Source organism: Dermacentor albipictus, chromosome 4, assembly GCF_038994185.2.
Source record: "Dermacentor albipictus isolate Rhodes 1998 colony chromosome 4, USDA_Dalb.pri_finalv2, whole genome shotgun sequence".
Taxonomy (NCBI): domain Eukaryota; kingdom Metazoa; phylum Arthropoda; class Arachnida; order Ixodida; family Ixodidae; genus Dermacentor; species Dermacentor albipictus.
In genome coordinates this window covers 168,069,840-168,322,673 of record NC_091824.1, presented here as the reverse complement: position 1 = coordinate 168,322,673, position 252,834 = coordinate 168,069,840, and the positions used below count along the sequence as shown (strand labels likewise).

The following is a 252,834-nucleotide window of genomic DNA, read 5'->3' as shown; positions in this document are numbered from 1 at the left end:
TTGATGTGGGAGGTAAGGCACCAAGTCAACCAGTAGGTAAGCTCTCCCAAGTATATAGCAAAGGACCTAATAAATAAACGACAAAACATGAAAGTGTCCAACTCAAGAGATAAGATAGAATTCACACAACTGTCAAAACTGATCAATAAGGCGAAACTAAGGGATATTCGAAATTATAACGTGATCAAGGCTGAGGAAGCCGTGAAAGATGGACGCAGCATGAAATCAGCGAGTTAGAAACCTAGCTGTCATAGGACAAACCAAGAGGTATGCGCTGAAAGATAAGCAGGGTAATTTCATCAGCACTCTCGAAGGTATAGTAAAAGCAGCTGAAGAATTATATACTGACCTGTACAGTACCCAGAGGAGTCAGGATACACAATTAAAAACAGTTATGAAAAGGTTGCAGATACTCCTCCCATAGCTAGCGATGAGGTCAGAAGGGTCAGAATCAAAGATGGCTTGAGGATATATATATATATATATATATATATATATATATATATATATATATATATATATATATATATATATATATATATATATATATATATATATATATATATATATATATATATATATATATATATATAGATAACCTTTAATAACAGTTGCACTTGAAGAAACTTCGTGTGACCTCGAAGAATTGAGCTCATAGGAGACTCATAAGAGACAGCGCATCACCTTGATAATGGTACGAAAGGAGCACCAACAGCAAGTTTCGCGGCTTTGCAGCTATTCCTTCCTCTCATTTCTACGTCACACTCATTATCCGTCTCTCAAGGCCGACTGATCGCATTGATAAGAAAAGCCCCATTGATAACGCGGTCGAAGCGCCACTCTGACCGCGCACCAAACGTGAAAAGCAACGGAATAGGCATAGAATGCTTCAAAATCCCGGCTCTAATCGCACTGCATCGAAAGAATGCGCACGTAGCTATATTTCGCGCTATAAACTTGCTTCGGACCAAAGCCAAATTAAAGTCACCGTTTTATTTTTATGAAAATGTATACGTGCTGCAAAAACAGGTTCGTGTCAAAAAATAAAAGCGAAATAAACAGAAGTGACCAACGAGTAGAGAAAAGGCAAAATCGATGCGTTCAAGAATGCAAATATACCGCTTCTAAATGAGCCGAATTGGCAATCAGCATGTCCGCCCCCCCCCCCCCCAAAAAAAAAAACAGATTTTAGTGTGTCTTTATTATCTATGAATTCGTAAGCGTCATTGAACACCAGCTGCTGCCTAGAGGACGTGTTCGAAATGGTTTCCTTTTGCATCTACGCCAGTACCGAGTCCGCTTTATCACATCTTCAGTGACTTTCTTGACGGACGCTCGAATTCTACGGCAGACATCTGTTATCCTTGTCTTGAGCTAAAATGACGTCCATCTCGATCATGTAAGCGCGATCTTCCACGTAACCCCAAAGAGAGAATTAAATCGAGTGGAGAGAGGTCAGGTGACCTAGCCGACCAAATTACAGGCCCGTGACTTCCAATCTATTGCGCAAGAAAAGTCGCATCCAGCCAGTTTCGTGCTCGGCTGCTGCTGTGTGCCGGTACCCCATCTTGCTGATACCACAGAAGTGGAAGACGTGACAGCGGGACTTTGCTGAGAAACTCATCCACCACTTCTTCAAGGATTTCGTTCACCTAACGCTGTCCGGTCAGTGTGTGATCGAAGAAGATGGTATCCGATTATAGTACTAGCGTAAATTCCGAACCACAAAGTGAGCGACCACTGGTACTGGTGCCGATTGCGCGCTTTACCCAGTGTGGATTGTAGTTACTCCAATAGGGTGCATTATGCAAATTTGCCCGCGCCTTTCCGCGAAAATTGGCTGGATTTATTTATTTATTTATTTATTTACATTACCCCTAAGGGCCCTCACGCGAGGGTATTACATAGGGGGGGGGGGGCACAAACATGAAATATACACAAGAAATAAAACTACATGAAATAAACATACACACAAGGAACATAAAATAAATAGATATGAACAAGGGGTATATGCACTTAGTCATGAAAACACAAGAACATTTTACATAATATGTTAATATGGGCATATAACAATAAGTAATAACTAATCTGTTACCACTAACCGTTTTCTTGCAACAAGGTTTGGAAAGATGGTAAGCTAACTTCAGTAGCCATGCGTGATGGTAGGTTACTCCATTCTATTATTGTGCGAGGAATAAATAATTTTGCGTAGAGCGATGAGCGGCACATTATGCGTTTTACTTTGTTAGCGTGGTCACGGCGCGGGAAGACTGCAGGGGTGGTGAAAAGAAGTCATCGTGAAGCGCGGAATGGTGATAAAGTTCATGAAATAAGGTTAGGCGAGCAAACTGGCGTCGACGTGATAGTGACTCCCACTCGGCACAGTTTTTGAAAGAACACTTCTAATGTTTGTGAACAGCAAATTGGTATTGTTCTTTTGAATTAGGACACACATAAGGCAAAAATTACGTAGTCTCTGAAGATGACTTATCAGTCGGCACATGTCATACTGTGGTGGGATGACGAACTGGCACAGCACGGCTACCCGCGACATCCTACACATAGGTATCATTGTTGATATGCAGCTTGTCGAACGTTAAGCGCACACGGTCTCCTTGTTTTTTAATTGATCGAGAGAACCGCAGAAGTTTCCGGCGTTTATCACGAACGGCTTGGGAATAGTCGCGTCCTATGCTGAAACCTGTGTCCCTCAGCTTGCTGCTTTTACTGAAAATAGCCTCAAGTTCTTTATCGTTGAAGAACTTAGCTATAATGGGGCGTCTTTTCACAATCGAAAAACGGCCCACACGGTGTGCCCTAGCAATGGAAGTTACAGTGACACCAAGCTTATCACGGCAAAACTCATGCACAAGTCACTCTGAACTTTCCCAGCTTTCGGATTCGTTAGTATCGGTAACACCATAAAACAAAACATTTGATCTACGCGACTGGTTTTCTAGGTTATCAATTTTGTTAATGATGCTAGAAAAGCCACTATCGAAAGCTGTTGGAGCATGTACAGATGAAGCAGATTCTAATTTGTTTTCTAGTTCCTGTACACGTTTGGTTAGGTTTTCTAGGTCTGTTTTGAGTTCTCCGTGCATATTTAGAACTTTCATTGTTGATTCGAGAAGACTAGCGTTGCTGGCTTCAAGACACTTTACAGCCTCGGCCACACCATCTAACTTCTCTTCTCGAGCCTTTGTGATAGGTCCAGGGTTTTCCTCAACATCCTCACTCAAAAGCAACAGTCGCAAAACATAAACAAGAGCAGCGCAAGACCGTTTGAAATGTGCACATAATGTTGATCAAAATGTGCGGTGCACTTATCGGCTTTCGTGAGGACCCAATTCGAGAAATCTAGACGATTCTACTTGTCCCTATCTTCAGACCATTGTTGCTGGTTAAGGTGGCAGGGGTGAAAGGCCGTCTTTTAGAATCCTCCGAACTGATTACTTGAAAACTGGTACCTGGGCGGCCACGTCCCACACGCTAGCACGAGGGCTTGAGGCCATAATTGCTAGAACATCCGTGCGTAGGCTAGGACTAAAAGATGGAGTCCTCCACCGTTGTTTCTTGAAGCTGCCGGTTTGTCTCAGGTTTTCATAATTTCTGACGATAGTCGATGCGTTCGGTCTACCGCCACATTTCCACAACTGATAGACATATTTGCAGCCTTCCTCTTGTTGCTATTTGGAGATCCCAAGGCAAGGAGCACGTTTATCTTCTGGTCATTAGAGGAAGACATGGTGACTGGGGCGCAACAAAACGTACATTTGAACCTTTGCACTGACGTTGTCAATTCTCTTTTGTGGCGATATGCTTTGCGGAAAAAAAGAGAACAGCCGTGCACTTTATCTACGCTAAGACAACAAACAGCTACCACAGCTTGTCTCCAACTAACACCAAAGGTGACGTATTACTTCAGCCGGGGCGCGGCAGCTAAGGCCCCATCCCGATATTTTTTTCTTTATTTACTTTATTTCGTTCTGGATAACTCAAAGGGAGCTTGTTCGAGGACGCTGCTTTATGATCCGGGTGGGAGCGCAGTCACGTGGTATTCTACGTATTTTGCGGGGTTTATATATCAGTCGGAAAAAAATTGGTACGCAATTGGTACGCCGCTGAATATACCGCAGTTAGATGTTCCTTGGCTGTGTCTTCAAATGCCTCATTGACACTTTTATAATAAGTACGTCTCAAGCTAGATAATTAATTACACTTAACCAATGAAATCTCAGTAACGTAAAAATTACTGGCAGCTACTCCACTGCACTGTAAACAATATGCGCTAGGTTTTCTTCGTGTAACGCATTACTCTTCTTTAAGTCTTGATGCATAATGGTTAATTGGAACATCCTGTATACAGGTATATTTATGACCTTTGCATGCAACTGACAATGTTTTCATCTCTAATAAATGTTGTAAATTATGAGAAATGTTCTTTTTTTCTTGAGCCTTAGCATTGCTTAGTGGAAAGCGAAGCAATACTGAAACACACAACATTTACGCGCATTTCACACGCTATCGATAAAAGATTCTGCTGGAGGGGTCACTGAAGTCTATAGGTTTTTTTTTCATTGTAGAAGGAGCACGCAAAGCAATTTGAAGCATAGCGAGCATACAGCAACAAATTCATTCTCTGCGCATTCGCTTTCCATACCTTTGGCAATAATTTTTAATTGGCTACCTCCATCTCTTTTAAAAATACAATAAACGCTGTCCTGTGTGTATATTTAAATATATGGTATATGTGCACGGTGTTTAAAGTGGAAATTTAAAACAACGCTGAACTGAGAAAATACACATGAGGCAGCCGCCACTAGTGCTTCTAATGCGCGTGTCCTCCTATTGTCAGGATTTGCAGAAAGAAAGCGAAAGTGTGAATTAAAAGCCGTGCACGTCCACGCCAACAATTATGCAGTAAGCTATTCACCCCAGTAATATTTCAAGTGAAAAGGTCAAGGAAAGTCAAAAGAAACATCAAATGATCTGGGTGACAAAGCTCTGGTAATGGCACTTTAAGTGTTTGTAAGGGGGGAGGATCTGATCCCCCCCCAGGATAACTCCAGAGGGGGCTCGGGCCCCGGACCCCTTCGTAGTCAACGCCCATGGTCAAGTTATTAAACTGGGATGGCTTAGGGGTAGAGATCAACGGTGAATATCTCGCCAACCTTCAGTTTACAGATGACATTGTTCTGTTCAGCAACACTGGAGACAAGTTACAACAAATTATTGAGGACCTTAACAGAGAGAGCGTAAGGGTGGGGCTGAAGATTAATATGAAGAAGACAAAGATAATGATCCAGGCAAGGGAACAAGAGTTCAGGATCACCAGTCAGCCTCTACATTCTGTGAAGAAGTGCGTTTACCTAGGTCAATTTCTCACAGGGAACCCTGGTCATGAGAAGGAAATTCACAGAAGAATAAGAATGGGTGCAGCGCATACGGCAGACATTGCCCGCTTCTGACTGGATGCTTACCGTTATCATTGAAAAGAAAGGTGTTCAATTAGTGCATTCTACCGGTGCTAACATATGGGGAAGGGAGACACAATGACGCTAGAGAACAAGTTAAGGACCGCGCAAAGAGCGATGGAACGAATAATATTAGGCGCAACGTTAAGAGACACTAACAGAACGACGTGGATCACAGAGCAAACGGGGATAGCCCATACTCTAATTGACATTGAGAGAAAAAAATGGAGCTGGGCAGGCCATGTAATGCGTAGGACGGATAACCGGTGGACCATTAGAATTGCAGAACGGGTACCAAGAGAAGGAAAGTGCAGTCGAGGACGATTGAAGACTAGGTGGGACGATGAAATTAGGAAATTCGTGGGCGCTAGTTGGAATCGGTTGGCGCAGGACAAGGCTCATTGGAGATCGCAGGGAAAGGCCTTAATCCTGCAGTGGACGTGAAAGAAGAAGACGACGACGACGACGACGACGACGATGATGATGATGATGATGATGATGATGATGATGGGTGGGTGGGATGGATGGATGAATGGATCTTATGGGCGCCCCCTTTGGAATGGGGTGGTGGGTTGAGCCACCAAGCTCTTATTATTTAGCCTAATGTCCAACCCTGATCCTACCTATGTTAAAAAAGAAAAGGAAAAAAAAACATGAAGAATTCCCACAACCAAACTTTCTGAACCCCTACTCGGAGCATTGTACGCCTCCGTTTGCCGTTTTCCTACTTTTCTTCCACCAATCTTCCGATCGCCTCTTACTAATCTCTATTGCGGACATGTTTACTTTCCATTTGCTCGCGCTGAACTCAAGGGCTTCAAGAAGGCCAGAAGGGCCTAAAATCGACCGCTGGGCAGGTATGTTCACATTCTAATAAAACGTGCTCCATTGTTTTGTTGTTGTTGTTGTTGTCCTGAGTGGCCGTGGCACAAACCCACAGTGGGGGATTGGCCAAGAATCGGGTGGTTTAATTAGGTGCATAAGAATAATAATGATAACAAGGGAGTTAACAATTTGAGCGTGTGAGTTTAAAAGTAAACGTTTTGTGTTTGGAGAAAAAAGGAAATAATCAGATGAAAACCGGGTATAAAATAATAATAATAATAATAATAATAATAATAATAATAATAATAATAATAATAATAATAATAATAATAATAATAATAATAATAATAATAATAATTGATAAGAAATAAAAGAAAGCTATGGTTGGGAGGGAGAACGATCAATCTAACATGGAAATTGATTGGTTTCAATGAGGTAATTTTGGATCGCCAAGCAAACATTTTTGTGGCTGAACCCAACAATGGAGGCTCCAAAAGATAGGATCACAGGCACTGATAAAGATAGACCAATAGAGCGAAGCGGGATTTCGAGTAGTCGTTTTCTTATAACAGAAAAACCAGGGTGTCTACCAAGTTGACGTTTCCAAATTCCCCGAGTTTTCCAGGTTTTCCCTGAGTGCCTTTGCACATTTCCCCGAGTGATGCAGAACTATGTTTTATGTCAAGTCGGGCTGAAACCATATCGCCTGATGCTGTCACTCTCGAGTAAGCACATGAAAAAAATACAAAAAGCGACTTAATCCAATTTGAATACTAAGGAGCAGTGTTTATGTTAATCAAAAAGATAATAGAAGGCAGGGGTTAGTAAAATGCACAGCAAATAAAGTGTCTTCGCAAAAAAATTGCAAATGAAGTCGGACATTCACAAATACGAATAAAATGGAGATGCACATAGAAGCAAATATATTCGAATATCAGCTATTTCTTTCAACTAATAGCAAGGTCAGTGGTATGAGGCCCGAACTCTGTCACAATTGAAATTCTCTCTCAACCGCTCATAAGTCAACCTCAACTGTCCTGACATACTCTCAGCCCGCGCACCACCTGAGTGTTGTGTTTCACTGCTTTAAAGAGTTTATTTTGGTTTGGATGAGGGACACCTGCATCTCGGCAGGAGCCAAAACTTTGTTTTTTGAGCTCAAGCTCCTCCAAAACGGCGGCAGCAAGCTTCCTTTCCCGTTTATTCCCCAATGCGTACATCATTTCTGTTCTTGTCCTCCTTCTGCCACTCGTTCGCCCCAAGGACCATTTGAAGCATCTTGGTCAGTTGCACAGTCCACGACCGATTTTTAGAACTCCCTAGGGGTCGCGAAAACGTTCGAAAAATTGGCCAGTTGGAAAAAACAATAAATGCGTGTCATTTACTGCCCTTAGGGGCTCAAACCACCACAGGCACGTTCGAAAATGGTCTGAAGGCCTGTCGGTACACCTATTAGGCATATCGGCGCTCGTACTGTGACAGGAAATGTCGGATGCACGTGTGTATAATTAAGGAATACATACTATTTTCCGTGGCAATAGCCCCTTCCCACGCTTGTTATGCTTCACTCCAATACTTTTGCTAATGCTTCACCATGTAACATTTTTGTAGCGAGTCAAAGCTGACTTTCGGGAACCGGCATTATGCAACGCATCGTGTTTTCTAAGTTTCTAAGCCAATCGCGAGGACCACAAAGGCGGAGTCCGTGCCATTGCTGACAGCAGCTCATTCTTTCAATAAAAAACTCGGCACCCAACGGCAAGAAGCTTCATAGCGAACGTCGAAGCAGCTAGGCCTAGCGTTGTCGCAGTGGTGGCAACGGCTGCCAGCGGATCTGCGTGCAAAAGTGTCGGTTAGAGATGGCGAAGTAATCAAAACGGCAGCGGTGATGCCTTTGATTATTGGCGTTTCGGACCTGCGGTCACGGCAAAATGTCCGGAAAATCGGACGGCGAAGAGTTCTTGCGTCCGAGATTTCAGACGTTCCGATACGTTGACTCTATGGGGTACGTGGCGGTGCCGCGAAGCCGTCCAAATTATCGGGAATCCGGAAAGTCGGTCGTTGACTGTACACTGGCAACTCCTCCAGCCGACGATAGGGCGTCAAAGGCGATTCATTACGATTCCTGTCTGTTGCTCGAGCCAGCATTACCGCGACTTTCGACCCTTTCAATAAAATTGCCGCTAATTTTCCCTGATAGAGGCCCAAATTCCCTGAGGTTTCTCTGACTTTTTCCAGACTACTCAAACTCCCTGAGAATTCCCGGTTTTCCCGGTTTTCCCGGTTGGTAGACACCCTGAAAACGTATGCAAGACAACAAGAAATGGTCGATTGTCTCCGCTTCGCCACAGAATGGGCATAACGGTGAGGGGACCAGACCACACCTGTGGAGGTACAAGTTCATTGCAGGTATACGGCAGCGCAGCTTCGTGATGGACACTTCAATTTTCCGTGTTCGGCAAAAATCTCTGTTCCAAGGTGTAGGAGATATCCGTAATCCACAGAGTTAGTAATTCCCTAGCTTTGCCATAGCAAGCACATGCTTCCTCCTCCTTCTTATATCTCGCTTTTTAAGACCTTTTCAGTCAACCCAGTGAGGCCAACCCCCCTGTGGATAGGAGCCATGTTTTGAAACAACAACAACAACAACAACAACAACAACAACAACAACAACAACAACAACAACAACAACAACAACAACAACAACAACAACAACAACAACAACAACAACAACGACAACAACAACAACAACAACGACAACAACAACAACAACAACGACAACAACAACAACAACAACGACAACAACAACAACAACAACGTTTTGCCAAGGCCTCGCTCGTTAACTTCATGACATGACCACCCACTGCACAGCGGAAGAGCTACCTACGCTCGTGTGCTTTTTTCTATAAAGTCTCTCTCTCTCTCTCTTAGCTTCATGACATTTTTCTGGTGGAGGTGCGGGATACGTAAAGGATGCGATCGACGGAGCGTACCCCAGACATAAGCCCAGCGAGTAGATCGACGTAGCTTGCCCCTGTACACGTACGTACCAGTCATCGCCTTCAGGGACTCCAGCCACGGCATGGTCTGCTACATGAGCGTGCGAGGACGATGAATCCACCGTACCTCTTCCACGGTTAGCACGCCAGCGCAGTGCATCATGAATTAACCCCGGACGCCAGATTCGTTTCATGGCGGCGTTTTTGAAGACGCCGATGACTGGCTTGACCATTTCGAGTGGGTCGCCAACTTTAACGATGGACCCAGGAGCGCAAGCTGCGCAAAGTATATTTCGCTCTCTAGAATTCCGCGAGGACGTGGTTCTCGCGTCGTGGGACGAATTTCGTCGACAGTTTCTCAACGCTATGCCATTCCGGAAAGAAAGGATAAAGCAGTACTGGCGATCCAGGCAAGGGTTAAAAGCCCGAATGAGAGCGTTGTCACTTGTGTGGAAGACATGTGCAAGTGTGCAAGTTCCTGAACGGTACGAGGTGCCACGGCAGCGGCAGCATGTTACTTATGCGGAAGCTGTGCGGCGTTCTCCACTGTGTCATACCTCTAGCTTCGCACACTCCACTTAAATGGAAGCAGGCTTCAGGCCTCGCTACACGACGTATTTCGCTGAAACACTACCGAGGAGGAATGACGCGTGGTGAACCCAGACCACAGGCATCTTCGTTATCACCGTGACGAAGCCGGACACATCTACAGGACGTGTCCTTACCGCCAAGTGGGTCTTCATGGTTTCTCTCCAAATGCACCTTGCCCGTGACCTGGTGAGCGAGACGTGGAGGTCGAGAGCTTCCTCGCGAACCGTCGTAATTCGTTCTAGGAACGGCGGCATGAACCCCGTTCGTCTTCACCTGCTCGTTACCGGTCAAGCCCAGCCTTCTCTCGTGGCGCTCCTAGGCGCCGCTCGCCCAGTCCGGTGGATGTAGGGAAAACTGAGTCCAACGACCGGTGAGGCCGCTGCCATTAAGTGAACTGAAGATTCTCCATTACGACGACGACAGCTAAACGGCGTGCAGACAGTCAAGTACCGCAAGAAAAGTGGTAACGCCTGGCATTCCTGTAACCACAGACGACGAAGAAATAACGGCTTTAATCGACACTGGAGCGGGCACCTCGGTTATGAGCATAGACTTTGCCTGCAAGTTAAAATATTTTGTACCCAGGGGACTTGGGTTGCAGATCCGTACCGCAGGAGGCCACCTCTTAAATCCCGTGGGCAGGTGTGCATCACGAGTGAATATTCGCGGCTTTACGTACGTCGAAGGTTTCATTAACCCGCCGAGTTGTTCGAGAGACTTGATTCTTGGAATGGACTTCTTGCAGGCTAATGGATACAACATAAATTTGCAAGAGTCACGGATAGCGCTTTTGACAGCGCACGCCATAGCAAGCCGCAATTACGACATTCGATCATGAAACGTCTTGCGTATCGTCGACGACAACTTCACGTTGCCGCTAAGGAGTAGCGTTAAGGAGGAGTAGTCAAGGAGTAGCGCCAAGGAGTAGGAATAGCCCTTGTAACCCGCGGTGCATTCGAGTGTATGAAGGCATGGCCGAGGAAGATATTCCGCTGCTGCTCGAATGGTATATCTACATAGCTCGACGTCTTGTTCTGTTGCAGAGCAAACATTCCCTAGTTCTGCTGACGAACTTCAGTAACGAATTTCAGCACGTCCCTCAACGCACGGCTGTCGCCTTTCTCAACTTCTCCGACGTCGGAACGTTAGAGGTGACTTCACCGGACGTGACAGATGCAACCAGCCTGAGCAGGCACCTTCACATGCTTGCTTGCCGGAACTACAGAAGCAGCGAATATTACGCCTCGTGAGCGAATTCTCTAGCTGCCAATGGAAAGATAGGCGAATAAAGGCCAGGTTCAAAAAATGCTGAATGATGGCGTGATTCAGCCTTCGACAAGTATACGTGGGCGTCTCCCGTCGTTCTGGTAAAAAATAAGGACAACCACTACGCTCCTGTGTCGATTACAGACGAATTAACAAAGTCACGAAACGCGATGTTTACCCCTCGCCAAGAATCGACGACACCTTGGACCGTCTACGCCATGCCCAGTTCTTTACCTCGTTAGATCTCAAGTCAGGGTACTGGCAGATCGAAGTCGAGAGCGCAACTGCGAGAAAACTGCATTCGTGAGTCCATGACGGGCTATACGAATACAAAGTCCCCCTGTTCGGCCTGTGTTCCGCTCCCGCCACATTCCAGCGAAGGATGGAAACTGTACTCGCTGAACTGAAGTGGCAGACGTGCCTGGTCTACCTGGATGACGTCATTGTGTTTTCAAGCACTTTCAATGAACATCTAGCACGACTGAATAGAGTTCTCAATGCTATGCGCAAGGCAAATCTCACCATCAAACCTGAAAAATGTTACTTTGGTTTTCAGGAACTCAAGTTTCTCGGACACGAGGTCAGCCATCAAGGCGTTCGGCCAGACCCCGAGAAGCTGGCTGCAATCGCCGAGTTCCCTCGTCCTAAAGACAAGGAGGCTGTTCAGCGGTTTTAGGGCGTTAAGGGGACGGGTATCTGTGACCTTCAACAGCGCCCGCTTTGGAGCTCGAACCAGGTTGACCATCGGAGAGTGTTCGGCAGGGAAGACGAGGTGATTTAAAAACAGACAACAGAAGTTTAATACATCATTACGGGGGAACGGTACACTCCAAGACAAGAGATACAGAAACATTCAGCGTGCGTAAACATGCGCGCAAGGACAGAGACGCGACTCCACGTGGCGGCTCGCTGGCTTTCTTATACCCTCCACTATCTGGGTAACCTCATTTTCTGCTGCTCACTGGTAAAGGGCCTTGTCAGGACACGTCGGGTCAACCCACACAGAGGGTCATTGGAGGGAATCCACTCCTTGGCGTAGAGGGCCGGGTTGAACGTAGGACAGAGGGGAGTAAGATTTGCACATCCGCGCATAATTCCGTCGCACACACTGGATGGACAAGTCCTTTCATGTTGACGAGCGTGACGATAAGGCACGCCGTGTCTCAGGCGATCGGCATCCGTTCCATTCATTGCCGCACAAAGTGAACCGTAACAGGGGGCTCTGCACCTACTACCATCGTTTCGCTGAAGCTTTTTCAAAAATCGCTGAGCTTCTGACGAGATTAACAGCCACGATGTTCCCTTCGTGTGTGGACGGAAGAACAAGAACAGGAGTTCCCAGGAATACACAAACTATTTCAAATAGCCCCGGCGCTCGTGTATTTTGACGATGCTGCTGAAACTGAAATTCACACGGACGCCAGTAACGTTGGACTTGGAGCCATTCTTGTTCAATGGCAAGACGAACGTACAATCGCTTACGCGAGCAGTAGTTTCCCAAAGGTAGAGGCTATCTACTCGACCACTGAAAAGGAGTGCTTAGCAGTTGTTTGGGCCATCAGTAGGCTTCGACTCTACCTGTATGGCCAGGTATTTTGAGTGGCCAGGGATCACCATTCGCTTTGTTGGCTTGCCAATCTGAGGGATCTATCAGGCTGTCTCGCTCGCTGGAGTCCCCGTTGGAATCCAGAGTCGACATGCCTCATACAACATGCCTATACGACATGCCTCATAATCAACTGCCTCATATCAACGCAGGCGCATGCGTCCGCCACACTTCGATCTCTTTGCATGATAAAGAAACGGAGTTTTTGAACGGCTATATAGGCTAACACACTATCACTACTTGTAAGCGTCACTTCATCACATGATCCCATTCTCTGTGTATTTAATCACTTGCTTGAAAAAATAAACCAGTTGTTAGGCTGCGCTCGTATCATGCACTTCATCTTGTCCTTCGTCCAGGCTGCGCTGCACACCTCTAGGAATATGTTCAGTGACCAAATCGCCCGGCTTGCTGTGTTAACTCATAATCAAATCGTGGTTTTGTCACGTAAAACCTCAGGCTTCAATTCAGTCTCTCGCCCACTGAACTACATGGGCTGAACTCGGAAAGAGGTTATCGAAGGTGGCGACTCTGTTGGTCAATCCTGATACCAGTGCACAAGGGTGGTAACGTGGTTTGCAACGCGCGCCGATCGTGGAGGCAGTGCTATGAACGGCCCGTGCGTGCCGATCCTGGTAGTGTAGCATGCGGATTTAGCAAGTGTGTGCCGAAGTGTCGGTTGATTGGTGCATGTTCAAGGGAATCGGACAGCGCAAAGGTGTAGAGCACAGATAGCGCTGTGTATGCCGTCCACAGTATATAAGTGCTTCTGCTCTATTCGATTCCATTCAACATGTGGATCTAGATTGTTTGCCTCTTCCTCCGGGTTTGGCGTCGGTGTCTCTACGAGCTGACGAAGTGGGCTCTCACACATCTAGCTGTCGCGCTAGCGTCAGAGTGCCGTGGAGAGAGACAACTGCGTCGCGGTGCGGAAAGGCTAATTTGGAAGTAAGTTTGTCACGTCATTGCAAGAAGTGAAGGCGCAATAAACGTCAAGCGTTACATTTCGTGCGTGTCAGTACATACAGCCCTACTTGCAATTCTACCTGCACCGCGGCACCGACAGCGCCTTGGTTTTGAGTGTATAGTTTAATGCGTTACCATATGTGCAGCATACTTTCGCCTTCACGTGCTACAGGAGTGTAACATGCTGCCGAACTTTTCATAATCTATGAAAACCATATAGAGAGGTTTATTGTACGCTGTAAATTTCTCAATTACCTGATTGATGACAGGGATGTGATCCATTGTACCCGGCCTACTCTCTTGGTTGCTTGAAGTGTCGCGCCCTGATCCTATTGGAAGTTACCTTGGTGAATTTGTTATACAATACATGAATGCAAGCAAATTCTTCAATTCTTTAGCGTCTGCCTTCTTGTGGATTAGTATTATGTTGGCTTTCTTCCAGCTCTCTGGTACACTTGATATCGCGAGCCATTGCATATAAGGGGCCGCAAGCTTTTCAAGCATATGTCCTTCATCTTTGATTAAATCGATTGTCATCCCATCTGCTCCTGCTGCTTTTCCCCGGGTCATGTCTTGCAAGACTCTTCTAACGTCATGACTAGTTATAGAAGGAGCGTTTGTATCCTGTTCATCACTACTTCCTATGAATGTTGCGTGGATGCTCTGGGTACTGTACAGGTCAGTATGGAATTCTGCTGTTTTTAGCATATAATCGAAATTGCTGATGACAGTACACTGCTTATCTATCACTGCAACCATCTTGCTCTGCCCTATGCCAAGTTTTCTTCTGATTTCATGCTGCGGCCATGTTTTACTGCTTTCCCAATCTTTCACACGTAATAATATGGAATATCGCTCACTTTCTTCTTGTTTATCAGCTTTGACAGTTGAGCCAATTCTATCTGATTTCTTCATTTAAGAAACTTTCATGGTTCCTCGTTTCTTTATTAGATTCTCTATTACTTGGGAGAGCTTACCTACTGGTTGCCTTGGTGCCTTACCTCCCACTTTCAACTATACCTACATTTAATATCCCCACGCCCGAGCAGCGGGAGGCTGTGCTGCTCAGCGCGTGCCCACAGGACCAAGTCTGGGCAGTCCGGCTGGCCGATTGCGCCGCCAAGACTCAAGGTTTCGCCGCCGCCTGAGGAAGGGGGGCTCCGGTGGAGTTAGTCTCCTGGCGTCCGCCCCCCTTGACCCCAGCAAGGACATTAAATGAAATTTTGTCTCTCTTACCTTCTACTTGAATTGCTGCTTCTGAAATTAGCCTAATTACGGTTTCATTCAATACCTGGATGTTATTTTCATCTTCCAGTTCTAAAGCTGCATATTTGTTTGCGAGAGCCAGCCTGAATTCGTCTGCTTTTACCCTTACTGCGTCTAGGTTGGCCGGTTCTTGGCTAATTTTGCTATTTTCCTCTACGAACTGAGAGCAATCATCGATCTGACTAAACTGTGGTCGTTGCCCTTTACCCTGCACTACGCTGGCACCGGCAGATAGTACGAAATCTATTTGATTTCTTCTTTCTACAGTAGTGCTTTTCCAGGGCCACTTCCTGTTGCTGCGCTTCCTGAAGGAGGTGAGATTTGATCTCGAAGTTAAAAAAAGAAAAAAAAACATACCTCGATTCACGTCCAGACCTTGTCTATTTCATCGTTTTGTCCTAAAAGCCTACAAAGCGAATGCAAGTACGAGTGACGCACTGTTGTTGCAGGGAATCAAGGCACCAAAGAGTTACATATCACTTTACCTGAAGGCAGTGCAGCGACAGGCACAGTTCGATTCGTCTTCAAACAATTTATTTAAACAACAGCCACTATAAACAACTCCCCGTACAAGGGACAAATGAATCTCCATGATGCGAGAACCGAGTTCCGGCATCTCTGCCACACACACACACACTGGTGCACTATTATCATCTGTGAAACGACAAGACACCCACACGCATACAGCACGGATAAACGAGTCAGTTTAAGGGCCGGAGTCTCAAGCCGAATGTACACATCAGTTGACAAGAAACTCGCTCACTTCTTGTGAACGAGAGTGTGTGCCAAAACTACACTAGCACGGGCGTTCGTTTCCGGCGCCAATGACAGCCCTTGTCAGGTCACTTACATCTCACTTGACACTTTAAAACTACTGAGTGTGACTATATTCACTCACTACATTCAAACGTGGCTAGGAAACGACAAACGACAAAAAGAAAATTAAATAGACTTCATAATACAAAGTGTAAGGGGGGATACTAACGGACGCAGAACGTATACGACATCAATTAGCGTTCGCTTGAGCCAGCAACATCGGCCATGACCTATCCTTCATGCGGTTTCATTATAAAGTTGTTCAAACCATGCGGCAGTCGCCGTGCCACTCAATCGCCGACTGAACATATCTTGCTGTGGCAACGTTACAGTCTAAAATTCTATCTGCGCACCGCAACGCAAAATTGTTCCGCCTTCGAGAAACGAACGAATGACCAAAAATGAGAAAATCGCATGGCACTATCCGAACTATCCGTATGAACCTATCCGCAAACTCTTTCTGGAAAATAAGGTTAGGCGGCACTCCGAATCGTACGATTTACAGAGGTTATTGCTATCGCTTAGGCTGTCGAAAATGGAATTTCGCTCATTTTTCATGCTTTCTGAACCTGCAATCGCGATACCCGACAGAAATATGCAGGTTGTCCCATGGAACTTCAGCCAGGAGTTCAAGAATGAAATGGTTCGATTGTGTAGTGTTGGCAATAGCCTAGCGTAATTCAGGTTATTTTTATTTTCACAATAACTAATTATTTCATTAGGTGTGCAATTGGTGAACGAGCAAGTGGTTACGGGAAGTGACAGGGTGCTACGCTGGTTGTAGGCATCTGGGCCACCAGCTCTTGACGCCAGCCTAACGGCGCAAATGCATGCTAATGGCGAGCGCGGCCGAAATGATAAAGCGGCGATAAAGCCACAGTCGGGCTACTGCCGTGCTTGTTCACCCATTGCACGCTTGAGGTCAGCACAATAGCAGTGCGCAAGCGCCCCGGCGCGTGTTTCTTTTTTTTTTTCGTAGTTCGTGGGCTTCTTTTTTTTTTTGACATGCGAAAAAATTTATACGTGGGACGTATCACGTAGAAAACAATTTATGAAGTGGTTTCTGAATGTGATTTACAACATTGCGTATCACACTTGCGGTCTTAAGCCATTTATCAAATAGTTGGGTAATTAAACGTAATTGAATAATCAGTAATGGTGAAAATAAAAAAAAAAACATAGCCTGATATAATCTAGGCTGTTGCCAACTTTATACATTCGGTTCATTTCGCATCCGAAGTGCATTTCATTTTTGAAGCCTTGGCTCAAGTTACGTGGGACAACCTGTATATAGGCGGCGAAAGGCAGACCGGTTCTCACAAGAACGAAGCGCTTATCTAGCTGGTGTGTCATTATGGACACACCAGACAATGTGGTGTAATACACAAGTATTACACCACATTGTCTAGTTATGCATTGACGGGGTTTTTAACCAACCAGAGAGGCCGTTGCAGCTCTCTGGGTCGATCAGATATGACAAGATGGCCAGTTTGACAATATACAGACTACCGCCCAAGAAACTGCCCGCACGAGACGTATGCTGTTGGACTGGCTTTGGTCGCACAGGTCCGGCAAGTGTCCTCTTGATGCGCGCCGGGGATCTTCTGAACGTGGAAGGGCAACAGCTGCATGTGCACAGATGGCTCCTAAAGCTGGCACGGATAGTCTCTTATGTCCCTGCATTTTATCCTGTCCACACATCTGCTTGGCTCTACCGTGACTGATCACATTTAGCCGTGATGACACCTTCCAACACGCTTTATGTTAAAAAGAAGGGCTACCCTGAGCGACCGCTCACACCACTGTGACGCGCTTTGTTGACGAACCTCTGTGGAGTTTAAAAATGCCGCGCGTGTTTAGTGGACGGTGGGAGGGGCAGGAACAATGGAATGAAGAGAATATCCAAAATTGGTAGCATCGACGTATTTGCATGGCCTGTTTCATAATCCTAAGCACGTGGCCACTATGAGCCGCATCACGCTGGTGTTTTTGGCACCGAGCAAACTGACTAGGTTGTGCAAAAGCATCGCAGGAGAGAAGAAAGGTGTGAGTAGTAGCTGCGGAAAAAAGCACACCACTTATTTTTTTTTTCACAAAGAGTGTGCATTATAGGTCGTGTACCTCTCTCATGCGGACTGTCCTACGTTGCCCAGGCAGGCCGTTGCATCAATTATCGCATACGTGAGCATCGCAATTTGCTTCCTACCGGCACAGGAAGGAACTTGCCCTTGCATTGCAAAACTTGCGAATGCCGACCACTTTTTTATAGTGTTTCGATTGTAGGGAGAGAGCGCAGTAGACTGGAAAGAGAAATAAGCGAAGCGTTCCACATCAGAAAGTTGGGCGCGCATATATGTGCGAGTAAACCTTCGGTCCATCTCACTGATAAGGAACCTAAATTTTTTAAGGTTACCACTCTAATTTAAGTGTTGTGGCCCTTATCGGGAGGGTCTTGTGGCTAGACTTGTTTTTATTGTTGATATTTGACTATAAACCTTGTTATTGTTGGTTTTTTATGCATGCGTGGCGAAGATTTCTGAAATGTATTCTCAGTAGACTGCAATTGTAAGTCCAACGTTGTCCTGTGCGTTTCTTCTTCTTGTACTTGCGTCTGTACTTGCTGGAACACCCTATACTGTTGCCATGCACCAACTGGCCCAGCAAACCACACTACTAAATTTCGATCGTAGTTCATCCATTGCTCTGTGTCCATTTTTTGTACTCGTTGCGTGTCCACAAACTTGCAGCTCTTTACATACACCAAACCCACCGCGGGAGCTTAGCGGTTATATGGTGTTGCGCTGCTAAGCACGAGGTCATGGGTTCAAATCCCGCACGCGGCGGCTGCGGCAAAATGCAAAAGCGACCATGTCCTATGCATCGGGGGCACGTTAAAAGATCCCGTCGTGGTCAAAATTCTTTCGCCCACTCCGGCGTGCCTCACAATCGAATCTTGGTTTTGGCACGCGAAACACTGGAATTCTATTCACGCGTCAAACTAAAGCACTAAAGCACTTGCGTTCGATCGTCCGTTTTGCGGCGCCGTCATGTTACGGTGTGTTACTCACTGCTCGTCAGTGTACCTGAGACAAGAAATGAAAGGGACCGGGAGAATTATATTTTATTAAGCACCGCAAACATCACAGATTATCTGGCATTACACCGGTATCGCGTACTGGCCTAAACGTACGCGTATAACCTCAGGAATTTTCCGCAAGCACGATTAAAACACCGGCAAAGAGCTCTTCCAACGGTGAGGTCTATTTGACACGCTACTAAGGAGTGCGAATGTTTATTAGAACATTTTGCCATAGCGGTACAAAGCGCGCATGCGGCCAAGACTGTGGAAGCGGCAACAAAGAAATTGCAGAGAACAAAATTGAAAACAACGCGTGAACAATCTCGTTCTGTGACCGGATAATAGGGCTGCATATGTCCAACGTCACCAGCACGCACCTGGTACAGATGACATTGAATCAAACAGTCGTGAATGAAGGACCAGCTTAGCTGTAGCAACACCAACCCACGAAACGCGTTTGTTTGTTTTAAAGTGCCACCTAAATAGCGCTAACGCACATGTCGGGTAGACTACTTGCTGTCGCGGCCGCTTCGAAGATTTAAATCAACTGTACACTGTTGACAGTGGAAGCATGCTGCCCTGTTATCAGGTTACAAAACGAGATTGTGCCCCCGTTTTTTTAAGTTTCTTTGTGTGCATTTTTTTGTTGTTGCTGGTTTAAGAAAGCCTTGAGCGCATGCACGCTTTATCCTGCTGGGGAAAGAATTTCAATACACATTCACATTTGTTCAATTAAAATTAAATCCTGGGGTATCACGTGCCAAAACTCCGATCTCCAATTATGAGGCACGTCATAGCGGGGTGCTCCAGATTAATTTGGACCATCTGAGGTTCTGTAAAGTGCAACCAATGCACTGTATGCGAGCGTTTTTGCATTCCTCCCCCACCGGAATGCGGCCGCGGCGACCGGAATCGAATCCACGACCACGACATTCCCATTGTTGGCCGCACTTGTTCCGCCTGTTTCGTCCTCCTTGGGCACACATCTTGCGCTTCGTCGTAGTCAGATATATCTTCCAACTGTGTCCATGCTCCATATCGTTCAGGGTGAACCCGAACGACATTCAGTGTACCTCGCACCATACGTTTAGTTACGAGCCACGTTTCGTATGCTTCTATATAACTTGCGAGGAGCAAATTCTCTAAATGCATATTTACTTCGTTGTAAAACAATGTTTCACTTAAGCTAACGTTCCGGCTAGCCAATGAGGAACGTAATCATGCGAAAGAACACGACTAAATTGATTTGATTTTTATTTAGGAATGAGGTAACGCAACCATGTACCGCGCGTCGCTCCCGGTCAGAGCATCCTCTTCTCGGTCGTCTCGAATAGACTCGAGCAATTTGACATGCTTCGTGACTTCTAACTATTCCAGTACAAGAGTACAGCTGCTCTAACTCTCTCACCCCTCTCCCAATCGATGTACTCAGCCACTTTCCGCGCACGTCTGCAGTGAGGAAAAATACTGTGGGACGGACTGCAATGCCGAGCCAAGTTAAAGCAGCATTAATTGGGCGGCTTTCAAACACTAACGGTCGGCAAATATCTGGGTGGCTTGGGAAGATTCCTGACTGAATAGAAACTGAACAATAAGAAACTCGAACCAAATTATTTTAGGTTTCCCACTTGGTCATCGTTCTCAAGCCTTTCCGGTCCAACTACTAAAAAAATAAATTATGAGGTTTTACGTACCAAAACCACGATCTGATTATGAGGCACGCCGTAGTGAGGGACTCCGGAAATTTGCACTCCTGGAGTTCTTTAACGTGCTCCTAAATCTATGTAGACGGCTGTTTTGGCATTTCGCCCCCATCGAAATGTGGCTGCCGTGGCCGGGATTCGATTCCGCGACCTCGTGCTCAGCAGTTCGACACCATAGCCACTGAGCAACGACGGCGGGTTTTGATCCGACTATTCACGTTGTCGTGATACTTTACAAGAAATAATCCGACATTGAGCAAGAACTAATGAGAGACACAGAATGCGAGCCACCGCAATTATGTACAACATTTTTCCAGGTCATCGGTTCTTGTCGAAATTTCTCAAATATCTCCTACATTTCTACAATTCTACACGTGAGAATATGCCTCAGTGCCGCAACTTTGAAACCTGCTTTTATTTACAGGGTATTTCACTTAAGTTGAGCCAAACTTTAAAAATATGCAAATGCCACGTAGCTGGACAGAACCAAGGTAATGTTTGCCGTCGCTTGGAGATACTCAGATTATATTTTCGCATTCAGCCTAGTTAGATATTTAGTTTTAATTTATTAACCAACTTCTCAATTATTATGGTTATATGAAATGTGTCAATGAGACAATTGTAGAGTAACATGAAAAATTCCCGATACAGCTTCCTGTTGCTTAGTACGTGCCACAGAAAAGTGCTTTTCCGAATGTGAAAGAAGCCCGCGAATACACGTTAAGTGGCTCGAGCAGTCAGTCATGTAGCAATTCTGCGTGTATTCGCGGGCTTCTTTCATACTCGGAAAAACACTTTAGCATATATTGAGCAACATAAAGCTATATGGGGAATTTTTCATGTTGCTCTACAATTTTCTCATTGACACTTTTCATCTAATTATAATAAATGAGAAGCTGGCTAATACATTTAGACTAATTATCTAATTATGCTGAATGCAAAAATGCGAGTTTCTCCAAGCACCGGCAAGCAACATTACCTTGGCTCGGTCCAGCTACGCGGCATTTGCATATCTTTAAACTCTGGCTAAATTTAGCTGGGACACCTTGTGTATATATAGGCTCACCATGTAGTCCAAATAACTTGCAGCAATTCTGATGTCTGAAGTTCCGTAAACTTTTTCCCGCCTCTTGAATTCCTGCCAGATGTTTTCTATATCTTTGCGAAAAACTTAATTCAGAATATCTTCGCTAAATATTTATGTTATTTTCTTATTCACGTGCAGAGAATATGAATTCGATACACCATAAAAAAAATTGGAACCAGGAAGGAGTTAAGAAGATAATGAGCCAAGTTAGATTGACAGATGCCATTCTAGAGCATCAAATATGCTACTTGCAGCACAAAGTTGTGGGCACAAAAGGACGCCAATGAAATACTGGTGGCGAAGTCACATTGGAGTGCTCGTCGTCATGTCATGCATTGCGCCGAATCAACAAACAATAGTAGCTAACTGTTTACTAAATATTTCTACTTTTTAAACAACGAAAAGGTGACGAGATGCACAAAACTGACGATCCTACATTCCAATTCACGCGAAACAGTCCTCGTATTGTGTTTGTTGGTTGTTTCGTTCGCACTCAGTTCTCCATAATTACATCTAACCAACGTGCTTGAGCTGTCACGGAACATTTCAAAAGCAAAATAAAAATAAATCACTTTTGTCACCTCTCTTGGGCCGAGAAATGCATAAAAACTGGAAGAATACCGTGACATCTACGACGGAACGCAGTGACATAATCGGAAGTGTAGTTTAGGCACGATAAAACTTTGGAAAGTAAATTCAGACTTCCCTTACGATTTTCGAGTTTAATAACCTACTTATACGTACATAATTCCCTTTCCCACTCTCAACCATATTACGAAGAAAGTGGGGACGGGTGTTACTTTATTCTAGGGGGAAAGGAGGTGCTTTAATTACTTCAGATTTGAAAGGATGCATTAATGCATGTCCTTTTTTACCACCGAACAGGCCCTGACAGTGTGTGTGTGTATATATATATATATATATATATATATATATATATATATATATATATATATATATATATATATATATATATATATATACACAGCTTCGGAAAAATATAACAGCAGTCCATAAGGCTAACGTCGTTTATTGTGTCATTTGGCTCCATTTAACGGTGTATATGACGTCAGCATCAAGCACCACGCAGATGCGAAACCGCAGAAATCTCGATCGGTGCTTTCTTTACGCCGTTGCGCCATAGTCCGTTGCTCAATCTGATCACACAGGCTGATGCCATATTTCAGCAAGCTCTTCTACACAGGTGGTGTTACCACATTCGACAGTTGTAGACACCAATTCACGCATGTTCCCAAACATGTAAAAAAAAATCGTTATGGATGTTCAATGCTTGTGCCAAAAATCGGAACCAATAATTTTTGTAGATGTTTAATTCTAGAAAAATGTGAAAGCATGCCTTCTTCATGGAAAGGTAGAGGAAAACCTGAAGTTCTCAGCACAGTTAAGTGAGCCGTTGACCACTCAGTAACAAGCGCCAGTAAGTAGGTTAACAAGAATTGCGACTGGAGCAGCACATTAGTGATGCCATCTGAAGTGCAGACATCTGTCCTCCCATTCACCTATCGTGAATACGACCAACAAGCAGCACAAGGGATTCAAGGCTACGATGCTGACTCATACGAATTAAGTGTGGGGTGCTTGAAATCCGAAGAATACCTCATGCAATTATTTTTGCTACAGTAGGCTCACATCAACACGGCACACACATTACTGCAGGATGACTGGCAGTGAGAGGAAGAAAAAGAAAGCAGTGCTAACAAGTCTGGCAATATCTTTAAGAAAGGAGCCGAGGAGAGGTAGTATGTACACGTCATCTATTATTTTACGCTAGTGGAAGTCCTCTCGCTTCAGCGAATGTATCCCGTAATGGGCACTTCGTATTGTGAAGATTTATGAGTATACTGGCTCGAAACAACAAAGTTCATCAGAACCGCTTGCGTTTCCTCGTAAGTTTTATTATTTTCTTGCTGATCACTTCGTGTCGAGTTCGAATATGCAGCTAAATACCCCTGCAGTGCAATTGAATTCTAATGACATATATCGTGCACTGCAACCCTAACTTCTTCCACATGCAGCTGCAAGAATTATTCTGTGGCTATTGTGAATAGTCATTTAAACACGACTGCAAATACTGCGGTGACAAGTGACAGAGGCAAAAGGAAAATACCTAAATGCTAAGGAGACACTACTTCCATTATTCTTCACAGGGCATCAGGCGGAGCCATACCACGATGAGCGGTAGTTTTACCGAGACCAGTCTATTTTCACCATGCACAATACTGAATCACAAGACATGAGCAAAATGATCGTGCTGCTGTAAAAAACTGTTTTAAAATTTTGTTTGTCACTAAAACTTAGAAGAAAACACAAAGCACAAGAATTTGTTGTACATAAGTCCAACTGTGTCTGAAAGCATTGGTCTTAAAGGGCCCCTGAAACGGTTCGGACAAATTTTGTAGGCGCGTAGGGTACAGCTTAAGTAGAACATTCGCACCACAATTTAAGTGAAGCGTTACGTATTAATGGAGCTGCAAGCGATTAGAAGTTACCCTCCTCCCTAGCTCTGCTTTTCCTCCTCAACTCGCTCGCCGAGCGAGCGGCTCTAAGCTCCGCCTTCACTGGTTCAGCGTCACGATGCGACGTCACATCGCTCACTTCCGGTTGTTTAGGAGCACGCCCCCTCCCGCGCGAGATCTCTCCGCTAGCCGCTTGGCCGTCGACCGAGAGCTATCGAAGCAGCGTGCGTTGCGAGCATTCTGTCGTAGCGCCGAACGTGTCCGGTACTCCGCTAAAAACAGGCAAGCTGGTCATTTCGGCAAATGACTAGAGGCATAAACTCAAGCTGATGAAGGAACTTTAGCGTAGACGTACGTGAGCAGCCTGATCGGTCTGCACGGTCCAGACACTTGCTGGCGCAGCGCTTAACCAGTCAAACAAAGCGCTAATATTGCTCTAACCAAGTGTTAAGCATTTTAAACATTTATAAATCAACCTGTTGATGATTACACTCCTGTGAAAAATACACACCAGCAGCAAAGAATACACTTCGTTGCTGCTACTGTGTATGGTTGAGCTCTGTGCCACCAGGTGGCTGCACCGTGCAGACCGTTCACATTTGCCCTTCTGCTCATCTCGTGGCTCATCCCGGCACAGTCAAGCGGCCAGACCCTGTCCCCTTGCGCTTGCGTTTGCCCTAATACTGGACTCGCGGTTTGCAGGTCGCTAGGTTTGCAGTCCACAAGGCAACAAGGTCGAATCATAGTGCTCGCGAAAAGACTGAGACCGACTCTGACCGCTGAGCTCTCGTCAAAATGGAGTACGTTGTAACACAAGCAGACGACACTTGCTGTGTGCCGGAAGTGCTGAAGTGTACTAAAAAACTATTCTTGTGTATTCTCTTTAAGTTATTTTCTTTTTACAAAAACAAAGTAACTAACATTCCAACTATTACGAGCATCATTTGTTCACCATAAAGTTGGAAAAATTATCGACCACGCGCCCTGGTCAGCCAATCAGATAGCTCGCCCATGTGACGTAATATGGGTTATTTGCATCATATGGGTAGGGGCGGCTTAAAATTCCGCCGAGCAGTGCGCTGCGATCGGCAGCGATGTGTATTTTTAAAACCTTATAATAAATTACACGCTTTACGCAGAGCACTTAGATGCATCAATTAATGATCAGAAGAACCTACTCTAACGACTCAGTACGTTTGTAGAAAATCGCCAAAATCGTTTCAGGGTCCCTTTAAATTGACTATATTTACTAATACAGCATGCGCTGCAACATTTGTGACCTTGCTTTCTGTGGCCTAGAGAGGTTATTGTGATAACACCTAGAGAAACTTGTTTCAGAAAATGCTGGTCAGGCTTTCTGTTATAGGAATGAGCTGAAGGGTTTGATGTCAGTAGCTGCATGGTCCTTCAACAATAGCATGTGAACTTGAGAGTGCACATATTTGTGGAACAGCGTGTGGTTTGAAATTGAGATTCTAATGCCATAAAGCATAACGTGCAACTGTTACTTTTGGATGCTGTGTATTACAACGAGAAGCTGCACGACAAAAGAACATTAACATCTGTTAAAGCTCTCACATGATGTTACAAAAATGAACCAATCTAGGGCAAAATATAAAAAAGGAGGAAACTCAATTAACAGTACAATAGTGCGCTCTTGCAATCAGAAAACTTCACACGCACGATTTTGGTGATAGCCACATAATGAAAACAAAGAAAAGTTTGTTGTGTTCTACAAACATAGAATGAATGAGAAAGGCATTTTCAACAAGCGAGAATGACTTAAGAAAAGACGACCTCCCATTCGAAGACTACACAGTTTGTCGTGCTGGTTGCCCATGCCAAAATTTCAACTATTCGTCACCTTAAGGTCACGATGTATCAACTTATGCCATCCAAGTTACTTACGAGAAGCGTAGAACACTTCTTTCTATGTGTAGTGCACTGAATATTGAATACCATGACGGCAGTCAACTTGAAACATAAAATACATAAGTAATATCCTTGGTGTCAGTAAAAAATCTGAGCTATAAACAGAGATTAACCCAGGAAGACCACTGTTTGAAACTAACAAGCAGAAATGAAAACATTTTCATATTAGGAGCACATGCTCTAACACAGCTTTGCTCGCAAGAGCTTTATAGTTCAGCTCAACATTACATTACGATTTAATACTAGCCACTGCCTTGTTAATTTCAATTGTGATATACTGTGACAGGAAACTACACACAACATGTGTTGACACATAGTGAGATATCAACATTGAACGGTATTTTGGTCCAGACTGATGGTATGGTAGCATCTTTCAAAAAACAATTTCGAAGCCTAGATTGCTGTCATACACTGTCGATGTCTCAGCAGCCCATTGGAATAAAACAACTAGTTGCTCTTGTAATGTTCACATTTACACTCCTGCATTTAGCGAAGACCACATTCACAACACAGATATGCTAGAATTGACTGATTGACTGACTAACAATGTACAGCACAGAACAAATTAAGTGGCAGCGAGAAGCTGCACCATGCCTAAGCACCACACCACTGAATTTCACGTCTATACACACACATGCACAAGCTAATACACATGTCCTAAACAATGTAGTCCTTATAAATTGCAAGCATACAGACATATCCTACACACGCATGTTCAATGTCTTCAATGAGCAGATCATGTCCCCTATGTCCTTCCTCAGCACTGATAACATTTTCAGCAGTGAGCCGAATCACAGCAAACTGCTGGCAGAAGGGCATATCACAAGCCCTTGATTATCACAGGCACAGCACATGCATGAAATGCAGAGCAGAAGACACCTTCAGGCTCACAAAGAACTTGCTGGACTTCATTTCGAAGCACTTGAAGTCTTGCAGAGCCCGTTTCATGGAATGCTGCACGGATGTATATATTTGATCCTTTTCTGCTTAAAGTGACTGACTTGGAGACCAGTGCTACAACTACCCTTCGGAAGCGAGACTCCAGAACCATTGTGTGAAATCAGGGTCACACATTGAGCTTTTTTGGTCACTCGCAACTGCTTTTGCTGACAAATACTTGGCCATACGAAGCGCATGCCAGAACACTTGGCATTGGAGCTGGGGCTATCTTCGAAGCTCGAATCATCCGCGAACTCATGCCCCAGCCACTTCCTGGCCAGCAGGCTGCAAGCCTCGTAGCCACTTGAGACTGCTCTTCCCGGCGAATTACGGGCCGAGGAAGACCCGATACTGAAATGGCTAGCGCCGGGGCCAGCCCTCTTCATACCTCGACTAATTTGTGACTTATGCTGGAGCCAAGTTTTGGTGAGGAGACTGGAAGCCCATTTCCCGACAGCGGTGGCAGCGCTGACATTCGTAGCTGAGAGTCGTTCGCCGGTAGCTCCGACCACGCGCCGGTCAACCTTTGGCCACACGCCGACGCGCTCTTTGCCTGGCACTGACCGCCCGTCTGAGCAGTTGACCCCGCGTGCTGGCGACTGCCGGTTCATCTGGCGCTCCGTCCCCGGATGACCACGGCAGTGTCCACCAGTGGCTGCTGCGCGCCAGGAGCCTCTGCTTACGCCGGAGTCTCTCGGTGTACGGGAGCTCGGCGCGCGCCATGTCCAGGCAGAGTCGGTTGTTGACTCCCGAACGTAGAACAATGCTGTAGACGTCGTCGCTGTACTCGCGCGTCTCGTACGCAACCGTGCGGCCGGAATCGAGCTTCTCAACGCAGTGCTCGTAGAGCAGGCTCTTCCACAACTTCAGGCCGTCCACCTCCTGACGCATGCGCTTGCGGCCGTATTCGTCAATGAGGCGCTCCATCTTCTGTCGGAAGTGACGGTACAGGCGACCGTCGCCCGCGTTGTATCGCTCCATCTCGCGACGAAGAGCGCTGTCACCCTTGTCGACGCCATTGTTGCTGCCGCGGCCGGCAGCCGCTTTTTGCATGCGCTGGTTGTGCTCGAAGTAGACCACGTCCTGGGCGAGGTGAACAGGAAAGAAAAACGCTGTGTACACGACTATCATTCTTCCCACTTAAGATATTACGCAGCATGGTGAGCGAGAAAGAAGGAAGACCCAATAATCCAAAGCGATTAAATTTCAACTGTGGAGCTGAATGCAGAAACAAAGCAACTACTGCAGTGCCTACGGGAAGGCTAAGTTTTGAGTCTGTTGAAAGTCCTCATTTAAAGCCACCAGGAAAAAAATAAATATCAGAAGAGTTTTTCACATTATATTCCCCTAATAAGTTATGATCAAGATATGCACAAACACAAATAGGTACAGCGGCATGGTAGCCGCAGTTCGGGTGTGCTTTGAGTGTATTATATGCTTCAACAACCTTTCTATTGTATTTGGAAGTACTCAATGATAGGCGAGTTGGCATTTTCATACTGACGAAGAATAGCGCGATAAATGAGGGACGAGAAAGAAATAGGACAAGGGCGCTCGTGTAATGTCCCTTTCTTGTCCCTTGTTTATCGTGCTACTTTTTGTCAGTTCATGTGGGGACTCAACAGAAAGAACAAAAAAAATAAATGAAACGAAAGTTAACAAATGCTTGCGTATGCAATTTACGTTTGCGCAAGTACGCGTGAACATCAACGGCTACAGCTACATATAATATTGGTTACAGCATAACAGATTTCACGCATGCACCAGCAAAACCACGTGCACTCGTACCTGGGTGTCCCAGCAGAGCAAATCTCGGAGTAGGATGAGCGACTCGTCGAAAAGTTCTGCGATGAGGACCAGGTGGAAGCTCTCCTCGATGTGCTGGATGAAGGTATCCACCTCGGAGTCGTTGGTGCGGCCCGAGGTGTCCATGCCGAGGTCGAAGAGCATCTGGTTGCGGCCGAAGCGAGCAGCGTAGCGGTGCATGTCCAGCCAGTGCTGTTTGGTGTCGCTTTTGAGGAAGGCCTCCAGCGAGACGCCAGTATGGTTCTCCAGGTGGTAGTACAAGTACAGGGACTCAAAGAGGCGCGCCGGGTCGCGCAGGATGGTGATGAACACCGTGTCCGGGGGCATCAGGCGCCGCAGGTCGTCGCTGCCGAAGCGCACGTGGTGGCAAAAGATGTTGAAGCCCCACGGAGGGATCATGTCTGCTGGGATCATGGACCTGCGACCGAATTGTACAGCCCGTGCTATGACGAGGTCCGGACCACTACCATCTAAAAGAACCACGTGTGTGAACTGCCACTGACGCGAGGAAGGGCACAACCGAAGGTAGTGACCACCGAGCAAGACAGAGAGTAGTGCCAACTGGCCCATTGAGGCGGTTCTGTGGATTCTGGTTTCGTAATGGGTGGCGCTAGCACACTCTTTAGTAACAACCACGCAGCGTGTCACCTGTGCCCGCTCAGAACGTCAGTAACACCAGGGGCACTCAGGTGCGACAATGGGCATATCGCGCTTTTCCTTACGGCTTCAGAGAGCGTGAACACGTGAAGGCGTTCGCGGAGGCATCCGCGTGATCGTGCAGAAGAGCACGGTGCCTTCTCGCACGCGGATCATTTTTACTTCCTGCCCTGTTCTCACAGCGCTGTAACATAAAGCGCTAACTAGAGTGACTGTATAGGTTGACAGCTCGTGAAAGAAGAACACTGTACAAAGGCGACACCAAAGGAGGAGACAAGCGGAGGAAGGAGAGCGTCGTGGAAATTTAGGCGCCGCGACGAGACATTAGTTGGACGCGCCAGAAGCATTGCAATTAAGATATCGGCGCTCCTGTTAATCTTTCTTGGTCGCGATGGACGTGTTTCGTCTCTTTTCTCCTTCAACGCTGACATTTCCCATGACCACGTGCTAATCAGCTATTTTAATATTTCCACCAATGTAAATTGTTATTGCTAATTAGCTGGCCGCTTGTCCTTACACGCAACGTGGTGATGATTTATGCGCAAAGTGGTGAGGTTAGATGCCTCAACGAGCTTTGACCATTTACATCGCTATCGTGGCAGACTACTGCGTGTGTGCGAGTACGCAAGCTGAAGGGATGCAAAGCGTAGGTCTCAGCAGTGATAGCGAAGACAAATTTTTTCAGGACGACGAAAAATAACCTCTGACATTCATCACGCAGACTTTATAAGGGCAAACATAAAAAAACTGACGAAATGGTAGCCACGAATAGCTAAGACTGGCATTTTCTACGCTCGCGACGCTGTTTCAAAAAAACACTTTTTTAATGAGTTTTACAACACACTTACACCAACCACAGCCTGTGACTACTACACTCATGTGTCCACAACAAGAACATAGTTTAAGAATGCCATCCTCCTTATCACCTTCACCAACCTTTCCCTACTCCACTCATTCCCGGTGGCTCAAGGCAGCCGTCACCTTGACATACCTACAAACGGTACAGTTTATCTGGACCTGCATGGCACACCAAGCCAGCGAGCTTTTATGCTGACGCAAGCTCTCAAGGTATTGTCCATTTCCTCTTCAATAACGTTATGTTTCAGATCAAAATCAGCGTCCTTGTGACATGTCCTTACAGGGAAGAATTAAGAAATGTGAAAGTAAGCGAAAGCGGCAATTGGCCTGCCCCAGCAATGAGAAAACCATAGGGAAGGTTTTAAACAGCATGCACTGTGCAACGGCAACGTCTTACAGACGTCTCCAGAGCTTCGCGTGCGCGCAAAAGCCATTTGCAGCACTCACAGAGAGAAGGGCTTGGGATGTCCGAAGTAGTTGCCTTCTCTGGGCAGGGCGAACGAGAGGTTGCGCCGGTCGCCGAAGCGCATGAGCACGTTCTGCACCGTGGAGCCGGCACACTTGTGAGTCTTCAGCAGGAACACGTTCAGCGCGGGGCGGCAGCAACCACGGCACTCGTTCGAGAAGCGCGTCCGGTTGGTCAGGAATCTGCGAGCCGGCCGAGACGGGCGCGCGGTTCCGAAAAGCGCCACAGCGAAGCACGCATGCATGCCGGGAAAAGTGTTTTACACGCTTTCATTTCTTACGGCTCCACTGCTGTTGCTATATAAGTCTTCAAAGTTAAACTAAAAGAAATATTTTAATAAAATCTTTATGCTAGGTACGTCAAATCCGCTTGTACAGGCGGTTCGTGCATTAAAAAAATTCCTTGCTGTTATGATTATGATATGTGCTTATATTCGAAACGTCAAGACGATCGTATCTGAGGTAAACTTCACTGTTTTTTTTTTGTTCTCCTGGAGTGTTCCTGTTCCGTGATATTCATAACCAAATTCGACACTCATTCAGATCAATTATATTAATGAGGTGTGCTTTAGAAAACAGGAAACAAGGGCCGAGGCTTCGTTTCTGTGGAAGTTCTGTTCAATGTCAACGTTGTTTGAGCTAACTCAGCATAAGGAGGACGCAACTTCATACAAAGGCTCCCCTGCACGGTCCTCGCGAGTATTATTTCCACGAATCGCATGTTTGGAAAATTCTCGCCTTCACTGCATTTGCTTCTGGTATGTGAGGCAGGAAGTATACTGTGCTGTCTTTCCCGTGCCGTGAACTGGTAGGCTACAGTATGCGGCTGTTAATGCACAGCAGCCACAATGACAAAAAAAATATTTATGCTGCACTTCGACATGAAATAAAATGCATGCAGCCTTTTGCCACATTTTTCTGTACGACTCACTGATGCATCCGCCTGATCGCGCCGCCATACCGGCGCTTGAATTTTACTATTTGCGGCGGCAGTGTGACGCCACCTGAGTGCGGACCTCTGACTGAAGGCAGGCAGTGGTGCCTTGAAGTTGCTTGCGCGGGTCAGAATATGTAGCAGCAGCTGGAGTTGAAGGATCGTGTGACTACTTGAAAACGCTGACAGCTTTACGCATTCTTTCGTAGTGCATCTGAAAGAACTGTCTTGATTGATGATTCTGTATACACGGGCTTTACATGAAGACACAAACGAACAGACTATATCACCTCGCACAATCCACGTTGTGCCCAAGAGAGCGTAACAATTCATTTTCATTTGACACATATCGACAATAACATCGTGTGGGCAAGCATTTTCTTTTTTTTTTCTGTAGATGGCTCATACGTTACATATTTCCCAAGCTTCGCACTAATGCAAAAAACGTAGATTGTGCGAGGACTTAACATCATTCGATTCATTTCCGAAGGCAGTCTTGCACATGCAGTCTTTGCCATGCATTGTCCCAAACAGCATGCGACACAGAGACCAGGACCGGTGGCTCACCGTTAGCCAAGTGAGACCATTCTCAGGTGCGGGATTTGTTTTCAGTAAAGAATATTTGAAAAAAAAATCCACCTGTTACTTGAAGCAAAAGCGCCCGTTTCTCAACACCAGTATTTCCTGTATACAGGAAATACTGATGCTGAGAAACTGCTGATGCTGATGTTGAGAATGCTGATGAATATACGAATCACGTGACAATATGCAGCATTGAGTTTGACGTGGTTCTCGCGACGTAGTCCGCTTTCGAGCCAGCTGATTCATGGACGTTGCCCGATATTTGTCTATAAAAGAATAAGCGAGGCGTTCGGACTATTCTTGCCTAGCAGCCACAAACTACACGGTTTCTCAATTTCTCCAGGAACACAATGTTTCCAGACTGTTTAGTTCAAAGGACAGTGAGAACATAATCGACACTCGTTGGAGCAGTGAACGTAAACAATAAATCTGGCTAAGTGGGCACGTTACTTGGCTGAAGCCCTCCAAGTAGTCATTAAAAGAACAAAATATTAGCAAGGCGAGATCGAGGCATCGCTAACATCTCTCTTCTCAGCCGCTCTCACGCTTGAACAATCGCGGTACTGACTCTATTGCTCCCGCACCTGCCTCAAGCTTTTACGCGTCCTTCACAGCCATTCTTCTAGAGATTAATTATGCAAAAGATTCTGGAAGGTATGGCTAGCACAATATATGATTTCGTCAAGGAAGCACGTTTAATAATCCTACAGCGTCCTCATCGCTTGTATTTCGCATTTTCGTTGTTATCTGGCCTGCACAAAATTCGCTCACAACAAAAGGGAGCTACGGTGGAAGCCTTTCCTCGTATCTTCTCTGTTCAAGTACAAGCAGAATATAAAAATGCTCTTTATTATTTGGCAACCACTCAACTGACTTTGGCGAAGTTTGTTGCAAATAAAATTAAAAATTAAAAATTCTAGAGGCAGCTTCAAGCAGCTTACTTCTTGTTCAGGCCATCAAAGCTTTCATAAGTATTGATAAAGATGGAAAAATTTCTGGAACACAAAATTTCAGAATATTTGGAACTGTAGCTTATAAAGAAAAAGAAGAAGAAAAATCCTAGATCGCAATATTGCAAACATATGACAGAGCGCCTACAGCGTAAAAAAAAATATAGCGCATACCATGCTTTGTTATGTAGATATTTTGTTAATTGTATTTGTAGAATACTGCTTCACGTAAATTGATAATTAAAATGGTACATTTGCACATTTTACAAGATATCCGATTTTGCGTTTAAGGAGTTGCGATGTGTGTTTTCGTTGCTTGCCTTGAGCTGGAAACAACTTTTTCTACGTTAAATTGCTTTCAGTATTCGTAAATTTATGCGAATGTGAGTTTACATTTAAAAAAGAACCAATCATTTCCTGCCAACAATCCCAAGTATTCAAATGAGTTCAGCGGTCACCCAGGAAAGCATTTATTGCGCATCTTCACGTCTACGTACTTGAGTAGTTTTCTTTCAGTTAAAGTGCACCCTATATCATTACAGGCCGAATTACTGCGGTCCTTTCACTGGCCCTGAAGCGCCAACCGACCACGTCTTCACGCACTTCAGTTCGCGATGCTGGCGGATCGCAGACGCGGTCGAATCCAATTAGGGGGGCAACGTGCCACACAACAGTGAATGCATGCTGCTATTGAACAGGGGACACACGCGGGGCGGGTCTCTGCATGGCACCGACCTCTTGTACCAGACCGCCCTGGTGGCGAGGCTGTACTGTTGAACGCCGTACATGTGCAGGGAGACGAGCATCAACAGCAGGACCGCGAAGACCGCCCACTTCCGCAGGTCCCATTTCCGCAGGCTGTTCTGTAAAATGGAGAGAGAAAAATAAAACCACACTGCAGTTAGTGCTTCAATAACTTCGACTGACAACAGCTTGTTCACCACATCCTCATCATAATCATTACCGTCACCGTCGTTATTATCGTCTGAACAAACAAAATAATTGTTCAGAAACTGTCAAAGTAAGCACTCTTGTAATCTGTGTGCGTGTGTTTTACCCAATCAGTGCTTGCTGTTTTATTGTGTTGTGGACGCTTCGTCATATTGTGCAACTGCTGCACTACTGTACTCTGCAGTTCCGCACAGGCACGACCGCCGCCGTCCTGGGCCGATCCCAAAGGCGGTGTCATGTCTCATATCGTCTGGAAGCTGTAGCTGCTACAACAGAAGGGTATAAGATGGAAGAAACTGGTGCGCTCTCTCTTTTATAAGTAAATTGTTGATGTGCATGCGCCGCAAGCGCCACGCGTCTCACGTTTCAAAGAGCCACCTTTAGCGAGGAAAACAGAGGTCAGGCTGTTGATCTTTCTTGCCATGAATGAGCCTGCAGCCTAATGGATGGAGCATCGGGTCGCTGCGCTGGAGGTCGATGGTTCAAATCGCACCATCCAACACGTATTCCCTTTTTCTTTTTTCATTGAGCAAAAGCCTTTATTGAGCGAAAAACTCCTGCTGGGCATATATCTAGTGACAACCCTATAGAGGTAGGCAGAGAAGTTGCAACTTAAATAAATATTGAAGACATGCTGGCATCTGCCTGCAAGAGTTGTGGATCACGAAACTATAACAAAATCCTGCACGTTCGAAATCAAATAAAACGCAATAGTAGTATAAGCAATAGTAGAGTTTCTACACATTTCTACCAAGTTCGGCCAAATCTGTTGCCTATGATCACTCTGCTTTCACTCAGCACAGCCGATGGATGCAGGCGCCCGGCAGAAAAAACCGGTAAATTAAATTTTACGTAATGTTTGTTTTTACAACATGTACAGAGTTGTACGATTTCGACGGCGAAATCGATTATGATGGCAGCCGATGCAAAAGAAGCAAAATATTCGTCATTGCGCATCGCTTGAATGTAATTAACATTTTGGGCTGGGAAAGTCGATAACTACGCTCCGTTACAAAACGTCCGCCAGGCTATGGAAAAGTTTATTCGTAACCACGTTGCATAATATCAAGCAATTTGATGTGATCAGCTTCTCGTAGTGCTCTGTCTCTTTGTAGCTACGATGATAGCAATTCTGCACCGTCAAACTGACGGCGCAGAATAGAAGAAATAAACGATTACCAAAACTGGCGCTTGTTTCATACGTTCTTACAAAAAGAAGTTGCGCAAGAGGATCTTGTACTAGATTAACCCTACAGTGTTCAACTTGAAGTTTCTCCAGACTGCACAGTACTAACGAAATATAAATTTGCGATCGTGTCGTTTATCAACGCGCAAATATCATGCGTTAATGTTCACATTAACGACAATCCTCATCTCCAATCGGCTTTCACGAGGTATGCGCTGAAAGGAGGCCGGCTTCTTCTATAAGACTTTCCGCACCAACATAGGCGGGACAAATAAACGGGAGAACAGGGGGTATACGAGACGCAGCGTGTATCCCGAGATGGCAGCGGACGAGGCCAAGAGCCCAACGACCCGTTGTGTACGTGTGACCCAGGCCTCCAGCAGCCCTAATCAAATCAGCCAGAAAGCAGGAGGGACCATCGCCATACTCCGTCTCGCCGAGCCCATGCAGCGCAGTCAATGCTAGGAGACAGTTAATTGCGAACGAAAATTCCATTCCTGGCTCAGATTCGTGTTAGAATGCGGTCACGATTACGCAGAGCAGTAAGGTCGCGTTTGCGTCTTCTAACACAACATTAAATTATAAACAATCCATCACGACGTTGTGAGCTCGATTCGCGGCTATAGCAATTGTTTCTTTCTTCTTGGGGGGGGGGGGGGGGGTGGAGGGGTTAGGGAGGGTGTGTGAGGATGGATGTGCAATGGGTGAATGGTAAAAGGATAGAAAGTTGGGTGAATGGTAAAACCCTCGCGCCTTTAGACTTTGGCGTCAGGCTAAAATATACCGCTTGATCAACATTATTTGAGACCCTTCGCTGCTGTGTCTCTCGGGAAATATTCTGGAAGTCAAAAGTCGATAAATTATTATCAACGATTGACATGTACAATCACGCATATAGGGTATTCGGGTACTTACAGTACCCCATCGTCATCGAGCAAGCGAAGCGTGAGCACGTGGCCCAAGACCAGTGCTCTACCGGGGCATCGCGCGGGCTCCCCGTGCGACGCGCATGCAGTAGTCACAGATGCTTCCTTCGATCATCCTCTAACAAACGACCACCCTCAAACAAAACGAGCATGAATCCCCGCACTGAGTACGAAGTGTGTGCACGTGCGCGTGTCTCAGTGTATGACGCGGTCTATAGCTTCGGCACCACTGCACAGAAATGGAGGCACCGTGGCTCGTTTGCCGAAGCGCAGACCTCTCTATCCGTTTCCACCGTCTGGGATCAAGTGCATGCAGAGGAAGGCACGAGGAAAATGCGATTTCGCTTCGCTCGCTGCGCTCTCAGGCAACGGCCGCAAGTAGCGTGTTCGCCGGAGATGGCCTAAGACACGCTAGCCTTGAGTGCGCGCGCGGTTAAGGAACTGTGTACGCGCTATCCGTATGCAGAAGAGGACGCCGCGTGCCAGGGTTGTTACGAGCATGAGACACGAGATAGCATGGAGACATAATTCGCATAGATGGCGTGAGTTACAAATGCTGGTAGACAGAAACAGGTGTAGCATCGGCAGCGATGATTCTTTGCGTGTCTTTATTCGCGTGTGAGCATGAATGTAGGATATCTCGGCCAGGCTTAGCATTGTCTCCGCATGTCTTTTAGCATGACCTTTCATTAGTGTTACAAGCGCCGCGGTACATGCATAAAGTTGTCTTAATTTACGAAAGTTGCGCTCGAATGATATTCAATTTCTTCAATCTTCGAGGCTGCGCACGGTGTTGGAAGTGAGATGATATGACGTGCTGTTTCGCATGCGTACGGTAACAATTTGAAGGAAATGAAACATGAACGCTGCAGCGTCCAATAATTCGCCGGGAATGCGTTGTCATGTGAGTATTTTAAGACGTGGGTGCGTGAATAGCTTGGTTACATGCAACAGCCCCAGTTGCACGCAACTAAGCCCATACTACACTAGTCACTGACAATTTAAGAAAGAGCTTCGACGGTAAGGCTGAACTTTCGTTTCGCTTTTATTCCTTCATTTTTTTCAGTACAACACTTTGCACAAATACACGCTCTTTGCAATTTTACTGCCATCGAGGGGTATATATGCCAGAACCCGATGTTTTATGAACTGTCGGCAGTACAGTTCTACCAAGCACCGCAAGCGTGCTTCACCGCAATAATACCATCTATGAGGGAAAAACCATCACAACGTTTGAAAATACATTTACTAGAGGTGATCGAACATTCGAAGTTTCGAATATGAATCGAATATTACACATGAACCATTCGGTATTTTCGAATATTCGAAACTAATTAAATATCTACCAACCACAAACTGTTGAAGTCGTGTTAGCGTTCTGAAACAACGACAAAAGTTTTTCAAAGCAATGCACAAACAACGAATAATAAAAGCTTTGTTTTAGGTTTCGCGGTTAAATCCTACATGACAGGCTGCGCGTTTTGCTTTGAGTCTGCGCTGTCATTTTGTGTTTCCGGCAGTCTAGTCATGAAGCATTTATACCTTTCACGCTACGACCCGTGATGCTTTCCTAGCAACGAGCCCTTTTATACGTGTTTACGGCACACAAGTCCTTCAGAAGCTTTTTTTCTTCTTTTTACATCTATTCTAATAATTTTTCGACAATAATTTATTTAACATTTTTTGAAAGCACTATTCATACAGCAGAAATTCATACGTGGAAAACTTGTTTGCAAGCAAGCTCTAAAAGTGTTGATAAACCATTTGTGCGTTTTTTTCTAGTTTTTTTTTTTCATGACAATGTTTTATGAGCTTTCATTTAAAACTGAGTATTTCTCCTTGAGAGGTAGCTGTCTTTTTTGCATTAGTCACAAAAGATGTGGCACCTATAACTATGCCGAAACTAGTGTGATGATTAATGGGGTTTATGGCGCAATAAAAAAGGAACAGCGCCAACTAAGACGATCACGAGAGGAAGAACAACACAGGACAAGTGCTTGTCCTATGTCGTTCTTCCTCTCGTGATCATCTTAGTTGGCCCTGTTCCTTTCTAATTCAAGTATGCACCATCTAGTCCAAATGAATGTTGTCCTGGAGTTATGGCGCAAGGGCATGAGGTCGCCAAAGAGCGCCAAGAAATGTTATGTTGTGGTCGGTGCTATGGGTAATATCAAAGGTTTATATGTGACACGGCTGTATAGTGGCCTCTAAAATTCGCTGTAGAGTGTTTAAAGTATGTATGTAATATAGATATGCCAATGATACATAGCATGTAAAATAATATGCTCAACGAAAATGAAAGATATGCTACGAAGGGTTTGACATACCAAAATATGTCACTATCAGTAGCCCTACTAGCTACCTCATCAGGGCCCTTACAAAGTAAGGGCCTGGAGGCGTGCGCTATGCGAAATGCACCAACAAGAGAGGCCGTGTTACAAATTCTTAGGGCTGATAATATGTGGTAAGCGGATTTCCTGGATGACATCTAAAGCTGATTTTGCGTTAAAGAACAGTTCCTTACCGAGAAACATTGCTGGATATGTCTGTAAGCTAGATGAAAATGTTTTTACAGCGAAGCTGTATATCTCTACCGTCCAAGTAAATTTTCGTTTCGTTATTGGCATGGTAAGCAAAAAACCCCTACGTGGGCAAAAAACCCCTACGATCGGCCCCCTACGTGGGCCGATCCCGTGACAGGACAATGCCGGGCCGACCCTAGGCGGAGGTGCAGTTCGCCATTATGGGTCCCACATACACAGCTGCGCTAGTCATCCTTCTTCACAGAGTGGAAGGGTACTGAGGTTTTTTTTTTCTTTTCAACGTCTGCATCCCTGCGCTTCAGTAAGACGCGGAGGATGGCCTACCTATCACTACATTTACCAAGTATGGCACCCAACAACAATTAGTTGTGGGTGCCATACGTGTGTTCTATTCCCAACTGGCTTAACATGACATCGGCTTCCCGTTATTTCGTTGTTGATGGCCAAATTCCTTAAGGTGTTTTAATCAAGTGGAGCTTATTAGAAGTTTCAGCATCCCAAAGGTGTCCTCAAACGCTTCTTAGTTTTTTCCGCAGGAAAGGTTTCAAATCTATGACTGCGACAGCCATGGGAGGGTTGCGAGCCTTCGTTGCTATGGGCATAGCTATGTGTCCATCGGCAAGCATATTACTCTCAATGCCTCCATGTCCAGGCACCCAGCATAATGCAACACGTTGTTCAGCTGCATAAATAGTGCACAGAAGGGAATGTAGTTCTATAATTACATGATTCCTGCGGTAAATATATGCGTTTAAATATTCGATATTCGATACCTACTATTCGAATTAGATTCGATAAAGTTGATACTTGCCTACCTCTGAAATTTACGTTTAAAAAAGGACACGGTGAGCTCGCAAACGCGGACCTATTTTATGTAGGTGCTTAGCAATGCCCTTAGCAACAATCTCAGACATATTGTGCGGCTTATATACCAGCAAGAAAGTGAGAGATGGCCGTTAATATTTTTTACACCTCAACGAGGAAAATAGCATAGTCTAACGCGCGCGCGAGAGAGAAACAACTTTATTGACCCATGATTAAATGGAGCGCGTTAAGCGCCTGATGAGGTGGCTCCCGCTTTACGGGTTCCATATGCTTCCAAGGCCGTCTGGCCCGTGTGGATGAGTCTGAGCTGGTCATGCAGGGCGGCGCTGGATATCATGATCTCCCATCGCCCGGAAAGGGTGGGGATAGTAGGGGGGCTAGATATGGGTATAGGTGGGGGGTGATCTTTGGAGAATTTGCAATCTCCCATGACGTGCCGGAGGGTGCCTAGTGCATCGCAGTGAGGTCATGTGTTCTTGTGTCTTTCTGGGTATATACTGTTCTGGAGGCAGAGGTGGGGAAAGGATCCTGCTTGGATTTGCCTGTATATTGTTTGGTCGCCTCTTGTCAAGGAGTGTTGGGGGTGTGAGGATGTCTTCCTGTCGTCTCTGTAATACTTGACTATATCTATTAACTGTTGATGGGTTGCCATCCCCTTGCATCCTCCTCGGTAGCCCGGGAGTTGAGCACTCGGGTCTGTTGAAGAGCATATTCGTTGCCCTCAACTGAGGAGTGCGCCGCGACCCAAACTAGTTCGATTATTTGTTTAGGAGGCCTAGCTTCTCCGAGGATTTATAGTACCGCAAGGGACCCTCAGCAAGATCTGTAGTTCTTGTATGCAGCTTGTGACGATCTTGGTGACGTTAGGTTGCAGGAGTGCGAGGAATATCGCCGCTTCTTCTGCTTCCTCCGAAGACGCAGTGTTGATTGACGCGCAGGTGACGAGCGTGTCCAGCCTGGTGACCACGACTGTTGCCCTCGTGGAGCATTTGGGCAGAGAGGCGTCTTTGTATAGGACAGTGTCGTCTTGCTCCACGGTCCTGGAGGTGGCTCTTGCCCGGGCGTCGCGTCATCCGGCGTGCCTTGTGGGGTTCATGCTGCGCGGTAGTAGTTTGCATTCCAGCTTCTCAGTCCACTTTTCGGGTAATTGACCGTGGCGGGTGTAGTGCGATTCTTGCCATCCGATCTTGCGAAGGACGCTTCTGCCCGCCTTGGTCTGGCTAAGGCGTACCCTTTGATTGGATAGGTGGGCTTCTACGAGCTCGGCTACTGTTTTGTGGACTGCCATTTGAAGTAATTTTGTCGTGGATGAATTGCAGACATTATTTTTTGACAGCCAAAGAGCGAAATAGCGATGCGGAATAAATAAAAGCTAGTTATTCGGGTAGCATTATCAATGAACCGGTATGCCAAACAAGAAACAGTGCTCCTTTCAGACATACGTCAGTCCTGCCATAAGCATCCTGGAACGATTCAAATGTCTTGACAGAAACAAACTTCCTTAGCTAGACGTTCCCCATTTCCATCGAGCCACTGCTTGTTTCTAGCTTTTTGTCAAGATTAGAAAAATATGAGCAAGCCGCAGACAATCTCCCAGGTAGCAAACTTAGGCATCTACCCTGAATTTATTGTAACCATAGTTAGGAAGGTAACTGCAACTGTTGTGTAATTGCGCGTAGTCGTTGATAATAATTACAGGGCTGCCTTAACCTTGGTTATAGGCATCTTTATGGCACGGTCGAATAAGCCCGGTTTGTGCTCTCAGCTGTGCCCTTTTCCTATATATAAGCATGAGAACGTACGTCGAACGCTTAGAAGCCAAGCGCGTGTCGACGACCTGTGACAAACGTATTTCATCAATTGATAAAATAACAAAAACGAATCTTTAAGATAGGATTATAAGGGAAGAGGGTCTTAAAACTGCTCTATGTACGAAAAGCACAACCGCGCTGAACTTCACGTTTACATGTCTCTAAGAGAGTTCAGCCTCTCCTGTGGGATGGTTCTGACCGATGCCATGGCTTGCGCTCGTCCGCCCATCGTGCCAGCCGTCCTGACGCTCCGCATCGCCAATCCAGCACAGCCCGCTAGACCGGCCGCGAGGTGGACGCGTCGCTCCCCCGCGGAGTATGTCACGCTGCTGTGAGCAGCAAGCCGTCCGTTGACAATCAATAGGTCGTCGCGCATCGGGGCGGACGAGACGCATGCCTGGCCGCTTAGATCGAGATCCCGGGGCGTCGCTGCTTATGCCCCTCACCGGTGTGTTCACCATAACGCAATCAAAATAACAATACTAAATAAACAGCCTGAACCAGCGTAAAAAATAGGGACTTCCAGCTTATGCTACAACTCAGTGGGTTACACGCCAGTTTACTTTTTTTCTCACAGCTTAATGACGAAGATGGATCGATAATAAGAGCTCTTTAAAGGGCTGCCATTTCCTAGGATGCAACGTAACGTGCAGTCACCGCAGAGCGCGAGCATGCGCTAATATAGTGTTTTCGGTATGCTTTATTAGGGCTATGAATGTTTTCATTATCTTTTCCATATCTTGTCACGAACAGTTACTCTATAACCAAATGTCTTATTTAATTTTTTTTTGTGTGGATTTGCCGAAGGACATGCGGAGAAGAAAGAAAATCAAATAGAAGCTCGCAGCTCTACATCATTCAGGAACTGCAGCAATGTCTCTGCAAACTTATCGTACGTCGCCAAACGGGTGTAGCTTTCAGGTACGTCAGGCTTCAATTCAAGCTTTCTCAAAATATTAAGTCTGATCGCACGCATTACAGAGCCCAGCCAAAGCAGATGTCGAGCGTGTGACGTTGCTACAGGAGGCGAGCACTTCAGACGCGCTCAAGTGCCTTGTTTTGTGGATCACCAAGCCCATGTAAAGGATCGTGTAAGGCCCACTCCAACCCAAAGCCGTAAATGAGATAATTCCTAAAAACCAATTTGTTTAATTTTAGTGCAATCTATAATGCAAACCCTCTCTCAAAGCCTCATGCGATGCCTGTCCGCGGAATTACGACAAATTATCGGCAGAGGAATTTCAGCCCGACACGAATGGCAAAGAAGAAATGATTCTCATTCGCCTCGTGGTCTGTCCTACAGCGAAGCTTTCTTTGCGAGCCTTCCCGAACGTTCCTGACCATCGCTGCTGGCTGGGTGCTCTTGCTCTCTTGCCGAATAGCTCGCACGTAGCACAGCACTATAATTCTTTCTACCCTTACAGGTGTACAGGCTGTTGGCCTTGTGTTCGACGGAGCTACTAGGTGATAAAGCCAGTGATACCTAAATATCTTCATTGCAACAAATAAATGTCATCAAGAGCGCTATTCTTTTAATTAGGCAAACCTTTCTAACCTTTATGAGCCTACATTCCTAACCATGAGGCCAAAATCGCACGTATACTTCTATCATGCCAACGCCAGCTACGTTTTTGAGATTATCGCCACATGTTTCTAGTGATGATAGTATGGCCCATACCCAATAACGGGGGCTGGCCAAAAAGCGAGTGGTATACATTTAAAATTTATATGCTATATATAGGAAGAAATCAATAAATACGCGGCAATGAAAGACTTCACATTGCGCAGCACGGGTTCGCAAGAGTACGCGCGCCCACCCCAGAATCTTTTGTGCCAAAGACGCTGGAATGAAGCGGGCAAATTTACAACCTTTCATTAACCGCTTCACAAAGGCTCCAAAAGGTTTGCTGGATCCTTTTACGTTGCTGCGAAACAACAGTCGTTATCAGGACATAAAGTTTCAGTCAAAAATGACACAAGGAAAAGGCGAGAAAAGTGAAACCATACCACAGAAAAAAGCAGCGCGCCCGTTCTTATTAGAGCACGGAGGCAACAGCAAACGGGGAGCAGTGCTGGCACAACCAGGCGGGCCGCACATCACCTGTGCATGCTGTTGTTGGGCAGCGGAAATTGGCGTCGTTCTACCACCGTCGCCCCCCTCTCCTTCCATCCTCTGCAGCGGAATTAATTTGTCCGACGTAACTGCGTGCACTCGCCTGCGGGGCTGGGTGGGTGCAGAGAAAAGGCTACACTTGCACCTCCGAATCCTTGTGTATACCACAACGCGCTTGTGCACAGTCACAAACGCATTATGTGGTTGCGTAGTGACCGAGTCGCACGCATCCCAAGTCACAGTTGAAAGTGCAGAACATACCCAGGATGAGAGAGAGAGAGAGAAATAACTTTTATTTATATAGTCGGCAGATTCGTGGGGGGGCCAACCCCGCCTAGATGGCGGCCAGAAGCCCTTGAGCTCTAGCGGCATCCTCGGCCTGCTGGACAGCCAAAACTTGGTCTTCGGAGGCCGAGCTGAGCAACACGGTCTCCCACTGCTTCCGATCCTGAATTTTTCGGCACTGTCGTGGCGCCCGAGAGCAGGCCCAGATAATGTGATCCAGGTCCGTCCTTTCTTGACAAAGTTTACAATTGGCCGATGTATTTTTTTTTCTTGAGCACTGTACCTCGCCGACATAAAAAGGACAATTTGATGTGACGTTAAGGTCACTTTCAAATTTTTATATGACGTCTCCGTGTACCAATTTGTGCGCTAATATTTCAGCACCCAGCATGTACGCAGAAAGCCGAAGCGAAAAATCAAGGATAATACTTCTCGGCGCATAATCGCATAGCGAAAGAAAGTTCGATAAGATATCTCGTGCCGCACCAGATATTCAAATCCGTTTCCTCTCAACTTAGAGACAGGCACGTTGGCGACTTATCAACTGACGTACTTGCTTTGCGGTAAAGAACATTTGCTTGCGAAATCAATATAAATTCGTCTTAACAGTGCATTTCCTTGTCACGTATTGTACATTGACGGCCATAGCAACACACATTCTAAAGAATTTATGCTAGTACAATTTCTACTTCAGTTCGAAAGGCGTCTAGAAATAAATAAAAAAAATAAAAACACCTGTTCAATGCACTGCCACAAGTAATTTCAGCACTGAAAACTACAATGATGGTGTCAAACGGCGCAAGCATGAAGCCCCCACTCTCCCTTTTTCCCAAGAAAACGTAAATATCAAAATGCTCACAGTATTACGCGATTGGATCGAAGGAGACAGACTGCAACTAAGAGAAGGAAAAGAACGATATAAACATAAAATATTAGCACATACACACACACACATATGCACACACGAATACACAGACGCGCACGCGCGCACACACATTTACATCTCTCTCTCTCTCTCTCTCTCTCTCTCTCACACACACACACACACACACACACACGCACGCACACACGCACGCACACACGCACGCACACACGCACGCACGCACGCACGCACGCACGCACGCACGCACGCACACACGCACACACGCACACACGCACACACGCACACACACACACACACACACACACACACACACACACACACACACACACACACACACACAAGCGCGCGCTCACACAGGAATTCACACCGGCGCGCGCGCACACACACACACACTCACATATACTCACACGCGCACACTCACAAATACACACAGCCGCTCGCATACCCCCACAAATACACACACGCGCACACACCTCACACACACGCACACATACAGGCGCACGCGCACACACGCGAATACATACCTCACACGCGCACTCACACAAATACCTCTCTCTCTGTCTCTCTCTCTCTTTCTCACACACACGCACACATACACATGCACAAAAAGACGCGCACACATACACAAACACCTCTCTCTCTCTCTCTCTCACACACACACACACACACACACACACACACACACACACACACACACACACACACACACACACACACACGTACACATACGCACACATGGATTTGTAAGAGCTTCGTGCTTGTGACTTGAGATGTTCTCTTGGCATTCATTGCTATACGCTTCATCTGCCTTTATTGGCTTAGATATTGAGGGAGACCTATTTATCTAAACACAGAGGTCAATACAAGTGAGCACACGCATAATTATTGCAAATTGATGTAATTACAACGCAGCATTTTGTTGAAAATGATCATTATGCAAAGTGATAAAGAGGTTTGAATCTAGAAAGGCGACATTTAGGAAATTTCACGTACTAACCATCATTCTCATCACGCTGGCTGAATCGCCTTGCTTACAAATCCCATAGACACCAGCGCCAGGGTTCCCTCTAGCACGTTTTGTCGGAAATTCTACGGTAGCAACCAACGCAAGTCGCAACTATCCTCAACACAAAAAGGCGCATGCCACAACTGTATACGACGGATCGACGCACGCGATGCATGCCCAGAGACGTGTGATGTGCGGGTCAGCATTAGCCCCGTCGGTCGGGCGGAGGGAGACAAATGTTGCAACAGAAAAGCGATATGCGCCACCTGCTCCCAATATCGTCGCAGCCACGAGACAGCAACCCGAAACGGCACTTCTGCGGTCGGGCCCTACGCGTGCGAAGCGCTGCTGCACGATAAAGCTGGCAGGCGTGCCCGTACTGCGCCATAAACACCCCCTCCCCCCCTCCCCACCCCGCGAGGTAATTTTCTCCGCCTCGCGTCCGTTGTCTAGCGGAAATGAAGACAGTGCCGGAAACGAGTCTACATCGCGGTAAACCACAGAGCAAGAGCTTTAGTGCGGCGGGTACCTCAGGCAAGCGCATGGCTGATCAGATACAGAAAAAGAACAATTCTGCCAATGTTGTTGCAATTGCTAAATGTATGTCAAATAAGATTACACCGGGACATTTGCTCTGCAAGACAATCAATCGGCAGCTAAATTCAGAGGATTATTTTTTGCATCTAATGGCGTACGCGACTGTATACTAAACGTTAATAAGCCTGCCGCGGAAAAACGACGAGAAAAAGGTAAATATCGCCCAGAATATACGGCAGTTGATGTTGGATTTTCCGCACGCTGAATTCACAGGACTATTAGGCACCTGCGTATTTGTACTCTGTTTATTCCGTGTCTAGGTCTAGCACAGTCTTGATGACTCTCATTTATTTTCGTCGGTCAGTACGCACTGCATTTTCGAAAGCTCACATGACTCTTCCGGCACTTCGGTCAGCCCCATTTTCTTATTACAAGGGACATCGTGACTTACCCTATGTGACAACCCGAGACAGTACCATTTCTGCTTAAGAAAAAAAAAAAAAGGTAACGAAGATACATGCTGAGGTCCCGGTGCAATTTTATAGTTGGGAGGAGACTCTTAACTTGACTAACAGTGAAGGCCGACGGGATTTCGGCGCATTCTCCTTTCTAGAAACTGGCTCACGAGGATCGGCGCACGCGCACAGCGCACCCTTCTTAAGCTCCTGCGCTAGGCGACGAGAGAAAGCGCCCACGTGACTCTCGGTTTGAGCATGCCTATAAGCCTGCTCGCCGCTTCAGCCTCTCTCGCACCGGACCGTTAACCTTGTTTTGCATGTCTTCATCAGCTTACTTTTCCATCCACTGCTCGACGAACGCTTTTCCCTGCGATCTCATTTTTACCCCTGTCTTGCGCTAGCTGATTCCAACTTGCGCCTGCAAATTTCCTAATTTAATCAGCCCACCTAGTTTTCCACCATCCTCCACTCTGCTTCCCTTCCCTCGGCACCCATTCTGTAACTCGAATGGTCCATCGGTTATCTACCCTACGCATTACATGGCCTGCCATAATTTTTGCGTGTACCGATGTTGTAAAATAAAATAAGCTACAAACTGCAAGGTACACGTTAACATTCACAAATCTCGCGTGCACATGTGAGGGTGCCCGCAAGGCCAGAGGACGCATGCTGTCTCGACCGTCGTGCAGTGGCGCTGCTGTTGAGGCCTCGTGCAGACGACGGGCTTGATTACGTCAGATCATCACGCGGCTGCTTTAACGGGCTGGATCATGATCCTGCACATGCATCGAGAAACTGCAGATATACGGTCATTTAGACCAAGCATTTTCTGCCACAACAGCCGGCACTATAAGAAGGGACGAAGCATTTCGTAGTGAACGCACACCATGGCTTGAGTACCCTAGCCATAAAAAAGAAGAAATAAACGACACAACCCCACTATGTCGTGATCTAAAGTGTCACATCTATGAAAGGAAACAAAAATACTACCTCTGAGGTGCCACTACCCTCTAGAATTTGAATTTGGGCTTTGTCGTTTTCACGCCTTGCATGTTAACAGCGCAGCCATCCTCCGCAAAACCTAGCCCGGCCACCAGACATGCCAGCTAGCAGTTCGGAAAAAAGTACATATGTTCTTTCATTATGAGCACGAAATAGGCAGCTCTCGGCATTGTGCCAAAAGCAGACATCGTTTAATATATTCTTTACTACGTGTGACGCAACACTTCTCAGATTTCGTGTTTATAAGTTGAACAAACGGTTAAGCGCTGTGTAGAGTGCTTCTAACCATCGTACTCCCCGAGCGCATCCTCGAGAGCATGTACTTTACTCCGTAAGCATTCTTGCGCAAGCCACCACGCGAATAACTGCCCGAGCGTACAATGTGCTCCCATACTTCGTCCTTAAATTATTTATGCAGCTTTCAGAATAAACTGAATGTCTTTGAAGTAAACATAAAAAGGCCTCTCCCAATACTCCCAACTCCAGTACGGACACCACTGCTCTCTCTCGCCAACCCACTTATCCGCATTGCGAACATGTAACGTAAACCGGAGTCAAATACAGAAACCATTCGTGCACCAGAGGGATTCGTAAGGATAGTCGCTAGCTGATCGCCGTATTGAGCGAGATGACAGCGAAGGCTCCGGCCAATCACAAAAAAGCCCTTACAAGTGAAAAAGCTCACGAGGGAAAAGCCTGAAAAAAACCAGACTCCAAACCTACATACGACCTCTTGCGAACTTCCCCGCCTAAGGCGAGACCGCAATGTTTCTGCGTGGCAACACCGGCCAATTTTTCTTTTTTATACCAACTTCATCAAGGAAAGGAACTTCCAGGAAGGCGCCTGAACAAGAGGCGACAGCTCCGATCGGAACACGGCCACTGGCCGGGGACGCGATGGCGGAGACGCGAGGCGTGTGGAAATTGAATTGGCGAGAGGCCGAGCAGCGCGTACACTACGAGGACTCCTTCCTGCGTCTGTTCCCCGCGCTCGCAAGGCGACTTCCGCGGAAGCGAATGGAGGCCGCATGAAAGGGCTCGTGCTCGAGGCTCAGCCTGAGTACGAGGACAACCAAGAGAATGGAAACTAAGCAAATGGACCCTGTTGCCAGCGATTCTCCGTTTGTGTCGCATAGTAAGCGAGTGATGGGTGGGATGGAAATAACGCAAAAATGTCCAAGAAGATAATTTTTAGCAGTTTTTCGTTCAATTCTAAATACAAACCTATATACTGGCTTGCCTTTAATTGGAAAAACGGAGAAAAAAAAGAACGGCTGCCCAAAGTTTATTTTGTATTTTGTCACAGCCTTAAAGTAGCGAAGAAAGTGAAATTGAGCTATGAATAAGATAAGGCGTTAGGGGGGGGGGGGGGGGGCTTAATAGTCGGAACGCCTAATATGCCACGACGTCCACTCTTCACTCATCATGTTGATTCATCATGTCATGCACGCTTATCTGCGCACGACATGACGACGCTTCGAGGTATCCACCCTAACAAAGGCAGCGTTCATCTTTTAAAAAAAAAATATGAAGGCGACAGCTCCACAAAATAAAGGATGAGGTAATAGCCTTTGCCTTGAGCGTACGTCAGCGAGTCTTTTGTCATATCGACTGGTTGACGCACGCGGAGTGACTTCGATAGATTAAACATTGAGAAAAAAGCGCTGTTGTAGTAGCGACCATAGATGGAGAATGAATGCACCGAGAATATTTAAAAAAAATCGAGTAAAATTTTTTTTTCTTGAATTGAGGGTCCAGCGCTCGACATGTTGTAACAGGAATCCTCGTCTGTGACAACAGATGGATAGGTGTAGATAACCTACGCGAATTAGAGAAAAAGAAAGAAGGGTTGCCTGGTTTTAACTAAGTCACCAAACTATACAATAAAGTACGACACCTCCGGTTAAAAAAAAAAGTTGTGATTCAGTGCTTCGTTTCTATGAACACGACACCCACATGCCAAAGAACCATTCCAAACGTCGGCGCGACGCACGCGAAGTACAATTTCCTGCTTCCCGCACGGCAGTGAAAAGACAGACGTCTGCTCAAAGGTTTCCGTGTGCTGTTAGTATTGTTATACCAATGTTGTATTGATTCTGTTGATTGCGCGATATAGAAATAATAAGACGTTTGTCAAAACAAAGAGAGAGAATAGGCTTTTATTCTGAGCAAGCGCAGTCCGCGCCCTATGTGGGCGGCTTCCTTATTCCAGGTAGCCGGGGGCCATGGCCATCTCCCGTGCCCGTTCGATGAGGTCCGGGTCTGATAGCTTGGCCTCCCACTGCTCTTCGGTTAATGTTTGGGTGCCTGCGTTGCCATTTTTTCCGACACATTCCCGTACCGTATGGCGTAGGGTGTCTGGGTGACATTACAGTACGTAATGTACTCGCTTTTAGTATGGGAAGCTGTGATTTTTTCGGTGCGCACGCGAGCTATTTAAAGAAAGAGAGAAGGAAAACAAAAGTGAAAACGAATTCACGGATGGCATACGATCATATGTAATGGCGAAGCTAATTCGTAATCATAGGGAGGGAACGGTTGGCATAAGTGTTGGCGTTGCTGGAGAGCAATGGGTGAGGCTTTTTTTCGCGGTGAACTGAAACTGCATTGACAAGAATTTGTTCATGTATTCATAGCAGTCATGGTAAGGACTCAGAAATATGCTCAATTAAATTGTGTGTATGTTTTAACGGATTAAACCATTCAGTCATTCTGTGATAACTACCTCAACGTCTGCCAAGTGAGACCCGTACACACGTACGTCCTACTTCTCCAAATTCACACGTGTTGAGTTCTTTTTTTTTTTTCAATGATCGTATTCACGTCCAGATTCCCGGCCATGCCTAATTTAAACCAAAGCCTTCAGAAATGTATGGGCGCGAGCACGCACGCACGCGCCACACGGTCAGGAACGCAGTCGCGCAGCCAGGGCATGACGAGAGTAGAAGCCACATTTCTGCGGACGGACGGAAACGGCATACGGTAGCAGCCGTCGTGCTTCGTCGCACATTGGCGGCAGTCCCGAGCGACAAGTCCGGACCCCCGGCGGCAACTCTGGGCCGCAGTAAGCGACAACCCTCGTCCAGCCGCTCGGAGGCCTGCGCGCGGTGCACCCAAACCATGTCTTGAAGCCCCGTTTCGAAACGCGTAAGCGACGTTTTCAAAATGCCCGAACGAATGCTCCGCCGCAGCTGGGACGTGGGCGTTGTGCGCGTTCGATCGAACTTGTGGCCGCGCTTCATTTTCACTTTTTCTTGTCGAGGGTGCAAGCGAAAAAAAAAATGCGTGGAAGAACTGAGGGAATGAAGTGAACGTGATTCGCCGGGCGATGCGGTAGCGCAGACTGTTGTCACCGAGTGGCGTCATGGCCAGTGCGGCAGCAGCCGAGCGAAACTGTGCGACCTCGAACTGCGGTTTGTTTATTGCAGTTTGATGGGCAATACACGACCGTGTTGTCTTAGGCGCCTAGACGACAGAGAACGGGTAACGGTGCTGACTCACCAGCTCAGAGACTCGCAAAATCGTGCAAATAAATAGTTCTAAACAACCCTCACATAAATCTCGCGCGTGCAAAAAGAAAAGTGAAAGACAAGGAATAAGGCGGACAGCAACACAAATCGCGTGCCTTTCAAGAGGCCTATCTGTCTTCTCACCGGACAGTACAATTGACCAGCTGGACACGGTTACCTAAGACACATTTAATTATCCAAACACACTACGTCTAAACGACCAACCAGCCCACATTTCAGTTTTCAAAACCACATATACCATAAAGCAAAAGAGCCCACACACCCGTGAAAACTTAACGTAGGAACGTAATCTATTACTATAGATAGAGCAAAGCAAGGTTTAACCAGAGCCGTTCGAAGTATTGAAAGATCTTGGTTTAACGAACAAACAATAACAAGTTTAAGAACAGTCCAGAAAGAACAATTTCGGCTGCTTACTAAAGAGCGTAAGTGAAAGTAAGGTGTCTTCAGTGAGGCTGAGTAATAGAGGCTTATGATTTAGAAAATTTGGGATTCGTCAATTTAATGACTACATTCCATGATCAGTTCTGGTCGTGTCTGTTTTAAACTCAGCGTGAAGCTAGAGAATTAATTTCTTTGTCACTTTGTAAAAATAAAAATAAAATAGGAATCATAATTACGTTAAGAATATGTGATCTGAATCTATAGCTGGAAGTTGCGTTCAGCAACAGTAGTTTCGAAGAGTTCGACACAAGCTTTCCAGTTTAGAGGCAGAGAAGGCTACAAGTGGATATTCCTCTAGTGGACACTCCTAGGCGGTTGATGACGACAGCGAAAGATGTTCGCTTGTTTTACTTATCATTCTACTGAAATGGTCAAGCTTCTGCTTTTGCAATTTCAGTAAATATTTTCATTGCGCTCATTACATTCCGCTGCCGATATGTGCGATGGAAGGTCCAACAGCAATGCGATTAAAGTCGAAGAGCGTACCTGTGCTAAGTGCGGTCGTTGCGGTGGTGAAGGCACTGTACTCCTGCGGTCCTATACTCACGTATAGCCGGTTAGTTTCTCGGCTGCGGCGCCTACAATGACCAAACGCGAAAAAAGGAAGGAAAAGGAACACGCTCATCTATGTTGCTTTGGGTGCCCATTAGTTCCCAAGCCCTGTCGGAAAAAATATAAAATGCACCATTCTTTTTTATACAGCATATAATATTGCATGTAAATTCCGGATTGCAAAACATATTACATGTGCTGTTTAACTCTTCTATTCACCTGACGTATCGTCAAATGTCATCTGCTCTAAAAAAGAGATTTCTCCTCATCACACGTGTATCGTTCATGCCTAATTTATTTATTTATTTATTTATTTATTTATTTATTTATTTACTTATTTACTTATTTATTTATTTACTTATTTATTTATTTCAAGAAATTTTACAGGCCTCAGCGGAAGCATGACTAAAGAAGGAAGGGGGCGGTTCTTATATTGCATGTCTAATATACATTGAATGTCTGACATACATGGCAAAAAAGCAACAAAAAAAAAATAAAAATACAGAAAAAGATCACAAGTACAACGCAATACTGGCAAATATTCAACCTATATAATAGCGGAGTTTTAATAATCGCATTAAATACCTTCTATCTAGCACGCACATTCAAAGAAAGAAAACTTGAATATTGTACAATATTACGGCCGCATCTTTGAAGAGGAAGAAATCAAAAAGAAAAAGCAATGAAACACGGTACGTGCAATGGAATGAAAGACAGAAACCACTTTGTCTTGCAATAACACCACATTAGACAATTTATTAGCAAGTCAACTGGATAGGGCGTCATGCAATGTGTCAAAGCTTAACGGGCATGTGCCCTGCTGTCCGGGAGAAAATTCCGCAACCGAACAGCAGGTGTAAGTGCAGATAACTCGAATGCACGAGGTAATACGCGAATGCGGGGATAGCTGAAACTATTGTGAAGCTGCGTGACGTGGAACAGGGTCGTTTCAGGCATGCTACTGCTGTTCGAGTGGAATAAATTAACTTACGAAGCATCGATAGTAGGGCAATGTCAGGGCAAGATGTTCAATGACTGCAATGAAAGTTTGTTTAATTAGGATTATACTCTAATGTATCTAAAATGGTTCAAAATGAAGCGGCTAGCCCTATTCTGCATTCACTCTAGCATCTGAGTATCAGTGTGTCAACAGGTGGGAGCGAAAGTAATAGAGAGCCCCCGAAGAATGTGCTCAAGACGCCGAAAGTGAAACGCACGGCGCCTGGCGCGCCCGGAACCCGCCATCATACTGGATATCGTACAGCCCCTGTGCTGCTTTGAGGCGTTATAAATCAATCGGTAGGGAAAGGGGGACGAACACACATTCGCCATTAATTTTCATGCGTGCGTCTGTTCAGCGCCAATTACCTTCAATAGTTATGCAAGACTAACGAGCCCAACAGTTAGTTCTAGCTCCTTAATCATTATTAACCACAATTTATTTAGTTCTTAAAGAAGTGAAAACATTTAGAATTTGTAGTATACCACAGTATTTTTCTCCGTCATTCTCAATTATAGCGCGAACCGGACAGCCACACAGAGATGGCCCACGAAAAAATGTCAGCGTCGTTGTATTCCGTGTGCATGTCATGTGTGTGTTTAGTCTGCGCTGTGAATGATAGTGAAATCTTTATTTAGGCAACAGTATCCTCTCGTCCCACCTTCTCGCGTTCTTTACTCCTCTGACCCAGTTCATCCTCGCAGCAGTTATGCACGTATAAAAGCACCTGTGGAGACAAAAGCCGTGAGCGCTGTACGCGGGAAACAAAAGCGCGAAATAGACAGGTTTGGATAACGTCGCGGACAGGGTTGCACGCTCGGACAACGCGCACACAACGAGAGCAAGAACTGCCCCGGGGGACACACACGAGCCCCGCCCAGCGTCGGTTCACACAGCGGCCCGCCACCTGTTGGGCGAGCGTAGGCGCCAGGGGCGTGGACGCCCCTAGAGTACCCGAGGGCCCCAGGGGGCTGCTTGTTATACGCTGTGTACGACATGCGCGCATAGACCGGCTGTGCGCGTGGCGAGCACTGCCGGCGTGACGAACACTGTGCTACACTATTTGGACCGGAGATGAGGCTGAGAGCAGACAAACGGTACACGGAGAGTGCACTCGGGTGCCTTCCTATTAGCTGGCATCGACGGCCTCAGTTTAACCTCGATAACGAAAAGCTCATACGAGCCACTACCGTGCTCGAACCGTATGAGAAGTGCGTGTCTGAATTTGCACTAGACTGAATCCAGATGAAATAGTTAGTGTCCGTCGAAAAAGTAGCGCTCGTAATGCCATTACTTACCTTTACTTTTGTTTACAACTTCACAGCGTGGTGGGCGCTGTTAAGCTTTAATAGACCCCTAGTAGTAAGTTGCCGCTTGTGGTGCGTAACGTTTAAGATGAACGTTACGGAACTTAACACTCCGAACCAGGAACGGCCACGAGAGACTCCCTATATATGAGCGGTGTAGCTCGGACCACTTGGAACGCGCAACAGAGGCACAATGCACACTCCATCGCAGTGCGGTCGCCGTGCAAGGAAAGAATCGAGCCCGCGAACTGGTGCTCAGCCACGGGACGCCACAGCCACTGCGTCACAACAGCGGGAGTAGCGCGGAGTGACTGATCAGTGCGGTATGGGCGCGGCAAGTTACGCTCTATGCTAGGTATATACATACATCGGTGTGGCATGCGTGGTTCGCGTGCGCTGCTCGTGCCTCACTACTCCGTCAGAGCTGCCATGTGAAGAAACCGCAAGGGTGGTGAAACGGTCAAGTATACGAGTTCGTAGTGTCCATTGCCAACGGCATCTTCGTCTCAGCGGCTCAGCGCTCTGACCTCCGCGATCACTTTTTGTGCGAAGGCGTGGCCGGCGCCAGACGTAGGGCGCCTGCCACGAACTTGTCGACGTGCGCGTTCCGAAACATTTGCTGTGCTGAACAGCTTTTCAAAGCAGCTCGACACAGACACGATACCATAAGGCACCGTACCTCGCATTTCTTTCCAACTTTCCGCGTGCCTGACAGATCGCTGGTACTGCATGCGCCATTTACTTGTAACTTCTGATTAGTAGCGTACATCTCCCCATTTGGTGGCCAAATAAAGGTAAGACTTGCTGCAACTCTACTAACGTTTTCTTGCTAAAAAGACAGGGCGACGGATAAGGGCTACAGAGGTGATAACATTAGCGCATGCATAGCGGCCTCTTCTTTGTTGATTATACGTGACGCACTGCATTTCCTCAGCACGAAATACCAACGCCCACAGCCTTGCCTCCTGCTACTTCCTCTAAAACGACCGCCAATGGAGCCGGGACACAGCGGGGCTTTTCTACAATGGAATTCTTGCAGACGCTGCCCTTTAGAAAAGTGTACGCCGTGTTTAGGTCGAACCTGGAGTGATGCCTGAGACGGCTGGCTTGAATCAGGCCTGAGGGACAGTCGGCCAGCGAGGGCCGCAAATAAACACAAGCGACATACTCGGCGCCGGTCTCTCCCGTGGCTACGAAAAAAGGCGCACGTCAGCTCCACTTCTTTTGACGGTGCCGCGCACAGCATGCGACAGCGTCGATAACGACGACAGACGCTGGCGGCTCGCTACGTACGGGTAGGCTCCCGTTCGTCGCTGCGCAAATAGGAAGTACCGTTCCCTCAAATCGACGTGCCCCGTCGCGCTGTCAGCTCATATCACGCAAAAGACACCGCAGCTGTCGCGACGGGTGTGGTACGACGCGCTTCTCAGCCCAGACGGTGCCACCCGGACGCTTTCTTCGGCGTGTATTCGCTCGTCTCGGCTAGACTGTCGAGAAGACGGTGAAAGGCATACGGCGCGGTAAAGAACAAATGCGCAAATAATTACTTGCGAATAATAAATTGTGAACAAATCGCCAGTCACATTATTTCAAAAACAATTTGCATTCAATACTATGTGAACGTCTTCCCGATGCAGTGGAAAGCATTCGTTGACCTGTGATGCTTATCAATCATTACAACGCAATTCTTACTACGGCGTTTGTAGTTTCTAGAGCGAACATGTACACTTAGAACCCAAATGCATGACCGTTGGCAAAAATCTGGGGCCATCCCAGGGGTATAGCGCAATTCGAGACCGCTCCGAGGCAGTGGTGAAATCCCCCTAATAACATCAAAAATAAATAAATCAAGATGCATTGCTTCAAGTCGACGGGTATACTGGAATCGTTTGTGAACAGCACATGGACTCACGAGCAGGAGGCGTTGCCTTATACGCAAAGGACAAAATTAATGTGTACAATCATACACCCTTGACTCGCAAGAGGAAAATGCCACCGACTGTGGGGATGTTTGCCGCGCAAACGAAAGACAGAATTGTGATATCCACTATGTATACATCTCCATGCAGACCCAAGTGTGATATCAAGAAGTTCATGACCGCGAACATAACCATGCATAGCCCTACCCCTGTGATCATCGTTGGAGACTAAAATGTGAACATTTCAAAACCATTCAAGAAATGGTTCACTCAGTTTGTGCTGGAAGAGTTTGGTTTGAAGCGCGACATCAATACAATTGTCACTCAACAACGGTCGTGTATAGATTTGACTTTGGCCAAGAATCTGTCAAAAGCCTGTTTCACATGCAAGCGAAAATGCTCGCGATTCCTGCCGCCGCGACGCAGAAACCTGTTTCGAGCGGCGACCTTCGGGCAAGGTGGAATTTCATCGCGGCGGCAGCACCGCTTCCGAACCAATGACGGCCCGCCTCGCCACGTGACCAGTGGAGTAGCAGTGCGGGAAAGCCTGCGCATAGGACGATGCTTATTTACTTGCTACACGTGGGACAGGCAGCATGCCAAGATAGCTTTTTGGCGAATTGCTAATCAGTGAGGTTTCGAAACGGCCACGGCTGTGGAATGTGAAAGACAACTTTCGCAATAGGGGAGTCCTTTCGGGAAGAAGTCAGGGACGCCTTGCTAAAACACTATGCCACCGGTAAACAAAAACGCCAGTTGTATTGAACTGCGAGATTGTCAGTGTTAAATTTTTTTTAATGCTGCAGACTCTTGAATGGAATGACGATGCTTGTGTTAAAAGTAATTTTTCTCGCCTCTCTAGAGAAACGCTGAAGCTTGTCAGAAACTCAATCTTTGTCGCCGCGCAGACTTCGTGCGATTGCCGTGATTCGCACAGAAGCGCTTTTCGTGGTGCTCCAGCGAGAGCACGTTTTTATGTATTTATTGTCCCGGTTTACGCGCATATCACATGCTCCTTGGATGTTTTTCTTTGTGGCGTGCGGTTGTTCTGCGCAGTCGAGTTGTCCAAGTACTGTTTTAGTTATGCAGCCGCGAGAAAAAGAAAGGAGTCATTCCTTTAGTTAATTAAGCGGAAGCTTTAGCTCGGGTGCTCCTATATATATCTAAACAGATGTAAAAGATGCGTCTAAGAATCATAATGTGGCCCACATAAATCCATCTCCGTCGACATGCTAGCGTCCATTATGGCACAGTACCGAGCCGCTCGCGAGTTAGTGCGCCTCATATGCGCATATTTTTACAAAAAAAGCAACACAAAAGATAACAAGTAAGCATGATTTATATGCTTAAAACGCAGGATATGTACGCATAAAATAACAATTTGAAAAGTATGGACAAAGCACTGCTTGTGTTCGTAGTCGCAAACTACCGAAACTGGCTGAAAGCTCCGTGTTCTTCTTCTTTTTTTTTGCCAGCAACATTGATATTCACAGCGGCTGGAAACACGCGGCAGCAATGCATGTGAAATGAAACCTCGCGAAAAGCTTCGCAGCGCCGCGCCGCTGTTCGCTCCATTCGCTCAATCGCTTGCATGTGAAACAGGCTTACGGCTGCAACCGACCTAATCAGTGTATGTCACAGTAATCACAAAGCTATCGTCACTGCCGTTACCAAATGATAAAAATAAATACATGTACTTTTGCCTAACCCTGTGTGAGGTGCTACAGCTTCGCTGGTCGTCTACCTTCACAGAGTAGAATGGCTCCTGAATTTTGTTTCTTCTCAGTTTTGTATGCCACATGCGATGTTTTCGCCCGTACACCCGCGTATATAAGCGACATCGATTCATTCAGGCTCCCTAATGCACTTTCTATAACTGAACACAACATTGCAATGCATTGCGAAATTAATGTGACCAGGTGCCGGGTTGGGTTGCGGGCGAGCAACAGTGTGTTTCTGTCGGTAGCAGCAATGTGGGAGAGCGGGTGGAAAAAATGGAGGACGCTTAAGCTTCGCCTTTAAGAGTGGAACGCGATATCATTCAAAGATCCCTGACTGCTCCTCACGCTTCCCGGCAACTGCAGCTCATGTAACAGTAATGTGTACCGGTGAGCGCTGGCGGATAACTCTATGCACGACGGCGAGCTTTCTGGTAGAGACAGCCTCTCGCGTGGGTCGCGGACGCGCAGAGACCAACGCTACCTGGATCGTGTTGCAAGGAACCGGGCGCGCCGCTCTATGAATAGTAGAAACGCTGGAAAGGGGATTTGCGTTTAAGTTTCCGCGTAACCGAAATATGTTTTCTCGTATATTCAGATTACAGTCCGACGCTATCATGTTTGTAAGTTGTGTGGAAGTAGTACTTTACAATTTTTCTGACGCATTTTACTTCGAGAAATTCAATTAGCGAAGTAACGCCTCTGCGCTCTACAGAGGGCCTGCGTAGTTGGGTATGCGTGGTTTGGAAAGATGTTTCGCTCACAAGACGGTCGGCTCTGGACGCCGGATCTTCTGCGACACGGGGCCCTTGACGCTATCGCGTTAAAATGGCTTCGTGAGGAGCGGATACGAAGATGGCGTAAATATAACAGTGGCCTTTATTTAGGCCACTTATTAGGTAGCAACTTCTTTTTTTCCACTGGTCCCAACTGAACGAGATTATGAAAATCCCCTAAAGGTACCCACTTGCTCCTAGTTTCATGTTCCTAGCCCTCACCGTTTTCCCACAGCAATCATTTACACATCTTGTATTTTTTTTTTCTTGCCGCAGCGAACGGTGCTTTTGAACTTTTGTCGACGGTTAAAAAACTTACAAATAATAAGTGACAGACAGACAGACAAAGAACTTTAATAGCAAGGTCCTGAGACGCTTTGCCCTAGGGCAGAGCTGCGGTAGAATTTTAACCACGAAACATGTATGACTTCAGCAAGTGTCTATGCATAGTTTTGCCAAACTGCAAGAATATCTCACCTCGATACCTAGTTTGGTTCTTTTACAGCGGCTGTTTGAGCACTGGAACTCCTCGATTTTTTAAATAGTTTCTTTTGTTACACTCGACACAAAAACGTGCAGTACTTGGAATGATCTAGTAATAGCTGGTGTCATAAATGTTCGAGGGGAGAGGGAGGGGTATAAGGAAGGCAGGGGCGTTAACAAGTCAAGAGTCTGGTTGGCTACCCTACGCTGGTGGAAGAGAGAAGAGGAATAGAGAGAAGGGAATCATGACGAAAGTAACAGGGCCTTGACACTGAATTCCGGCCAGAAAATGAGAGTCGCGTTTCAGCTACTCTGAACTCACGTTCAGGAACCACTAGGTTACACTTTGTTTCATCTTGAGAGAAAGAAATAGAGATGGCAGCTAGAGGAAAGGCAGGGAGCTGAACCAGACGGGCGTCCCGTTAGCTGCCCTACACTGCAGGTAAGAGAACGAGGGAGCAGAAAGAGGAAAAGAGGAAGGAATTAATCACCGTGTGTGCAGCGAAACACCGTGACACCAAAGTCCCGTAGCTTGTGACGGGCGTCGAAGACATCTGGAATGACCCAGGGCCCAGTGGTCGCTGCGCGGATAGGTGGCTGCGAGTGAGCCTTGGGGCTTTCATCTTGATATTTCGCCAACGCGTAGGCGCAGGCCATCGCCTTACGGACCTCATCAGCTCGTTTTCTGCGGCACACATTTCGTGGCAGCATTCTCAGGTCCAGCTGGAGATCAAGTACAAATCACGCAAAGCTCCTAATCGCCAGCGCCTGCGCTCGCCTGTGTCTCATTTTCCCCGCTGCGCTCTTTCGCACTCATCTCCTCTTGAAGGCCCGACCGGATAACGGCGCGCCAGTCGTCCAACGTTGGCATGACCTGGGCTCATCCCATCACGCATAATTCAAGCGCACGAAATATCTCTAGACCGGACAAGAAAAAAAGTGACGTCCGACGTTTCTTCCCATCCTGTGCCTGCACTTCTTGCATTTGAACTCGTCTCTTTTTTTTCTTCTTCAGCGCTACACTTAAGAAATAGAGCAGAGATACAAGGTCGCCTAAAGCCTCAATTTGTAGCTGCCGGAGCGAATAACTCTGAAGTAGGCTTTGGTCCTCGCTGCTGAAGAAAACAAGAGTAGGCGTCTCGGGAAGGAACGTAATGACATCGTGTCTTGAGGCCAGTCAAGCACACTAACAGAGAGAAAAAAGTGAGCGCATGTTACAGAAAAAGAAAAAAAGGAAAGGAAAATACACTTTTGAAAGGCATCGATATCATTACCCTTTCCGAAAAAACAACAAAACGACCACAGCGGCAAATGGTAGCAAGAAGCTTGAGCATCTAACTTGGATAATCGGGATAGACAGAATGTGACAAAAGGCAAATGACGTCGTGCGCGGTTGTTCTTATACTCGTAAGTAATAAATTTCAGTCCGGAAGCCCGGCCTTCAGGGTGTCTAGCAAATAGTTATTTTCTTCAAAATTATCTTACTTTTGCAGGTTTTCAGCGATTCTAAAAGTAAATATTCCATGACTAAGCAAAAAAAAAAAAGTCACCAGAAGACAGAAACCCTTTTTTTCAACAATTTTTCTCCCAGCGTCCAAAAAATTGGCGAGTCCAGATGGAACAAATTTTGGTGAAAATTTTCAGCTTACACTGGCAGCAGTAAAAATCCAGGTGCAGTAGTCTTCCGTTATTTCGAGTTGGGTTAATTCAATTTTTGGTTACTTTGATCCAGAGAGGAGGTCCTGGCCGGCGCACACACTTTTGTTCGTTATGGGCCCAAACTTTCGTTATTTATATGCCGGTACTGGTATCAGACGGATAATTCCAACTTCGCTGGCCAGGCCGCGCGCGCCTAACTCCCGTTGTGACTCCAGTAGTGATTGCAATGGGGCGGCACCTGTTCTGGCGGCACTTAAGAGTACAGCCAATGCGTCAAACACAAGTCAACTCCGGTCGAAAACGCCTGTTTACGGCTTGTGCACCTGTGCCTGCAATGAAGGCCACAAAAGATGAGCATTTTGTTTCTAACTTCTGAAATTTCTGCCGGGAAATGCACCTAAAGTTATGCCGCTAAATTATTACTCGCAACGCCATACAAGCAGATGGCATCCTACGAGATCTAGCGAAATCGTGCAGGGTGTCAAAAAATTGGACCACCGTTATGGTCAGGCTCCACGGGGCGCGTGATCATACCATGATAAAATCCGAACAATAGTACAACCGTAAATAAAGAACAATCATCAAGCAATGATACCAATAAGAAAAATCATCGACCAGTGATCGAAAGGCAGTTCCCTCGCTGCTGCTGCCTTTCTTCCTCACGTCAGCGTTTCTACAGCGAGCGTTAGCGGACATCGAGTGAGATGTGTTCATGTTTGCCTGCGCGCGTGACACCATGCTTGTTAATTTAGTTAGTAAGCGAGCGTCTACAAGTCTATACGACCGATAAAATTCATATCCTTACTTCGTATAGTTGCCGAATAATTTGCTATCGCAATTGATGCTTCGCCTTTCGGGCGAAACTGCGACGTTGTTTTTTTAAATACAAAACGCAGCAGGAATAATGCACATATGGCTTTCACTGCACTGCCACGTAATTTTTTTCCAGCATGTTTTCCAACAAAGCGCTGCACACTTGGAGTAAAAAAAGTTGCTGTAAACGGACGTTCTTTCGAGAGAATGAAACTTCTTCAGCGGTGCAGCAGAAGCTTACTTCATCACGGCAAAGTTGGTTTATGCCACAGCTACCCTATACTTGCCAATGAAGACACTTTATTACAATAGGGTTTCCACAGTGTAACAAAATCTTATATTTTTGTTCATTTCAAAATAGTGGGAGAATATTTATTTATTTATTTATTTATTTATTTATTTATTTATTTATTTATTTATTTATTTATTTATTTATTTATTTATTTATTTACTTACAGTCCCCTCATGGCTCATGTCAGGGCATGAGCCATGAGGGGACACTTGTAATGGCTCAGTGAGCCATTACAAAAAGGAGCATAAGAACAATACACAAGATTTGAAATAATATCTAACGTGGTATTACAAGTATATTAGAAACACTCACAACAGCTATAGTGCAAACAAATGTCAATGCAGTTAGGAAGAATATATATAAAGGTTATCGAGAAGAAGAATAACACATACAAGTGCAAAATCAGCGTCATCACCAAGCAAGTTTACACCGTGAAGAAAAAAAAAAACATATATGCTAACCTATTGCAAAATGGACCAGCAACCGTTCTTTTAATTCTTCGACGTTGTTAGTTCTAAGTAAGCTGCCGGTAGGTGGCTCCACTCCTATGACGCCCTGGGGATGAAAGATGCTGAGCAGAGAGAGAGAGAGAGAGAGATGAAAAGGTGAGAAAGGCAGTGATGTGAACCAGAGTTAAAGCCTCCGGTTTACTACCCTGCACAAGGGGAAGGGAAAAAGGAAGTAAAGACGGAAACAAGAACGGGGGCAAAAAGAAAGGCGTAAAAAAAAGAAAAATAAGGGGGCGAGGACGGGATGGGATCATTATAGTCTTTCTAGGACACAGCAGTAGTGCGGCAAAGTCAACGTTATGCAGATGATCAATGCTTGATAAAATGTAGGTAGGTGGGATGAACAGTGCTTTTTTTTAGGTCTTCGTTAGTATGATAAATTGTAAAGAAAAGGCTCAGTCATGATACCTTTCGGCGCAACTCAAGGAGCGGTAAAAATAACGCATTCATCATGTCTGTTACACTTCCTGAACGTATATAGTAAGAACAAATAAAAACGGCTGCGGAATTTTGTACAGCTTCAATAGGTGCTATTAGTGACTTAGTTTGGGGGTCCCATATTGACGAAGCATATTCTAACTTAGTGCGCGCTAAAGATTTATAGATTGTTAGTTTGACAGTTTGGCATAGATAAATTTCTTTTTAGATATTCCAGCATTCTATTAGCGTTGGCGACAATGTGGCTGACATGATTATTCCAAGCGATGTTCGAGGTAAAAAAAAAACACCATGGTATTTTTACAATGTAGCTGGGTAGTAAGATGTGTTGTTAATCAAATGGACTGCAATATTTGTGGTTTTATGACACGAGAAGCGCACCACTTTGCATTTAGTTGCATAAAGGGTCATTTGCCATTTATGACACAAGGTAGAGACTGCGTCCAGGTCAGTTTGTAACGATTCAGCGTCGTTAGTTTCCTAATCACACGATAAATAGCACAATCAGGAAAACGTTTAATTGAATACGAAAGGTTGGTACGTACATCGTTAATATAGACAAGAAAAAGTAAGAAACCGAGCACCAATCCTTGCGGGACACCAGATGTTACCACAATTAACGAGGTCTTACAGCTGTTAGCGTGCACGAATTGTGAATGGATGGTTAGGAAGGATTCAATCCCCACCAATGCGTTAAGATCAATATTCAGTTTTTCCATTTTATAAAGAAGCAAGTTATGGGCCCCTTATTAAGTGCTTTACAAAAATATAAGATACAATTGACTTCGGAACCATGATCAAGAAAAGATTGAATATCGTTAGTCAAAGTGACACGCTGTGTTTCGCAAGAAAAAAAATTCGAAAGCCATGTTGCATAGACGTCAAAAATGAATTGGTTTCAAGAAACTTTACTAAGTGAGAATATAAGACATGCTCTAGGGCTTTGTAGCAAATACTGGCTAGCGAGATTGGACGATAATTTGCTGATGAGTTGGCAATTTAGAAGATAAGTTGAACGCGATCGCAAGTAGTGAATGATCAGTTACCCCTGGCAGGCAATTAATAGGCTGATGCCGACGGCGGTGATACTACTTGCGCATGCAAGGAGAACAGGAAAACCAAATAACGTTGCTATAACGACCTATGAAAACGCTTCACAAGCCCGCACGAATGCACAAGTATAAAGACATGCGCCACCTATTACACGAGCGCTCGAGCACACAACACATTCATGCACGCATGATTACACACACAAAAAAGAACTGTCCGCCCAAGCACTCTGTACAGATGGGTAACCAGCGAAGCTGAAACGTGCGGCCCCGGTGTTTATCACTGGGCAAATCCCGACGGTTCATTAAAGTATTTCTCCATCACTGGGTACGTCTTTGTGTTAATCAACTAATGGTATATCAATTAATAAATAATTAAATGACTAATTAATTAATTGATTAATTATTTTGCTATTCAAATAATAACGACGGCGAACGCGGGAGACGTGGCACGAGCGCGTTCGCGCGGTAGCGCCGAAGTGCGCCAACGAGCCAGCTGTGGAAGAAGACGACGACGCTGGAGCATTGCTGATGGCGATAATTTTTTTTCTACAGGCGGACACGATAGTCGGAAAGGTAGTCCTTAACAGCTTCGCTGCAAAAGCTAAAATTAACTGCAGAAAAAATAAGAAACGAAAATAAACAAAAAAAAAGCGCGCGCGCGAAACTGAAAGCGTACTTTTCCGCAAAACGGATGTCATAGTGGAGAAGCCTACTAAGGGGCCGAAGAAAGGGCGACTCGTCGTTCTGGGCAGCCAACGATTTGACGTATTTATAATGCAGCTTGACAGGTACGAAATGTCATTTTTAAGATATCAACAACGAAAAAAAACCCCTAAAAATATATTACCCGCAACGGTTGCTTATTGGCTTTGGTGGTATTCTGTCAAGCCCGAGGGCGCAGTATCAAACCCCGGCCGTGGTGGCTGCATTTCGATGGGGACGAAATGCAAAAACACCCACGTACCGTGCATTCGGTGCACGTCAAAGAACGCCACTACGGCGTGCCTCATCATCAGAACGCGGTTTTGGCGCGTAAAGCCCCAGAATAACTTAAAATTAAAGATCATACGGTTTTGTTGTACAAGCAATAACATATTTATGGAACCTGCATTTCACAACGACATTTTGCTTGGTAACAAAGCGTTTTTAAAATGTATGCTAAACATGAGAGGAGAGAAAAGAGGCACATGGTGGTACGGCTGATGGCTCATCTTAACGGTACAAAAAACACAAGCATGCAAAGCCGCACATAAAATGTCCTGCATGTACTACAAACGACGCGCTGAGGAACCAGGCTCTCTCTCTTTTATCCCATCCCTTCGTCGAATACAATAACCTAACGGAGTAGTTCTGTTGTGGTGCTTTAAATTTTGGGTTATATGACCACCTTTAAAGGGATCCTGAACTACCACTCGTGCTTGGTGAAAAAACACAATCCGCGGATAGCATACGTTACTGTGAACATCTCAGTCAAGTGTCACAGTCGTGCGCGGCGCACGGAGCTCGCAAGCAGAGCATGAATTCACCTTTTCCTCAAACGCTCTCTATTCAACAGAAGCCTGCTCCTCACTCTTTTCTGGACGCTATATTTCGTAGCACACCAGATTCCCGGCTGCTGTCGGCCAATAGCTCACATCAATCAAGAAGGGTGTTTGCATCAGTGTGCTTCTTCTTATTGTTTCTGGGTACATTTAGTGACAACGTTTATTAAATAGGCTGAAGTAAAAATATGCTTTCGAATTTCGATAATGATTGCGTACTTCAAGAAGAAGCCGACTATCGTCAGGTCGCGGCCGGCCGTGGCCACCCATGCAGGAACTTTAGCCACCTTGCTCAGTGGTGTTGTAGCCGTCGGGTCTCGCTAATTTCAACTCGTTTTGCACGCTCAATTAGCCTCGAACCAAGGGAAACTTAAGGGCAGACCAGGCGCACACTTGCCAGCGCGGGATCACTCCTGGCCGCTCTTGTCTTGGCAGACTTCGCTTCTTATTGGGCTATTGATAGCTCTTCAAAATTCGCAAGTTGGACGCGGCTATACTACTCGTCGGTCAGGCTGGTGCAGGACAAAGCCGGCACGCACGACGCAGCACGGCCAGACTGGAGCGTATGAGCGCGAGCGCATTCAAGCCCTGTCGTGCACAAAGCAATCGCTGCGCACACGCACTACAGTTGCATGTAGCTGCGGTCTGCTACCATGTTACCGTGCTACCATGCTACCGTGCTGCTACTAGCATAGATACCGCGGCCGCCACAGGGTGGCGCGACGATTCCACTGGCTGAGCGCGCTGCGGCTCGCTGAGGACAACCGCGTTTGGCTTACGTTTGGCGCGTAGGAAATAGTGGCGTCTACGTGGGCATCCAAAATCAAATGCTAACTGCGCGCCCCGCTCCGCTGCAGCCTTCGCAGTGGAAGGCATTGAAGAAGGAACGGAAGCCCCGCTAACGCGATGTTTGACTGCAAATAACTCCGCTTCTCTTGAACACATTGAAATATTTTTCGCGGCAAATTATTTCTGAAATAGTTAATTTAACTTCAAATGCATTTCTCGGCTTCGATAAAAACTGGCTCAGGGCCCCTGTAAGGAATCATTAGTGAGCACGTCTTCGGCATTCGGAAGTCAAAAACTGAATACTGTTCCGGGGCTGGGTGCACATACGTTGAAGCTGTTGTCAAAACTTAGTACTCATCAAAGTGCACGAGAAAGTGAACCAACAAGGAGAAAAGCACCGACGCACCACTTACAATCTAAAAACAAAACTGTTCAGCTCCCGTTTTTGTTTTTCTTGCTTAAGCATCTTTTCAAATCCAAATGCCTTACGCAGGCGCACTTAGGCACACCAGAATTATTAAGCTCTATACATATCTGGAATAACGTCTTCAGTACAGTGTAGAAAGGAGAAAAAAAATAAACAGAGAAGATATAAAACATTGCCGCGCACGACTCGCCTTAATATGAAGAAATTTCAATTTTCTATTCAATCGATTAGCGACTCGTTTGCACTGCAATATCAAATTTTTAAACGCAAACGTACGGAAAAGGATCCACGTTTAAGTAGAATGAAGCGAACGAATGAGTAAACGAAATAGTAATAACGAAGCGACAACAGCGGGAGTGTTAAAAAAATAAAAGTAATATTCTGGCAGTCCCGAAAGAGGCTTTGTCCTTGGTGGAATTGCAGGGGGGGGGGGGGGGGGGTGGAGAGGGTGAGCAGGAGACGCTTTGACAAACGGAACCAATCATCCTCAATGGGCAGCTGAGGAAGCAAAAGCTCGCACGCATTTTTCAAAGCAGGACACCACGCTACCGAACAAAGGAAAATGAAAAAAAAAGAATACGCGAAGAATGAGAGAATAAATGAAAGCGTCAAACAAAAAAAGAGAACGTGCGAGATATTCGGGCTGAATTTTTTTCAGGAAACACAGACACGATATCGTTTTTCTTATAACTGCAAGATGCTTTATTCCCACGCCCCTTTTTCGTTGTCTTCCAATCGCTCGGCATCGTATGGATGTAGTGAAAGAATCAGACCTTATTCAACCGCTAGAAATATATTTAAGTAAACGTAATACGCAATAGGAGCATTTCATCTTTTGGGCAGAATTGGGACCTGCTATATGATAACGGTTATTGGCCCGGCCTGTTCCGGGATCGATGCCGCCGCAAGGACGGATGGCAGACGTGCCAGAACCGGCAAAACTGACTAAGACGAAGCAAAAGAGCGGGATAGAATGCAGTGTTCTCAGGCGCAGAGCGCGCGAGCAAGAAAATGAAGGCGACCCAGGCAACGCCAGCGTTCTAGACGGCGACGACGCTCTCATAAGAGAGCAGCTCGGAAAGCAGCAGCTCTTCGGACGCCGAACCACGCCCGGATCGAATGATTAAACTGGCAGTGCCATCGCGGCGCCAAGAACAGAAAAACGAAAGAAGTGTCTGAAAGACAAAGAAAGAGAGAGAGAAGAAAGTAAGACTCTGTCAGGATCAGCGACCGTCCGAGATGAGCGCTGTGCATCGTGATTGTGTTTATTATGTCGAACTATTCACGTACCGCTAGTGTCTCGCAGATGAAATCGTCACTTACCCTTCCTAAACTTCAACCTCGGCGCAACATCTCGCGCCTTTGTTTATTCCACAAAGCGTTTCATCACCGTTCACTGAATCAGCAACTCATTTCGCAGCCAGTGTACTTATCCTCCCGTATAATAATAATAATATTTGGGGTTTTACGTGCCAAAACCACTTTCTGATTATGAGGCACGCCGTAGTGGAGGACTCCGGAAATTTTGACCACCTGGGGTTCTTTAACGTGCACCTAAATCTAAGCACACGGGTGTTTTCGCATTTCGCCCCCATAGAAATGCGGCCGCCGTGGCCGGGATTCGATCCCGCGACCTCGTGCTCAGCAGCCCAACACCATAGCCACTGAGCAACCACGGCGGGTGCCGAGGCCAAAGGGGTGTGTTGCCTCCGCCGGGGGGCCTTAAAGGTCCGAACACCCAGCATCGGCTCAATCCCCAGGATCCCCTTTTCCCCGGACACGGCTAAGCCACGCACGGTTAAACGCGGGAGGGTCCAACCCTCGTGTGCTCGGGTACGTGGTGTCGCAACACACCAAACGCCTGCTGACGCAGATGCCCCTGCGGGTATCCTCCCGTATCGATCCCAGCAATAAGGTAGCAATCCGCCGTGGTGGCTCAGTGGCTATGGTGCTGGGCTGCTGAGCACGAGGTCGCGGGATCGAATCCCGGCCACGCCGGCCGAATTTCGATGGGGGCGAAAACACCCGTGTACTTAGATTTAGGTGTGTGTTAAAGAACCCCGGGCGGTCAAAATTTCCGGAGTCCTCCACTACGGCGTGCCTCATAATCAGAAAGTGGTTTTGGCACGTTAAACCCCATAATTTAATTTTAGATACGGTAGCTGTTCCTCTCTGTGGCACTGACATGTTCTTGTGTTCTTTTGTGCCGCAAACCTGTTCTGAGTGGAACCATCTTCTATCGCCACTTAGGCGATGCGTCATCATTCAAGACCGCTGTGACAGATCATATTTTAAAGTGACTCGAATTTTGCTGTTTTTTTCCTTTTATTTTGCTGCTCTTACTGTCTGTTTATCTTATCCTTGTCCTTATAAGCTTGAATGCTATTTGTATGTAAACCATGTACCCACCCCCTCTGTAATGTCCATTGGACCCTGAGGGTATGATAATAAATAAATAAATAAATAAATAAATAAATAAATAAATAAATAAATAAATAAATAAGCTGTAGAACGGAAACGAATCAACGGAAAATAACCTACGTGCCACGCGACGTGTCTACGGAGTGCGAAGAGGACCTCGTCCCAGCAACAGCAATTATCACTTTTTCATGCGAAAGCGCCTGGTGGTCCATTGAGCGAAAAAGCCGGCGTCTGTCGTCTGCAACAGCGAAACGGCAGGTAAAATACCCATTGGCTGCAACGCCACGTCACGAGCGCGCCTCGGCCAACCAGAGCGGGCGCATCAGCGGCTGCGTTAGCGCGCCTGGTGTAGCGTGAGGGGAGAGGGCATCGCGGCAACGTCACATCGCTCTCGCTCTCGGAAGTCGCACTGGACTGAGCTACTGCGCGCGCACACCGGTCTTGCCGGTCACTGCTGTTTCCTCGGTCTCAAGTCGCGCAGGACATCGGTGGCACCACAAGCTGCTGCTTGCTGGCTCGTGCAGCGCGTACCCCTATGGTACATTACTCGCAGGGCAAACCTCGAAGGGCCGCTCAACTGTGTTCAATTGGACATTAATGCTTTCGCATTCACAACTCACCAGAACTGCTTAGGTGTCCTCAGCTTCTTTTTTTTTGTACTATAAACACAATGCGAAGGCAAACTGTAGGTGATCTAGTGAACTAAGGGGAAATACAAAAATATTATATATATTTACATATATATATATATATATATATATATATATATATATATATATATATATATATATATATATATATATATATATATATATATATATATATATATATTTCGAAATAAGAAAATGCTTCCGTAAAAATGTCAAACTTGAAAACAAATTTTAACGACAGCTGCTGATAAGCGAGAACCTGAACTTAGGAAACTATACCTGCATGCAACAGCAGAAAATGACAATTTCTAACGTTTCACGCATCAGGCACCCGTGCAAATGGAATCGTTCACGCGCATCGCGTAAAATCGTATCTTCCGCGGCCTACCGCCGATTGGCGCGATAATGCGGTGCACCTTAAAGGATTACCGACGTTTGCATGGATGTAATCTAGCAGAATGGCCATGCGATGCGTAGAAAAGGCTACAATTACAAACATGATTATAGATTTACTTGTCACCTGGTGCGAACACGAGTGTAAAGTACGCGCCCGCGGGTGAGCTTTCTCGAATGTAAAATAATATAAGAAAATTGTCTTGCAGTCATGATATTGCACATAGCGAATTGTCTGCTGCAACTCACCGTGCAAACTCGCGCAGAAAAGTGGCGGGGAACATCTCGTCCGTAGGAGGCCACCTGTGCTAACCGTATTGCTGCACTAATATACGCATGCGTATTTTGTTTTACCGCGTAGTCTTTATCGCAGATGTGTAGTTTATGGCCTCGACATTAAACGAGAGTAATATAAACTTCGCCGCGTAATATGCTCTTTTTTCCCTTCCTCTGCCCTAAAGTGCAAGCGCAGGGCATCCGAACCGGGCCCGTGCAACAGGATACCTGGCTCGAATGTGTGGATAAAGAAAGCGTGCGTGCTGGCAGGAGGAAGAGACGAAGTGAACACGACGAAATAATTGAAAACAGGCGGCCGAAGTGACGAAGTACGAAAAGCACCGCGAAAACACGACACGAGAGTGCTGCGAGCATCCACCTGTGGTTTTTCTTTGACGCATTTGTGCCGCGTTTTCCGTAGCCTCGTGCATTTCATCACGGCGGGCTAAGTCGGTCGTTTGAAGTCGCGTAAGCACAGCAGAAAAAAAAAGGCAAACGCAGCATCGATCTGCGATGCGAGCAGAGGATCCCTGCTGCGCCCGATGACACGCGCGGACCTGGTTTCGGTAGTGGAGCCTGCCCTATCTTCGACGATATGTAGCCGAAGCTGACCGCGTGTGAAGGCAAAAGAATGCCGACAGCGCTGTCGGTACTTTCTGGAACTCCAGGAGAGGAGCTCGTCGACTTCATCACGGGCCGCTTTCATCGCGGCAGCTGCGACGACGCACGAAGCGACAGAGTTGCCGGCGTTTGTCTAGAACGCGCAAGCCGCACTTATTGGACTGCGCTGGCGACATCTATAGCTGCGATACTTTGCGAGGAACCGGCTTGACGTGAGCATGCACGGCTACGTTTGTGAGATATCTTCTCTCGTCCTGCTGATGCGTTTGTAATCTGCTTTGGAGAGCGTTCTAGAGAAGCGTCTTGACCTCCGTGCCTCAGAGCAGCACATCAGGATAGCCGACATATCGATGGCGACTCAGGCGCCTTTCGTGAGGTTATGGGCGAAAGCGAGACGAGTGGCTGAAAGTCTTGGACTTTCGAAATAAAGAAACTGCCTACGGTGCCCGACACTATCAGTTCAAGAATATCGGTTCTTCACGCTTCCGCAGAACCATTCCGCAGATCTGCACGTAGTAAATAAAACAATATCGCAAAAGTAAGAAACGCAAGCGACTTCTCCGGTGAGTAAGCGTGCGCAAATGTGGTTAATACTGCCACGTGCACCTCGCATAGCATCAAGACAGTCCATTCGTTCCGTCCTTGTACATTTCGCACTTTTGCTGATATGTCTTAAATAAACATTATCCAACTGATTTTCCCCTACCTTTGCGCATGTCGTTTTCCAAACTGCAACACTAGGCAAGCACCTAGCTGCAATTTCAACTAAGTAAAATGTAGATGGTGAACGTTTAATTCAATCTACAGGCGCGAAAGCATGGAATGATAACAGAAGTAAATACAGCTACATAACGTTAATTTGAGTTGTAACTATATTATTTAAATAAACAGAGTGCCGAAATAACTTGTTGCTGCTAAATAGCTCTGTATATCTTTGTGAATTTGGTATCGTGAACGGTTTTGTGCTGCCGGAGCTGCACGTTGTGTTGTACGTTTAAATGTAATGCGTATAAACTCGCGGCTGTCGCTGCAACTTGTTGTAGTCTGTTTTCTAAGCAATTATGCTATGTTGTGGGATGAATATATGGCCTATCTGAAAGTAGCTTTGTATTTTCCCCGTTTCGAATGGCCTATGCGCATATCTGGTATTGAATCAGCTACTAGCTTTTAAGCCATCGGTACAAACAGCACTTTCGTACATTGTTTTTAACAGTCTGAATGAAGTAACATGAAAAATTGTTGGACGTGACACCACTCATGTTGCTAGCTTTTAAAGTATGGGGTGCCAAAAGCACTTTTTGATTATGAGGCACGCCGTAGTTTAAAAAAAATTAAATTATGGCGTTTTACGTGCCAAAACCACTTTATGATTATGAGTCACGCCGTAGTGGAGGACTCCGGAAATTCCGACCGCCTAGGGTTCCTTAACGTGCACGTAAATTAAGTACACGGGTGTTTTCGCATTTCGCCCCCATCGAAATACGGCCGCCGTGGCCGGGATTCAATCCCGCGACCTCGTGCTCAGCTGCCCAACAACATAGCCACTGAGCGACAACGACGGGAATGTTGCTAGCTTTTATGTTTGTCTTTTTCGCGGTAAGCTTGTCGTTTGTGCCGTACGGTTTCAGCACTGCCTGACCGAAAAAAGAAGAAACGTGCTACTTTGTAGTTGTGCCCTCAGCGTAGCTGAATGCCTTTCTCGAAGTGGCCAATTAGAAACGTAGATACCACGAAGGTACATCGGCTTCGAAAGACTCAGTGAAAGCTAGAGGGGGATCAAATGGGCTATATGCAAGTACTCCGCTGTTTTCCGCAACGGAGAAACAGTTTTCGCCTTTCGATTGCTTGACTTGCATTAGTTTCGCTGCATGTGCCTTTGATCTTCTATCTCGAGCCGACAAGATCAAAGTGTGCAAGTTCTGAGGCCCCAGGAAGCGCTGCTGAACGTATACGCGTTGAGAGGAATCAAATGGGTTATACGACGAAGGGAATGCGCTTCGGACGTAAAGTTGGCCTTTCGGGTTTGTACTGCGCGCAGCTTTTGCCTTTGAGGATGCACTCGCAAAAGCAACGGCCAAACTGGGTACTAACGTAAAGGCTGGCTGTTTCCACTCCGGTGGCTGTCCGAGAGACACGAACGTTCGCTTCGCAACCGCGAGTCTCAATGCCAAGCCTCACCCCATGCCATTTATTAATTTTTTGTTTCAATTTACAATTCAGTTGAATGTTGTTCGGCGATTTTCCGCGCGTCTCATTTATCTGGGCACGTGCCTGTCTCTTATTGACGATTTTGCGAGGAATTTCTTCGCAGTTTTTATTCGACTCAACCCGACTTTTATTTCAAAGACATCTGAAGTGAAAGGCAACCTGCGGATTATCGGTGCGCTTGTTCTAATTTGGCGATATTAAGATTTTTATGATGCATTGACGCTTGATGTCATTGATAGGCGCATGCGCAGAAGGCTATGGCCAATGGATTTATTAGGTTACCAATAAAGCTGTGCAATGCTGTCGAAGCTGCACCAGCACCACGTATAGTCATACTGAAATGAAGATAGTCAACAAATAGAAAGGCTACGTTTACAGATCTGCATTTTTTTACATGCTCGCCATCTTAACCTATACCTAGCACCCATAGACGGTCTGTTGACTACGTCTATACCTTTTGGTATATTTTTGATCACACCAATTTGCCCCTCCCCAGGTACAGGGTAGCCAACCGGAGACTCCCTGGTTAGCCTTCCTGTCGTTCCTTTGCCCTCTCTCTCTCTCTTACGCGCGCGCTTAAAAAAAAATGTTTTTCAGGTCGACGGAAGGCACTCAAAAATTATATCACGTCTATTGTCATGGCTGCGATAACAAGTCTGTCGAATGTCCGAGAACAGTTGCTCATTGGGTCCGTGGCTTCCAGGACGCTGCTATATCAGCGGGAATCATCACGCCGATGAAGCCATACGATGTTTAGATGAAAGCGGTCGATGCGTTTTGATTGCGCTTTCATAAACAGGCGCTATGGCAGGGCTGCGGTCTACGTCCCTTGAATGCACATTGCCCCAGTAGGACTCGAACGTTTGTTGTTCCCGAATCTACACCTACATCTACTGCCTGGGTTGCCACGATGCGAACAGACCATGCTGTACCGTTTGTGGCTCTATGCCTCCTTCATTGAAATGGCCAACATCCCCTCGTGCAACACCTGCATTCGTGACGAGATACACGGATTATCTATCTTCCCGCGCTACAGTGACTAGAGGCAAGTGATGTGTAAAGTGCTGGACCAATTGGACAATCGCCCACTATCAGAACAAAACGTTCTAGGACAGAGCGCCGCTTGCTACCGTTGTACAGTGTACGCGATTAATCTGTATTCGTCTCTCGCTCTTTCTCTCTCTCGCCCCCTTCCGTTTTTTCTTCATCCTCCCACCCCTCACCCCTCCCGGCAGGCTGGGCAACCAGACAAGCTTCTGGTTTACATCCCTGCCTTTGTATATATCCTTTCTATCTTTGTCCACAGATTTACAAACGGGTTGCTTATGGACAGCCTATAGCCTATACATAAGAAACAAGAAACCGTGCCAAGCCGTAAGCCCATCGGCTACTCTACAGAACATTTACGATAAGGGAAGTGTCTTCTACAAAACTTCTACAATCAAGGAAGTGTCTGCGAGGCAGAATGCTATTTCTCTAACTCCGCTGTTTTCCCCCGATTTCTGTGTACATCACCGGAGAACCGCCATGGTTTTTGGCACGGATGCACGTTGACATCCCCGCGCCTGTGCCTGGGATGGCGACTTCAGTGGTGGCTGCGTCTAGGAAGCGGACCGGTCTCCAGAATGACACCGACGGCGAAGATACTAGCGTCTTCATGATCAGCAGTGATGACTTCTTCGATGGCGACTTTCAAATTTTACAGAGCCGCAAGGCGAAACGAAGAAACACCAGGGCTTACCTGTCTTCAGGCACGCCGTTTGTACGACCAACTCGGAACACCGCTGTCACTACGATTCTGTTTGTGCCAGAACTCACTGCCGACAATATGATGCTACTCAACAGACAATCCGTCTCGATACTCCTTGAAGCGGTGACGCCAAATGAAGTCCCGGACGTCAGAGTCAACACACGAAAAACATTCTTCGCTGCTGCACGTGAAGCTGCTCTGTGCACTTTGAGTAAATTTACGCAACTTAGCAGTACGAAAGTGCGCTCGTGTATCTATCCGGACTGTAGATCCACTGCATACTAGTGTCATCTACGACGTGGACGTCTCCATCTTCAGCGCTGATTTGCCGATTTTAGTAAAGCGAGCTGTTGATGGCGTCGCCATAACTCAAGTGTCTCGGCTCGGCATATCCCGCTGTGAGAAAATAATTTTCAACGGCGAGTATCTCGCCTCACCCGTCAAGGTGGGCCGCTTTAGACACCCCGTGCGGCCATTTATCCAAAGTCCACTCTAATGCCACAATTGCATCAGGCTGGGATGAGTGAACGTCCTGCCCCTGCTGTGCGAAAACACGAGCGTTTGCCCACGCTGCGCCGAGCCCCACGCTGCGGACTCCTGTGCACCTACGACTCCCAAGTGCACCAGTTAGCTTGGGCCCCACTACACTTCCTCGGAGGACTGACTCGGAGCAGATGGCGGTAGACCATTCGTCTCGTCGGGATGCTGTTGCGGTCGTTAGAAAGCGACGCTCTCGGTCGTTAGAAAGCGACGTCGTAGGATTTGAAAGAACGCCGATGCCTCGCGAAGAGTGCGCCACATCCGACGACTCCTCCTCCTCCGCCCCCTAGGACTGGTGGAGTCACAAGTTTACAAGGTCGACCTTGTGACTCCACACAACACTGATAAGGTCGTGCCGGAGAAAATCAATACTAAATTTTGGCCCACGCTACCAAAGCTATAGCCGCAGCCGTAGCCACAGCCGATGCCACAGATGAAGTCACAGATGAAGCCACAGATGAAGTCACGGTCGACGTCACGGTCGACGTCACAGTCGATGCCACAGCCGATGCCACAGCCGGTGCCACAGCCGGTGCCACACCTGATGCCACAGCCGATGCCACAGCCGATGCCACAGCCGATGCCACAGCCGATGTCACAGCCGCAGCAGGAGCGACATCAAAGGATACAGCACGCGGAGGTAGGGTGTACAGCACCGGCTCCGTACAAATTGCTCGAAGGCCGGCAAGTGGTTGCGATGCTTCGGGGTTTCATACATACCATTCGTTTACCCTGGTGCAAGCCGCATACTATATGTCAGCGCAAAGTGCAGTTCAAGTGCTGGGTGCTCCTAACCCGGCGGCTGACGACTCGGCGCGGCCTAGGCCAATCGCGTGAGGCAAACTGTTAATTCAGTGCTGGCAAGTCTCGAATAACCCCCACAGCTCACCCGCTGCTTACCATTAGCATAACGGCCACTGGCCCCTGCGTCTTTCCAGATGACTTGAACGCACATCAATAGGTATGGGACTTGACTTTGGTGTCAAAGCACTTCGCTGCACACAGTGCTCTCTCTCTCTCTCTCTCTCTCTCTCTCTCTTTTTATTGCCTCCAATTTAGGGTAGAAAGCCAGACGATCGTCTGGTTGACCTCACTGCCTTTCATCTCCTTGCTTTCTCTCTCTCTCACTTCTACAATCTGCTTAAATAAATATTTACAAGGAGTTCGGTGAAGTTGCTCAATATGTTCGTGATTTGCCGACCATCCGGGCGCTCATCCACTGACGAAAGGAAACAATGCAATACCCAACCTGTCTGTTAATCGCAAAACATCTTCAATGCAGCAACATAGAATACATTGCCGACATTCGGCACTCCGATGGTGACTTTTTGGTTGCTGTCCTTTACTACAAACCCACAAAACACAGTTCTGTGATAGGGAAGATACTGCTGAAATGCAGGTCGGTGGTTGCTGTAGTAAACATCAGTTTTAGGAGTCCAGCCTCTGATCAGGTGAGAAGAACTCTAGTTTCCACAACTGTGGGTAAACGAAATAATTTCGGGATGTGTGCAAATAAAGATAAAATATGAGGCGGCAAACACGAAAATACGTTACGTTGCAGTTCGCGCTGTGGAAGTCATCCGATGCTTGGTCAATGGGGTAAAAGCGACCGTTCGCTTTCTTCGACACCTCTTTGTCAATGGCATTGGCCCAAAGGCTTGCTAGTGGCCGTATTTACCTTTTCTAAAAGAGCCTAGCCCTATAGCATGGGTTCTGGTGTGATGCACTCATTCCTTTATTTTCATGTTCACCGTGTACTGCGACATCTTCATTGCGATGGCAACTATATGGACACTCCAAGCGCATTTCCTCCGTCGGCGTCGCCGTGAGGTTCCGTATAAAGTCAAAGGGCGATAACACCGCCTCCACGCGCCCTACGCTGTACATGCGAGAGAAAGCGTGCGAGAGGTGACGACGATCGCGGCTCAACCTCGCCCGTACGAAAGGCAAGGAAGCTGAGAGGAAGCACGCCGTCTTCTGTGGCGCGTGAAGCACCCAACGTTGCGATGCACCAGAAAAGAAGCCGCTTACTGAAAGCTTTATACAAATGGGGAGGAGGGGTGTGTCACATGTGCAAGCGTTTCCTCATTGCATCCATGCAACTAGCCTAGCCTCCTAAGCCCATTACAATATAGAACGTCTGGAGCTTGCAGTGTTATGCAGGCACGTAGTTCGCCTGCCAAATGATAAGGACCCGTCTTTTTGTAAACATGCTGGGTAAGAAGCTCGTAAATTGTCTAATCAAAACGCGACTAGACGATCGTTTCCACCTGAAGACCATCATCGCTACTCACGAAAACAAGCACGAAGAGCAAAAAGCACAGGAAGATAACGAAGAAGATAAACGAGCATTTGGCGATTCCGGAGTTTCCAGCGGGCCCTAACGGCCCTTATTAAGCTCTTGCCTGGGGGGCCCGGTTGTTTCTTCACTGTTCGACAAGAGCATGGCTATCGAGTCGAACGTTTTGGCCTGGTACGCGAGGTTGGAGGCAAAATGTATTTTTAAAAATGTCCCAAGGAAAGGCGGGCGCTTCTTGTAGCGGGGCGAAATAGAAATTAAAAAGCGGGGAGGGTGGAGGGCGTGCGAAGGATTGTTGCTCGACATTTAAAGGCGCTTTACCATAACGCTACCGCTTTGCAGCTAACAACCGAACCAATCAGGATCATTCTCTGAGCGCGCTAGCTATGAAACGTATGTGCGCGTAACATTTTGCACGAACACTTTCGGGAGCTGTTCAGTGACAACTGCAAATTAAGCATACATTGAGGGCATTTCATTATCGCTAACACACATGGAAAGAAAAAGGTAACATACGGTCGCTCTCAAACTTGGCTGACTCCGGGAAACAAGCGCACAACCGACTTCAATGAATTAATGAATGAATGAATGAAATTTTCACCGTAGACCATGCATTGTTACTGCGAAAAAAGGGGGTCAGAGAACTCTGCTCAGGCACTTCTCTTGCGCCAACGAGGAACGGCATCACTTACATGTTTACGCATAAGCATGCTTAACCCGTTCATTTCCCCTTCGAAGGGGGTAGTTACAGCGTTGGAACCTTCATCGCAATGTACAGAGATGAAACAAACGCGAGCGCCACTCCGTCGGTTGCAGAACAAAGTCAGACATACGGCGCACCGTACCGGCGGCATGGTGCAGCGTGTGTGTCACATAACGATTTAACTAAAACCAACCATATCTGTGCTAGCGCAACTGCCTGCAAGGTTGCTTGTACACATAAAGCGTAAGGTGGAGTGCTAAAAAAAAATGGCTGTGGCTTAGCTAAGGTTAAGCCCAGGATGCGAAGCATACTAGCCTTTATTTTAACGCGACAGCGTTAAGGAGCTCGTGTCGCAGAAAAGCCGGTGTCGTCGGCGTCGGCTCAGGCGTGCGGCGCTTGCTCAGGCGCACATTTCGTTGTCGCGCCGAACGCTGCGTTGCTCGACGCTCACCGCGTCCGATGCGGGGCGCGTAGTCGCTGCGCCGTAGCAAAGCCACCTAGAAACAGTCTCTGTAGCACGCCGCAACCTTCGCTTCTCATTCCAACGAGCAGCTCCGTCTCCAGGAGGCATCTCACCTCGTGAGTGTCTAGCAGAGGCAAGCGCAGCTGCTTATATACCGCCGCGAGGCCGCGAGCGACGGCGCGAGTTGGAGCCCCGTTTCTCCTCTGTCGTGACGTCACGGTGTCACGTGGTCAGCCTTGAAGGCGACGCCGCGAGCGACGGCGCGAGCTGGAGCCCCGTTTCTCTCCTGTCATGACGTCACGGTGTGACGTGGTATTGAAGGCGACACCGCCTCGCCTGAGGAGCTGGGTTGAGCTCTAGTAATATGCTTCGCATAATAATTGATTAAGTTATGGGGTTCTGCGTGCAAAAACCACGATTTGATTGTGATCCACGCCGTAGTGGGGGACTCCGGATTAATTTTGACCACCACGGGGCCTTCAACGTACCCCTAATGCGCAGGACATAGGCGTCTATGCATTTTTCCTCCGTCGAAATGCGGCCGCCGCAGCCGGGGTTTGATCGCGCTACCTCGTGCTTAACAGTGCAACAGCCTGTAGCCACTAACACGCCGCGGCGGGTTTCATGTGTGCAAAGAGCTGCAAGTTTGTGGACAAGCAACGCGAACGAAAAATGAACAAAGAACAATGCATGAACTACGACCGAATGTTTTGAGAACTAGTTCACTAAGTATTTTGTTGCTGAATGATTTAGTTAAAATCACTTGTACGTCTTTCCTTGAGCTCGCTTCGCTGTCGCTTGCCTCATGTTTCAGATGTGTAAGCGACGTAGACGGTGCAAAAAAAAAAAATAAAAAAAATAAGTGTGCACATTCGTAATAAGCGTCAGCTGAAGCACCACGCAAGCAATACGAACAGACGTACCACATACCGCTATCGGTACGGCTTCTATCGCGTACCATTTCAGCTGTCATGCAGTTATGAAGATAAAGTGAGCCCAGTGGTGCGCAAAACCTTTGAAAACGGGCTGCACCTGAAGAGTTTCCTGCTTGCTCCTCTCAGAGCATTTCCGATCCTTTGAGTCAGCGCCAGCCTCGCAGACCGGCACGGGCAATGAATCGTCCAGAAGGCCTATCCCCCCCTCGGATGCGCCGACATTCGCCGGAGCGCGAACTATCGCTCCGCGGAGACCGAAGGAGCCCGCGCAAGTGCCGCGAACGCGAGGCGCCGCTCTCGATATTTACCGCTCGAACGCACAACACTGCCGAAGCACGGATGAAACAAGTGGGAAAAGAATATCAGCCGTTTTAATGGAGCAGTCACTGCATCTCGATCCTTGCGCCCTCCTTTCTAGATCTGTCGATATTTACCTTCATCGCTGTCGCTTCGCTCCTTTCTTGCCTGCCCCACCCCCCATCCCTCCCCCCCTTTTTTTTCGGAGAAAAATGCATCGTAAACTCGAGTGAAAAATAAGTTGGCGTGCCAAGGCGCCCGCGCAATTTCCAAGTGGTGCTCTGCGCACGGCATAAAGCACACGACGAGGCGAGCGAGAAAATTGAGAGTAAATAAAGAAAAGTAGCAGCAGGAAACAAAAAAAAAACATACCGAACGATTCCAGCAGTAACACTAGTGGAGCTTCCGGAAGGAACCCGGGTAGAGAGACGGGGGGAAAACAGGAACGAATTTGTAAAAGACAGTGTGAAGTGGGCAAGAGACCAAGAGCTTAGGTAAAGACGCGCTTGCCTGACGCGTTCGTATGGCTCTCCCTACTTTACCACTGGAAAACGAACTAAAAATACTGAACAGTTTTCCAAGAGCAGACGAACTGCTTCTCAGGCGCGGGTGTTTGCGCTTGCTTGCGATGGTGACGCCGCTTACCGACGAATGGACAGCGAAATAAAAAGTGGCACTGTAAGGAAACAAAAAGGGTCGCCTAAATCGCGTCGAAATATGCATCGAAACTACACGCAATGCGCATCAATAACACAGCGAAAGTACAGAGGGCGAACAAAGGTGCACCTTAGAAACAAAGTGAGAGAGAAGCGATAGGAAGACAACTGAGAGGCGATACGTACAGCAACAAGAAGCCACTAGGTAGAGCACGGCGAAAGCGATGATAGAATACGGAGGAGGAAGACCTACAAAAGTGCACTGCCCGAAGGAACAAAGTTGCGAAAGCGCCAGAGCCGTCGTCGTCGTCGGTGCCGTCTCGAAACGGCGCAGCCAGTGCCAGCCCGCGGTCATATCTCACTCCAGGAGGCGCCGCCAACGGTTGTTTCCTTGATGACGACGCTGAGCACCTTTTTATTTCTGCGATGCCGCGCGCGCTCTTTTTTTGTACGACGATCGTCGCCGCATCCGCCGCCTTCGTGGGCCGCTTTTTACGCGCTTCGCTTCTTCGTTTGCCTGGGCCGAGTTTTATGGCTGGTCTTTCGCGGACGCGTCCCTCGTGAAAACGCCGACGACGGAACGCTCCGATATAAATTACCCTTCTCACGCCACACTGTGCACGCCGGCAGCTGGTGGCGTCGGTGCACGCACACGCGCACGAACGCCTACAGTTCGCCGCTCACGATCACGTCAACCTTCTCTTGCACTGCGTGTCTAACTTAGCCCGCAGTAAGTAAATAAGAAACAACAATAAACAGGAAATGCATAGGTTGGGAGAACGAGAACCGACAGAATAGTGGTACAGGTCCTGTGTTCGATATGGTTTCGTGCAGAAACAAAGCAAGAGCCCCGGATAAACGACCCTGTGTATACGAGAGACGAACAAACGACGTATGCTGGCGCCAGCGAGAGCCGGCACCCGTTCGATATTATACTGCAGGAATGTCTGTCATCACCGACGTGCTCGCCGGAGCCAGGGAAAAAGCGGTGTGTAGGATTCGAAAGCGAGGCCGTCATGTTGACAGGCCATTATCGCACTCGGTGCGTCCGTCGTTCTTCTCCGCCGCATGGCGTGTGCGCCGATAGGCCGTCAAGGTAATGGGCGCCGAGAGCGCGCTTGCTCAGGAAAGAGAAGGCACCACAGGCGTAAAAATATAATAAACACGATAACATCGATGATTTGCCGATACAACGATCTATTCAGGCCGCATGGAGCTCCGTATCGCATGCCCCTTGCACGAGACGGTTCTTATGGATCGATGTTCCGGCATTTGTTGATTACGGGTCAGTACGACAATGCACTTATCTTAAAACAAAGAATGCATTGTACGCGTTATTTTAGACAGGTTTCGTGCGCAGGCTGTATATCTTAGCTATCCATAGGCATAACGTACCGCAAGAACAAAAGAAACAACACGACGTTTACGGGTAACTGAAAGAATTAAGTTCGCACGAGCTCGGAGCCTGCATGTATGTGCACACTCACACACCAGTGTTTCTGGGAAGGTCAACGACGGCTTAAAAGATTCATGAAATCATCATGTTATCCCCTGGATGATTCTATAATTGCCTTATCTCCCAGCATACATTCCCAGTGAATGAAAATTCTGGCTCAACATGTGACGAAAAGCTCCGCGAACTTCAGTCGTCGCTTTTTCGAAACGAAGCATCTTTGACGCCGAGCGACTTCCAAGCGAGCGGCACATTGCTCTGGCTTTTCAGAATCCCATTTCCGCGCGGCTTCCACCAAGGGGGGCTGAATTTCCGTGATTACAGTAGCGGCTGTCTCCTATATTCCGACATGAACGACGCCGCACTGGCACATGACGCTGACGTAAGTGTCTGCGCTCCCCACCACTCTCCAACACCACGTTTCTTATCATTCTTTGAGCCTTTCTTTTTCTCGACGCGTCTGTTATCTCCCACACCTGTTTTCAACAACCCACAACGCCGACTTCCTCTAAATGATCCACATCATGCTTTCGCATAGAAAAGGGAGCGCTTTACATCTATTTCGCGGCACGATTATTGTTCGCGTATGCGACATTTGCAACATAATCGCTAATCTAAACGTCAAGCACGAAATGTTCATAGTTATGTAGTTATTCCAGACGACCTCATCAGAATTAATCTATAGCCCTTTACTACGGCGTACGCGCTGTTTAATTTCGGCACTTTAAATCGTACCCCTTAATGTAGCCTCTAGGAGTGCCGGCAAATGCTAAGCTTCGCTGGTGAGGAGGTTAAAGCGGTTAATGTTGAGGAATAGAGCTCTGGAACACAGTGCTTTCAAGGCCAGAGCTCCAAATGGTTTACCCCGTTTCATAGTATTCGGAAGCCGGAGCGTAAGCTCTGACGCGTAGCGACACGTGGATTCTCTCGGCAGCCTCGGCTGTTAAGTGTACATATTCTAGTTCACTGTAGATTTACGTACTGCACCTCTTCCACTTCAACACCACGAAAATGTGAAACAAAAGACAGGAAAATAGCTCAACAGAGCAAGCAAATCTTCGAACCAGTCACTTGTGCTAGCGGTTGTGATCGTAAGAGGAAGGAGCAAATGCTTTTACAATAGGCGGGGCGACTATGATTTGTAAACTAAGCAACAATGAATGTGAGAAACAGCGACGATTTCGGCCAAGGGCGCTGACGTGCTGGGATTAGGAGTAGACGACGGCTGTTCGCTATTTCGTCCCAGTGGAAAAGGAGACATCGATAGCAACGGACACACACACACAACTAACAAAAAAAAAGAATGTTACGTGAAATTGACGCTGTACAGCGGAAGCAGTGCTTTATACAGAAGAGAGAAAGGGAGGTTTGTATGCTGATGAGGCGAGAAGGAGCATGCCACACTTCCCTGTATATACAAGATGAGTTTTCTCCTATTTTTCATGTAAGGTGACAGTCAAGCCACTCGAATTGCTCTCTCTCTCTTTAAATCGCAGCCATGGAAGCAGAATGCTGTGCGGAATTCCCATTCACAAGGCTACGAACCTCACCAACGCTCACGCACAGGACGCGCTCCTGTCACAAGCGCCACAAACGCAGGCAGCACGACCTCCGAAGTGGAGCGGCTATTGATTGCGCATCGAGATGGCGGGGCTCCGCCATACTTACGGAGCTGGCGCCGATGGCGGTCCGGCTGGCTGACATCGGTTTTCGATTAACCGATTTGCTCCTAAGTGGGCGCCGCGGCCAAAGTAGGGCTGTCCGACCATCGGACAGGCCGTCGGTGACAGGCGTCCATAACAACACGGCTTCCAAAAAACAACTCCTCGAAGCGATGGGGAAAAAAATAAAATTGAAGGTAGGTAACTGCGTCCGTTGCTGCTTCGCGCACGAACGAATGATTCAGAGGCTCAGCGGCCGAAGACGCCCTTCGGTTTCACCGACCCTTAACAGGCTTGCTTTGCGTTTCTTCTTTATTTGCATTATCTCGTGTCGTTTCGTGCTCTCGTGATTTTTATACGCTACGCATCATGCTCTGTGCGAAGCACAATAGAAGAGACGTCAGAGCCGAAGGGACGTCCCACCGAACGCTTCCATAGTAAGTGCATTCGGTCGTCAAGTTGCAAAGAACGGCTTTCTTTAGGGCGAGCGGTGCCTGTCGAGCAGCTGGTGATCGATGGCTCGCAAGTAATTGCGTTCGCCGAGAACGCGACAGCTTGAGGCGTTCTGCCCTGAGGCAAGACGACATGAGTCTCTGTCTCCGTAACTGGATTAAGACAACTTAATACTGCCGCCTGCTAACAAGCTTACCTCCACACGCGCTGTCTTGTGCACAGGGGCAACCCGACAGAAAATACACCATAAACGCACAACCCCTTTAAAAGAATAAGAAAATGGGCATTTTATTTATTTAAATGCGATTCACACGCTTGGAAGGGCATGGCACCAGTGCTATTACTGAATTATTCCTCTCCAGCAGGGTTGTGCGCAGCTGGCCGCTCGAGGCATTTTGCGTGTACTCGTGGGCTTCTTTCACGCTCGGAAAAACAGTTACGTAGCACGCATTGAGCAACAGAAAGCTGTATCGGAAGTTCTACATGTTGCTCTATAATTTTCTCATTGACCCTTTTCATCTAATTATAATATTTGAAAAGTTAGCTAATTATTCAATACTAATTATGTAATTAGGTGGAATGCAAAAAAAAAATAACCTGAGTATCTCCAAGCGAGGGCAAACAACATTACTTTGGTTATATCCAGCTACGTGGCATTTCTATATTTTTAAATCTTGGTGCATGATAATTGGGACAACCTGTATATGTATGTATATATATTCAAATCATAAGAAGCCAACAAACAATGACACCAAGGAGAGCACAGAAGACGTTATTTGCAGTTCTGAACAGAAATAATCATAAATAAATGGAAAGGAAAGTGGACGAAAAACAACTGGCCGCAGGTGGGATGCGAACCCACGTCTTCGCATACGCGTGCGATCGATGCCCTTCCCAACCAAGCTCCCGCGGCGCCGTTTTTCCATCCGCTTTCTGTTGTGTTTAAGTCTGTCTGCTAGAACTAACCCTCGGAGTGTTAGCCAGCGCCACCACTGACGGCGATGGAAGTGGAACATTCTATCTACTTATCTAGTTTTCTTCGTTCACTTTCCTTTCTGTTTATTTATTTTTTACCCTCAGGGCCGAAGCATTACAGAGGGGAGTGGGTAGACAATAAACATAGTGGACAATAACATAACAAAGCATGATAAGGGATGGTAACTCCTAATTACACAATGTTCGCTAAACCATATTTAAATCGGGTGTTGTCATAAATGTAAACAATGTCGGAAGGAAGGCGATTCAAATCTTGTGAAGTTCGAGGTAAAAAAGAGTAAAGGTTTTAGTATGACATGGCTCGACACTAACCTTAAAGCGATGGTCAGCACGGTCCGATATATAATGTGGCTGAAGAATAAATTCGTCACGGAGGGTCTGGTGATATTAGGGTTATAGTAAAGCGTATGAAAAAAGTTCAAGCGAAATTTCTTTCGGCAGGATGCCAACGATGAAAAAGAGATAACCGATTTCATGGAAGTTGTACTGGCAGTGCGTTTATAAGAGGAACAGAAGCGAGTAGAACGATTCGGTACCATTTCTAGTGAAACAACCAAACTGTTAGTGCTTGGATCGCAGATTGGAGTGGCGTACTCTAATTCAGATCGAATGAGTGTTTTATATAACAAGAGCTTTCAAGATAAAGGAGCTGCTGAAAAGTTACGGCGTGAGTAAGCTAACATGCGATTAGCGTTGTTAATTATCTTCTCAAGACGCAAAGACCAGCTTACATTAGATGTGATATGAACACCTAAACATTTATAGGAAAAAACCGCGACTAAGGGAGAGTTGCTTAGGTAATATGTAAAATGACTACAAGATGCACGACGGGCACGCACCACTTAAGACTTGTTAATATTCAAATACATTAGCTAAGTATTACGCTACTTAGACATAAAATACAATGCTGACTGAAGAATGTTAGCATTGTTATCAGTAAATATTTCAAGGAAAATTACGCAGTCGTCTAGAGAAGCAACGTCTAGAGAAGGAGAAACTAGAGAAGGGAGGTCGTTAATGTAAATTAGAAAAAGAAGGGGCCTTGTGGGACTCGAGATTTAACAGGACATTGGTTAGAGGAATGTTCATTGGCTACAACAAATTGGAATGATTTGAAAAATCTGATTCACAAATAAAGACTACGATCAACATTAAGTTGACAAAATTTATGAAGTAGAAATATGTGGGAGACCTTTTGGAGCGCATCAGAAAAGTTAACTAAGGACAGTCAGCTAACGAAGAACGATCAAGAATGCGGTGTAGTTATGATGTGAGCTGTGTTTCGCACGAAAATGATTTCTGAACGCCATGTTGAGCTAGTGAGATAAGGGGAGTCAGATTCAAGAAAGGTGACAAGGTTCGAGAATATGTGTTCTAGAGGCTTGCAGCATATGCATTACATGGTGAACTTTTATTACCCGATTTGAAAATTGGAATCACCTTCCCAATTTTCCACTGAGTTGTAAGAGTTGATGCGTCAAGTAATCGCTGAAATATTTTTGTTAGTGTGATTGAACTGTAAACACAAGTATTTTTCAAAAATTTGCAATCAATCGAGTCATAACCAGGGTAGGAATGGTGCTTTAAGTTGTTGATGAGTTTCGTAATTGCAGCCGTGACAACAATAATGGAGGCATGAATGGGCAACTGTAATGAAAGAATGTTCGGAATATTAGTATTTGTAACCACGGTGCAATTTCTCGAAAAGACGTAATTTATAATAGCAGCACATTGGTTAGGTAGAACGGAGCTGCCAGCTGTGTCTACCAATTCAATTAAGAACTGCAAATAGCTTCTATGCTCATTGTTGGCTTTCTATGATTTTACTAATAATAATCGGGCCCATGGGTTCCCTTTCTACTCGTTCAATACATAGCGAGGGCCTCGAATCCGGCAGCTTCGATGCCTTCAGGTGGCACGTCATGAACGCGCTCATTATGCACACTCACGAGGTGGCGCCACCTCCTCCCCAGTACCTGCGCCGTCAGGCGCCCGACGAGCCACGCACTAGGCCAGAGCTTTGTTCAGCGAGAACCGTGGAGCCGTCGTGGCATCGCAGAAGCGTGCTCGTCTCGCACCCCGGAGGCCCGGGCTCGATTTCCACCCAGACCGAGGTGCACCAAATTTTCTTTCCAAAGCCATCAATTTACTTTCTTTTTTCCCGTGTTTTTACTCTTTGCGCCGTCGGCCACTTTTGGTACCATCTTTCTGTCACGCCGACGGATTATCGCGTAAAGGGGCGTATAATGCTTTAGCATTAAAAAAAGTTCTCGTACTACGTGACACGCCTGCGGTAAATAGGATGATCCACATACACTACCATGGTCGTGAGTACACACACACACACACACAACTATATATATGTGTATATATATATATATATATTGAGACAGCGGATTGGAAATCAACATTATTTATCTCGCCTTTATTATATTACTTTATTCAGTGATGTTGCTAGGGTTGAAAATACCAGCTCTGTCAAAACGCAGTTGGTTGGGTCTCGTATTTAGAGAAGGTTCGGTATCGTAGGGGAAACGCGTGAAAACATTTGTGGAATCGGAGTGTCATATATTATACAGGGTGACCATTTTTAAGCTTCATGGAATTTTCAAAATTAGCCTGTTGCAGCTAACATAATTCTAGTCCTTGAGCTAGATTATTCACAGTGGCGGGCATTACCTCGTCGAGAAATCGAGGCTGAACTGCAGATATGCGCCATCAAACTTGCCGTAAAATTCACTGTTGCAACTACTTAAAAAAAAAAACACTTCGTTATGCATTGAAGCACAAAAGTAACCGGAACGCCTATGTATTTCGTTCCATACTTTGGGAAATAATATCTCAAAACTGGTGTAATCCTGAAAATTCATTTCAAGTGGATATGCCTTGCAAACTCACCAGCTAAAAAGTTATTAAATTGCAATGTGCGTCGTAAGGTAATTAGTTAAGAAGGGAATTTGTGATCTTTTGTTAATTAGTTATATATGTGTTTCGATTTATCGTGCTATCGTAATGCCCGCCTCTCTGAACAATCTAGCTCAAGTACTAGAATTATGTTATCGGCAATAGGTAATTTCTAAAAATACTATAAAACTTAAAAATGATCCACCTGTATAGCGTACGCCAATATTTATGGCACTTTGCTACCCATGATAGCTTAGAAGTCCTGCACATTGCTCACTGTGCACACGCGCATACACACGGGTACTTAGTATGCTATGTTGTGGTATGGTATGGTGAAACTTTATTGAGGTCCTGCAAACGTGACCTGGTGCACAGTTTCTTTTCTCTGAGGCTAGAGTGTGCTCTATATTTTGCTTCCTGTTCGCTCGTAAGTTGATCGTTTCTTCCACTCAGTCTATCATTCATAAAGATCGCTGGTGAAATTAAACAGCATTTTAATTGAAACTCCATGACAAGCTACAAATAGTGAATAGAAATTCAACAGAACTTGCATAACGACTTTTGCAAGGGATAGAGGTGCCGGCCTAGCGGGATCCCTTATGTAACGACATTTCCAATTGGAAATAAGTGCTCAAGTTTTTCGCTTTCTCCACGAGATCAACACAAACCTCGCTGGCCAGATCGAGGGCTTTGAGCAAGGAGGCGCGCGAAGTACCCAGCACCACAGAATGGCGACAGAAGCTCACCTTGAGCAGAGCCTTGTAGTCGTGCGCTCTGCATGTCATGGCGGCCACTGACTAGTCAACTCGCCAACCGACCGCTGAGCGCATCAGTCCGACTGCGTAGGCAGACGACACCTGCGAGACAAAGAGAGCAATGCAGCGATTAATTCTCTTAATCAGGCACGAACAATAAGGATGGAAAAATACGGTGAGCGAAAAAGCAGAATGAGGGAACATTGACAGCCATTAGAATAAACTTGTTAAGTGCAGGCGGCTAAAGTTAAGGCTGTTCAGCGAAGGCACCACACGTGATGCCCCGTAAGTGCCTCAGTCGACTGCATGGTACAGCAAATGGTGATGCTAGACTCCGGTGTTCACAGCTGGCTGCACGCCCAATATTACCATGGCTGCATGCCCAATATCTTGATGCACCGAAGCGAAAGGACTTCAGTTAGTTCCGCGCTCTCTTTAGCATTCGTAAATGCACACCAGTGCTCTCGAGCTTCACGATCCTACGGGGCTGCCGTTCAAGTCTGCGTATCTTCCTTTCTTCGCTATCTTTCATGCTTACGAGTTTCTTATAAATTGCCCATGCATACAGAGCGTATGACTTTGATAACGGGCGCTGTGTGTCGTTGTGCGAGCTCTTGACGACAGGAAATTAGCATGGCCGACGGTTCCGGGAGCGCTTCAAATAACAGCGGCCTTCATACTAGAAGCGTTTTCAGAGTTTCTCTACGTAATACGCTGTCGGCGTGCATTACATATTACCATTCTTCTACTCATCCCTTTCTATAAGTCCGATGCGTCGTGCCATGAAGAACTAAGAACTCTTGTGTTCGCTGTGCGCACAAACATCTGACAACGTACCATGACCAGGGCACTTTCAATTAACTTAATTTGGTCTCTTCGTAACGCCACTTGCGTCAAGATATGGCAAGAGACGCCAGTAAATTACACACAGCGATAAATTTGGCTAGCGATAATGTGAACACGATCACTGCATACTCAATTTACTGTCACGACTCATTATGACAATCAAACTCCACTGTAACCTGCACGACAACGAGAAATGCTCGAGATTATTTTCAGCGTCTGCTCTTGCAAGCTGATTATGCCTCATATCCCACTCCTGATATGAGGCATAATTTTTCCACTCTACGTTATTAACCCTGGAAGCCAGCCATTCGTTGGCTTCCGTTGGGTTCCGAAATTCGCGATTCGTTGGGTTCTTCCATCGCGTGGGCACAAAGCATGTATAAGGCAACCTTTCTATTAACTGCAGTTATTAAGCGTCAACCGCAGTTTCGGGTACTCAAACAAAAGCAACGGAGCCTCTGTTCGTTTCCTTCCTTCTTCATGCCGTCACAACTTAAACTTACAGGGTTGAAGAAAAGTCTGCCAGCGCGCGCAAACTCATTGTTCCTCACAGGAACAATGAGCAAACACTGTACGTCCTGTATTTTTAATTTGATTTGTTCTTGAGGCAACAAGAGTCCACAAATGTAAGCGGATTGCCCTACAGTACTCGGGCGTGAGTTGGCATGCGGCGTACGTCGCCTTCCCCCAAAATGGCGGAGCCTGTTAACGGACATTTACACAGTTCACTATTTTTTTTTTCTGTTCCGTACATCCGTGTGGGAATGCACAGAAGGAAAACAAACACTTCTCGCAAACAGATATTACCCCCGGGAATTCGTATATGGTGTCGAAATTCTCCGAAAAAAAAGAAGAAAAAAAAAAGCGATGCGCCTGAGAAGTTCCGGCGGTATATATACTTGCGAGGGATCACGGATTCGCAGAAAGAGCGACGACTTCGGGGAACACAACGCGGGGATTATGAAGGTGCCGAGATTCGATAGGGCCGCATGCAAGGCGTTTGTCGTGCGGCCCTGTGTAGCGGGGAATTTCATGCGCTCGGTGTAAGAAAATCCAGCGCAGTTCTCGCGACGTTCATGGCGCGAGCAAGCCCAGCGCCGTCTCTCGCTTGGAGGATTTTGAACGCGTCCGTCCGCATGCCGCTATTGCCGAGACCAGTTTTTCTTTCCGGGGCATCCGAGAGACTAGACGCAACAAAAAGACAGTGTTCGAAAGAGCATTATTATGACTATTATCATTTGTTTTGAAAACATAAATACACTTTACAGGAAAGGGAAAGCGAGGAGCAGGGTGGCAACTGCCACCGGGAGGGGCACAACGCCTGCCTATTCTGCAGAAAGGAAGAGACTGAAACATAGAAGAGGAAGATAAGAGGGGAGAAAAGATACAAGAGCCAAATTAGAAGAATGTTTCACCGTACTGACTCCTTTTATCACTTATTACTCATTGCATTGTCTGAACGCCTGTGATAGGAACGCCTTTTCTGTTACCTGTCTTCTTTCTCATTCTTTTCTCTTCTTTTTTTTCTTGTCCCGTTCTTTATCTCGCTCTTTGTCGACTTTAGAATCCTTATATTCCTAAGGTGACTGTTTGGGCATGTTGGTAGGACATGAATGCAGCTTTTTGCGCACAAGACGAGGACGAAGATGAGGTTGAGGCACACAAGCGCAGACTTACAACAGTTTTATTTTGAAGAAAGCGACCACACATATAGCAGAATCTGTCTCAGTGTGTCTCAGCCTCTTCTTCGTCCTCGTCTTGTGCGCAAAAAGCTGCATTTCCTATATCCCGCACCCCAGTACAGGGTACCAAACCGGAAACTCGCCTCTGGTAAACCTCCCTGCCTTTCCTTTCTCTCTCACTCTCTCTCTCACTCTCTCTCTCTCTCTCTCTCTTGCCCACTGGCAAGCAGTCCCAAAAGAACGGAGCTGGTTTAGAGCGCTTTGTATGGAGTCATGCTTCCCGTACACATCCGTGGTATAATCGTATACAGACATATAAGTTGGGAGTTGATCATAGGGCGTTAAGGCTGCCTGTTACGTGTGCACCCAGAATCAAAAATGACATCAATATTTTATTATTATTATTATTATTATTATTATTATTATTATTATTATTATTATTATTATTATTATTATTATTATTATTATTATTATTATTATTATTATTATTATTATTATTATTATTATTATTATTATTATTATTACATTTCCCAGAGCCAGTCATCCCTAGCGCAGAGTAGAAAGTTGGAATGTATGTACATAGATTTCACATATGCAAACACAGAAAATGCACATAAGATGGATCTGCAGTATCAAGAGAGAAAGGATGCATACAAATACAGCAGGGATGTTAACGTGCGGTGGTTCAGATTTGCTACTATTCATCTGAGAAAGGTGGATAAGAAAAGTACAGTGTAGGCGGCTACTTGGTGCTCGTCACTGTCTCTTCTTCCGCTCTCCTTCTGCAGTATGAAAATTACCGCACAACTATAAAAGACACGACGGCTAATACCGAACAAAAAAGTACACACTGAGGTCTTTGCAAAAACAAGAATACGAAACGAAAGTTGCTCCCCCGTAAAGTCGAATAGAAGGGTCTTAACAGTGGCCTCACGTCCTCAAATGCACCTAATAGCGTTCGCGCACATAGACACAGCCTACGTAGAATATACTCGCTAGCAAGCAGGCGCCATAATAAAAAAAACACTGCGCATTCAGTCCTTAGATGGTGTCGGACAGACGGCATTTATTAAAAGTCCCTTCCTTCCTTATCGCCCGCGTAACGCGCACAGGAAATGAACTCGTATAGCAGCTAAAGTCAAGAGACGTGACTTGGGCGCCACAGACTGCTGACGAGGGGCCTGCGACGCGGCGCGCGATTTTGCTGCCTCTGCGCTGTTAATTACGTTAAAGACTTCACCAGCGCCAATTACACTTTTAGCAGCCCGTCCGCGTTCATTACGGAGAGCTCCTGCCCGTGAGGGCAGCGGCTCTCCTCGTCTCTCATTCTCGGCCGAGTCCTCCCCAATTTCCCGCTTTCCTTATCATATTCTTTCTTTACTTTTGTTCTTTCCTGACCAGCCTATTCATAATACCTTCGTAGTCCGATACGTGCACGTTTATTACAAGCTTCGCGTTCGGCGGCGTGTCTTGTTAGTTTCATCCACATGGCGAGTCCGCTAGCTTCACCGATGGAAGCGAGCAGATATAAAGAAAACGTAGTTTGCGATCTACCCGCTCTGCAGGAAAAATGGATAATGAAAGCATAGGGCAAAAGTAAAATCTGTACCTGGAGGGAGTATCGCAAGAACGTACACATACAATAATCGCAACTTGTCACGAAAGGCTTCACCACACGTCTGGTGAAACGGACGGTAAAAAAGGAAAACCAATCAAAACTCTCAAAATTCTTAAAACTCTCTCTCAAACTCTCAAAAACTCTCAATCAAAACACGGTAGCTCTAAATATATAACAAAATGGGCCTAATTAGTTACATAAGACATTTGATATGAGACATGCTCGTTACGAAATGTGGCACTGCAGAGTGCATACAGGCAACATGGGCGGGCGCTTCGGTGACGAAGCTTGCAACATGGCCGACGACTGTCGTCAAGTTGAATAGTATGTCTATATGCAGTACACAGTGTGACAAGCTTGTACGTCTTGTCTTTTATCAAAGCCATTTGATGAGTTGGTTGCAGGAAACAGAGCCGGTGTTTATGCACTCCTTTCCACCAGCATCGAGCGCCACGGAGTCGAACACAGGGATATATGAACTAAAGAACCGATTCCGCTGCGGCGGGCCTCGGAAAGTTAGGAACAGACCCTTTACCAGGGAGAAACGTCCTAAATTCGGCCCAGCTCCCCCCTCCTCTCTTTCCTGTTTCTCTGTCTCTCTCTTCATTCGGCTCATGCAAATAACTAGAAATAACGAAAGCAGCATCAAGTTCCTATCCGAGTACGAGCGAAAGCCTGGGATTAAAATATCAAAATTTCAAATGCCAGGCCGGAGAAATTTCAGGCCTCTTGGAAAATAGAGAAGCGGAGATAAGTCGACAGCGGAAAGAAATAATTCATCGCGCTTCGCTGCAGTCCGTCTTGCATGTGAAAACACGGTCGCGCCGCATGGACAAAATTACTAGCGAGAATTCGAAGAGATATCGGGCCGTAATATTACAGGGGACCGAGACGGACCCGGTACGAACGCCGGCCGACCAAATAGACAAGCTAAAACTGTGCAGCGCTGTTAGAGCTAGGGCAGGCGTCAGTTAAACCATGCGGAGCATCACGGGCTTGTTAGGTATACGAACGAGCAGCTGGCGTCGGTGCGGCGGCCGATTGCGATCGCCCCGCATGAATACATGAGAACGGCGCTTACGCGCAGCGAAGAGGCATCGTATTCATGCTTCCATTAGGGACATGTCGCGAATAAATATTATTTTCGCGCAGTGAATGTTAGCGCTGAAGCATCATGTCCGAGCAGAGAGAAAAAATGGGACGGGCGACGTCATCTTCGTCACTAACCGCGCATTTCAACAGTGTCACCAGATACTGAACGAAACAGGCGCAAAAATCGGATACACTTATGCTAGACAGCAATCACAAAAAAAAAACATTTCTCTCTTGTTGCCTAAGCCCACCAAACTTGACTGAGGAAGACGGACGGTACCACTGCTTCGCAGGAGGCTACCCATATATAAACAACACGTGATCTGCACGTGAGTGTAGAAGTTCAGATTATTTTCTGCCCTACCTAACAGCTCGCACTCACTCGCAACGAAGTGGCGGGCGAGTTCGAAGCCGTCGGCGAGAGGTACGGTACCACTTGCAAACGGTTCGGCAATCGACGCAGTCACGAAAACGCAGCTAATGCCGCAGCGAAACTTCAGCCAACTGCCAAACGTTCGAACACTTTAACATCCTTGTGGACCCCTCCGCGAATGATTATTTGACGTCATTTCTTGTTCCTCAAATGTTGCACGGTTTTTCCGGAACGATGGACAGCCCCTGCAGCGATAAATTCTCAAATAGAATTCATAGGTAGGTGCACTGTACTGAGCACACGAGTGTCCGGGAAAATAAGCTTTGGCATTGAAGCGGCTACAGACAGAGGAATCGAATTTCTAGGCTCGGTCTCGTTTGCTGCACGCGGAAGCCGAAACTGACTGCTCGGCTCATGTCGGATTCCTCTTTCATTATTCGCGCTTTTACAGAGCTTTTCAAGGCATCTAACCCGAAATAGCATTTCAACATTTTTAGGATATTTTTTTACACCTTTTAGCAGAAACACAAAGATGGGACGAAACGCGTGACCATAACAAAGTACTTCACACCTAGAGCAATGTTTTTTTCTGACAATTCTGTTTCAGTTTTATTTACTTGAACACACGGGAGTATTTAGAGAAGTGCAACTCATAACTGAAGAGTGCATCGGGACACAGGACATGACGTTACCTGTCTACTCGTGCATCCACTTAACACTGCATGGTAACAGTGTCTCAATATAGTATCAATGTCCTAAGCACCATATAATAAAAAAAATATCTAATTCCTGAAATTAGCGTCCCAATATATAGTGTGAGATGAATACTTGTAAAATGCCATCTCTCATTTGAATATTCTAGCACTTCCGATTTCATATTGCAGCGGGTTCTATGAGAGATGTGCAACTACTTAACACTACGTTCACCCGTTCGATCATAGCAATGCTCTGATCTGAATTCAACTAGTTGAATTTCTCACCGGCGTCCTTCCAGCCATAACTGTAAAGTCTAAAAAAGAAAAACCCGCGGCCAGAAGCTTGCTAGGTATTCCCACTTCTACTCGTTCGCTAGCGTTCCCTTAGAAACATGCCATCATTACGAGCTCGAGCGTCGGAATGGCCATTCCAGCAAGCAGAAATGTGGAACAAACACTCGAACTCCGCGTTTCTCCCGATGCGCAAATCGCGTTGGAGAGGAAGGGTTCACCTCGTGTTCTCGCGTTGGAAATTCCCGCATGGAGAGGGCGTTCTTGTGAGGCTCGCTCACGGTCCATTTGGCCTCCAGTCGGCCGCACCGACAAACGGCTTCGTCGCAAAACGACGAACTCCTTCCTACGCACGCACGGCAGCGAACCGAACCGAACCGGGGGGGTGTGCACGAGCAGCGGACATTATTGCGGCGGTTGCGAATTTCAGCGAGCGAATCACAAAGGCGCGCGATTTTCGCCCGGGAACGTGATTTCGGTGCACCAATTCGATCGCAGTGTTTGCCAAGCGGTCACCGAAGCCCTAACATTGCACCCATTGTTTCTCGCGAAGCTTCTTTTTGTGAGGGTTTGAGCTCAGATTAAATTCAGTCGCTATGAACGCAAACGCAGCTGTTACATTGTCTCGCAAGAACCGTTCACAATAGCGCTACTCGATGTTGATTTTTTTATTTGCATTGCACCGGAAAAATCGATGGAAAGCGTTGGTGCATGAAATACCAGGCCTTTGCACCCAATGTTGACGCTGACCTATCAGAGATTAACCACGGCCTCTATTATACGTGACTATAAGTGGGCGGAAGGACACCTCATCTGCGCCATCTAACATAAATAGTCGAACCGTCTCGCATTGTTCTTCAACGGGAGCAAGGTAACGTCTCGTTATATGTTTGTTTTGTTGAACCTTAGGGCAGTGTCCGTTTTACTTGTATCACTATAGAGGCGTCGAATACGGCTGACTAGCTCAGAGAATACATGAGAACATATCCAATTCCGTGGAGCAACTGCGCGTGTTCTTGGAATTAGAAGGAACCATCGCAGAAAACATTCGGCTCTGTATAAGTTCTAAAACACACTGTGTTTAGAAAGCGAATAGGGTGAGCCAGAAGCGCTGGAGGCTTCAATAGCTATCGAAGTACATTGCAACGTAGGAAGCGTCTTACTGGGCATCGAGTAAGCAGATTTTGATGAGGTTTGTCGCGCTTAAGATAAACAAAAGTAAATCACGAAAAGCTATTAGGTAATCTCTGCGCGTCCCGAATGGCTCTATTTCTGCGCAGATGTTTCTTGGATACGTTGATACGAGCGTGTTCGAAGAGTGAACGATTTTAGTGAACAGTTTATAACGTAGAACTAAAAAATGTGAAAGTATTCGATATCATTATTACGTCAAAATCTGCGCATATTTAAGTGGAAAAAGGAATAAAAGAAAATGCCGGGGAGCCGGAGGGGAATGGGGGCGCATAAGGCAGTTTCGCCACTCGGAAGGAAAACGCAGCTCATTAGGGAACAGCCGAGAAACCACGCCCCCCATTCTGAGCGAGGCTGACGTTGGGGAGCCACGCGGTCAAATTAAGTTTGGAGATTCACGAGAGCTCCGCCGCGCCTCCTCTTCGCTGGCGTGCGTGTTGCGCACAAAGCGGAGCAGACAAGAGTCCGCGGGAGAAAAACGTTCGTGCAGCAGCACGCGTCATTGATCGCCATCGCCATTTTGACCGCGCACGCCACCGGTCTGCTGGAAGGCGTAGTTGACGTACGGTGATTCTGCGTAGATGCGTGTATGTGCAGCGCGCGCGCAGTGCAGTCAGGATAAGGTGGAATTTACACCGGCGAGTCGCAAATTTGACGTTCTAGTTCGGAAAGCGACCGATTTCGTGAAGTCACTCGTCGGACGATTTTTCCAGTCGCGTAGCTGTTGGATCAATCAGCGGCACAGGAGGAGGACGTCGGCATACACTGACCGCCATTTTACGGGGCAACAGCGCTGCGAGATGTGATTGGCCCCAATTTCGGTGAGGCAACGCCGTGAGTCGCCGTGATTCGCTCGTTGGTTGCCAGTCGTGGTCAATCGTCGGTGTGAATGCGCTTAGGCGATCCCTAGGGCGTTATACTACGGGTGGCCCTGGCGGGTGCGTCTTGAAATCCATCTGCGACGGGGACAGAGTCCGCCACGCGCTTTGTTGTCGCGGCTTAGTTCGCGCAGCACGAATGTCAATTCGCTCGTTGCTGCTGCCGCGCTTCCTCACTCCATTGTTTAGACAGCGAGTTTCCGCGATCATCGAGTGAGATGTGTCATGTTTGCCTGCGCGCGCGTGACACCATGCTTGTTATTTAGTATACCTACGTTTGCAAGTTTATACGCCCGATAAAACTACTATCCTTACTTCGTACGGCTAGCTGTCCACTAATTTGCTACCGCAGTCGATGCTTCGCCTTTCGAGCGGAACTGCGACTTCTTTTTCTTCTTTTTTTTTTACGCTGAACCCTAGTGACGCCATTACCACGGAAGAAATGGCTGCCGCGAGGTATGAATTTTTAATCGACGATTAGGTTGAAACACAGTTCCGTCGGGATTGCACCACTGCCATCGTCATCAACGAATACTGACGCCGGGAGACGGCGCGCCGAAAATACACACTCCGGGAACACGTTTCATGTGTGCTTGCCGCCTCTCGCACAAGCAGATCCCTGATCCTCTAACAAATGTGGAATGAAGTGACGGACACCATCGTTTTCGTCTGGTTGACCTCCCTATATTCTGCTTCTTATATCCTATATCCAATATTGTTCCTATATCCCGCTCTAAACTGTGCACTAGTTTGGGGAACAACAACCAAAGAAAATATCAAGAAACTTCTTTCATTTTAGAAGCGTGCAACACGCCTTGTTTTTAAAGTTCCTTACCTACAGTCACACAGAGGACATGTTCAATTAGCTTAAGATTGTTAACGTACAATGTATGTACAATTTCAGACTACTTCAACAACATAAGCTGGAAACAAATAAGAAAAATTACCTTCTGAAATCCCTGGTCAGGTCGAAAAAAAAAATTCCCCTACATACAACACATGCTATCCCGAAGCACGGAAAGTTTATAAATGCCGCACGACCTACGGTAAGCAGATGCTAAGGTACACATTACCAACCTTGTTAAACAATCTGGCTAAGAATAGCACGGCTATAGAACTGATCTCTTTGAATCAGCTACGAAATATATATGTATAACTATCCATTGTTTTATCTTTTGTTAAAACACGACTTGTATTTTCTCTTTCTTTTCTCCTTTCTGATCCGATGAATTTCCCACAATATTTTCGTATATTTATGGATTTTATTTATGCATATATTTGCCTGTTGTTTGCATTGTTTTTGTATTTTTCTGGAATTTTTGCATTCCCTGCATATTGATTGTCTCCTGTACATGTGTGCAATTGATGCCACTGTATGCCATGCATCGGTGCGCGGACCCAGCCAAGACTTTTCAGGCTTTTTATCTGCGCTCCAAACATCTGGCAGATGTTGAATAAAGCTGAACTGAACTGAATTGAATTGAATAGAGCAGCGCAGATGTATACCGCGATGTACAATGAAACGTGCAGAAGTTTCGAATTAATACCGCCAATAGTGAAAATGAAGGACCTCCTATAGAAGGGAGCAAGCCGATAGACGCTCAATTACATAGCTCCCGCGTCGCATGTTTTCTAGCATCGAAGACGCCGCCACCACGAATGTGCACCGGCACCGGAGAGACGCGAGCGACAAATATGCATTCGCTCATATAACTGGTTCGCGCTCGCCACAGCTTCCGCGACGCTGCATACTTTTACCAGGTATACACCGGAGCGTTATAAAAGCACAGGGACAGCGCATACAGGCGCGTATACGACGCCGTCTGCATCGTTTCTGCCCAAATTGGCTGGCGGCCGCCAGAAGCGCGACGCAATCCCGACGCGGGAATCAAGCCCCGTGCCCGGAATATTTAGAGCGGCCTTCCTTTCTCCCCGCGCCGAAATGGCGCGAGCCGCGCGCTCCGTCTCCTCGCTGTTTAGCGCAGCCTGCGCCTCTTGCAACGCGCGCACTCGCATTGTTCCGCCGTGCTCCGTGCTTCGCCGACGCACGGTCGGCGCCTTCCTTCATCTATCTCGCCAACCCCAGCTTCAGTGAATTAGGGAACAACATTATATATATAAATATATATATATATATATATATATATATATATATATATATATATATATATATATATATATATATATATATATATATATAAATAAATCATTTATATATATATTTGCCCCCCTCGCACACGCGATCTTAATCAGGGGGCCGTGGGCCGCCATTTTTACGCATACTGTTGGGGCATCTCAGCCACGTAACACAAGACGCCTGCGAAAGAAAGAAGACCGTTAGGTCCTTGGAACAACACAAACAACGGTACCATCTGTATATCATTTATGCTACGCATTAGTAACAATACTGTTCGGTCAGGCATAAAGATCCTTTCAAAAATCATTTGTGGTACGCGCCGCTAACGAAGTTGTTCCTTTAGGCATGTATAAGTTACCTTCAAAAGCCTGAGTAAAATTGGCCCCTCATTTGCTGACGCCGGCGCTGTGGCGAACTCACACCATCGTGCTTAATTACTTAACCAGGGTATAAATCTCTCCCGACTAGCCCACATACAGTGCCACCAAGATTGCTGGATTGCTAAATACAAGCACATTTGCGCAACGTTGCAGTGAGTGGCAGAGCCGCAGTTCCCCACCTCGCGTTAAAAACAGTCGATGAGGCGTGTGTCGTCGGCTCTCCAACTAAACGAGGAAAATAATATAAGCGTGTGGACCGTGAACTGTCACGCGTCACGTGGGTGGAATTTCATTGCATATCCCGTACCACGGCCTCGAGCGGCCGTGCCTGTAGGGGCGAACTGCGATCTTTTTCTCCCCCACAGTCAATACACTGCCGCGTATAGAGTAAACACTCCGTGTGAAAAAGTGCCGAGGGAAAATAAATAGCAATAATTAAAACAAAAACAAAGACAGAATGAATGAATGAAAGGAAGAAAGAAAGAAAAAAATAATGCGGCCGCGCCGTTCGCAGCAGCAAAGCCTTTCACGGCGGACGGCGCAGCGTGGTCGCGCACAGGCACCACCGGAGAGGCCGGCAGCCGTGCAGGTCGGCCCACGCAAAACCCGTCATGTTTCACCGTCGCCTCCTCCTCACCGCCTGCCATGTTTTAAGCCGGCTCGTAAAATACGAGCCACGTAAACCCGAAGGCGCCTCGGTAAAAGAACGAAAAGTGAGCAAAAAGAAAAAAATCGGTTCTGAAGGCTGCCTGAAATGTGAACAGCCTTTGAAGACGAAAAAGAAAGGAAGAGAAGATGGTCGCGTTCTGAGGCACGTAAAACGAGGCGCTCGGTATGAGGTGTACCGTGAGAAGGAGGCCCGCCACTGGCGGACAAACTGTGAGCGATGGAGCTAACGGTCCACGCCAAAAAACAAGATACGCGGTGGTGGGATCGGGGCTACCTATAAGAAGGCAGAAGACTGTCGGAGAGGAAAAGCGAGACGCGAAATTCTATGCATGCCTTGGCCAGGAGCCATCGAGCTTTGACTCGAAGACACAGCGGCTGTATTCCTTCATTCACCTCTTCGCTGACGACTCACCACTCGTCGAATATTAAGATCGGCGAAAAGCCAGGATATATATACGTGCGGTAACATTAGCATAAGCATAGGAATCTAAGACGGTGATCATAGCTTCGTCAAGTGAGAGAGAGAAAGGATGTATAGATTGGCAGGGATGTTAACCAGAAGTAGTTCCGGTTGGCTACCATGAACGGGTGGAAGGAGTAGGTGGATAAGAAGAGAAAGCGACCGGAAGGGGGAGAAAGAGAGACGAGCACAAACAGACCCATGTTACAAAGAAACCCACCCCTGTTACAATCCCACGAGGGATTGACAGTATCTTGAAATAAATATCTAAATAAATAAATAAATAAATAAACAAAATAAGATAAAGTAAATAAATAAATGAAACAGTGCGCGCGCGTATTATGCGTGATCGTGCAGAGAGCGAACTTACAAGAAGGCCGGAGAAGTCGACAAAAGCTTATGTTTTAAGCAGGGGAAACGGCGTAATGGACAACCAGGACGTGAGGAAGGGACAGGCAATGTCCCTTCCTCAGATCTTGTCATGTTCGTAATTGCGCTGTTTTTCCTACTCAAGCCCTCACAATTAGCCCGAGTGTTCCCGCTTAGGTAAAGCAGGTGCTTTATTGAAAGATTCTAATCTGGAAGTAAAATAAAAGAAGTGTTTAGTAGAATCTCGAACCTGTTTTTTTCGTTAGCGTTCTGCACAAGTAATCATGATAAAAAAAAAATTCTCTCTCCTGAGAAACTTGGCACAAGTGATCTACCGAAAAAAAAACACGAAAGAAAATTTTGAAATCGCGGCGCTGCCAGCAGTGCGAAGCACGAAACGATAGCGCAAAAATATTATCACGTCGTTAACAGGACATCGGCACAGGCGAGTGTCCTCCGATCGCTCTCACGCGAAAACATACTCAGTGTCAAGGCCGAAGTATGGGTGATGGCCAAAACGTAGGGCAGGCCGCGAGAAGCAGCGAGCGTGGAAATTGTGTCACCGTTCTCGTCATTCTTATACCCGAGGGTGATTGCACAACGCAGGGCGCATCTCGTACGCGTCCTCCCTCGGCGTTCAGTGTCGCGCGCGGCATCGCTTCCGAGATTAGAGGTCTAAATTTGCAAACGCAGTCATCGATCTCGTTCGGTCAAATCAAGAGCGAGCGTCGAGGGCACGAAGTTTGCGCCGGAGGAGACGACAGCGCACTCTGGGAGCAGCGGTCACGTTCCGGCGCTGCCGTCGACCTCGTCTTTAAGAAACGAGAACAGCGGGACGGTCTCCCTCACTCACGGGACTGCTCACGTGAGGTGTCCGTACACGACTCTCTGTAATGTTAAATGCTTGTTCGTTGCCACGCTTCTTGTTCTAATACAGGTAAAAATGCCTTTTTCAACGTGGCAAAGTATGTCACCGGGCTAGTTGGTTAAAAAAACAAAATTAAATTCGCGAATTTTATGAGCCAGAACCCCGATACGATTACGAGGCACGCCGTAGCGGGGGCCTCCGAATTAATTTTGTTCACCTGCGGTTCTTTAACGTGCACCCAATGCACGGTACACGTCGTTTCTGCACTGCATTCCTATAGAAATGCGGCCACCGCGGCCGGGATTATAGATACTGCGCCCTCGGGCTTAGTAGTGCAGCGCCAAAACCGCTATTCCACCCCGGCCGGGCTAGTTGGCAAACCACGATGCAAATTCACAAGCGCGGAATCGAGAGAAAGACAAGTACGTAAATGACGAGTGCTCCAGTTGGCCGAAACAAATCGTGCATACAACAAGGAAGCAAGGCTTTCACCTCCTAAAAAAAGAACGCAGACGCCGCATACACGCGCTTCGAAAATGGTCTCATTTTCTTCAAAACATGGGTGGCAAGGGCGTTAAGTCTTGCAGTTTGCGTATATTCGTGAACTTAAGGAGACCTGTAACAGTCCGAAGGATTTGTCGGTAGAGAACTTGAATGGTTTTTTCGGCTGTTTTTGATGGTGTTAAAACTGTGCTGCCATAGTTGACTTTACCAATTGCGATGGATCTGATGAGGGGTGGTGCAGGCTGTCTGCCGTGCCCCGCCGAAGTTGTTGGAGACGCGCTTTGGAGTGTGCAAGAACCTGGACCATTGCTTTTTAAGCTCAGTGGTCCAAAATTGTCCTGTACTGCAACGGTGGATGGGAATCCCCAGAATTTTAACGTGACTGTGCGCGGCCCGGAGTTCATGTTCACCCAATGTCAACATTATGGCCTGATGTGGCAGGAGGACGCTTCATCTGCCATTGGCACATAGAAGTTGCGTTTTCTCAGGTGCTAAGGTGAGTCCCAGTTCAGGAAGGGTGTCTTCGAGCGCAATAAGGCCGCTTGAAGTTCGGTGGACATGTGCTCAATGTTCCCGCCGTTGTCTTGTGCTTCTGTCCAAATGGTTATGTCGTCCGCATAAATGGTATACTGGGCGCCAGTGCTTGTCTCTAGTTCGCGGGCCACAGTGAGCATGACCACATTAAAAAGCAGTGGTCACAAAATTGAGCCCTGAGGGACTCCTCCGTCGAGATAATAAGTGACTGGAACGATTGCTGTTGCGGCACAGTCGAATGGGTCTGGTTTCAAAAAACCATGCGAAATCGACGACATCATCAAACATGCTCAGACATCATTGACTAATCAACTGCATCTCACCACACAGGGCCAGGACACCCTGCTGCGGACACCCGACGAGGTAGCGCATGGTCTTGCCACCACACAATTTGTAGTTCTGCCTTATCAACTTCAACCTCTCCTACGCGGGTTTCCCGATCTTGTTGACCACTCCTATGCGGATTTACTGCCGAACTCTCACTTCGAAATGGCACGAATACGCCGCTTCCTCAAGTACACGAATAGGGAAAGACTCAAGTATCTCACTCCTCCACACATGTTTAAGGACCTCGCCCTCAGTCGATCCCAGGAAATATTCATAAATGAAGTACTTGCCAACACAGCCAGTACCCCTGACATAATTCACAAGTGGTAGACGTTGGCTGTCCTAAAGAAGGGCATTGACGCCTCTGCCCCCCGAATATGCACCTTCTGCCACTCCGTATGCGAAGCCAACTTGCAGCATCTCATTTTATACTGTCCCACACTCAATAATTATCGAGACGACAGCAATATTTTTCTACATTGCCATATTGAAGCTTTACAGAACGACATTCTCGAAAACCCCGATCACCTAGTAAAGTTAGCCCAGTTTGGCGTTGCCAGCGGCCTGACTCGTGCAATTTAGTGTGTGCCTACCTCTCCTTCGTATGTCCCTCCTTCCCCACCAGCGACTTTCGGTCTTCCCTTTTCTAAATAAAAAGAATTCATTAATTCATTCTCCAAAACATTAAAAAATAAAACGAAGAATATTTGGAAAATAAAGCCGAGACACTGATGAACCCATTATTTCCCACCGTTCTTTTATTCCTTTCCACCCACTTTAACTTCAAAGCGGCGCTTAAACGCGGAAATTGGGTCACCACAAACAACGCTTCCAGAGCCCCCTCCCGCTATAGCTAAGCGCCAACTTGAAAAAAAAAATGAGAGGAAGACAACAGCAGCACCAGCGCGCGCGTTCGGTGTTCGGCGCCTTTTACTCCGCGGAGCCATTTTGTGGCAGCCGCGACAGAGAGCTGTAGGCGATCGACGTGCCGGTGCCGAACACCCGTGCGGTGCCTGTGCGCGGCGTGTCGATGCTCGAACAGCTTTTCCGATGAGGACGGGGAGCGCCGAGCAACATACAGGCAAAAACAGACAGAACTAGGGTATAATTATACACTGAAGGCACGCTTGTTGACGTGAAAAACCTATTGATTTACATCAACACTATATGGCGTTTATGTTGTTTAACTCGTCAAACACAATTCTCAATTGTGCCACTTCAACAACTGCACCGCAGTGTCAAGTGCCCAAGAAGTGGACATTGGCACATATTTGTTCCTCATCACCACCACAATGATCATCATCATCAGCCTACTTTATGCCCACTGCAGGACGAAGGCCTCTCCCTGCGATGTCCAATCGCTCCTGTCCTGCGACAACGGATTACAATTAGCGCCCGCGAATTTCTCAATTTCATCACCCCATCTAGTCTTCTGCCGTCCTCGACTGCGCTTCCCTTCTCTTGGCATCCATTCTGTAACCATAATGGTCACCGGTTATCTAACCTATACGCATTACATGAATTGCCCAGCTCGATTTCTTTCTCTTAACGTCAAGTAGAATATCGGCTATCCCTGATCGACACCGCTCTATTCCTGTCTCTTAACATACGTCTAACATTACACCTAACATTCTTCGTTTCATCACTCTTTGCGCGGTCCTTACTTGTTTTCGAGTTTCTGCCCCATATGTTAGCACCGGTAGCATGCATTGATTTGTTTCTATACTTTTTTATTCCTGGACAACCTCACGAGTGACAACCTTCTCTCCTATACCCTTTCTTTTGTATGCAGTGCTCAGCCACTTATTTTGTTCAACCCTTCTCCTCTCACGGTCTAAGTAATATTCACGCATTTTGTTTTGAATGCAAATGTGGTGCGCACATACAATGCGCTTTGTTTTTATTATAAAAATAATAGAAAAGGTATAAGGGTAAACTAACGGAAGAGTGAAATTCACACGTTATCAGGCCGTGTTAATTACGAGTCACAGATTAGTTCATACAAATTTTCTCTCCGTAGGAATACTCTGCTCAAGCAATAGGTGACAAGCCTATTTTGCGTAAGGTTTGCTAACAGGGACAGGCCTGTCCTCACTTAGGCCAGGGCCCAATCTTTAGTACCTATAAATATTAATGTATCAGGGTATGAAATACAGTGAAACCTCGTTATAACGAACAGGTAAAAAATCGGAAATTAGTTCGCTATATCCATAATTCGTAATATAAAGTTTCGTAAAAAATACATGCAAGAGGAGCAAAATTCAATCAGAGAAGGCACAGCAACTCGAACGATGCTTACTTGGGTCACGTTCATTTATTTACGCACAATGAACTGCGTTATCGCGGCCTGCTTCTTGGTGTTCATCGCATTCCGTATCACGCCCTGTTCCACAGTTTGCAAACACTCAACAAGGGCAAACCCACTGCCCTCAATAGCACTGCAGTGGCGGCGCAGTAAATCCAACGCAGCAAGTGCTTCTTGTGAAGTCGGAATGTTCTCATCGTCTACAGGGTCAGCCTGAGCTTCGCATGCGGGATGTTCAGAGACTTCCGCAGCGATTTCGGCGTCCGTCAGTACAGCCGTGGTCGCTGAGATGTCGTCGCCACCTACGAAGTCTTCTACAGTCATTGTTGCGGGCATGTCACCAACACCAACATGGCCGTTGGTGGGCATGTCACCAACGGCCACGCCACTGCTAACACTAAAACGCAAAAGCAACATTCGATCACGCCGCTGCCGCCGCTGCTGAAGCGGCGGTGTCAGCGGTTGTGAGGTGCGGACGATTTCTTTGGCTGTCAACTCTCGATGACGACGTGGCATCTGCGGCGCTGTCAGTGCCTGCGAGGTAGTCCTGAACGTTTGCTGCGCCGCACAACACACTTGTAGTGCAACGAAGCCTACCGCCTGTTATTAAAGTGAGGCAGGGCTTGGCGTCGCGAAGTTCGTTATATCCGTTTTATGCCAAACCGCGTTCGCTATAGGAAGTTAAAAATACATGTGTTTGACAAAAATATTTCGGGAGAGTTCGATATATTCAATAATTCGTTATATGCGTGTTCGTTATATCGAGGTTTGACTGTACCTATGCAATAAAATCAGCGCCGCAATTTCTGGTGAGCTGCCTCCACTTCGTTCAAATCAGACAACACGACGTTCTCACCAGTCCGAGTTAATGTCCCCTTCGAACAGTAACATCCAACCTCGCACTCTCGGGCCCTCCTAGTTTCCCAGTTTATCGGCATTCTGAATTAATTGCCACCGCCTCCTCTCTCACGCGTGGCCCTCGTCTGTTCCAATTACGTGCACACGCGCACTCGGCCTCCGATTGCACCTCGTCCGCCCTGCAGCTGCCACGAAGCTGCACACATTTATTGCGACCGGGTGCAAGCCTCGCCGACGTCCCCGTGAGGGGTCCTTAATGCGATGCGCCCGCTTGCGTCAACTTGCCAGTTTTCCAGACCGCCACGGCGCGTTTAAATAAATCCATCTCGAAAGCCCAAGACGCAGGGGCGCGCCTGAAGAAGCGCGGCCTGTTTCCCTCTCGAGGATTTCCCTTCGGTGCGCGTACGTATGAATTGCCTCGGACGCATCTCGCGGGAAATAGGGAGGAAACTGAAAGCGGCACGACTCAAGTGGAGAAGCGAAAACGGAAACGCTGCTGCAACGTCGCTCGAACCCAGTTTGAGAAAGCGGCATCGCGGCAGATCGTGTTTGTATTTGGCTGCATTTCTTTCTCCGCCGAAAGGTCTCGATATAAGGAGAGCACACACGCCACGTTCTCGGCCGGAACACGCACGTGTCGGCGCGCTTCTCTTGGTTGGCGCTTTCGCGGTACGAAGCCGAGGGGCTCTCCGGCACAGAGGAGTCCGTTTCTCCACAGAAAACAAGTTCCGCGCACGGTGTCGAAAACACATCGCCACGAGTGACCCACCGGTGTAAAGCAGCGCAAGATCCAGAAAGTACCGCAGCGATGACAAGAACGTCAAAGTGCGCATTCCCCCCAAAATGCTTTCGTTGCCTAAGAACAATGCGAAGTTTATTCATTTTCTTTCACGTCGATGCTGCTTCTTTTCTTTCTTTCTTTATGTTTGCGAACGCCTTGCGTAAAGAAGCGCTGAGTGCTGCTGTCAGTGAAGAAAGAGAGCACGCGCGGTATATTCACGTAACAAGGGACCAGGCTCGCAAAACAACTCTTAACAGCACATCATGGCTCGAAAATTTGGAGGCCCGAAAATCTGCTGTTTTTTTTTTATAACCAACGACAACGAAGCGACTTTGCGTAAGAAGTTTTGTGAATTCGGTAGAATTGTGGCAAATCTTTTCCGAATAGGCGCAAGTCATAACATTCCAGCGCGCGAGCCCCTGCTCACGTGGCGCACAAGTTAACACTGCCCACCGTTGTCAGCTCTTGAGACTGTCAACAGGATGTGATTGAACTTTGATAAAGTTCTTGCATGCTCTACTACTGCGTCAAGGTCGGGCAAGCGACAGGACAAGTTCAGCGCCGCAGAGAGCCTCACGCGCTTCTGCAATGTAAACAAGCGCTGGCGAAGGCAGAAAGACAGACATTGAAATTTAAATGCAAAGAAAAATACTTTCTCGCGCCTGCGCGGGAACCAGAAAGGGAACTAATCAACGTGTAAACATATCCTCTACCCCTCTTGTTTTTCTTTGACGAGCACCGCGCTTTCGACGCAGCATCATGGTTTACGGGTGAGCGCACGGTGGCATTTTCTCGTACAAGGCAGGCGCGTCGCGAGTGCTAAAACACGTGGCCCCGAGAGCCTGCCACACATGCGCAGTGCTCGCCTGTCCCCAAAGCAAACGGCGCTAACAGGACGACGATGCAACGGTAAACGTGTAATCAGAGCGAGCCTCGCCCGCAAGCGGCCCTGGAGCCGTCAGCACGGAGACAGGGCCGAAGGGGAAGAGTGAGTGAAGAGGAGACTCGCTCTTATGACAGCACGCGCAGGACAACGTGACTTGAAAGGCGATTCACCACGGCTGCCGAACAACCGCGCTAACTGAGACGCAAGGCCGCCGTCTCTCCCTTGCACCGAGTGGGCGGCTCTAATTACTCGAACGCCGAACGAGAACGAGCCCGCCCACGTCGCCGCAGAGCAGTTCATCTTGCTTCGGGTGCGTTCGACGCACCGAGGTAACAAGGCGCGGCTGACGGCGCAACACTCCAGTGCTTGCAGCTCGACGACAGATCCCGCTGCGAGGCTCGAAGCGTACACGTTGTAGGCAGATTAAGTGGACAGAAAGACGAGGTAGGCTGTTCGGTGAAAAAAAAGTAAGCAGGAGAATCTGACAAATGTGGGGGCCAAGGAGTTGAATTTGTGGGTAAGAAAGAAAACATTCGCTAATCAAATTATTTATAATACTTAACGTCCCAATTAAAGCAGCACGGGTGCTGTACAATAGACTGCTACGAATTAATTTTGATCGCTCAGGCTTTTTTAACTTGCACACAAGTCTAGGTACATGAGCATTTCTCTATTCCGCCGATGTCCGAGCGCGGCTGCTAATTATACGTACAAGTTGCGAAACATTTCATAGGTCACATGCCACAGTATTCGGCGCGATGATTGGGCAAAAGCGTCATTTGCATGGCAGCAGCTACACGAACAAAATCTAAAGTGCAGCGCCCGCAAACTTGTGCATGCCCTCACGACAATTGAGCGATGCGAAGAAAACGAACAACGATTGGAACGTTAATTACCAAAATAAGGAAATTCATGGACTAACAGCAACGGATACAACAAGAACGCTTTACATAGATACATTAACCATAAGGTTTCCCGCTTTTTTCATTGGGAGAAAGATTCAGGAGGCAACAAACGGCGACGCTTAAACGCAGAGGTTCGTCTAAATAGTCTCTCACGCCTTGACTGATTCACCAATAAAATTTAGCCTAAGAGGGTGTCCTATTTTCCATACGGAGTACCTCTTCTGCTATGCTCGGATATCGCGAATGCTTAGCACAACGGTGTGTGCAGTTGAGAAAATTGACGCGATGAGTGCACGCTATTTTAAAGATCAGCAACTCAAAGTGGGAGTGGTCTGTTTACGCAAGCCGCAAGTTTCGGAACACAAGGCGTATGTTTAAGAAGAAGGTAAAAGACGCTGATGCATGCAGCGAACATGGTTCATCACTTTAGTTGACTGCGGCACAGAACGTTCAAATGAGACTTGTCTCGAAGTGCTCATCGAAAATGAAAAAAAGAAAACTTATGCCAAAAGCGTTGGTCGCAACTGCGCTAACCATACTAAGAAACTTATTAGCGCACGCGGTTATCCCCTTTGCAAGCAACATAGCTTAACAACAACGCGTTGCACCTCCCTGACGTAAAGTTTAGCGCCTACTCTAACGTAAATCGACGACAGTCAAACATTAGTAAAGTTTGCTACTGGGCGAGCTGGTTGAAGATCAAAAGATGTAAATTAGCACAACCAGGAAACAAAGACCTAAAGGGAAACTAAAGAAAAATACGATGCCACGTGTATTGGTGAACGACTCCTAAATGCAATACCTAAAGAACGCCACTCTTGCCACGAGAAGAGGCTTGGTAAGCCAGAAAAGGTGCAAGAAGCAAGGACAGGTGGCGACATCACCTTTATGTTGCCGCATTAGCTAGCCGTGACATCATAGAGTTTGACGGCGTCTATTTCGGCCTATAGCAACTATTTATTGCTAAAAAATGGACTACATTGTGCTTTAAAGAAGCCAAAGACTTAACATGGCAAGCTTCTAAAGCGTTTACTGAGCGAATGAGGCCCAAATACGGAAAAATACTTTGAAATTCGTGACATCACACTGACGTGCTAACGCTAGGGCGTGGCGCGAAATATAAAATAAGATTGGACTTGCCCCTTCATTTTCTCGTCTAATAATGAACATTTTTAGTGCGGGATTACCGACAGCATTTTTTCAAATAATACTTTATAATTACAAACTGATTTAGTGTTTCTCTTTTGTGTAAATTTAAGAAAGAATAAACAGGTAATGGTGATTAATTTTAGTATCGACACGCACCTGCAAATCTAATGCCCAAGTTCAAGTTCGATCATCGAAGACGGGTGCGGCAAGAAGTGCAAACTACAACATGCGACGCAGATGTGCCCCCCCCCCCCTCTCTCTCTCTCTCTCTCTCTCTCTCTCTCTCTCTCTCTCACGCTCTGCAGGTGCTCTGCTGGCAGGCGCCAGCAGAGCACCTGCAGAGCGTTAGGTACCAATACGCTTGGGAGACGGAGGCCAGAAATTAATAGCACAGGACGCCGGCCATTAGAAAAGGTTAGCTAGGTTTCACGATTCTATTGGAGACAATTTGTGCGTAGCGTGCGGAAATTGGGCATAAGCCATTATGTCTTGTAACAGGATCAGTGTCCCTCCAGCGATAAATATGCACGTGGTTGGCATGCCTGAAAGTACGAATTTTACGGATAGTAGGGGAAACCTAAACGGACCTGCGGTGGGGGAGAGAGAAATAAACTTTATTGTTAGACCAGGCTTCTTGAGCCCAAAGGTGGGCGGCCTCCTCAGTCCAGGTAACCATGGCTCGCTGCCGCCGCCCGAGCCCTGTTCACCAACCGTAGCTGGCTGTCAGGGTCTTGCGTCACCAGCAGAGCCTCCCACTGGTCTTCCGATTCTTCCTCTATATGCGCTCCTTCCTGCATGTTATCGCCTGGTGGTACTTCGCGGTTATTTCTGCACAAATCTACAATAAAAGACGCCTGCGAGACTCATGAAAAAGTGCTCTTGGTTAGGAAGCAATTGCATTGCCTTGCCCGATTTGCCGCGGTCCCCCATATTGTTTAGTATACAGGGTGTTTTTTTTTTTTAGCTTTACCAAATATTTTAAAAATGCCTGTGGCAGATAGCACAATTGTAATCCTTGATCTAAATACTCAATACGGCGGCCATAACTTCAGCTAGAAATCGAAGTGTTTAATTCAATAAATAATATAATTATGCTAATTAACTTTATAATTATTAATCCTATTGCACATATTTTAATCTAGGAATAGTAGCTAGTGAGTTCACAAAGTCTATACATTTTGAACGAATTCTCAGGACTGCCCCAGTTTTGAGAAATTAAATTTCAAAAAGAAATATGGGGTTTAACGTGCCAAAGCCACTTCCTTATTATGAAGCACGCCATAGTGGGGGACTCCGGAAATTTCGACCACCTGGGGTTCTTTAACGTGCACCTAAATCTAAGTATACGGGTGTTCTCGCATTTCACCCGCATCGGAATGCGGCCGCCGTGGCCGGGATTCGATCCCGCGACCTCCCTGCTTAGCAGCCCAACACCATAGCCACTAAGCTACCACGCCGGGTAGATATTTGTTTTCGAAGTGTCCGACAAGATGCATTGGCGCCCCGGTTACCTTCTTTAGGAAAACGCTGTTTCATGCATTGAAGCTCAGAACTGGAGCTTCACAATGCATTTCATCGGACTTTGAAAATTAGTATCTCGAAACTGGAGGAGTCGTGAGAATTCATTCCAACTGGATACGCCTTGGCAACTCACTAGCTATAATTATTAGATTAAGATATGTGCCGTGAAATGATTAATTAAAACGTTAATTAGTGTAAGTATGTTATTTATTGAATTAGGTATTTGGATTTCTCGTAAAAGTTATGGCCGCCTCATCGAGTAATTTAGATCAATGGTTACAGTCGTGCTATCTACCACAGGCATTTCTAACATAATTGATGCAGCTAAAAAAAATATTTTAGTCGCGGTACGTTCAAGCGTGCGGTACGAGAGCCTCTCGACAACGTGTGAGCGCACACATTCACTGGTAGCACCGCCTGCCGGGCTCTTCGACAAAAGCCGTGACCGACCTGAAGCCGACAGCGACGTCACTATTGGTGTCTTCGGGACAAGGCGGAAGTCTGCTTCCGGGAGGCTGAATTCTGCCTGCCTCGCCATATTCACGGCTCTGCCTGTCTGCATAAACATACCGACGTATGCAGCGGTGCGATCGCCCTGACGCCTGTTCGTCGAGCGGCCCTCGTGAGCAACCCTGTCGGCGGTGCTCTCCAGTGATGCCATTGTGTCTCGTCGAGATAGACGACTCTCCAGACGGGCCGGCGGTCTGGAAATATGCGATTGCAGCAAGGAGAGCCGGACGGATGGTACGAACGACGCAAATAAGCGTGCAGTATCTCCATACGTGCGTGAGGAAGATGAACGCCAAGTAGGGCGGAAGTCGGCATCCCTTCTCTAAAGCCAAGACGTTGCGCACTTGCGAGAGACGTCTGTGAACACGGATAGCCACTTATGCAACGACGTCGCAAGAGCTGCCGACCTTTCGCGAAGCCTAGTTTTTATGCCTGCCATGCGGACGGGCAGATGCCCATATACGCGAGCCGGAGCCGTCGGAGACAAGCGAACTGATGATGAAATGCGTTCCTTTCTTATTCGTGACACGATGCGACGGGGAGTAGCTGGCGCCACTTCAAGGCACAGACTTCTAATTAACTTCTTGCATAAAAAAAATACAATCACAGATTGAACCGAGAGCACTGCGAATGAATAAATCGTGCATTGGTCGTGCGGACTTGTCGTGTTGAGTTACGGCCAGCCAAGAATGAATATGCAGTACAGAGTGATTGCGATACCCCAACAGAGAAATAGATCCTTGTAAGTTCATACAGTTCGTGTCAGCGACTGGCCAAGGCTACCTAACTGTTCATTGCTGAAACCAAAGTTATATGGTTGACAATATAGCTGTTATATTGTCTGCCCCAAGGAAATATACGATTTCACTGCCCCCTCCCCCTCTCCCCGTGTAGGGTAGCAAACTGGACTCAGTCTGGTTAACCTCCTTGTCTTTCTTTCTCTCTCTCTTTCTTTAGTGCACGGTGGCACCACGAACGAATAAACGGTTTTGTGTTAAGCGTTGGCCCCACACCACATCTATTAAATCAAAAAGTACTCCTCAAATTTAAGAACACACCATTTTAATTTCTCAGAATGGGAGAGCCCGAAAAGGACGTTGCACACGATTGTAAGCATCCTCTCAGTATTCGAACGTAAACTGTCGACCAATTAGAGCCAATGTAGTGGCGAATTCTTATCATTCAACCTAGCATGATTGGCGGCTGCTCGCTACGAATAAGCGAGCGAGTCACATTAAGCCATAACGTGCAGCAGGGCCATGGCCGAAGCAGCGCAAACGCGTCTCGGTGATTGTGTAAGCGCCCTTCCTTCCTAATTTCCCACCAGGTCTGCTGCTGCGCTCCGATGGCGAAATATAAGTCAGCATTACTTCCGGCGTACTGACCACGAGAGTCAGCACTACATTGCCTAGTTCTCGAAACAGGGCCAGAGCGAGAAACAATGAAGGGGGAAAAAAAGACAGCCTGCTGCGCGAGCGCATCGGAGCGTTGCCGTAATCGGTTGACGCACAGGAAGGAGGCGAGCACTCCCGGGTGCCACGGCGAGCTCGCGTGCGGTGCAACCTCAGCGGAACCAACGGTGCGAACGGCGTGCGCCCGGCCGCTGACGCTCTCGCGGACGCACGGCACCCGGAGGGAAGGCGTTCGCGGAGCAGCCGTTTCCTCGTGAAGCGACAGTGACGAGGAAATTCCGCCCGGTGTATCTAGCCTAAGACAGACGCACGCAGTCACGGACGAATAAAGACTAAACGGGAGAATCCTTGCCAAAGCAGCAAAATTAAAACATTAGGCTCGAGAAAGAAAGTAAGATGAAAGGCGGAGAGCTCAACTGTGCAGTTGGCTACTCTGCACAGGATAAGGTAGAAAGAAAATCGGGAGAAAAGAATATGAAAAGAAGCTGTCCACACAAACACGATGAAAGCCCTTCGCAATGATTACAGTCTCTCATACAGACCGGATGCTTTCTTTAAAAAAGAAATATTTTTAGAACAACTCGGGCTAAGGCTTGTGACATATTAATGCTGTTATTCTTTGTCAAGACATAGTGCATGTTAAAATTCACTGCCATACAGTGCGCTGGCGCGCGCGTCATCCGTCTGAATGTCATCCATCTGAAAACTAGGGATATTACTTACTGCACTTCACATTTTACTCATCGCGTCGTTACATCGTCGTCTCTCACTCTCACTCTCACATTTCGCTGCCTCTACCTTTTTCCCTTTACGCATCACGGCGTAGCAGAGTGGAACCAAGTTTCTTCGACCGACTTTTCCAGCCTTACTACGATTTAATGTTGATCTCGCTTGTCGTACAATACACCACGACACGGCAGGGGCAACAAACGCCAGCCTTTATTAGGCACCATATCGACGGTAGTCCTTTTCTGCGTTTTCGCGATTCACGTTTGCATTCCATCTACCTGTGAACATACTTCCGCCCATTAAGCTCGCCATGCAGCAACATTTGTCGAGGGAGCCGCTCGCGACATGCTCGAGCTCGGCGTGGTGGAGCCGCTTTAGCGCCTCACAATGCTGACGCCATAATCACAGCGTTACTATCGCATGTTACTATCACGCGGGACGGATTAGCCCGCAATCGCAACGCGGGCCCGTCACAGACGCAGTGACGTCCTGTTAAACTTTCCCCATTGTTCCGGCAGTATTCGGTGCCATGTGAACGTCACAAACACACGATATCGACCTCTTTGCGGCCTTTGCAACGCCTACGACACTCGGTAATCAATGCACAGCCATGCTGCCCCGTGTTTCTCGTTCTTTATCACCGATGCACCAACGTATCTGCCTCTACAGTTGCTACACACAAATGCACAAGCGCCTATCATTTTCGGTAATGAACTTGTGCACACGCTCACGCGGGTCTCCCCAGAATTACAGACGAATACAAGGAATGCAGGTAAAAGCGAACAGGTGTGCAGCACGTCATTTTCATTAAAAAGAAGCGACGTTCAGATAACGCGTTCTGCTTAAGATAGTTTTACAGCGACTGCTAAAACATTGTAAATTTAAAAAAAGAAGACTACAGAACACATCAGCCACTGGAAGTAAAATGAAAAAAGAAAAAGGGAACAAAAGAACACCTATGATTGAACTTGCTGAAAAACCGAGGTGAAAGGATGGTGATTGGAAAATCCTAAATGAAAAAACAAAAGGTAATCCGATGCCGAAAGAATATTAAATTGCTTCCTGAATTTCAAGAGCTCTCGTTTTAGCCAATACAAGAGCAAGCAGATAGCAAGATGACAAACATCATGCGTCTAATTGCGATGGCGAATCGGAAAGTGTAGTTATTCCAGAAACAAAAAAGGCGCTCGTTATGTGTTCTAATATTTTAAACCTCCTCGAAGTCGCTTGACTAGGTAAGTGCTTTACTAGTATAAGCTAGTAGTGTAAACAGACTGAAGAGGTAATGTCAAGGCCACTTCAGACTAAACGAGCGAAACGTAATACACGCAATAGGATAGCTTTCAGAGTAGGGACGCAGCACGCGAGGCGTAAGAACGGTCGTGACGGAGAGGACAGCAGCGGGCGTTCATCGAATCGATTCACGCGAAGCGATACAGATCCTGCTTGCTGAACAGCCGGATTCAAGAAGCGCACTGCACCGTGGCGGACGATGGATGCTCAAGGTACAACCGCAGCCGACCGCACCTGGAGCGGCAGAACATTTCACTTGGACGAGGCGCATCAATGTGTACTGAAGTTCGTTAACACATACACGAACACGCGTACGCATGCACACACATGACAGAAAACTAAACAGAACAAGCCCACGAAGGGTGCGCCATCGTTCCCTTTCAGTTTTGAACATGTGTACCACATATAGTTGTATTCGTATAACTGCATTCAAATGACCATCCTACGTGAAGATAAGTATACATGTTTCAGCAACGAATGCAGTTGAGTCGTCAGTACCGTCTTGCTTTCTTTTCTTCTGCGTTTACCCCCAACGCAGAACATATCAACGCAAACGCATGCGAACAAGAACAACCATAATCGTTCCTCTCTCTCTCTGTGTCGGTTTGCCTCCCGCTCGTTTCTCGCATCGCCAGCGAGCCCATGACTAAATGACGACGCCAACCCAACTAGTTGGTTTCTGGACTCTTTCATGAGAATTACGTTGACGACAAGATTATTTGCGGTATCTGCACCTTCGCTTCGTGCCCCGTTTATAATGCGCTGATAACATGAATCAATAGTTGTTTAGTAAATGCCAACTACGGCGCACATTCATACAAAATGTAGTGATATATTCTCACCGTCTCTCGCCCGCCCAACTCTGATTACACTACAGCGCGTAATCATCAAGCAACTCTAAGTATAATTAATGCCCAATACTTGACGACAAATGTAATCCACGCCTCACACTCAACAGCTGAATTCGGGTTTGTAGCTATGCACCGCCGCTCCGCGAGCAAGAGGAAAGTCCCTCGCGGGAAGTTTTCCTCCGGGCTACTCAGGACGGCAATGGAATGGGACTCGCACGCTTTCCCTCTGCACGGTGCCGCTTTATTTCCCACCGGGCGCAGATGCTGGTCGCCGTTCCTCGACCCTCTTTACCCCAAATTGGCTGAATAGAGACGCGCGAGGACCGGACCGCGTGCCCGGGTGTGCGCCGCTCGCGTTCAGCGAGGCACAATCAGTTCGCGCTATATTCATTTGGCGCCTGTCGAGAGCCCTACGCGCAAACAGCCGAGCGTCCAGCCGAATTAGCCCGCGCCTTCCGCCACGCCGGCCGCGATAACCCTCCTCCGTTTCTCCAACTTTCGAAGGATGCGCGTCCACGTGTGCTCAATACGACTCAAGAAAATTGCCACGAGCCACGCAAACCAGGGAAAACAACAAATGCGGGTGCACTGCCGCAATAAAGTAATAAATAAACGCGGCGTTAACGCTACATGCAAGTTGACAACAGAAAGTGAGAACAGTTTATTGGGGAGAGAAGAGACCGAAGTTAGCGTTTCTCTTACTCTCTCTCAAGCACACAAACGCACTGAATATGCGTATATGAGGCTTCACGCAGGACGAATACGTAAGTAATTGTTTCTTATTACGCAGTATTCGTACTGTATTCAACGTACAATCACGCATGATAAAAACAAAGAAAATTAGAAAGCTTCTCAAGGAGCTATTGCAACAGCACAAACAGCCGTGGCTTCAATCTTTGTGTGTTGTCCGTTTGCGCTGTTACAAAATGAAGCCGCTTGCAGCTAGTGCTGCAAAGGCAGAGTCCTTTCGATTAATACTAATGGCAATACTGGCAAAAATATAGAGTACGATTACAAGCAATGCCAGTAAACACATTATGGTTCAATTAGAATACCCTTCAAACGAAGATCGTGCACGTCACCGTCACGCATTGGGATTGCGTTGACTGCGCATTTTATGTGGAGGTCCTGACTTCCTCACGTTTGTGACAAACGTCACCCTGCCCGGACAGTAGCTCACTGACGAGTTGACCCAGTCAGAATCGCATAAGCAAAAAACAGCAAATACGACCGGAAATACCCAATTGGGGTCAAAGAAGCGTACGGAAGAAACAAGGGAACGCAAAGCAAGGAAGTACACCAATTCCGTTCGGTGTCCGATTCGTGTGTTCACGGTTCAACGAAAGCCCAATAGAACTGCAGAGACCACGTCAGGACAGCAGGAAAAAACAGGCAAGTCGCGTTTCTCTTTTCGATATATAAGCAAAAAGAACACAGGACTTTGGATGAGCCGGTCTTTTTCATCCGACAAGAGGTAAACAGACGTCACCCTGTCCCGTTCCCGAAGGTAAGCCTGTCGGCTTGTGCAAGGAACTGCGCGCAAATAAGAGGACACAGGCCATGAAGCCGCGACATGAGGCTCTATTCTCGACACGCATGGCGGCTGCACGGCCGCCATTATCCGCCATCTTGACTCTGATTAGCTGTCGACAGCTCACATGTCTTGAAATTTGTGCCGGGAAACGGAAGTTTTGCAAAATGCAATTTTGCGTCTTCATCACGATGACACGTGACGTGTAGCTGCAAATTTGATCGGCTAATACATTTTTCTGGTCATTAGCAGCTATATTGCGACGTTAGCGCTTCAAGAAGAAAACGAGCGGTAGCGTACAGAAGCCAGTGCAATGCATCCGCAATTTCGCGAATATGTGGTGGCGATCCAAGATAGCATCCATGTCAGCTTGCTGATTGGCTGAAGGAATATGCCATGGGGAGCGTCACAGGAAAGGCCCTTTAGTAAACGTCAATTTGGCGTTGTGTGACGTTGCGCTGGGCCGCCATCGCAGAGATTTTCCGTTATAATTTGTGGTGCTACGAGCCGCGCAAATTATGCTAATGAGCAGCCATATGCAATGGCGGCCGAGAGGAATGCGTATCACCACATTTTCCCCGTCGTTTGGCGCCATGAAAATGTTTTGTTCATGACGTCCCCTCATAGTATTTGCATCGCCCTTGGATGGCGTTGGTATTTGTGTTCTGGGCCATCATTCTTTAAAAGAACGCGTTTATATGAAATAAGATTGGTTGAACATAGCAAACTTTCTGCAACGTTGTCCACTTTTCGCTGCCAAGTTTGTGTTGTAATCAAGATTATTGCCTTCTCGCACAATCAGAGGTTATGACAACGGCGTCTTTTTAATTTATAAAAAGGAATGTAAGTAAGGCGGCGCCTTGAAGTTTCCTTAGGCGGTGCCAGTAACCAGCGAAGTGAACGCTGGCGCTGGCGCTTGCGTAGCGCAATCAGATACCTCTGGCGCGCGCAACGCTATCGATGGGATTCGGCCATTTATCAGAGAGCCGAGTCGGGTGAATCACTTGCGTTTCGCGAGATGGCGATAACGTGGCCTGCAACATGCGTTTATCACCACTGGTAGGTCGTGTATGTTGTATCAAGGTAGAAAACAAGCGCGCTGGCGCCAACATACGATGGCTCATTCCGTTTCCCGGGGACACGCATCCTAGCTAATCAAGCAGACGACGGCTTGTACGCAGCACACGACGGAAGTGAGAAGCGTTTTCGAAGGAATGATCATTTGCTTTGAGCTAGTTCCTTTAATTTTACTGAGGAGGAAAATTGTTTTGCTTTATCAAGAACGTTAGAAACTGGCATGAAGGTACTGAGCCTAAGGAAAAATGTCGAATTCGCGTCACGTTACGAAAGCAAAACGGGCCACCAGCGCCATTTTGTACGCGTCGCGCCTACGTCACGCCTCGAACATAATGGCGGAATGTCCAGAATAAGAGCCCCTGATACAACATCAGGAAACAAAAACGATTCAATCAGTCAGCAAGGTCAAGTGCAACACCTCAGAATGCAAGACATACAATACGAGGAGAGCAAAATGATTTCTGGAACATAACTCGGTCGCAAAAGCCGAGCGATAAGCCAAAGCGACAGTTCATAACGTTTTTAATAACATACATGCAAACATGAAAAGAACAAACAAAGCGTTCAGAAAGAAAAGGGCGAGGGTATACTAGATGGGCCATCCGCGTCCACCCGCTGTCACGAAATTTAAAAACAAAAGTGAAGGCGGAAGACACACACAGAGGGAGAATGATCGCTGGGAAAGAGCAGCGTAACACTGAGCACTATCTCCAGTACTCAGAGAAAAGAGGAGCTTAGAGGACTACACCAGACTGATAAGAAAGAAAACAGTCGCAGGAAGACCGTCCTCTGACACCGACAGATTTCCCCCCTGCCCTCGCCAGCCACTCGAGTCCATTCTGGGCTGGACTAGCAGAAGCTCGCGAGCGACGCCGTCGCAAAAGACGATCAGATACGAGAAGGGGAAAAAGACGGAAGGAAGGAGATGGAAACGCCATTGACATCAACGAAAAATATACGCAACCAAGAACAAGAAAGGATAAGTCAGTAGGCTTAAATAGATCCGATGGGAGAAAACGGAACCAAGGAGAAAACGAAGCGTTACGCGTTGAGTATACAATTAATGTAAAGAAAGAAAAGAAGAAAGAAAAGCAACTGTAAGAATTAGCCCCCCGCAACACGCGACAGGCAGGAGTGTCCTACTGATGACAATAAAAGCAACAACTAAAAAGAAAGCTTCCCCACAAAACAGCCCAACCTAGCAGAAAAGCGAGCTTTGCAGGAGCCGAAGCGTTGATCGCGTTTCTAGAGGGAACAAAGAATGACGCTCAGCGGAGAAGGCCACCTTCCCCCTTCCTGTCATCGGCAGGATGGCCAACTGCGCGCCGCCGGTAAGGGCAGAGAGCGAGCAGAAAGAAGGGGCGCCACCGGGGCGCCCGCCACACGCGTATTTATTAAGGAGAGCCCGGCCTGCTCGTTGACAAAGGGCGCCTCCTTGTAAGACGCATGGGCATCACACGCGCCTGCTCCTGCCAGAGCGAAAACCATCGCTCGCCATCGGTGGGAGGGTCATACGGGAGGCCACTGGTTTCTTTTCATTCCACGCAGAAACGATAACAGGAAACAGCGGCCAACAAAACTACTCTTACGCGACTTTAGCTACACCCACTAAGAGAACAGAAGACAGGAAAGAAATATACGCACCGTATCTGTAGTTGCTTCGAGCTGCCGATATCCGTCTCGAGTAAAGCCCCCCTTGTCGCTTTAAATATCAGCACTCAAGCAATCGTTTCACTGTGCTCGCGTGGTCTGTGAGTTCGGTGTGAGGCACGTACAGGTTACTTTGTATCTACGGAATGGAACACACGATGCGTCTTCAGCCTGATAGAAAAAATAAGAACACTCAGCGCAGGTATACAGTACCCAGAATTTGGCACGATGTAACGCTATATCACTGCTCCGCGACAATCGTGGCTTCGCCTCCTTTGGTGCTTTTCTCTTATTGGCTTCGTAGGCGTTGGTCAAATGCGTCACGAAGACTTTCTACCCGACATCCAGGATAATTTTTTTTTACTTTTAACAACGTATACAGACTCAGACACATGCATCCACAAAAGAAAGACCATCCAGAAGAGAGAAGTGGTTCTTGTGGGAAAGGAGGAAAGGCTGGCACTACCTTATGCAACCTCTGCGGGAGCACGGCTCAGCGCCAGCAGGGTGGGGGACATGGGATTAAAAGAAAGAGAGGGTAGGAGGGAGAAAGGTAGAGGGTCGTCCCAGCAGCATCAAAGCAGCCCGGCCGGGAGGGCCCAGTGGTTTCGACCGGAGGAGTAGGCTGGAGGTAGACCGTATCGGAGGTGGCCCAGTAGAACTAAACACATAACCGCTCACATGCCCCTCACCGAACTCTGACAAGCAAGCGACGATCATTCGATGCCATCAGCTAACATCCGACAATCATGCGGCATTCTTGCTTGGACACTATGTTTATTACTTCTTCTATGGTATATTTTATCCCACTTGACTCTGATCTGGTAATCCCTTATCGACTACTTCAGTTTAAAGACCATCCTGAACGGTTCCGTGAGAGTCAGAGTTTTCTTAGGCCAGCCTCGTTTCTTCTTCCTTTTAACTTCAATCGTAACTGCTGCCACGACAGCTATAGCGTACTTTCCCCTTACGTCGACGAGCTCGCCAGCGAACGCAGATAAAGGAGGAAGAGAAAAGTAAGAAAAAGGAAGTCTCCCGTAGCGGTCGCATTCCGCTTTAACGAACCCACTGACGTCGTCACTTCAGCCCCCGGCTTTTTTAAATTATTATAGAAATGAATAATAGGAGGAGCTGGTGCCTTTATTGCAGCACCGGCTACTCCTTGTCACTTAGCAAAGGAAATAAATGTGCGCAAAAAGGGAGAATAATGTCACAAAATATGGCGCTCAGTAGAACACCAGATGAATGAAAACTATACAGTCTAACAGCATTTCAATCGCAAAGTTTTGTGCGCGAGTTTAGTTCACATTCGCATATATAAAGAGAGATATTTTGAATAGCCAAAGCGCACAACACATGTAATTACATTGCAAGCACGGAACACAATTACACCTCGCGTAAAAATTACGATCACCACGTAAATAAATTCTGAACCCAGAACAACATTCATATCACTTATTTAGCTTTTTTAGGATCAACTGAAGCTTAACATTTGCCCAAAATGTAGGTGTCCTTGAAAAACTTCTTCAAAGCAAGAAGTGATTTTTACTGAAGGCCAGCAGTTCGCCATGGACCAAGTATCTTGTGTAGAGTGAACGGTCTTCTGTCTAAAAGCGACAAATTTGCTTGCAATACCCTTCGTTGTAGATCGTATTTAGTGCACTCGAGGAGGATATGATGCACATCTTCGTCTGGATGGTCACAAGAACAATGCCGTCTAGAGGCCCGTGTTATGCAGTATATGAAGTGTCTCGTAAATGCAGTACCAAGCCGCAGGTGGTGCACCAATGTTTCAAATTTTCTGTTTTCTCTTAGGTTTTCCGGAATCGATAGGTTTATACATGGGTCTATACGGTATAACTGAGTTCTTAGATTGCTGATCAAACAAGGTAGTTTTGCTGAGACGACAGGATATTTGTCTCGGGAGAAAACAGGCTTAACTACGCAAAAAGGGCTTATTAACAGCGTCCTTCGCCTAGTGGCAGCTGAGTGCGACGAACAGAACGCGGGGATGCCGCGAGGTAGCCAATAAGCCACGGGTACTAGCTGGGACGAGATACCACGTCAGACATGCGTGATGTCAAAGCTGGGCATCTGCAGTATCGTGTGCCTGCTTCTTATCAGCTTTCGAAAGTGAAGGACGCTGCGAATGTTGGGTGTTGCCATGTATAACTGCAATGATTAAATGTCTTACATGCTAATGGTGGTGTCACGTGCTGATAGAGTAAGATAACATCTTACGCCAGGAACAAGATTAACACGCACAAGTTATGCACAGACTGACATCTGCCATCCATATTGCGCAAAGCGTCGTGGAGTTTCTTCTAACACCCAACTTTCCCGCGTTTAATTCTGAAAATCGTTTCTAGGCGAACGTCCGAAAGGCGACAACAAGCGCTATCAAAAAATATGCGTCGTTTCTGGCTCGTCAAAAAAAAACTTTGCGGTCAAAGCAGGTAAAAAACAGAACATTTTATTACGCTACACGGGACTCCATCTGATCGATATAGAACTTAGAAGGATTGCAAATTGGGAAAGTTCGTAACGATCCATCCGCAATAGCACAGTTTAGGACAAGCTCAAGTGTGTATTCTCTTTTCTCTCTCTTAAGTGAGGCTTTGGCGATCAATTTAAAATTGCTGGTTAACTCGATAACATGAATCCGGACATGCGCTACACATAAAAAGACAAAGAAAAGAAAGGAAAGAAGAGGCATTTATTTCTCCCGGCTCCATCATGTTTCCGTTGTTCCCGCAGCAATTGACGCCATCCTGTATGGTCACCACTGTAAACAAAACAACAAAACGAGAAAAAAAAAACGAAGCGGAGCGAGAAGCACATGGCGGCTACGCGCTGGTTCCGCCCCCAGTGCGTACGCGGGCTTCGGATGGCAAGGCCATCTTCCGGGAGAAGCAATCTAGAGGTCAATGCGCACAACACCGGGCAAGAAGACGGTGCGCCAATCATGGCGAAAAAACAACGCGGGCGAAAAGAAAAAGCAGCAGCTTGAAGCGCAGTAAAAGGCGACGAGCAAAACGGCGAATTCTCCCGACAGAAGCGCTCTGCGAAGCAGGGGGAAGGGCCTCCCGGCTTATCGATTCTGGCGCGGACCGCCCAGTTCCTTTGACAGCGTCCTGGCGTCTCCTTCTGGTCAAGCATGAAAACACCGTTCAGCCGAAAAGGGTGCTCGAGAAGAAAAAAAGAAATAAATAGGAAGAACGGCAGCAGCAGCGAGGGGGCGAAGTGGTTCGGGGAGTGGTGGAAGCGTTTCTGTGTCGAGCGCCGCTGGCGTTGTAGGTGGCGTTCCCGAGGCATTTTGCTTCGCCATGGTAACGCGATTACTACTTCCGCTGCCCATACGTCCGAGCGGCACAGCGCGTGATAATCACGTGCAGCTCGGTGACGAGCTCGACGCAGTCGTTAGCGTGAACTGATTGACGCATCGAGGGAAGTTAGACATCGTTCATACGGTAGGCAATGCCCAGTCACATCCTACGCGACATCCCGTACAAGGACATAGTCTCCTAGTCGCATTTTTTGCAGACGTCGTAACGGTACCAGGACGTTTGAGGCACCGATTTTTTTGTTTTGTTTTCTTTTATAGGGGTTTTATGTGCGAAAACGACTTTCTGATTATGAAGCACGCCGTAGTGGAGAACTCCGGCAATTTTGACCACCTGGAGTTCTTTAACATGTACCTCAATCTAAGTACACGGGTGTTTTCGCATTCCGCCTCCATCGAAATGCGGCCGCCGTGTCCGGGGATATGAGGCACCGAAATCTTCCGTTGCATTGGCTTGGCTGTCGCTGCCACCGTGCATAAAATAAAATTTCTAGAGCGGGAATGATTGACAGCGTCTGGTGCTGCTTGACAGCGCTTGTTTGCTGCAAGAGGTCTTATCCCGAACATCATAGACTTCGTGCTGCCTGCGGCGGTCTAGCAGAGAGCGCTCTAAAATGCTCCTATATTAGATGATAAGTAAACCAACTACGGTCGTTGCTGAAAAGTCATTTGCTGAACCCAGCAGCAGGACATATGACATGAATTTCGCGCACCATTACATTAATATTGGCGTGAAGGCTTACTTTGCCAAAACGATTAGTTCACACATGCTGCGTATGGGTATATATATATTATATTTGAGTAAGCTCACAGCAAAAAGAAAAAAAAACAACAAATGTATTTCGAAGTCCCAGTCGGCGACCGTCCTTTATGTCAGTCACTCAAATCAAATCAGGTTTATTTTAACATACAGCTGATGATGACCGTGGACAGAAAGCCAGAAAGACTTGACGTGGTCCATATTATATATATATATATATATATATATATATATATATATATATATATATATATATATATATATATATATATATATATATATATACGCATTGGCCTTTATCACCCCCCATGGGACGTAACATTTTCATGCACGCACTGAACTACCAGTTTAAAAACTTTTTTACAGAGTAGCAAGCAGACTAACCAGCAAAGAATCAATCAAGCAATGAACTAAGTGAATAATCACAAATACGCAAGAGAGAGAGAATGAAGAGGAAAGGCAGGGAGGTTAACCAGATATGAGTCTCCGGTTTGCAACACTGCATTACATTTATGGGACTCTAGCTTCCTTTATTTCGATTTTGTCGAGGCAGATCTGATGCACTTATATGACAGTGGCCGCACCTTGCCCAGAAAGCGCGCACGACAGGCTGTTTTAAAGAAACGTCGACGACGCTCACGATGTTAGAAAGCTCGCGCTCCCGCTAATGTAACCACAAATACGCAGGTGCCGTGTCATACAGCTTCTGAATTGAATTTTTTTCTTTGAACGAAGCCGCCGGGCTGGAGTAGAGACGTACAGCAGGAAGCCCGCATGCACTTCCTGCTGTTGTGACCACAGCAGCGTGCCATGGTGCAACAACAACAACAAAAAAAAATCGAGAACGGAGCCTCTCCCCGGCGAAACGATCTCGTCTTCGCTGCTATGCCTCAAAAAAATTATCGCGAGGTCGGTCGTCTTTCGTCTTCCCAGCGCCAGCTCCGCGCTTTTTATCGTTATTCATTTGTATTTGCTTTTTTTCCTCTGAAAGCGTGGCTTCCAAGCTTCGCGGCAGCGCGGATGCAGGCAACCGTGGCGAGGACAGAGTAGCACGCGCAAATGTAGAAATTCTCAAATGCGCCGCAAAAATATTACAGAAAGAAAAGATTAAGCCTTTTCGCACGCATTGAAATACACAGACGAGAACTGCGTCGGCAATTTGCGCGCAGTGCTTGCCTATAGCGCGCAGAGAGATTCCGGGGCGTTTCGGCGCTGCTCTCGAAATATAGGACGCGCGAGGCAGAGCGGTTGCAAACTCGAACTCGTTCGCGTTCTCGAGGAGCACGGGCCCGCGGCTGCCAAGAGAAAGCGGCGCTACTCTTCGGGCCCAGGAAAGAGGAGCGTAATTTTCCGGCTGTTACACCCCGCGTTCGGAAACTGCGCCCCGGCGACTGCAGCGGGAAGGCCGCGGCGTGCCTGCTGTAGAGGCACCTGTTTGTTTGCAATTTTTTTTTTCTTTTTAATGCTTGCACACACACACACAGAGGTACCGAAAAGACTTCCGGTTCCGCCTTTTGGAACTGCCCGCTAAATTCAGCGGGTAACAAAGACGACAACACTGCAATAACCTGCAAATGACATTGGGCCTTCCAGCTGGCACAAGTATTGTTCGGCAGTTAAAATGAATTTTGCTTCTGAATGCGCAAGATAGCTACATACGTGTGCTAGACGCATGGGGCACGTTTTTTATACTTGACCACACCGTGGAGACAAAGTCAAATAATTAATAATTATAACAGTCTACTAATGAAACACGATCAAATAGCATGTACATAGGAAAGTATGGGGGGAAAAACTCATTTTTTCCTTGACAAACGTCGGTGCCGAGAATGCACGACCGGAAGTTGTCTGGAGTGCCAAACACACTGCTGCCGCAGTGCGGTTCCGAGGTTCTTTCTACGTACGCCGCTTGTGCACCATGCGGGCGCCCCTAACGGCTCGGCACGTGCACCTCCGTGGCCTCGGCGTCTAACCATCTGTTCCTGTGAAGCCTCGATACAGCATGGTGCCCTGAGCACGGTAAGACTGAATTCCACGGGCGCTGTGAAGAACTGAAAGCTTCTTTCCTTCTTTCTTTTTTTTAATATGTGATTCTTATGAGATGTCGACGCCTTTAAATGCCACCGGCTACTCCTTTAAACGTAGAGTTACATACAATAAAGACTACAGGAATAGCATAAAGTACACTAACACTTAGAGTTGACTGACATAAGTAAGTCACATACTCAAGTTTAAAGTGGAGTCACAAAATGACACTAAACAGACGGGCCACGAACTAAAACACAGAATAAGTCACAGAAATGAACGTGTAGTTAGGAACAGAATAGGACATATAGCCAGATGAAAGAAAACACACGGAGAGCTTACAATAGACGGTAAAAACTATGCTCAGAATTTGCCAAAAATAGCATTGGCGTCCACAAATCTGCCTAGAAGGCCACCACACCTCTTGCCTTTATAATGCTTATGTTGGTCATGGACCCAGGGTTCCTTCTGAAGCTTAAGAACGTGCAGGAACGTTTTCTTTTCTTTTTTTTCTTTTTTTCTTCGCCTACACACAGCCTCAGATATTATGAAGCAATATCGACAGTACATACACTTTAGACGTTGTGCACTCCGCTGGTTTCTCGAGGCTCTGCGTGTAAAATTGCCAGAAAAGTTGTGCTCTTATTAAGGACATTTATGTACGTCGTTGGCAACGATCCAAGGAGACAAACATTATCGACATTTTTTCAGTAAAACATTGTTAACGATTCTCTAAATGCGCAAGTGTAATCTCGATCGGTTTCGCCCAGCGAGGCTCGCCAAGGCCTTGCAGCAACACGCAGTAGTTGAGTCTTATCAGTGAGTGCCGTCTGCGTTGTGTCATTCATTGCCTTTGTGTCATAAACAGTATGGCTGAAGGGAAACCACACAAGTAATTCCTCCACTGCGACCACTGCTGCGGTCGTAGTTCCTTGTAATTCCGTTTTGTGGCCAGCGAGTCCAGACAGCAATCACGTAGCCATGTTGGTGAACGCGAGTTCAGCGTCATCTGACCACCTCATCCTATGGACTGACTTTAATCGGGGAATTCATGGGTGCCATCAGCTCCCCTCGTCGATAAGGAGGCGTCTCTCCCTGCACGCTACGTCATACAATGTTCGCCCGGCAGATAAGCTAGAAATTTTTGTAACAGACGCACTTGGAGATCCACCAGCGCATTAATGTGCTGGTGGATCCGGTACGACACGTACCGAATCAACGTGTTCGCACTACAATATTGTGATCAAAGAGAGCGTGGTCGTCAACGCAAACCAGAACTGTCTATGGACCATCAACATCTGCGTCCTGCTAGTCGGTGGCAGTTGCTTAGTACGTCAACGTGTTCGTGAAACACCGAAGGAAACCACTCCTATATTACACATTGCGTAGGCGCTGTGCTCGCACCACCTACGCCTATCAGCGTGGCGGACAGCATACCTCTCAGTTTGCGTATCGTGTGCTTCCTCTTGTCTTTCTTCCGGGATGCGCTGCCCACCAATAGAAACATGGCGGACACACTTGGGCCATTCATAGCCGAGGAGATGTAGTAGCAAAATAATAATAAAAAACGAATAAGAAACTGGACAGGCAAGCGGGAAAACGCGAGCACATCTCAGTTTGCGGCATTGGAGTCGAGCTGTACGCACAGTCGCCGCCTCCAACAGCCCCACAAATCAACCGCGGTCTGCTGGTCGTGCAAGTCGGCGCACTTCCCCGCTCGCACAGGACACGCAACACCGGTCTCGGCACCGTAAGCGGCTTAGGGTCGAAGTACGCGCTGGGAGCAATTAACGCCGCCGCCGAAGCGTGTTGCGTTCCAAACCGCATAAGCCGGTGCGCGGGCAGGTTTAGTGGGTATCGTCGGATCCTGCAGGGTGCTCCCAGCAAAACAGAAAGGGTGGCACACAGAATCCCGTCTCCGCAGCCGACTCGATATCGGAGATCTGCGAAACAGTGCGTCGCGTCTTCGGTCGGTTGCAAAAAGCACAAGCTGGCGTTTAAGTTGGCGCGTTGCAAGAGCCGTGGTGAAAACTTGACTGGAGTTTGTGGAGCGTATGCACTGAAGTTTACGTCCAGAAAAACGATAAATTGTTTGTCAAATCTTGCAGCATTGAATGCTTTTCAAATATTTTTTGGTCACGTGACCCATGATAAGTGCTTACCGAGGCTATATACACAGCCCAGGGAAAGGTGGCATTTATATACCCATGTTCTTTTGTTACGTGTTCATTTATTAATTTATATGTATTTTGTACTGTGTATGGTCTGCATTTGTTCAATATTTCCGTGTTCATTGTGCATGTTTCTGTACGCTTCCACCCATATCTGATGGACACTTTCCTTGTATATTCTCCAGCTTTATAGTTTCTCTTCTTCTTTTATTCTTTCAGTCCCCTTTTCCCTTTCCCCAGTGTAGGGTAGCCAACCGGGCTCAGTCCTGGTTAACCTCCCTACCTGTCCTTTATAATTTGCTCTCTCTCTCTCTTTTGTATATTCTCCTGTTTTGTTCAGTCGCTGCTCTGCTTTCGTTGCTGCACACTTACGTGTGCATTCTGTGTGCCAAGAACTTCGGCCCGCCCACTATACACTGCTCGTCGATCCAAGCACGTCAACGCTAAGTGCTCTTCATTGTATGTGCGAGTGCGATTTTATTTCATCTCGAAAAAGCCGGCGGGAACGTTGCCAACTTTTCTCGCATAATCAAGTAAAGCCATCAATCGCGCAATATACTACCCAGAGAGCGGCGATTATGACCCTTTGCGGGCAACAGATTTCTGCATCTAATTCTTACAGCTGATCCCGAGAAGCGTTCGTGAAGCGGGTAATTAAATAAATATCATGAAATTAAATGCGATGCGTAATACTCTCCTCATTTTCATCATACGCAGCGTGTAATCTCATTCAATGCTTACGTTTCTGCACTGCACCGTTCACAGGATACATCGAAATGCGTGCACCGACTGCCGCGGATGCGCGCTGCGAGATGTCAGGAGGCAGTGTTCGATGCCGGTCGAGGCAAAAATGACAGGAGTGTGCAAAGAAAATTACTACAGGTACGGTTAGGGCTTCTAGCGGTACCCTTCGCATTACAATGGCACATTTTGGGCGATCGGCCAAGAATTAGCACGTGCCCAGTGGCTCAAGAATGTGGTAACCCAAACAAAATATCAAAGACGCCGTTGATTATCCCGCAATATTCCTCTAGAGGTGTGTGCACTTTTAAGGTACCTATCAGCAGCCATTTTATGTACAAGCTTTATGTCGTGATTGATGGCCGTATTACGCAGAGCAGAGATGCGCACACTGGCATAGCTTTGTCGGTCGAAATTCCGTGCTATAGTAAGCCGGAGCATCCGGCGAGATACCGACCGACGAAGCAGAAGCCATGCGAAAGGCCGGAGACGGAGGGAGCATTGCTTTATAGCAAAAGTAAAAAATAATAATGAGAGAACGTACATTTATATCATATGCAGCGAGTGTGCCTGTTCTCGCATGTGCGCGCGGCTCAACCCCAAAAACTGCCTGGGACTTCGCGCTCGCTGCCGACGCGCGTGTCCGTACGCATAGCGAGAGCGGCACGCGGCCCGTTCGCACACCTTGAGTCACGCTATGTGGCGCGCGCCTGGCCGAGCTGTTTGCACAGAGCAAACGAACCGCGGATTCAAACAACGGCGCGTGAGGCGCCACATCTGCTTCTGCACGCACGCAGCCTGAACGACGCGAAAGCCTTAAGCCCATGCAGCACACGCGTGTCCTGCCCTTCCCCGATTCCCCGCTAGAAGACTCCTGCTGCTGGCAAATCCTAGTAAACATGCTCCACCCTCGCCAACTTACAAGGGTTGCCGGAAGTTCTTGGCGGAAGAGAGAAAGCGATGCTCACATGTTGATGCGCCGCTTCAGCCCCGCATGAACAGAATACCTGCAAAGGCAACAAAATCAAAACACAGCCGTTTATCCGACGAACACTGTCGGTAATGCAAACGAGGAGCCACCAACAAAATGTTTTTGGCTCTGTCCTGCACACATTATTTATATATTACAGCACGAACGTACGCTACGCTATCGCACATACACTTGCGTTTGTAAATGCGCCGGCTTAAGAAATCGCACGTTAGGCATGCCTAGCCGCAGTATACTGAACAGAAAAACTACTTCGCACTCCTGACAATCCATACGATAGCGTGAACAGCGAGAAAGGAAGAATGATAAATGAAATGCAGCGAGAACTGAAACATAACAAGCGGAACCGGTAGCAAATGTGCACTAGGTCAATTTTGACTACGTACAGACATGTGCAGACATGCAATGACAAGACAGTAAATTTCCGAGAAGAAAACTGGGATACAAATTTTAGGCAAGGTCAATTAAATAATATCAGCAATGACGGTTGATTTGCATGACGGTTGATTCCCGCAGTTACTCCCCACCTGAAGAAAATAACCTAGGTCGGTAACTCAGGTTTACCATTTGAGTCTGGCGATGAATTTGGTGCCACCCCAGTGAAAATATCTCTCCGATTCCATGCGTATGATGAAGCACTTTAGATGCGCTAGAGTCTATAAAGCTGGTCAGCATAAAGACCTGGCGGCGAAGCATTGAAGTAATTACGGCCACACGAATTTCCTCTAAAATGAGTGCCATTTGTATCGGTATGCTAATATATTACGTCTTTTAACATCGAGTCGAATACGAACATAAGAGCTACGACGCCGAAACGAGAACTATAATTGGATAATTATAACGTAGATTCTATACATTAAACAGCCTCGCCACCTTGCAGTGTAAGACTTACTGTAAAACGTTACTGTGTTATGAATTTTATTTTATTTACTTTCTTGTGCCTATTATTAGCGTTGTTTGTATTGGTTGTAGTTGTATTTTCGTTGTTGCATTTTACGATTTTTAAGTTTTATCAAGGTGAACCTTGTACCCTTCCGGATTACGGAACATAAAATGACCGTTTCTACGTTTCCGTTTTCTCATGAATGTTCTTCTCTTATGTAATATGCCAACGGGGGCCTTTTTGGGGTTAATAAATTATGGTGACGACGATGATGATGAAAAGAGTAACACTCCCTTCGCTACTTATGCGCCTGTACGGGAAAAGCACGTCTTTGTTGCAAGTGTTAGGTTTTCACACATTTCCTGCGGTTTTCTATAGGGTAATTTATGAATTGTTGCTCTCGGCAGTGCATGACGTCAAATTTCAAAGCATAGACCATCTGCGAAGCTTTCCTTTTTATCTAGAATGAGTAACAAAGAAAGGAACGGCAAAATCACCACCTGTACTTAGCCACGAAGGACAGCGTCGATTAGCAGTATACAAGACTGGATTCCACACCCCTGATAATTCGTTAGAACTGTAATCAGGGAAACCAAACAGTACCTGGTAACGCAAAGAGTGCATTCATTGCTTCACGCATTGCGCCGTCACTTACTTTATTTGGTTTTCTCGATTCCACTATAATGTCCCTGTCAAAAACGTATTATAGACCACGCTGCGAAATCAAGTTGATGCAGAAACATCGATGAAGATACCGTTGCTGCTGGTGTATATGAAAACTTACGGATTCATTTCTCAAGCAATCATGCTCGTTGAAGTGAGGCTTGTGTTGATTCGGCTCGTATAGCGAGACGTCTGGCCTAGAAAAACATTGACCGTTCTCGGTTCATTTTACCATGGAAGATTTATTTTATTCAGAATGACTACGTGAAATCACTTCGAACGAAGTTTTTAAAGGAAACCAAGAACTGGTACCTAAAAACAATCCTCTGTAATGACGCTAACATCCCCGGCGCGACTCGGAAAAATGCATCAAAGATGTCCGGAAAGCAATTTTCGCATTGAGCCGTAACGGATATGGGGACAAGTGAAAGTTGGGAAGCGGTGACTCGCTTTCAGCGTACTGTCGCGTACTCGCAACGCTATGCAAAGCGCAGGGGCGATTGGCCGTCTTGATAAGACGATCGTCAAACTAGGTCGCCATCGGAGACTATAAGCACTTTTTCTTTGTTTCCTGGTCAGGAAGGAGAAACGGGAGGACGAAACTGTAAGAGCAACACGGTTCATCTGGGCTACTAAATATTTGCGCAGTGTAAAGCGTGCGACCAGAAAACGGCGCATGCTGCGCACAGTTCGAAAATAAAACCTCGAAAGCCCCATCGATCGTTCCGCCAAAACGACCGGCAGAAGAAACACAACGCGCAAACACAGGTGAATGAGCGCATCAAGCGAGCGCGATAAGCCATCATCGAACTGAAGGTATACGCACGCCAAAAAAACAAAGACAAGCAAAGAAACTACGGCGTTTCGAGCCAGCCTGTCGAGGCTACATGGCACATGGAACGCGAGAAACGCTGCTAATGGTCCCAATGGCATATCAATCATGCGTCGTCCATATCGTTCTATCCGCCCTGGCCCGCTGCATTCTCATTCCCCCCGTATACCTTGCTTCCAACTACTGCGTATAGATAGCGGCGCTGAGCATTTGGTGCTCGTGTTTTTCGTTGCTTTTTTCACTTGGTAACAGGCAGACTCCCTTCGCATCGCGCTTTGTGTTTGCACAACGACCTGCGAGAAGCGGCGAGAGATTGACGGGAAGGCACCGACGATAAGGGAGCCCGAACTCGGGGGGCGAGTGCAGTGCAGCACCCGTCAATGCATGTGCGGTGCAGGTACGCGCTCTAAGCCGCATCTTTTTTTTTTCTTTGCTCAAAGCTTGGGGCTTCGTCACCAGAGTCGTTGCGCGATGGCTCAGGCCTGTAAAATGTCGAAACACCGTTAACGCACGCAATCAGGTCACTGCGCTAGCAATACGAGCTCGGTCTTGCGTTACGCCCGCAGAGTCTGCCTCGAAAAATCCGTCTGGGACGACTCGTGCAACGGAGACCGCATGTCTGCAAAACGACATTGTAGAAGGTGTTTGCACTGAATACCGAGAGCGGAAAGATAGTCCACAAAGGCATAAAACACAGCGCTGCACCATGGCTTAAAGGAACATCCGTCAAAGGGGAGCTGAAAGGCACGAGAGGTTCGCGCTAAGCTGGTTTGTTCTAGCATGATATTCTGCACTAGCAATGAGGGAGGGATGAAAGCGGTGAGTGAGGATAAGGTGGCAGGGCACATACACGTATACAGCACCTTGAGGTATACTTATGAGGCCGAGCGCCCAATCCAGTGTATAGTAATATAATAATAATCAGCAGACTTCGGCGATTCCTCCGCCTATGTGAACTCACTTACTGCGACTGCAGCAGACTCTCACGACGTACACCGCCATTATCTTAGAACTTGCATTTTTTTTCTATGCGCACAATGTCCTGTTCATCCGCTACACTACTGCCTGATGTGGCCTCCGAAAGACATGCACTAATGCCACCACTCTCGGAGTATGCGTAGCACATCAATACCGGCAACGGAGGTCGGCGACGTCTTGTTTTTCATCGCCTTATGGTGAAGCGTGAAGCTCGGGGCGAGCTTGTGGACATTGTGCACAGCGGAGGACGGACAGTTGCACAAAGCAGACCCAATTCAGAGCTAACTGCTGGCAGAGTAAATGCCCAGAACTACCCTAACCCCTTAATTACATTAGTAGAGAGATAGAGAGAGAAACGAGTTGGGGGTAAAAACTACTTTTATAGAGTTTGCGTGAGATCAAGCATTCAAAATGAAGTCTTGGATAGTGGTTTCGGCGTCGTATTTATGCCTACGTCATTGATGTCGGTCAAGTTGGGACAAATGGTCGATAACTTATGTTGAAGAAGCGGCGAAGAAAAAATGAGAATTGCCACGACAAACCCACAGTGGTTTCTCGTGTTTATTGCTTTTATTGTTTTTATATTGTTTACTCTCGCGTTTGTTGTGTTTATTAACAGGCACACTTAATTACATGTTCATTGAGTCTTCGTTTTCAAGTAGCATGGCGTGTAAGAAAGCTCCGTAATTAGTTTCACTATTGATATTGATACAAGCGCTGTCAACGCACCACACCAAAAAAAAAAAGCGAATATTAAAAGAGGACGGTGAGAAGGCTAGCCTGAAGAGTATCCGATTGGCTACACTACACAAAGAAATGGTGAGAAGGAAACTGAAAGGCGGAAAAATGCAGCGGCCGCCACGCAGCTTTCATTAATCGCCTTAACCCATTCTGAACGCTTCTAAACAGCCTGACCTCCCACGATCGAACGAAAATAAAGCACAAAGTCCAAGGACGAACGTAAGCTGAAACGGGATTGCATTCATTACGAGTACCGAATGCGTACCGGCAGCCAAAGCGCCAGACATCAGTCGTGCAGCTCACTCAATTTGTCCGCCGAAACAACGATTCGGCGAGAATAAATTAGCTGTTGAGCCCGTGATGCCGGGACGTGGTATTCTCGCTGCCTCTCTCTGACAACTATCGACGGGTCTCGCGGATGATCGAAGCGTTGGCTTCGGCCACCCGGCTCGATGCAAGCCTGGCGCTTCACGAAACAGGGCCGTGCAGATGCTATCGGACACCGCTTCCAGAACAGAGGCGTATACAGGCGCACAGAGCAACAGAAGAGCATAAACTGAGCGTATGCGCGAAGCAGAAAGAAGTGGGGCAGAGAAAAAAGAAAACCACGACGACGGTTCGGGAACCCCCGTTCGAATTGAAGGGGGCGCCGCTTCCTCGGAGAGCGGTCGATCCTATCGATACCGAACGAATCCGGACCCACGGTGGCGCTTCTGGCGGTATTAGACTTCCCTGCAACTCGGCGCCTGTCCTCTTTTCCAGCCTCCGGCGCTCACCGCGACGTGGAACGCTCCCGGCCGCGTCTCGTAAAAGCCATGCCCGGGAAAGAAGTAGGGCCACAAGCAGCGCCGTAGCCGTTCGACGAACGCATGCAGTAAGATGCATTTAGTGACCGAAAAAGACCAATAACATTATCTCGACCGACACGCTCCAGAACTTTTGCCTTCCCTTCACCTTCCTTTTTCAAGTTTTCATCGTCCATATTACTGGTTGGCGCTATTACGATGCTTCTAACCTGGGCCGATCTACTCTTTGAACTCTTGCGCATATGACAGTTATAGTGCGATGTAGATTTTAGACGGATTCACAGAAAACGTTCGGAACCTACACCAAAGCTATGAGCGACGCAGTGCGTGAGGGTTGTTGTGCCATTACCACAAGCCCGGATTCCGAATCTGCAAGATGCGGAATCTATCCTGCGAGCGCCATAATTCTCCCTTCACAAGACAAGATGCTGCGCCGTCGTGCGGGAGAAGCCTCGGCGAGCAGCGTGTTTAGACGTGTCCGCGTGTGCCAGACGGCCCGGCGCCGCACCTCCCTTGCCTGGAGGTCACCGCGCGCGCGAACTTTGAACCGGGTGGCCAGCGCGGTCGCTGGTTGGACCCCTCGGACGACCGTCGTGTGCTGACTTTGTATTGGGCCGTTTGAGTGACAATGGGCCTCGGGGATTATAAAAGCAGCGACACGCCGCTCGAAAACAGGATCTGCCGACCCCACCGGGAGAGTGTGTCGCTCCCGACTGGGGTGAGATGTGTAACGCGTTTTCGCCGGACGTCGTCGTGCGAGAACAGTCGCGTTTGTTGTGAGCACTCGGCCCCAGTGCCGACCCGTTCATGTCCTGTATGATAACCTGTATATAATGTATAAAGTCCCTTTTGTTATTCTCATCGACGCCAGGCTCGGAGTCTTCGCTACCAACGCTCTGTCACGAAACGGGTGAAGAGCGCTACGGGACCACAAAGCCGTAATCGTGGTGCAGCGGTGCAAGTTCGTAACACTGGTGGCACCGGTTGGAAGTCGTAACACTGGTGGCACCGGTTGGAGTTCATAACACTGGATGGCAGCTACGGGATTGACCGGCATCAGCTACCTCGGCGCGGTGAGTGCCTGAAGTTTACCTCAAACACCAGACTTTCTCTGACACAGGTTATAGTAGCTTAGGGAAGGATTTGGTGTTGCATTGTGATAACCTTGTGTGTTTCAAGCCTAGTAAGAGTGTTTTGAAAACCAGGGGATGCTGAGGGGGTAAAACGGGGCAGTGTGTGAAATACTTGCATATGTCTTACTAGTAGTGTTATAGTAGCGTACGGCAGGTATATTCAAAAAGGGTAAACAGCAGGAGGACAGTGTGAACGATGGAGAAGTACAAGGTGAAGGAACTTCTCGAAATTTGTGAGGAGTTGGGCATTGAGTTGGGCTCAACCAAAAGAAAGAATGCGATCCTTGAGGTCATGAGGACCGGGGACGTAACGGCTGAGGAAGCCGCTGAGGCCTGGGCGGATATCAATGAACGTCGGGAAAGGGAGGAGAAGGAACGTTGCGAGCAGGAAAGGAAGGAAAATGAACGACGTGAAAAGGAGGAAAGGAGAGAACAGCAACGTCGCGAGGAGGAAAGGAGAGAACAGCAACGTCGCGAGGAGGAAAAGGAGGAAAGGAGAGAGATTCGTGAGCACGAGCTTAAAATGAAAGAGTTGGAGACCCGAAATAGCTCGCCAGCGCCTAGTCTCACTTCTAATGTTCCAAGAATACGCGATCAACTTCCACCCTTTGTCGTCGGAGAGGATATGGCCAAATACCTCGTGAAATTTGAGCACGTGTGTGAACGGAATAGCATTGAGCGATCCCTTTGGGCACAGAATCTGTTAGCCTTGCTTCCTGGGGAGGCATCAGACGTAATCACTTGCTTATCGAAAGAGGCGTTTGAGAGCTACAGTGATGTGAAGGAAGCGCTACTGCGGAAGTACAAATTGTCGCCCGAAGCTTTCCGGCAGAGGTTCCGGTATGCAAAAAAGGGTAAGGAGTCGAATGTTGACTTCGCGTTTCGTCTAAAAGCCGACTTGGTGGAATGGCTGAAGGGCGAAGAGGTTTACGACGACCGCGACAAAATTGTCGAATGCATCGCGTTGGAGCAGTTCTACCGTTGCATTGATGAGGATGTCCGGCTCTGGCTGCAAGATAGGCTAAAGGAGGTTAAGCTAAACAAGGCAGCAGAGTTAGCGGAAGAGTATTACACCCGCCGCAGCTTGCACAGCAAGGCAGTGCGCGTAGAAAAAGCAGATAGAAGAGATGGGTTTTACGGGAAGCCCGACGAACGGAAGGAAATCACGCGTCGCGAGTTTCGGGAAGACGAGTCCCTTCCCAAAGAAACTGTAAGGGATGGACAGAAGGCATCTCAGAATGATGACGATGGTCCGAAACAGCGAAACGAAATGACGCGTTCTTTTGAAAAACGGAAACCGTTAACCTGCTACAATTGCAAAAAGCAAGGGCACATCGCTGCAAGCTGCCCAGAGAGAATTGCTTTTGCAACGATACAGGAAACTCACAGAAACATACGTCTATTGGAGCCCTATGTGCAGGAAATTAAGGTAAACGGTAAGAAGTGCCGTGCACTTCGGGACTCTGCAGCAACTATGGACGTTGTTCACCCGTCTTTCGTCTCCTCGAGTGATTTTACGGGAGAGTGCGTTAGGATACGGCAAGTGGCCGAGAAGGAGAGTGTCTGTTTACCGATCGCAACGGTTATCATTGAAGGAGAGTTTGGAAAACTTAACACCGAAGCCGCTGTGTCAGCCGCCCTCCCGGAGCAATTTTCCTACCTCTTCTCAAATAGCTCGGAGCAGCTGCTGAGGGATCAGGGCAAATCATTCTTTGCCGACGTGGCGTACATGGCCCCCACGCGATCCAAAGCGCGCCCGCTGTCGAGGGAACTTGACTTAGTGTCGGTGAGCGAAAGGCGGTGCGGCACACGGACTGATCAAGGTAACTTGAGTGGCGAGCAGTCACGGGAGAGGCAGAGCTCGGACGCTGGCCTAGACGAGCGGGTCCTGGAAGTGAGTGGGAGTGACGCGTGCAGTGCTAGCCGCGATATAGACGCGACGCCGCAATTAGGCGACGCGGGCTCCACACTCGCTCCGGTTTCCGCCAGCCGGCAGGAGCAGGCTGCAGTTGAAAGGGAAACTCGGATTCGCGAACAACAGGAAGATTGTTCACTAGCCGATCTGAGGAAGAGCGTCAAACGGGGAGTGAAAAAAAAGAGGGTTTCATTTGGCAAGGAATCTGGCTTATTGTACCGCCGCTACACGGATAAGCAGGGTCGCAAATATAAGCAGCTTCGGATTCCGCGAAAATATCGCCGGGAAAAATGAATGGCCTCATTTGCTTCCTCAGAAGTATGTTTTCGGTCCAAGTGATTTCAAGGGGACCATTCCATTTGTAATTATTATTGCTGATTAATAATTGTTTCTTGTCTATTTTGTTGTGTTGATGATTTGAAAACTGATTGTTTAAGCCTTGTGTGCTAGATCGTACACCTGCCTCTTGTTGCAGCGGGAGAAAAAAAAAGGGGGAAAACAATTTAGTTAGGTTGATTTGAATTATGGCCTTGTCTGGTGTTTGACGGGAGACAGAGGGCACTTGTTCGTGTTGGGTGTTGCCTTTTTCCGGTCGGTTTTGCAAGCTGCAGAACGACCAAGCGGGACCAGTGGCGAGAAGCAAGGTCTTAGGAACGACCCGAGCGGAGCTGGTCAAGGTGCCTTGGCGACGACGTGGTGAGCAGAGCTCCTGTCCTGGCGAGTCGGACCTGGGCACGTGATGTTACCTGGCGTCCCGACACTGGACGTGAACTTGGACGAGCCTGACGAACGTGCGCGCCTGGCATCCGAGCCACGTGGAGGCAGCTCGTCTTCCCGGCGCCTTATCTGAGGGCGGGGATGCTGTTGTGCCATTACCACAAGCCCGGATTCCGAATCTGCAAGATGCGGAATCTATCCTGCGAGCGCCATAATTCTCCCTTCACAAGACAAGATGCTGCGCCGTCGTGCGGGAGAAGCCTCGGCGAGCAGCGTGTTTAGACGTGTCCGCGTGTGCCAGACGGCCCGGCGCCGCACCTCCCTTGCCTGGAGGTCACCGCGCGCGCGAACTTTGAACCGGGTGGCCAGCGCGGTCGCTGGTTGGACCCCTCGGACGACCGTCGTGTGCTGACTTTGTATTGGGCCGTTTGAGTGACAATGGGCCTCGGGGATTATAAAAGCAGCGACACGCCGCTCGAAAACAGGATCTGCCGACCCCACCGGGAGAGTGTGTCGCTCCCGACTGGGGTGAGATGTGTAACGCGTTTTCGCCGGACGTCGTCGTGCGAGAACAGTCGCGTTTGTTGTGAGCACTCGGCCCCAGTGCCGACCCGTTCATGTCCTGTATGATAACCTGTATATAATGTATAAAGTCCCTTTTGTTATTCTCATCGACGCCAGGCTCGGAGTCTTCGCTACCAACGCTCTGTCACGAAACGGGTGAAGAGCGCTACGGGACCACAAAGCCGTAATCGTGGTGCAGCGGTGCAAGTTCGTAACACTGGTGGCACCGGTTGGAAGTCGTAACACTGGTGGCACCGGTTGGAGTTCATAACAGGGTCTCCGAATCAACTGAGAATCTGTGGGTTTTTTAACGGGCGGGAATATCTCGACAGAGTGCCGCGGGTTTTTAAGGAGACGCGCCAAGGCTGGCTAAGGACAGCCCGGCCGTAAAATGCACCCACAATACGTGTGCCGCGCGATTGTCGCTTCACAGACGTGTTTGCGCTGGTGCTGTAGCGCTTTATGGGCAGCCTCGCCTCCTCGAGGGGTCGAGGGTCATGGGCTGGAATGAACGGAGCGCAGGGACCGTATTCTATATATGCACATCTACCACAAATTCTAAGCACGCTCTAACGCAAATTCGCTTAGCATAAATACTAAGAAACCAACAGCTGTTCTGTTCAAACCGAGAAATCATGATGTCGCTACAGACTTAACATTACAACTTAATAATTCTATTATTCCGATTGTGCCTACTCTTAAATGTCTTGAGTTGAATTCGAACCACATATGCCGTGGAACTTGCATGTGGATTTAGTCGCTGCTAAAATATCCCGTGTGAGTGGAATTTTGTGCAGGTTAAGATTTTTCCTCCCTAAAAGTATCAAGCTTTTCCTATAAAAGTCCTGGCTTCTCAGTCAAATTAACTTTTGCTATCTTGTTTGCGGTACTACGACACTTTATAATATCACCACATTACACAGAATACAAAATAAAGGCCGTCCGTAGTGTTCTGGATGTTCTCCACGACACACATACGTGCACATTTTTCAGAAAACTGAATTTACTTCTATGCCTGATATTTATGAGCAAACACTAATTAACCGGTATAAGACAGATACTAAATAATAAACACGTTAAATACTACATACTACGTTAAATACAAAATCGACACTTTCAGTACTGTGCTTTATGTACTATATATACATTCTGTTTCACTTGAATTCATTATATATATATATATATATATATATATATTACGTAATAATAATTTTGCGGAAAGCCGCAAGGAGGAGAGAAGTAATTAATAAAGGGAAAATCAGGCATCCACCCGTTCGTAGCAATTGCTATGGAGGAAACTCATACGGGTACCTCGAAAGAAAAGCCTCGCAGTTGAAGAAAAATTCGTCCTGGTCCGGGACTCGAACCCGAGACCACCGCCTTTCCGGAGCAGCCGCTCTAGCATCTGGGCTAACTGGGCGGCTAGCAGATGGCAGGGCGAAGTCGAATTTATCGACAACACGAAGCAAAGGCGAGTGTTTGACGTAATAGTTCTGCGGAAATCCGCAAGGTGGAGGGAAGTAATTAATAAACGGAAAATGAGACATCCACCCAATCGTAGCAATTGCTACAAAGGAAACCAATACGGTTTCCTCGACAGTAAAGCCTCACAGTTGAAGAAAAATTCGTCCTGGTCCGGGACTCAACTGCGAGGCTTTTCTTTCGAGGAACCCGTATGGGTTTCCTTTGTAGCAATCGCTACGATTGGGTGGTCGCACACGGCTTCAAAATGTCCTCGCTATCCGACAAGCCTTCCAGTGCAAAGCCCCCAATCGCCGACATTCCCGTGGCGCACACCCTAGCACACGCCACTTTTCCCGCCAGGCATAATCGCAAGAAAATATAGGGCAAGGCCTAACGTCAGACGACCCGTTCGCCGCTGCTCTGACAGCGAGACACAAAAGATCAGAGGAAGGGCGCCCAGACGCGCGGCAACAGGGACAGGAAAACAAAGACAAAGCCGGTCATCATGGACGTCTCACTCTTCCCTCCGCCATAACTCGCCCGCCACGACTCGTTTTACGACGGCTTGCTCTAGCGCCTCTTCTCCGCCCCGTCACCTTCTCCCCTTGGTCGGCCTAGCTCTTCACACGCGGTGATCGCGTCGGATACAGCTTCGCCGACGCAAAACATACAGCGGCGCTGACGACGTCTCTGGGCGCGCGATCGGCGCGGCGACGCACGACAGGGACCCGAGACAGATGGGAGAATGGGTCGATAAATAAGCGAGCAACCGCGCTCCCTTGATGCCGGCAGTGCGGATGCTGAACGCTCAGCAGTGACCTGCCGCCGCCTCGACCCCTCGAACGGCGAGACGGGCCGCGTGTTGATATGAATGCGCGCAATGAAAGAAGAATTGACTCGCCATCCCGGCCCTGTGAAAGCGAATGTCCGGTGAAGCTGTTGAAAACCACCACTACAACTGCTTGGGGAGGGGGACGGAAGTATGGAATGCTTCACTGCTCAATTACTCCTCCGGCACATTATTAGTAGGAGCGCTTTAGCATCAATTATGTGGCCTGGATGTTTGTTTTGTGCTTGTCCGTTATTAAAACGAATGCTGTATGTTGTAGGCGTGATACCAAGGAATTTATGCACTTTTCGCTTCAATCGCTGAAGGCTTTTTTTTTTTTCCCCGTGACACCGCGAAACATCCCGACGAACTAGGGGCTAACAGCTTCGCTGTAAAAGACGTTCGTAATGTGAATGCGGCGTAACGACATTCGCTTGGTAAGTGCGCGCTACTCTGACTCGGCAAATGTGTTCCCCCAATATTTACGTCACGCCGGCTTGGAGAGAAATCCCTAATGTGCAGGTTAGCGCTCTGCGTGAGTATGCGCCTCTATTGCGTTGTGCGATTAATTGCCAAACTGTCCGTCCGCAAGAGTGATATATCCGTGTTTCAACACAGAAGCGTATCGACATCCACAAATATGTTGCTTGCATCGAGAGTGAGAGCAATAGAAGAGAGGAAAAGCAGGGAGGTTAACCAGACGCGCATCCAGTTTGCTACACTTCACTGGGGGAAGGGATATAGGATGAAGAGAGCGAGAGAACATAGAGAGAGCACATTTTCGGGCACTTCTAAAGGTTCGCACCGAGTCTGCACATGGTTGCCAAGACCTGTCGATAGTGCAACAAAGCTTTCGTGGCTTTCTCTGCCATCAACGCGTATAGCCATGGTCCGAGGATCTTCATTTCCGAAAATGATCTAGAGTCCAGCCGATTCAACGCTGTCCAGAGAGCTTCACGTTCGACGTCGTATTAGTGACAGAGACATAGGATGTGTTCAATCGTTTCTGCAATCAATGTAGGTGCGGTTACAGCTAAAGACGGCACTGCTTCCTATATCGCTTATGGAGCGAGCACTACACGCTCATGAGAGGCCCAGCTGTAAACAACTATAAAGGCGGTGCTTTAAGCTCGACCCGGCACTGCGGGCAGTCCTCTCAGACCAACCGGGCCACAATGTACTCCCAAGTGCGCACATGCCGGCGCAAAGCGCTCGCTCACGCTGGTTTGCGCGGGCGGCCTCGAGCGAAAGGCTCGAGCGGGCCCGTCCGCTTACCTTCGGTCGCCAGCGAAGCAACCAGTCGCACCGGTTGCGATACTCGACCTACGTGTTTGCTTCTGGCGGGGCGACGAATTGCGCGTCTCGGCATCGTGGAGACGCTCTTCCTGTCCCCGAGTCCCCGACTCGCTGCGACGTGGGTGTGAACTGGCTCTGCCGTGCGAGATGGCACGGCAGAGCGAGAAAGGAAGAGTAGAAAGGAGGGGGGCGGCCATAACTGGAGATTTTTCCGGTAGGGCTGCCCTGGACAGGGCGGTTCAACATGTTTCTCGTTGCCGTATCTTCAACTGCAGTATCACACAGTGTGTATGCAACACACTGCACAGGGCGTTGCAGTAGCACTAAGAATAATAGCAGAAAGGAAGTAAAGCGCACACAGGTTACAGGGGCATCATGCAGATTTTTCAGCCTCTACAGCAAGCGCCCAATTTGGCCTAGCACGGTGCATTCGCCCTACATGACCACTTGCTGCAAGAGCTGCCCCTTGCATTGGTGTGGTAGAAGTGAAAGTCGCCGCAGCTGTACTGTACGTCATTGTACACAAACCGTGTGATACTGCAAGTGAAGATACGATAAACTGAAACCATAGCAAACAGTGTCGGTATAAATGGGCTCACTGTACATGAACCGATTGAACATTGATGTACTGCAAGAGAATCATCGCCACTGGAAGCATCACAAAGAGAAGTACCGCAATAGTCCATACAACGAAAAAATGCAGCCTCATTTACAAAACAGCTAAGGCATCCACAGACATGTTGTCAAGATATACTACGTACAACAGCGTCGCGCCATGGAAAAGCTCTCCCCATCGCTCATATAATATCTGCGAATTCTTTCTTTCTCAGCCTGAAAGAAGTGAACTGTTTGCCAACATAACTAACCGCAAAGATCCTCATATTCTGGGGTTTTTCTTGCCAAAACCTGATATGATTATGAGGAACGCGGTAGTGGGTGACTCCAGATTGATTTCGACCACCTAGGCTTCTTTAACGTGCACCCAATGCACGACATACAGGCGTTTTTGCATTTTCCCCCCATCGATATGCGTCCGCCTGAATTTGATCGCACGAACTCGTACTTAGCAGCGCAACGCCAAATGCACAACGCCAATATACTCCCTGGTAGCTGAGAGCCTTGTAAGCGATAAATGTGTAAAATGCACGTAATGACAGGGAAGGAAATGCTTGCATATGAAGATACGCTACACGCGATGCGATAGGCGAAAATCGCTTCAGAATACTCTCTAGTTCCGCATTGTCAATTGAATGCAGACATCTGAACGACTCCAATAAACGTTATTCAATCAATCAAATGAAAGTTTTTCAATCAATCAATCAATCAATCTGAACGACTCCGCTTATATGTTATTGCTGCAACTTGGGCGTCACGGGAACGAAGCTGAGGAACAAAATCGTGCCTGTTAAGCGAGACCTGCACGATGTTCTCATACCATCATACTGCATGGCAGTATGATGGATATCCAAAGCACGCGGCTACGTCACCCGCGAGCGAACGGCAACGAGGCGCCCGCCTGGAGGACGACCAGTTTATATCAGCAATACTAAGTAGGAAGTGACTGCAGGTATTACGTGATAAGACATCGCAAGTGTGTGCGCTGGTAGCGTCCCAGTCCATTACAGCTTCCTCTTTCTGCCGTTACGATTTCTTCATATCGTTATCACAATCTCCGTGCAAGAGCCAGACACGTTCGGCATCACTTACTCGAGCGGCTGCGCATGACAGCCTACGTATACGTGAAGAGAAACCACCATACGCCGCACCCAAGGTCACGACGACCCACGAAGCTGGTTTTTCTTAGTCCTTTCTTTTTCATAGGGATGCTAGTGGTCTGAAACCGCAAAGGCTACTCAACACCCTAATGACTACCAATTATATACGGGTGATGATAAAGCGGCAAGAAATAGTACAAATAGAGGACGCGCCGAAACTACCGCGCACAATCATCTCTCCGCATCTCTGCATACATTCATCAATACAGAACGCTTGGGAAAGATCGAGTGGCGTCTAAAGTAACACGAAGAACGTGGTATCTTAAATGCAATTATCGCTTTTAACAGAAATACTATCACGTAAGCAAAATTCAGGAAATTCAACGAGTTCGAAGCTATATACAGCGATGCTTTGTGTGAGCACATGACGAATCTAAACACGAGTGTACGTGCACGCACGCACATACGTACGCACATACGTACGCACACAAGCACAAATTATAGCGAGCCTTTTGTTAAGCGGAGTTGCTGTCTACTAGCGAGTACGAGGGGCGCTGTCCACAAGAAGCGTTTAATTCCTCATTACCTTGCAGCCTCGGAAGAAGGAAGGCGAGTTTTCTTATTTTTTTTTCCTCCCGCACGGACGGCGCCGCTACTGCCGCGATGATGATGATGGTGACGACGATGATGATGTTGATGATCATGATGATGATGATGAATTTATTTGCACCTCCTTCGAAACGAGGCGGCAAGAAATAGCTACCTTGCCTTCTTGAGTTATAGGTATGATATACATATTTTTCATTCTTGCATTCTATAGTATACATCTCTATATACATTTTTTTTTTCTCTTCCTCAAAATTTCTGTCTGCCTAGTACCTCTACTTATGCCTGTAACGGATCGGGTCGTATCAATCTCTTCTCTGCTTCTTCCCTCCCAATATTCTAAACGTCTAGCTCATCTCGACTGCTGACTGGTTTATGCTTCCTTCTACTTTAAATCCAAGCGCTTCTGGAAACTGTACGTTACTTACGGGTTTCACTGGGTGAATGTGCTGAGTGGTCTTCGAATCTTTGCTGCAGCATACACATGCCTCATATGGTATGTCTCATATGGTATGCGGTATGTTTTTGACCTTAAGCCAAAAGCTTGATCCCCAAAGAGTAAGGCACTCCCCTTCGTATTATCGTACAGATTGTCCCTTCTAATTTCTTTCTTCATAGTCTCGTAAATGTATGTGGTCTTTTTTGTTTCATTCTCTGCATCCAATTCACTGTCTCTGTTTCTCTCACGCTTTCTGATGGCACCTGGTTGTCTATTTACACTGTCAATTACACTGTACTTGGTTGCCAACATTTTTCAGGTACGGACACTTGTGCACTTTAACCGGCGATTTCTCGAGACATGTTCCCGAATCTTTCTTCAAAACTAGTTTCTCCCTGCGCTCCCCTGGCTTCGAACGAAGCCCAATGCATGTCACCCTGCACTGCCTCATTTGGTTAACTTCCAGTGCCGACAAGATATCCGATTTTAAACACAGAATGGCACTTGCGAAGGTTAGTGTTGGCACCATTACTCCTTCCCAGATTCCACGCACCACCGCATATTTATTGTGGCCCTAAAGTGCTCTAATGTTTCATTATTGCTGCATTCCGCCTCCCCTTTATTTTCAGGCTATCTTGGTAAGTGCTTGAGTAGGTCTTCCTTTCGTTTATCCATACGCCGAAGCATTTATGCCTCGTCGTATACATAAACGTATCCGCGGATGCGTGGAGAACAGAACCATCTGGTGGTGGTGGAAGGAACCCAGCGTCGGCGACGCACACCTCTTCCGCTGTGACTGGTTGGCCTATCCGGCAACAACCGCGGCGACACGGCGACAACCAGAACAGCCACGCAGCTCCCTCGGTAACGAAAACTTAGCAATGTTCTCAAAGAAAAGCTTCGCCCTTAATATGTGTGGCTTATGCGCTTCGGGCGGTGTCGGAGGTGCGGGCGGAGGTATACAAGCAGCCCAGTTCGCGGAGGCCCCCGCCATCCGTCACAGAGAAAAGTTCTGCCTACGTCGACAGGGACAGGATGGGCCTGAAAACCAAGGAACAAGACCAGGGGCAATCAAGCGGAGGAATAAAACGAAAGGCAAGAAGCGGTTGTTGCCGGTCAGTGCCGACAGCTGCACAAGCGCGGACCTCTGCTAGTGGCATATGCGTATACCGTGCGCCTGCCTGCCTAAACAAGGCGCGCGTGAGTAGTGCGGCTAATGAGAAAGACCCAATGCCTCACTATGGTCTATTATTGTTCTCGGATGTAGACAGTGTCTCGAATGCACTGCGTATGTTTTCACAGATTACTAAATCCAGCTTGAGTATATACGTGCATTAGTCCATATATACCATTCCTGACTGACAATTCGGCGTTCTGTCTATCAGTAGCTTCGACGCAGGCATAACGCCGGCGATCACGCTAGTTAAACGTCTCCCTCCTGTCAACACCACAAGATTGCCCTTTGGAGAGATCTCGGGCATTTAGATGACAGGCCTTTTACGCAAGCGAAGTTCCTAGGGCCATGGCCTCATGATTCTGCGATGTGTGAAGTCTAGGTGACCTCGCTCCGTAGCACAGATAACATTTAGCTTTCTCAGCTTCCACTTTCCTTCCACAGTGCACGTTAGTCAACTAGACTCAGCCTCGTCATCCTCTCCGCCATTCTATTATCAGTGCTTTCTCTCTCCCCCAAACAATCACCAAGTGCTCATGATTGCAGGAATCTCGGTCAAACACTTCAACATGCGCCGTCGCTTGCAATGGCTATAGAACGTACTTTCGATCATGACTGTTTAAATTAAAACCTGCGAGCGCATCTCAGTCCTAGAGAAACGCGGGTGCAAGGCCTCCAGCACACCAGAGCGAAGCATGCAAACTTGGGCAAAAAAGATTGTTACATGAATGAAGACGACAACCTTCGCCGGGGAAAGTCCGACCAGTTCAGGCCGCGAACATCCACCGAAGCAGGTAGGTGTGCACGCGTTGGTCCCAATGGAGGGCGCGGTCTGCGCGCGGGAAGTACAGCGTAGTGCGCGTACGCGCCAAGGTAGGCGCTCTCGCCTGCCTCGACGACGCGGTATTTTCTGCGTACACTCGTGACCCGGCCCCGTCGGTCAGTGGCGGGTCTGGCCGCCCAGACAGGTTGAGCCTGGCCGAGAAGAACGCCGCCGTGACGTCACCAATGGGCTCGCCACTGACAGCCCCCTCCACCTTCGTCGTCTGGCCGCTCGGAGGAGAAAGCCACGCACACCGGTCTGCAGGTATGTGGCGCGGAAGGAAGGCCGTGCCGGCGGGAGAAAGCTATGCTGCGGAGCGGTTTCCTGCTCCTTCGCCATTCGAGCTGCACGGCCCAGAGGCGCCAGCACGGCAGTGATCTAGTGGCGCAGAGAAAATGGCCTGCGACAGGGCCACGACGCCTCTTGCCTTTCGCAGGATGAAAACCCGGAATACTTATGACGCTTCCCCCCAAGCCGTCCCCACCCCCCCCCCTTTTTTTTTTCCTTGGAAAGTTAGCCTGGAGGCATAAAGCGGGTGGAGCAGCGCCGTATGTATATTTATAGCTTATTCTCTTCACTGAAGTCCAGCAGGAAACATCTATCAATGGTGCGCAATATTGGGCCGCAGATGGTAGATAAGCGAATGGATCGTCCAGGTATACTGTGTAAAACGGAACACGTAGGGAAACGAGAAACAATACGAAGAGAATGACTGAAAGTTCGAAAAGTTGGAACGGTCTCTTGGCAACTAAAGGCAGGCATGCAAACAAGAACATGAGTAGGAATGTGAAGGTGTTTTCATAGCACAGTCTTTACATAGGCAACGCGAACGCCGGCGTGCGGCGTTTGCATTGTTCTTTTGAGGATTGTGCAACGAAAAAAGAAAATAACAAAAGGAAATTGGCATTCGCTTTCGTAAGCACTGCATTTTGCACTGTAAGTGCACTAAGGGCGAGCCACGAGCTACCATTTTCCGTACCGTCCTGGAAGATTCAGAGCCGAAGTCGACCAGATATAGCTGGACATGGAATAGAATGCTTAGCCTTTTGAAACTGTTTCGTAATATAGGACTACCGAGAATGAATCGGGAGTCCTTTCTGCTGCCTCATGTTCTTCCCGTGCTGCAGCAGACTGTAATGACCTATCCAACGACATCGCTGTCATTACGTCCTCGTCCACTTTCGCGGAAATTATTACAAATCACTTTTCATTGTATTGAACGCTATAAGTCATCTGTATGTTTGTTCCCACCCCTTATGTAGTAGTCTAGTAGTCTTCGCGGGTCATTAAGGTAATAAAATGAAATGAAATGAATTCGTATCTTAAAGAATGTTATTATTTATCGAACTAAGGGTTTCCTGCTAATGGAAACGGACCAGGTGTAAGTCTGCGTTTGAAGTGACGAGAAAAATTAATTATACTAATATTTTCTCTTCCTTTTTTCGTCAGCTTTCGGGCTGTACCCTTCGTAGAGGCGGGTCCGACGAGCGAAAGTTTCTATCTTTTCTGCAAACATATTCAGAATGGGGTATTTGTTTTATCACATCAATCTTTAGGTCAAACCTTTCATTATGATTGCATCGCTACATGAAAACATTCGTTGCGGTGTGTGTCCCAACCTAATTTTTTTTAAAGCGAACGCTGAACACAGATGTCGTACGTAACTTTCGTGGACGATCAACACAGGCCGCAAAAGAGGTCGAACGTCTCCTGCGGCCTCATCAACTATCAGCAGTCGTACGCTCCTAGCGCAGTTTCAAAAGGAAGGCCTTAAATATTTGTTTAATTCGCTTGAATCTAAGTACACGAGCGTCTTTGCGTCCTTGCAGTATATCACAGTGTGGCCAGATAAGCCGAGATAAAGTCCAACGGTCTCGGCCATTCAGCCACAGCGGTCTCCGCAATAGCCGTTAGAATACAAATGCTGAAAGTGAGATCGCCGACTCCAGACGAAGGTAAGCAGGCAGCAGGCATTCTCCAGCGCGGAGTTCAAGAGCGAACCTGTCATTCACGAAGCTGTATACATACTCAATTCGTCAGACGTTGCAAACATCGCTGTCACATATTCTATGTTGACCATCAAAGTATATTTGTTCGGCGCATTCCGACAGCGCTTAAAAAAAAAATGTTATTTTTGCGCCTCTTAGGCCACTGAAAGTTCACTTTATTTTTTACCTAAATACGAGAAAAAAATAATAAAAGGCAGCCACATCAAAAAACACGAGCTTGTCTGCGAGGCGGCTGCCCCACACTTGGCGTTCTCGAGTGAACTCGCTTAGTGAAGAAATGCTGCACTACTATCACGCGAACGCCAAAATGAACAAACAGCACACACAGTCATGTGGATAACGTCAGGCAGCCTCTAAATAGATCCTACAGAACGCAAGACAGCTTATTTTACAAATAACTGCTCAACGCTAAAATAAGAGACGAATAAACAAGCGAACCAATGCACAGTGTAAAGAGAAAAAAAAAAGAAAACGACAAAGAAAGCTCAAGCGTAAGAAGTTTCTGGGAAAACACTTGTATAGGTATACTAGGAGAATGCCAGCAAACTTGCAACAAACAGCAAGTTTTTCTACTTTCAAGTTTGCTGCCATTCTCCTAGTATAACCATGTACCAACTAGCCCAACAAGCCACTCTCTTGTATCGGTAATTAAAAGGATACTGAACAAAACTTCAGCCGCCGAGATTTTTAGCCCAAATTGGAGCTTGGGTGCTGAAATTTCTTGACGCAACCTTATTTTCCGGCAGAAACTAGCGGGAAATAATTAATTTCATGCATTTTTCGCAAAATGCATGAAATGCATGAAATGCACGCGCGGTGAACTAGAAGTGACGTTTCCGTGACGTCTTCTGCGCCGGATACCGGGCGGTGAACTAGAGGAAGTGACGTTTCCGTGACGTCTTCTGCGCCAGATACCGGCGTGCCAGCCGTCGCCCGCGTCTCTCCACCCGCATGGACGGCAGCGAACGACGTCTCAACAGCACAGCTGCTCTCGACCGCGCATACTTGTTTTCGCAAGCGGAGCCTGCGCCCAAGTCTTCAAAATCGCCGTTTGTGTTGTGTGCTGCTTTGTAATGTGATCAGTGAAGCACCTCGTACAACGCACGAGAATGCCTCTACGCTTCTGCGCGCAAGGGTGCGGGAAAAGTATCGTCGGGCGAGACAAGCCTTGTCATATACCTTTCTGGCAGAGCCGAAGTATCGAAGGATACGGGTTCACGCTGCGCGCTCATCGCAGCCATGATGGGCATCGTCAAAACGTGACTTCCTGTGCTCCGAACACTTCGAGGACAGTGACTATGAGATGAGCCCTGCATTGCTGCAGTGCTGCGGCATGACAGCGAGAGGGCAGCGCCTAAAGCCCGGCGCTTTCCCTTCAATTTTCTGCAGGAAAGAAGAAAGGAACGGAGCCAGCGGAGGTGCATTCGAGAATAGAAAACGAAAAGAGTTATGCTTTTTAGTTATTTGATGCACAACGGAAAAACGAAGATAAGTAGTGGCGGGCGATGAGCAAAGGCATTGTCTTCGTGCTGCTGCTGCTCTATCGAGCAGCGTTCGCTGTGGCATCGTAGTAGCAGGGAATTTTTTCTCAGATAGATAGCGATCTGGAGAAGGAAAAAACGCTCGATTCTGCAACCGCTGAAGGAGCACGGCCATCCAGGTTAGGTCTGACTAGGTTTTATAACTGCAAAGCTCTGCAGGTTGCATTGTATAAAAGCAGTAAGAACCCCCTCTTCTGCCACCCAGGTCTGCCTGGTACGTGAGAACCTCGAGAAGAAGTGCGTGATGCTATTTAGAACGGAGGAACCCGTGTTTGTTGAGATATAGTTTAATGTCAAGTTTGCTATTCACACACGCCTTTAATTGCATTAAACTTCCACGTAACGCTATGTGAGAGTTGCACAAAGAGCCCGCAGTGGACGCTCCCTAGCGCTGGCGCAAGTAGAAGGTGAACTGGAGCGGACGACGAACGGATGCCGCAGGCATTCTATGCATACGCACGCAATTGCGCAATGGTCAGCTGCCTGTATCGGCGTGTGAATACTGTCGACAACGTGAAAATCGCCGTCCTGTTTCTGCACAGTGTTCAGAAACTTCAGCGCGCACAACTTCGAAACAACTACGACGCCTTGCTTCATTTCTAGCTTCAACTGCGTTTGAAACAGCGGCCTAATTCATTTTTCGAATTGTACACTTGGACTACTCCGGCGTTAGAAACAGGCTACATAACAAGTTGACGTAGCACTTTTATGTAATTGCGCCACTGGTGCAGTCGCTCTTACTTGCACCTCGCATGGTTGCGCGCTCACGAAACGATGAGAGGCGGACGTCGAGCACGCGCCGGCTGCTCACCTCTGCTGCTGCTTCAAGCCGGCGCACATGACGTCACAGCGGTCGGCGTGAAGCCGCCGCGCGCTCAAAATCGTCCAAAAATACAGCCATACGTTAAAAATATGTGAAATAAACACTGCGTATCGGAACAGTAACGTCTGCCGAATCGAATTGAGATGCTTCCCTTTTTTTTCAGATTTTTGTTCGGTATCCCTTTAAAGCATGTCTCATTTCAAAGTATACGCATACAATGTACAGCCATGCCTATAGGCAGTGTGTACACTTCTTACGTACAGTGCTCAGCGATTGAAACGCGATACTCAGAGAGCACGGCAGCCAGCGCTTTTTGCGCCACCGGTGATCGCTGAGGAGGACGAGTGCATCAAATATACGATGCACCAAAAAAAATATCGCTTTCATGTGACACAAAAATGCATAATCTCAGTGTCACCAGCGCCTACCGGTGGCGCAAGAAAGCACCGGCCACCATGTTATCCGAGTATTGCGTTTCAATCGCTGTACACTTGTTATGTACACTTGTTAGTGCAAGACAGTGCAGTGATAGCCAGTTCAGTTAAATGCAGAGATCTGGAAAGAACTGAGGGAGGTCAGGTGGGAGGGAGGGGAGGGGGGGGGGCAGCCGATTTTAGAGAGAGTAATCTGGACACCTTACACCATGGTTGCTTAGTCATTTGGAAGATGATGTCTAATACGCAAAGTTAAGAGTCAGTGCACAAAAATCAATGCACTTAAGGAAGAAAGTTCTCCACCTGTGAACTAAAATGAAGGGTCCTCTGCGTCATTTCGCACCCATCTCCATTAAATAATACACAACCTCCACTGCAACGCATTCAAATGAACTTCTCCTATTACTATAAGAAACGCTGTTGCATACGATGGCGCTGGTCAATTCCGTCGCAGCTGGAACCGATCGTTCGTTCCACATTTAATAGTCGAGCGTGTACGTTTGCGAACAAAGCCGCGCTTTTCATAACAAAGCATTTCGCAACCAACGGCACGAACCAGTGAGTTACGCACGAAAGGCGCCCGCGATCTTCGAGAGAGGAAGGCGTATTGAGCTTACGTAATCCCGCAGCACACAATGCCGAGTCACGGCATTCACGATTCTCGCCCTGTCGTAAATAAGCGCCCACGGAAGGAGTCGGTTGCACAAACTTTCACTCCGGAGTCACGACATGGGTGCGTGCAGTCGAGTGCATTCTTTTTTATTTTTTTTTTCTGGGGAGGGGGGGGGGGGATCAAGGAGAGTGTTGTTAGTGCCCTCGTTGTCCACTTCGGTCAAAGAAATGTGTGCGCGCTCTACAAGAAGATTAAATGTATCAGAACAAGTCTCACCGCTTAGGACATCATTTCGCACGCCCCTATAGACTATTTCGAGCAAGCGTTATTCTGCTGCCATGATACAGACCGGTAGCACGGGCCTGTTATAAGTAATAATAAGTACCCGGTGTCGCCTTCTGCAGAGCGACCGAAACCTAGCGGCGCACAAGCTCATAAGACATGACCTACGTGCCCACCTTCCAGACGTTTAATGAACGAACGGCGATGCGAGCGAACACGATGCATTAAGATTATATGGGAAGCCTACAGTGGCATGACGGAGCGCAAAGAAGGGCGGAGGGTCAACTCACCGCGAATGAGTACATTAGGCTCCCAGTTCGCGCTAAATATCATTACGGAGATTAACACAGAATTAACATTTTCAATACGCCTTCTACCTCTTTGGTTTAAAGTTTTTTATTTTTCTTTGGCAGATTGCCAACGACTTCCGTTCGGAAATTGTTGGCTTTATCGCATGCTAAATGTAGCGACGATCTCGACTTCTGCTTACCCCGTTACGTGAAATGTAGTAGCCAGAAGCAGGTTTGTCGCTAACTTCATCTACCCAATTTACGACACGTGCTTAACTACCCTGAAGCAAGACGGTCAGATGGGCGAGTCAAGGTTTATTTTAGGGGTCCTTCGTACATTCTTTTTGTTCGCAAATTATCGAATCATTTAAAGTGAACTGCTCACCTTACTGCTTGAGTGACTACGCACGCTCAAGCGCGCTCTATTTCTTCGCTACTCCTGGCAGAGACGAAGTACGGCCGCGCACCGAACGAACACCCCTCACCGCCCTCGGCGCGAAATGGCCCGACATGGAAAACAAAAGGCACAACATGCAGCGCCGCGCAGACACCTGCAGCCGAGTCGCGACGAGCGCCGCACCGAAGTCGGGGGATCGATCGCGTTGGTCGCAAACCAGGGAAGAAGGGGGGGGGGGAGGGAGGGGGGAAAGAAGATACCTTGAAAAACGGCAAAGAAAGAATAACGTCTTCTAGCGACTTCACTGTTCCTGAGAGGTGAACGAACGTCCCAAGGGAACCACGACGCACTGCGAGAAAGTGCGCTACATGCGTCAAGCGAAGAAGGCTCTCGGAACGACCGGCACGCAGGAGAGCTGATGTCGCGGCGAACGAACTTGAGCCATAAAAGGCGCGTGATGACACTCGGGAACCGCGCGCGAAGGGACCGAGAATGCGCACTGCGACACAGCCTTCATTGTGCGTCCCCCAGAATTCCGAAGAGCTGTGTAGCTTACTAACATGTCTTTCTATTTAACGTACCGCTGAGAACATGATCGGTCATAAGCTAGTTCTACAAGGCTTTTACTCCCTTTTAAGCGAGCTGAGATGCACAGCACTTAGCAGCATTCTATTCCTATTTCCTATTCTATACAACAACAACAACAACAACAACAACAACAACAACAACAACAACAACAACAACAACAACAACAACAACAACAACAAACATAAGTGTATTTTATGTACTACATTAATTAATATGTATATAACTATATTGTGTAGCCGGCCATATTATTTACAGGATGCAGGTTGTGCGATAACGCTGAATTCAAGCAATGCCAAGCCGAATATTTTCGAATTCAAAGTTTCAATCTGTTGAAGTTGTTGCGACTAGCACAGTGATCCATTAAATTAGGAGCGAGATATCTAATCACAATAAAAATTCACATTTCTCGAGGAACCTGCGTCGCTGAAAAAATTCGTGGCCGAATTAACATAAGGAAGTGTACACAAATTTAAATATATATATATATATATATATATATATATATATATATATATATATATATATATATATATATATATATATATGTATATATGCATAGCGTAGTTCACAAGGCTCATATCGTGAGTTCGTTTTCTTAGCCAGACTATGCCACACGTCTGTCATTTCTCCCTGTATATAGAACAGTGAACAACATTTATGTTCCCTGCTCTTTCAATTCCCCACTTCCCTTCCTTCCAGGAAGGGACATGAAGATTCTGTACAAGAAAGCTCTGGTGTTCCTAAATTTTCTGCATGTGAACTGTTAGTGTACTTTCCAGTCATTGAAACACCTTGTCATTTCCGAATGAAAAATATAGGCTACAAAACATTAATTAACAATCGGTGACGACATGCTCACAGCAACGCAGCAAAAACAAAAATAAATAACAGTTGACGTCATTCCGGAGGGGAGCGTGCTGCTAGTACGTCACATAATGAAAAAAAGATCAATTAAAAACGGCCCCTGTTTGTGAGGGTCGCGCAAACATAATGTCATCGCGCAATATTAAAATGGAAACCTGCGGTACCTTACAAAGATAACCAAAAACCAGTGCGTAATATACAAGTGGCGAATGTAGAACCGACATACACAGCGCTGCTCTTCTACGTCCATCCCTCGTTTTTTTGCGTGCTGGTATTTGACGATCGCGAGTAAACAATTAGCCCGAATCTACGCTCTAGTGAAGGATAAAAAGAAAGTCTTGCTAGGTGTAGCGCGTGAGCACGCCAATAAAATAAAAGAAATCACGTTAACGTAATTTAATGCCTCAACCCTTCAATGCCCGCTGGAGAATATTATCTAACCGAGACAAAGTGGAACCATTTCCCAGTTTAATAACGAAGCGACCAACAGAATTTCCTATAGTGACATGCAAGTACAGGAGTTATGGTTAATTAACACACGTCACCTTTTTGCAGTTCTCCTCAGGAAGTTCTGCTTCCTTTACCGCTGTGCTGGTGACGAACAACCGACCTCGCTGACACGCACACGGCGCCGCGAACAGGTGAAACAGCCGTGGTGGGCGCGAAATGAAGTTTGAACCACACTTGATTACCACGAAATGGCGATACATGAGAGGAAACAACGACGAAACGCAAGAGAGAGAGGAAGTGAGATGAGCCACCAAATGAACAACACTTTTGAAACTAAATGATAACAGAAGCAAATGTCACACAAGTAACAGATAGAGTGATTTTTTTATCTTTTCAATTTATCTTAACAACATCGCAAAATGATGCACTTTCCAGTGAATCATCATGCACTCCATATAAAAGCTTGATGAACATCGGCATGAACATCGGCAAGTGTGCTCCATTGCAAACGAAACGCAGTAGGAGATGAGCAATGCAGTTTTGGCAAAGCTCTCGAAGCCACGGCGCATGCGCCTATTTACCCTGCTAAGCGCCCTGCAAGCCGCTTAGCTATGAAAGCGTAGGACAGCAGTCATCCCGTCGTTCTCTTTCGCAGAGATGTTCATTATTCACGCGTCCCGCTGGGAACAAGAAAGGACGCGAGTACACAAACGTGGAATGCATGCGCCTCCTTTCCGATTGGCTTGCGCGCTCGCTTCTTGAAAGCCCCACGTTACACACGTCAGAGATGTTTCGCTGAAACCCGGCAATACATTTCTTATGAGGCTTAACCCGCGCGACCTGCTCCGCGATGACAGAAGGGTGAGCGCGCGATTCGAGAAGAACCATGGTAAGATGCGCTCGACGGGAGGGTCTGTATTGTTCGTTTAACCTTTCGGATAACAATGAACATTCTATGCCTCGGGTGCAGCACGCTCGCTCGGAGTCTCCTATAGCGCGACGAATTCACAGAGCGGATGATGTCGACGTCCACGCACGAGCATGACGTCGATCAGATGCAGCGAATCGCACCGCAAGAGGAAGACTGCATAGCTTTACTGCGCGGCGTGTTTCGCTGTCATTGAAGCGGACATTTGCTACTTCGTGGACAGAATCAGCGTCGCGAATCGTCGTGTGAATGCAGCTTAAGCGTAAAGCAGGCTTCAGGTTGAGTGACTGACATGACGGCCCCAAATGAGTTTGTATAATATGTCTGCGCGCGTTAAAGAGGCACGAACTGGTGGCACTTCATTCCAAGTCCTCCACCATGGTGCCACTGCAGAACTTGGTATTTTGGCTTCTAACGTGGAGCCTCCGATAATAAGCAATGAGTGAAGATCAACTTTGACATGCTACTCGAATTTCTGAAAGGACAAGGCGCGGTTTGTCTCAAGCTGGACTGAGTGCCTGGACGGAAACCAGCCGAACAAAGATAAGCGCTGCAGCATTGTCCGTGCTCTTGAGTGCATAAGTAGGCAATTAAGCAGCGTTATTTAGAATTTAAACTAGCCAGAAAAAGTGCCACATGACTCTTACCTAACACACGTCTTTTTTTTCTGACCTAGCTCCCTTTTTTCTTACTCTAGGCGAATAGTTCCAACCGCCGTGCTCAGCGCTAAGTCAAGTCGGAGAAGGAAAAGAAATGCAGCTATACAGCTCGCTTTACCAGCCGCCATCGCTCAGCACCTATGACGTTTTACGCTGCTATAAGGTCGAAGCTTCGGTTGCGGGTCTTCGGTTGGCGCTGTACGCCCGGGTGCGAGAAAAAAAAACATGAAAGGAACAGGGGCCTGTTAGAGAAGAATAATAACCTTGCAGAATAAAAATCAGTGCCAAGCTTTCTACTGCGCCATATCTCGGGGTCTAAAACCTAAAACGGCGACCGATTAAAATTACGTCGCAGTACGGGCTTATCAAGGGTGCACCAAAGAAAGCGGTGGACATTCGGCAGCCGAAATTAATGCACAAGGCACTACCAGCTGTAAAGAAATGGAGCGTCCACTCAGAGTGTCGGATGAAGGGATAGAGAGCGCTCAACAGAACCAGTGCAACAGTATGGCAGATAATCCCGCTGTCCTAAATTATTTTTTTTTCCCTATCAGACCAGCTCGTTCATGAGCTTGATGTCAAAAAAGATCGCCAGCATACAGTGTTTTTCATCCATTCCAGTTCTTCGCAAGACTTTCACCTAATTTGAGCGCTGTTGATTTTCGTCTTAAACATTGCACGTCGTTTTTGGATCATGACCGTTTGTCAACGACGTTAAATTTCCCACCGAATTGATGGCATGACAAAAATTTGTATTCCCCAGTCTGTCGAAAAAAGCATCAATGTAACGTTGACCGTCCCAAATATCTTCTTTCTCATGAAGGGCGCCGCAACCGACGGCTGCAAAGCTGAAGCGTCAGGCTTGAATTTGATGGAATGTAGTAACCTTGCAGAGAAGACTGATGGATGACGGCAGCGAATTTAACAAGCTGTCGTATTCTCACGCCCGCGTGCCAACTTACATACACTGGTTTTCCGAGAAGCGATAGTCGATGACGAATCCATATACAGGCAGGAGCTATTTTCGCAGCGGCAGCCATGGTTCAGCCAGCAGTGATCTTCTCCAACTTCCTTCCTCCGAGCGCCTTAAAAAATAAAACACAACTAAAAAATATTTTTTTTTTTCCGGAACCGCATTGCGAACCACCAAATAAGCGCCGCGTTCAACCTTACCGAGTTTATAGCGCCGAAGCGGTGGGCACGACGCCACCCGCCAACCGATCGACGTTTATTTCGGGAGGCCACGGGCGAGCTGGTGCTGGGAGAAAACCGATCGCGTGACCACATACGGAGGGATCGGCGCTGGCTAGCCAGTGTTCCGATGGCCACCGCATTCTTATTCTTTTTTTGCCTGACTTAGCACCGGATACGCTGCCGAAAAGCCACGACACAACATTTTCAAGTAAACGAAGCAACCATGGGAGCACGAAGGCTGTCTGTAAACAGAGGTAGAGGAGGACGCCTACCTAGTGGGCAACGATTTGTCCTTTAGTGGAAGCATCAACTGCCGACTCCTATACAAAAGCGCTGCTTGTGAGCAGGATGACATTTCGAAATGAAGCAGCCGACGAAAAGAACGGGACAAACCGGACCGCGCTATTATGCGGCAGGCACGCAAGCCATGGCTCACTGACCGCCTATCCACGGACTAGATTTCATATATGTGTATAAGTACTGTAGGCACACGAGGGCATTTTCTTGGTCGTCCACGTATATAACGGGATAATCATTATACGTTACGTAAATACCTATATAGCCAGGACTATTATTCATATATAAAGCAGTTAGCACACCGGTTTTACATTTGTCTTACCAAGCAAATGATAACGCTCTCCACCGACATTCACTGGTGACATAAGGGCGTGCTACTCACGAATGCGAACGATATGGAGCACGACTGCTGGGGCACCCGTCTTTGCATTTACAGCTAGCATTACGCAACCACAGTTGTTCTAAAACTCCAAGTTACGCGGCAAGCTGCAGCAGCGCAGGCGGGAGAGTTGGGCAGAAAAAAAAATATACATATAAGACGAGTAAGAGAAACGGTAAAAGTCTAACAGGAGGAAAAATGGAGTTGATAAAGACGAGAAGAAAATGCGAGGAAAAAAAGATAATTACTTAACAGAATACCTAGAACCTTTGAAAGAATAAGATGCAACAAGTTTGGTCATGCATGAATGTCGTGCATGTCAGGGTCGTCTCGTCGCGGTACAAAGGTTAAACACGAAAAAGAAAGCTTGCAGCAGGAAAGCACTCACAGCTCCCAAAAGTAAGCTCGATACACGAAACGGCGACGACGACGAGGAGGAGCCGCGTCTGTCTGCATCGGATTTTGCTAAATCAATAACGCCATTGTCTTAAACCGAACGCAGGGCTCCGTATCAAGCAAGCGCGAGAGAGAATTCATCGACCCCAACGCCTTACGGCGTCAAAAGCGACGATCAATCACATTGTGGTGCACGTATTCCAAGCAAACAAAAGAATCACGGAGAACGCTCAGACAAGAGACTGAAAGCGAAAATCGAGAGCGAAAATTATTTCGCTAGAGACAAGAGAGAAGGTGTGGGGCACACGAGCTCGAAGAAATAACTGGAAAAAATGGTCGACGTCAAGCACGTCATGCGTGAGCGATACGTGCTTTTATTTTCACGAAAGTTGGGAAAGGACAAGCGGCAACGACGGCACCCGCAAACAAATAAAGGGACAGAAGCTCGTCTCTCTAAAGCATACATGCACGCACGCCAAGAAGAAAGAAAAGCATGCTCTATAGTTTATTTCTTATCGCGCGCAGTGCCATCAATAATACTTAATGCACTGAACTCCGTCAAAGCGACAGTGTAAAACGATGTCTTTGTAGAATTCCTTCTGCGATGAGCCTTCCTGCAAATAACGGTCGGCTTGTGCTACACGTTCAGTTTTTCGACATGGACGGGTCCTGCAAAGTATTAACGTTCCTCTCAGCATCGACAATCGTTGCGTTTATTGCTCACAGACCCCCCCCCCCCTGGCGCGCTCAGGGCATATACAAGCTACGTTTGCATGAACCCAGTAACGTTGGATCAAGTCAGCTTGTTGGTTCCGTGCAAGCGCTCGCAGGTCGGGCCGAGCGCCGAGGAGAGTTCAGTCAATCCGTCTGCATGGCGCAGGTTGACTTCCTCAAACCATTTGGCAAAGTGCACGTAAACGGGGTCAGGTCGGGCTGCACTTTTCTCATTCGACCCACTCGAATCGAGCACATGCAAACGAAGCCACACAGGGGTGGCATTTTCTCCAATCACTGACGACCTACAACGCCACCTTCAGTTTGCACCGAGCACTGACTAAAACTATAAGAAAAACGGTCGTTGGCGAAAACGACGTACAGTTACACAAGTCGGTGTTGCGCTTGTAAGGAGCAAGTTGAGCGTACGCAGGACAGTCGCTCACGTTGTCTTCTTCATCTCATATGTTAAATTCCAACTTCAACGCAGCAAAACGCAGAAATGAGGACGCTATGCAGACTAGTTCCGACACTTATTCGTAGGCTCTTCAAGGCACGAGCCCAAAAATAACGGTAAGTTATCGGGTAAAAGAAGGAGGTATATTAGCATCAGCACTCATTACAAAGTCTTGTCAAAAGAAAGAAAAATGTTTATCAGAAGGATTTCACGCCTCGCGTCATGCCTGTATGACGACAGCGGTGTGTTGTGATGTGTGTTCACCTAGTTTATCGAGCCCCGAGTGATTTCGCATTTCTTTTTTTTTCTTTCCTTTTTTGCCATTATTTTATAGTGAAAACGTTCAGCGTTAGTCCTGCGTAGATATTGTTCGGTGGCGTATAAATCTGGCGCCGGTAAATCATCACGCGAGCTTTCGCAAGTTTGTGCGCATGCGCTTCCCATCAGCGAAAAACCTACATCACTTGTTGTTGTCATCATCATCAACGTATTAGGCGGCAGAACATGCTGTGAGAAACGAATTCCCATCACTATGGATATATATCGCACGCTTGTATTTTGTCTCCATTTCCTCTAAAAAGAATACCAATTACGTCAAGCGAAGTTTCGGCAGACGTGACCAATGAAAACACATTCAAACGATACAGTCCCACGCACGTTCTGCACGTGGCTCAAGACGACCAAGGTCACGTCGTTCGCTGCAGGCGAGAGCTTCCACAGTGCTGCGTGGAACTATATACAGCCAGGATGTGTAACATACGCCAGGCAGAGCGGAACGCGCCACAAATGAGCATCACGCTGTCCGGCCGGGGGTTAAAAGAAGACAGGACGGAAGGGGGAGCGAACGAGAAGCAGAGTGCTGTCATTCACGGCGCCTAACACGACGTCCGGCCCGGGACGAACGCGTCATACAGTCGGGTATGAATGGGCGCCTGATGCCGGGACAAAAATTAGGAAGAGGAGAGGAGGACAACGATGAAGAGGAGGAAATTGCCGTTCAGCGTCCGCACGTGAATGCGCGAGGGTCGTCAGCAGTGGGGGCGAATTCCGGAAAGTCAGTCAGCTCGAAACAGCATCCGCCGACGTAGGATGGATGCAGCTGACACATCCCGACTGTCGAGGGCAGGAGGACAACGGCTGGTGCGACGCTGTTCCCTTAGAAAACGCCAAAAGTGCAAAAGGTACCGTCACCGCCCTTTCACTCACTCAGGTGTGCCCGTGCATGACGACTGAAGAATACAGAACATCGACCTATTGTGCAAGGCCACTGCACCTATCTTCAGCTCCCTTTGTCCTTCTATTCGACGTCGCACATCAGTTGCCTGTAGGCACTGTATGGCGCATAGGAGACAGGCATGTTAGCATCCTGCAACCGTGAAATGCGCCTTTAGTCATCGCTTCCCATCTCTAAGCTACGAGCTTGAAATTAACTATCGGGAAAAGTACCCTACGTATACGTCAGCGTATCGCTCGCCTCCGTCTGTGAAGTTAATGCACCCTACGACGCTGTCAGTTAGACGTATACGTTTATACACGTCCGACAGTTCATGCGCGACGCTTCTTCGATGCGATGACCATCGATTGAATGTCGTCGCAAAAGACTTCCAGCCCAGCGCTTACTTCCGCTGATGTCCCGAGTTTAGAAAATAATCGCCAGCCAAATAAAAACAACATACCGATCTAACTGAGTTTGAGGATCACACATATATTCGCAGCTCGTGTTTCAGAAAGGCTGCCCTATTTTACATTGATTACTATATCTGCTCCTCCTTCACGTGACGGGCATCAAAAATATCCGTATTGGCACGTATATATCCCTAACGGGAAAATTGTCGTCCACGCTAGAGTATAGGCACGAAGCTATGAGGGAACGCGAACTTATACTTGCGGAGAGGTCACAATTTTCGCTTTCACAAAACTACCTCCACTTCGTGGATTACCGCAAAAGTGATCTGCGATATTTCGAGCGACATCCAAACAGTTACCTTTGCTAAACTTATAATCGAAAGCATACGTTCACGTGCTCCCACTAGTAAAGTGTGAGGCCAGGGCGCTCAGCGTTGCGCGCTTCCCATCGTGAACGAACAAACCGTGTCATCAGTCGCCACAGCGAAAATAATATTGCCATGACCTTGACACAACTTACAGCCACTCGGTGCAATTCGATGCCACATGCTAGGTATGTTGGGTGGCTCCCAGAAGAAGACAACGACGAAGGTGCCAAGTCATCTTTATAAAAGATCTATAGCGTCCACCGAAGTCTTTTATGGCTTTGTCTTTGACAATATGCTGTTGCACCAGCGCTAACTTGTGCCAGAGGAAAAAAAATGAAAAGCATCTCTAAAATAATTACAATTTCGCGCTCCCAAAACTAGTTCCTGCTGTACGCACGACGCACGACGCTACTGCAAATTGTGGAAGCGATGGCCAGAGTAGCAGCCACATTAAGGTCGTAATGTTACGCCGTGAAGCGAACGGCACTCTCAACCGAGGAAGGAAGAAAAGCCCGGTTCTTATCCAAACTCCTTCTCGGCAGTTGTCTCAGTGTCGTCGTAGAAGCGCCGCTTGTGAGATGAGCTCCGAGAAACTGGCAGGCCAAATAACTTTGCACTCGGCTCGGTATACGATGACGCGATGAACAGGACGGCTCTCCGTGTTTAAGCGCGTGTTTCCGCGAAGGGAGCCACGCTTCAGATACGGGCAGAACAGGGGGAAGCAATCGGCGTCCAGCCCGCCAGCGAGGCCGGCAGTACACAGGGACACGCCTATTGCGAGACGTCAAGGTACGCTGCACAGTCGTTTCGACATCTTCCTTAAGAAGCAACGTGGCTGGCCGACCATTAAATATATACGTGGACAGCGACCAGAGCAAGTCGGCAACACTCGGCGAAATCAAAGCGAAAAACATGGTAGCGGCTGCTAGCATCAAGTGTTCCGTCCTTTTGTTCATATTTAGTGACCATGCCTCTTTCTTTCTTTCCCCAGTCTTCTCAGCCGTACCACTGGCTGCAGCTGCTATTCGTCGATGATGTCGGCTGCATTATGCTGCGACTATTTGGTCGGCTCTAACGACTTCCTGGATTCCATGCAAGCAAACATAAACGATACTTTCCCTTTCCTCTTTTCTTTATTTGTCTGCTTCGAGGCCCCCTGCGTAAATTTTACCGCGAGTCCCCATTACTCTCTGTTAGTACGGGCATTGCAGTCGCTACATGTTTGCGTTCACTATATCCTACCCACAGCTTCGACAAGTCAAGACGTGGTGTCGCTCAGTCACATTACAGACCACACGACAACTGGCACTGTCCTTGGCGAACATAAACCACGAAGGAGTGGAAGGCGTTGAAATGTGAAGTCGTCGACAAAAAATGAACGTGAATGAAGTAGCAGCCGTAAATCAAAATCGAGGAAACACAGTACTTACCCTCGAGAGACAGGATACGCGCATCACCCTGTGAAGCGCCCGCCCATACAGACACGTATAGCCACGTACCCGCGTCGGAAGCCGCACCGCTTTACAGCGCTGCGTCAACCCTCACCAAACACACACACAACATTGGCATAGAAAAATAAAACATCGTCAGAGAGTGCGAAGAAGATGGAGAGAGATGAAGTCTTACCCGCAACGCCCTTTGCTGTCGGAATTGTCGTACGTGTATTTCTCTCCGCTCCGTTGGCGAACACAAAGGCTCTCTGTTGGCGCATGATAGCTTCAGCAGACTCGAGATACCCATCTTATTCTTTGTTGCGACACCAGAATGAAGTAAACACCGAAAGCGCCAATCGGTTCTCTGGGGAGGGAGGGCGGGCGGCATGCGACTCGGGCTCACCACGAAACAGCTCGAAGAAGAAGGAATTGTAGACACTGGGGAATCTCTCGAATTCGCAATGTCTCACGCGCGGCCGGAGCGACTGTGTAGAGTTCGCCGGTTCGGAATAGCTGAAAGTCGATTCGCCGCGCATCCGTTTATTGGGCGGATTGACTTTCGCAAAGCTCAGCACGCGCGCGTTATCTCTCTCTCTCTCCAACTTTCTTTCTGTATATATTGCTTCGCGATTCGCTTTTACTTCTTCCGCCAATCTGCCGAACGTGCTTCGTCTACAGCCAGACAACCGACCAGAAAGAAGCTAAAGAAGGAGAGACAAAACGGAATGCAAAGATGGCAAACAACGACAAGTTTAAGCATTGCGCAACGCCGAGTGCTTGCGCGGTATCAATGACACAGAGCACACTGCGTGACCAAACAATGACAGCGGCAAAGAAAATTGAAAAATAGGCAACGGCAGGCACGCGTGTCGTGTGTACTCCGGCTAAGGCGATGCCTCGTAGAGAAAGCGATGGCTGACACGGGCCAACCAAAAGAGAGCACCCAACGCAGCCAAGTTGAGCACGCTCGAAGTTAAAAGAAACAGCCACGTACTTCACCATATTTGAGCGCTGTGGTCTCATCGTCACCACTTAGCCTCTCTACCAGAGGACAGACCACACACATCTTTCAGCCAAACGATAACCGCATATGATGAATCATTGCCAGCTTGTTTCACTCCGGCTGCGAGACCTTCGATTTCTCCATGGTGCCTCGCTCAGCCAAAAATCAACCTCACAATACCTGGCATCTCGAAAAAAGCTAATCTATCATCACCAGCCCTTAGAGAGCTCACGGTACTACATTTGTACGAGAACTACCGTGATTCTACGCATATTTACACAGATGGATCTGTCCTTCCAAGCAGCTTCGTGGCGGCAATCGTCATACCAGGGAAAGTTACAACAATCAAATTTAAGACGACCCACGCGACAACATCGACGGCAGCAGAGCTCGCAGCGCTCTTTACTGCCCTTCATCACATTGGTGATGAACCGCCACACAAATGGACGATATTCTGCGATTCGAAGGCGGCACTGCAGTCTCTACTGTCACCTTTACGACGCGGACCACACGAACAACTAATATTCCATATTACAGAGACGTTACACCATATAAGTGATGCAGGCCATGAAATAACCTTCCAGTGGCTTCCAAGTCACTGCGGGATTTTCGGCAATGAATGGGCGGATCAAGCTGCCCGCTCAGCCCATACTGAAGAGCACCACGTCCCAATTCCTCTTTCTAGAACTGACGCAGCACGGAAGCTCCACCTACTTGCTCGGCAGTGCACGGCGTCGCAATGGAATGAGCCACATTTAAGAAATACGCGACTGTACTCACTTGATCCCACATTAAGTCGTCGAGCGCCATCACAGCTTCGCCGTAGAGACGCCACGCTTTTATATCGACTTTGGTTGGGCGTTGCCTTTACCAAAGCCTATGCATTCCGTATAGGGATGACCGACACCGCAACCTGTGACCACTGCGGCCACGAAAAATCAATTGACCATATTTTGTGCGCCTGCCCGCAGTACAGTCCACAGAGGGAATGCCTTCGCCACGAACTTGACCAGCTGGACGACCAACCGCTATCAGAAAAAAAAAAAGAATTTTACACCATCGAAAGGACCTACCGTCACAGAAGAAGGCCGTGCAAGTCCTATTGCGCTTTTTGCGATCTACCGGCCTGTGTGAACGACTTTAACTGGAACGCCTCTTGTGTGTGTGTGTGTGCGCGTGTGCCTCCGTGTGTGCGTGTTTTTTTTATGTTTTCCTCTCTGGCCTCTTTATAACCCCTATCTCCCATCCCCAGTGTAGGGTAGCAAACCGGAGACCCATATCTGGTTGACCTCCCTGCCTTTCCTCTTTGTCTCATTCTCTCTGTGGTTAAAAACCAGATAACCAACGTGGAAGTAGCGAAGGAACCCGTAAACTTTTATTGAACACAGTATGAAGAGTTGAAGCGAAGAAACGACGTAATAAGAGACCGGCTTTCGAACGCTGGCAGCGTCTAGCGTATTGTCGTTAACGCCTAAACATTCTAAAATGTGCCTGCAGAGGCATCAATCGAAAAATTCTATATGCGGCTATAAGTTAACACCGCTTATTTCGGGAAAACCTACTCTAAGGCGAGCGAAATTACCGAATTAACGAAATTACTACCGAGTACTGAAGAAAACGAGCACTTTCCCCTATTTCTTTTCATATCGTTTAGCTCCTTCAAGCGCAGCAATTGTTAGCAGCAACCGAACATGCCGCGCGAAAAAAAGAGGTGCTGCTGTAGTCGATCGTTAGGTTGTTTTCTTTTTTAACCCTCTCTTCCCTTGCCAAACACATCTTCCTGCTTCAAAGGCCCGCTTCCTGTTTCAAATGTACACGCCTCCGGCGCGAGAACTGGTGGACAATTCTCGCGTTCGCTTTTTATGAAGGATTTTCTATTGCAAAGGCAACGCCTTTTTCAACCTTTTTACCCACCTTCGTGCGCGTTAAAATGGTTACAAATAATTATCTGACGTGAAATCTGCGCCACGTACCTCACAGAGTGTTTAGCAGCAAGCCACCAGAATGACCGGCCATGTGTGTACCGAATCATGCTTGTCCAATTTAGGGCTTGCTAACGGCCGGCGAAAAAAATTAACGCCGAATGCTAAACGCTCATGACAGCATCTCGCTGTTTAAACGGTGTGTACATCTGCGCGACCCCAAATGTCCTTGGAATATATATGTGTGTGCGTGTGTGATAGGAACCCACGTTTTCGCATTACGCGTGCGATGCCCTTACCAATAGAGCTACCGCGACGCCGTTAGTAGAGAAACAAATACCCCAGAAAGTGTATGGGAGAACGGTGCCACCGTAGCTCAACTGATAAAAGCATCGCGCGCGTAATTCGCAGACGTGAGCTCGTACCCACTGCGGCCAGTTGTTTTTTCATAGACTTTCATTGTCATTTATTAATCTTTTATTTAATTCAATTAGGAACTACAAGTAATTTACGCCGTGCTGCCCTTGCTTGTGGGCTTAATATTATTAATAAACATCGGGCCTCTCGGTTCCCTTTCTTCTCGTTCAATATATATATATATATATATATATATATATATATATATATATATATATATATATATAATATAACTTACGAATGCCTCACAGGCTCCATGTAGGAGTATTATGCGAGAGGTCTAGATAATATTCTTTAACATGAACATAAAAAAAAAGACATTCAAGAACCAGGTATTGTACGAAATTGAGTGGGCCTACATGATATACCTTTAATATCTATAAGCATGATTTCAAGTGATCATATGCGTGGTTAGCAAATACAGTCATAGATGGTTAGTATTTTATTTCTAAATTCCACATGGTCCTGAATACAGACACCATCAAGAAGGTCTAACAATTGACCATTTGCACGTGGAAGCGTAGATGCGTTCAAGGCCCGGGTGCGGCCGAAAAGACGAATAAAACTATGTTGATTATGAAGCCTGCGAGATATGCGATGTGGTTTCGATAGTGGCAAGGTATTTGCGTGCGCGCTGTCGACTATTTTATGCAACAAACAGAGTGGTTATCTCCCCACGTGATTGCAAGGATGATGATGATAATGATGTGTTCATGTTGGTCACACTGGAGCAGCGGTTTTAGTCGCGAGCGAGTTGATTAAATGGACTTGGTGAGGTGACCAAATGGATGATGAACATTCGAGTTGCGGACGAACAAGTGTCTGGTATGATAGTTCTCGTGTTATGGAAGGTTCCGCATGAAGAATACGTTTCAGGTATCCATAGTGTGCATGATGCCGTGGCAGTGATTTTTTCAATGTGTGTTGACCAGGAGAGATTAGAAGTGTAGTTAATACTAAGGTACCTGCGGCTGGGCGTTACCAATATAAAGTTATTGTTAAGAAAGTATGTGTAAGTCGAGCGACTGCTTTCAACTGAACGTCATTATTTTGCATTTCTCAGTGTTATCTGTCATTTGCCACTGCGAGCACCAGAATGTGATTGTCAAAATCCTGTTGTAGTTACAGATGATCTGCGTGAGTCATTATTTTACGGTATATGATGCAATCGTCGGCAAATAAACGGATGCTAAATGTTATATGAGATGGAAGGTCATTAGTGTAGGTAAGAAATAATAAATCATCCAGGACGCGGCCTTGATAAACACCAGAGGTAACGTCAGATAATTTAGATGAGGTGTTATTAACCCAAGTAAACTGCTTGCGCGAGGATAAAACGTTCCGGAGCCAAGATATGGTTAAATAATCAAGGTTCAAGGACGACAGTTTAGTAATTAAACGGCAATTCGCTACATTATCAAAAGCTTTAGAAAAATCTACATATACGCACTCTGTCTGTATGTTACCGTCCATATTAGAAGATAGGTTATGGGTGCATTCTAGTAGCTGGGTTTCACACAAGCCTTCTCTAAAACCGTGTTGTTGGTGGTGAAAAAAAGAAGCGGTAATTTTCTAGATGTTCCGCCACGTTAGATGCAATTATGTGTTCAACTAATTATGTGTTCAATTATATGTTCAAGTGGTTAACCTCCCTGCCTTTCCTCTCTCTCTCTCTCTCTTGCATTTCGAAAGTAATAAAACTGATGGCTCATCGCGCTGCAAGCTGAGCAGTTTTTATGGCTCTTATAGCATCGCGACGTTAATTAGGAAGCACTGAGAAGGGCATTAGGATCACGAAAAAATCAATAAAAAAGACCTCTTGGTGGTGGTGGTGGTGGTGGTGGATTGTAGCAACAGGCGGGTTTAGCCTGGCGAACAAGGCCGGCAATTGCTCCGCCCGAGCGTCTCGCACAATACCGCTGAAGGGTTTCACCATGTGTCCATCAACCCAGTCTCTCTTAAAAACTCGATGAGGAGACGTGAAGTTTCTTTTCGGGCTATAACTGATCCCGCGGGAAATATAAGGTGTTGCAGGCGTGCATGCGGAAGGTTCTTGCTTTGCAGATTCTTCAGGAGAGTGTCTCTTTCATCGTGGAATTGCTGGCAGGACCACAAAAAGTGCTCAATGTCTCCTGTCTCGTTGCATGCCGAACAGTTCGGAGAATTGATTCGCCTCGTTTTAAATAACCAGGCCGGTGTATTTGCAGATCCTGTCCTTATTCGATATAGAAGTGTGGCTTCCTCTCGGTGCAATCGCTTGGTTACGCAGGGCATATGCGGTGGAACCCAAAGCGACGCAAAGTGATTTCGGATGTCAGATTTTTGCACTTGATTACTCTTTGGGGCCTTGATTTTGGGAGGATGATAGAGCGCGGCGTATGCAAGCGCATCAGCTTTTTCGTTTCCTGAGATACCAATGTGGGAAGGAATCCATTGAAACTTTACTGTGAAGCCTTTGTTGTTGAGCTCTTTCACGATGGCTAGTGATTTGCGTGGGAACTTGAGGGATGGCAAACCACGGTATATTTGTTGTAATGCGTCCTTTGAGTCCGCAAGGACAACCACATTCTGCGGAGGCAAAGTCTTTAATTTGTGCAGAGCAGAAGCTATTGCTGCGCCTTCCACAACTGTCGACGAGGCTATACAGTCCAGACGGCCAGACCACGTATATCTTAGAGAGGGAATATAGAATGCAGCTGCACAGCGGTCTTCGTCTGCCTTGACAGAGCCATCTGTGTATACTTGTAGGTGACTCGGGTAAATCGTGTTCAGGTGTTCCAGGACTAATGACTTGGCTTCTGCAGATGGAATGCAGCTCTTTGATTGCAATCGCGGTACACTTAAGTTGCATATGATGTCCTCGAATGTCCAGGGTGGTTCTATCCTTTCCCTTTGTCTCGAGCAGCGCAATCCTAATACGCGAAGCGTGTTCAATGCTGCATAAAAATGTGAGCGCGGCCTGTTACCTATACGTCGTAAGAGCGCTCTACCGGGCGTAGACTCACTCAATCGTAGGAGCTGGATCATCAGAGCCTGGGAAGCCTGAAGTCGTAGAGGGCGTGACTCAGCTTCGTAGAGCACTTTCTTGTTTGACGCTGGCTGAGGGACTCCAAGGCAAAGTCGGATACCTTTTCTGTGGATGGCTTCTAAGCGCTCGTATTGGCTGTCTGAGGGTGACATCAGAGGTAGCTGATACAGGATTCGACTTGTAACCAACGCTGTATGTAGCCGTAGCATGGACGTCGGGTGGTTGCCCCAGCGTATGCCAGCGACTCGCTTGAGCACGTGTAGCCTGGGTGACGATGACGCCACAACGTGGTCAACACCGCGGCGCCAGAGTAGCCTGTGGTCTAAGGTAACGCCCAGAAATCGGACGTTGGTGACTTGTCGAATCTGGTATCCGTCCAAATTCAGCGTCAAACGTGTAGATTTTCTTTTCACTCCAGGAAATAGTACGAATGATGATTTTTCTGCTGATAGTGATAATCCAATCGTTGCCAAGTGGCCCTGAATGGCTTTTACTGCTCCCTGGGCTATTCGAGCAAGGCGGCGATGCTGGTAGCCGGAGACCCAAATGCAGATATCATCGGCATATATAGATATCTTCACTGGTGTTCGATGGTTTAGTACTGTTGGGAGGCTACTCATGGCAATGTTAAATAATAAGGGAGATAAAACACTCCCCTGTGGCACACCACGAAATATACGTATTTCATCGCTCAACGTGTCGCCAAGACGAACTCTGATGCGACGATCATTGAGGAACGTATGTATGAAGTGCAAGAGATGACCCGTGACGCCTATAACTTGCAACTGGCTGATGATGGCGCTTTGAGACACGTAGTCGTAAGCCTTAGAAACATCCATGAAAACAGCAAGTGTCGACAGGCCATCCGCACTGTAATGCTCTATGTGGCTTAGAAGGTCCAGTACATTGTCTTGAGCGCTTAGACGCTGCCGAAACCCAGTCATGCACGATGGTAGTTTTCGACCCTGCTCGACATACCAAGTGAGTCTTGTGCACGCCATCTTCTCCATTAGCTTCGCTGCACACGAGGTCAGTGATACCGGTCTGTATGAGTCCAGAGCTGCAGGATTCTTTCCAGGCTTCAGAACCGGTACCACCCATGCTACCTTCCATAAATGTGGGATAGCCCCACTGGCCCAGACTTGGTTAAAAAATGCCAGCAAATCACGCCGTCTCTCAACCGGTAGGTTAGTCAGCATCTGATTACTGATGAGGTGAGGTCCCACCGCACAGCGACGTCGGAGGCTGCTCATAGCTAGTTCCAGCTCTCTGAGTGTGAAAGGAGCATCCATTATAGACGACGATAGCGGCGGTGGCGGGTTGGTTGCGCCAGCTGACCTTCCGGAAGAGTATATTTCAGCGAAGTCATTCGCAAGGCAAGCGAGTGTCTTGTCTAACTTCAATGCTAGGGCTTCAAATGGCTTGTTTGGTCGAAAGTTTCCAGCAAGGTTATTAACGACCCACCATATACGTGGAACTGGCGTGAAGACCGATAGGCTTGCACAAAATGATGCCCATTGATCTCTTCTTAGTTTCCTTGTATAACGTCGAATTACTGCGTTAATCCTGTTATATATAGTCTTCATTGATGGGTTGCCTTTCGTCCTCATCAGCCTCCGTTCCGCTCTTCTACGGGCAGCGCATAGATTTTTGAGCTTTAGATCGGGAGCGGGGAAGTGGTCGGGTAGCTTCAGCTCAGCGGTAGCCAATCTCTTGCTACGTAGCATGTCCGCGAACAGGCCTCTTCATCTGCCGCGAACATCCAGAATGACGGGATACGACCGCCAAGAGTCGCACTAGTGATACCGCGCCAACTAAGAGCGTAAATTTCCGGGCCTTCGGGGCGATAAGAAAGAAAGAAAGAAAGAAAGAAAGAGAGAAAGAAAGAAAGAAAGAAAGAGAGGAAGAATACCACCACGTCGCGGGAAGCTTTCGCTGCCAGACGCGAGAACGGCAAGCAGGCGGATCTTCATTTCCTTGGTCTCCGGGGCGATAACCTAATAAAATTGAGCTCGCGCTCCGGAAGCAGCGCGGCCTGGAGAAGCGTGTATGTATACGTACTGCTAACGCGGCTGCGGTGGGCGTGAGATAACGCGCCCCCCGGGCGTCGGCCATCAATCGCCGGTATGCGAACGCGACCGCTCATCACACAGCGATAACCAGACTGCAGCTACCACGAGCGACATGCTTTAAGAAACGAAGGATAATGGCGAGCGATACTGGAGCCCGTTTTTATACACGCCGCTCGTGCACTCCCTACGGCTTAAAGTCAGGAGTACGAACTTTACTCCCTGTGTTGAAAAGTACGGAAAGAAGATTTACACACTGCTTTTTCAACCATAGTTGCCATTCAGTATCCGCTATGAGTTACGACTATTAAACCTTTGTTTGCTGTCCTGTTCTTTTACGCAATTTCGTGCGAACCACTCAGAGCAATCGCGGACACAAAGAGACACGTGCACTACATACGGAAACGACTTTGATACGCGAAACGCAGTGTTTACGCTAGTATATAGTTCCGGGAAGAATTCGCGATTCTTGACGCCTAAAAACATCCAGAGAAAAGAGAAATGCAACACCCCCTATTTTCCCTTTTGCATTTTCAATTTGAACGGTACGTTCTCACAGCAGGAGTTCATGCCGATTATATCAGACCTCATGCGGCGGGGAGGAGGGGACATGCCCATGTACGGGCGGCATCTACACAGAGAGAGAGAAAGAGGAAAGGCAGGGAGGTTAAGCTACAATTACTGATATACCTAGAGCCTCAATTACGGTTATTGGCAGCTAGAAACTTAGTTGCTGAAAGATAGCCACTAAAAGTCTGAACGGTGATGTCATTTGGCAACAGCTGCTGCCGTGTTACCAAGCGGCACTGACTCCGCGCTGTCTACAAGTCGTAACTAAACTAGCCCACTTTGCGCCAACAACTTAGAAATAAAGCAAAGGCGCCTTTCGAGGAGGCGGAAGCCCCGATTTGGCAGCGCAGACAACGAGGAAGAACAGCGGCCTTGGGACAAATTGAGTTCCATTGACGGCATAAACCAAAAGGACCAGAAGCCGGCTGCTTCATAAGGAAAGAAAACTCGGTTGCCGGGCTGCCTCAAAAGAACCGGGCCACGACAGAATTGATCAAAGCATGCCAGAGACGCGGAAGTCAAAAAGTACAGGGTGCTTAAAGTGGCGCGGTGTGCGAAGCCCAGCTCCCTGAAAAATTCGGGGCGAAGAAAGCGATGCATACGAAATATTTCCATCGGACGCTGCGCTCACCTCGCTTGGAGCGGGCTGCGTACAATAATCGCACAAACAATATGGGAATCTCAGGCTCGCTGATAGCTGTACGGGATGATCGAGTTACAGCCGTACAGACGGGCGGTAGTGTTACCAGAAGCGTAGAAACACGACCTTAACTTTAATGCGAGAATATCGCGTCACGTTTACTAGCAAGTCATGCAAGAGCGATCACCGGGCCCTTATACGTGCAACGCATTAACTCTTGCACCCAGGAGCTGTGGCAATGTGTGTATGCTGCTCCAGAAAGAGCTGCTCGTGGATCGGCGGCAAAGCGCGGGCAGTGTGCACGAAAGCCGCCTCGCCCTCCATCTCACCGCTTGATGCAATGCGCGAACACCCGACTTTACTTAGCTAAAGTGACCTAATCTATCTCTTTCTTGATCTATATCCTCGTATGACGCTGCGCTGCAAAGCAGGCTTTCAAAGCGTTATGACAGTTTACTTGGATGCGATGCTCTAGAAAAGTGATATACCCTGGAGTGTTAAGTCACAAAAGTCCACCCGAATGCGCCCGCGCACGCTTCCAAGGTCTATTGCAATTTTGTTGATCAGTGGTTTTAAGTATTTTACCAAACAAACTCCATCGGATTCCACTTCATTTACGACACGCTTTACGTGATATCTACAAAGCGTGCGCCTGCTATCTATGTTTGCCTGTACGTTTAGAATTTTTCAAAATCGTCTTGTTACTACCCTCCTAAAATGAGGGACGCGAAAAAGTGTGCTGAACTCCCAAGATCTAAGGCCGCAAAAGAGAGACGAAAACAGATCCCACGCACATTTCGGAATCTATGTGAAGCGTAGCTTTGGTGAAGCGGGTGATTAGACGCTACAATATGTTTCATCTTTAACGAGTTTGGCAGCATAGCGATTACGTGTCTGCCAGGCCAATCACAACAAGACGCGGAAACAAGGGACACGTGACCCGCGCTACCGCAGATTACACAGTCCCTGAGACAGGTTCACTTTTCATCGTGCCGTCTGCGGCATCAGCCCAGTATAGCACTATCTCCAGCACCGGCTAAACTCATTCGGCAAGAAGGCAACATCACACGCGCAAAATCCCGAGAAAGAAGGCAAAGAAAGTTTCGCTTTAATAAAGGAATTGTGTGTTTGAAGACGTATTTGTTGCAGTGAGAATATTTAGGTACCGCTCGTTTCACGGCCGCCTTCCCTAAAGAACAGAGCCGGCAACCGGCACATCTGCAGAGTTAGAACAGACGGGGCTTCATGCAAGCCGATTCCTTATATGAGCGTTATATTATATAAGCCACTGGGCAAGATAACAGCAGCAGTCACGGCCAGTAAAGTCCAGGAAGGTCCGCCTAGAAGAAGGCTTCACATTAAGCGTGCTGTCGTAACGACTGAACATTTCAGTAGGCAAATTTCCCAGCAGGAAGTTAACGCTCCTCTTGCACGGAAAAATTTCGCGAATCCACTCGAACAGCAAAGCACAGGAGTCTGCTGTAGAAACGAACCACGCGAGCCGCTCACCAAGAAAATGCAGCCTTGCGGGGAAAACGCGACCTCGTAAATCAAGCAGATGTCATCAGGCAGAAGGCTAACAAGGCTGTCGCACATTGTAAAGCGCATAAATGCGACGCACTCATGACAGCGCGAACGAGCTCGGCGAATTGTGTGTCACGAGCGTGTCGCCAAGCCGTCACGCACCTGAACGCGCAGCTGCGTCGCTCTCCTCCCCCTCCTCTCACACAGCCGCCACAGCCCTCCATAGAGGCCTCATCACGTGATCTATCGGCTCGGGGACAGCGCTGCTTTACTGGGTCACTGAAATAGACAGCAAGCTAAAAGAAAAGAAAAACTTTTTTTTGCCACTATGTTGGCGGAGCGTCGCTTTTTTTTTTATTAAATGTATTTCAGGAGAGGTTGGTGCCCATGTGCGGCGCCGGCTGCTCCTCTTCTCTTACATGATAGTTATTGTCGGAAAGTTGTCAACAATCACCAAACTGGACTAATAAACACATGAACGAACATTCACGCGCTAAGTTTCAGTACCGGAATATAAATAAATGTTCGCGCCCAACAGAAGGGTTCACATAGCATAAATACTCACAAAACCAAAATGTTCACACGCAACACATGACTTGTTTTTCTCGTTCTTTCGCTGTCACCACCAAAAATTCATTTCTTTTTCTGTATTCTAGCTCCGTATGCACACGCATCATCTACACTTTTCACACTACCGATAAGAAGACGGTAGCACCTGTAATTATTTTAATTCGGGAGTTTTACAGGCCAAAATCACGATAAGGTTATGCGGCACGCCATAGTCATAGCACACGGGCGCTTTGGCAATTTGACTGGCCTGTGTGAACACCTTTGACTCGCTCAGTCCCTCTGCGTGCGTGCGCGAGCTCACCGCGGTTTTCCTGCCCCTCCCCTCTCTCTCTTTATATTATCTTTCTATTCCCTCTTTCCCCTCTCCCAGGGTAAGGTAGCCAACCAGGCCCATTCCTGGTGAGCATCCCTGCCTTCTCTCTTCATTTCCTCCTCCTCCTCCCTCCGCCCCCAGATAGGTGCGGCCGCGCGGCAGGGAATCGAACCGGCCACCTCGGGCTTAGCAGCACGGCGCCACAGCCGCTAAGCCATCGCGACGGATGGCAGCACGCTAAATTACTTAAGAAAATGCTGAACATGTTCATACTTGTTCATCGCATCTCGATCTACCTTTGCACGAGCTCATGAACAATGAACTAACCGTGCTCTTTTAGTGCCCAGCAGGATGCGTTGTTGGGCAAGTTGGTTCATTGTAATAGAAAACATTGGTTGCGCTTTCTAGACAATCACATGTAAGAAGACAGGACAGGCGCAAACTAACAACTGAGGTTTATTCCAGAAAAAACATATATCAGACTATACCAGCGCAGGCGCATCAGGGTATCAGCAGCATAACAGAACAACAACCCAAAATCAAAAAACAAAAGGCGTGGCTCACCTAAACATACTATCAAGAAAACGTGCCTCCCTATTGTAAAGTATGACTGATGTGTCACTGATGCATGCTTGTCCCTTCTTTTTTATATAATATGACTCAAGAAGTTCACGTGCTTTTTCGTTACTGCACTTGCGCAGGATCTTAACTTGGTTGAGCAGAGGCCTGCATTTATGTTCTAAGCAGTACATGGGTAAATGACGTTGCTCCCGGTTTATAATTGATCTTTCGTGTTCTCGGATTTGCACGTTCAAACATCGGCCCGTCTGGCCTATGTAGGTTTTGCCGCATGTCAGGGGAATGTGATAAACAACGCCAACTTGGCAATCTAAATAGGGGTTCTTGTGTTTCACGCCGCAGCCACCTTGCTTCTTTCTGGCGTGAAGTCGCCCAAGCTTCAAAGCCAGTTGTAATTCCATATGTTCACAGAACTGCACATAATCTGAAGAAGATAGCAACCAAGCATGGTGTCCCACTCGTTTTGTCGGCTCCCTGCAAGCTGAGTCACCTCTGCGCCTGCATTGGGAGACTTCACGCCAGAAAGAAGCAAGGTGGCTGCGGCGTGAAACACAAGAACCCCTATTTAGATTGCCAAGTTGGCGTTGTTTATCAGATTCCCCTGACATGCGGCAAAACCTACATAGGCCAGACGGGCCGATGTTTGAACGTGCGAATCCGAGAACACGAAAGATCAATTATAAACCGGGAGCAACGTCATTTACCCATGCACTGCTTAGAACATAAATGCAGGCCTCTGCTCAACCAAGTTAAGATCCTGCGCAAGTGCAGTAATGAAAAAGCACGTGAACTTCTTGAGTCATATTATATAAAAAAGAAGGGACAAGCCTGCATCAGTGACACATCAGTCATACTTTACAATAGGGAGGCACGTTTTCCTGATAGTATGTTTAGGTGAGCCACGCCTTTGGTTTTTTTTTATTTTGGGTTGTTCTACTGTTATGCTGCTGATACCCTGATGCGCCTGCGCTGGTATGGTCTGATATATAAGTGTTTTTTCTGGAATAAACCTCAGTTGTTAGTTTGCGCCTGTCCTGTCTTCTTACATGTGATTGTCTAGAAAGCGCAACCAATGTTTCCTTTTAGTGCTGTAGTTACAGACACGGCGTTCCCGTTAAATTACCTCTGAAATTGACGTCAGGAGCTTAAACATTTATGTTTTGCACTAATCACCAGCACTCATCGATACATCAGTCGCGTCCACTCGCAAGCAGCTGTGATCACAGTGTACTTCGCCTGTCACGTGAATTATGTGCGTGTTGTCGGGTTTAACAAATTCGGCTGAGATCGAACCCAAGAACGCCGAAGAAGCAGTCCTATACTGCGCTGCGCTTTCACGAAGGCCAAACCATGCGGCCAAAGCGAAAGGCCCCGCGACGAGGCTTGGCGAGTCGCAACAGCGACCGCGGCCGCCGGCAACTCCTCTGTATGCAAGAGACAAGTGCGCGACCTTGGCAGCTCAGGAAGCCCCGAGGTGCGACGCGGTGAAGCGGAAGGGCTGCCCCGGGCGATGGCGGCTCGATGCTGGTCGTCGTCCACGGAGAGAGAGACGCGGCCGCTGCGCACGAGCACGTGCGCGCGGCCAGCTTCGGGCTGCGCGTTCCGACCTCTGCAGCGTCGCGTCTGCGGCGCTCGCTGCGATGCGGTCACTGCGACGAAGTCGATATACAGGGACACTAAAAAAACAGAGCTAAATAAGTTAAGCGATCAGGTTAACTGCTCTTTCAAAACTGTTTTCGTTCGTTCGGCAGAGAAAAAAAACGTTGATTGCTACCACAGGAATTACAAGCGGTAAGTTGCCGTTTCTTGAGTTTCGCAGTGACGCCTCTGCGCCGAGCGCTGCTTCCACCCCCCCCCCCCCCCTGAATGCGTCTGTATTTCACATAGTACGCTCCTGTCTGTATGCTACTGCGTGTGACCTGCACCGTGCGTTCTACTTTATTCTTTTAGATTTGCCATCTTGCTCTTTTTTCCTGTTCCCTCCCATCCTTCCTATGTAACATTTCTATGTTTCCCTCTCTTCCTTTCTGAAGAGTATAGCAAGCGTTGTGCCCCTTCCGGTGGCAGTTGCCAACCCCTCCTAGCTTTCCCTTTCCTATCAAATGTATATATGTACTCAAAACAAATAATAATAATATTCCTCACACAACCCTTGTCATTTAGCACACCCTCTGCGTCGGTAAGTCAATATGACATCATTCTCGTACATGGGTCATTAGAGCTCCGGAAGAGTTTTCAGAACTTGCTTTGGATACTTTAAAATGCAATGGAATAATTATCAATAAACCGATTATCGATACGGTATAGCTCCGAGTCAACGGTGTCAAAATCTATGATGGGACGGTGAGCTAGCGCGGGAACATCAAGACGGCGTCCTGTACCGTCATTCGTTTAACCGTCCGCTATGGAGTTTCCAACCCATGTAGCAGGGTAAGATTAGCGTTCTCCCCCCCACCTCCTCCTTTCTTTTTATTTCCAGTACAGTAACTTAATATTCCTCCTTAGCCTTCCTTTAAATCAATGCTCACTGAACTAGCGCCCTACTGACGGGCCATACGAAATACTGAACGGCGCAACCATTAATTTTGCTGCGGTATCGCCGTGGATGCCGTGGTGTCTCGGTGTTCTATAGCTGCTCTTGCACGCGAGGTCACGCGTTCGAAAACCGAACGCGGCGCCAGCGTTCAGACGACAGCCTAACACACAAACATCCACGTCACTGAGATTCTAGTGTATATACGCCGAGTGTCGTCGCAATGAATCCGGAGCCCTCCACAACGGCATCTTGAGTGCTATAGCACACATGTAGCCCCGCTGGTCGATAAAACCCATAAATTATTAATTAATTCTGCTCCGGGTATATACACAGGCTGAGCGATACTTACAGTACAAGCAACCATGCCTACTATCATACAATGGCTGTACAGTTCTCGCACTTACTTTGAGAGCAACTGTGTGCATCAGCGACAGGCGCGATGCTCGGCCTGCGGAAGTCTCGCTGTTATAAGGGCAGATAATTTAGTCTGATCTAGTGCATCCGGCAACCTTCGGTATCGTAGCACCCAATGGCGACTTCCTTTAATGCTGAGTAGGGGCCTTCCATGTCTCCCGGCTGCGTTTAACACTCACCGATACTCGAATAAACCGACTGGAAACTATACAAGATAGTAAACTCACCAATGAGTCGCGTTGTGCACGCGGACATACGGCCGACGATATGCGAGGTTCGTGTTTAGTACTTGGAAAACCCGTGACACCTGCTCATTACGTCGTCGCAGTCTGCACGAAAAAAAATAGTTTTCTTCTGAACGATCTGATCCTCCTCCGATTGTGTCCTGAGGCTCTTGACAACCGTAGACGCAGCAAACCACATTACGAGAGGTGAAAAATCGGCTTGATTTCCACCCCTCTGAACATTCCTGCTTAAGCGCTTTGATTCCTCTGACTACGGTTAACAGTTATTAACTATAATGCTTCTCGTACGAAGCTCTATAACGAGTGGGGCGAGGAAGAATAGTAGGGAGGTCTACCAGATGCGCGTCCTATTTGCTACCTTACGCAAGGGAAAGAAGAAAGGCGAAGGAGAGAAGCATTAGTGCGAATACGTAGCGCTGCCCGTCACGCCAACAGTCGGTTAGTGAGACCAGTTGGTTTCATAAGCTGATGTAACGCGCACGTGGCATTGTAAGCCTGCGGTGCACCGGGCCAAGGGCAAGAGACTCGGAAAATGGTCTGCGATCCAGCCCGTTCATCAAACTCCGAACAATGTCGCGCTCGACGATATAACGACGACGACAAGACCAGTTCTATTGTCTATTCAGAACTGCACAAGTCACATACGCGTGTGTGTGCCATTCCAATAAGAAATTAACTAGTATAGGCTTGTTTAAAAGCCATCCCTCCCCAATGTTTCGGCGGCGCACTTGTTTGGACTTGATTGATTTCAAGGCGCGCGTTGCTGCGTGCTCGCACAATGTTCATTCTCTCCCGCTTTCCTCTTTCTATACTCCCTTTCCCTTCCCCCAGTGTAGGGTAGCGAACCGAACACTCGCATGGTTGACCTCCTTGCCATTCTTCTCATTGCTTTCTCTCTCTCACCCATCCCTCAACAGAGGCGGCACAGTAAAGTTGCATCAATGCGGAAGCAGCCTAACACTGTTCCACTAATGCACAGCAGGTGAGTGTACAGGACACATGCGGCGAGTTGCAGCGCAGACATTTGCAAGTATAGATGTCGAAAGAGGCCTCGCCTCCTCTTATCTGCGCTCGACGTCGCCACAGGGCGGCCGAACTCCCCTTGACCCCCAACGGGGACCACGCTAAGTGGAGGGGGGGGGGGGGGGGGGCGGCGCCCGCGTTGTACCCCCTCTGGAGAACAATAATAGCGGCGCCAATTGGTCTCGAGAAGGCCTCGCTTGACGCTGGAAATATCCCGTAATTGTGTCGGGGCACGACAACGCGACTCCGCGTGGCAGGCGAAGCACGCACGCGTCGTGCGCAGCCACGCGGAGAACGAGCGGACCGTGACGGGGAAAAAAAAGGGCGCAGTATACGTGCGCATGAAAGTACGGCGCGCACAACAGCGCGTGTCAAATGTCTACCGAACAGGCCACGTTGTCCAGTGGCCTCGGCTATTAATGAAAGGCGATATAGAGGTCGCCCCTTCCGCAAATGGTTCGGCACAAATCTGGCGACGCAAGTCTCTTTCCGCGGTTGCTTGCGCGCGACCCAACGCAAGTTACGGACACCGTACCGAGCAGCGATGAGGGCAGAGCACGGCAAAACAAAAGCGGTCGTCGAAGAGTACGTCGGCAGGGTCTTATAGATAATGTTTGTTCTCGGGTTCGAGAGAGTAAACGTGCAGGTGGCGTATGCACATTAGTTCATGCACCGCCCCCATCCAGCAACTGCTTCTGTAGACTTCGGTAAACACCGTGCTCTGTAATTAGAGCTAAGTAAACTGCGTCTTACAGCCTCCCTTCCTGAAACTCAAACGTTTGTTATTTGTCCAAGGTTGACGTACGCCTCAGGTAGTGTTATTATTACTCGTTTTGAAAACATATATACATTAGACAGGAAATGGAAAGCGAGGAGCAGGCTGATAACGGCCACCGGAAGGGGCAGAACGCCTGCCTACTCTTGAGAAAGGAGGAGAAAGAAACAGATATGGAAGATAGAAAGAAGTGCAGGGAAGAGCAAACAAAGAGCAAGATGACATATCTGGAAGGATTAAGCACAACACACACAGTGCAGGTCACACACAGTAGGGCTGGTCACTGCAGGTCACGCCACTAAAGAATGTCGAAATAAAAGAAACAGTGTTTGAGGTCCCATCACCCGAATACATAAATGGGCTACAAGCTTGAACCTAAGTTAGTTTCTTTCAGAAAAGTAAGCAGAGCGCGATGCGCCTGATCGCGTCGAGACGCATAACCAATGGCGTACGAACATTTGTCGAGTGTCGTACGCCGCACGCCAAGGGGGTGTACGACACTCGACGTCCCTCACTAGCGACGTGCGCTGCGCAATGAAAGCGGGATACTCCATTAATGGTCAGGTGCTCACGTGTCTCGTAGCAACTGCAAGACGTGCACGATGGACTGGCCCCACGTCCTTGCCGGTATAAACATTCATACAGTCAACCCTCAGCATGAGTAGTTGTGCTCTATAGCGCGACGAGGCAAGCCTCGACCGCGAACACAGGGCAGGTACGTTCAGCTTGCGACGCGCTGGTATGGATGCTGCTTGACTAGATGGCTACGAACCAGCACACTATAGTGCCATCAAGCTTGCATGAAATTTCAGGGAAGACACAGTCGTTATGAGCGCAAGTTCAAGCCAGCTGATCAGCCTCTTCATTTCCGGCCACACCCTACGTGTGTAGGTATCCTTTGGGCAAGGAGAGACACTCCATGTGATGAGGTTTTCTTGGCATGGTCAGTAATGCTGCGCACAACTGGGCAATCAGCCTGAGTCCGTAAAGATGGCAATCTTCCATTCGTGCACGTATTACAATGCAACCTTAATCGCTGCTAGCTGCGGATTTGCTGACGAGGCTGGATGGTATATATGAAATATACGTCGTACTCGAGTCGAAGATGAGAAAGAAAGCGGTAGAAGCATCCTGACCGTCGCTGTCTACAGATGCGTCTGTGAATACTTAAAGATAACCTGGTAATCTTTCGTACATGTGCGACTGAGCCAATTGGAATATTGCCGAAACAGGCATAACATACTTTTTGTGTTTGTTAGGTATTGTGAGATAAATTTGGAATACGTGTTTCGTGATATAATTCGGAGGCGGAGGTGTAACTGAAGCAGCGTTACGCTAGCGTTATGCTAACGTTACGCTAACGTTACGCTAGCGTTACGTTATGCCAGCAATATTCATAAAGAATGGCGCCATTTTTCCCATGCGAACGAGAGAAAGAGAGAAAGAGAGAATCAACTTTTATACTGAGCCCTTAGTAAAGGTTGGTGCGCGCTGGCACCAGATGGGATCCCATGCGAGAAAACGGACGGTGAATGAGACAATTAAGAAGCAATTGACCACTCGATGCGCGGTGCAGGCGCTCATTATGATAGAGCGCTCGCTTGTCTTCTTGCAGCCCCAGGATTAATTGATGCGTTTCAGTAAGTAATGCAACAGACTGCGCCTCCCGAGGTAATCCAAGAATTAGTCAGGGACCATGAATAAGAACAAATAGTACGTAATGATAGTGCTAGCTGACCTAAATAACAACTTTGACCTTGCTCCAAGGCTACGCAAGGTGCAGCATTGCATTAATCACTTACTTTCCCCGTTTTCTTATCAATTGTACCGGCTAAGAAAGCGAGCATTTTCCGGGATAGCTTTCCTATAGGTTACAAACTAAATAACTCGCTTCCCCTTTAATTTCTGCTTAGTCCTAACACCATTTCCTAAACAGCAAGAAACAGTATATAATTTCGAAATACCATTAGTGCTTAATATTTGATACGAACGTTGCCGTTCACCGCAATAAGCCGACCAAGCTATATTAGTCACTAGTGCTGCCTTGTAGTGCACCAAGAAATAGACAGAACTGATTTTATCCTACAAGCGCATTAGCAGTTCTTTTCACGCACAGTTCCCCTGACCATCGCTCGGGGACTCAGACAGGCCTGTGGGCGTGGCGCAGAAGTCGGGATACGCGTTGTCGCTGGCCCGCCATCATAAGAATCGCACGAGAACGCCACGAGCATGCGCAGACGCTCGCACTATGGGGGCGGCTGCATCCGCTCTTGCAATATGTACGGAAATACGCACGCCTCCCGTACTTCTCACGAACATTCAAGGCCATGGCATTCAGTGGTGTTGTAAATAAGGAAGCCAACCCTGGCAACAGTTGCGCGTACCCCAAGGAATGCGGTCGCCGCGGCTGGTAATGGAACCTGCGACCTTGTGCTCAGCAGCCCATCGGGTTAGCGCGGCACGTCAATTATTTAACTACCAGCCTCAATTATATCGCGGTGTCGAAGTCGATCCTTATGCCAGAGAAAATGGCATCATGCGGGATTCTCGCAACGACTTCTTCTAAGCTTCAGGCATATATTTTGCCCGTATATCGGGGGCCTGATCGCGTCGTGGGAGGCAGTGAACAAGCCTTTCCCCGGACGCGCGGCAGAGTCGGCGCTTCCTTCCAGCCGGCTTGGCGATAACCAAATGTGGCACGGCGCAACGGAGCGTCGGTCGCCGTCCGTCCGCCGCGCATCCGCCGGTTGGTGGCAGCGTGCGGCTGTTCGCGGAAAGAAGCGGATGCTTCGGGGTTCACATTTCGGTGGCATACTGCTCCTGGGAAGCTGGTTTCCTTCGATCTCTTCGTCCATTACGCTGTGACGCAAATACGAAAGTGCACAATTAACAGGTCAATCAGTCGACTTAGTCACTTAGTCATTGTTTACTGTTTACTTAGTCATTGACGACTAAGTAAACAGTAGATTAATCGATCAATCGATCGTTCGTTTGATTAATTGATTGAATCACTCAGCTTAAGGTTTCCAAGAACTATAGAAACTACAAGAGACGCCATCTGGGTGTCAGCAGCTGAAGTTCGGTTTATGCATCCCGCCTCCATCGGAAAGCACTTTCCGCACGCGGGGGTTCGAACATGTGACCTCGAGCTCAATAGCGGCTAAATACGTATATTGACTAAGATAATAGGGCCGTTAAATAACAAACCTTAACGTATCCTACTTTGGTGTTATTTATACCTGAAAATGTACTTTTTGGCCAAGGTGCAAGGCGGCGGCAACGATGGCTACCGCATTGTTACATACAGCAAAACTCAACTGCTGCGCGCGGCATCAGTCGCAGAAAGCACTTCTAGCGAAAGCACGCATACAAAGAAATATACAGATTTTGCCTTTTCGCATCTCGTCTTTGACTTCTTGGCACCAGCTTCGCTTAACTTGTTCCAGCTGGCGAATTACTGTCGCGTGGACCGCACCGCAAGCGATGGCTCGTGTCAAGGCAGTGCTGCTTGTATAACGATCGTGCACCCTCGATGTCCAGCAATAAAAAAAGGGGGGGAGGGATGTAAGAGTGCCCGGGAAATCGATTTTTCAGGATTAAGATTCGATCAGCTGCCTTCTGTTTCCTCAATTTTCGGTTAATATTTTATCGTTGGCCCGATGCCATCGTGAAGATCATTACCGGCCGGAGAGCTACCGCGCACCAACAACCCACGTCGACGCGCAAGTGCAGTTGGTATGTTGCTCTGACGAAAATCGTTGCAGAATTCTGTCCGCCTATAGGTACACACAGATGAAACGACAGAACTTGCGTAAGTGCTATGGCTTCATTTACAAGCTTTCTGAAAACTTATCTTCGACAGCCTCGCATATTCCGAATGAAGCTGATAAAATTGAAACAAAAGCATTCAAGCAACATTCTCTCCGCCAACACCGATTTCACTACACGATCAAGCTTGTATGTTTTCCAGACGTGCGTTGCGAACGGGCCCGTCTCTGAAGGAAAATGTGGCACCGGATACAACCCGTGCTCGAACAGCGTATCGCATGTCGAGAACGACGCCCGAAAGACAGCAGGAAAAACGAGGACGTGCGCCGCACGCTGTCATCAAACGCCGCACCCTGCAGTCGCGACGTGATAAGCGGGGCACCGGAGAGCGGCGCAAGCAACTAATGATGCCACTCATATCATTTCCAGATCTAGAGGAACGCATGGGCGCCTGCGTCTCGTAGCGACCTTCGCTCAAACGTCTCTTAACCGCGTCTAACGGGCCTCATCATACGCTGCTTTCAGGGCCGCCCGCTTTCGTTATAAAACTATATGAAGCAAACTTCTTCGTGTTCGTTTAGCAACTTTTAGTACAGCAATTTATGAAGACCACAATGAAAGCTCTTCCTTGCGATCTTCATGAATCGCTATACGTTCTTTGCACAGTAGCTCATCGTAATAACATACAATGCCATGCGTTTACATATACGAGGGACGTTCTGAAAGCAAGTTTCGACATTTTTTTTTAAGGCGAAGACGGTACGCTAGGTGAAACAAACAATTGACATAAGAATCCACGCCCGCCGTTGGTTCAACGACGGGAGGAGCGCCAGCGGTGGAGTACTGACGCATGCGCAGAGCGCTGAAGAAGAGAGGAGCAGCAGACCGGTGTGCCCGAGGTTATTCGGCTACAAATCACGATGGGAGACAGACGTATATTGACAACGTGGTCGCCAGTAGAAGTGCGTGCTGTTATCTAATAATCAGACCTACAACACCAATCTTCTTTTAACAGCGGAGCTCCTTAAGTTTTTAGGTCAGGCCTGGAGCGTTACCAGAAAACTCAGCCGAGCTGCGCGCCGCCTCGCGTTGCCTAGCAACCACCTGCGAGAGCACCGAGCCATGTAACTTCCCCCGCTACACTCGCGTAGGGAGGAGTCGTGACGTCACATGCGAGTAAAAGCTCGGAACAGCCGGCGCGGCGACACACCTCTCGCCTCCTCCGCTCCGTGCGTACGTCTGCTGCCATGGGAAGACCGAGGCAAGTCCGGAGGCCCGAACAAGAAGCGGCTTACCAGGAAGAGCACCGTACGGCCAAGCGAGAAGCGATGCGTTGCCGCCGAGCTGATCCGAAACACCGCGCCGAAGCTGCGGCTGAGAAGACGCGACGCCGAGTCGAGGATACCGAGTTTCAGTGCAGGGAACGCGAGAGTCGGCGCCTGAACGTTCGACGTCGCCGAGAAAGCGACCCCGCGGCCTGCGACTGCTCCAAAACTTCCAGCGTCAAGCCCACCGAGACAACAACTTAGCAAAACGTAGCATAAGCTCGCAAAACATAGAAACAATTAACGTTGTCAAGCCTACCATAACCTCGCAAAAACTAGAAACGACTTAGCCAAGCCTACCATCAACTTAGAAAAACCTAGCATATCCTCGCAAAACCTACAAACAACTTAGGCAAGCCACGCAAAAGCTAGGTGATCGTAAGCTCCGCTGTTGACTGCAGCCTTGCACCACTAGTGAAAGCTGCGCACGTTTTTTTTTATAAGCGATATATTAAAAACATTGTAGGCGTTACTCGACACCAGAGTCTAGCAGCACTGAGTGCGGTGTAAACTGCAGATAATGCGACAACGACGGCGTGAAACGATTAGCACAGCCTTGAAGCCCATGTCGTCATCACGTTGGCCGAGGTCGCATGACTACTGGAACTGCGCGGAAAGCTTGCAGCCGCGCCAATTGCGTTCGCTCGCCGCGGCGAGTCCATTCTGCTATTGTATAGCGCCGGGAAAACCGGCCGGAGGAGTTGTGGTGGTGCGGCATGCGCTGCATTCAAAAGATACGAACGCGTTTCGCGTGCCGCTTAATAGAAACTCGTGTGACTCAGCCGCATTGTGCAACGGTTACGCGCAGCCGGGGAAGCGGATGCACAAGACTAAAGGGCATTCAAAGTCCTAAATTCGACGCAAGCAATTCTGACGACAAACGCTGCCGATGTGGAATCGAACAAATGAGAGCCCGAACTTGAGGGCTTCGAATTTCGGTGAAATGGCCTTACATGCGCGCCTCATTTGATTGACCTCGATTCTATAGCGCGCACGAGCTGCGTTTACACCGCAGAGCTTATTCGACGTTTAATTAGCTTGGAGTTCGCGAGCCTCGATGGTCGCTCGAAGAGGCGCCGGAGCGCGGTGCAGTGGGCGGCGAGTATTGTAAATTGGAGCAGCGTATTTGAAAATGCGACGGAAAGATTGCAGATTTCAGGCGCTATAGAAAGGCGCCTCTAACTTACGCAGGAAGCCAATATCAAAGCAATTTGATTCCCATTATCTAGGTGAATGTTGACTCTCTTGCTAAAAAGTACTTCTTTTTCCCTGAAGGTTACGAGTTCTGGGAAAGGGAGGGGCGGAGGGAGGGGGGAAAATAGAGAATATTTGAATGTGCCAAATAAGAGATAACGCAACAATTCAAATGCACGCGAGTGCTCGTACTATTGCACTTGGCAAATGTTCGATAGCAGGTAGCCAGAAACTTGAGCAGAAAATAATTGTTCGTTAAATGTTTGCCGAATGTCAATCGCACGAAAAATCGAGGACGAGAAATCGATTGTGGGTATAATGATGACAGCAGAAGAGGCTTTTCTCCTACAATACCGGGGCGATATTCCTGATCGATGGCGTATGTCGATACTTTCACTTCTGCTTGGCGTAATGCCCTGCGCGACGCATCGCTAGAGCGAACGGCGCCATATCATTGAGCGTGAGAACTACGCGGCACGACAATAACACGAAGTGCAAGTGTTTCATTTCGTTTCTTCACATCTATTTTCGTTGTCTTAGCCAATCAACGCAAGTTGAAAGTGGTATTCCCAAAGTGATCGATTAACGATACGGCCCACGGTCGCAAGAATATGCTGCGCAACTATAAGAGAGAGAGAGAGAGAGAGAGAGAGAGAGATTCCTTAGCAGATACATAGAGACGGCTGCCTGGCGATACGCCTAGCACAACATAGTGAACTCACTGTAGCATACCAGTTTGGATAATTCACCACTAAGCAATAAAAAGAAGAAAAAGAAGAAGATCGAGCTGTTATTGCACAACACAACAAAGCTGTACTGGCTACACAAACGTCTACAGTTTTAACAGAAATTTTCGAAGCCACACCGCAAACATAGGAGATGCACTATATTCTCTCGGCGAACTGTACAACAAATACTCTCACTGTAATTGACGAGTCAACTGCATTAAAAAGCTGACGTCCTAATGTTAGCGCATGAAGTTGTTTTCGTAGCCTATTCGACCGAATGCGTATCAGCCTGCGTTTTTGGAATTTCCTCCAAGTTCGCATACGAAGCTACCATTTAATTTTTCTTAGAAATGAATGTTTCGGATCAAATACATTCAATATTTTCTCAGTGAATGAGGTCGTGTGTACCCATAGCTTTATAAACACACGTTGTCCTCCAGTGCCAACAAGGCTCTTCCGCTGCGAAGCAATATTGCACTACCGTATATGACAAGTTGCATTTACGTGCGCCTATTCTTACCGTATTCAAATGATCAAAAAAACAACGTGCGCCTCTCCAATTTTCGAAAAGAATAAAGCACCACCGAGCACTTACTGTGCACCTTCCTCACTACTATACGACGAAAATTATTGGATTAATGACCACATTTATCGCCGGGACAGAAAGCTACTTATGCGCTGCTGGAACGTTTGAAATGCGCTGGTTTCACTGACCGTTTGTAATCATGTGCATATTATCGCGTACACGCAGTGTTACGTCTTTTCCTCTTTCTATTCCCCCTTGTCCCTTACCACCAGTGGAGGGTAGCAAACCAGGTACTCGATCGTCTGGTTGACTTCCCTGCCTTTCATCTCCTTGCTCTCTCTCTCTCTCTCTCTCTAACCGCGACAATTTGAAAGCAGGAGAAAGGGCTTCCCCGCCGCCGTTACGCGGTTGCCTCACCAGGAAGAGCTTTTTGGCGACGTGCCTACGGCATCCTAAGCTTTCTTTCCGCGACGGTTACGCTTTCCATAAGACAATGAATAAGTAAACATTCCAAGGTCGCCGCCTGGACAGTCTGCAGCCATACGAATAGACATTTAGTCGCTGCCATAAGTCAACGCGATCGCTATTTTGTTACCCATCAATTTTTCTCGTCGACAGCATAAGCCATTTAAAACGTTCACAACCTTACCTAGCGCGCACACAGGCGTAAACACGGTGTTCGTTATCACAACGGCACACTTCTGAGGACGCCGTGCTTAACTGGATATCACAGTGCACCATTAAGAGCAAACGGCGACAGCTTGATCACAAAAAGAAGTCTGAACAGAGGGCGCGGCTGCACGCCTGTAGAAGTATTGGAGTTCTGAAAAACGGAAAAAGCGTGCATCGGCTATTCTGTTTAACGCCACAAAATACAAACACCATCAAGCGTAAAAGAAAATAAGAGCTTGCTCACGCTTTGTCTCACCATGGAGAGTACATTCGTAAAACAAGCACAGAAGAAATGCAATATCGTAAAATTTAATTAGTATAGAAATTATTCAAGAATTGGTTTTCTGAAGTATCCACAGCCGAAAACTCACTCCAGCCTATTAAATACGCTACTCTGTACTTTGCGGTAAGTTTCTCGCGCTTAAATTAGAATTCTGATCTGTCAAACTACTCACAGCGAAATGGATATGCTTGGCTTCGTGGAGTTGAAGTCACGCTATCTTGTACGCTGAAGTGCACGTGTGAGAAGCGTTGCCATACGGTATATTTTAAACACGTCCAGCAGCGTTCGCTGTTTACAGAGAGTGTTGCGCGCTCTATTTACATGCGTAACTGACAACTTCTTATGATCTCGCTTTGGTGCTTATAAATTTCCAATGTCGGCCTAAAGTGCTACCTGCAATCTCCCGGATCTGTCGCAGCCAACTTTGTCGATCTTTTTGCACCTAGCATACAGCAGCAGAAGCTGTAATTTCGACGCGTGCGTATACGTTGCGTGCAAGCAAGCGACTTAAACATATGCACCGAAACTGATTCACGAAAAGAGCTACACAGCGCTGAAAGCCGGTCCTGGAAAAGCTTGCATACAAAGAGCTCATTCTGGGGAAATAACAGACCCTCGCGGACACGACATGAGAGACGCTGTAAGGACAAGTCCAAGGCTCACAAGTGCCCGTGCGCCCTGTTCAATTATTCGTGGGAAAAATTCGCTGTCGCTCCGGGTAGACATTGCGGCTCGCCGCTCGTTGATCAGCCGCTGGCCCGAGTAGAACTTGGGGCGCAGAAGGAATAATTACAAAGATAAGAATGAAAAGCATCCGGAATGGGCATTCACTGCATATGCAACTCAAGCGACTCGTCAGCGTTTCATTTTTTTTTTGTCATTTTTATTATCTAGCGATTACGTTTTTGCACGATGCATGTCTAAGAAAAAGAAAACCTTCTTAAAAGTGTAGGTGATTAGTGTCACCCTGTTTAAAAAAAAAGCTTCAACCTGAATTTAAAAAATGACAACCATTCCACTCTGTGAAGATGGAATGGCAGCGAAAGCTGACGACAGTCAAAGCTCTCCAAACAAATTGCTTTGGCCGCCATTCCGTCTTCACAGAGTAAAATGGTTGTCATCTTTGTGTTGCCAGCCTGGCGTCGTTGCTCGTTCCGAGGTGCCCGAGCTCGTGATCGTCGTTTCGGTCAGCATTGCGGGAACATTCTTCGTCGGTGATGGTGTCGCGCCGGCGCCGTTTACATTCTCGTTGCTGTTCCCTCCGGCGCTCCTCGTACGCATGTTGTTCTTCGGTGTACGAACTATACATGTCCGCCCCATCGATAACGCAGCTGTTGAATGGCTCACATCCCCGTAGACACGGCATCCCAATTGCGACGATAAAAGAGCAGTGAATTTTACGGTGGAATGATGAACGGCAATGCAGCCAGCTGTGGAAGACGATGACGAACGCGCGAGCAGTGGCACTAGCGCATTTGCGTGGCTGGCGCCGAGAATCTTTAAGTCCTTTTTGAAAAATTTGTACGAAACGTTTTTTTTTCGGAAACATCTGTTCTTACCCGTGTTCCTGGGACCTCTTTGGGTCCCACGTGTGACAAGTATAGTTCAAGGGCCCATTACACTTTCCCGAGCCCACCGGGGCATGTGTCATCGAGCTTGGACCCTTTCTGCACTATCACCAGGATAGGCCCACATGCTGATTTCTTTCTGATGCCGGACGCCGAAAAAACTATGGAAGGTTAGTCATATATAGCTTACGCTGTAAAAAATCCATCTGATCAACCTTCTGCCTGCATTGCACAATATTGTTATATTTTGCGTACGCGTACTACAAGTATGCACACGTTACGGAAGGCGGGTTCTACGAAAGCAAATTACTTTCCAGAAATCCTTGGCATGTCGCTGGGGTTGACACCAGCTTGTTGGTGTGCTGTGGATATCAAAGCACATCATGGCTGTTCTCCAGTATGGGCGAGCGACACTATATACGGGAAAAGTAAGATTGTTTGTTCTTTCGGAGAACTTGCGCACCATTAAAGTTCAGGCGCCGACGGTACATTCATTGACTGATTAATATTTAACTACCTAATTGTAAACAGTACATTACATAGAGCGCAAGTACACAACAGACAAGGGCAAGTAAAACAAAGGAACGAGATAAAAAAAGAGCAAGCATGAAATAAAAAACACTGTATATTATACTGGCACGGGTCAATGCATTGATATGGGAAGAATTGTGCTCTAAAACACACCTCAGTATAATATGAAAGATTCATTCTTTTACAGCAACTGAAAAATACGAGAACTACTTCAGACATACGATTATGCACAAGTATATACAATTGCTATGGGAAAAATGGTCACACGAACAAAGAGGCGACTTAAAGGTTGGCGAAAGTTAAGAATGTACAAATTACGTCACAACAAGAAGCCATTATGTGCTAATTTACAGATGATTTAGAGAGACGCTTGCTGCGTGTAGGTATCTTGTTCTCGTGAAAGAGAAATACAATTTCTGGGGTGCTCTACAGCCACCACCCGCTGCTCTTCACCCAGCTTTTACCTCCACAGTTTACCCCATTCCCCTGTGCAGAGTGGCCAACCGGACACTTGATTTGGTTAACCTCTCTGCCGTTCACCTCTTTTTTTCCATCCTTCCTATCTGCAGAGTAACACCAATGCAACTAGTTTAGAGTACGTCTCCAGTTCAAGAAAAATATATGCTAGCACAAAGTCTGTGCTTGTCAGTTGTGTTCGTGTGTCTAGTGTGTGTGGAGCTCTTTCTTTGTCGCTCTTTCTTTCGTTATTCTTGTCTGAGATGTTTCAGGGGGTTTTGAGGGAAAGCTTATATTGCCACTATTGTGCATTTATATTAACCAACAAAAAGAAAACCTGCGGTCTGATATAGGCATAGTATAAGCATGATATAGCCTCCAACAACATGTGACAGTCAACGTGTGACTTCCCAACTTTGTTTCTCGCATGCGCGCACACGCACTGCCGCCTAAACGGGACTAGCAACAAGGACACGCGCAGCCAACAGAACCCAACGGAACAAACAGAGAACATCGGAGTTCTAACAATGCCGGAGAGCCGAGGCCGGCGACGCGCCTTCGGAAGAGGCGGCGGCCAAAGGGTTGCCGCACAAACACCACCGAGCTGCAGGGGATCGGTGCGACAAGCAAGCGCCGCATTGTTCGCGACGCGCGAGCGCTGCGCACTTTAATTAGTCGCCGAACAAAAAAAAAATGGGGGAAAGAAATAAAGGAACGGGCGAGGAAGAAAGGGAAGCGGGGAGGGGGGCCCTCTTGGGCAGGGTGGTCTCCTCTCGCAGCGAGCGCATGCGGCGACGGCAGCGCGCAATTAGTGGGGGTCCCGCCGGCTTTAAAAACCTTGACAGGTAACAAACGACCTGCTCCTCCTCTCCGCTCGCAGTTCGGCAGCACTCAAAAGGCACACGCCGCGCAAACGGCGACGGCACTGGTGCGCGCGCGACACCACCTACACGGTGCCCGCACGTCGAGCAGTTAAGTGCAGGCGCTTCGAGTCGCGAGAGGTGGATCACCGAGGCAGGCACGCGCAGGACAGGCTTCCGGCGATTAGCTTAAGGGAAGTGTGGCATTGCAATCATTCGACAGCTGACGGAATGGAAGTGACGGAAATGCAAGTCGGAACTGCTATTGAATTGTGGGGTTTAACGCCCCGCGAAACTGCACAGTCGCTCTATGAGCGACGCCGCAGTGGAGGGATTCGCATTCATTTCGACCACCTGCAGGGCGCGCCTAAATATAGGTGCACAAACGTTTCTTTTTTTCTTCTTTTGCCTTTCGCCCCCATCGAAATGCGACCGCGAATCGCACCCGCAACCTCTGCAGCCAAAAGCCGGAGCTACTGCGGCACAGCGACGGGTGGGAATGCAAATACAGGCTACATACGTTCCGTATGTAGCCTGCTCCCTCTATCTCGTGAGTGTCATAACGCAGTATGTACTTACTTTTTTTATGCATTACTCATTCTTCGTTTTGTCTAGCGAGCGTTAATTGCCTCTGGGGGCATCCTGCCGTAGCTTTGGCGGCAGCGCTGAATGCCACGACAAAGGCTACTAGCGCATTAATTTTTCAAGATACATACGCTATAAAAGAATAATCTGGGCTCGAGCGATAGACTGTTCCCCTCTGTTGCGTTAGAAATGTGTTGCTCTGAGTCACTGACGTAGAAAATATCTTATTTACTCTATTTTTCTGCGTTTCGTCTGTCCAGAATGTGAACAATCGAACTACCCATTCTACTACTACTACTACTACAAATAATAATAATAACAATAATAATAATAATAATAATAATAATAATAATAATAATAATAATAATAATAATAATAATAATAATAATAATAATAATGGTTACGTTCTGGATGCCTTCCTTTATCTTTCGAACATTAAATTTCGAGGTGAAGTGGCCTCATTGTAGGCCTTCTGCTATTGAATACAGACAAAAGCACTGTAGCAGTTTATTAAAGCGAAACATCAGTCATCACGAGGCACGAACCTACTTTCTCTCAGTTGCCTGTTTGAGTGCTGAGTTCCTTTTATGTGCGAAACGTGGCTGGATATGTAGCGGGGCGAAGCCTGACAGTGTGCAGGGAATTTAGAGCATTTCACTTTTAATTTTATGCGAAAAAAACTAAACCAACTAGATATTGCATGCACTGAATCGTGATATACGAACGACCTTCATTTTTTTGTAGGTCATTGCTGCAAGCTAAGAACGTCGCGCCAATGACAGGCCAAGAGAAGAAGGTTTAAGTGCCAGAGCAGCGTGATGAAGCTTCAGCACCTTGGCACGCTTTGACCGCAGAATCCGACCGTCGAAAAATGTAGTTTCGCCAACTTTCTGGTACCCTAAGCATAAATAAAAGCATGCTGCAGAAGAGCAGATTGCGAATTTTCAATTGTCCAGGCAGTTTTATCCGCTCCACAATGCTCATTAAAGGAACATGGAACATAAACAACTTCAAGTTCAGTATAGTAATACTTGGAGAACACCCGCCCAGCCACTTCGGATGTTTACCTGATGAAAACATCGTCAGAAACCACGAACGAACCGGCTAAGCGACCTCACACACCATGAACAAATATCGAGACATTAGCTTCCGTTTTCTGAAACATTTACATGTTATTGAGATAAACGTATACAATATAACCGCATTTGTGGTTTCCAAGCACAGATGTCTCGCGATCCAGGCGAATAACGTCGTGTGCGGAAGAAGCAAGACAGTGTCATGATGACAGGGGGCATTCAAAAAGCTGAGCCAATCATCGCAGTATAGACATGATTCACAGCCATGCACCTGCACAGAATTAGTCGGACAGCTTGAAACTGCGAAGCAGAAACTGTAAGGTTACAAACTGGATAAAACTGAAAAGCTGGTACGATTAAAGTGACCAGAATTAACGGCTCAACTTACATGACCTAATTTTCAAAGGTTATTAACATATTGTGCAATTTCTTGTGCGGTTAGGAGAAGGATGGACTCCGTAGCTTCTATTGTGAATATTCTATTGTGCTATTCTATTCTATTCTATTCTATTGTGCTAAGCAGTTACAGTGCTAAAGACCCAATAACATGACCTGCCAAGCTGAGTATTATGCTTTGATTGACCCTAGAGTAAATGTTTTTGCCTACTGTAACATGATCTGGCACGTCTTTGAAATAAATGATTTCATTTGAATACCCATTTTGGTTGCTTTTAGTTACATTCGTAGATGCTAGGAATGGCGCTGATCGTACATATATAATATAGGCAGCACCGTCCATGATGCGAACTACTCCTAAACTAGATGGCTTTGTTATTGAAGCTTTTGTAAATACTAACGTTACTTGGTTCTCTGAACTTGATAATCCTCTTTCACCTAAAGTGCGCACAAACTATGGTAACTTCACTAACACATTCGCGGGAATCGAACTGTGGAATTCTATTCCACATACCATTAAATCATCCCCGACAGAGCATATGTTCAAGAACAAAGTTAAGAAATATGTTATGCAGCAACTCCCTTCATCCTAACAACTGACTTTTGTGACTGTAATAATAATTGACTTAGCTATAATACTACATGTTCTATTAGTCCTATTTTCATTGTATTGTAAACTTGCATTGCTTGTTCATTACAGAAGGTTTCTTTGCAATTTTTTGTCTTAATAAGCAGATTTATATTTTCTTGTTTTTCGCACTGTTCGTTTTTTTTTTTCAAATAGTCTGTAAAGTCACCATAATCAATGCTTGATCTATCTCTCTCTCTTTTTTCTCATTTTGTTCATGTGTAGAAGTCCCCCTAACAGCTTATAACTTTGGGGCTCCCTGCGTAGTACTAATTTTGTATACAATTCTTTGTAAAACGGACACCGTTGATGAATAAACTTGAACTTACATTTGATGATAAAAAAGCACGACTGTCCGATCTGCGAGCTCGATTTCCTAGATCATGCGATCGCAATTAGGTGATATAACGCCGATCTAACACCGACGAGATGCCTTAATTATGCATGTTGTGTTACGCGTGAAGCGTCGTATGCCCCGCGTGTACCACTTATCGCATTCACTTGAAGTAACATGCTAAGCGTGGTGCCAGGCAAACCTTTCATGAGAGAACTTCTCTATATCTCTCCAGTGCTATTGAGAGATGTGATGTCCTTGCGCTGTCGCGACGAGGATAACGACATGAGCCTGCCCATATTTCTCACAACCCAGCCCCACATCGATCAAGGCATATCCTCCTAACCCACTTACCCGTGAAAACGTTGCGCGTCTTTACCATTTCCTCGTGCTGAAATATGCTGTGCTGCGACAATTTAATTCAGTTAGGTTAGATCTAATGCGATTGCCTTCAGATGGTTTCAAACTGCGAAGTAAAACGTACACGCTGCAACGCTGCTCTCTAATGACGGCCTCCTCGTGGAAAGGAGCCGATAACGCGACTCGTAAATGCGACACGCTAAGCAGGAACAGCAAGAGAGCGGATGGAGTAGTTTTATTGCTGCTACTCGCGGCAGCTGCGAAAACGTCGAGAGACGAGAGCGAATGCCATCGGAAAAGGAATAAGCGATGCAAAGGCACCGCTGTCTGACGGGAAAATGTCTGTGCTGAAGTATTGAGCATAACAGGGGGGGGGGGGGGGGGGGGGGGAGCTTGAACCAACTTGCAGCGGGTTGACTTTGGGAAGAAAACACGCAAAGTTTTCAGCAATTCGTCGCGACTCTGAAAGCCATTCATTAACGTCAGTGCAGAGGACCGTCCTATGGGTGGGCGGCGCTCTTCGTTCGTTTTTCTTTTCAGCAAGAGAAACTGGCGCGTTCCAGTAATTTGCGCCTGGCGCACAAAACGTCGGGCTATAACTTCGAACAAATGAGTCTTTTTTGACTCTCAAAAGCGATAATAAACTTCCGGCGAAGCCAGCAATGTACTTTAAACTCTGCCATGGCAGTTTCCTTCTTTTTAAGTCTTTTTTTTTTTTTTTGCTTGTATGAAAACAAGAAGCATATGCGCACTGGCTGCGGTGAGCACGAGATAAACGAGTCCATTGGATGCGGCGCGCTGCTGTCTTTCGGGTCTCGCAAGGCTGCGGCGTTTATTGTTTTCTTTGTTCCTTGCGGCAAGCTGCCAGCCGTGCAGCTTGCAAAACGACGTGAACACGAGAGCTTCAAAAAGAAAAATGAACGGGCGCGCAGAGGTGGGCGCGCCGGGAGAAGCATTCGAAAAATGTCTCCGGAACTGTTAATTAGGCACGCAGTTCACTCGCGTAGTTTATTTCTCCGGTCTTCTTAAAAGCTAGAAATATGGACGATGCACTGTGGGCTGATATCATATTCTCCTCGTTTAATTAGAAAGAAAAAAGCGTAACAGCAGTTCCCGGCGACGCAGCACGGAAAGTCGAGTACCGGAGGTAAAGAAAAAAATGCAACTCATTAATAGGAGACGAAGTAAACTGTCAAGTCCTGGTAAAGTTCTCTCATTTGCGGCCAAAAAGAATACTCATTCTCTTCAAACTTGAATACGTGTGCTCCAATATGTCACGCTACACGTGCATCCGCTCTTAACCTGAGTAATACAAAGAAAGCAAAACAAATGATGCGCTGCATTTTACTTTCGAGTGTGTGGCGAAGGTGTGACAGCGAGAAAAGAGCGAGCGGAGAGAATACGGGGGCCGCCTCATATTCGCTTTTTCCGTTGGAAACTGAAACGTAACCATATCGATTACTTTAAAAGGTTTGCCGAAAATTGATGTCACATAACAAAAACGGTATATGCGATAAACCAAACGCGAATTTTGAAACATATATATCTTTTACGTTTTGGCATTCGTATAAGTAAGTCTCGAGAAAGATTTTCGCCTCTTCTTGCAGTGATCTTATATACATAAGCTTAATAAGACTTCTTCACTTTTAAGCAAATGCGAGGCACCTACAACTTGCGCACGCATGACCCATGCCTTCCTTTTTCTTCCGCGCGTTAGTTGCGTAACTCATAGAATAAACCAGTGCTCGCCCAACTTTCAGTTCTTCCTATAGTTAGCGCGTTATGGCGTTCGCGTTGAGTCTCTTTTATTTCGGTAGGAAAGTGCCGTTCAGCGTAACGCAGACATATAGCAATTCTGATTAGATTTCCTGCATTTCCCATTTGATCTCGTATTCCCGTAATAGTATCTCATATCTGTGCACCGGTCCTCAGACTCAGGTATTATGATTACCCTTGCAGAGAAACTGGGTATGAAATACATCATCAGAACTATAAAACTTGCGGTTGTCTATAGGTACGGAGCTCAGATTGAAACACGACACTCGGAGCGCATAGCTGATGGCGTCTTTTTGCACCGACCCTGAGCGCTGGAGACACCGAGCTGATGATCGTGGCATACGATGAAAGCGAGAGCTTTTGTGACGCATTGTGACTGCGTCCGGTCTCACAGCAGTATCACCCAGCGCCGACCGGGTGGCGCGAGAAAACGGCGGTAATAGCCACGCACTCTCAAGCATCGGAGTTCCCTCGGTGTTCACTGCACGTATGCATTTGAAACAAACGCACAACTAGTAGCCATCCCGCAAGCGGTAAAGACGGGGATAATGACGATGAGCTTGAGCTTCTAACTTTGACCGTTACAAAAATCGAAGTTTCCGAAATAATGCGCGTCTTGCAGCCCCTTTGCTGATGTACGTCAATTCTGCGCCATATACACAAAGAACGCAGTTCAATGTCGCTTCGCATAAAAACAACTATCTGGTGTGCTTTAAATTTATCCTTGTTTCCTTCTTTTCATTCGTCTTTCGTGCCCCTTGCCCTTTCACCAGTACAGGGTCGCCGACTGTAGATATAGCCCGGTTAACCTCCTTATTATATACTTTATCTTGTCAAGTAAGGCCCCCCATTCTCTTTAGTTTCCTCTTCTAGGAGAGAGGGCAAGAGAGACATTTAGGTATCGTGAGACGTGGACACGAACGACCAAACCGCCACACTCAGTTTTCCTCCCTTTACCGGAAACATCCAGCAGCATGCTGGATGTTTCTGCTACAGCATGCATCAATGATCTTGGTGCACTTTTCTCACGCAACCTTATACACTTTTCTGCTCACACTAAACGCGTTGCTTCGCGGGGTATGCACTCCCTTAGATCTGTTCACAGACTAGCCAGAGAATTCAATTCTCCCGCAACGTTCCGCAAGTTGTAGACAACTATCTGTTTTCCTCAACTTGAATATGCGTCGGTCGTCTGGAATGGCTTTTCCAGGTCCAACAGTGACATTATAGATCGGGTCCAGAAAACGTTTCGAAGAATATATCATCACCGCTTTGCAAACACTGACACTGGACCTTGTCCTAACACTTTTTGATTATTTTCATTGCTCTTACTTCGCTCCCGACGTAATCGCGCTGACATTCTGTTTCTCTTCAAACTCCTTCATGATATCCTTGCTTGTCCTCAACTACTCAGTTGTATCATGCTTCGTACTCTGCGTAAGCTCACCAGAGAATGATCTTTACATATCCCTGCCTGTCATCACCAATACGCAACCGTCCACAGAATACAGTGTCTTTATAACGATTATTTTCCTTATCTTGATATTTTTCATAACTCGCTGACATAGTTCCTTTCTGAGATTTGCTTTGTTGTGTCAGTTTCATAATTGTTAAACTGCCCTTCTCCTCCTGTTCGTTTTGTGTTTACACTGCGCTTTGTTTAATGGTACTCTCTTCTTTTCACAATTGTTATTTTATTCATTGCTTTCTTTTAAGTTAGATTCCCTTGCAGTGTTTGTTTTCGGATTTTCATGTATACGCGCGCCAGCATTCAGACCTTAGGGTTGTTCTTGGGCAAGTTAAATAAACATTATTATTATTATTATTATTATTATTATTATTATTATTATTATTATTATTATTATTATTATTATTATTATTATTATTATTATACTCGGCAATAAAAAGTAACTTATGAAGGTTAATTGCTACAAAATTTAGCATGTAGAATAACCTGCGCAAGAAAGGCAATATTCTAAGCCTCATTAAAGTTCTGAAAAAAAAAGAACAGAACAGCTATAAAACGTAGACTACGTCAGGCTCGGTAATCTTGTCTTTCTTAAGAAAATTCGACTTGTAAGCCAGAAGACTAGCCGCTTTACGTCAGTTCTAACGCGTAAGGGTAATACGCAACGTCAGATGTAGAATAGACAACACTGACGCTTCATCAAACGTGCTCTTGTTTCTCTGGCAGCTTCTCCCGGGGACTGCGTTAAGACCGTGGAAAGCGCGGCTACAACGAATAAACATAAATGCGCAGAAATAAAAAAAATAACAGCAGTAACAATGACGAGAAGGTCGAGTAAGTGAGAGAATGAACTACGCTCGCGAGGAATGTGAAAGTGACAAGTGGATAGCTGCCGGGAAACGGTCTCGCCAGCGCTCGTAGCTCGTTTAACTCTACCAGTTGTCCAGCGAGGTCTCACTCTTCACGACGGCTGCACCAAATAAAATGTGTGCCACGCAATCAGCTGCGGCAAAGAATGAGAAGGACGTGCTGATCACTGAAACAGCGGCCGGAGAGTCCGTGGAAATGAACAAGCAAAAAACACGGGGCAAAGGCCATTATTACATTGCTGTAAGCCAACGATGATTTGAAGGTAAGATAGCTCAGTGCAGCGGCCAACGGTTCCATCTTTTCCTACCGCCAGCGCAACATCTGCCCAAGAATTCGATCATGACCTGCGCTGTCACACCGCGATTTGCGTAAGCACGTTATAAGTGCCGCGGAAATTTGTTCTTTCGCTTCTATAACGAATGTGACAGCGTAGCAATAACAATGGCCATCCTGTTGCAAGCACACGCAGGCACGCTGGATTGCGCCGGCAAGCGAGGCCTTTTGTTCCCCTTAGTCACCCTGCCACCCTCCTTCTGTGTAAGGTAGCCAACCGGACACTCTGCTGGGTCACCTCTCAGCCGTCATCTGTATATTCTCTCTCGCTGCTTGTTTGGCACAACCTTCGAAGAATGCTGATCTGACAGCTCATGCTATGAGAGTGTACATAAGCGCCTTCATCACATCGGCATCGTAACCGCGTATGGCCACAAGGATATCCGATACCCCCCCCCCCCCCCCCCCCCTACCGACAGACAAAACGTTCTCTTCGGCCGTACTTCAACACATGACAAGTGCACTTATTTCGCCAGCATTAGAGGTCGCATGGCCACCACTACATTGTCACTTTCCAAATTGTGATTTGACGACTGCTAACGGACGTTGGATTCTACTACGGAAGCCCCACAGAAAGCGTTCGAAAGCCCACGAGAGCTTTTACGTTATCTAACGTTTGCCTTATACATATAAGGTAGAGTGTGCGGGACTATAGTAGGACACAACTTGAACAAACAGCAGTTGGCAACCAAGGCACACGGCCCGCGCGGAGTTGTTATTCCGCCAGCCAATCGCAGAAGCAAACAATATCGCCGCCATGCGACCATTTCAACATGGCGTCGTACTTGATACCTCTGGAGCGTCTGCTGTTCTTGAAGAGTCTTTTCAATGGCGGAAGCGATGAGGTGTGCAACAGACATGGACAAAGTGTATGTAGTCCGAGCATTTCACTCTTCAAAAGTCCGCAGTACAGTTCATTTCACTGCTTAGCCCGTTTTACTCATGAAACTTCACTGGAAACTGAACTGAAACTTGACAATAAATAGTTGTAGCGAAGCAAGCCTGTTATTTCAGTTCAACAAATAATTAGGCTTTCACCGTTCCCCTATAATAGACGAATGAAAAGGCACAAAATCACGCGCTTATAATTTTACTTTTGTTGTTGCCGCCTTATTTAGGTAACAGGGAAAGTTTGTAGTACGAACTATTTGCAGCCTCGCGGAGGAACAGTGGCTGGCGGTTGTAAGGGCGTGCGCGGGGCTTCACCGCGGACTTGAGTTGTATACGACTATACTTCGCGAGGATATCACACTGGAAAAACTTAACGGGGCAAAAGTTGGAGATGGCCCAAAGAAATGATATTTACTAGGGGGCTAACTTTGGAGAGTTTGAGATCTCACATTGACACTGTCTTTCCGCCTTCACCGGTACACTTTAGGCAGCGATGAAAGCAGTCATTGCGAAAGGAAGCCACAATGACCGCGAGTTGGGCCGCATAAAATCCGGCCCCCATCTCATTCAGCACCAACAAAATGTACCGAATTCCGAAAAACTAAAGTGCTTACATATGTCTGCCTAGAACACTCGAGCGTTGCGTTGAGAGAGAGAGGAAAGGGGAAAGGCAGGGAGGTTAACCAGAGGGGAAGATCCGGTTTGCTACCGTACGCTGGGGAAAGAGGGGAGGGGGAGGTAAAGTGATAACAAAGTAGAGATGAAATACACAGTAGCACTATAGCATCTGCGAGGCTCAAAGTACTCGGATGATGACTACTGTGTCACTGCGATGCCTCTGTGACCGAATAAAGTTTCAATCTCCCAAACGCAGCAGGAGCGTCAAAATATCATTTTATTTACTACGCGGCTCACAGTACCGACGCTCTAGACAGAAGTGTGTACGTCTGCACAGGAACGAGAACAGAAAAAAGAAATATCCGAAAGCCGGTCACTTCCAGCATGCTTTGAACTCTGCGCATGCCAGGGTCGTTTCTGTCAGAGCCGAAACGGCATGCCCGCACTTTTATAGCTTCCAATTCGCTTAGTTCTGTATAAAGCAGCCCAATTACTGAATGCCATCTTCGGTAAGCCACGCGAGGGCAGTACACAAAGAACAGATCGAAGAAATGTATTGAACTTCCTGATTAGTACTTCCACATACGGAAAAGTCAGATAACTTACGTCCGGGAACGACACTGCATTCTACAGCTCTGCGACTGTGCCTATGACGACCGCCTGTAATTCGCTGTCTTAGATATAAACGGGGCCACAAACATGTTTTTTACAGACATCAGCGCTTCGAGAGTGTGGCGACTCAAATCGACTCGACAGGACACGTTGGAAGCAGTGTGCACGAAACACCTTCGAAGAGGGGCTTGAAAAAGACAAGTTCACTTGTCGAAACATTGGCTCCCGCTTTTACCTTGTTCTCGCTTTGCTCATCGAAGAGGGGCAGCGCGTTAACCACAATGTGCATAAGGATCCCAAAGCGATGCCGTTCAGGTAGCCGGAGAGTGTCGGGCTCCATGGCGGCCGATATAACTGCACTATGGGGCCACGCCGACTTTCGCTTTCGGCAGTTTTGACCGCAAGTTGCGGCCATGATGACCCTACTACCGCAATAGCCAAGTCGATTGACTAATAGTGAAACACGCTCGCTAACAGCGTCCACAACCGAGCTAACGAATACAAAGCCGGCGCTTGTTCGCTCGACAGTTCGCACTTTCGCGTTTCTTTTTTCCACCGTGTTTACGACTGTTCCCACGCGTATCGCAGGCACCTCGCGCGTGCGCTGTCATATTCAGCAAAGAGAAACGGGGGTTCTTTGATCTCTCGAGACCCCTCTCACCCTCTAGCGAGAAGGAACTTGCAGGCGCGCGCGGGGGACCCACAAGCACAGCCGCTGCGGAACGGAGAGCCGGCGGCGTCGCGTGCGCGCATCGGATGCAGAGCAGCAGGGATGGGATTCGCAAGGGAGGCAGAGCGCCCGTGTGACTCACCATCGAGCGCGCCGCCACCCGTTGACCGGCCCGGGGCGCGTCCGCCTTTCTTCTCGGGAGAGCCGGTGAGCACGGCCGGAGAAATGGGGAGGCTTGGCGGCCACCTGAATGCCCAAATCCACTGGCGGCGGTGCCGGAGGGGCGCAAGGAATGTCGGCAGGTCGCTGTTACAGCTTCTGCTGGTCGATCCTCTAGACCGACGACGAACAACGGCACGGTATTTGGGGCAAAAGCGGTGGAAGCAAGGTGTCCGGCCGCATGCCGCTGGCTGCAGCCCTCGGACGAAGTCGGCGTGCGGCGGCGGGAGAACGATGGGAGGGGAAAAGCACGCACACACCCACACTGTCGAAAGAAGAAAGAGACGCGGGGATCCCTCCGCAGGCCGCCGCTGGCTGGCCGGGCGAGCTCGGAGCTGCTCCGCGTCTGCGGCCGCGCGGGAGGAAGCGGAAACGCTTCGCGGGGCGGGACCATTGCGCACCGCCGAGGAGGGGAGCGTAGATCCCGCCGCCGCGCGGCGGGATGCTGCTTCTCGTTCGTTCTTGCTGCGCTGCGCTGCTCGCCATGGTGCGCGCAGCGAAACCCGAGTCGGCACCCGGGACGATAACGCTGCCCGTCGGCAGTCGAGATAGCAAAGCAAGTAGCATCAACGGCGCATGCGCGGAGTACCCCCTGAGATTTCTCTTAGCGTATGTGGGTCCAGAGACTTTGCACAGATAGTGGATTCAAGCCCGTAACAGTTCCATTAAAGCTGTCCCCATTCGTAATATTTGTACAGTCCAGAAAATGTTTTGTGGTTTCTTGGCATGTGTTCTCTCTAATCAACAGAAACACTGCACAAAGATCACAAAGAAAGACCATTAGGTGGTGAGATCGTGCATATTGCTGGTATCCGATGGAGTCGGCTGAAGCCTTACATGGAAAAATTGAGATCTGCGACTGGCATTCGTCCTGCAATGTACATAAACAAAGGGGGTAGTGATGACGAATTGGGAGAGCAAGATGACTGTTTTGAGTTGCATCGCAGAAAATCATTGGGGCTTTGATACCTCGAAACATGCACCCGGGGCGCCACTTAGCATGCAGAGGAGTATGCGTCAGAGCCCTCAATAGAGCGATAGAAAAATATCCCGGAGCACGCCGTCATTGACTCTGATGCTGCACAGTGTTGATACACATGAGGAACGTGCACAGTGGCACTTGATGACACTTACAAATGCCGTGCGTACGGCACCATCCCCACCCCCCAAAGAGTGCACCATATAGTACTTGCATTTTACTTATGCCACCCGAAACCTCATCCACGCCCACTCAATCAAAATCATCACTAACTCATAAGGCGCATTCTGCGCATTTTCTCGAAACGTCATATCACATCGCACACACCAAATTCTAAAGACACTCACGCCCACCCAACTGCCGGGTCTGAACGTCTGGGCACGCCTCTCTCCCAGAAAATGACTTCGCTGATGCAAATGCTTGAGAATTCACTCTACAGGCACCGGAGAAAGAGTTGTCCAACCCAGATGAAGCGGACACAAACTTCGCATCCCTCGGGTATCGAGAGTCTCTGGACTGCTGCTGTCCAAGGCCGGCTCAAATGCCTTACATCCGTCCTGAGGACGCGGTGGCTGTAAGGCAACAGCAGTCGAACCCCTTCCTTACTGTCCACTTTCCACATTTCCTACATCCCACATCCTATTACTCCAGATGACCGTCTTTTGGAGGCATCCCGACGTTATTTCGAGTAACGCTGGTATGTCAAAGCCCGCCACCTGAAGCCGACAGTAACCACATCCCAATTCTTTATCTCTGGGAGGTCGTGCTACGAAACGGAAAACCACGCGCTCAGCAGGCGCCGGTCTGGTGGGACTACGACAAAGCCATGTCCATTCGAAATCTGTACTAGGGGACCCACCCACCAAACCTTTGACCCCAGTAAAGCTGCTTCTCTCTGTTCGACAGTACTTAACATGAAAGGATTGAAAGCACCATTGAACACACATCTAGGCCTTTGGCAAGACTGGTAGTTTCGAGCCCACCTTAGTACACAACTGCGCACGTGCTTGATATGAACTCCTCTACCAGATTCTCTTCTCCATTCCCCACGCACACTCGTCTCGTGTAGGATTTTCAACTCAAAACCTATAGTTAACTTTGATGACTTTTTTTCCACAGCCTCCTTTCTGGATTTGCCAGTGAAATTGGGCGGTTAGTACACTCCTGAAACATGGAGGAAACAACGCAAAAAGCTGGGCAAATCTTTATTGCAAAGGAAGTTCCTGAAGCAAGAGTTAGCTCACAAATTTTACAGGTTTGACAATGACTGCCTGCGGATTGTACCTATACGCTTCAACTGCAGTTCGTTTCGGACTCCAAACTTACTAGAACTTATGAATTTTGATCCATGGCTTGTCACGGGCAAACACGCATCTCTCTCTTGCCGTGAAAAAGAAATTAACGAGCACATCATTGTCTCAGTAAAGACTAATCATACAGCAAACTTTCCTCGCGGTATTGGGGATAAATGTACAGAGCGATCTTTCGGGACAGCCGTTACAATATGACGCATAAAATAAAGAAAAATATGTAATGCTGCAGACAGGGTCCTGTCCCAGCCTAGCCAGGGTCAGCCGGTACGCGGACTCGTTCGAGCCCGATTGTCCGGATTACGGAGGTCCCTTCTGCACCTTAGAACACAAGCTCTGGCGTTGTGCCCCGTTGCGGGACCATGGTCATCTCACCAGAGAAGAACAGTGGGAGGAGGCGCTCAAGAGCTCCAACCTGGCCGCTGAGCTACGGGCAGCCCAGAGGGTCCGCGGCGCGGCGGTCAGGCACGGCCCGCCGATTCCGACGTGGGAGCGGCCCGCAGCGGCTCCTCCCTCGTGAGGGGCTTTCGGAATCGCTCCTCAGGACCTGAATAAAGTTCACGGCCCGCCTGCCTACATGTAAAAATTTGCACCCCCCCCCGCCAACCTTTGTTTCCTTCGTGTTCAGCACAAAAAGAGAGAAAATAATTATGAAGTGCAACGTTTACATGTCCCGCTAAATTGTTTTGTGATACGGATGGAATGAGAGAAATTGCTGTTTACTCGTAGGTGCACAAAAGCGCTTGTACTGCCTCAGATGACTCACAGCTGCTGTATCGGTCCTTAGCCGCTCTAGAAGGCGTGCATCGCAGAATGAATGAAAAGCAGATAGCTTGCTCATGAAAGCCAGGCCAACGTACTTGCATTTCAGAAATGTAGTTGTGTTCTTCATGTATGCAGGCGGACAGCCTTCCTTTAGGGCAACACGACGCGAATGCAATGACAGAAGTCGAGGTCTGCGCTTGAAAGGGCACGCAGAGTATAAAGGCAGCCTTAAGACAATAACCTCAACGAATATACAGTATACATTATAGTCATATTGCAGAAAGAAAAGAAATTCGCGCATACATGCGGCGTTTAATGATACAGGAGAACGTTTGCTTTACTGTTACTCTGTGGTCGGGTACTTCGATGAATACACAGCTATCTCTCTGGGCGACCTTTCTTTATGAGCACCGAGGACGGCCACACTTTTTCATATTGCACTTACTGTGGCGTCCCCCAGAGCGCCGTACTGAGCCCTACGTTGCTTAACGTCATGCTGATTGGTCTCCTTGATCACCTTTCAAGCACAGTTAAATAATTCATGTACGCGGCTGACATGTGCGTACGGGCGTGTGGAGTGACATGCTTGCAGGTGCGAGGAAGGCTCCAAAAAGCTGCCATTCAGACTACGTTCTACCTCCGCAATCAAGGCCTGGAGATTCCATCTGATAAATGTGCACTTGAGGCATTTATGCTTAAGCCCATGACGCCCTACAGTGTATTAATAAATGGGCAGGGGACACCACTTGAGCGGCCTAAGAAATTCTTGGGTGTTATTTATTTATTTATTTATTTATTTATTTATTTATTTATTTATTTATTTATTTATTTATTTATTTATGTATGAAAAGTTAAAATCGCCCATTAAGAATACTTGCAAATTGGAGTATCGGACAGATACTGCACACAAAGAATACTGCAAGTTCATGCAAAAGTCTGGGGAGCAGTGAGGTGAACGGTAGCAAACGCACAAAAAACGTCTTGATATCCAAAGCAAACGCATGCGCAAACCACTTCATGTAACGAAGCAGTACGAATTATGTTAGAGTGAAATTTATCTGATACAGTCGAACCCGACTATATCGAACCCGTTTACATCGAATTATTCCATATATCGAACAATTTCTGGACACGGTATAGTTACAATGAGTATATATAGCAAAAATTACGCATACATCGAACAAAACTAGTAGCGACTCCCTATATATCGAACGTCAAACGGCGAAAAGTGCCCCCGGAAGTTGGCTTTCCCTCGCGGTGAAGGGAAAACCCGGCGGCGCGGCTCCATCCAACCGCTCTCCCTACGTGACTGCGCTACCTCGGAGCCGCCGACACCACCCTACAAAAAAATGATCCTGGCCCGTCCGCCCGCAGCGCTTGCTCCGACAGCCAATCAGAGGCTCTTGTGCCCTCGTCGTGCAAGGTGGCGAAAGTGCTAGTTGTCTCGCTGCTTATCTGATTCATTGTGTGCGCGTTCTCCCGCAGTGTTGGCGTGATGAGGCGGCAGAATTCGCCTTTCATCGTGAAGCTCGAAATAATAAACCGGGTCGAACGCGGTGACAAGTCGGATGTCCCCGCAGCGTGCAAGATTTCGAGGAGCACTCTCAGCACGATCTTGAAGAATAAGGGGGAGATTAGGGCTAAAGCGGCTGAACTCACGACCCGGTGCCTGTGGCGCCCAACGCGTACGCGCGGCCGTGTACGAGTGGTTCATCCGAAATTGCTTAAGCCGTACCGACTTCCGCGTGCTCGGTGATGACTGTAAATTCTGATTAATGCGATGAAGCCGTTGTCGTTGCCGAAGTTTGGAGCGAGGTGTCAGAATTTCCGGAAGCTGTTGACAAATCAACGGTGGACGAGTTTGTGAGCGCAAATGATGGTGTTGCGACCACAGGAGAGCCCGGAAACAAAGACTACATTGCCGGCATCGTGCCGAGCACAAGTGAAAATGGGCACAACGAGGAAAGCAACGACCGTCTTTGGCCCACATCCTCCGAAGCGATTGGTGCGCTCGCACTAGTCCGGTGCTTCTGCGCGAAGGCGGAATGTTGCGGCCTCAGCTGCTCCGACTCCTTAGACAACGTGGGGAAGTGCGTGCCTCGCACGCAGCGAAATTGCCCAAGCAGAAGAAAATGCAGGTCTATTTCGTGCGAAACGAAGCTAGTTTCATCAATAAAGTGATTTCATAAATGGTATGTGCTTTTATGGCATCCAATTATTTAGCAGGCTTATATCGAATTATGCTCTATATCGAACTGATAGGCGTTTTTTTGCGAGTTCGATATAGCCGGGTTCGACTGTATAGCTATGAGAACACCGCCACCTTTCCTTGTTATTCCATCAGACCTGTAAACCTTGTAGTCGTTTTTACAGCGTAAAATTTCAGTACCGGGAACTATACTCGACAACCAGGTGTCAGTTAGTACTACGACGTCTGCGGAACAATCGTCGATCAAGGAGGATAACTCATCACGTTTATTTAATACGCTTCTAATATTTGTATAAAGAGACAGAAACTGGTTTTAATTTTGCGACACGTTTAGTAGGCTGGGATTGCTAGGAAGTGGGTGGAACACTGTTCAAATTATTGGAAACTGAAGGAGAGGGTGAAGACACGAAATCACGGTTAAGCTCATATACGCTGTCAGTCTGACTGCAGTAGACGAAGCATTTTTTGTTAATAAATAGCTTGTTGCAACGCACCGCATATTGTTGACCAGTCGACTTTCCGTACTTGTGCAGATTTTGCGCATGGTTCCTAGTTTCTGTGCAAAAATCTTCGCTTAAACTGACCCCGGTACCTTTTAATTTGGCTTTCTCTGCCATTATTATTTCCTTAATCTTAAAGGTGGAAAGCTTTACAATTACGGGACGGCACTTCTTATTCGCGTACGAACCATGTCTGTGTGCGCGTGAAATGCCATCAGGCGCTAGCTAGACACCTAGAGTTGAGATAATCGAGTGGACCTTATCTTCAGATTGCGGCCATGTTTTAGCTGCGACATCAGTTATTTCGAAAAAATATAAACTTCTCTAGTCGAGATCTGTCCTCAAAATCATTAAGGCGTGAACATAGGCATTCACCCTCCGAACAGCATCACATACAGTTTGTTGCAGATTACTTGGTGGCATTTTATCCAAAAAATTAATGCAGGCTTCTTCAGCAACCAATCTTGAATTAATATCTGAGGCAGTTTTTTCCAACATCGCCTGACTTCAATTCATTTCATCAATGACTTGTTTTAATTCGTTATGGCGTGCGTCTACGTACGCGTTAATTGCTTTAAAATCTTTCGCGAGCTCTTCAGGAAGAATATTGGGACCCGGATTAGAGTCCACGTCCCCACTCATGAGCAATAGTTTGACAACATTAAAACACTCACAAATACATAAGTGAAGAACACTTGGGCATGGTGCGAGCCGCAGATACATATGAGAATCTGAAGATTAGAGGCAGGATGGGCGCGCAATCCATTCGACCACTTGTTCCCGCGGACAGGGGCGCCCAAGAGGAGGACATCGTTGCACTATTCCAGGAGGGAATGGCCACCGAAGGTAGCTGACGGCCGTCAGCTCAAGATTCTTGGCGGTAAGCGTGCGAAGCCATTACCGTCAGCAACTGCATTAGAAGAAAAAACGGGTTTTCAGTCGACTACACTGCTGCCGCTCGACCATGCCGACTTGCGGAGACATCTGTCACCTTTTGACGTTCTTCGCTGGAAAGACCTGGGGAATGCCCACAAGTGCTATGCTGCAGCTATATAAGGTACTTTTTCTCGTTTTCTTTGTGATTCAGCTTGCCAGTATTGATTATTTTTATTTTTATTACTTTATCTTTAAGGTATATCTGTTTTCAATTATTATATGTTTTTCATGTGATCCATTTCTTTCTTTTGCCTTGCTACTATTTTGCTGTATATTCTTTTCTTTCTAGTTATTTACAATGTTATTTTGCTTTCGTTCTTTCTTTCTTTTTTTTTCCTATGCCGTTGTGTGGTGAATGTACAATGCCGTGCTAGAGGCTTAGTCAGGCGACCCTTAACGTCGCCCTTAGTCTCCTGCATCACGACAATCACGTATTGTCAAGCAAATAAAGAAAGAAAAATTAACGCAAGTAAAACAAGTCTAAGGACTATGCAAACTGTGCAGGCCCAGGCGTTACGGATTTGCCTAGGTCTTCCTCGAAGTACGTCAACGGAGGCGACTATTGCAATCGCCAGGCGACGCCGCAGTTGAAGCACTACAAGTGTGGATGCAAGGCGACTCGTCCGGACTAATTATCACTATCTAGCCTCTCTACCTTCGAAGAGACCACGTGCTCCGTTCTGCTGAACTGTATGCGCACATCGTGAGGCTGTACCATCTTGCTTTGCACTTGCCGCAAGACCCTCAACTACCTTTTGGCGCCTCATACAGCCAAAAATTAACCTGACAATACCTGGCGTCCGGAAAAAAGATGTGGCCGGCTCTTAGACCGCTCTCCTTATTCCTAGTAGATGAGAAGTATACTGGAGTTACAACCACATATACACCGACATAGGGCTCCGCTCTACCGAACCACTCTACCGCGGCTGTCGAAATTCCAACGAAAGTCAGCACTATCAAGGGGAAAACATCTCACTTGACAACGTCGACGGCAGCAGAAATTGGAGCGCTTTGAGTCACACTACACTTTATTAATGACGTACCAACACACAAATAGTTGATTTCTGGCGACTCGAAGACCGCACTACAGTGTTTGCTGTCAACCTTACGGCGCGGTCCGCATGGACAGTTGGTATTTGAAATCACAGAGGCTATTCACCACCTGATTGCGAAAGGACATTAAATTATTGTTCAATGGCTACCAAGTCGCTGTGGTATCATCGGCAATGAACGTACCTATCAGGCTGCTCGTTCAAATCATGTATAAGATAACCGCTTATCAATCCCACTGTCTAGGACAGATGTTGCAAGGATGCTCCACCTAGATGCACGCCAATGCACTACAGCAGAGTGGAATGAACCATATTTTATACACGCCCGTTCGTACACCCTGGATCCAACCTAAAGCCTTCGACTTCCACCAAGACTTCCTCGAAGAGAGGCCAACCATTTTTTCGCCTCGGCAACCTTACAGAAAGATCAGCGACAACTACCATCCACACAAGATTGCGGCTTGGTAACTGCAGACCAGCCATTTACAATTGTGGAGCTTACAGCAGCCATCAATGCAAGGAAAGGGCACACGGCACCTGGACCGGACGGCATCACAAACAAGATGCTACGCAATATGCCAGACACACAACTGGAACAGCTCCTGGCTATTATAAACCAAGCTGGGGAAAGCGGTGACATACCGGAAACCTTGAAACTGGCAACTGTGATCCCAATACCAAAGCCTAATAAGACCCCAAGCGCGATTGGCCACCTGCGACCCATTTCTTTAACATCATGTCGGGGAAAGATTATGGAACGAATGGCCCTTACACGACTCGTATGGCAGCAGGAATCTTGCACTTCTGTCGATCCTCGATTCATTGATTTTCGGAAGCACATGTGCACACCGGGTGCGATGCTTGCTATACAAGAAATATACAGATCACAGAGCAGCAGCCAACTCCGAGCCATGGTGGGGTTGGATATCCAAGCAGCATTTGATAACGTTACCCACCAAGCGGTACTCGAAGGACTGCAAACCATGCAACCAGGTCAAAAACTTTACAACTACGCAAAAGGGTTTCTTACAAACCGTACAGTTACCGTGAAGGTAAACGAAGAAGAGTCTGAAAAAAGGCACCTGACAAGAGGTGTACCCCAAGGGTTGACTCTTTCACCCACACTATTCTCGCTAGCATTAAGCAAGCTGCCAGCTCTCTTGAGGCGTGTAGAAGACCTTCACTTTACAATTTATGCGGGCGATATCACGCTCTGGGCCAGTAGAGGATCTCCAGCTGAAATTCAAGAGACACTACAAACAGGTATTAATGTCACGGCACTATACCTTCAATAAAGGGGCCTCGCCCTGTCCAGTGCCAAGTGCGAGCGCATAGTGGTAACCAACCAAAGAGATCTGCAGGCAGAAGAGGAACGAAAGGTGATAACACTAAAGGTCAACCAAAATATTGTCCCGAGAAAAACGCATATCAAGGTCCTGGGTTTTTGGCTGCAGGACAATGGTAAGGCGGACGTTTGGGTGCGGCAAACAATTCAGCAGCTCAATGAAGTCAAGAGGCTACTTACAAGAACAACACAAAGGGTGAGAGGTATCAAAGAGCCGTTTTAGGCTTGTAGCGCAGCTCAGAAAGAGCAAAAAAGGAAGAAGGTAGGGGTAATCAAATGGAACAGAAAACAGACTGAGCGCTAACTTCCAACTGATGGTTTATTTCGTGACACAAGACTACTTTTACACTCGGCAAACCATGTGACATCAAGAGATTACAAAGAAACCAAGCAACTAAACCGATTGTACCCAGTGGCAACATATTCAGACAGCCTGTGGCTGCAGTCGGAGAAACGCCAATTTATTGATTGATAATGATAATGAAGGTGAGCTTACACATTCATGGCCCAGACCAATAGCCTTTGCTTCGATGATTTCTCTTGTGAGATGATTACGACTACGACCTAGAATGAGGCATTCCTATGAGACAGGTTCGCAACCACACGTTTTGCAGTGCTGCGCGAGAAACCCCCCAGCTGCAATACAATGCTTGGCATAGTAACCATGTTTTTGCAGCCTGTCATTCAGACATCGGCCAGTTTGACCAACGTAATGTTTTCCACACTTGAGTGGCAAACAATGAAAAACACAATGTGCGCGATTAACGAACTTATTTTTGTGGTTCTTATCACAGGAAAGAGGAGGTACCTTATTCGGATTAGTGAGCTTGCAAATCCTTATGAGCATGTTAGGGGCAGAAAACACTACACGATCATTCGCTCGCTGGGCAATTTTCTTAAGATTATGTGAGACGGTGTGAATATAAGGGATGATGCTTGTCCTACCCCGAGTAGTTGCAGGATTATCTGCGTGCTGGTTGTCTTTTCTACACTCTCTTGGAATTCGTTCTGCTATTGACACTTGTAGGGACACGGGATAACCAGCCTGCGAAAGCCGTTCGCACTGAGAGGCAAAGCTAGGCGAAACACTATGGTGGCACGACTTTTTCAAAGCATTATTAAGGCAAAGGTTAGCAATGCCTCTCTTGACCAACTTAGAATGGGCAGAATGAAACGGAAGAAGTGGTTTGTTAGCAGGAGGTTCATAGTACCAACACGTATGAGTACCAACACATATCATACGTGCTTGTACTATGAACCTCGTGCTAACAAACCACTTCCTTGAGGAGGATAATTTCTTTACTCCTCACCAGCATTGGTTTAGAAAAAGCTTCTCTTGCGAAACACAGCTTCTAACATTTACTAACGATTTACACTCTAACTTTGACGCAAGCTCCACGACGGACTGTCAAGGTGTGTCATGCGCTGCTCTTACACAAACTAAGCATTTTAAACATGTATCCTACACTACTTAATTGGATCTGTAGCTTTCTTACATCGCGCGTTCAGTTTGTTTCCGCTAATGAATCTAATTCCTCTTTAGCCCCTGTCGACTCAGGCGTCCCTCAAGGATCGGTCCTAGGCCCCCTTTTGTTTGTAATATACATTACTGACTTACCTACTAATATTTCATCAAAGGTATGTTTATTTGCAGACGATTGTGTGATATACCGCAAAATTTCCAATGTCTGATGTAACAGCTCTGCAAATTGACTTAAATAAAATAACTGATTCGTGCAGCACGTGAAAAATGTAACTTAACATTAAGAAGTGCAAAACTATGAGGGTTTCTCGTACTAACTCTCTTTCTCCTAATTATCCTCTCACTATTATCTCACTGGAATGTGTGACCCCGTATCGTTATTTAGGAGTGACCATAACTAACAATTTGTCTTGGAAATCGCATATTGATATTATAGTGTCCAAAGCTAACCGAACTTTGGGGTACCTGCGCTGAAATTTTTCTCATGCACCATCATTATTAAAACAATTACTGTATACCACTTACGTTCACTCGCAACTTGAGTGTGCTTCATAAATATGGGATTCTTGGCATTCAACACTAATACATACGCTGGAAGCTATACAAAATCGCTCAGCCCGTTTCATTTTAAATAACTTCAATCGGACAGCAAGCGTAACACACATGAAATGTTTATTAAACCTGCCTCTCTTATCCGACCACCGAAAACACTCACGTATTTCTCTTTTTCACAAAATCTATTATCATAACACCTTTTTACACACTCTTTGTATCAGGCGAGCACCTTTAATTTCTTCTCGCCGTGACCATAATCAGGAAGTTAGCATATCGCCATTCAATACTATCATGGGCGCTAATTCATTCTTACCAATGACTAGCAATGACTGGAACAGCTTATCTCCTTCATTAACAGGTATAATTAATCCACTTATATTTATAAACACACGTGAAAACGAGCTTAAGTAATATACTTACTATTTGTCTTGCCTATGTGTACGTAACTTTCGCTATTGCAGCGTTTTCATCGGCATCATGATCGAAAAAGTTAACAATGCAGTCTGCAAATCTACTGTACATAATATGTTTTTCAAATCTTTACCATCGTTTGCATCACATTCGTATTTGTATCTTTTGTACCTCTGTTTGTCATCATCGGATGTCAACTAGAAATTTGGAATCATTACTGATGATATTCATTTTGTTTGAGTTACTTTTACCGATGTTTACTTTGTGTTCTCTAAGCTTCTCCCCTCTATAATGTATTGTGTACCTTGAGGGTAAAATAAATGAAATGTAATGAAATTTCCCTAGGTCGTTGAGCTATTGCAGCGCGAGAGTTCCTTGTATCAATTATTGTCGGAAGACTCTGTTTCAAACTGACCGTATCTGTCCATATATTGCGCACGTCACGTTTAAATTTCACTCGTCACTATAGGTTGCGCACATCACACGCCGCGCTAGAGAACGAGAGCCCGCGCATCGACCGCAGTTCATAGACCGCTCTGTAAGATAGCATGAGCAGAGCGGAATGCATTAGCCATGCGTTGCAGCGAAAGGCGTGCATGATTCGAATGCGCTCTGTATGATTACGGATATCACGAGAGCATCGGCAAACAGAATGCAAAGGAGCAGACATACCACTTTATTCCCCAACGGCGTCGCCTGCTTCCAGACCACTGATTATTCCGCGATATGCAAAGTCCACTTTGGCCATCAGCAAAGAAAACAAACGCAGGCAGACGAACGTGTCCGCGATGTCTCATTCACTACTGACCGCCGAAAGGCGCGTACAACGTGGATAGGAGGTGCACGCTCAGGCCAGCGCAGGCATGCCTACTGCACGGCCGCTGTATAACCTCTAGCACGCAAGTGCTCGTAAAAAAACCGGCTGCTCGGACCCGTGGCCAACACCGCGCGGCACGCAGCGACTCGCGGTGCGACGAGAACGCGGAAGCGAGCGCTTAATGCCACGGAAAGATGGGGGAACACGAGCCCGGCACGCGCAGCCGCGCCGCCGGCAGCAAACGAGGCGCGCGCCGTCTTTCTCTCGCGACCGCGGTAATTTCCAAGCACGCTACAGGACGGCAACAAAGAAGCGCTGTCTACCGTCGTGCGTGGACGCGTTTGATGGAGCCGTATCGCGACGCCAACCTTGTCGCGAAAGAGCGGACGCCTAAATCTTGCTGCATCGAAGAGAAATTACGAAATAAATGCTGAAATTAAATAAGTTTTTCCGCGTGCAATCGGTGCGCTCTTTTCCACACACCGCCAGAAGTAATGCATCATTTCAGTTGCACACGACAGAAATAGAACATGCGACCGTAGAGCAACGAAGAAAGCATCGCGGTCGAAATCAGCACCTGGACATCTCAGGCAAAGGATATACGCGGTGCAGAATTCGTTGTCTTGCACCATCCATGCTCAAGCGCTTGTTTCGGATGCTTTGGCACGAAAACAGAATGTGTTCCAGAAAAGACTCATTTTCGAGCCTCGCTTTCTCCTCCCTCCTTCGTCTCTGCGTTGCTCTACATGCTTCTTCATCGTCGCTAGTGACAACCTAGTATAGCTAGTACTGTGCAATACAACGCCCGTCATATGGATCTAATGAGTACAACACCCGGTTTTACAAACACTCTCATGAACTTAGGTTTACGTGCACGTTAAGGAACCCGACGTGGTCAAAGTTAATGCAGAGTCCCCCCGCTACGGCATGCCTCATAATAATATTCTGATTCTGGCACGTGAAACGCCAGATGTTTCCAATCGTAAGCTCGGCCTTCCACACACGTTACAGGCTTCAAAAGTGGAGCAATTTCTGCGAGCATTAAGATATTGAAGACTTGCTGCCTAATGCAATGTCACCAGAACAATGTTTTCAAGCCCCATGACGCCATTGTATGAATCTACGTGGTATCTTCTCTCTTCTTTATATATTATATGACTTTCTTTTTATTGTTGGCGTGACGGCCGTTGCCATCACGGCCTAATTTCTTGCACCATGAATGGATGCACACCGAGTGCCGAAAGGGCACACAATTAACAGCTAGCGCAATAAAATACTGTATACTCGGCTTCAACCGCCAACCATTGCCAGAGAAAGCACTCGGTCGTAAAACACACGCAGGAAGACGCAGCGCAAGTCAAGTAATCGAACGTCTAAACGCTAATTGAGTCGGGTGCAAAGGGAATATTAATCACGGCTTTGTATAACGAACGATCCCAGCTGCGCCGACCGCTGCATCGTTTACTGTATATTAATGCGTAGTCGAACGCAGTCGCCAGGAGCATGCGTTTTGTTTGTGCGTGCCACTTGCTTCAAAGAAACCACTCCACTTGCTTCAAAAGAAAGAGTGACGACAGAAGCTGCCTCTTCGCAGCAGTCTCTGGCACAGCCACTTCAATCACGTGTGCACGCGCGCGTGAGTGTATAGGCTTTCCTGATGCTCCGTCAAGGGCCAGGGACGACGTAGCCCGACAATCGCTGGCACGCGACGCGCGCTGAGAGTCACCGAAAATCCGATTCAATCCGTCTCCGCCGGGACTCTCTGGGTTCACGCCCGAAGGCGTCTCTTCATGGATCCTTCCCCAGGCGCACGTTTTAGCGCCTTTAATGCCGCACGGCGTCGAGTTAGGTTCGCGCAAGCGGTGCGCGTTCAGGGCGCAAGAGGGGCGTTAGCCATATTCAATATCACCGGCGTCGAAGTGGGGAGGGAAGTTGCGTTTATTGGGAGCCCGTGTTGAGCTCGATTTGCATGAATGATCGATGCGTAAGCCGAGGTCCTCACCGCGCGCATACCGGACCACCCAATGTATAAGCTGTGTGCGCAGGGCCATTGTGTGTAAGTACGGCCACCCCCCCCCCCCCCAATCACCCCTTCCCCCTACCCGCTAACCTTCCGTCTGTTTTCTTTCTTCTCGTCTTTTATTTTTGTTTTTTTCGTCCGCCCTTTGCGTTTAGGACATTCGCTCCATGTCTGCGTTTGCTAAGCGAAATACACTTTGCGCTCACTGAGCTCCGAAAGTCTTAGTCAGAAATGCAAATGAGAATGCAACTCACTGGAGACGCGCTCAGCTCGTCTTTTACTCGCGAAATAAAATTCGCTGGCGCCGTTCCTTCACGCCCCGCTCTTGCGTATTCGACGTCATCACAAACGCGCACGTTATAACGTACGCGGTCCACAAATCTTGATGAGCTGGGATATGTAATGGCACACTATTTCCGTCTGCCTTTAATACATTTCTTGGGAGCGAGTAAAAGCGGCGACTTACAAAACGAATAAGTGAATAGTGAAGATTTTCTATATCAAGCCTCGTGAGCTATGTATTCTTCATTCAGTCTACACCAAAGAAAGCTTTCTATGACAGATGCATGCACTCTAAACAGGAAAGCATCTGCAGAACGATGCTGTCCGTCCTGTTCGTGCGTTACACAGAAGTCTTTGAATCGATTTCCTGCTTACTATATATAGTAATGAATTTAATTCCCTAGTACGACGCGGCTTGTCGTGAATAAAGTGGCAGCATTTCTAAGAAGCACGGCGCGTTAAATAAGACCGGACTATTAAGCCTAATCGACGATGTAAACAAATTTTCGTTTTTCTTTACTATTTTTTTCTTATTTTTGTGTGTGCGCGTGTGTGTGATTCGAAGGAATCAATGTACTGTCATTGTAACTCGATCTGTCAGTGTTGACCATGCATTTTCAATGGATCAACACATACACAGTTAAGTACTCTATAAAGTCATATTGTTTCTTGCCCCGCGGTGTGTACAAGGCAGACGTCTTTCCCAATATCCGTATGCCGTCGAGTTGCTTGCCAAAAGTGCGCGTTCGGGAAAACCTTGCCGCCACAACACAAATGCGCCGCTGAGACCACCACAGTCGCTTTCGTCACAATGCTTTCATTCAGCTAAGTTGATCGCAAATTGACCGGCCCGTCTCTGTGTGGCGTAAGCATCGGAACACCTCATAATGTGCCCCGTGACCTCACGAGGTTTCTCGTTCGGTATAACCTCTGTGAAAAGCCAGGCACGTATCCCATTCGCCACAAAGGGGGTCAGAGCTCCTCTGTTCTCTCCCTCTAAAACGGTGCTGCGCCGTGCGTGCTGAAGCTACTTTCGCACAATCAGAGGCCAAGTTCGCGATAGTCTGCACGAAAGGAAGACTTCTTATTGGCCGATATCGTTTAGCCGGCTATCGTGACTGATAAGCGCAGCGGCTCCGACCAATGACAAAGCGTTCTTACGAGTTATATAGCGAAAAGGTGTAGGAGTTAAGAGCCCGATCAGGCGGTCGCCATTTCTAGCTTACTCACGGTTGCCCGCTTTTATTGAGATAGCTGCATAAGAGAAGCGAGAGAGGCGGCAGTCAAAGGAAAATAACTTGATACGGAGACAGCCCGGCGACTCGTACCCTGCCCGCCGCGACATCACCTGCCCGCCCATGCAGTATTCAGTCGATGTTGCGGCGCGCGTACCCTGTTTCATCACACGCTCGGGCCGTGTGCAGAGAAATAGCCCGTACGCGTGCGGAATATATCAGTGGCGAGCGGCAGTGCAAGCGGGATACTGACCACCGCGGAGTGGCGGCGGTGTTCACGGAACCGCACGGAACACGGCTTGCCGCCGGCAAGGACGTATACGCGATTCCTGCGCGAACCGCTGTCGTCCACGGTCGGGCTGCGCGCTCGTTGCCTCAATGTCCGTTCGACGTGGCGGTGAAGTAGACATGCCGAGCGCATCGGCCGCTTTCCCAAGCACGAACAGCAACAAAAATAAGAAAGGAACGCCGAGTCGGTGGTCGTGACGGAAATAGGAACCCGCTGCCGACCGACCAACCAGCTCCGCTTATTTCTGTCCTTTCGGCCTGTCCTCTTTCTCTACGGCAAGGGGTCGAAAGATGCCCTTCCTGAAGCGGTGGTCACTACTGGGCGCTTAACTTTTTTGAATTTTTTGTCTTCAAGCTGGACTAAACAAAGTGAGCAAATAAGCTTGGAACGGGAAACCCGCTCAGTCAAGGCGCAGCCTGAGCTTCAGTGAGAGTTAACGCACATCCACGACAACTTAGTCTCCACTGCAAACAAGGAGACGAAAAACTTCAACCATGAGAGAGCCAAAAAAAGAACAGCAGTTTTGCTGTTCGAATGTGTACGTGCTGCGTAAAAGAAGCAGAGCAGAAAAGTATTGGGTTACGTGGTTTTAAACATTCGTTGTTGAGCCGGTATCGCGTCTGAAAAAGAATATGAGGAAAGCAACTTACAGCCCTCTTATTTATGATCTCCCGCAGTCAAATCTACTTACTGAAAACTTATCTGTTTATGCCGACCTAATCTATGTGCGAGCTTAATTACGTAAGTCGACATAATCAAAACGCACCAAGCCTCATGTAGTAAGCTCCTCGCAGTTATTTCTACCTAGCTGAAAACCTATCTGCTTGATCTAATTCAAAGCTCTGTACGCGAGCTTACATAACCCGACTAAATCAAATCGTACCAGGCGTCACGTAATAAGGTCCTCTGTCGACAGGATTGGGTGAGAGCTATTGAGTCCTCGTAAGTGCGTCCTAATAAAACCATATAGATTTGGTTGGCTTGAGTGTAGCGGATGCTACGTGAACACAAGTATTTCGGGGTATTCTATTGTTTATTGCGACCTTAACAAGAAAAATGGCCAACTTAATATTTACAACATAAGTGAGTCCTTAAGAATCTTCATCAGCAAAAAATACCCATGCCTAATGGATTTCTCATTTGTGACTGCATGCGCACTTCGCTTCAGTAATGAGAAAAATCAATGTTCGAACTACATTCCCTTTGAAATGTGCGTTCGCGAACTTTGCTAGATGCCTTGTCGCAACGTGGGTTTAAAATTTGTTTCTTCACCTCATTTTTCTGCTGGACCACAAAGACCTTGCGCGTGCTTTGAACACCAAACGATTGCATTCCATCGCAACAGCGGCAAAGCCCCAAAAACCTTTATTTGAAATCGCTACGTTGCTTGTAAGGCTCACTCGCCGTGGCTGCTTTGGCTATGTTAGGCTGCTAAGCACGAGGTCGCGGAATAGAATCCAGGCCCAGGCGGCCGCATTTCGATGTGGGCGAAAACACCCGTGTGCTTAAATTTAAGTCCACGTTAAAGAACCCCAGTTGGTCGAAATTTCCGGAGTACCCCCCACTACGGCGTGCCTCATAATCAGAAAGCGGTTTTGGCATGTAAAACCCCATAATGAAATTTTCAATTTCTGCTTGCGAGGCTCTGAGGCATTCTATTTGACCTAATGACTTAATGTGTCGTGGACGTGTTCTGGGCCGAAAGCAAGCGCTAGCCAAAAGTCACCTTGGATAACAAACTCCCTGTCAAGCATGCGAAACGGTGCTCTACCCTGCCATGGTATAGTCGAGTGGACGACACTGCTGGCAGCGTCTCAACGGACTCATTTTACTGCTCTTCAAAGAGAGAGAGCACTGAAAGAAATGCAACAAAATGAAACAAAAGGGGCTAGCCTTCAACGCGCCGTTTTATAGGCTCCTTATCACATGCCGGAAGGAGTGCGAGAAAGATAAATATCAAGGGAGTGCGACGCGTGACTTGCATAGAATGCCTGCATAGAATGCACAAATAACTGTTCATATCTGCAACAGTCGCACGTGTTACCTTCGTTCATTTACGCTAAGCTGGCACAAGGGAGTTCAATTCCGGTTTATTTGCAGGCCCTACCTGATGGTAGGGCCTGCAAATAAACATTGGAATTATTGAAGGGCTATTTACTAAATACAAAGAAAAATAACCAAAACGGAAACAGAAAAGAAATGGTAATGAAGTAACAAAACATTGTTCTAACGGAGGCTTCCAACTCGCACAAGAGTACGCCGCGTATGCTGTATAATCCAACACGCATATATATAACTGAAAATTTAACTTTTCAATGTGTGAACGACTTTAACTGGAACGCCTTTTGTGTGTGTGTCTCCATGTGTGCGCGTTCCTTTTTTTCCCTTCTTTTTGGCGTTTTCTTCTCTGTCATCTTTCTAACGCCTATCCTCCATCGCCAGTGTAGGGTAGCAAACCGGAGACTCATATCTGGTTAACCTCCCTGCCTTTCCTCTTTATTCCCTCTCTCTCTTAGTCTCTTATGTTGCTGGAATTTAGCGCCAAGCGCGATGTATCAACGCGTTGAACTGTCAGAACGATTTCTCTTAGGTTGTACACGAACTTTACGATGCTTTCGAGAACTTATATGTCTGCAATGACGCATAAATCGGGTGGAACTGTAGTGCAACCTTGAGAAAATCTCGCAGCCATGAGACTCGTACGATGAGCGCGGCAAACTATATATATATATATATATATATATATATATATATATATATATATATATATATATATATATATATATATATATATATATATATATAGCTCTGTAAAATAATGTTTGAGAGGAAGAGATTTTGAGGGGAGGTGGTAGGAGCCCTCCAGTTCAGGGACCGACTGGCCTCTGCCGCCTGCCTGGCCTGGCTATTTATTTATTTATTTATTTAGTTCTTTATTTATTTATTTATTTATTTATTTATTTATTTATTTATCAGTACTGCAGACCACCGTGTGGTCCATGCAGGAGTGGCATACAAGTAATAAACAGAATTATAACGAGCAAGTGACAGACAGGAAGGAAAACAACAAAGATAGATTATGCAAGACATGGGATACTAATTGCAATTGTAATACAGGCGCTCTAAGTCGTGCAATAAATCATATGAATCAAAAACAGTAAGAGGTAGAGCATTCCAGTCCGACACTGTTAGGAAAGAGGCTGTATTTATATGAATTCGTCCTAGCGAAAGTTGGGGCAAGTGCCCGGCTTTGGGTGTGTCAAGATTTCCTAGTTGAGTAGGGACGTTCGCAATTTGGTGTTTCTACTTTTATGTTCCCGCTCACGTGACTGTGCCTGGCAACGTGTCGGCTAGCAGTTTGGATCGAGATCTCGCGCGCCGAGCCTCGTCCGTGGATGAGGATGGCGTGAACGAGGGGGAGACACATGAGGAGCCCTGCGAGACTTATCACGAAATAGCCCATAGGCATCGCTTGAGGTGTCGCACGCTCCCACCACAAGCCAATCAACTTGATAAAACGCAAGCGGTCGCGTTTAGGCGACTCCAAACACATACCCACCCCCAAAGTCAATTAACAAAACCACAAGGGGCAAGGAAAGCGACCTATGTAGGCTCTGTTCACAAACAGGGACACTCAAACACATAATCTGGAAATACACCTCGCTTCCATTTTCTCATACCCCGGTCAGCAGCGAGACTGACTGGACCGCCTGGCTCAGGTCCGGGGACGTTGACCGACAGCTTGAACGGGTGGAATGGTTTGAGAAGGCCAAGCAGGCCCAGGGCCTTACTTGAGCCCAATTCCTCAGCCCCCTTCCCCCTTTCGATAAAGTTTACCACTACCACCACCACCTGCAAGACAGTTATGAAGAAAACCCAGCCTATTGACTTTTCTGCGGGATTGTAAAGATGGGATGTTATGTTGCTGCATAAGTAAGGAGAGGGAGTCAGTAATTTTGTACTTATTGAATATGAAGTGCACTGCTTTTGTTTGCACACGCTCTAGCTCTTTTCTTAGGGGAGTCCCATACAACGGAGGAATATTCGAGCGTATCCCTAGTGCATGTACTATATCCTATAAGTTTAACTTTAGGAGGTGCACTTTGAGGTTTCCGTTTGAGGAACCATAATTTTCGTAGTGCTGAAGTACAAATATCCGATATATGTGATGATCTGGTAAGTGCTATTTAATATGATACCGAGATACTTGCATTTATATACTTCCTGTAGGTTACGCTCGTTAATTGGGTACGTAAACGTGCTATGTGTTTTATTTCTTGTAACACGCAAAAGTACACTTTTCTCGGTATTTAATTCCATGTCCCATCGAATACACCATTTTCTAATGGCCTGTAGGTTTTCTTGTATTATTGCATAATCGTTGGGATTATTGATTTCCTTAAAAACAACGCAGTCATCCCCGAACAGTTGAATGCAGACACCACCATGAATCAAGTCTGCCAAGTCATTTATATAAATCAAGTACAATAACGGTCCCAAAACACTTGGGCACGCCAGAAGTAACATGCAAGAGTTCTGCAAGAGCAACAAATTGCTACCTCTGCCCGAAGGTAGGCACCAATCCAATTGATAACATTTAACGGAAGATCCAAACATGCCAACTTGTGTAACAATTTCCCGTGTGGCACTTCATCAAACGCCTTTGAAAAATCTAGGAACAAGGGGTCTAGCTCACCAGCCATATCCAGGATATGTGCAAAATTGTGTACTGTCGATACAAGCTGTGTTACTGTAGACATGCGCTTTCTAAAGCCATGTTGATGGGGTGATAATGAATCGCGGCTTTCAAGAGTATCGTTAATGTACTTTGAGATGACGTGTTCCAGCCACTTACAACGTGGGCTTGTAATAGATATGGGCCGGTAGTATACTCACAGATAAACGGTCGCCTTTCTTGTGAATCGGAATAACGCCTGCCAAGCGCCAGTAGTCCGAAACTTCATCTGTTGGAATTGATAAATTGAAGAAATGCGTCATGAAGTGAATTATATATTCCGCATACCGATGCAGGAAACCATTTGCGATACCGTCCGGTGCTGAGGTTTCTTTAGGTTAACATTAAGAAGCATAGACACGACGCCTTCATGAGTCACTGTTAAATCATCGGCTATGCATGATCATGTGCTCTGAGGTACGTAACCATCGTTCCTCGTAAAGACACTATGAAAATCATTATTCAAATGCTCTGTGATTTACCGAGCGTCAGTAATTATACTGTCACCAATTTTCATTTGAGAATTATACTACTTACTTTCCTTTAAAAAACGCCAGAACGTCTGGCTGTCACATTTATTAACTTAAAGAGACTATTGTTGACGTAAGCGCTGCGAGACTCGCTTACTTCTTTAAATAAGTTATTTTTCAGATCAACGAAAATAAAAGATGACGTCTTCTGCTTGCGGATTCGCTTTATTTTACGCTTTGTACGAATAATATCCCTAGTTATCCAAGGGTTGAAACGTCGCTTCTTTATAACTTTAGTAGGTGTAAAATTCATAACACAAAAATTAACAGCTTCACGGAACCTCATCCATGAAGTCTCAATGTCAGTTACTGTGAAGTGGACATTTATATCTAGATAATCAATTATTTAAACGTCATCGGCGTTAAGAAAATCCCGAACAACTGAGGAGTTTTTTCCTAAATTTGTTTGTTCCCAATAAAAATAGATCATATCATTGTCTGAGATTCCCGGCAGCACTAATGCTGATGCATCGTTAAACATTTCTGTTATAGACAGCAGATCGATAATGGATCTACCACGCGTGAACTGACGCACCATTTGCTCTAAATTTAGACAAAACATCATAATCCAAGATGGCATCAATTGCTCTGGAACATTCATATCTTGATTGATCCCAACTGACGGCAGGAAAATCAAAATCACCCGACATAATGACATTTCTGTCACGCAGGCTGAGTAAGTGATCGTACGATTTTGATAAGTACCCATCGCCTGCATCGGGAGAGCGATATACTGCACAAAGAAAAATTGAAATCGTACAAAAAACACACGTTTAGCAGCAAACTTTACTGATCAACAATTTGATCCCCAGTAGTAATGACGACGGAGTGTTTTGCAAGAACAGCCACGTCGCCTCCTCGGGAACCCTTAACACGCGGCTGACACCCGCCTGACACCCGCCTCAGTGTCGGCATAATAATCATTCACGCCGACACCCTGAGGCGGCTAGCATTTTCTGCGGTGTTATGATCAACCTGTAAAGTGTTAGAAAGGTTCGGGCATGCGTTCCCATAAGGAGACAATTGCCCCCTTCCCCGAAAAACTGTCACCCCTTTACGGGAAGGATGAAGAGGAGAAGACACGAAGGGCAGGAGCTCGTCGACTTCTGAACCTGACAAAGGCACTGACATTTCCACAAGTTCCCCAAGTTTTCCAAGAAGACATCGACTACCACAAGATCGCAAGGGGTTATTTAAGGCCATCCTGGCTCCCGCGTTAATCGGTACCGCTCAAGACTCGGATAGAGTCACAACCATGTACCAATGAAGTGAATACAATCTTTTCGTCCTTTTTTTTTTTTCATCATCACGATGCCCGCCTTCGTCGTCGTTTCCTGATTCTTGCAGTGAAGACCCACTTCACCCGGTCGAGTTCGTAACAGCGGACTCCAAGCTGATGAGCAAGGATGTCTTTGGCATTTAAATTCATGGGATTTTGAGAGGGATAGTGCGAGTGGTTGGAGTTAGAAGAGGACGCCGTTGCTCGGTTGGTACACCTTCGAGCTGTCGCGTTAGCCTGTTCGTTCCCTTGCGCCCCCGCGTGTCGCGGGCACCTGAGTAGGCGATGAAGGTGGTTGAAATATTTGGTAATTATCGCGAAGCGAGCCGCAGTCACGTTCCGCTTGAGAAACATGCAACATGTCTCCCGGGTGTTAGTGGCCATAACCGCGTCCCTTTGCGAACGCTCAGAGCGAGCGAAGACGATCGCCACTGCCAACATTTCGGCTGAGGTGGTGTATCCCGCCGTGGCCGACGCGGTTATTTGCTGCTGGCAGATCGCGTTCATGACTTCCAAGGTGTACTTCCTTTGGTAGCGCTGCCCGGGTGTACCTCCTCTGCATACGCAGCTGCGTCCACGTAGTACGTGTGGCTAGGATTATTAGAGTGCATCGATTGAATATGTTGTACGCGTGCTTTGTGCCTTTCCTTGTTGTACTCGGTATGCATGTTCTTGGGGATTGGAGATACTGTAATTTTGGATCTCACCGAAGGAGGGAGAGGTACGGCCTGTTCGGTGAGATAAATGGGGTATGCTGGGATATTGAGTTTAGCCAATATTGCCCTACAAGTTTTTGTGAAGCTGAGGCATTCCCTCTGTCGCCCCAGAGCGGCCTGCCTGAGTTCATCGAAAGTATTATGTACTCCCAATGCTAGCGTGCGCTGCGTGGAGATACATTTAGGCAGGCCCAGAGCCGCCTTGAAAGCGGTTCGAATTATCGTGTTGGCCTGCTTTTCCTCTTACCTGTTAAAGGGACACTAAAGCGAAACAATAAATCAGTTTAGACTAATGAGCATTGTTTGAGAACCCTGCAGGCAGTCATTTCAAAAAAATAGTTTGGTTATTAGATGAGAAAATGAAGGTCCAAGTATCAGCATTTGAATTTCGTGCCGAAACCCCAGCGCCGCGGTACGTCAGCGTGACGTGAGGGATTCCAAAGAATGTTTTCGCATTTGGAACGCATTGCCTGAATAAAGGTTCCTGAAACTTGCCATGTTTAATATTTGGTTCCTTTAGAACACAGTGTAGTCGATCTGTACCGCTATATGTAATTAGTAGGCCCTAGAAGATGCCATCCAAATCCAAGACGTCACAGCCCCCAGGTACGGGAACTTATGTAGGCGTCGCCACCCGTATTTCGTTCTTGCGCTTTTTCTGGCTTACCACACGACTTATCGTTGTAAGAGTGGTGTTTTTGGTGTTGTAGAACGGTAATTTATTGATGCAGAAGAAATTTTTTTTTTCACTTTAGCGTCCCTTTAAGGATTTGGTAAGGTAAGCCATACATGATTCGACTAACTACTAAAGCATATACAAGCGTCAGGGTATCGTCTTCTCGCACGCCCTCCTTTCGATACGTCACTCAACGTATCATTTGGGCTACGTCGTAGGTTTTCTTTTTGTTTTTTTACTTGGTTTTCTATATTGCGCTTGAGGGTTTTGATGCGGAACAGCTCAAAATCCGCAAACGCTGTATAGAAAACCAAGCAGAAAAGAAAACGAGAAACACCAACAGCAGCACCAAATGCAACAGGTTCCAGTAGTGAAAGGTCTAACAACACCCGACTCCCGCAGCCTACGAGGACACGGACGTGGCTGCGCTCAGCGTGCGGTCTTTGCCACTGCGCCGCTCACCAGACAGCCGGGCCTCGATGGCCGGGGGCACCGGCCGCGATGATGCTCCGGGAGGAGCCGTCGCTGCGGAACGGGTTGCGCCAGAGGGTGCCTTCGCTCTCGCCAGATGAAGGGTTATCGGCTTGCAACCCCGTGACTCACGGCGCCAAACGAGTTCTCTGCAGGCGTAATGGCAGCGACGGCCACAGCCGTCGCCACAGCTCCTTTCACTCGCTTGCCTCCTCTCTGCTCGTCCCTTCTGCCGGACAGCGACCTCTGTTTTTTTTCTTTTGTTTTTTGTATTTTGTATTTCATCATCTCGTTCTGTTTGTTGTTGTCTTTGCTTTCTCGTAGCCGTGAGCATCGTGAGTATACGCTATCTGACGATATGTGGAACGTAAGACAACGGTGGGCACTGGCTCTTAATTACTATTCAGTTAGTCGGTAACACGTAGAAGGTGCCGATCACACCCAAAGAGCCAGCCGGAGGGCTTTAATCCAAAACACTGGACTCTTCCTGCTCGCATGCGCGCGCCAGGTGTGCATTCGCTGCTGTCTTCGCAATACTAGCGTGGGGTGGAACAATGACACGTGCGCGGTTGATAAATGAATGGCTTAGTGTCCAGATTAATGCTTCCTTTTTTTTTCTTTCTTTTTCTTTTTTGGCTAGGGAGCTGAAGAAGCCCATGAGGTTCTAACCGTAGTTTATATCAAGACAAAGCGCACTCGTTCACCAGCGCCTGGGGTGGCACAATGACTTGTTACGCCTTGAGTGAGTGAGTGAGTGAGTGAGTGAGTGAGTGAGTGAGTGAGTGAGTGAGTGAGTGAGTGAGTGAGTGAGTGAGTGAGTGAGTGAGTGAGTGAGTGAGTGAGTGAGTGAGTGAGTGAGTGAGAGTGAGTGAGTGAGTGAGTGAGTGAGTGAGTGAGTGAGTGAGTGAGTGAGTGAGTGAGTGAGTGAGTGAGTGAGTGAGTGAGTGAGTGAGTGAGTGAGTGAGTGAGTGAGTGAGTGAGTGAGTGAGTGAGTGAGTGAGTGAGTGAGTGCACCCTCGTGCGTTGCGGACCTTGTCTGCGACAATACTGAAGCGTTGCTGATCTATCTTTTACGTATGCTAATGAATCGTTCGGTTTCTGTTCTGTCAAAATTTGCACTGTATGCGCATAGACATAGGCAGTGGTGAACGATCGATTCATCCATAGGTCGGGTAATAAAATTCAGGGCCGCGCGATAGTAAATAAACAGTGGGGGCCCTGTAATAGGACATCGCTCATTCTATAACCCCTCGATGCAATCAGTGTCGTCGCAATTTAATTAAAGAGCTTTCCATGGGACGACAACCACTCATTTACGTTCCTGTTCGGCGTATACAAAGCAGTTTTCTTCAGGAAATGCAAATGGGGGTCCTTTTATCTAGCTGTATGTATTGTAGACGACCTGTTTGTGTGCGCGGCTCAGATATACATTGATCCTTGCGAAACCAACAGTAAGCTAGAGATAAGCAGCCTGTATAGGGCCTCAGAATGGAGATCAAAGAAGGCTACTTCATTACCGCGCAAAGCCCGTGCTCGAAGACAAAAAACTCTTCCCGCGCTGATCGTGTGGTTTCTGCACTACAGCACGGACACGATTGCGTTCAGCCACCTACGACTGAATCGATAGCTCGCCCCTCGTTATGCGTGCTCACAGTGCCACTTCTGCACTACTAACGATCCAGAATTTAATTCGTATTTCGTGTTCGTAAAATGCGATCCCGCTACGTGTCCCAAGAAACAGCATAGCAGTCGATGCTTCAGCTGTTTGCCTGTCTTTGCCAAGCCCAACGCCAAGTTGTTATTTCCCATTTCCCACTTCATCATCGTTAACGTGTAATGTTGATGCACGTATTCTGTTTATGGAGGTTGTCGTATAGATGGTAGTAAATACGCCAGAAGTTCCAACATAATAACAGTTATAATAATAATAATTATTATTATTATTACGATTATTATATGATTTGAAAAAATTCGTGGGGCCGCAACATTCATATGGGGACGGATTACCAGTGAAGCTGTTTAGGCTGCGTACATGGACTGCATACATTACGAAATCATATTTTTTTCATACGAAATCACACTGTGCCGACACAAGCGCCGCCGCGGTCACCGTATCTCCCATGCATCTGCCGCAACCGCTGCTGCAGCTGCGCCGACATCTCCGACGCGCATGACGTCATAACCTAAGAAGCGCAGGCACTGTCGCCACATACTTTCCCCTCTCCCTGTCCCGTCTCCATCCCTGTCCACGCGCCGCGTTCCAACATCACCTAGACAAGAGAAGGCCTGAGCGCTCGGCGAGTGACGCCACTACCGCACCAGTAGAGGTTGTTAGAGGGAACATCCCATGAGTACGTATATCACCCCGGACGCCCTTTAAAATCATCTTCGTCACCTGTGCCGACTCCAATCTGAACGCCTTACCTCTTTCTCGGAAAGTAGATCAGAGGTAACTTTTTCGGGCAATGTAGCTCCGTACCGATCCTCTCTTCCATCGCATTCCGCGCCTGCAGCAAGAACACCTCGTCTTTTGTGGTGTCTCCGGCAGCCACTAGTGCGGCTTTAAATTCCAGGAGTTGGAAGTCCGACTTGCCAACTTGTGCCCTGAATCAAGCCGCTCTACATCTACTGCATGATTCATACTCCAATCGAGTTCGCGTTTATACAGACGGTTGTTCGACTCTAACTAGCTCCACTTGTGCGGCAGCCATTCCGTCGATGTCAATCTGCAAGAAGTTCAAGATCAGCCACGTCCCAACATCGACAGGATACGAACTTTCCGCTCTCCGTAGCGCAGTGCTATATGTGCAGCAACAACCACCAAATCACTGGGCTAAATTCTGTGCTTCAAAGGCAGCCCCGCAATCACTCTTATCATATACGCGCCATAGCCCACATGAACAATTGGGGGAGGCAAAAGGCGTAACGCATCAGGAACAAGACCAAAGAAAAACAGAGGACACACACTTTTGGCGCTTAGCTCCAAACGTGTGTGTCAAACGTGCGTGTCGTCTGCGTTCTTCTTTCGTCCTGTTTCTCATGCTCTACGCCTTTTGTCTCCACCATCATATGCCAACAAGCCCAACGTGCAACTCTAGTGAACAATTGGTAGCAGAGATACGATTACGCTACCATCAAGCGGTGGACGGAGGCATGACATTGTATTTCAGTGGCTACCTGGGCACTGTAACATTCCTGGCAATGAAAATGCCGACAAAGCTGCCCGTGAGGCATATGATGTATGGGAAAGCACCTCGATACCATTGTCGAGAACGAATGAAGCGCGGCACCTCAGCGGTCTTGCCCATATTACTACTGTAAGAAACTAGAACACACCCTAGAGTTCATCAACCGGTGCCTATATGCCACGGACCTGCATATGACATATGGCAGGTGTTCTACCTCTACGCCACCGCTGCACCTCCCTAACTTCCCTAAGCCCTATTATATCCCATTTACTGCCCTCTAATTCCTCCAATAGCACTGCTAGACTCGCCTCACTAGATAACGTTCTAGCGTTAAATGTTGCCAGGTTCAGATTCCAATGGTGGCCTGTTCGGACCCAGCTATTCTTAGCACCCTCTTCTGCATCTCAGGTTTGACCACCACCGAGGTGAGTTGCTTCGCAGTCGCTGGGGACTGAGGGCCGGGGTTTGATTGTTGTATTCATATAGGAGGTCATATACGAGAAGAATAAAGTCCCAGAGACGTCTCCGCTTTATTTGACGCTAGCAACCATCCATGCGTCGCGGAATGTTTTCAAAGCAGGACAATAGCCCTGGGGTGCGAGGCGGCCCTACTTCTTTACGGCAGTCACGCATCGTAGGGCGAAGTTGCATATACCGCGGCGTTTAGTTCAGCGGGGGCGGGCCAATGAAGGCGCAACTGTTGCGTCCACGGAGAGACTCCAACGGCCGACGCAAAGTTTGTCGACCGCAGTTTTCTGCCGCGCCATATCACTGCCGTCAGGCCTGGTTCGCCCAGCTTCTCCTCCTTTTGTTGCCCCAGCTGGCTCCTCTCGTGCAAGCATTGCTGCGACCGGGAAGCCGTTCCCACCTGTTCTCTGCAGGGGAGCGTGCCTGCCTCCTGCGTAACACGGAGCGAGTTGACTCGGCGCTGAGCAAACAAGACAGTCGCTACTCGAGCAACATTCACGACGAAATGGAAAGCTATCCTTAAGCATGTCGAAGCGAGAGGAATGCGCAGCTGTCGTCCAAATAGCACGGATAATTGCTAAGGAATCAATGATTATTGGTAGGTAGTGTACGAAAGCTTGTGGGCTCCTGCAAACGCTCCTGTTTCTGTAGAGCTCATGAATGCGATCACGAGAACTTCGCACGCCCTGAGCGCTTTGTAGATCGCTACTATGCACGGCAACCGCCTTGGTGGCGTGTGCATATGCATGTGGCGTATATGTTTCACTGTTTCAGTTACATTGTTTCAAAGAAGATCAATACTTGATCTTCTTTAAAACAGAGAGCAGAGGGCGGAGTTTAGCGATTCCTTCGGCTCTCAACTCAGTTACTGCCATTGCAACATTATCCCACAGTGATGACCACAATATTATATTTGCTTGCCTGCCTTTTTTTTTTCAAATAGTTGCGCTCGCTTACTACAGGGCAACGGACAAGTAAACCTAGCGGTTTAAGTTCGTCGGCTGAGGGGCGGCCGAATAATAATGTATTAGCAAGAACTTGAAAAATTCAAACGGTTTAAGCAATATTCAAATAATAAGCCTAATGTTATATTGCAGAATAAAAAAAGTGTTGTCTAGATAAATCTCAGTCTTATTCTTTTTTTTTTGCTGATGTACGCAGTTTCCTTTTTGTACGATACAGTAATGCGTATTGTGGAACTACAAATACACGCATAGACTTCAGTACTCTGACTCCCCTTGTCTAAGCATATTAAACAAATTTAGTTTAAATGTACAGCTTTATGAAACGTTATGTCCGCAGCTATTCGGCAAAATGTTTACGCAATTGTTTTTTTTTTTCATTTTGTTCGAGGCCATCCAACACATTATTATCAAAAACATTATTCAGACAACCTTGGTGCATCATGTTTATTCTTTTCTTTTGTGTGCTGTCATGGTGAGGTTTATTGTGGTCAATGTAGTAATTTTCGAAAAATTGTGTGAAATGGTCACAATTTCTGTTTCCATCATTTAGCAGCACCACTTCAAAGGGACGTACTACTCGCCCAAAGTGTCGGCTGCGTAAAATTGAGCCAGTAGCTGAGTTAACTTTGTGTATTCAAATAATTCCAAACGTACTTTATTGCATACTTTTCTCGCTCGGTGTTTTCGCTCTCTAAGCGCAACTCGGAGTGGGCACATTGTCATGGCGAAACAAACCTTTAATTTCCACCCTTTGATTTTCTAGCTTTCGATGTGAACTTAGGGAATAAAACAAAATTATTAAACGGCTTATCATAAATATGGTACTCATGGCTATCAATCATCTATATACCAGCAGCAGTGGTAATGGCATCGGCCCAATGTTCCGCAAGTTACACTGCAATCTGGTGTCATGAAGTTAAGTGATGTGGTGCAGCAGCTGGTGTCATGACTCAGACACATATTTCATTAAAAAGGCATACAATTTATACATACAATAACAAAAATGCGTACACTTTAAAAAACTCGCCGTTAGCCCGAAGTGCCTTCCGTATTTCTCATTCTTCAAAGTCTATCTAAGGAAATGGAAGCGCTAAATGTCTTGCGTTCGTCTCTCATCGTAACTGAAGAACCGGCGAAGCCGTGCGGTTAAATCAAAGAAAAACTAAAGGGGAGCTGGGGTACAAGGCGACGTAAAGAAAAGGAGATAAGATAGATAAAGTTTATTGAAATAATAATCAGAATGATCGCTAATGGTCGAGGCCCCTCGTCCAGGGCTCCGCTGGCTCCTACCACCTTCTCACCTCCCTGGATAAAAAGCGGAATCGAGCGCGCGTACAAGACGTCCAGAGTCAAACTACGCTTCTGGCGTGTTCGCGGAGATTTTCCAGCGCGGTACATCGCATTTCAGTCCGAAGGTGGAAAGCTCCAAGACGAAAGAATGCAAAGCCCTGGCCTCGGTTTCATCCCTTCAGAACGGCGGAGTCATCGCGCCGTCCGGTGTAATTGCGAGCGTTTCCCTTGCCTCGGGCGCGACGTGGCGCTAATGATGCTAATGATGCGCCGCGCACAGTATACGTACACGTCCGCCGCGTTTCCACTCTAGATGACTCGTGCCCACAACGCCCCTGCGCTGAATAATTGCCGGCGACGCCACGCCGGCAGCGGTGGACTCACTTTGCCATTCAGTGCTTCGCGCCCGAGCAGCGGATGCTTACGCTGTTTCCCATTTCTCGGGGCTCCTTCGTTCGCCGTGCGCCCAACGGCCTTCTGGCGTTTTGCTTAACGCTCGCGCGGGAAGCCAGCGCGAGTCGAAGTTAAACGTCTGGCACTACGTGCCCCCGTAGCTCACCTAATAATATCTTTTCACCCAATTTAGTCTGATTTGTGTCCCGTTCTCGAATGGAGATTAGCCTTCTCAGCCAATATACTCCGAGACCCGCTCCACAACGCCCTTTACTAGCCTCTTTACGCTGGCGGTTTTTCTAATAGAACCAAAGACTTCGGTACTAGTCGGAATCAAACACCTGAGTGTTTGATTCCGAGCAGTACCGCGTGAGCCGCTAGACGGCGCAACGTATCCAGAGGGAAGCACGAGAGAGAAGCCCGACTGCAGTACACGGCTTACACATGACGTGTTTGGCTGGTGGCACTTTCAAGTTCTCTCGATAAACCTTTAAATAGGATATTCTTTCACCGTCTTTTACGTGCCTTGATCACTTGTACGTATATAACATATGAACCTTACACATCTCACCGTTCTTACAGAATACACGAGCTTCATAATTACACAACGTTAAACGAAACGCTAAATTACACGCGCGCCACCACTTGAATACTAATCCAATTAACGACGATAAACATCCCCAAAGGGTAAGTTATGTACAGCTACGTCACGGGGCATTAGATGGCTTATCACACGCACCGCGCTCTAGTGCGGAGAGGCAAGTGATGTTCAGCGTGCTGGACAGACGGGACAATCGTTCAGAACAAGTATGTTCCAGGCCAGTGCTCCTGAAGGAATTCCGCGCAGACGGCTATAATTCTGACTGCTCAGGTTCCTGAGGTTTAAAGGCCCTTAATGGTAATTTAAGAACGCCGCCTGCTACCGCTGTGTAGTGTACCGCTGTATATAATACACGCTGTTTACTTTATTTTTACTCGTCTTTCTTCTTTTTTCTCCTCATGCGCTTTCTTTCTATCTTTATCCACGTAACCACTTACCCACATGGATGGAAGCCAACCAGAGCTGCACCCCTGGTTAACCTCCCCGCCGTTCATAGAACCTTTTTCGCTCTCTTGCTGATGTCCATTATTTGTCGCTCTCGTCATCCTCTCGCTGCCGCTGTTTACATGATAGCCAACGACAAGCCTTTCCTACTATAGTCCCTATACCAATCTCTCTCCATATGCCCTTTCACTCTCTGACGGCGCAGACGGTTGTTGAGCCACATTCACAATCGAGATGGGCACGTTCGAAACCGGTTCGTATCCTTTGTTTATTTCAGTCGTTTATCGCTTACCTTTACCGCAACAATGCGATGAAGATCATTCTGGTTTACGCCACGATCAAGCACCGAATGCAACCAGTGTTTCGATGTCGCGTTTCTCTATATATATGGTGCTCAAACATGCGTGCAGTCCCTACCAGAGCCGGAGGGCTAAGCACCTTGGAAGCCGCAATGAAATATAAGTTTCTCGAAGGTGAACGAACGTGCCATTGGAATTTGTAATTGCCGTACACGCTTGTTTGCGCCATCGCTGAAGTGTACCTTGTGATTTTGGGCGCATGCATCAAAGCTGGTTGAAAATTTGCTTCTTTATTTTTTTTCTGGCTGATCTCCACGGCCCTACAGTTTTTTTTTCTATCTTTTTCTTCCCGTCTTTCTTTCTTCTGACAATGTATCCGTCAAGGGGATGAGAGGAGGGGAAGGAAGCAGGAACAGACAGAAAGACAAGGAGGTTAGCCAGTTTTCAGACAGGCTGGCTACCCTGTGCTGGGTAAAGGGGGTAAGGGGAATAAAACACTAGCGTGCGTGCCTTATTACGAATGTTGCGCGCGAGAGCCAAAGTGAATTTGAGCGATGTAGCCTATGTTCGGGATACCGTTCTTTGCAAAAACTCACTTCATTAATTTCAAAAAATAAGATCAATACTCAAATCGAACGCCACTTGAAGGTGAGACAGAGACACGAAGAAACCCCCTGCACGCTGTCCAATCTTCAGCACAACGCCAAAGTGACGGAAGCTTTCGCCTTCAAAAGCAATGAGTTTCCTGTGTAATATTTTAGGCACAGGTACGTGCATACGTTTAGTACACGCATGCGTACTGCTATACGCACAACTACACCGTACAGTGCCTCCAGATATCATGCGCATATTTCTGTAATAGCTGCATCATCAAATGTGGTAATCAGAATACGATCAAGTTACAGCTGCTAGCAACCTCCTTCGCCTCCCCCCTCGCCCCCCCCTGCCTCTCCACCATCGTATTTTGTTACCAGTTCCTCCCGATATTAAAATCCTGAGAGTAGCTCAGGATTCGCGCGTACATTTTTGTGGGTGCACAGCTCAGAAGAGTTTTGCTCCATACCTTCCTTTTCATGCATCTGTTCTTTCTTTCTTTCTTTCTTTCTTTCTTTCTTTCTTTCTTTCTTTCTTTCTTTCTTTCTTTCTTTCTTTCTTTCTTTCTTTCTTTCTTTCTTTCTTTCTTTCTTTCTTTGTTTCTTTCTTTCTTTCTATTTGTTTTGTTTGCTTCCTCTCGTTCAGCGCTTGGCGTATTTGAAGTCGCACCACGCGTGGAATACGTCCACAGTGAGAAAAAACTAAAAGGCGAGAAACAGAAATGAATTAAAGAACAGGAAAGCCTGTATCAACGTCGAAGCATCCCTAAGAACAAAAGCACAAGGAGGGCAGAGCATAAAAGAGACGACGGCTATACGGCGTGCGCAACGCATTCTTGGGGGACGAGAAATGAAACTTTTGCCACTGAGGCAGCAAGTTTAACCGTAGCCAGTGAAAAGAATCTCATTTCGAAGGTTCGCGAGGCGTGCAGTGCGTGGCGAGGAAGGCACACGGGACGTGATAGGCACATACGCGTATATGAGGCCGCCAGACACGCAAAGTGTTCGGAAAACGAAAGAGTGTAGAAAAGAAGGAAAAAGAGAGAGAGAGACGTTCCTGCGCCAAAGAAGTTCTTGTTTTTGAGTTATTGCCCGCGTATTCATCTGTTCTGCCTGGAGAAGCTGCCCTTTTGCGTCGACGTGCACCGACATGGCGCCAGCTGGTGCGCAAGTTGCCATATCGCTGCTGCGTGAGAAGTTGAGACCAAACATTCGCAGAGGTTGTTATGACTGCGGTTTATATCACAGCCTGCATTATGAGCCAGAAGAATGAAATGAACTTTATTATGCTTTGTATGGTATAGTACATAGAATATTCGCATCTAATCTTGGAAACGCTTCGCTGTAGCATCTCTAAAATGAAGGATATATTAAGGTGGAAACAGACATAGCGGTCTCTGTAACCACACGTACTCAGTCGTAAGTATACCAACTGTACCTGTGTTTACCGAATATTGCAGCAGGCGTTGAGAAGGAAAAACACCGCTGCGCACTTCACGATGCGTGCTGAAAATTTTCAACATCTTGCCGTCCACGACAAAGAAACAAAATGGGGAAAGAAGATGGTGCACTCCAACACTCGTCCCCGCGCAACCGCCCTGCCCTGGCGTTTCGTTCGAACATATAAGTCGCAGGCATCATCTTGCACACCAGCTGCTTCTGTGAACCAGCCATTTAGTTGTTCCTAATGTCAATCACCTTCTAAACTGCGAGCATATATACTCTGACGGACTACAAGGGTGTGGTGTTTCCTAGCGGAAGTTCCCGCTACTTCGCGATTGGTTAACGGAAGCAGATGCTATGCAAGATGATAGTTGCGACACATATGTTCGAATGAACCGCCAGAGCAGGGCGGTGGCGCGGGGACGTGTGTTGGAGTGCATCATTTTCTTTCCCCATTTTGGTTCTTTGTCGCGGTCGGCAAGATGTCGAAAACAGAAGAGAAGGAGGGCCGCGCGGCGCACGCGTGTCATCCTCATTAGGACTAGTGTTGCATAAAAGGAGCAAAATCGGGGCAGCCATGTTGTCAGTCTCGGTTAGTCACAATGCGTATTAGCACCGTGCGGCTCGATTGCGTACGTGTGGTTACCGGGAGCATTTACGCAAAGGCTGATACATCATCACCCCTTCTCCCATCTCCCCATGCAGGGTAGCCAACCGGAACTGCCTCTAGATAACCTCCCTGCCTTTCTATGCACCTCTCTCTCTCTCTCTCTCTCTCTCTCTGACCTCCGTGGTCACTGATGAGAGCCTGTGGACCGCAATACAAAGTTCAAGCGAAGCTCCACCGGGTTACCGGGAGCATTTGCGCAAAGACTGATACATCATCACGCTGAGCTTGCATTGGCACTGCAGCCAACATACACATCACTTGAGCAGCGTAGTTCACACTCGGAGCACGACTGGTTTATTTGCCCGCGAAGCATGCTGGAGGTTGCAGCGCTCACTGCGCCGCCCATGTCGCTAACTTCTGAGGTTGGTTGGTTTTGACGCACAAAACAGGCTGGAGCACGTTGACTTAATACTTAACACATGAATTGTTTTCTCTAAAGCAGAAACTATGAAAAGAAAATTTATAACGTGTAGTGAGAGAGGGATCAAGGGGCTCAAAGTCTGCACCGGGCCAACCTCTAAGAAGATATACTAGCCAACTAAGAGACAGCTCCAGTGGAGCTTCGCTTGAGCTTTGTATTGCGGTCCACAGGCTCTGATCACTGACCACGGAGGTCAGAGAGTGAGAGAGAGAGAGAGAGAGAGAAGGGTGTATAGAAAGGCAGGGAGGTTAACCAGAGGCAGTTTCGGTTGGCTACCCTGTACGGGGGGATGGGTGAAGGGGGATAAAAAGAGAAAGAGAGCGGAAGGGGGAGATAGAAAGAAATAGAGACGAGCGCGACCAAACCGCGCACATTACAAAGCGGTAGGGGGCGCCGTTCTTACAGTCTATCGTGAAGACCCGCGGACCGCAGGAACCTTAATAACGCGAGTAAGGCCCTTAGCGTGGATGTTCCGTGGGAGTACTGACCTAAAGCTTTCAGTTCTGATAGTGAACGATTGTCCACTATCAGAACTGAAAAGTGCTGTGCTCCGCACAGCACTTGTCTCTGAGCGCTATATCACGAGCAGACACAGATAATATGTGCGAGCGAGCTGTTGGCCATTCCACTAAGGAAAGCATACGAGTCCGCAAATGCAACACCTAGCCACAGACGGCACAGCATGGTCTGTTCCCGTCGTGGTAACCGAGGCGGGAGGTGCATCCGTATGTCCGGAGACAACGAACGCAAACGACACATATTGAAAGCGTTCAAATCCCACAGAGGCAAAGTACATTCACGGGACATCAGTCGCAGCCCAGCCGCAGCGTCTGTTCGCGAAAGCGGAATCAAGACACGTTTACGACTTTCATGTGCAGATCGGGGCGGCTTCGTCGACGTGCTCGTTCCGCTGATGCTGCAATGTCCTAGAAACCATTTAAAGATTATGTTGTGTCCCTTGTCATGGCTGCGATGATACATGTGTCGAATTTCTGACGCCAGTTGTTCACTGGGTCCGTGGCGCATTGGGCTTTGTATGCACTGAAGGGCTGCCTTGGAGTCACTAAAAACTGTCCATTGTTGAGGTGGTTCATGATTAATGAAATCAAGTGCAGCACGGAGCGCCTCAAGTTCAGCACCCGTTGATGTGGTCAAACATGAAGTTTTTAATTTGATTTCTTTAGATTTTGCCGGGATGATGACTGCAGCAGCTGAGCTGTTGACTTTTACCGAACCATCTGTGTAGACATGTGGCCGAAATCTGTGCACGTTGTGAATGTGTTCTAAAGTTGCTTGTTTCAAAGCTTGTGACGGCGCTCCAGCTCTCTTTCTGGTTCCTGGAATTGTCAATCGCACTTGCGGCCGGTTAAGACACCACAATGAGTCTGATAATCGTGCAGCGGGCGTAAATTCTGATGGCAAGTGGGATTGATGTCTTACAACACTTTTGGCAAAAGTTGAATGCGGTCTCTTTGCTGGCATCATTAACTTAGGACTTTACCAGCACATGCGTCAGTGGGCGGGCTTCCCTATTGCTTGAACCACAAGTAGGCAGCAAAGTTTGAGCGCTAGCTGTCCCATTGCACAGTCCACATTAAACACGGGTGGCCCGCGAGGCCACACACCGAAAGATTTTTATAACGTGATGCGCAACTGCCATTGCGAACATCCGCAGTGAGCAACCACAGCGACTAACTGCAGCGTCCACTGCGCTGCTTGCGAGGTCGCTTCCGGCTGATGGTCTGGTCTTCCACTTTGTATTCACGTTATCCCGGACATAAGCATTAATGATTATGTTACACTTAAGAACTGGGCGGGACGTTGGCCCACCAGGAAGAAGGCGCATCGTAAATATAGAGACGCGCCCCAAGCGCCCGGCGCGCAAGGCAACTGCGGCTAGAATGGTCTTGCATATGGATGAATTTTGCGCTTTTCCTTATATATAAAATTTCCATCGTTGGCCTTTAAGTAGCATAATGCTGACGCCTTATTCATACGCCTTGCGAAAATTATCACACAGAGGGCTGCGCCCGCACAGCGAAAAGCACGAAACGTGCTTGAAAACTTCTTTTAGCACTCCGACATGATCGAAATGTACTATATATAAGCGAAGCACTGCCGTGTTTTTGCATAATGTGCTATACGGTTTGCGAAAGTACTCGGTGATATTGCACGCAGCACTGTGAAGCGTAGTGAACTTTACAGCCTGGCTTCACTATTCGGGTGCCTATTTACACGTACCTTATACAATCTGTATTTCATGTTCACCTGTATGCCTGTAATCTCGGAAAATTGGACATAATAGGCGGGAAAATAAACAGCCCCCGCATTCACGAAAACAAAAGTGGTGCGGAAGACGCTCGCTGTCAGTGCCCGTCGCCGCTTACTAGTGGATAGCGATCTCACGGACTGCCTTTAAAGTACCAGTTCCGCGTTGTTTGAGCGTCAGTTAAACGCAATCCACTTATTGAGCTCATGCGCAAATTTGGATGTCTCTTATATTTGATAAGAGCTATGCGAGTTTCTCCCATTGTGATGTGCTAGCTCTACGAAATAACTCAATTGTGTTTTCGGTGCTGGTGGCTGAAGTGACACTTTCTTTCTTTCTTTCTTTCTTTCTTTCTTTCTTTCTTTCTTTCTTTCTTTCTTTCTTTCTTTCTTTCTTTCTTTCTTTCTTTCTTTCTTTCTTTCTTTCTTTCTTTTTCTTTCTTACTTTTCTTCTTTCTTTTTCCCTTTCTTTCTTTCTTTCTTTCTTTCTTTTACGCGCCTGGGTGATGGTTGGCTAAAGCTTTCAGCAGCAGTGGGCGACCAGTCATACACACTGTGATAAAATTGCCACACTGAGGGAGTACAAACTACAGTAAAAGCTCGTTAATTCGAACCGCAAGGGGAAGCCGCTTCAGTTCGAATTAACGAAAGTTCGAACTAACGAAAGTGAAGGAGAGCAACAGTACACTGCGATTTGGAAGCAGTACGGAATGTCAGAAATTTGGCGTGTCAGAAAGTGATGGCGTGTGCCGCGGGCACACGCCATCACCGATGTCCACAGAAACGAACGTTAGCCGAGGCTTAACACCATCACAATGAATCGCGACGGCCGATACCTCCTAAGCTGAAAACAAAGGTACACAACCGATGAAGACTGCCGAGACAAAGATGCCGAACATGTGAAGGTGGTGAATGCCCTGATTCGTTGGTTCTTGATTGCAAGCGCAGCTGCGACGTACTTGAATCGCTGTGTTTTGGCGCTTGCCGTGCCATCTCCGCACAACATTAGCAGCTGTACAAGATTTGCAAAGCCTCCGAGATTCGCAACGGGCAAGAAGTCTCGGAGGTTACGTAGAACGGAGAGGCGGCAGCCGCCGCTGCCTTCTGGCTGACCCCGCGTCGGTTAGATTTTTTTCCGATTTTGCCTTCTCTCGCCGTTCTCTCCGTTTAGGAGGCAATGCAGCCTTGCGTGTAGGCAGTAGGCGCGTTTCTCTGGCCGTGTGCCAGGCGAGCGTAGTTCGAATTATCCGTGAGGGAACCTTCTCGCGTTCGAATTAACAGACTTTTTTATACATAGACTTCTGTGGAGCTTGGCCGGACCAAATCGTACAGCTCGAATTATCCATAAATTCGAATTATTGAAGTTCGAATTAACGAGCTTTCACTGTACACATACGCGAAGGTCTCGCACCAGTGCATGTCATACAGATATAGATTAACGAAATGCAGGCACGAAACACTAGCCAAATACACAAAAAAGCAATACCAAGGGAATGCATACCACACAGTTTGTGTTTCAGACAGTTCAAAGCTCTATAGCACAAGTATACGTTGCACAGGAGATAAACAAAATGTAAGCAGTAAACACGACTAAAAAGAAATATGTACAAAACCACGAAATTAGTTGAAACTAAGTAAATGTTAACAAAATGCAAAAATGGGACGCTCGCTACAAATTACAAGGAAAAAGAAAGAAGGAAGCTGGCGGCTACAATGAACATATATTACGCACTTCCAAGAAGTGACTCGAATGATGCTAGGGATGGCTGCTCAACAATTTTTTCGAAGGTCTGTTACATTCGCGTACCCTTCGCGACAAAAAGAGCTCAGGTAAGTCTTAGTCCGACATGCACACTCTCACTTTTTTTTAGAACGGTAAGGGCGCGAGAGCCGATGGCTGACGTTATCCATATGAATGAACGGCTGTTTAAAACGAGCTTATTATGATAAAGTAAACATACGTGTGCTTCATTCTTTTACGGTTTGGCCTAAGCTGTAAGGAATCCAGGTTCTTTCTTCTAATATTAAGGCGATTACCGGCGTTTTGTAGCTGTAAGGTCATTAAATAAAACTCACCGATCACTTCGGGACTGCTTCAAGGTTTTCGATATTTGACCGCGTATGTGAATCCCCCATTCCGGAGGCATATCTTATAACAGGCTGAATAAAGGATTTATATACCAACTGTTTTATTCCTTGTATCGACTGGTGTAGCGATCTTCCGATCTTTCTTTGTTATGAAGGTAATATGGTCATTCCACAGGGGATCGGACGTAATACTAAAGCCTAGATAATTATAACTGCTAAATTTTGAAAAGTATTGACCATCGATTGAGTAAGGAAATTGCAGCGGTTCATCTTTTCGGCTGTGGTCATAGCAGCAGTATTCTTTGTATTAATACTCATTTTCCATATTGCACGCCCTTAGTCTAGTTTAGTTAACGCCAATCCTAATAAATTCTGATCATTGGAAATGTGTATTTCTTGATAAAGAAAACTGTTGTGCGCAAACGGTAATTTTCGCGGGTATTTAGTCGACGATATTATTAATAAATAATAAGAGTACGAGTGGCCTCAGCATGGATGCTTGTGGAGTAACTGGTCTAACCGATGCTGGCCGCGATTTCCTGCTCCCGACCGAATTGCAATGGCACCGTGACGCCAGATAAGCCTCTACCCATGGAAGTAGTGAATTATTTTTCGATATGGGCCGTAGTTTGAACAGAAGCTTTTGGTGCGAAACGCGATCAAACGTACGCCTTTTCAGAATCTAAAAATATGGCACCCAACGAGCTTTGTTTGTCTATGGTGGCAGAAAACTTGTGAATCGTCTCAAGAACCCGGGTAACTGTCGACGCCTAACGGAAACGATGCTGCCACGGATCAAATGCGTTGTTAAATTGCAAGAAGCTGGACACATGCTTAAACATTTTATTCTTTATCAACCTTGAACAAGTTCACTATAATGTTATAGGTTCGTAAGAAGGTAATTTGGACCGATTTTCCGTCTTGGGTATCGACATATTTTTGAGCGTGGGAGTTTTGCGCTAGAGAGCGATTTCATGAAATTAAGACACAGGTATTCGGCACACCATTCGACGTATATACCTGACAAAGAAGGCATTTGGTATGCTATCGATTCCTTGTCAGAAATTGTTATTTTTTATCAACATCCAGTAGGAGTGCTATAACGCCTTCTTCTGATGGAGTGAATTAGATATGGGAGAAAAGTTGTCAGGCTGCCTGCAATCATCGTCCGTACATGTTGTTACGAATGGCCTGCAGAGGTGCCGACCTGCCATGTTTTCCCAGCCAGCCGCAGCCGCGGGGGTGGCGTTCTTCGGGGAAGCGAACATCGTCCCCAGCCGTTCGGCGCCGGGATGTCTGCTGCTGTGACAACCTGGTTTCTGAAGGCAAGAATGCGCCGCGTCAACTGGGTAACGGCGCCGAGATGTCTGGACGTGGTCGGCGGAGCAAGTATTGTTAGTGTGCACGCCGACACCGTCATGGTCTGTTTGGAGCAGGGGAGCTCCGGGAAGGTGTTTTGCAGTGCCGTCTCACGCAGCTTAGAAGTCGTCAGTCAATGGACAGACGCGGCAGCCACTGTCTGCGGCGTCGACTCTGCGATAAAGAGGCGCCTGCTCGGGTCAAGCACAGTGTCTGCAGAGAACCCTCTCACCTTGGTGTGGTCAGTTCAACCTGTGCGGAAGTGAGTGCGTGAACCCTCCAACTCTAAAGGCGGGTCTTTGGACGCTCCGTTTGGTCGAACGGCCGTTTTCCCTCTCCTAGGGATCTAGGGAGGACAGAGTTTTTATAAGCAGCCGTTGTCGGCTCTTCAGTGTGCATTCCTCTTTCAGTCATGTTAGACTGATGAACTGTAACGTTCTCATGTAGATATGTAAATAAATCCTATATTCCTCGCTCTCGATGAGAACAAGTCTCTCCCTTCAACAACGTCCTCAGCGGGGTTAAGTTGGATGAAGGCATGAGCCAGCTACCATCTATTTCATTCCCGACCCCAACCATTACAATGTTGAACAAAAGAAACGCTTAAAGGAAAAAGCAGCCAACTCTACGCCAGTAACTAGTTGATCATTGATCCCAAAGTGTTGCATGTACATTGGCTTTCTTTGGGTGGAACCCTGCCTCCAAATTTCCTGCGGACATAACACATTCGGAAGCACCGCATGCTTATGACTTCTTTTTTTTCTTATAGTTTGTGTCGCGTTTGTCGTTATTTTCATCCCGTTTTCACCTTTACTTTTTCTTTCCTTGGCGGTGTTATAGACACTGAGATAGCAGGCCTTAAACAGGGCTACATTACAATTTTGGTTCGATCAGAAAAGAAAAAGAAAAAAAAGAAGAGAAGGGAGTGGGGCTAATATACAGCTAGGTCAGGCGCGACTCTCAATTTCTGTAAGCATTTTTTGCCTGCTTAACACAAAGTATAGTTGTGTACAGCCCGTGTACCGCGTTTTTCTTCTTCCTTTATTTTATTTTTTGTCCTCGTCTAAGTTTGCGCAATTTATTATATCACAAACACGTGTCAACTAGCTCAGCAATACGCAATATTACGCACATGCTGCTTCAACAAAAGTCGAAGAGCGAAGCATGCTTTATGCCTAAGCCGCCGATTTTCAAAGCTCCTGCCGCTGCATTCAACACCACACGTGCAGTCTATGTTTAGGCAGCCTATACAAAACACAGCGACCGCAAGAGCTGTTCTCAACGATACGTCAGAATCTGCGTAATCTCGTTAAGCCCGTGAGCGACACACTGCGAAGGCAGTGTGCCGTTCGAGCAAAAAACAAAACGCGCGGCCCGCCGCGGAAGACGTAATTCAACGCTTGCATAAATTCATTTCCTGCGAAAGCTTTAGTGGCCGCCATCAGAGAGAGCGCGAAAACCGACAGCACGTGGCGTGCGCGTCGGCGACCGAGCCGCTATCGCTCTTTCACCGAACAGCGAGGGAAGAGTTTTGAATATTACACGACACCGCGGTAGCGAGCGAGTGACCGAGGCCGTAAATAAAGGCGCCTTACAAGGCCGACGTTGGATCACAATGCACGCTGTAACGAGCTTCCGGCGGGTGCGGCCCCTTGCATGCGTGCGCGCGCCAAGATAAATCCTTGGTAGCCGCGCGGACGGAAGAGCGGCAACATCAACATTCGCGCGGAACTGCGCTGGCGGACGACCACGAGTTGTTAAGAACGCATCGTTAACTAAGGAACCCGCCGTGGTGGCCGCGTTCCTGTTGTGGTGGAATGCAAAAAAACACTAGGGTACCTAGCACTTGGAGGTCAACATTATTTAATTATTTATTTATTTATTTATTTATTTACTTATTTATTTATTTATATTACCCTGAAGGCCAGGGGGCATTGCAGAGGGGAGTGGTATGAACAGTTTCAAAAGGTTGCAAGAATGCAGTATGTTCCAATAAAAAGAAGAAATAATCATTGCTGTTATTATACAATGTTAGCTAAGGTGCAAATGAAATGAACATAAAGTCAGGTTAAGAAAACTAGACAGTAATAATGTTTAGTGAGTACAAAATAACTGCTACTTATAAAATATTAGCTAGTGCTAGTATATAAGCATTGCTATCAGTAATAGTGATGATGTCTGGAGGAAAGTGGTTCCATTCCCGAGATGTTCGCGGAAGGAATGACTGATAAAGACTTTTGGTGTGGCACGATACAAACCATACTTTGAGAGAATGATCAGTGCGATGAGAAACATACATTGGTGGCGTAATTAAATAATTTCTTAGCACAGGGTGATAGTATAATTTACGAAACAGAGCTTTCTCGGCGAAAAGCTAATGGCGGTAAGTTGAGGTCACTTTTCATATTGCTTATGCTTTATGTTTCTTATGCTTTATGTATTTAAAAGACACTGTACTTTCAGACAGATTGTGACTTCACTGTGTGACGCAGGATTGTACGGTGACACTGCGTAACACTAGGAACGCCTTCGCGGGCTGCGTGACAGTGCCCACAGAAACAGTTTGTGTGTACGTGCGTGTGTGTAGTTTTTTTTAATCCTTCTCTCTCTCACCTATCGCATCCCCTTGCTCCTCCCCCAGTACAAGGTAGCCAACCGGAGATAATCTCTGGTTAACCTCCCAGTCTTTCCTTTGCCTTTTTCTCTCTCTCTCTCTCTTATGCTTGCAGTTCTATTACAGATAGAAAGAATGAAACAAACCGAATTATTTTGAACAAGTTCAAGAGGATCAAGATAACTTGACAGGAATCCCAAACAGCATATTTTGGTTGCTAACAACTTTATTTATAGTCCTAAAAAATTATGGGGTTTTACGTGCCGAAATCACTTTCTGATTATGAGGCACGCCGTAGTGGAGGACTCCGGAAATTTTGACCACCTGGGGTTCTTTAACGTGCACATAAATCTAAGTACACGGGTGTTTTCGCATTTCACCCTCATCGATATGCGGCGGCCGTGGCTGGGATTCGATCCCGCGACCTCGTGCTCAGCAGCCCAACACCATATTCACTGAGCAACCACGGCGGGTATTTATAGTCCTGCAGAGCTTTCGCCTACGGGGCCTTAGGTCTCCTTCGTGGGGACGTCGAGGTGTTGCCTCGCCGCCGCCTCGCGGGCCTGCTGAAAGGCCCATAGCTGATCGCCGAGGCTGGGGCTGTGCAAGGTAGCGGCCCACTGCGGCGGATGGGTTCCGGAGTTAGCACCATGCGGGTTTTTGTTACAGTCCCAGAGCATGTGATTTACAGTGGCTATATCGGTGTGGCAGACTTTGCATATTTGTCGGGTATATGCGGGGGTAAAGGCTGTGGTATTGTGCCGGGTTAGGGTACGTGAGCGTCTGCAGTTGTATGAAGGCCACCGCCTGCGCCCTGTCCAGCTTGTCGTTGGGTGTAGGGAAGGTGTGGCGGGCCAGCTAGAGGGCCTTGGTAATTTCGTTGTAGCTGGTCAAGCAGTCTTTGGTGCTGTCCCATGGACGACGGTCACCGGCGCGGTTCGCGAGCTCGCGCGCCTTGACGTGTGCAGTCTCGTTTCCGTTGCGATGTGTATCCGATACTTCTCCCATGTGTGCCAGGAACCACTGGATTCTGGTTTGAAAATCTACCTCCCGCTGGACTTGTCGATTGCTCAGGACTCGGGCCGCTCTCCGTGAGATCCATCCTTTGGCGAAGTTTCTGATCGCTTGTCGCAAGTCGCAGAGAACCGTGGTGCACGTCGGATCCGTGAGGTCGAGTGCCACCGCTGCTTCCTCGGCTTCTTCTGCGCGCTCGCACGCTACACTTGCCGTTATGCGCGTTTTACCACTCGAACCGACGTCGGCAACCGCGAATCGCGAGCGTTCTGCGTATTCCGCGGCGTCAACGAACCGTGTCCTTGTTTCGTCTCCGTGGGTGTGTAGGAGAGTTGTGGCCCTGGCCACTCTTCTTCCCCGGTTGTGTTCCGGGTGGAAGTTCCGTGGAATCGGGTCGACTCTTAGCGTTTGTCTGATCGCGTCCGGAACGGCGACTTTCCATTATCTGGCGTATCGCTCTCGTGCCCGCTAATCTTTCTAGATGTGAAGTGCGCTGCGCCTCGGCGATTTCGCTAAGCGTGTTGTTGGTGCTATCTTGTACACCCTGCGGATGAGGACGACGTTGATCTTGGCTTCTTCTCCTTTGTACCAGTTGTGGAATGCTGCGACGTACGCAATATGGCACATGACGAAATAGTGTATGAGTCGTATGAGACTCGCCTCCCTCATTCCGTTTCTTCTGCTAGTGACCCTATTGAGGATTCTCATGGCGTCAGCCGTCTTGTGCTTTAATTTAGTAATAATTTCGCCGTCGACGCCGTTGGCCTCGATTATCACGCCGAGGACCCTAATTCTCTGCACTATCGGGGTGGTTGCTCTGTTTCTCAGGGGTAGTCTGATCTCTTCGTATTCTCGCATGGTCCTTGCTGCATTCCCACCACACCCGGGTGGTCTGCCCCTCTGCGTGGGGCAGTAGTGTAGGAGTTCCGACTTTTTCAGCGAACATCGTAACCCCGTAACCACAAGGTGTTCCTCTGTTGTCTCGATTGCTAGTTGCAGTGCCGTTTCGGTGTGACCGTCAATGCCTTCGTGCACCCAGAGGTCGTCGGCGCATATGGTGTGCCGGACGTCTTTGAGGTCTTGAGGCTTTTCTGCTAGCCCGATCATGACCAGGTTGAAGAGCGTGGGCGAAATGACGGAGCCCTGCGGGGTACCGGTGCTTCCCAGCGTTTGCTCTTCTAACTGAAGATCCCCCGCCACTAAAACAGCTCGCCTGTATCTCAAGAAATCTTTTATGCAGTTGTACATGCGTACACCTAGGTTTTGCCGCGATATCTGGTGTAAGATCGCCGAGTGCGCGATTCTATCGAACGCGCTTTAGAGGTCGAGTGCGAGGATTGCTCTGGTGCCTCTCGTCTTGCCGTAGAGCTTGGTGCTTTAGTTGTATAACTGCGTCTTGCGTCGACAGGTGTGGGCGGAATCCTATGATGGATGGTGAGTATGCCCCTTTCTGCTCTAAGTGGGCTTGTCAGCGGTTGAGCAGTCCGTGCTCCATGGCCTTGCCGACGCACGACGTTAGCGATATGGGGCGAAGGT

At 47.3% G+C, this 252,834-nt stretch overlaps 1 protein-coding gene across 7 annotated transcripts; it reads right to left on the bottom strand.

The window, feature by feature from the left end:
- Positions 1–22,648: 22,648 nt before the first annotated feature.
- Positions 22,649–206,972, bottom strand: LOC135910078 (galactosylceramide sulfotransferase-like). 7 transcript variants are annotated; one of them, XM_070537789.1, is made up of 8 exons: positions 206,509–206,972; positions 131,825–131,909; positions 89,482–89,592; positions 52,268–52,359; positions 34,068–34,144; positions 30,798–30,998; positions 28,818–29,253; positions 22,649–28,112 (listed from the first exon to the last, which is right to left on the bottom strand). In XM_070537789.1, exons 5-8 carry the CDS (start codon positions 34,085–34,087, stop codon positions 27,549–27,551), a joined length of 1,221 nt encoding a protein of 406 aa, XP_070393890.1. In that variant the 5' UTR covers positions 34,088–34,144; positions 52,268–52,359; positions 89,482–89,592; positions 131,825–131,909; positions 206,509–206,972; the 3' UTR covers positions 22,649–27,548. The 7 variants fall into 7 exon arrangements, with proteins under 7 accessions (XP_070393890.1, XP_070393889.1, XP_070393888.1 ...); XM_070537788.1 differs by having other exon boundaries at positions 34,017–34,144; positions 206,509–206,971; XM_070537787.1 differs by lacking the exon at positions 52,268–52,359.
- Positions 206,973–252,834: the final 45,862 nt, after the last annotated feature.

Bases quoted from the DNA above. Each gene is read 5' to 3' on its own strand.
- LOC135910078 (XM_070537783.1), bottom strand. From the start codon at position 89,520: ATGACATGCAGAGCGCACGACTACAAGGCTCTGCTCAAG. The intron at 30,999-34,016 runs GTCGGTGCCATG...GCCGGCTCGCAG, and splicing joins AGGGCGGTCTGGTACAAGAG to ATTCCTGACCAACCGGACGC. The intron at 28,113-28,817 runs GTACGAGTGCAC...CACCTCGCCCAG, and splicing joins TGCTCTGCTGGGACACCCAG to GACGTGGTCTACTTCGAGCA.